This window comes from Echeneis naucrates, chromosome 2 (genome assembly GCF_900963305.1).
Source record: "Echeneis naucrates chromosome 2, fEcheNa1.1, whole genome shotgun sequence".
Taxonomy (NCBI): Eukaryota; Metazoa; Chordata; class Actinopteri; order Carangiformes; family Echeneidae; genus Echeneis; species Echeneis naucrates.
This window is the reverse complement of record NC_042512.1, coordinates 4460321-4739019: the sequence shown is the minus strand read 5'-3', so window position 1 is coordinate 4739019 and position 278699 is coordinate 4460321. Positions and strand designations below refer to the sequence as shown.

The following is a 278699-nucleotide window of genomic DNA, read 5'->3' as shown; positions in this document are numbered from 1 at the left end:
TGTTCACTATCCAATGTTTGTTGTTTCCTGTAAATCAGTGCTGCTTGAAAAACTCCTGACATTTTCCAGCTGAAGTCATGTCTCATAATGTAAAGGAACATTCAGTGTGTGCTCATGTTTATCTTTCTGCATTTTCCCCCTTGATGCGTGGGTTCAAATCCCACCTCTGATGGAAGCTGCTTTTCCTTTCACCTCTACTGCTGTAAGGTGTCTTTTGGGGACAAATGTATTTTATATTTTGTGCTCTCCATGTATGAGTCCTTTCTATCCACAACATCTAACATTAGGAGCAAGGCACTGCTGGGATTTGAACCCAGGATCTCATTATTTACACACAGCACATTCAGGACATTAATGTGACAGTTTATTTTCCTTTGTTATTTGTCACAGTGGACTTGGCTCATCATGTTTTGTTGACTAACTGGTATTGGAGTTGTAAGTTCCTTATTTAATCTTAATGACCTGACAACAACTCTGAAAGCAGATACAACACATCCAGATAACCTTTGAATTAAACTTCAACAGGTTTGATTGATATATGGACCTGAAGTCAGACGTTTAGGATTACTCTACCTAGAATAGCAGGCTGCAACATGGACAGCTGAACACAGAAGACAATGAGATGTGAACCCACACACAGGATACAGTAGATTAGCAGTCCATCACCTTAAACACTCTGCCACCTCAGCATGCAGCGACCTGGACTGTGTGTGAATAGGCGGATAGTTAACTGCTCACATTAATGTATCTATCAGCAATGAAGGAGAGAGTCGTCGGCCACCTCGTCATGTCAATTTGTTGTCTGAATGTTAGACTGAGCAGCGGTTCTGCTTTGAGTGGCCTTTTGTTTTGATGAACATCTACCACTGATCTACATCCTCTTTGGACCTTTACCTAACCACAGAGGTCGGTGAGCATCTATTTTGGGTGTTAATCACTATCACACTGAATCAGATGGCAGAGGTTCCACTGAGATTTGAACTCAGATGACTGGATTCAAAGTCCACAGTGCTAACCATGAGATCAAAGAACACAGATGGGAAATGACCTTCTGACAGATTTAGAAACATTTGAAATGAATTGGCCAACACACATCACAGGAGTACATCCAGCAATGTGAAGGTTCAGGATCTCTGTCAGACACAAAGGGAGCAGATGTGACCAAAGAAGCCACGAAACACATCAAGAGCTCACAAAGCTTTTTAACTGCATCAATAACACAGAGAACAGTCAGACAACCAACTCTGCAGTAAGGATCTTTCCCATTTGGGTTACTTGAAGTGATGGTGGCCACTAATGCAACACTCCGTTTATAACAGTTTTACATTTAATTAAATACTTCACTGCAAAAATACATATGACATTATGGGAAATCTCATAACTGTGTACAGTTCCACAGTTCCAAACTGTGTTTGGAGGAGAAAATTGAAGAAAGATGTGTTTGACAGCCTTTTGGACACACAACCAGTCAGCGTGACGCATCCAACCTCACAATTCATGGTGTGGTTGAAAGAAGAGGGGGAACATTGGAACCTGAGCTTGAACCACACTCAGGTACCTCCGATGCCGAAACCCGGGATTGAACCAGGGACCTTTAGATCTTCAGTCTAACGCGCTCCCAACTGAGCTATTTCGGCTCGTTGGTCTGGGGGTATGATTCTCGCTTGGGGTCCCGGGTTAAAATCCCGGATGAGCCCTTAGTGTTAAGTTGCCAACATCAGTGCCTGGCCATCGTGACTCTTACCAAAGTTTGTCTCCTGTGAAAAGCGGTCAATCACCACATTTCCATCTGCTCAACACAGCAACAACCACTTTGTCATGAGTGAGTTTGAAGAGCTGCTGCTTTTGATATATCGCCAGTCAGCAAATAGTATTTGGCAAGGATCATGTAGATCTACATACTGTAGAGTATCATCAAGATCACAGGTTGGTAACATCACCTGTGAGCAGAAAATCCCAAAAATCCCGACCGGAACGCCAGAGGAAGGTTAGTTTTTTCTCTACATTATTCACAGAAATGGTCAAAAGCCTTTGATGCTCGTTGAACTTCAGTGGTAGAATTCCTGCGTGCTGCACATGTTTGATTCTCAGCTGATGGTAATGATCCTCTTAACAACATCCAAATGTCCAACAACTGCTGTCCATTTCTACCACAGGGAGCCACAGGCTTTAGATATGACAGTATGACTTATATGATATCTCCTGGGTTTGGATTTAGGTCTGGGTCTGGGTCTGGGTCTAAGACCAGGTGGGCCTGCTCAGAGTCTCTGTGTTGGATGTGAGCTGCTGAAATCTCTGAACACCATGACACAGATAATATCAGTCTGGAATGAATGTTTCACTGATGCAGATTTTTACAGAACAACATCAACAACTAATAACTCCACAATGAGACTGTGTGACATCACTGGAGATCAAAGGCATTTCCTGCCTTTCATTGATCTCCCACATGACACAGATGCATACACACTCTCTCACGTTCCCTTCAAATGGATGAGCACAGACACACAGAAATCACTCTGGACTGATGATGTCACAGTACTCACAGAATGAAACTCCTCCTTTGAAGTTGCTTTGAAGAATTTCCAAAATCACATGTGATTCAGATGTAAACACAAAGGCTGCCCCACTGTCACCATTCAGAACAGCTGAGAGGCTTATTGATACAAATACATGCTAAGCCAGCAGCCGATGCTGGCGTGCTGAATTTTCCAAAAAGTTTAAGCTGCTATTTGTTCTGTTTACTTTTATAATAAGCCTTAGAAGCATTCAAGCAGGCTGGTTAGCTCAGCTGGTTAGAGTGTGGTGCTAATAACGCCAAGGTCATTGGTTCAATCCCCATACTGGCCAGCTACAGAGTTGTTGAAGTAGTTTAGGAGTTTGTAACAGAACCCTTTTCACTGACAACACCACAGTCACAAGTTGAACCCATGTAGCAGCCACCTGGGTGAAAACAGCAGCTGGTGTTTGTTGATGATGACTCAGGGCGTTTCTTTAAATGCTAAGGTTAAGGTAACAATTGTGACTTTCAAACTAATTCAGATGTTCTTAACCCCCACACCCTAAAAACTGATAAAACTTGTGATTGTGATTGACTTGTCTTATCCACTGGAATTATAGTGGACATGTGGAACCCCAAGATTTGATCTGGAGAAGGTGTATGACCGGGTTCACAGGGATGTTCTGGAGTATGGAGCCATCCCATCACTATATGGCAATAAGCTTCCCTTTCCCTGAGACAAGTACAGGGTGTAACAGATGTACAGCTGTGGTGAGGACGGGTTACAGATCTGTAGCTGGAGGACTTTGGCACCATCGGCCTGAGATCTACAGGATTTTGGGATCTCAGGAAGGAAAACAAACGTAAAACACAAAGTTAAATTGTAGACAAACAGGTAAACTGCAATGGCCGGGAATCGAACCCGGGTCAACTGCTTGGAAGGCAGCTATGCTCACCACTATACCACCATTGCATGGAAATGGCCAAAATCACAGCCCTTTTGTATGACTCAGAGTTTATTGAACCTCCTACCTGGAACACCCTGCAGGTGCATGATAACATATTTATGTCATGGGGTCAGTAAAGAACTGACTGGGAATTGAACTCAGGCTGCACAACCATTTTTATGGACTGAATTTCCATCAAAGGCTGAATTAGAACGCTGTCAGTGGAAAGAATAGTTTAGCTCTGACTTTTGATTGCACATCCGGTGCCAGTAGATGCATCTGTGAGGGTACCGACTGAGACCTAAGGTGCATGATAAGTTTAATCAATGACCTGTATTCAAAGCCATTTTCCCTGTCACCCACATGTATACTCAGGTAAAGTATGATATAATTACTCACCCTGGCTTCAGTGAGAATGTGGTCAAACTTCATTGCAACAGCCATGCGCCCCCTCTTTGCAGGGAGGATTCTGGGGGTCAAGGGTGTATCTGTTGTCCATTGCAACACAGACAGATACAGACAAAAAAAAAATAAACAAACAAAATGATCCAGACAAACAGTTGGACAAACAAACATGTTTGTTAAAAATGTTCTAATATGTTTATGACGCCACCGTAAACATTACTGTCTTAGTGTATGATAAATGTGGTGGGAAACATGTTGAACTCAAAGCATCTCATAAATGCGGTCTGTAACATTTTGAATGCCATTAAAGTCTTGCTGCTAATGGCTCGTTGGTCGAGGATGAATCTTGCTGAGGGTGCGAGAGGTCACAATCACAAGTCCCTGACTGCCATGGTTCTTACTGAGGTCTGTCTTCTGTAAAAAGAGATCAATCACCACATGTCTTTCTGCTAAACACAGCACCAACCACTAAAATACAGTTTCTCTTCTCCAGATGCTGCAGGTAAAGTTTTTAAATACAGGAATTGATGTTTTTCCTCAGTTTGTTTAATTGATGTGCAGGAACTCCACTGAGAGTGAAGCACTGGTGGGGTTTGAATGCAGGATGTCCTGTGACACGGACCAGGAAAGTTGGCCTAAGATGGAACATCTTAAGTGGAGAATGTCCAACGATACATGAGGGGAGAAAGATGTGCGGCTTTAATGACCTGGCAAACCACATTTGTATCTACTTACAGCACAAAAATTCTTTCTTTTTTTGTGGATGATGTCACAGTACTCACAGAATGAAACTCTTCCTTTGAAGCTGCTTTGAAGAATTTCCAAAATCACATGTGATTCAGATGTAAACACAAAGGCTGCCTCACTGTCACCATTCAGAGCAGCTGTGAAGATTATTGATCATTCATTGATTGATTATTAATGATCAGCTCAGAACCAAACAGTGTATCTGAAGCACAGGAAAGAGTTCTGCTCTCCAACACTCTGATCCCTCAATTACCATCGAGTGCACACTGTTAATGAAGCTCAGGTAGACACAGGTAGATGAATAGTCCTACATTAAAACCGTGGATAGATTTCCCCAACAAGCCTTTTGATAGCAGCTGTAGAAGGTGCTGTGTTCAGGTGACAGTCTCCTCTGGAATTGAGGGTTCAAATACCACTCCTGACAGTCTGTGCTGTTACCCAGCTTCTTTGTCTGAGGGCCTTCTGGGAAAGATCTTTGTTGTGCTTTAAGTCACATCTGTCCTCATTCAGCTGATTCCTCAACTAACTGTTAGTAGAAACTGCTTGTAAATGACATCTTTGTACATCTGACTGACAGTTACATTTGGTTGTGTGAAAGTCCAACCTCTGTTCGGGACAGACCCAGCTCAAGAAGATAAATGTGAAACTTTTCCAGATATCAGGGCTCTTTCTGGCAGTGATCCTGGGGGAGCTCTGTCACTTCAAGCCCAGCGCTGCCTTACTTCACCTCTGACCTTAATAAATGTTTCTACTGGGAACTGAAGATTTCTCCAACTCATTGTTGGGCTTCCAAGAAAGTATTTATTGCCCAACATGGGGCCTGCTAGTGGTAGGTCCATTGTTGTAAAGGAGTTTCCCATACCGGGAGTCGAACCCCGGCCGCCTGGGTGAAAACCAGGAATCCTGACCGCTAGACCATATGGGAGATGCAACCATGCGGGCATGCTGTATTTAACACATTGTAGTGTAGGTGGATGACAACATCATATGAGGGCGTTTTGACAATGACCTGTATTTTAAATGAAATAAAGCCATTTTCTCTGACTGGGCCGAAGTGGTCCAAGCATGGATGGCTCCATTTCTGCTGGCTGTTCTGTGACAGTTCTGCTTGTTTTTGCCCATTAACACTGCTCTTTAACCCTCCTGTCATTTTCACCCCCCGCCCCCCCTTCCAAACCTTGGTTGGAATTTCAATTAAAACGATCACAAGTTTTAAACTGATGTCTTCTTAGACGTTAGATGACTTCAGTTACAGAATCTATTGATTCACTTCAATCGCTTCGGGTGTGAGAGGTCCTGGGTTCAAATCCCGGATGAGCCCTCAGTGTTATATATGCCAATATCTTCCCAAAGCCTCCTGTGAAAAGCAGTCACCACATTTCCATCTGCTCAACACAGCAACAACCACTTTGTCTTGTCCAGAAACTGCAAGCGAAAGCTTGAGCAGGAACTCCACTGAGAGAGAAGCACTGCAGGATGTCTTGTAGCCAACAACAGAAGTGCCACTGCACCACTCTGCTGCTCAACTCTCAGTATTATAGATATGATAGACAACATTCTCCATGTTTTCCTGTTAATCAGTGCTGCTGATAAACTCATGTCTCATGATGGGACATCCAGTGTGTATAAACAGCAGAGAATGGTTTCGATCCATCGACCTCTGTGTTATGGGCGCAGCACGCTTCTGCTGCGCCACTCTGCTCACTATGTTCAGGTTGTAATGCCCTCTGGAGTTTTGTGTAATTTTTAACCACTACATCCACTTTCTGTCAAAGCGGCTGTGGTGGTTAAAAGGTACTGAGATTTCCACCTGCAGTGTATCAAATGACCACGAGGGGGCAGCTTGGAAAATGAAGTCAGATCTTATTGAAGAGCATCAGACTTTTAATCTGAGGATCCAGAGTTCAAGTCCCTGTTCAGGTGCTGCAGCTTCTTCCCAATGGCTGTTTTTTTGTCATCACATGTACCTTTGGGTTCATGACGAGGTGGCCGAGTGGTGAAGGCGATGGGCTGCTAATCCATTGTGCTCTGCACGCGTGGGTTCGAATCCAATCCTCGTCGGTGTTCAGCTGGCTTTAGTCTGTCTGAGTTGTACCCTGCTGTTGAGCAGATTGAAATGTGGTGATTGCCCTTTTTTAACAGGAGACAAACTTTGTTCAGAGTCAAGATGGTAACTACACTACAGAAACTGCATGCACTCATTCATTTGAAGCGAGAGTGAGAGTGTGACGTATCCATCTGTGTCGCGTGGGGCATCAATGAAAGGCAGGAAATGCCTTTGATCTCCAGTGACGGCACACAGTCTCGTTGTGGAGTTATTAGTTGTTGATTCTGCATAAATGGTCCAGTGCGGTGAAACATGTTAACCAGACAGTGTTCAAGGATTTGAGGTTGAAACCACTAAATTCTCATTATTAACTAAAGCTGTGTCTGTTATATCTATAACAAAAAAAGACCAATTCACTTGTGGAGCTGCTGGTAAAACAGGGACAGTCTGAGATTGCTTGGACATCCTGACTGCACAAAAGAGAGACATTTCAGGATGCCTGATCCAACAAACATTTGGCTCCTGGCCCAGTTTGGTTCTTTCTTCTGTCTGCAGAACTCAAAGCTATCTGGCAGAACCATGATTGTCTTTGGAGCTTCATTAACAGAGTGCACTGTACTGTGGAGGTCATGAGAAAAAGTGGGAGGAGCCTTTGATCTCTTTGATGTCATTAGAACCTTTGTGACAGACCTTTGTGTTTTCTTCCTCTACGATACAGACACAAACTGGCAGTACTGATGCTGAGCTGCTTAAAGTGTCTGTCTTGTAAACAGGACATTCTGCGTTCAAACCCCAGCAGAGCTTTGCTCTCAGTCGATATATATATATATATATATATATATAGTCGAGTTGACCTCACCCGAAGTACCCCATAACTCTTGCCAAATGACTTTTTATGACCTGCTTGTTTTGACCTACATTTCCAATATTCTGCCTCCTCTTTTGAATGCTGCACGCTGACTGCTTGCAGTTCAGAGCAGCAGGTGAAAAGATAAACTGTTTCATGAAGCCTCCTCTCTGCTGGTTCATGAGCACCTCTTTTGGGTGGAGTGTTATTGGAGTCACTATCCCACTGAATCAGAAGACAGAGGCTCCACAAAGATTTGAACGCGGATCTCTGGATTCAAAGGACAGAGTGCTAACCATTACACCATGGAACCATGATGACCTCAAAAATTCAATCACAGCTCACATTGGGCGTGGGTACACCCCTGATTCTCGCTTCAGGTGTGAGAGGGCCTGGGTTCAACTCCCAAATGAGCCCTTGGTATTATGTCGCCATTATCAGTTCCTGACCTTCATGACTCTTCCCAAAGTTTGTCTCCTATGAAAAGTGGTCAATCACCAAATTTCCATCTGTGCAACACAGCAACAACCACTTTGTTTTGTCCAGAAACTGCAAGCAAAAGCTGTAATACAGGAAGTGATGAGCAGGAACTCCACTGAGAGTGAAGCACTGCTCGGGTTTGGATGCAACATGTCCTGTTTATAAGACAGACACTTTAAGCAGCTCAGCATCAGTGCTGCCAGTTTCTCTGCAGTTTCATCTGGAGAGTTGGACCTGGTAGACCTCCAAGCCTATCTGGGTCTGAAAAGAGACAACAAAACAAGCCTGAGATGCTGCAAATGTGATGTCTATGTTTATACGGCCCACTCTGACCTGAGTGTCAAATGCCACTCACGTGCATGAATTCACATACACACAAACACACACACCAGCGCCACCCGACAGCACAGTGTTTCCAGCATTTTGATGTTGGTTCATGAAGTACTTCGAGGACATTTCACTTCTAAAACCCTTCTCATAGCCGACAGGAGCTTCACGTGGACTTTGCTCACACTTCTTTTTTAACAATACTTAACATTAACAATGAGGTACTGCTGGGATTTGAACCCAGGATCTCCTGTTTACGAGACAGGCGCTTTGACCAGCTAAGCCACAGCACCACTCTCTTAGCTGTATGATGTGATGATGGAATTGTAATGTGTATGCTACAGTTGGGTTGGATGATAAAGGGGTGGAGTTTCTTTTTGTATTGTTTTAATGTCAGCTCTGCCTGGATACAACAGTGGTCAGGGCTGTATGATGTATGTTTATACTGAAACACTGACAGCTCTCCTCCATCTCCCTCTTTTACTTACTCTGGGTTCCAGCCCTCGTTGGTGCAGCAGGCAGCACGTCAGTCTCATAATCTGAAGGGTTAGGGTTACCGCCAGTAAAGGGACTAATGTTCATTGTATGCTGAAGATACCTCATCCTAAGTATCCCACAAAGTCATGACTCCTGCCAAATCATGAAATTTTCTTCCTCCAAACACAGTACAAACTATAAAGATTTTGTCAGCCCTCTTTCTCTTGTCAGCATGAATTTAGCCATCCACCCAGTGGTAGTGTGGCCGAGCGGTCCAAGGTGCTGGATTAAGGCCCCAGTCTCTTCGGAGGCGCCCCTTAGCAGAGGATGGTTTCCATCATCCACCTCTGGTTCTGACTTGTGTGGCGTTTTGTTTTGATGAACCTCATTATTTACACACAGCACATTCAGGACATTAATGTGACAGTTTATTTTCCTTTGTTATTTGTCACAGTGGACTTGGCTCATCATATTTTGCTGACTAACTGGTATTGGAGTTGTAAGCTCCTTATTTTGGCCTTCTCTTGTTGCCGTATCTCCAAAGAGCTAAAGTCTTGTGTAGAAAAAACTGAAAAGTCTGACAATATTTTTGAAATACAGTCCATTCAGATAACCTTTGAATTAACCTTCAACAGGTTTCAAACACATTTAGAGATCATTCACGATGGACCTAAAATCAGACATTTTGGATAATTCTGCCAACAGACTAAAGTGACACCGACGAGGATGGGATTCAAACCCACGCGTGCAGAGCACAATGGATTAGCAGTCCATCGCCTTCACCACTCGGCCACCTCGTCATGTTTGCTGGCAGCTGAAGATGTGGTCTGAACACGGTCTGGTCTTTAGCCTCAATTAACTGTTAGTACAAACTGTTTGTAAATGTTAGCACCTTGATACTTCCGACATCGCTTTTTATCTCTCATTTCAGCATTAAGAAGCAATGCCTGCTATAAAAGGCATTCACGTGGAAGACCTAGAACCCGTGATGTGTTTCACTAAGAGCTCAGTCATCACACTCAACTGATGTTGTAAACAGGTTACATTCAGCGGAATAGAGGTAATTAGTAGCGATGGGATTCAAACCGACCCCTCTAAGAGACCGCAGAATGAATGCAGCACCTTGGACCGCTTGGCCAAACTACCACCTTCACAGCAGTAATGACACCCATGTCACATTATGAGAAACCTGGATGCTGTGACCAAAGGTTTGGAGGAGAGAATGGCAGAAAGATGTCTTTGAAGCCTTTTGGACACAAAACCAGTCAGCGTGAAATATCAGAGTGTTAGACAAGACTGAGTGACGAGTGACTAAGCAGGATAATGTGGAGCGGTAACTGAGGGATCAGAGTGTTGGAGAGCAGAACTCTTTCCTGTGCTTCAGATACACTGTTTGGTTCTGAGCTGATCATTAATAATCAATCAATGAATGATCAATAATGTGTTTACATCTGAATCACTTGTGATTTTGGAAATTCTTTAAAGCAGCTTCAAAGGAGGAGTTTCATTCTGTGAGTACTGTGACATCATCAGATGACATCATCAGGTGACGTATCAAAGGCAGCAGCTCTTCAGACTCACATCACAATAAGTTTTGTGTCTTATTTGGCTCCATTTGGTGGAAGCTGTGAATCGCAGGATTCAGGGGGAAGTGACCTCACAGTAAACATTGGAACTAAACACAGGAAGTAAGCTACAGGAAAGTAGATCCCTCGAGCTGGTTCAAACCTGAACCTTCTACTGCTGGATGTGCTGCTGTGACGTGTGTTAGCAGAAACCCATCACAACATTATATGACAGTAACCTGTTGAGGTTGTCAGTTCAAGTCTCACCTGGAGCACATTCTTTCTTTTTTTAATGTACATGAACATTCTTTCCTTTTTTATGTAAACGAACATTCTTTCTTTTTTTATGTACATGAACATTCTTTCCTTTTTTATGTAAACGAACATTCTTTCTTTTTTTATGTACATGAACATTCTTTCCTTTTTTATGTAAATGAACATTCTTTCTTTTTTTATGTACATGAACATTCTTTCCTTTTTATATACAAGAACATTCTTTTTGATGTTTGCAAATATTCTTTCTTTTTTTATGGACATGAACATTCTTTCCTTTTTATGTACGCGAACATTCTTTCTTTTTACACACAAGAACATTCTTTTTTATATACCCGAACATTCTTTCTTTTTTATGTACGTGAACATTCTTTCTTTTTTTTATGGACATCAACATTCTTGTTTTATATACCCGAACATTCTTTCTTTTTTATGTACGCTAACATTCTTTCCTTTTTTATGTACATGAACATTCTTTTTTTTATGGACATCAACATTCTTTTTTATGTACTTGAACATTCTTTCTTTTTATATACAAGAACATTATTTTTTTATATGAAAAAGAGGAGGGAGAATATTGGAAATGTAGGTCGGAAAAACCTGAGCTTGAACCTCACTGAGGTACCACCTCTGATGCCGAAACCCAGGATTGAACCAGGGACCTTTAGATCTTCAGTCTCAAAAAGTCTAAAAAGCTTTGTGAGCTCTTGACGTGTTTCGTGGCTTCGTTGGTCACATTTGCTCCCTTTGTGTCTGACAGAGATCCTGAACCTTCTCATTGCTGGATGTTTTCCTGTGATGTGGAAACACAAGAACAGCTCCTGTTCTTTCTGTAGCTCAAAGCATTAAGGAGTTCAAACACAGCAAAACATGCTGAATGATAAAAAATAAAGATTTGAAGAAGGAATGAAAATAAAAGTGATGAACTGTGGATGGCAGCCTGCTGTTGAACTGACTGAACAACAATGCAGAAACCTTTAACTTGTTGTTTCTCCGTCTTGTACAGCACACAGTGGAAATGACTTCTCATTATTGCTTCCATGGCCTGGAAGTGGAACTAAAGGTGAGAGACTCCATCTCACCACCTTCAGATTATGAGACTGATACGCTGTCTACTGCACCAACGAGGCCTGGAACCCAGAGTAAGTAAAAGACGGCGATGGAGGAGATTTGTCAGTGTTTCAACATGAACATATATTATACATATATGTCCACTGTTGTATCCAGGAGGTTGTATCCAGCTGACTGCTGCTTTTCATGGAGAGCAGAGACCATTGCATTGGCCGGGAATTGAACCCGGGCCTCTCACATGGGAGGCGAGAATTCTACCACTGAACCACCAATACTGACTGTGCAGCCAAACCCACCTCCAATATGATGGCAATGCAGAGTACAGCGTAGCATATCTCCACTTGTCATATGGAAGACCAAGTTTTCAAGTAATTCAAATTCAAGTTACAGTCTGTCTGTCAGGATGGCCGAGTGGTCTAAGGTATTTAGAAGTAAAATGTCCCCTTAAAACAGCAATTTTTAAATAGTAAAAATTTTGCATGGTGATCCACACAGAGGAAGGCAGAGAGCATCCTAAAATACTCTGACCGTCCACTTCATACCATCCTAGTGGATCAGAGATCAATAATCAGCCATTGGTGGTTTTTCTGCTGCTCTTATTTCATTTCTTGTGGTTGTCCTGCAGAGTTGGCTGTCTGACTGTTCTCTGTGTTATTGATACAGTTAAAAAGCTTTGTGAGCTCTTGACGTGTTTTGTGGCTTCTTTTGTCACATTTGCTCCCTTTGTGTCTGACAGAGATCCTGAACCTTCCCATTGCTGGATGTACTCCTGTGATGTGTGTTGGCCAATTCATTTCAAATGTTTCTAAATCTGTCAGAAGGTCATTTCCCATCTGTGTTCTTTGATCTTATGGTTAGCACTGTGGACTTTGAATCCAGTCATCTGAGTTCAAATCTCAGTGGAACCTCTGCCATCTGATTCAGTGTGATAGTGATTAAGAATAACACCCAAAACAGATGCTCACCGACCTCTGTGGTTAGGTAAAGGTCCAAAGAGGATGTAGATCAGTGGTAGACGTTCATCAAAAAAAAAAGGCCACTCAAAGCAGAACCGCTGCTCAGTCTAACATTCAGACAACAAATTGACAACAAACATGACGAGGTGGCCAACGACTCTCTCCTTCATTGCTGATAGATACATTAATGTGAGCAGTTAACTATCCGTCTATTCACACACAGTCCAGGTCGCTGCATGCTGAGGTGGCAGAGTGTTTAAGGCGATGGACTGCTAATCTACTGTATCCTGTGTGTGGGTTCACATCTCATTGTCTTCTGTGTTCAGCTGTCCATGTTGCAGCCTGCTATTCTAGGTAGAGTAATCCTAAACGTCTGACTTCAGGTCCATATATCAATCAAACCTGTTGAAGTTTAATTCAAAGGTTATCTGGATGTGTTGTATCTGCTTTCAGAGTTGTTGTCAGGTCATTAAGATTAATTTTCTATGCATGACTTTAGCTCTTTGGAGATACGGCAACAAAAGAAGGCCAAAATAAGGAGCTTGCAATTCCAATACCAGTTAGTCAGCAAAATATGATGAGCCAAGTCCACTGTGACAAATATTTTCTTTAGCATAAAATAAACTGTCACATTAATGTCATCAATGTGCTGTGTGTAAATAATGAGATCCTGGGTTCAAATCCCAGCAGTGCCTTGCTCCTAATGTTAGATGTTGTGGATAGAAAGGACTCATACATGGAGAGCACAAAATATAAAATACATTTGTCCCCAAAATACACCTTACAGCAGTAGAGGTGAAAGGAAAAGCAGCTTCCATCAGAGGTGGGATTTGAATCCACGCATCAAGGGGGAGAACGCAGAAAGATAAACATGAGCACACACTGAATGTTCCTTTACATTATGAGACATGAAGCTGGAAAATGTCAGGAGTTTTTCAAGCAGCACTGATTTACAGGAAACAACGAACATTGGATAGTGAACAGCTAGCTGTTGCTAAAAAGCTGTTAGCAGAGGATGGTTTCGATCCACCGACCTCTGGGTTATGGGCCCAGCATGCTTCTGCTGCGCCACTCTGCTGTAAACCACCCCAGATGGGACTCGAACCCACAATCCCTGGCTTAGGAGGCCAGTGCCTTATCCATTAGGCCACTGGGGCACAAAAAAACCTCATTATTTACACACAGCACATTCAGTCACTCTCTCTGACCAGTCACTTAACTGCACAGTCTTCCTTCATGAAGGAGGTAAAATGTCCACAGCAGAAGGGGGGGTGCAGATCATTGGACATGTCATATGAAGGGCTCGTCCGGGATTTGAACCCGGGACCTCTCGCACCCAAAGCGAGAATCATACCCCTAGACCAACGAGCCCTTGAGAAGGCCCACCCCCTCCTGAAACATACACACAAACGGTAACTACACAGAAATAAACATCGGTTGTTGATATTGGCAGTTTTACTCATCGGACTGATGCTGATATGTTACAGAATTACCAGCATCAGCTGATACATTGTGCATACCGACATCAAACCTTTGAGAAAGTGACACACAACTATGAAGAGCACAAGTGTTCACCGACACAGACGTGGTTTCAGAGACAAACTGCAGAGAAACTGGCAGCACTGATGACTGATGAGTACTCCACAGACTGACAGAAGGTCAGCCAGCTGCTCCAGCTGAGGCATCACTCTGCAGGTTACTGTCTTATATGTCCTGCACGCTGACCGATTGCATCACAGGAGCCTGTGGAGTGAGTCTGCCAACACACATCACAGGATACATCCAGCAACAGGAAGGTTCTGGAGCTGACCTGCTCTGGGGATCTAGTTTCCTGGTGCTGTAGCTTAGCTGGTCTAGTAAACAGGTTCAAATCCCAGCAGTGCCTTGTTGTAAATGTTGGAGAAACAACATGGCTGATGTAAGTTTCCCCGTCTGGATTAGAAATTTCCGGAACTATTTGTGAAGGTGCTGCTGGCTAACAGGAGTATTATATTTTAGAAGTAAAGTATTCCCTTTTTCAGCTATTCCACTGTTATGTTTAAAATGCAAAGTACCTTTTTAACCAACATCAAAATACTGGAAACACCGTGCTGTGGCTCGCCCCGTCCGGGCGTGTGCGGTCGGGGGGAGCCGGCCTCGCCGCTGTGAGGCAGGACCCTTGCTGGTGGCTCTGTGCCACTGTGCTCTGTTTGTGTTGTCCGGTTTGTGCCCAATGGCCCTGGGGTCCTTTTGTTGGCCCCTCAGTTCCAGGCCTCGTTGGCGCAGTAGGCAGCGCGTCAGTCTCATAATCTGAAGGTCGTGAGTTCGAGCCTCACACGGGGCACTTCTTTAGTTAATAATGAGAATTTAGTGGTTGGGTCTACAAGCTCAGTTCTTTTAACACTCTCTGGTTAACATGTTTCAATGATATCTTTGGACCGTCTATGGACCATTTCACTGCTCCGCGTGGACAAATATGTGAAGTTTTATAGCTGACCAAGAAGAGACATTTTCTTTGCTCTACAACGTAACTTTCTGAAAATAACATGTCGGTGGTTGTTTTCAGTTTAATATCTGATACGTCTCCTACCCGGGGACCATATATTAAATAGATTTTTGGAACAGGGAGATGGAATAGGGGCTTGCTCCGTCCACTCCACGCATCGACCTGGTATTGCAGCATCTCCAGGAACGGTCCACTCAAATGGATAAAGCGCGTGCGCGCAAAGATGCACAGAAAGTTTGTTGGTGTTTGGCGGGAGTTTGTTGCTGTTAGACATTCATTTGGTTCCTGTTTTCTGGTCAAGTGATATTTTTATGAGCTCTCTTTGGTACCAGAGCATCCCTGTGACCTTACTGTGACCTGTGGATCTCATTTCTGCCAGCCAGAGTCTGCTACATGTGAAAATATCATACCTTTATGAATGATAAAATCTGAAAACATTCATGGAATACATAGAAAACAGTATCACAGAGTGACAAATATTTTTAGAACTTTATAGCAAAGTATGTCACAATAAGTAGAAAATATGTTGAAAGACTGACGGCATAGGTCTCACTTTGAGCGATGATTTAGAAAATAATACTCATTTAATTCATTTTCACAAAACTATAATGGATCACAGTTTAGTTCTGATAAATGACTTTGATAAAGTGAGTAACTTACAGGTTTAATCCATTTTCAGTTTATACTATTTTCATGTCACGCCATGTGATGATTTTAGGCATAATCCAACAAATTGTCACATAATTGCAGATACCAATGAAAAATCTAAACACAACATGTTTCTATACAGATGAGAGTTAGTAGAGCAAAAATCAACCTTTTTTGTTCCTCTCTTATTAAAATTTTTTACAAAACCTTTTTTTGGTATAGGGTTAGGGTTAGCAACAGCAAAGAAAAGTTAAAAAAAAAAAAATATGTTTGTTTACTTTTGGTCAACCAGCAAAGATACTGCAGTCAGCCGCTTCGGTCTTTCTCTTTATAGTCGTCACAACCAAACAGTTTCTGTTCTGTATGGATCCCCATGTGTACTTTAAGGCTTTTCTTTGGTTTAAATCTTTTCCCATAAACATCACAGCTGAAGGGTTTCTCTTCTGTATGGATCGTCATGTGTCTGTTAAGGGTTGCCTTTAGTTTAAATCTTTTCCCACATACATCACAGCTGAAGGGTCTCTCATCTGTGTGGACTGCCAAATGTGCTTTAAGCATTCCCTTTAGTTGAAAGCTTTTCCCACAAACATCACAGCTGAAGGGTTTCTCTTCTGTATGGATCATCATGTGTCTTTTTAGTTGTACCTTCAGTTTAAATTTTTTCCCACAAACATCACAGCTGAAGGGTCTCACTTCTGTGTGGACTGCCATGTGTTTTTTAAGGCTTCCCTTTACTTTAAATCTTTTCCCACAAATGTCACAACTGAATGGTGTCTCTTCTGTGTGGGTCTTCATGTGAGTCTTCAAATCCTTTTTTTTAAACGTTTTCCCACAAACATGACAGCTGAAGGGTTTCTCCTCTGTGTGGACTACCATGTGTAATTTAAGATAATCTTGTCGCTTAAATCTTTTGCCACAAAATGAGCAGCCAAACGGTCTCTCTTCTGCGTGAACTTGCATGTGAAAATTAAGATTGCCCTTCCACAAAAAACTTTTCCCGCAAACATCACAACGGTGATGTTTCTCCCCTGTGTGGGTCTTCATATGAGTCTTAAGAAAAAACGTTTTTTTCCCACGCTCAGGGCAGCTGATGGGTTTCTCATTGTTGTCACGTGTAACATTTACATCATCTTCATCTATTTTCACATCTGACTGGGCCGCTCTGGTTTCATTAGAATCATTCTCACTGATTTCAGTATCAGAGGAGTCTGAGACCTCTTCCTCTGGATCTGGATCTGGTTGAAGAGGACTCTGTGGATCACAGCTCCTGGCCGGTTCATTCATCTCTTCATCCTCACTCTTCACCTGAAACGGCCTCACAGGGTTCCTGGTCTCCTCCAGTCCTGATACCTGGTCCTCCTCCTGTTCCTGTTTAAGGACTGGACTCTCTGAATCCTCCGGATCCGGACTGGAGGTGAACTCAGTAGGAACCTCTTTTTTCACCATCAGCTGCTGAATATCTGGAGGAAACGATTCAATAATGAATCCTCTTTATTAGCAACAATATGAACACAGTTATTCCTCCAGCTGCTTCATTCTACATCTGCCAAATACAGTCCTCAGCCTTTCTCACTCATAAAAACAACCGACCCGTTTTGTGGATCAGGACTTGGGGCTGCAGCAGCTCCAGCTGGCTCCTCTGCCGGTCGATCTCCTGCCTGAAGCCCGAAGCCTCCTCCTCATATCCGGCTACCATTCTGTCCACGGCTGCTAAGATCTCCCGGCAGGCGGCGGCGAGTCTGTCGGTGACAAAACCCCGCAGGACTTCTGCTGTGGACATTTTACCTTGTTCACCTTTCAGCTGAGGGACAAAAGACCATCAGTCCTGTTTGTGTGCAGCAAATATACGGATATTATCAGTATGAGACACTTTATCAAAACATTTCCTATATTATTTTTTTAAACATTGATTCAATGTGGTCCTTAACCTGCAATACGCCCTTTAAGGTAACTTTCTAACTGCTTTCTTAACCCTCCACCCTCCATATCATTGATAAAACTTGCTGACTTGTGATTGACTTCTGAAATCACCAACATTACCCCAAAAATAGCACTTACTGCTCTCAGAACAGAACTCTGTGCTTCATTTGTGGAGACGTTGGTGACAAATGCACTAATTCAGCTGATCTGACGAAATGTGTTAATTTTTGTTCAAATTCCATCCAGGACAACCCCAAAGAGAAGCAGTTGTAGAAAAGGAAGTCTTCCGTCATTTTATTTGAAATGATCATTGTTGCATTCTAAGAAGAAGTTGTTGTCTTTGTCAGTCAGCACTGCTCCAACAAGTAGCACTTACTGAATTCAACAATCAAGTCAGTGCTCAAGTTAAGGTAACATTTGTGACTTTCAGACTACTTTCTTTGCCCCTAATTGATAAAATGATAAAAACTTGTTGTCCTGGTGATTGAAGAAAAGAAAGAATTGCATTCCTCATTTTTTTTGTCCAATTTCCATCCAGGACAACCCCAAAGAGAAGCACTTATGCACAAAGACTTCATCAGTGTCTCTGATTGGAGTGATCCGAGTTAGATCTGAAGAAAACATGGCTCCAAGACTTACTGTTGTTTTTGTCAATTAAGACTGAAAGTGGAAAAAGAGACCAATTGAATTGGCTAAGTCACATTAAGCTTTAATTTTTACCTCACTTAGGATCTTCTCCTCAAGAGTCTTTGCATTAACTTCCCAGTCGTGTCCAATGGACTCCCTTTCAGGCTTCTACCTGAATTTATCTTCTACCTGAATGAAACCACTCCCACAGATGCCTGTTTACTTAGTTTGGGCGGTTTCAATGGTCTTGGTAATGGTTTGTAATGAAGAACACATTTAGTCCATCAGGAACAGACAACGATCCTCTTAAATTCATGAGGACCGTTAGCATATGGTGAGAGGACAGCTAACTGCAGTGATTAGAGATTAGGGTTGTGTTGTTGTAGCTGATCTGAAGAAATCTATTTAAAATTGCAAATCATCATAATTTTTACTGAATTTCTGAGCAGGACAACCCCAAAGAAAAGCATTTATGTAGAAAGGAATAATTGTAGCTGTCTGAGTTAGAGCTTGCTGTTGTGTTTGTCAGTCAACAAGTAGCTGAGCTGTGTAGTTGTGTTGTGTTAGAAACACCAAACATGTCCAGAAAAGACAGACTGTTCTTGTGTATTTCCCTGAAGAGTTGCCAGACTGTGTTCACACCATGATTCCTGCCATCACAGTTCACCTTTTGTGTCTTACTTTTGTTATCCTTTTCAAAATTTTATTTGATGGCACAGAGTGACACGAGGCACTAATAAAAAAAGAAGGGGGGCCTGAAAGTGTGACTTGGTTCCCATCGTTCATATTAAAGAGCCGTTAAAGAGACTCTCTGTGATCAGCTTAGGGTTAGCTGTCATGTTTCTAAAAGCATGTCTGAGGAAACAAAGCGTCAACAAGTGTTGAAAGCTTTTGATGGTGTAGTGGTGGTCAGTCATCATTGGTGCTTCATCTGTAGAATTCTCACCTGCCAGGCGGGAGGCCTGGGTTCAATTTTCTGGAATGTAAAACTCTGCTGCTCTCCATGAAAAGCAGCAGTCAGCACTGCCTGGATACACCCAAAACAGTGATCCACCCCTGAGCAGAGAGGAGGCTTCATGAAACAGTTTGTCTTTTCACCAGCTGCAGCAGCTCAGAGCCTCTGTGGTTCAGGAAAAACGACAGACTAAAGAAAGACATTTCAGGCACATATGATTACACTGAAATAATATAATTTGATTTATTTCATTTTATTCCATTCAGAAAGTAAAAATAATATATATTTTATGACATCATTACACACAGTGACATATTTCAAGTGTTTATTTCTTTTAATATTGATCATTGTGACCTACAGCTGATAAAAACCCAAAAGTAGTTTATTTCAACAACATTTGACTTCACCCACAAGGAACTGCTGGGATTTAAACACAGGCTGCTTTCAAAAAGTTTGTGTCCTGTGAAAAGCAGTCAATCACTAATTTCCCCTTTCTGCAGCACAGCATGAGCCACAAAGTTACTGTTGCTTCACTTTACAAGATACTGCCAATAACACAACCAGCCAACCTCACACAGCTCCATATAATAAGAGTTAGCTCCCCTGACGACTGCAAGGCAACAGCTGGGCTTGTCCAGGATTTAAACTCTGAGTATCCAGTTCCAGAACAGCAGACAGTCGTTGGCTCAATCAACATTTAGGATAATTCTAGCTGGAACTGCAGACTGGAACATGGAGAAGTCAATGTGTCTCTGTGGCGCAATCGGTCAGCGCGTTTGGCTGTTAACCGAAAGGATGGTGGTTCGAGCCCACCCAGGGACGATCTTTGTTTTTAAGCTGATTACAGCCACTACATGTTGATGTAGTCTTTCCTCTACTTTGGTTTCACCAAAACCATTAAATATGGTATAACCTGTAATACATAACTGCCCAACCACGAAGCGGTTAATTTTTCAGCATCTGTCGTCAGAATGGCCGAGCGGTCTAAGGTGCTGCGTTCAGGTTGCAAATCAAATCCCACTTCTTCTTCAGCTGCTTTTTTTTCCCCTCTTCACAATCCCTCAGGGACCACCTCTGATGCCAAAAACAAGGAGCCTTTCCATCTTCAGTCTAAAACTCTCCCAAGTGAGCTATGTCATGACTTAGTGGATACTTAGGCTGAGGGATCTTCAGCATACTATGAAAATTTGTCCTATTACGGGCAGTAATTTTGCACAAAGGCAACACAACACTATCTCAAAGTAAATGTGTGCTGTACAAAGGAGAGGGAAGTCTTAGGGATGGATTTCTGAATTCAGGATTTCATTCATGGCAGAGGTTACAAAATTAAGGAGGTCAAGGAGGTCAGTGTATCAGCAACAACCACAAAATTACTGTTTCTCTTGATTGCAATGATAATTTTGTGGTTCATGGTGTTGATGCAGAGACAGAACTAAAAATTCCCAAAAAATACAGACTGTTTATTTTTATCATTATGCTGCGTTTCAACTCCTTGATGCTTTGAGCTGCAGAAAGAACAAGAGCAGTCGCACCATACAAGCATTTCAAAATAAAAGCCTAGATTATTTTATTTGTATCTTTAGTTCAGATGTAGCAAAGCGCAACAATGCTGTCAATAAGGATCTTTCCCATTTGGGTTACTTGAAGTGATGGTGGCCACTAATGCAACACTCCGTAGCAGCACCACTCTGATGTACAGGGATGTATTTTGGATCTGAAAATACCCCCAACATACGTGGCTGACCATCATGACTCTTACCAAAGTTTCTTTAGCATATAATAAACTGTCACATTAACTGTCACATGAATTTGCTGTGTGTAAATAATGAAAAAAAAAAAAAAAAAAAAACGCCACAAATGTTCCATCATGACATCAAAGGGATGAAAGACTCCTCCCACTTTTTTGTCATGAACTCTACAGTCCACATGGCTCGTTGGTCTAGGGGTATGATTCTTGCTTAGGGTGCGAGAGGTCCCGGTTTCAAAACCCAGACGAGCCCATCTGTTGCCTTTCAGTCAATAAGGGTGCTAACTGTTACACTACGGAGCTGTGTGAGGTTTGCTGTCTGGTAGGCTATGTAATTATTTAAGATTGAACATCTTACATTACTGTTTGATAAATTTGGTGACAACTGCACTTTGGGTCCATTTGGAGAACATGGGGGGCTGTGTGACTTCATCACCAGAAATTAAAATGTCTAACATCGATAAAACCGTAGCAGCACAAATAAGAATTTTTACAGCGCAAACAAACGGTACCATTTCGCGCCCATTCGGAGTGGATGCTCACCATTTCGCATGCAATGGTGGTATAGTGGTGAGCATAGCTGCCTTCCAAGCAGTTGACCCGGGTTCGATTCCCGACCATTGCAGTTTAACTGTGTGTCTACAATTTAACTTGAGACCTTGTAGATCTCATGCCAATGCTGCCCAACTGGTCTACAGACCAGGAGGAGGATGAAACCGTTCTATCTATTCAGCTACAGTCGGTCTGTTACAGTAGATACACATTTTTTAACACATTCTAAGAACAAGTCATGGACAGTGGTTGGCCTGTCCATGACCCTGGTAACTGGCCAGTTATATTCCCCACCTTCTGGGAAAGATCTTTGTTGTGCTTTAAGTCACATCTGTCCTCATTCAGCTGATTCCTCAACTAACTGTTAGTAGAAACTGTTTGTAAATGACATCTTTGTACATCTGACTGACAGTTACATTTGGTTGTGTGAAAGTCCAACCTCTGTTCGGGGCAGACCCAGCTCAAGAAGATAAATGTGAAACTTTTCCAGATATCAGGGCTCTTTCTGGCAGAGATCCTGGGGGAGCTCTGTCACTTCAAGCCCAGCGCTGCCTTACTTTACCTGTGACCTTAATAAATGTTTCAACTGTGAACTGAAGATTTCTTCAACTCGTTGTTGGGCTTCCAAGAAAATATTTATTGCCCAACATGGGGCCTGCTAGTGGTAGGTCCATTGTTGTACAGGAAATTCCCATACCGGGAGTCGAACCCGGGCCGCCTGGAATCATATGGGAGATGCAACCAAGCATCTCAGCATTCTAATGTTCATGCAGCCATTTTTGTGGACCATCCAATGAACCCTGTAGATCTCAGGCTGATGGTGCCAAAAGGACCACATCATCTGAAAAATCCTGCGATCTTCCACGAGAAAATTACGTCTTTGACAGCCTTTTGGACACACAACCAGTCAGCGTGACACATCCACCCACACATTTCATGGTGTGGTTGAAAGAGGAGGGAGAATATTGGAAATGTAGGTAAAAAAAAACCTGAGTTTGAATCTCACTCAGGTACCACCTTCGATGCCGAAACCCGGGATTGAACCAGGGACCTTTAGATCTTCAGTCTAACGCTCTCCCAACTGAGCTATTTCGGCTGGAAGGCTCCAGTTATACTGGATGTTCTGCGACAGTTCTGCTTGTTTTTGCCCATTAACACTGCTCTTTAACCCTCCTGTCATTTTCACCCCCCGCCCCCCCTTCCAAACCTTGGTTGGAATTTCAATTAAAACGATCACAAGTTTTAAATTGATGTCTTCTTAGACGTTAGATGACTTCAATTACAGAATCTATTGATTCACTCAAATCAGAGACACTGATGAATTCTTTGTGTTTCTCTTTGGTTCTGGTCCTGGTTGGAATTTGGACAAAAAAGATGAGGAATGCCAATCCCTCTTTTCTTTGAATCAGCTTTTACCTGCAGAATCTGGACAAGAGGAACAGTGTTTTAGTTGTTGGTGCTGGTTGGTACAAATATACTAATATAATATATATATATTAGTAAATGGCAGAGAGAGAGATGACCTGCATAAAGAGACTGGAGCCTGAATACAGTTCCTTGGTCACCATATCACATACATCTTCACTGAAATAATGACACCTGTGTCACCTGTGAGAAAGCTCAAAGCTGTGTCCAAAGGTTTGGAGGAGTGAATGGCAGAAAGATGTCTTTGAAGCCATTTGGACACACAACCAGTCAGCGTGCAGCATTCAACCTCACAATATTTCATGTGGTTGTGGTGTGGTTGAAAGACGAGGCAGAATATTGGAAATGTAGGTCAAAACAACCATATATAACAACAATAACAAATTTCTTCCTCCCTGACTGGTCTGCAGCTCAGCTGCCTCATACACAGCCAACTGCAATGCACTGAGTAGCTGACACTGTCCTATCGAAGCTAGCATTAACTTCTCTGTTTCTGTTAGAATAAATGTACATAAAATGATTATCACAGTATTGCTCAACTTTTACTAACCCTGCAGGAATGCAGAAACTTGTGTTTTTCTTACAGGAGCTGAGATCATACCTCCGGAGATAAGCAACGACCTTCGAAGAGGAACATGAAGACAGGGAGGAGACGGAAACCAGATTACTTCAGTTATGAACTAGCTTCTCAAAGTGTTTGGTGTGTCATGTTTCAGAGGTGTACCTTGAATATGATTATACAATATCAGCTGGCAGCTGGACACACGTCTGGATGGCTCAGTGGCCCTCAGAAAAAGTCTGCCTGTATGATAAATACGGTTTAAAACATTTTGAATGCCGTAAATGTTATGCTGAGAAAGTCTCTAGGGGTATGATTCTCGCTTAGGGTGCGAGAGGTCCAGGGTTCAAATCCTGGATGAGCCCATTGTGTTATGTTGCCAATATCAGTGCCTGACCATCATGACTCTTACTCTAAACTACTGTTTCTCTAGTCCAGAGACTGCAAGTAAAAGCTGTAATACAGGAAGTTATTATTACCATATCTCCAAAGAACTAAACTCTTGTGTAAAAGAAAACTAAAATCTTCTGTTAAGAAGAGGGCTCGTCCAATTATACACCAATCAGAAGCCTGAGTAGCTCAGTCGGTAGAGCATACAGAAACTGCATGCACTCATTCATTTGAAGCGAACGTGAGAGTGTGACGTATCCATCTGTGTCGCGTGGGAGATCAATGAAAGGCAGGAAATGCCTTTGATCTCCAGTGATGTCACAATGCCACAAATGTTCCATCAGTAACTGGGCCATGGTAATGTCCCATTGTCAGAATCAGTCAGTTCTTTCTCTTGGCATGATAACACTGTGAGAGATGTGCATTTGAAGCCTTCACTGTGGTGCAGTTTTGTTGTTGCTTCTGTCGGCAGAACTCAAAGGTATCTGGCAGGACCATGATTGCCTTTTGAGCTTCATTAACAGAGTGCACTCTACTGTGGAGGTCATGAGAAAAAAGTGGGAGGAGTCTTTGATCTCTTTGATGTCGTTAGAACCTTTGTGACATCACAAACACACCTTGCTGCAGTAGAGGTGAAAGAAAAGCACTTTCTGTCAGAAGTGGGATTTGAACCCACTCCCTGAACGCAGCGCCTTAGACCGCTCGGCCATTCTGACAACTAAAGCTAGCAAATAAGCCGAACAATTTGTTGAAAAATTAGCCCATCAAGAGACAGAGACATGCAGAACTTGTCCTGTTGCAGCCTGCTATTCCAGCTAGAATTAATAAATATCTGCCTTTGAAGCAATCAAACATGACGAGGTGGAGGAGTGGTTAAGGTTAAGAATCCCATCCTCGTCGGTGGTTGCTTTAGTCTGTCTAAGTTGCAGCCTGCTATTCCACTTAAAATTATCTATCCAGTCAGAATTATCCTCAACGTCAGCTGGTTAGAGCTGAGCCACTTTTTTGATCATACTGTGATAAATGACATTCTCCATGTTTTCCCTAACCACCACTCGAGAGTTTTGAAATGAAATGAAAATCTGATTTTATCCCCATTTATATTTATAACTGTAAACTACGATCTCTTAAAGTTAAATGTAAAATCAGTCGAAGAGTACATCCAAACTTATACGTTGACTAAAAATTACACTAAATTACACTAATCTCCAGAGGAGACCTGAACAACCTGAGCAGAGTGGCGCAGCGGAAGCGTGCTGGGCCCATAACCCAGAGGTCGATGGATCGAAACCATCCTCTGCTAACAGCTTTTTAGCAACAGCTAGCTGTTCACGATCCAATGTTCGTCGTTTCCTGTAAATCACTATCACACTGAATCAGATGGCAGAGGTTCCACTGAGATTTGAACTCAGATGACTGGATTCAAAGTCCACACTGCTAACCATAAGATCAAAGAACACAGATGGGACAGATTTAGAAACATTTGAAATGAATTGGCCAACACACATCACAGGAGTACATCCAGCAATGGGAAGGTTCAGGATCTCTGTCAGACACAAAGGGAGCTAATGTGACAAAGAAGCCACAAGTCAAGAGCTCACAAAGCTTTTTAACTGTATCAATAACACAGAGAACAGTCAGACAACCAACTCTGCAGGACAACCACAAGAAATGAAATAAGAGCAGCAGAAAAACCACCAATGGCTGATTATTGATCTCTGATCCACTAGGATGGTATGAAGTGGACGGTCAGAGTATTTTAGGATGCTCTCTGCCTTCCTCTGTGTGGATCACCATGCAAATTTTTTACAATTTAAAAATTGCTGTTTTAAGGGGACATTTTACTTCTAAATACCTCCTGATAGCCAGCAGCAGCTTCACTTGGTCTTCACTCACTCATGTAGGACTCTTCATCTACCTGTGTCTGTAGGTTGGACAGTACATAAGTCACAGCACCAATTCGGAGAGGTTTGTCCCTTCGATAGCTCAGTTGGTAGAGCGGAGGACTGTAGTGGTTCATCATAGAAATCCTTAGGTCGCTGGTTCAAATCCGGCTCGAAGGAGACCATTTTTTTCATCGGCCCATTTTTTTCATCGGGCTCATCCAGTCTGACCACCAGTCTGGTGTGGTCAGAACCACCTGGAGCTAAATCTGAAGACAGTGGTTTTCAGGACACTTGTTATTTTAATCAAATTATGTACTAGACCGTAACTTCATTGTGAAGTTTTGACGTGAGTTAAAAAAAGAGGCCAAAACATTAGAGAACTTCATTCTCTGTTTGTTTTTCCACAGAGGAAGTGAAGTCACACACCACATGATGTTTCTCTTTCCTGCTCCTCGTTAATATAGTGGACAGTATCTCTGCCTGTCACACAGAAGACTTCAAACCTTGAAACTACTGATGCACCGATATGAAATTTTTCCCCGATACCGTTATCAATATCTGTTAAAAATATTTTCCCTGACCGGGAATCGAACCCGGGCCGTGGCGGTGAGAGCGCCGAATCCTAGCCTTGAAAACGTATCTAAGTAATACTTATCCAGAGCTTTCAGTTGTCACCCTACCACTCCAAATGTGAAACTGACATGTGCAAATATGGAATGATGCAATAACAGCCAAACAAGTAGTTGAGTATGTGATTTTATTTATATTTAGCATGCAATGTCTCAGTCTCTGCTGTCTGTTCCACAGAAGAACATGACAGTTCAGCGGCTGACATGCACGTGCACAGTGTGATTATATATAGTGAAAGTATCTCCAGGAGTAAAATGATGAAATCACTACCTCAATCTCAATTGACAATCTCTGTATTATATCAGAGGCCCTTTGCGCTACATATACTTATCTTTATTAGCATTTGTATCTGTATACACACACACAATCACACACACCACGTTTTCCAGCCCTCATGGTTCTTGGGGAATCCATACATGTGGAAACCCTTCTCGGACTGATTGGAGCATCCAAACGCTGCACTCCTACATTAAAACAAACCACTTTACCATCAACCTCAGCTGCAGTATACACATTACACTTCCATTACCAGATCCTCTGTATATACATGTACTTCAGGGTGTTGCTGTGGCTTAGCTGGTCAAAGTGTCTGTCTTGTAAACAGGAGATCCTGGGTTCAAATCCCAGCAGTACCTTGAGCATAATGTTATAGATATAACAGACACAGCTTTAGTTAATAATGAGAATTTAGTGGTTTAAACCTCAAATCCTTGAACACTGTCTGGTTAACACGTTTCAGTGATGTTAGACTTCTATGGACCATTTCCCATCACTGCAGATCAGCAGGTCTGACTGAAAACATACTGTAAAGTATGAACCACAGCACTGCTGGGGTTTGAATGCTTGGGGTGCGAGAGGTCAACACTCCTCACAGTTGTGTGTCACTTGTGTGTCTGAAGAGCTGCTGCCTTTGTTACATCGCCTGATGATGTCACAATACTCACAGAATGAAACTCTTCCTTACCATCCAGGACAACTGCAAAGAGAAGCACTTGTACAAAAGGAAGTCGTCTGTGTTTCATAATTGAAATGATCAGTATTGTATTCTAAGAAGATGTTGTTGTTTTTGTCAGTCAGCACTGCCCCAACAAGTAGCACTTACTGAATTCAACAGTCAAGTTAGTGCTCAAGTTAAGGTAACATTTGTGACTTTCAAACTACTTCCTTATCCCCCACCCCCCATATCACTGATAATACCTGCTGTCCTGGTGATTGAAGAAAGGAATGAATGGCATTCCTACGCAGATTCCACAGAGATGGGATTTGAGTTTATATGCTGCAGCTCACCTAGCTGTGAGCAGAGTAGCCCAGCGGAAGCGTGCTGGGCCCATAACCCAGAGGTCGATGGATCGAAACCATCCTCTGCTAACGGCTTTTTAGCAACAGCTAGCTGTTCACTATCCAAAGTTTGTTGTATTTGAATCATTACAATAGTAACAATGCCATACTGAAGCTGCACTAGCTGAAGAGGGAAGATCTTCAGTCTTGAAAAGATAATTCACTATTAATCTTGCTTGTTTTAACTCCCAGCAGTTTTCCTTGCCAGTGGAAGTAAAGCAGATTTCAATAGTTTTAGTGCTGAGTACCCAGTCTGCCTCCTTCGACCTATTCACTTTTTTTCCCCCAAAGCTTAGATCTAAAGGTCCCTGGTTCAATCCCGGGTTTCGGCATCTGAGGTAGTACCTGAGTGAGGTTCAAGCTCAGGTTGTTTTGGCCTACATCTCCCTCCTCTTTCAACCACAACATGAAATATTGATATTCATTTTAACATTAGAAAAAAGCTGCAGATGATTATTTTAATTTCTGTGTTTATATTCAACAATGTATTTGAATTAACATTGATATCATTCTATGATAATCCATCATGGACCGCTGGACACTTTGATATCAATAAATCCACTGTGTTTTAAAGAAGTTCAGAGTTTCTGACATGATACAGACAGACAGATCCAGTGTCCCAGAGAGAGAAGAGTCCCAACACTCCCTGTTCTCACCGCAGGGTGGTCACGTGGTTCATGTCAGCCTACTGAGCTGACTGGAAGTCCTGTAGCAGTGTGGCCATTTTGTTTACTTCTATCACTCTGGTTAATAACATATTACAGAAACACACACGTGCTCTCCCCGTCGGGGAATCAAACCCCGGTCTTCCGCATGACAGGCGGAGATACTGTCCACTATACTAACGAGGAGCTGCGCAGAGACTTTTAGTGTGTGATGTAAACATGACAACCACTACACTACAGAAACTGCATGCACTCATTCATTTGAAGCGAACGTGAGAGAGTGACGTATGAATCTGTGTCGCGTGGGAGATCAATGAAAGGCAGGAAATGCCTTTGTTCTCCAGTGACGTCACACAGTGTTCAATACAAGTCCTGTTCAGCTCAACATCACCTTAAACACATGATGTTGTCTTCATGTGTGTAACGCTGAGTGTACAGAGTGTTCATGTTCAGTTTATGGAATACAGATACAAATGCAAATAAAGATAAGTATATGCACCACAAAGGGCCTCTGATGTAATACAGAAATTGTCAATTAATTAATAATGTGGCATTATTGCAGGCAAGCTCAGACTGACATGTGGTAGTGTGGCCGAGCGGTCCAAGGCGCTGGATTTAGGCTCCAGTCTCTTCAGAGGCGTGGGTTCGAATCCCACCACTGCCAAGCTTTGCACTCTACAGTATAATCATGAAGTGTTTAAATGAAGTGGTGTTAAAAATTCCACCAGTGGCTACCGTCACTTTGAGTTACTGAAGTGGTGACCTACATCTGAGTGAAAGATACAAATAAAATAATCAAAATCTGCTTTTATTTTGAAATGCTTGTGCGGTGTGACTGCTCTTGTTCTTTCTGTAGCTAAAAGCGTTAGGGAGTTGAAACCCAGCAAAACATATCAAATGATAAAAATAAAGATTTGAAGAAGGAATGAAAATCAAAGTGATGAACTGTGGATGGCAGCCTGCTGTTGATCTGACTGAACAGCGATGCAGAAACCTTTACCTTGTTGTTTCTCTGACTAGACATTGCGATAAACCCAATGAAGACATAGTGGAACAGGCAATCAATGCAAGAGTGTTGTGGACTTGGCCAAGTTTTCCCTCAGATGGCACATGAGCACAGTCTCAACGCTCGGGTCCAAAACTTCCAAAACTAATAAGATGGAGCATGATGCTGAAGTACTTCTTCAAGAAGAAGATATTTACTCTTCAGTGTGGCATTGTTAAGATTGTAATGACACCATTTTCCAACTTAACCAACCATGGATCAGCTAGCTGTTGCTAATAGGCTGTTAGCACACCATGGCTTGGGGGGGGGGGGCAGTGCCTTATCCATTAGGCCACTGGGGCAGATGTGACAATATGTGAAAAGACATGGCAAAATATGTGTTGAAAACATGGTGGAGCAGGTGAAAACACGTAGTGGACTTAGTTGTGTCTATCCTCAGCTGGGACTTGAACATAATCTCAACACTCAAGTGAGTTGATTTTGGAAACTGGTCTGACCAGACTGGAGCTGGTTAACTGACATGTCAACTTTTCAATAGATCGAAGGAGGCAGACTGGGTACTCGGCACTAAAACAACAGTTGAAATCTGCTTTACTTCCACTGCTAAGGTAAACTGCTGGGAGTTAAAACAAGCAAGGTTAATACTGAAGTTTGTTTTCAAGACTGAAGATCTTCCCTCTTCAGCTAGTGCAGCTTCAGTATGGCATTGTTACTATTGTAATGATGTCATCTTCAAATACGACAAACTTTGGATAGTTAACAGCTAGCTGTTGCTAAAAAGCTGTTAGCAGAGGATGGTTTCGATCCATCGACCTCTGGGTTATGGGCCCAGCACGCTTCCACTGCGCCACTCTGCTGTACACCAACCCACAATCCCTGGCCATTAGGCCACTGGGACACATATGGGCACATTTTTTTGCCCAAGAAATGGCAAAAAAAGCGATGAAACCATGGTGGAATGGGTGCGGTGTGCATCATCCAAACTCGAATCCCATCACTGCCAATTACCCCAGCAGTGCTTCACTCTCAGTGGAGTTCCTGCTCATCACTAAAGCAAACTGATGAAAACCATCACTTCCTGTATTACAACTTGTACCTGCTGTATCTGGTCAAGAGAAACAGTAATTTAGTGGTCGGTGCTGTTTTCAGCAGATAATTTAATGGCATTCAAAATGTTACACACCACATTTATCACCCAGTGAGACTTTCTCTGAGGGGGACAACTTTTAGTCTCCATCTGATGTTATTTCCTCAGTTCTCAGTCTTTTCAAAGAAACTTCATTCCTCATAACTTCTTCGAAGAGAATGTCTTCTAACATTTCTCCAAATAGTAAATGATTTTCCCATTTTAATGAACAACATCCAGTTCTAACTGGTTGATGTATTGTTGCCACCAGGGTGAAAACCAGGAATCCTTACCGCTAGCCCATATGGGACACATATTGTCACACATATTGTCACCCTTTAGGCTGCTTAACACAATCATCAGGCCAGGATAGACATTCTCGGATTGAGGCAGACTCTGGTCACAGCATGCTGGAGACACAGGACACAGGCACAGCAAAACCAGAAAGGAGGAATGCCCACTGCCAAGAGGCAAACAGCCGCCTGGGTGAAATTAGGAATTAGAATTATCTATCCAGTATGAATTTTCCTCAACGTCAGCTGGTTAGAGCGTGTTGCTAATAACACCACAGTCATGGATTTGATCCCCATACTGTGTTAAATGACATTCTCCATGTTTTCCCTAACCCAAATCTGTAAATATTAGTCAGAGAAGACAAAAACACAAATGCACGGCTCCCTTCGATAGCTCAGTTGGTAGAGTGGAGGACTGTAGAGGCTTACAGCTGAAATCCTTAGGTCGCTGGTTCAACTCCGGCTCGAAGGAGGTCTTTATTTTCATTGGCCTCATCCAGCATGGTGATGAGTCTGCCTACAGACAGGAGGTGACCAGTGTGGCAGACTTTGTGTTTACATCTGAATCACATGTGATTTTGGAAATTCTTTGAAGCAGCTTCAAAGGAAGCATTTCATTCTGTGAGTACTGTGACATCATCAGGTGATGTATCAAAGGCAGCAGCTCTTCAGACTCACATCACAATAAGTTTTGTGTCTTATATGGCAGAAACTGCAAGCAAAAGCTGTAATACAGAAAGTGATGAGCATGAACTCCACCGAGAGTGAAGCACTGCTGGGGTTTGAAAGCTGCAACAATAGCCAAAAAATTTGCTGAAAAATTAGCCCATCAAGAGACAGAGACATGCAGATCTTTTCCTGTTGCAGCCTGCTATTCCAGCTAGAGTTATCCTAAATATCTGCCTTTAAGGCCACGAATGATTTCTAAATATCTTTGAAACCTGTTGATGGTGAACTCAGAGGTTGTTAAAGGGCCTTTTCCCAAAGCTTAGCTTGCATGCTAGCATGCCAGTACAGGGGCATTCAAGTTAGAGCGTTGTGCTAATAACACCACAGTCATGGATTTGTGACGAATGTGGGCATCGATCCAGCTACCTCTCACATGTGCGTCAAGGCAAATTGTGCTGCAGTGAGATGTATAAAAAGCTCCAGTTCTACAGTCAGAAGATGTCCAGTCTGAAGGTGGATGTGTTCTAACTGCAGAAGTTCTCGTTGGCGCAGTAGGCAGCGCGTCAGTCTCATAATCTGAAGGTCGTGAGTTTGAGCCTCACACGGGGCACAGCTTTAGTTAATAATGAGAGTTTAGCGGTTGGGTTTAAACCTCAAATGCAGAAACAAGTGAAGAGAAGAAGTTTGATCTGAGGAAAAGTCACTTCCTCTTTTCAGGAATCAACTTCTACCATCTGTCCACTAGATGGAGATAACTGAGCATCAACTGAGAACTGAGTTCTTCATCATCTGGAAACAGACAGCATTGTTTTCTTCAGCTGGAGCTCTTTGTTCAAATCTACATTGAGATTCAGAGCCAAATGTTTTTCCTTTCCTGGATTTACTTCATCATTTCAGTCACTCTGTGGATTCAGCTGACAAATGCAAAATACAACCAACATTTAAACGAAGACGTGTTGAAACAAAACTTTATTGATTCAGTCTGGTCAGCAGAATATAACCTGATGAAATCAGCTGCAACATTAAACTGATATTTCTACATGAATGCATCACTGATTCTAAAACCATAAACTGAACATGAACACTCAGCGTTACACACATGAAGACAACATCATGTGTTTAAGGTGATGTTGAGCTGAACAGGACTTGTATTGAACACACAGAGGGAGTGCACCGTTCCTGGAGATACTGCAATACCAGGTCGATGCGTGGAGTGGACGGAGCAAGCCCCTATTCCATCTCCCTGTTCCAAAAATCTATTTAATATATGGTCCCCGGGTAGGGGACGTATCAGATATTAAACTGATAAGAACAGATACTACACTTGATCTTAGCCAAAAGGCCGAGAAGCGATACCGCTCAGCTGTCGGAGGTAACGGAGTGTTTCTCCGCACCGACCCGCTCAGTGAGGGGTCAGAGTCGGCTTCAGTAACAACATCACTCCGAGAGAGAGACACAAACAGAAGACATGAAGAAACGAAGGAGGGATCAGAGAACAACCACAGACATGTTATTTTCACAAAGTTACGTTGTAGAGCAAAGAAAACGTCTCTTCTTGGTCACCTGTAAAACTTCATATATATGTCAATGTCGGATTCTCTGAAGATTCGGCTCTCCTCGACTGGACTCGGCTTTTTTCGACCGAAAGAGAATTATAAAATGAAAGAGTAACTTAAAACCACAAATGACTGAACACCCACATATTTAAAATAGCATTCAAAGTCATTTTAACCAGTATTACTGCCATAATTTTATCTTAACAAAAAGTCTGTTATGTCCATTTAATGCTAACATACAATGGAAAACGCCATAGACCGGCTAACGGGATTAGCATCAGTACTGCGATCATTTTAAAGCGTCAGTGAATTTATTCCAACTCAAACATGGCAGTAATACAGACATGTACAACAACACTTACAGACATGTATTCTCTCAGCTCTTACAGAACAATAAAACAGCAGGAATTTAGTTTCTACCTGTCTGTTTCTAGAGAAGAGTTAGAAGTCAGAAAATGCTTATGGAAATACCTAAAGCATCAGACTTTTCATTTTCACATTATTAGATTATTTATTATTTATCAGTGAATTCAAACTCTTCAAACGCTTCGTGAATTTCACCAGCAGGTGTCGCCATCCATTTTGGTGACTTCCTCCCATGTGTCCCCTCAGTTGTCATTGTTGTCATTAAAGTGGCTGCAGCTCGACCTTTTGCAGGAAAATGGAAAATGAAATAAAACTTCGAACTGAACTGAAAAAAGGAGCAGTGCTGAAAACAAGTTCAGGAAGTTTTGCTGCAAGCTAAAGACTTCCGTCTTCCTGCAGCACCTGTAGCAAATATTCACCGGAGTTCAGGTAAGAACTCTGATGAGAACTTTAACGCTGAATTTCTTTAAAGTTTTCTTTTCTCTGTTTTCACGTGAAACTGTTCTTAAACAACATTTAATAGACATGATTAGCAGAGTCCTCCTTGTTTAAGGTCGGTACGTCGTTATGCTAACATAGCTAATTTAGCTAGCATGCTAACGTATCTTAATCAGGTAACTTATCCACGTTAGCATGGAAACAGTAACTTAGTTACCTACGTGGGGAGGAGGTTTGTCCACATCTGGTTATGGATGGCTGGCTCCTGTGTTCAGGGGGAGGACGTGGAGATGCTTCTGTCTCTCTTTAGCCCGATAAAGGAGGAGAGTTGGAATTGTGACAAACAAGAAATGAAGAATAGACAGAGGTCAGTTCATTTGTAGTTCAAAACATATTTACGGTGTTTTTTCATACAATGCTAAATAACTTCTTTTCTTAGCAACATCCAAATGTTAGAGACTCAGTGCTGCTCTCCATGAAAAGCAGCAGTCAGCACTGTCTGGATACAACAGTGGTCAGGGCTGTATAATGTGTGTTTATATTGAATGTGGTGGAGAGTTAATATTATAATCTCAGTAATTTACTCATTGACAGAGTCTGTCATTTATACTCCAGAACTCTTTGTGGCTTCTGGCAGCTGCAACTGTGTTGCTTTTTACTCTAATTATTGATTTATAGTCTTTATATTTCCTTACTTTTATAGTTGTGAAATGCAGTTTTGTGTCTTTTCCATGGGGTTGGTTGGTCAGATGCAGCAAACCCAGCCCCTTGTATGTGAACGTGCAACAATCTAAATGGAAAACCAGGGTTCAATTTGCAAGTTGATAACAGCTTTGTGAGACCACCTATCAGGATTGTGGATGTCTGGGTAAGTGAAGCTGGATCACTAAAACAGATCCCAGGCATGTTAATCCAGCTTTGTGATACAGGCCTCTGGTTCCTCAGTGTCTCTTAGCTCTTTGAAGGAGGCAGCATCTTTTGAAGAGACACCCTGATCTGCAGTGGTCTAGTTGCAGGATGATCTGCTGATGCTGAAGATGTTATGTGTCTCACCAGAGAACTCTAGATATACACTGTAGAAAAACAAACTGTCCCCTTACACACTGTAGACAAACACTCTTTAAACTATACCATCTTCATAAATGTTATATATTATGACATTATGCCATTTCTAATCTGATCATTGTAGACAAACATAACTGTGAATCTGAGCATGTGTAATAATGTTTTCTACTAGTATTAAAAGATAAAGGCTCATTTATTTGTCCCATATTTTACAACACATTATATAAATCAAAGGTCATTGGAGCTTTGTGATCTACCTGATGTGGATTATTAATGTCTGTTAATGATTGACTTCAATTCATTCCAAAGTTCAGAAACTGCTCTGGTACCGGTTTTTCCTGTAAGTCATATTCAGTTTTCCACAGAGAGCTCAGACTGTCTTTGGATCAACAACTTTAGAAAACCTCCTGCTGTCAGATATACATTTATATATTGTCTTTATTTTTTTCATGGAAGCTGCAGTTAAAGTTCACCTTCACTCATTAGCTGCATGAAGATTAGTTCGACCATCAGGTAATGTAACCAACAGCCTTCATCCTGTTTGTGTCAGTGAATGTTGAACCAATTTGAAAACAGATTATAAAGTCAACAAAATATTAAAAGATTTAGCTACAGTGACGTATGAAATACTGAACTTCATTCCTGCTGACTCTTAAAAATAAATTATTATTTATTATTTAGGAATCGGCATTTGCAAATTTGATTTGAAAACTGACAGTTTGATGCTCATATCTGGGGCCATGATGATCATTTTCAACCAGCGACCTTCTCAGATTTATAAAGAAGAGTTACTAACTCAGATGGGCTCAGAGTTGAAGAACATGGCAAAAAGACAGGGAGATAGACAAAGTGATAAAAGAACACAAACTGCTCAGTTCTGTTTAATGTTCACTATTAAAGGAAACTGTTAATTTAAATGTTGCAGTCAGTGAATGCTTTAATCGTGATGATGAACCATCAAACTCCTCACAGCTCCCTGTTCAGATTCCAGATAAAGAGGGTTGGTTGTGGATGATGTGGTTACTTAGTAACAAGATCTCTTAAAGTTTTTGTGTTAAAGACATGAACTCATAAAATTACTGCTGAAAACATCAGCATGATATCAGTTAAACCAGCAGAATGTCATCTGACAATTCACCAAAAGAAAAGCTGAAGATAGTGAAGTGTGAGCAATTCTTTTTTTTTTTTTTATATTAAGAATGAATATAATTAAATCCTGAGAAAATGTCACGATACACTTTATTAATTCTGATAAGGATCTTTATACAAATAAACAGAAACATGCATGATCTACATCAGTCAGATTATTATTCTTTGTGATAAGGATAGATCATCAAGTGTAGAGAGCAGCAGGGTCCCCTCTCCTCCTCCAGCAGCATCGCACACTAATGTTGTGAGCAGTAATGTATTTCTTGGCCACAGCTCTAAATCAGACTGCTTCTTTTTCATTTCCGTGACAATCTTTCGCTGAGGATTAACAGTGTTCTCTTCTAAAGTTACTTTCTGCCATTCACCTTGTTTCATTTAGTTGCGAGGATCAGAACGTGGGCTTTCAAATAATAATAATTTTCTTTTGTCAGTATGATCAATCACTGTTTCCTCTTCAGTATAATTGAGCATTTTCTTCTTTGCATACTTATTCAATAATGATATTTTTCCCAAAGAAAAATACAAAACTAAATGCAAACCAGGTCGTTGAGGGTGTGTTGGTTATCACCATCTAGTGGACAGATAGTAGAACTTCATCACATCCTGTTTGTTTCCTATGATGAGGAAGAAAACTGGTTCAGTAACATTAATGTAAAATCTTTCCATTATGTTCCAGAGCAAAGATGAGCTAACAATAATTTCTTAGGAAAATATTTTTTATTGTTTATCACCGTAGTCCATAAGAACACTGATTGAATATATGTAATATTCAAGGTCTGTGACTCCTGAAAACATTGTCTGAGTTCTGTTGCTTTTTAATAACAAAACCAAAAAACATGGAAGTGGACAGTTTAAACTGAAGACAGTAGAGAAGAAGGTGATGATTAGAAAAGAGATGTCAGTTCAAGGTTGAAGCAAACAGCAAAACACTTGCCCCTGGACATTTATGTTTTGTCTTGTTTTTACATAATTTTCCCCTTTATTACATAATATTGTCCCCTTTGGTAATTATGAATATGAATAGTAGAAATTAGAATTGAATATTGAAATAATACAGAAATCCAGATTTCTCATGGCTCCATCTGTTGGTTAAACTCAGAAAGACATAGTTGTTGTTGGATCTGAATAATTTGTTTACTGCTTACTGATATTTTTACATTTCATCAAGACTTAGAAACTGACGTTGTTGCAGCACATTTACATCTTCGTCTGCTGAGTTGAGGGTCAGGAGATTAGAGGTGTTGTTGCAGAATCACAGCACCATCCCAAAGAGTCCTCTGGCACTGATTTGGTTTCTAACACAAGTTAGAACGGTTTTCATGTCACTAAAGTTTTTTTAAAATTGAACTCTGAAGTTATGAGGATGTGACTTCTCCTCAGCTCAAACAGACACCAGGACTGATGAGGGAGAACAAGCAGCTTCTTCTCTTCACATGAAGCTGGAAAGTGTCAGAAAGTCTCCCTGAAGTGAGTTCAGCAGGTGAGAATCTGTAAATGTGTGAACAGGATCACTGTGATCACACTGAGCTGTTTATTTACCTTTCTTCCTTTCTTCCTATTTACAGACCTAATCTATCAGTATTTTATCTGGAATTTGTAGTGAATCGTTCCTTCACTTTGTTCTTGCTCTGATGTAAAGTAAGATTCTTAGACTAAGTAAACTCAAGATTTTAAATCACCAGAGTGAAACCAGATTTTATTTCTTAAAAGGTGTTTAAATGGTCACCACAAATTAATCTAAAGTGAAGCAGAAATTTTCATCAATTTAACTTTCTTGATAAGGCTTAAGTTGATTTCCTTGACCTGGCGTGCAGTGTTGAGCCATGACAGAACATGTCAAAACTGGTCTAAAATCTTGGATGAGCTTGGCTGAGTGAATTGAACTCTTACTGTTAATTGTACATTTTTAGTATTTCTAGATACAGTGAAGCCATTGAAAATGAAGCACTCCTTGTTTTTATTGTTTGGAATCCTTTGAGGCAAAACAGAAATCTTTAAATTGTCAAGTGAATTGCTCAATGAGATGACATGAATGAAATCACAGTTGCATCAACACATCCTACAGTCAGATACCACCATCTAACTGACAGACAGAAGAAGCACCATCAGACCTGAGATACATTTCTCCTAAACTTTCAGATTACTGACAGATCAGACTGATTTCTATGTGATGTTGTGGAGGCACTCTGTTTAAATAATGTGTCAAAGAAAAAAATGTTTGAGATGCATCCTGAACATCAGATGAGAGAACCACCTCCTCTGGTCTGGCAATTCCTGACAGGTCAGACTGGTTAAGTTGTAACATTTTGTTTCTTTTTGTTTTTTTAACTTGGCTTCTGAAGGAATGATTTTGGCCCTCAAAAATTTATTACTTTAAAATTCTAGACCTTCAAATGTCCCAACCTATGGTGATCACAACTATGTCAAGGTTCTATAATTCTTCAACTTGCACTGCTAAAAGTAAATGGTGATCTGAGTTTGTTTGAAATTTAGTGTTAATGCCAATGTATAACATTGAAGATTGGTATTAACATGAATCAGGAATGTTCTCTGTTTATAACAGAATCTGACTGAAAGCAACACAGAGAGAGAGAAAAGTCAAACAGTTTGTTGTTGGGAGTTGGGAGGCAGAAGTTAATTACATATTAGTGACAGTAATGATGATGTGTCCTGTGATGTAAATCCTGTTGTAATGAAGCTTTTTGTTGTGTTTGTGTGAAGGTGGAGGCTCAGCTATGAATCAGTGTGAGGACAGAGAGGAGGGAGCCCCTCCCTCTAAAACCACTCTGTGTGGGGAACATGAGAGTCAGACCAAAGCTCAGAGGTGAGATGAGGATCTCTAACTGTCCATCTGTCAGAGCTCAGCACTCAGATCACTGCTCCATCATTATTCACTCTCACTGTCACTTAGGTTTTTTACTGCTTCAGTTTTTTTTTGTTTGTTTTTTTTTTTGTCCTTGTCTCCATTGGGAGCACATGTGGATGTTCATTCATTCATATTCACCAGTGCATCACAGGGCCAACACACAGAGACAGAGACAAACAATCTGCCACTCTCACACTCAGACATACGGACATGGCTGTTGTGGAGCAACACCACTAACCACGATGCGGCTGTGCTGCCTGCATGTAGAGATATATTTTTTATTTGATTTGCACATTTCAATAATACTTCATGCTACATTCTTCATGTGAGTCAAATGGAATAACATCCAAACAGACAAAGTGATATGTAACTGTCATTAAAATGAACAAAAATATTGCACAATAAAAGAAGCTGGATGACTTGTGGCTAAACAAATGAAAGCTGGACTTGGCTGATTTATTTTAAAGTGATAATTTTCTGCCCACTTTCTTGGTTGTTAGTTCTTTTACTGTCAGCTCTGTTTCTACTAGAGACCAGGAGTCAGGACCAGATTCTCCTGAACTGAGCTGTGTGTCCATGAAGAGTGATTGGTCTGTGAGTCATCCTATTGACTTTAAGGGAGGACAACAGTCTGCTGTATCCAGCTGTGTGTCCATGAAGAGTGATCAGTCTATGGATGACTTTATCAAAGAAAAAAGGTAAAAGCTGATCATTTGTTGTTGTTGGACTCATTAAAGGTATCAAAGCTTCTCGATCAGTTTCTCTGGTGTTCATAGAAAACTCCTGGAACAAACTGTATGTTTGTGTCTTTTCTCCTCAGAGTTCAGTCTGACAAACATCATCACACAGACCTGGACTCCATATTTATGGTGTGTAAATGTTCATCCAGTGACTACAACAGACACCAACAAAGACTTGAGTTTGAAGCTGCACTCTTTAGACCAGTAGAGCTTTACTCTGTGACAGACAGGAGTTGAATTGGGATTGAACAGGTTTGGGGTGGGAGAGAGTGGGAGAGGACTGGGAGTTGTAGTTCACCACAGAGCAATAATCCATCAGCCTCAACAGATATGTTCTGTATGAATATGGTCTGTTGGAGACTTTTACAAAACATTTCTGCTCCTTCTTCTTCATCTACAGTGAATCTTAAATAAAAGTTTATTTAGTTGTTTTCCAGATAATTTGAGCTGTGACTTAATAACAAAGACCAAAGTTAATCAGATTCAGTCCTGGACCTCCATGGACTCTGTCTCTACAGGGTTTAAAGATGGAATAATTCATCAGTGAACTAGTTCAGGTGGTCTGATCCATCTTCAGCCACAGTCACAGTTAATACCCTGAATTTTCACTTCCTAAGTTGATGTGTTGAAGGGCTGTATCAGTTTGGTCTTCATGTGATGATCAGGATCTCTGTGTTGTCAGAATCTAAAGTCAAACTTAGTAAGTTACACCAGTGAAGTTAGTTTAGTGAAGTCAGCAGGTCTGAATCTTTCTGTGTAGCTCTGGAAAGAGACGTGGCAGCAGATGATACAGCAGCAGCTAAAGTTGAACTCTGCTGACTGATGATCTGATGCTTTGATCCATAAGTTTATACTGAGAGTGAACTTTACACAGGATGTTATTGTGTTCCAGCTGCTGGAGGAGAACATCGTCTGTTTTGTGAAGAACGAGCTGAAGAAAATCAAAAAGAGTCTGAGTCCAGATTACCCACAATTCATGAAGAATGAGGATGATGAGGTGGATGAAGAGCAGAGGAGGAGCAGAGAGGCATTTCTGAAGATCACAGTGAACTTCCTGAGGAGGATGAAGCAGGAGGAGCTGGCTGACTGTCTGCAGAGCAGTAAGAGGATTTAACATGATGGATCAATTAGACATTTACTAAAGTCTGAGGAGACAGAGAGAGATATTATATTTTTATTCCTTAGGAGAAGTAAACATCAACCTTGAATTTTTTTTAATCTAATTTATATTTTGTTTATTCAGAAAGTCGTGCTCAAGTTTGTCGAAGTGAACTGAAATCTGGCCTGAAGAAGAAGTTCCAGTGTGTGTTTGAGGGGATCTCTAAAGCAGGAAACCCAACCCTTCTGAATCAGATCTACACAGAGCTCTACATCACAGAGGGAGGGACTGGAGAGGTCAATGAGGAACATGAGGTCAGACAGATTGAAACAGCATCCAGGAAACAGGACAGAGCAGAAACAAGCATCAGACAAGAAGACATCTTTAAACCCCCACCTGGAAGAGACCAACCAATCAGAACAGTGATGACAAAGGGAGTGGCTGGCATTGGGAAAACCGTCTTAACACAGAAGTTCACTCTGGACTGGGCTGAAGACAAAGCCAACCAGGACATAGAGTTCACATTCCCCTTCACCTTCAGAGAGCTGAATGTGCTGAAAGAGAAGAAGTTCAGCTTGGTGGAACTTGTTCATCTCTTCTTCACTGAAACCAACAAAGCAGGAATCTGCAGCTTTGATCAGTTCCAGGTTGTGTTCATCTTTGACGGTCTGGATGAGTGTCGACTTCCTCTGGACTTCCACAACACTGAGGTCCTGACTGATCCTACAGAGTCCACCTCAGTGGACGTGCTGCTGACAAACCTCATCAGGGGGAAACTGCTTCCCTCTGCTCGCCTCTGGATAACCACACGACCTGCAGCAGCCAATCAGATCCCTCCTCAGTGTGTTGACATAGTGACAGAGGTCAGAGGGTTCAATGACCCCCAGAAGGAGGAGTACTTCAGGAAGAGGTTCAGACATGAGGAGCAGGCCAGCAGGATCATCTCCCACATCAAGACCTCACGAAGCCTCCACATCATGTGCCACATCCCAGTCTTCTGCTGGATCACTGCTACAGTTCTGGAGGAGGTGTTGAAGACCAGAGAGGGAGGAGAGCTGCCCAAGACCCTGACTGAGATGTACATCCACTTCCTGGTGGTTCAGTCCAAAGTGAAGAAGGTCAAGTACGATGGAGGAGCTGAGTCAGATCCACACTGGAGTCCAGAGACCAGGAAGATGATTGAGTCTCTGGGAAAAGTGGCTTTTGAGCAGCTGCAGAAAGGAAACCTGATCTTCTATGAATCAGACCTGACAGAGTGTGGCATCGATATCAGAGCAGCATCAGTTTACTCAGGAGTTTTCACACAGATCTTCAAAGAGGAGACAGGGCTGTACAAGGACAAGGTCTTCTGCTTCGTCCATCTGAGTGTTCAGGAGTTTCTGGCTGCTCTTCATGTCCATCTGACCTTCATCGACCCTGGAGTCAGTTTGAAGCCAGAAGAACGATACTGGCCATACTGGTTGGGAAACAAATTCTATGAGTGTGCTGTGGATGAGGCCTTACAGAGTCCACATGGACACCTGGACTTGTTCCTCCGGTTCCTTCTGGGTCTTTCACTGCAGCCCAACCAAACTCTCCTACGAGGCCTGGTGACACAGACAGGAAGTAGCTCAGAGACCAATCAGAAAACAGTCCAGTACATCAAGACAAAGATCAGTGAGAATCTGTCTCCAGAGAAAAGTATCAACCTGTTTCACTGTCTGAATGAACTGAATGATGGTTCTCTGGTGGAGGAGATCCAACAGTCCCTGAGATCAGGACGTCTCTCCACAGATAAACTGTCTCCTGCTCAATGGACAGCTCTGGTCTTCATCTTACTGTCATCAGAAAAAGATCTGGACGTGTTTGACCTGAAGAAATACTCTGCTTCAGAGGAGGCTCTTCTGAGGCTGCTGCCAGTGATCAAAGCCTCCAACAAAGTTCTGTATGTGCACATAAATCCAACAAGATCAACTAAATCTTTTTATGTGGTTGGAGTCAATAAATGTTTTTGTATAACAATTTTTATAATACTTTTCTCTTGTTTTGCTGCTTCTTCTTCAGACTGAGTGGCTGTAACCTCTCAGACAGAAGCTGTGAAGCTCTGTCCTCAGTCCTCAGCTCCCAGTCCTCTAGTCTGAGAGATCTGGACCTGAGTAACAACAACCTGCAGGATTCAGGAGTGAAGCAGCTGTCTGCTGGACTGGAGAGTCCCGACTGTAGACTTAGAGGACTCAGGTTTGTGCTCAGTAAGGTTCAGTACTATAAAAGATGCTGACCTACCAAATCATTTTGTTAATTCCAATTACCAATTCACTTGAAGGGTTACACATTGGTAAATACATGCTGATGCCCAGTGCAATATTTGTCAAGCAAAATAAAACCTAGTGGTGGAAATACTTGAAATTTGCGGAAGCACCTGGTGAAGCATAAACTATCTTTAAAGGCACATCATTGCAGTGTTTGATGTGCTGGGAACAAACTAAGTGTTTAGTGAGCACAGCTGTAACCAGAAAGGGTCAAAATGCTCGTCTTTCTGAAAAAGAACCCTCAAACTAAAAACAAGCACCTCTGATATTATTCTAAGTGTTTTTGTTGGGGTTTTTTTGTCAGCCTTAGGTTTATTTTATAGTGTTCAAAAGTTTAAGGTCTATATTTATATTTAAAGGGTAAACATGAATTTTATGTTTGTATTTCCTTATGTTTTTTAATTTTGTTGAGAATTTTCAAAATATAAGAGCAAAAACTATTTGCATGTTTTTATGATAATAATTCCATGTTTAAGTTGATTATTCAAGCGTTACACATTCACAGTAAAGTACCTAAATGAAATACCGTTCAGTACGGGTACCAAACACCAGGTAGCAGTACTGGTGTCAGTTCAGCTCTGAAATGTAGCCAACCCTGCTGATCAACTGTTTCAGGTCATTGATAATACAATGACCTGCTGTTTACTTTGAATAATGGCTGTGTGTATATATATATCACTGCAGTGTTCATATCGCATTATGGTTTTTCTTTCTGTAATCCTCTTCAGACTGAGCCTCTGTAACCTCTCAGACAGAAGCTGTGAAGCTCTGTCCTCAGTCCTCAGCTCCCAGTCCTCTAGTCTGAGAGATCTGGACCTGAGTAACAACAACCTGCAGGATTCAGGAGTGAAGCTGCTGTCTGTTGGTTTGAAGAGTCCACACTGTGAGCTGGAAACTCTCAGGTCAGAGTTTATGTTTTTGTCAAGAATTTTTATATATTTTTATGATTTTTCATTAAATGAAGTAAAATGAACTGAAGATGTCTTTAGATTTGGGAGATTGTCATCAGTGTAAAATACAACACAAAACACAACCTTTCTGCAGCTTATGGCATCTGTCACAGTTGTGATGCGAGTTCTCATTCAGGAAAATATTTAAGGGACTCAAAGACATCAGAGGATGAGTGGACTGCTGACATGATGCTCTGTGGATGAATGAACCTGGTTGAACACAGAGCAGAATCAATGTGTCAGTATACAGTGTTTGTGTAACTGTGTCTTTACTTTAATCAGTGTGTTTGTGGTTCAGCTGTTGTGTTGCTCTGCTGTTTATCTTTGTGTTTTCTTTCAGTGTTTCTTTGTTGCTGCTGATTCTCTAAAAAGTAGCAGCTTTTTAATTCATGCAGCTCATCAGAGGTGACAAGTAATGAAGTACAAATACTTTGTTACTGTACTTAAGTAGATTTTTCAGGTATCTGTACTTTACTTGAGTATTTATCTCTCTGACGACTTTTTACTTTTACTCCCTAGATTTCTACACAAAAATATGTATTTTCTATTCCTTACATTGTAAAAACAGGCTCATTACTTAAAAAAAAAAACTACACAGACTAGAGAGGGAAAGAGGGAGAAGGGGGAGTGGAAGAGGGCAGATAGAGAGAACTGATAACTTGTATTCAGTAACGGTGTGCAACTTTTTCGTAATGCGTGATTTGATTGGTTTCATACATATGTTACAGTTTTGACAGCTCTCCCAGCAATGGCATAGCAATGCAACAGTTGATTGTGGATGCTGCTTACAGTATTTTTTATTTTTGCTTGGGGGGGCTTAGACTTTTTAAGGATGTATGGCAAATGGCAAAAATTCATATTTACTTTTTACTTTTACTTTGAAAGTACATTTCAGAGCCTGTACTTTCTTACTTTTACTTGAGTAAAGAAGTTGAATCGGTATTTCTTTTAACAGAGTGTTTTTTTCCACATGTATCTTTACTTCTACTTCAGTACAGAATATGAGTACTTTTGTCACCTATGTCACCTCCTCATGAGTGCTTGTTGTTCCTGCTGCAGTGTCTAAAGACCAGATTATATATTCTCTTCATTTATCTGAGTTATTTTCTGGTTAATTGTAACTGCACCCATGAAAATGGTGATATTTTATACTCAGCTGTCTGCACAGTCATCAGAGTCATCTGTTTGATTTTTGAAAAATTAGATTTTAATTTGATTTTGAAAATCTTTAATGTTCCCAAAGGGCAGTTTTGGTTTGCAGCTGAAGTTAAAACAATAATTTTTTACATGACAATAAAATTATTAGTACAAATATAAAATGCATAATACAGTCATCACAGTTTCACGGGTGTATCACTCACCTACAGCTTATTTAAAAATCAAATAGCAGATGGAACAAAGGAATTAAGATATGTTTTATTTAGCCCTACTGGGGAAAGTGTACCTTCTCTTAGAAGGGAGAAGCTGAAACTCTCCATGAAGAGAGTTCTCCAGAATGGTCTTTGCCCTCTGAGTGGCTCTAGCTTGATACACCTTTCCCAGATCATTGAGGCTGATGCCAATGTTTTTTTTTTTTTTTTTTTTTTTTTTTTCAGTTTGACCACATTCCTCAGCTTGTTCCTATTTAAAATGCTGAGGTTATCAAACCAACAGATAAAAGCAAAAGTTAAAATGGTGTCAGTAACAGATGAATAAAATATTTTAAGAAGCTTTTTGTCAACATTAAATCACCTCAGTTGCATCAGATAAAAGGAGGCAGGAGGGTTCTTGCAGAAGTCGAGGATCATCTCTTTTGTTTTAGACATGTTAAGCTGCAGGTAAGGGTCATCAGACCATTTAACAAAATAGTAAATGACAGGTCCATGGCCCACCTTGTGGTCCTGCAGAAGGCTAACAATCACATCTGCAAATTTTATGATAAACCTTGACTCAAACATGCTCTTACAATCATTGGTGTCAGGGAAGAACAGAAGCGGTGACAATACACACTCCTGAGGTGAACCTGTGGAACGCAATAAGGCCTCAGAAAGGGTTTCTTTAACACCAGTTCTCTGCAGCCTCGTCAGAAAATCAACTAACCAACATATGGTTCCAAAATCAATGCTGGGAATTTCTGAAAGCCTCTGAGCAAGAACATGAGACCGCATATAGTTAAAGGCTGATGAAAAGTCAGCAAAGCATAGAGGTGCATGTGATTTCCTTTCATTGTCTGTGTCATTGAAAGCAAACGTTTTTTAACCAGGGGCTCAAAACTCTTCATCACCACTGAGGTGAGGGCCACAAGACGATAATCATTTAATATCTTTGGTGTTGGTACCTTTGCCATTGAAACAATAATGGGTTGTTTCCATTATGAGGAAATTTTAAGTAACAAGGACCCCTGAAAAATGTAAAGATTTCATTTAAGAATGGGACACAACATTTAAGTAGTCAACCTGTTGCCATCAGGTCCATGACTTTTCTGAGTATTCATCTTTTCAAAAATGTTCCACACACTGATTTCATCTATCTGAATCAGGCTGCTGACTGCAGCAGCCCTGAATTTGAATCAATTTCCAGAAAAGTCCTTACAGTCAAATCTCAGATAAAATTGGTTGAGCTCTTATACCAGAGTAGTCAAATTTGCCAGTATTAGACACTTTTTTTCTTAAACCATAACCTTATCCTTTATAGAAAAGGAAAGTATTGTTTTGTACATAAGGTTCCACTGAAGCGGAGCAGAAGGCATTATATTGTTCTATTAGTGTAGAAAGTGAAGCTGTTTTCTTAATTTTATTCAATAGTTCTTTCATCTGACATTGTTATTTTCACAAAACATTTCTTTTTTGTGAAAATAACATTGTGTGTGTATGTGTTTGTTCAGTCTGTCAGGATGTCTGGTCTCAGAGGAAGGCTGTTCTTCTCTGGCCTCAGCTCTCAGCTCCAACCCCTCCCATCTGAGAGAACTGGACCTGAGCTACAATCATCCAGGAGACTCAGGAGTGAAGCTTCTGTCTGCTGGACTGGAGGATCCAGACTGGAGACTGGACACTCTCAGGTCTGGACAGCTCTGAGGAACTCTGCTTCATGTTTGATGGTGGATCAAGTTGATCCTGACTCTGTTTCTTCCTCCAGGGTGGACCATGGTGGACCACAGAGACTGAGACCTGGTCTGAGGAAGTGTGAGTGTGTCTTCACTTTGATTCATGAAAACTCAGCTGCTCATGTTACACTAGATTTTTACATTTCTGACTGAAGTACAAAGATGAGTTTCATTCAGGATCAACACTTCATGTGTTTATTGATGTGGATCTCCATCAGCCGTCATCTTTGACTCCACAGCAGAAAAAAAGCAGAACATTGCTGACATCTTGACTCTCGTGTTCAGTAACTGTTGATGTTCTAACTGGATTGTTGGCTTTTCATTTAAATGTAGTCAAACATTATTCACAGGTGATGAAATGTAAGTTTGAATGATTCACTTTCAGTAAAGTTGTTGATAAATGAACAGATGATAAACTGCAGCTGTTGTTTCTTGTTCTCTCCATCAGATGTCTGTGAACTGGAACTGGACACAAACACAATCCACAGAAATCTCAAACTGTCTGACAACAACAAGAAGGTGACACATGTAGCAGAGGATCAGTCATATCCTGATCATCCAGACAGATTTGATAACTGGTCTCAGCTGCTGTGTAGAAATGGTCTGACTGGTCGCTGTTACTGGGAGGTCGAGTGGAGTGGAGTGGTTTATATCTCAGTGAGCTACAGAGGAATCAGGAGGAAAGGAGGCAGTGATGACTGCGTGTTTGGATATAATGATCAGTCCTGGACTCTAACCTGCTCTGATGATGATGGTTACTCTGTCTGGCACAACAAGAGAAAAATGTCCCTCTCCTCCTCCTCCTCCTCTGTCTCTAACAGAGTAGCAGTGTATGTGGACTGTCCTGCTGGCTCTCTGTCCTTCTACAGAGTCTCCTCTGACTCACTGATCCACCTCCACACCTTCAACACCACATTCGCTGAACCTCTCTATCCTGGGTTCAAGATCTGGTTTGGTTCTTCAGTGTCTCTGAGGGAGGAGTACTGAAGGAGATGTGAAACTAGAAACTGAGACAATTCACTGTTGGCTTCACTTCTCAGCTCTGGAGTCTCCGTCAGTTCCATATTGGAGACAGATCTGGACTTTACTGTCTAAATCTCAGTGTGTTCCTGAAACTCCATCAGCCTGCACACTCATTACTTTTCCTTTGTGTTTCGGTTGTCTTCTGTAACTGAGAATTTTTGCTTCAAGAGTGAAAAGGGAAGAGAATCATCAGGAACTCAGAGTTCATTGTCACAGCAGTCAGCTGCTGTTCCAGCCTGTCTGGCTATCATCAAATGATTAACACTGTGGAGGCTGAGGAGATAGAGTTCATTAGTAAATATGTTCTAACCAGCTCTAAACTGTTAAATATTCCATCATATAATCAGGTGAGACGTCCACAGTTTAGATACTAACATATTCATACATGTTATATATAAGTTCTGTTATGAACCCAAACGGGTTATTTCTTGGTGTTGGTTCCTGGTTAGTATCTTCGTCATTCTCAGCGATACTGTTGGACCCAAAGAGGGTTAAAAACAGTTTGCCCTTCTTTGGTCAGCTGAACTGCGAAATTTCGAATAATTATTTTTACCCACATGTGGCAAAAATTTATTCAGTCAAATAACAGTGTGCTGAAAGGGCAGACCTCAACAGAGGACACTGCAGCAGAGTAGTTTATTTTCTGAAAGGATCATTCTTATGAAGCGTACTAAATGACCTTTGTGAGACAAACATAACATCCTATTTGAATCTGAGTGTCTGTGGATGGTGATGAGCCCTGGGTGGGGAATATTTTCTTGTTTATATTTGTTGTTTTAATGTGTAAAGCGCCTTGTGCAACATTGTTCTTTGTTTGCAAAATGCTGTATAAATAAAGTGTAATTGATTGATATAGTGATATAACACAGTCCAATAATGTTCTAGCGGAGTCGTGCAGCAGACTCTCAGCTCAGTGTGTGAATGTGCTGCTGCTGAACTGGGACTCATGAGTTCCACTCTGAACCAATGAGTCATGAATCATGAGTCTGACTGTGAACCAGTCTACAGTATGTGCTGTGGGTGAGTGACAGCTCATAGCGGGGAGGGAAAGGGAGTGAAACAGCAAACCAGAGCTGCTGCTTTTCCTCCTTCTTTCTATATGAACATGAGCACCATGATGCACACTGCTGTGTTCTCATATCAAGCTCATGTTCACCTTCTTTCTTTCACAGGGAGAACATGAAAGAAGCTGAAGCTGAACTCAGCCTTCCAACTTTAGTGCTCCGTGTCACAGACTGATCCATTTTCTGACGTTATAGTCCACACCAGGCTGCAGCCTCTCTGTGTGACACTTTGTTCATCATTATTTTCACACTTTAGTTCCTGCTTCTTTTCATTTAGGCTCCATGTAGGCTGTTCATGATGACTTTGTTTGTGTGTGGCTGTTTTCTTCTGAATGTGGGATCTCTGTCTGAATGAAAGTTTCACAATCACTGCCTCAGACTGCATTCAGAAGGAATTGTTGAAGTCATAGAAGCTGAAGAGTTGATGATCAGAGGCTGACAGCTAAAGGAAGCTAGAATGCACACTGCTCTCTGACAGAGTCGGCCTCCCTCCACATTTAGGAGGCTTTTTCACTTCTTACAACAGCTGACAAAGGGCTCATCTGGGATTTGAACCCCGGACCTGTCACACCCTGAGCCAGAATCATCCTGATTGTTCCTGGAATGGTTTGGTTAGTCAGAGTGTGTCTGTGTGTGTTCTTGTCTCTCTGAGTGGTTGGAAATGAAAATGGAGATCGGTAGAAGCAGATGACTCTGAGGATGAATGAATGTTTCACTGACAACATCAACAACCGTTTACTCACCCCATAACGAGGCTGTGTGACGTCACTGGAGATCAAAGGCATTTCCTGTCCTTCATCTCTCTCCCACGCGACACCAACTCAAACGTCACACTCGCATTAGATTCAGCCGGAACGGCGCATGCGCACGAAGAATCTCAAGCTTGTCTCGCGAACGAATGAAGTGAAACATAAATCAGCTGTTATTAGACAAATAAGTGGCGTTAAATTGAACTAAAACCAAATCTGTTGGTTTGTTCCTCCTAATACTTATTAAAATGCGTCTTTTCCTTTCGCTCATTTTTGCAATCACAGACTGAGCGAAGCTGCGCACCTCTGTGTGTGTGTGTTCTCTCTGCTGGTCTGAGCTCTCAGTTCATTTAAATGCTTTGTTGGATCTGTCTGTCTATATCATGTCAGAAACTCTGAAACACTCTGAACTTCTTTAAAACACGCTGGATTTACTGATATCAAAGTGTCCAGCGGTCCATGATGGATTATTATAGAAAGATATCAACTTTAATGTAAATACATTGTTGCATATTAATACAGAAATTAGAATAATCATCTGTGAAAGGCTGCTGATGCCTGGAGATTCATGACGTCATGGTAAAAGGTGTTAAATATGCATTGGTGGTTCAGTGGTAGAATTCTCGCCTGCCACGCGGGAGGCCCGGGTTCGATTCCCGGCCAATGCAAAGTAACTCTTTACCAACATCCAGATGTTAGAAACACAGTGCTGCTTGGAAAATACCCTGATAGACTCCAACACACTGTGACTTTGTGAAACAACCAGTGGAGCCCCCTGGTGGTCAGTAGAAGTGCAGCCCCTCTGAGCTGGTGGCAGACCAAGGCTTCAGTCTGCACACATCTTCCACATGTGATGGCACACACACTGTGTATTGTGGCAACATCCGTCCCCTCAGAGAGAATCTGCTCTTTAACCCTCCTGTCGTTTTCACCCCCCGCCCCTTACTTTAGTGTTCCTGCTCTGTTTGATACGGTGGCCGGTAAGTGCAAAACTAAATTACAAAGTGCCAAACACTTCGTCAAACAAATTTACATGTTGGGAAACATTTTTACATTTTATTCAACAAAATTACATAAGAAAAATACTTTCACCACGGATAAAACAAATTTAAATTTTAGAAAACAAATTCACAAATTGCGAAACAAATTTCCAAACGACAGAATCTTCCGGAAGGGGAATGTACCAAATGCCGGAAGTGATCCAGAAGAAGATTGACTGTGAGCTCAAAAAGTTTGTATCGGTTTGTGTGGCGGGAAAACTTTGCAGAGTGAAAGTTTATGGCAGCATGGAGTAAATGATGTTTTGGCCGTTTTGTGGAAACAACTTGAGCCAATTTACGCGGTTGTGTTTTCCGTGCGGACGATCTGTAGAATGTTTAACGTTGATGAACGGACCAGACGGAAGGAGCACGCGCACAGGAGACATCTAATAAACAGCCGGAAAATGCTAAACAAGCTAAGTGTAGCATCGCGCTAACTAGCTGAAGCCGCTGTCAGACATGCAGTGAATTAAAGTGCACCGTTTCATTTTGCAGCCAATCTTGTCTTCACGGAATAGCAACGCGTTTAGTTAGTAAGCGTTGCTAGTTGTTATTTATTTATTTATTTTTTTATGATTTTAGGCTTTCAATTATGCTAAATGCACAATTGTTGCTGATTGCTTTAGCTGCTGCTAACTTTCTGTTTTGATACGGAACTCCGTTCATTCCAGCAGAACAACCATGAACATCATATAAACAATTCATGGAGGACAGAAAGTCAAAGTCAAAAGAACTGTGGGCCGAAAGGAAACAGGTCCAGGTACGTGTGTGGATATATCTGTAAAATATGGAAGTAAATGTATGTGTGTGTGTGTGTGTGTGAAATGAATGATATCTTTTTGTTATTTTAGCAGATAAACATGGATTGATGGCGCCACATGGAGCTGATTTAAAAGCTCAGAGAGGGAAAACACTCCCATTATATACAGATCCGGAGGTAGCAGCACCTGATCTACTGAAGCATGATGTGAAGTTTACACGGTGCAAACATCAGCCTGCGGACTCTTAAAAGGATGATTCCTCTCCAAACGCCATCAGGTTGGAACTTCGTGGACCTGGACAACTGTTTGGCTATCGGACGATGTGGCAGGTACTCAGACAAAAGTCCAATCTTCGAGTGAAGAGAGATGATGTGATGAATGAGAGAGCACGCAGAAGGTTTCTAAGAAGAAGCTGCTACTCAATGGGAGCGAACTGTATGTGGCATGCAGATGGTTCTGATAAACTGGCTCTCTCAGGACGCATGGATGGATTTTTTCCCCTAAAGTGCTGTGGCTCCAATGTGGACCGACAAATAACAAGAAGCCAACAGTGATCGCTGAGAATCTCCTCTCATGAGACTGAGGACTGATTGTGGCACGGAGAATGGCATTATGGCTGCCATTCAGTCTCCCCTACGCCTCCATCATGATGACTGCTGCTCTGGGCCGTCCAGCCACATGTATGGCTCATCCACGAATAAGCAGCGTGTTGAATCCTGGTGGGCCATATTTAGAAGGGGAAGGTAAGTGGCCTTCATGAAGTCATTTTATTATGACTGACCTTTCATTTGATTTTTATCTTTATGTTCTGTCGCAGATTAACTCCTCTAAACATATATAATAATTGAGGCTGGGACTTTAACACGTTCATTTCAATTAATTCATTACAAAGTCTTTAATTACATATATTTTTTTTTTTTTTTTTTAGTCCCACTTCTACTAATAATATATATTTACTTCTGATTCTATCCATTTCTACAGGTCTCAGTTCTGGATGGAGTTGTTTGCTGGATACTTCAACGGGAGCCATGAGCATCAGTGCCTTCTGAGATGTTGCTATGGTGATGTTGGATGAGTGTGTGAGACTGTGGAACAGTCACAGGATTCACACTTCCAGAACAGCGTCATGTCCAATGAACTGTACTGCTGACCACACAGGTAACATTGGTGATGGATGGATATTTCCATGTTTGTTTTATTATTATTATTTTATTGCTAAAATGTAAATAAATAAAATAAATGCTATTGATTCTATCTAACACAGATTTGGCTCCACAGACTGGATTTGAGATTGAACCAGCTGATTTGGATGCTGTTCCAGAGGCGAGCCTGTCAATAGCTCCATGTGGGGACTCAAACATGCAGGAGGACTTTGACTTTGTTATGGAGCACAAACAACTACAGAAGCCAGAGAACTGGGAGTCTGCAACAGAACTGTACATGAAGCTGAAAGAAACTGCTCAGCTGTGAGTCAGTGACAAAGGGAATTTTACCTTCCTGCTTTATCAAGTGCTTACTCATTGGGGTTTCTGTCCTATTTCTATTTATTTATTTATTTTTTAAATTAATTAATTAATTTTTTTAATATACATGTCAAGAGCCAGGAGATGACTGTGCTGTGATTTGGTATTAGACAAGTAACACAGAATTGAATCAAATATTGCCATGACTGAAAAACATGCAGTTTTTCTGTTTTAAAAAAAACTCATAACCAATCTATCACAGATGCAATCAGAAGGAAATATTAGCATTTTTTTTTTATTGTTTGTAAACGTAAAATTTGCATTCCCATTGTTTCATTTCTTCAGATGAACAGGTACCAGAATCATTTGGAAACATCACAAGGAAAAGTGAATGACAAACTATGAAATCTGATTTGGAGTGGTGGAACACTGCAGTCTGTCTGAACACCAAGTGTCACAGCTTCATTTGTTCTGAGTTTGAAATAAATTGATAAAAATTATAGCAAAGTAATGAGTCCTATATTTTTGTAAGTATGGAATACAAAACTTCTTGAAATAATTTGTTTTGTCTGAAACTTAACAGTGAAAATCTTAACTGTGAGGAAAAAAAAAACAACACCTTTTCGGAGTCTGGTCTCGAGGGGTGATCCAGTTACCAATTACAAGTTACAGTTACAAGTTACAGTTACAAGTCCATGTGTGACTTAAACACAGTGTGTGAATCTCAGAGTGCTAATTTCAATGTGTTTGAACATGTATTGGGAACTGGGAATGGAGAGGCATCCAGGGACTCTATTCTTGGCGATGGTTCCAATCCGGACGGGGGAGGTGAAGTCAGCCCAGCTGCAAACATCAAGTCAACATCAGTTACATCTTGGAAATGTATTTTCTAAACGAATCATAAAAAAAGTGATTTACAAACCTTCACAATCAAAGACACAGTCCGCCCAGTAGCCCAAAGTTTGACTTTCCTGTTACTTCCTGATGGACTGAGGTCAGGTTTGAAGAGTCTCAAGTTCCAGACCAGTGAGTGGCTTTTCAGAGTGGCACAGGACAGGGGCCAGCAAAGTAGGCTGTTGCTGTAAGGCACACATTCTGACACACTGACTCAGAGCTAAAGAATATACATTCTTAATAAACCACAGAGGGGGATGATGAGGCATTTCAAACTAAAACATCTTAAATACAAAAAAATAAAAATCACATCATTACAAATATGATCTTACCTGTCAATTACAGATGAGATGCAGTCAATAATGTACCATCGGAGGGAGTCTGACAGGATTTCTTTCTTTTCTTCAACAGTAGCAACACGTCTCAGACAGCCTGCTGTCTGTAACATTGTGCCGTGACTCATGATGCATTCTCACAGAGCATCCACTGAAGAAACATTCTCAATCTGAAAGACACAAAAAAAAAAAGGACAGAAACACTCATATCAATAACTATGTACAGTGTGTTCTGTATCTTCTTGCCTACTTTTTATTCCATGACACAAGATTTAATTCTGACAAACAATAATTGAAGCCAATTCTGTGTATGTGATAAAACAGACTGCAGGAACAACATAATACTCTGTCCTACCACACCATAGCCGACCCTCACCTTTTTCAAAGCTTTCCCTATTTCTTCATCAGTGATCGAATCAACTGTTGGCCCGAAAGATAATGAACAAGATCTTGTGACAGGAAATGCGGCCCCGGACCTCCATGCACCGCTGACACCACAATCATCTTTCCTGCCAGGTAGTATTCATCCTCCCTGACAGCTGTTCATGAATTTATGTTGTCAAATTAAAACTTATCACGTATTATATACTATAATGTATTGAGATGAAACATGTTTTTGAAAAAAAAAATAGTTCAAGCAACAAAGTGTATGTCATGTGATATATAAAGTTAATGATCATGAACCATTAGTGTTGTTTACATCTAACCCTGTTCATACCATTTGCATTGTACACCAAGAACCTAAACTTAAATAAACTAAAATTAAAATTAAGTGAGTCACTGTCGTTTTTTTACTTACCCGTAGCAAGTACTCCTGACTGGATTTGTTTCAGGTGGATCCAGATCCTCAGTGTCAGATATTACTGTCTGAAAAACAAATGAAAATGTCTGAAACAACACACTGAAAGCAAAGAACATCAGGCTGCCATAATCTGCCTTAATACCTGTCCAGGCTGAGCTGTGGATGCATCTCTGAAACATGATAAAATTGATAAACTGATGAACTTTATGATTCAGAGTATAACAGAGCTTTGAGTAACATTTAGAGGTAGAGAGGAACCATAAGATTTATAAATAAGAGATTATTTTCTTATAAATTATATCACAATCACATCAACAACTTAAAGACAAATTACTTCTTTTGTAAAAACTAATACCTACCCTTTATCTTCAGGTTTGCGTTTTAGAGAACTGTGTTTTTTTGGTTCAAAAACCTGAGAAGAAAAGCACACAATTGTCAGCAACTTTAAACAGCTTCCATTATTGTTCCCTCACCACATACAGTATATATCAATGGTGAAAGGTTATCAGGGTGTCTGACTGGAATAGTAAATGCCAAATAATCAAGACTTGGTTCTTAGACTTAATGCTTGAAACCAAATGCATATCCTATCAATAAATAAATAAATAATAAAAAAAAACATTAAGTACAAAATGTAAAAATGAACGTACCACAGTGTCAGCTGCATTGAATTCAGCTGTGCTCCTCAATGTGATGACAATTTCAGAATCAGAGTCTGATGTATCAACCTCTGTAGTAAAAACAAACAATTCAACACATTATTAATTATGCTACATCAGAGTAAATAAATATGTAAAAATATTGAATGAAGAGATCCACAAACCTCCTCTAAAGTGTGTTTCTAGGCAAATGAAAAAAGTGCCTTTCCTATTTCCTTTTTATATTCTGCCAGTTTGAATGGGCTTTCTGACCCAGGCACATGGAGCACCTCTGAACAGTCTGGATACAAAAGAAGGTCTGCTCCTTCATCCATCTTCTTGTTAAATGTTCTCATTTCTTGGACAGCTTGCTTCAGTAGATCAGGTGCTGCTACCTCCGGATCTGTATATAATGGGAGTGTTTTCCCTCTCTGAGCTTTTAAATCAGCTCCATGTGGCGCCATCAATCCATGTTTATCTGCTAAAATAACAAAAAGATATCATTCATTTCACACACACACACACACACACACACACACACACACACACACACACACACACATATTTACTTCCATATTTTACAGATATATCCACACACGTACCTGGACCTGTTTCCTTTCGGCCCACAGTTCTTTTGACTTTGACTTTCTGTCCTCCATGAAACGGTGCACTTTAATTCACTGCATGTCTGACAGCAGCTTCAGCTAGTTAGCGCGATGCTACACTTAGCTTGTTTAGCATTTTCCGGCTGTTTATTAGATGTCTCCTGTGCGCGTGCTCCTTCCGTCTGGTCCGTTCATCAACGTTAAACATTCTACAGATCGTCCGCACGGAAAACACAACCGCGTAAATTGGCTCAAGTTGTTTCCACAAAACATCATTTACTCCATGCTGCCATAAACTTTCACTCAGCAAAGTTTTTCCACCACACAAACCGATACAAACTTTTTGAGCTCACAGTCAATCTTCTTCTGGATCACTTCCGGCATTTGGTACATTCCCCTTCCGGAAGATTCTGTCGTTTGGAAATTTGTTTCGGGATTTGTAGAAGTGTTCTGCCACTTTTAAATTTGTCTTTTAAAATATACATTTATTTTGTCTGTGGTAAGAGTGTTTTTATTGTGTAATTTTGTTTAATAAAAGATAAAAATGTTTCCCAACATGTACATTTGTTTCGAACTTAGTAATTTTGTTTTGCACTTACCAGCCACCGTAGTTTCCGAGTTGATTGAACTAACTCAGATCTGCTGTTCTGTCTTTACATGAGACAGGCAGGAAGTTGGACTTTCTAAAGCCAAGAGAATCCGGTTGGTTTTCAAAATAAAACTGCTGTCTGCGAGCAGGACGCCGCTGACCAGAGACAGTTAACTTCTGTCACTGAGCTATTAAAGAAAAACACACGTGCTCTCCCCGTCGGGGAATCGAACCCCGGTCTTCCGCGTGACAGGCGGAGATACTGTCCACTATACTAACGAGGAGCTGGGAAAAAAACGATATCACGTGGTGTCACTTCACTTCCTCCGTGGAAAAACAAAGAGAGAATAAAGTTATTTCCTCCCAGTTTCTATCCAGAATCATCATCAGCACAGCTTCTGTCAGGAACATCTGTTTGTTGCTGACAACATCTGGATCACAGATGACACATCAGACTGATATTATCTGTGTCATGGTGTTCAGAGATTTCAGCAGCTCACATCCAACACAGAGACTCTGAGCAGGCCCACCTGGTCTTAGACCCAGACCCAGACCCAGACCTAAATCCAAACCCAGGAGACAGAGGTTGAGTGAGTCAGTGAGGAAGAAGCTGCTCGTTCTCCTTCAACAGTTTGATCTGAGGAAAAGTCACTTCCTCTTTTCAGGAATAAACTTCTACCATCTGTCCACTAGATGGAGATAACTGAGCATCAACTGAGAACTGAGTTCTTCATCATCTGGAAACAGACAGCATTGTTTTCTTCAGCTGGAGCTCTTTGTTCAAATCTACATTGAGATTCAGAGCCAAATGTTTTTCCTTTCCTGGATTTACTTCATCATTTCAGTCACTCTCTGGATTCAGCTGACAAATGAAAAACACAACCAACATTTAAACGATGACGTGTTGAAACAAAACTTTATTGATTCCGACTCCGCCCACACCAGAAAGGAGGAACGCCCTCTGCCAGCAGCGGCAAACAGCCGCCTGGGTGCAAACCAGGAATCCTCCCTGCCAGATCATATGGGACGTGACTGTACGACCCAATGGAGCTGAACAGAGAGGCAATCCCTGATGGTCACCTCACATAAGAAGCATGTCAGCTATTTTTCCAACATCTTCTCACTCCCAATGCGTCAATAAGCTGACGAAGGGTCAGTTTCCCTTTCCGTCACAAGCAGACTCAGAGGGGAACCCTTTTTTTGGGTAACCCGACTGACTGACATAGAACTCCCATAACGTTGTTGGGGTCACTTCACTTTGTGTCGGGTTTTTTTTACACAGTAGTTCCTGGGGTGATATTCCCAGGTGGTGTTATCCCAACCAGGACATTCGGAAATCCAGCGTGTTTTAAAGGTTTGATTTTAGTTCAATTAAATGCCCCAAATTGCAGCTGATTCGTTTCTCATTCGAGTATTACATATTAGTTGGTGTCGCGTGGGAGCGCGATAAGACAGGAAATACCTTTGATCTCCAGTGACGTCACACTGTGAGGTCAGTAAACAGTTGTGATGTTGTCAATGAAACATTCATTCATCCTCAGAGTCATCTGCTTCTACCGATCTCCATTTTCATTTCCAACCACTCAGAGAGACAAGAACACACACAGACACACTCTGACTAACCAAACCATTCCAGGAACAATCAGGATGATTCTGGCTCAGGGTGTGACAGGTCCGGGGTTCAAATCCCAGATGAGCCCTCTGTCAGCTGTTGTAAGAAGTGAAAAAGCCTCCTAAATGTGGAGGGAGGCCGACTCTGTCAGAGAGCAGTGTGCATTCTAGCTTCCTTTAGCTGTCAGCCTCTGATCATCAACTCTTCAGCTTCTATGACTTCAACAATTCCTTCTGAATGCAGTCTGAGGCAGTGATTGTGAAACTTTCATTCAGACAGAGATCCCACATTCAGAAGAAAACAGCCACACACAAACAAAGTCATCATGAACAGCCTACATGGAGCCTAAATGAAAAGAAGCAGGAACTAAAGTGTGAAAATAATGATGAACAAAGTGTCACACAGAGAGGCTGCAGCCTGGTGTGGACTATCACGTCAGAAAATGGATCAGTCTGTGACACGGAGCACTAAAGTTGGAAGGCTGAGTTCAGCTTCAGCTTCTTTCATGTTCTCCCTGTGAAAGAAAGAAGGTGAACATGAGCTTGATATGAGAACACAGCAGTGTGCATCATGGTGCTCATGTTCATATAGAAAGAAGGAGGAAAAGCAGCAGCTCTGGTTTGCTGTTTCACTCCCTTTCCCTCCCCGCTATGAGCTGTCACTCACCCACAGCACATACTGTAGACTGGTTCACAGTCAGACTCATGATTCATGACTCATTGGTTCAGAGTGGAACTCATGAGTCCCAGTTCAGCAGCAGCACATTCACACACTGAGCTGAGAGTCTGCTGCACGACTCCAATAGAACATTATTGGACTGTATTATAGCAATCAATCATTTAAACTTTATTCATACAACATTTTGCAAACAAAAGAATAATGTTGCACAAAGTGCTTTACACATTAAAACAACAAATATAAACAAGAAAATATTCCCCACCCGGGGCTCATCACCATCCACAGACACTCAGATTCAAATAGGATATTATGTTTGTCTCACAAAGGTCATTTAGTACGCTTCAGAAGAATGATCCTTTCAGAAAATAAAATACTCTGCTGCAGTGTCCTCTGTTGAGTTCTGCCCTTTCAGCACAGTTATTTGACTGAATAATTTTTGCCACATGTGGGTAAATTAATTATTCGCGATAAGAATTATTACATAGAGAATATGTTTAAATTGAATAAAAGGAAAAACAGGACAATTTCAAAACTTCATCTAAGTCAGTGGGGACTGGGAGGAGCTTGTATGTGCACTGACTCAGTGACTCAAATAACCGATTCATTTTGGTGAGTGACTCATAAAAACTGGAGTCAGATGAAGGAAAAGAGTTTCCCATCACTCCCTCAAAGCCGATGTTCGATGTTCGGTTAGATGTTCGGACACTTCATATCCTTCCACCGGCGCCAGATGAGAGAAATCCGGTAAAGTCTTTGACCAAAAGCTCAGTAATGTATCTGACAGCAGTCCATGTAAACTCCCTCCCAGAGCTCTGCTGTTATAACTACGGGTGAAAAGATAGATTTTATTAAAACAGCCTTTGGGTCCAACAGTATCACTGAGATTGACGGAGCTACTAACCAGGAACCAACACCAAGAAATAACCTGTTTGGGGTCAGAACAGAACTTATATATAACATGTATGGATATGTTAGTATCTAAACTGTGGACGTCTCACCTCTAATTATATGATGGAATATTTTAACAGTTTACAGTTTGTTAGAACATATTTACTAATGAACTCTACCTCCTCAGCCTCCACAGTGTTAATCATTTGATGATAGCCAGACAGGCTGGAACAGCAGATGACTGCTGTGATGATGAACTGAGTTCCTGATGATTCTCTTGGAGGAACTGAACGGTTCCTGTGGTCCATGTTTGCCTCATTCTGATGCTGAGAAGTTCAGATCTCATCATCGATCCAGCCATCGCATCTTTTCTTCCCTTTTCACTCTTGAAGCAAAAATTCTCAGTTACAGAAGACAACCAAAACACAAAGGAAAAGTAATGATTGTGCAGGCTGATGGAGTTTCAGGAACACACTGAGATTTAGTAAGTAAAGTCCAGATCTGTCTCCAATATGGAACTGACGGAGATGCCAGAGCTGAGAAGTGAGGCCAACAGTGAAGTGTCTCAGTTTCTAGTTTCGAGTCTCTTTCAGTACAACTTCCTCAGAGACACTGAACCAGAACAGAGCAAGAAACCAGCATAGAGAGGTTCAGTGAATGTGGTGTTGAAGGTGTGGAGGTGGATCAGTGAGTCAGAGGAGACTCTGTAGAAGGACAGAGAGCCAGCAGGACAGTCCACATACACTGCTACTCTGTTGGAGACAGAGGAGGAGGAGAACGATGCTTTTCTGCTGTTGTGCCAGACAGAGTAACCACCCTTAGAGCAGGTCAGACTCCAGGACTGATCATTATATCCAAACAAACAGTCAGCACTGTATTCTTTCCTTCTGATTCCTCTGTAGCTCACTGAGATATAAACCTCTCCAATCCACTCGACCTCCCAGTAACAGCGACCAGTCAGACTATTTCTACACAGCAGCTGAAAACAGATATCAAATCTGTCTGGATGATCAGGATATGACTGATCCTCTGCTACACAGGTCACCTTCCTGTTGTTGTCAGACAGTTTGAGGTTTCTGTGGATTGTGTTTGTGTCCAGTTCCAGTTCACAGACATCTGATGGAGAGAACAAGAAACAACAGCTGCAGTTTATCATCTGTTCATTTATCAACAACTTTACTGAAAGTGAATCATTCAAACTTACATTTCATCACCTGTGAATAATGTTTGACTACATTTAAATTAAAAGCGAACAATCCAGTTAGAACATCAACAGTTACTGAACATGAGAGTCAAGATGTCCGCAATGTTCTGCTTTTTTCTGCTGTGGAGTCAAAGATGACGGCTGATGGAGATCCACATCAATAAACACATGAAGTGTTGATCCTGAATGAAACTCGTCTTTGGACTTCAGTCAGAAATGTAAAAATCTAGTGTAACATGAGCAGCTGAGTTTTCATGAATCAAAGTGAAAACACACTCACACTTCCTCAGACCAGGTCTCAGTCTCTGTGGTCCACCATGGTCCACCCTGGAGGAAGAAACAGAGTCAGGATCAACTTGATCCACCATCAAACATGAAGCAGAGTTCCTCAGAGCTGTCCAGACCTGAGAGTGTCCAGTCTCCAGTCTGGATCCTCCAGTCCAGCAGACAGAAGCTTCACTCCTGAGTCTCCTGGATGATTGTAGCTCAGGTCCAGTTCTCTCAGATGGGAGGGGTTGGAGCTGAGAGCTGAGGCCAGAGAAGAACAGCCTTCCTCTGAGAGCAGACATCCTGACAGACTGAACACACACAAAGTTTAAATCGATGTGAATGACTTTGGTTTGTGATTATTCATCAAACATCAGGTCAGTATCAAGTCTTCTTGGAGCCCCCCACACCTGACCTGATAAATACTATAGAATCAGGTCTACAGACACTGCAAACACTTAGAACCAATAGCAGAGCAAAGAAACACCATGAGAGAATACACAAAGCTAAACCACAGCAGAGCAACACAACCGCTGAACCACAAACACACTGATTAAAGTAAAGACACAGTTACACAAATACAGTATCGTGAAGCATTGATTCTGCTCTCTGTTCAACCAGGTTCATTCATCCACAGAGCATCATATCAGCAGTCCACTCAGCCTCTGGTGTCTTTGAGCCCCTTAAATATTTTCCTGAATGAGAACTCCATCATCACAACTGTGACAGATGCCAAAAGCAGAAGAAAGGTTGTGTCCACCTCCCTAAAAGTAAATGATCCTCCGTGAACATGGAATTCACCACTGGAGGATTAACCAGGAGGACGCCAGCATGACCCAGCATGCACCTGTTCGCTCAACGACGTGTATGTTTTTCACATTGTGTGTTTTCCAGGTGAAATCAAATCAGTGATCAATTATGGAGCATGAAGCTTTTTATACACCGTCTTCACACCAATGTGAATTCTGACCTGAGAGTTTCCAGCTCACAGTGTGGACTCTTCAGTCCAGCAGACAGAAGCTTCACTCCTGAATCCTGCAGGTTGTTGTTACTCAGGTCCAGATCTGTCAGACTAGAGGACTGGGAGCTGAGGACTGAGGACAGAGCTTCACAGCTTCTGTCTGAGAGGTTACAGCCACTCAGTCTGAAGAGGAAACAGCAAAACAATGCAAAAAAATTCACAAAAATTATTTTTTGTCTTGACCAAAAAAGATCCAGTTGATCTGGATGGATTTATTTGCACATACAGAACTTTGTTGGAGGCTTTGACCACTGGCAGCAGCCTCAGAAGAGCCTCCTCTGAAGCAGAGTATTTCTTCAGGTCAAACACGTCCAGATCTTTTTCTGATGACAGTAAGATGAAGACCAGAGCTGACCATTGAGCAGGAGACAGTTTATCTGTGGAGAGACGTCCTGATCTCAGGGACTGTTGGATCTCCTCCACCAGAGAACCATCATTCAGTTCATTCAGACAGTGAAACAGGTTGATACTTTTCTCTGGAGACAGATTCTCACTGATCTTTGTCTTGATGTACTGGACTGTTTTCTGATTGGTCTCTGAGCTACTTCCTGTCTGTGTCACCAGGCCTCGTAGGAGAGTTTGGTTGGTCTGCAGTGAAAGACCCAGAAGGAACCGGAGGAACAAGTCCAGGTGTCCATGTGGACTCTGTAAGGCCTCATCCACAGAACTCTCATAGAGAATTAAAGGTTCAGGTTTGTTCCAAAACAGTTTTGACCACAGGGAGGTTGTTTGTTCTTCTGCCATCAGATTGACTCCAGAGTTGATGAAGGTCAGATGGACATGAAGAGCAGCCAGAAACTCCTGAACACTCAGATGGACGAAGCAGAAGACCTTGTCCTGGTACAGCCCTGTCTCCTCTTTGAAGATCTGTGTGAGCACTCCTGAGTAAACTGATGCTGCTCTGATATCGATGCCACACTCTGTCAGGTCTGATTCATAGAAGATCAGGTTTCCTTTCTGCAGCTGCTCAAAAGCCACTTTTCCCAGAGACTCAATCATCTTCCTGGTCTCTGGACTCCAGTGTGGATCTGACTCAACTCCTCCATCGTACTTGACCTTCTTCAGTTTGGACTGAACCACCAGGAAGTGGATGTACATCTCAGTCAGGGTCTTGGGCAGCTCTCCTCCCTCTCTGGTCTTCAACACCTCCTCCAGAACTGTAGCAGTGATCCAGCAGAAGACTGGGATGTGGCACATGATGTGGAGGCTTCTTGAGGTCTTGATGTGGGAGATGATCCTGCTGGCCTGCTTCTTAAGTCTGAACATCTTCCTGAAGTACTCCTCCTTCTGGGGGTCATTGAACCCTCTGACCTCTGTCACCATGTCAACACACTCAGGAGGGATCTGATTGGCTGCTGCAGGTCGTGTGGTTATCCAGAGGCGAGCAGAGGGAAGCAGTTTCCCCCTGATGAGGTTTGTCAGCAGCACGTCCACTGAGGTGGACTCTGTAGGATCAGTCAGGACCTCAGTGTTGTGGAAGTCCAGAGGAAGTCGACACTCATCCAGACCGTCAAAGATGAACACAACCTGGAAGTGATCAAAGCTGCACATTCCTGCTTCTTTGGTTTCAGGGAAGAAGAGATGAACAAGTTCCACCAAGCTGAACTTCTTCTCTTTCAGCACATTCAGCTCTCTGAAGGTGAAGGGGAATGTGAACTCTATGTCCTGGTTGGCTTTGTCTTCAGCCCAGTCAAGAGTGAACTTCTGTGTTAAGACGGTTTTCCCAATGCCAGCCACTCCCTTTGTCATCACTGTTCTGATTGGTTGGTCTCTTCCAGGTGGGGGTTTAAAGATGTCTTCTTGTCTGATGCTTGTTTCTGCTCTGTCCTGTTTCCTGGATGCTGTTTCAATCTGTCTGACCTCATGTTCCTTTATTGACCTCTCCAGTCCCTCCCTCTGTGATGTAGAGCTCTGTGTAGATCTGATTCAGAAGGGTTGGGTTTCCTGCTTTAGAGATCCCCTCAAACACACACTGGAACTTCTTCTTCAGGCCAGATTTGAGTTTACGTCGACAAACTGAAGCATGACTTTCTGAATACGCACACAAAAAAAAATTAAACTACAAGGTTGATTTTTACTTCTAAAGGAATAAGAATATCATATCCCTCCGTCTCCTCAGACTTTAGTAAATATCTAATTGATCCATCAAGTTAAATCCTCTTACCTCTCTGCAGACAGTCAGCCAGCTCCTCCTGCTTCATCCTCCTCAGGAAGTTCACTGTGATCTTCAGAAATGCCTCTCTGCTCCTCCTCTGCTCTTCATCCACCTCATCATCCTCATTCTTCATGAATTGTGGGTAATCTGGACTCAGACTCCTTTTGATTTTCTTCAGCTCGTTCTTCACAAAACAGACGATGTTCTCCTCCAGCAGCTGGAACACAATAACATCCTGTGTAAAGTTCACTCAGTATAAACTGATGGATCAAAGCATCAGATCATCAGTCAGCAGAGTTCAACTTTAGCTGCTGCTGTATCATCTGCTGCCACGTCTCTTTCCAGAGCTACACAGAAAGATTCAGACCTGCTGACTTCACTAAACTAACTTCACTGGTGTAACTTACTAAGTTTGACTTTAGATTCTGACAACACAGAGATCCTGATCATCACATGAAGACCAAACTGATACAGCCCTTCAACACATCAACTCAGGAAGTGAAAATTCAGGGTATTAACTGTGACTGTGGCTGAAGATGGATCAGACCACCTGAACTAGTTCACTGATGAATTATTCCATCTTTAAACCCTGTAGAGACAGAGTCCATGGAGGTCCAGGACTGAATCTGATTAACTTTGGTCTTTGTTATTAAGTCACAGCTCAAATTATCTGGAAAACAACTAAATATTGAACTTTACTTTAAGATTCACTGTAGATGAAGAAGAAGGAGCAGAAATGTTTTGTAAAAGTCTCCAACAGACCATATTCATACAGAACATATCTGTTGAGGCTGATGGATTATTGCTCTGTGGTGAACTACAACTCCCAGTCCTCTCCCACTCTCTCCCACCCCAAACCTGTTCAATCCCAATTCAACTCCTGTCTGTCACAGAGTAAAGCTCTACTGGTCTAAAGAGTGCAGCTTCAAACTCAAGTCTTTGTTGGTGTCTGTTGTAGTCACTGGATGAACATTTACACACCATAAATATGGAGTCCAGGTCTGTGTGATGATGTTTGTCAGACTGAACTCTGAGGAGAAAAGACACAAACACACAGTTTGTTCCAGGAGTTTTCTATGAACAGCAGAGAAACTGATAGACAAGCTTTGATACCTTTAATGAGTCAAACAACAACAAATGATCAGCTTTTACCTTTTTTCTTTGATAAAGTCATCCATAGACTGATCACTCTTCATGGACACACAGCTGGATACAGCAGACTGTTGTCCATCCTTAAAGTCAATAAGACGATCCATAGACCGATCACTCTTCATGGACACACAGCTCAGTTTAGGAGAATCCAGTCTTGACTTCTGATTGCTAGAAGAAACAGAGTTGACATTAAAAGAATTAACCAAATAAATGGGCAGAAAATCATCAGTTTAAAATAAATCAGCCAGTTTTCATTCGTATAGCCACAAATCAGCCAGAATATTTTCTTGTGCAATGTTTTTATTGTTGTTCATTTTAATAACATTTACATGTCACTTTGATTGTTTGGATGCTTTTCATTTGACTAAAGAGAAGTATTTTGCATAGAGTATTACTGACATTTGCAAGTCAAATAATAATAATAATAATAATAATAATAATGATGATAAGAAGACGACGGCGAAGAAGAACAAGAAGAAGAAGAAATATATCTCTACATGCAGGCAGCACAGCGGCATCGTGGTTAGTGCTGTTACTCCACAACAGCCATGTCTGTAGGTCTGAGTGTGAGTGCGGCAGATTGTTTGTATGTGTGTGTTGGCCCTGTGATGGACTGGTGAATATGAATGATTGAATCTCCACATCCTGGTTGAGCTCCCAATGGAGACAAGGACAAAGTAGACAACAGCAGAAAAAGTTCAGCAGTAAAAAATGTAAGTGACAGTGAGAGTGAATAATGATGGAGCAGTGATCTGAGTGCTGAGCTCTGACAGATGGACAGTTAGAGATCCTCATCTCACCTCTGAGCTTTGGTCTGACTCTCATGTTCCCCACACAGAGTGGTTTTAGAGGGAGGGGCTCCCTCCTCTCTGTCCTCACACTGATTCATAGCTGAGCCTCCACCTTCACACAAACACAACAAAAAGCTTCATTACAACAGGATTCACATCACAGGACATTTACGTCAATACTGTCATTAATATGTCACTAACTTCAGACTTTTACTCCCAACATCAAACTGATTTTTGTCTGTGTGTAGATTTTAGTCATTCTGTTTTAACAAGGGCCCGACCGATTTATCGGCGAGCCAATTAAATCGGCCGATAACAGCCCGTTTGAGATCTATCGATAATCTGACAAATTTCGCTGACTGTCTCTGATATTTTCAGAAATAAAGTGCAGGGAATAAGACCTGTTTTTTCTTTGAAAAGATTCTCCCCCGACATTAGGCTATTTATCCTGTAGAGGGCGCACCGACCTCATAACAAACTCCATCCACTATCCACTTCACAGCACAGCAGAGTGATGATCTAGAGGAGAGTGGTCCGAAATATAACTCTGATGGTGCGTCTTCTCTCTGTCCACTAGATGGTGGTATCTGAATGTAAGATGTGTTGATGGCACTGTGATTTCATACATGTAACATTATTTCTCAAAATAGATGTGACAATGTAAGGATTTCTGTTTTTCCTCAAATAAGTCTCAACATTAATTACAATGAGTGCTGCTTTAAACCTTCAATGGCTTTACTGCATCGGGAAATGCAGTGTATGTACCATTAACAGTAAGAGTTATTTATATTCTTTCTGTCAAGTTCATCTAAGGTTTCAGGCCAGTTCTGACATGTTTGTTCTGTCATTGCATTCAACCTTCATCATGAAAAATTTGATAAAAATTTGTTTCACTTCAGATTAATTTGTTGACCATTTAAAAAGCTTTCAAAAGATAAAATCTGGTTTATTGAATTGAATCTTTCTTTACATTAGAACAAGAATAAAGTCAAGAAACTGGTCTCTACTCAGTGCAGCAAAAAATATTGACATAAGGTTGGTGGTAATGATCAGGGGTCATCATCACATTACTGCTTGACACTGAGGGCACACAAAAAAGGAAATTAAGTTAACTTGTGATTTAAATTATCACAATCAAAAAGGTATTAGTGTCAGGCCACATTGTTTCTTTCTTGACACATTGCCAAAATGTTTGAATAAATTATTTGTTTTTGACTTAAACTTAATTAAATGTAGTTCAGTATCAGAGTAAAATATTTCCTTCTGAAATGTGGCGTTCAGGAAGACAGTACCAATAAAAAGAAACACTCAAATATCATAAGAGCACTTTAAACTGTATTTAAACTAAATATATGATTTAATTTCCCTCATTGTTTAATATCTTAAGCACACATGTATTTTATTTCATGTTCAGTTACTCTACCAGTTAAAACTCCTGAATACTTGAAACAAAACGTTTGGTATTAAAAAAAATAAATAAATAAAAAGTAAACTTGAAATTGTACTTAAATTCTGATACAACATACCATAAAAAAAAGATATCTCAAAATACACTAGCCCTCCATTGTCTAATGACTGAGAACCAGGGTTTGCTCATTATATTTTATGCTGGTGATGAAATACCAAGCCAACACATAAAAAGGAACACCATCAGCTAGCTAACATTAGTTCGCTGATGGTGTAATTTAGTTTCAGTGTCAATAATCCAGATTCATGTTCACCATTGTTGACACCTGTCAGAACCATAATGTTTGGAAGTCAGATAGTAAATGGGTAGCTGTTGCTAATTATATGTCGTTATTTTCCCATAGATTTCAATATAGTCCGACTTATTTTATAACCAGTGATTCAGTTTCAACTTTTCAGATTTAGTACAGAGTGAGCTCAGTTATCATGGTCATTAGACGCGCACACATGATCAGTGGCCTTTATTACAAGTGATCCAAATCATTGAAACTTTTCATCCAGAAAAGTTCTCCGTCTAGTCAAACAGTGAAACAACACAATGTGATCACAGTGATCCTGTTCACACATTTACAGATTCTCACCTGCTGAACTCACTTCAGGGAGACTTTCTGACACTTTCCAGCTTCATGTGAAGAGAAGAAGCTGCTTGTTCTCCCTCATCAGTCCTGGTGTCTGTTTGAGCTGAGGAAAAGTCACAGCCTCATAACTTCAGACTCCAAAGTATGACACAACATCAGAGTGACATTAAAACCGGTCCAACCTGTTTTTGGTTTGTTGTTGTACTGCTGCTGTTTGTCAGCGAGGTGTTACAGGTCACTAAAATAGGACCCCGATGGAGAAACAGATCCGGTAAAACCGAGTCTTTATCTGCAGTTACAGTCCAACAGAAATAGTCCAGTAGGGTTACAAAAGCCCAACAAAAAGAGGAAACACAGACTGAGCTCAACTTTCTGAAAAACTAACAAAGTAACAAAGGAGAGAGCTAACAAAAGGTGACACTGAACAAACAGGAAACCAAGAGAGAGGCTGACTGAGAGACACCGGAGAACCTGAACAGAGGCAGAGAAAAGACACGACGATAATAATAAGAAATAAAACATGAACAAAAACAGTGAACGAGAGCAGCAGGACCAATAAGAAGAAGCAGGACACTCCGGCACTGAAGAGAAGTCCGAGGAGGGAATCTATGTGGGCTGATTGGCGGGAAATGCAGGACAGGTGTGCCTCATTAGGAGAGAGGACACGCCCACTGGGACAGAACACAGGGGGGAGGGGCCGGGGGACACGTGACTTTAGCAACAAGGAAGCAGCTGACATACACAACCTTTATCATTCAGCCTGTTTCAGTCCACAGCTGTACTCTGCTGTTTTTGTTGGTTTACCTCTTCCACAAAACTTCAGGCTGCTCCAAAGGGAGACATGAAGACTGTACAGAGAGACTGCTGTGTCCTTTTAATGGGACTTCAGTAGAGGAAGTCACATGAGGATCCAGTCACTTAAATCTTCATATTACTGCCTGACCCTGAGGACACACAGAAAGGAAATTATGTTAACTTTTGTGTTTACACAGTGTTTACACAGTTGTTATTGACAGGTCTTATTGTTTCTTTTTTTTGGATTTGTTTTGGATTTAAGTTGTCAATTAAATGTAGTGCAGTACAAGAGTTCAATATTTTCTTCTGAAAAGTGGTGGTGTTCAGGAATACAGTACAAATAAATAGAAACACTCAAATATCATACAAGTACTTTGAACTGCATTTAAGTGCAGTATTTAGATGAATTAATTTCCATCATTGTTCATATAATTACAAAAGTACATATGTAGATTATTTGGTGTTCTGTAACTCTACCAGTTAAAACTCCTGAATTCTTAAAAATCCTTCAACCTGTTTTTGAAACCATTGTAAAAAGTATAAATGACTCCAGACTATGTGGAATATGGCCCGGGACTGAATAAAGAATAAAGCCTTACATTTGAAGGACCAAATGATCAACCCCAGAAATGTTCCTTGCACCTTTAACCCTCAGTTCCATTAAAGTAACATCCCCCAATTATACAAAATTTCAATACTGACTGTAACGGGTGTTAGGTCGAACCCAAGTGCAGCACAGACTGAGATCAAAGAAGGAACCGTTCAACAGTTTATTCTGAAACCCCTCTGGTGAGGGAATCCAGGTAAACAGGGGAGAGGTGAGGGGCCAGCAGTCAGAGGAGTCAGAGAGAGACGGTGGTCAGATTGACAGATAGATGTACATTATTGATCCAAACTAGGAAATTCTCATGTCACAGCAGCAAGACAAACTGTACAGTATGTAACATGATAATAATAATCAAATATAAAATATGTACAAGATAATAAAAACTATAAACAGACAATAACTACACAAACTATAAGAATACAATGACACATTAGGTGCTATAGTTACAGTTTGTTTTGTTTTTATATATCAGAGATGTGGTTTCTCTGTCAGACAGATGAGAGTTATTGGACAGTGTGATGGAATGTGGCAGGAATGATTTCCTGTATCTGCCTCTTCGGCAGTGGAGCTCTAACAGTCTGTTGCTTATGTGTTGGTTATATGTCAGGTTATGTGGTCAGAGACAGACAGGATCAACTCCAAACAAACAGTCTGGAAATGAATATGAGACAGGTTTGCATGACGCTAAAAATAATCTATCAGAAAATTTGTGGAATGAGATGGTTGCACTGATTAGGTGGGTGCAGCAGACGGGTAGAGCTGGGCAGGTGAGAAAAGAAGAAAACCAGTGCAGTGTGACATCTTTGTTATGATTCTACCATAGCGTGCATTTATGACCTTTTCCATGGCAGAACTAACAAAAACAAACACATTATTAAACAGCTTTCAGTTCATGACATGCACAACTGCTTTTCATTACCACTGAGAATTCTTGAGGAAACTCATAATAATGAATTAAAACACACCCAACACAAAAAATATCATTCCTTTCTGAGCGATGCTTTCACAGCTTTGATTCCCAGCCTGGCCAAAAATCTAATTTACATTACCTAGGGGGGTTGGAGGATGTGCCTGTGTGGAGCCTATGTCAACCAACTCCCAGACAACAAACAACATGTAAAGAACATATTAATACCACCAACTAAATTAAACTAAAACAACTAACAGTAGGTGGTATAAATAAACCCACTGAAACATGGCTTGATTCTGGAACGTCCTCTGCAACCAGACCAGTTCAGCCAGAGAGACCAGAGGGTCAGGGTCAGTCTGTGAGCTGTTAGTCAGTTTCTGTTGACTTAGCTTTATTTTGAAAGTCTTGTCTTCCCTCAGTGTTGTTGGTTACTTCCCTTCTTTGTTGTTTCCCACCTCAGCTGGTTTATTTCCTTCCCTGCCATAATGTGTGTCACTTGTGTCTCGTTAAGTTCAGTTTGTATTAAAGACTTGGTTTTTGTCTAGTCTGTGTTGGATCCTTGTCCTGTTCACCTCTGTTCCCTGAGAGCCATGCCTTGTTTTTTCTTTTTTTAATTCGCTCCAGTTTAGTCATTCTTGTTTTGAGTACAAGTATGTGCATGAATGTATGTTTATGTCTGTTCCAAGTCTTGGTTTTGTTTATTAAACATGTATATTTCCACCACCTTCAACCCGCTTCCACTTGCTCCTGCACTTGGCTCCTCACCTCCAGCACTCACACGACCGTGACAGGAGAGGAAAAAAACTAAACAGCAGCCTGTTGGCTGATTTGGCTGATGGCTGTGAAACACAGAAGGCACAGCCAATGTGCAGAGGGCCGTTTCAAACAGAGTGGAGGAGAGGAGGAGAGGGCGCACTGCAAACTCACAACACCGAGAGGCTGAACAGGCTCCGAGCAGGAAACCGTAAACCCTGTCTATATTCAAGAGGTCATGGGAGGGCACACACACACCGGAGTGTGAAGGTGAGGAAGAGGAACCAGAGGATCCATGTAAACACACAGAGGGTCAGCACCTGATAGCTGATGGGATTCAGCCTGCTGTCAGCTGAGTAAGGAGGAGGGGGAGAGACTCTCCATCTGCCACACAAGAACCTGTTTTATTTTCATTTATTCTATTTCTGTTTCCCACACTGATGCATAAGCTCCACCTTTATTACTCCACTGTTACACTTTTTTTAATTGAATATCTAACAGTTTCCTTGTGTGAGTTTGAACACTGTGGCCGTTTTGGGAGGAGGGAGAGGACGGAGCTCAGAGCAGTATCTATTGCTGCTGCTGACAGAGAACTGCAGAATGATGTGTACTTTCACGAGTTTGATACCCGGCCAATGCAATGTTACTTTTTCCTCCAACTTTTTAAAAACGGAGCTGCTCTACATGAAAAGCAGCACTGACAGGTCTCCTCCATCTCACTCTTACTTAAGCTGACTTCCAGGCCTAAATGCTGCAGTCTCATTATATGAAAGCTGTGAGTTTGACCCTCACATGGGGTTCACCTGTGCTCATCTGTTCCCCTCACACAGGAAAAGTACCCGGAAGGGACCAGCTTTATTTAAGAGCACAAACAACTAACCCTAACCCAACTAAATAAAATGTACATCAACCTAAGAAAACTAAAAAAAGAATAACTCACATACCTGCATTGTGGAGAAGAAACATTCACAGGTGTTGACAGGTTTTTCTCCTACATGCCCTCTGTGCTCTGTAACACCATGAACACAGTCACTACATGGCTCCTGTTAGCATCCAGTCTCAATAGCACACTCTGGCGTTATAAGCTAAGTAGCAGCCGAGCAACTCATGCTTCTCCACTTCTCCTCTAATTAGCGAGATTATGCATGAAAATAACAAAATATATAGTTTTACAACTTAACTCTGTGATTACACCAACTTCACAAGTATTTTTATCTAACTTACTTCAATTTGCACAACAAAAACGATCAAAAAAAAAAAAATACAAAGAGCCTCAGAAATGCGTAATTTTCTGGAAGGAGAGTCGCGAGCAAGAGGAAGTAATATGCAGCGCAAGACGGTAAGTGGAGATTACAAAATAAAATATGCATTCTACTTCCGGTGATTAGCAGACCTCCCTCCCGGCATTTGTGTACGTTTTAAACCTTAACATCAACATCTGTAACTGTAAATTCCTTCCTACAATATTAACACTCAAAAGAATAAAAGAAAGCATGACAAAAAGCGCAGTGAAGCGCAAAAGTGTGCGCTTCACTTCCATGTTGTTTGTCTCTGAAACCACGTCTGTGTCGGTCATCACGTGTGCTCCTCACAGTTGTGTGTCACTTCCTCAAAGGTTTGAAGTGATGTGTGAGTCTGAAGCGCTGCTGCCTTTTGTGACGTCACTGCCATAAAGGCTAAAAGTCCGATCAGGAAGTGTGTCCCTCGCCTGTAATCCAAGTTACCGGGAGGCTGAGGCTGGAGGAGCGTTTGAGCTCAGGAGCTCTGGGCTGCAGCGGACTATGTCGATCGGGTGTCCGCACTAAGTTCGGTATCGATATGGTGCTCCGGGGGGAGCCCGGGATCACCAGGTCGTCTAAGGAGGGGTGCACCGGCCCAGGTCGGACACGGAGCAGGTCAAAGCCCCCGTGAATAGACGCTGTAGTTCAGCCTGCGTAAGACAGCGGGACCCAGTCTTTATGCTGCCACTATACACACAACACGACCTCATCCTTTATTTTCACTGAAATCCTCCACAAATTGAAGGACTCTCCACCTGGAGCAGAGGACCAGACATCAACAAAATCTGACTTCATTCATTTTAACATGAGAAAAAAGCTGCAGCGGCCACCAGATCAGGAATTTAAAATGAACAGATTAAAATAGAATTCATATGTGTTTTATATTTTACTAACTGTAGCAGTGAGCAATAAAGGCATAAACAACAAAAAAAGTCATATTATGTTGTTGAATGACAATTGTGGTGTGCAAAACCATGGACACTATCAACATTTCCTCCTTCCGGGGCTTGTTGGTGTACAGGTATGATTCTCACTCAGGGTGCAAGAGTTCCCAGTTTCAAATCCTGGACGAGCCCCTCATATGACATTTTGAAATGAATTTGCTTTAACTCTTTATGAATGTCTTCTTCTATGACAGATACAGTTTTCCAGCCCATTAATGTTGTTCACCCCTCTCCCCTCGTTTATCGTTGTTCTTTATTGCTCAATCATTTCTGACAAGGATTAATTTTCAAGTCCCACCTGCCCCCCCAAAAAATGCCAATGAAATACACCAACCTTACAATTTTCAAATGTAATGAAGTAACATCAAGTAACATGATGTTCTACCTGTCACCAACTTAAGTGGTCCATGTCATAAAGTTTTTTATCTGTTCTGATGATGATTGGAAATGTCTGTTTATTGTTTATCACTTGTTAGGATCCCCGTTAGCTGTCACTGAGGCAGCAGCTACTCTTCCTGGGGTCCAAATGAAAATGCACATCTGCAGTCAAACAGGTTCAGGTAGATGCAGAGTCCTACATTAAAACAAACCACAACAACAACCTCAGCTGCAGTATACACATTACACTTCCATCACCAGATCCTCTGTATATACATGTATGTCAGAGTGGTTCTGTGGCTTAGCTGGTCAAAGTGTCTGTCTAGTATACAAGAGCTCCTGGGTTCAAGTCCCAGCAGTGCATTGCTTTAGAATGTGACACATTGTTGATATAACAAGCTGGCAGCTGAACCTTTTCTTGCCTGGACAAGCACTGAGCGAGGTGCCGTATTCCACCCTGAACAGTAAATGTTTCAGCTGTGTGCTGTACCTATGATACTTACATTGAGGTAACTCATCTGTACATGTCAGCCATGAAGGCCAGCACGTACTTTGGCCTGTGTGCTGTGAAGCATCAGACACAAAGACACACAAAGACAACACACGATGCCCTGAGAGACGATACCTGAGCAGGAGAACTAGTCACTGCATGTACAGCTGCTTCTTATCTGGAGTTTTTTTCTGTCATCTATAATAAAGTAGAAAAGAGACACAGCTCCACAGTAACAGAGGTGTGCTGCTGTAACGCTGAGTGCTGGATTCATGTTCAGTTTATGGTTTTAGAATCAGTGATGCATTCATGTAGAAACATCAGTTTAATGTTGCAGCTGATTTCATCAGGTTATATTCTGCTGACCAGACTGAATCAATAAAGTTTTGTTTCAAAGCGTCATCGTTTAAATGTTGGTTGTATTTTGCATTTGTCAGCTGAATCCACAGAGTCACTGAAATGATGAAGTAAATCCAGGAAAGGAAAAACATTTGGCTCCGAATCTCAATGTAGATTTGAACAAAGAGCTCCAGCTGAAGAAAACAATGCTGTCTGTTTCCAGATGATGAAGAACTCAGTTCTCAGTTGATGCTCAGTTATCTCCATCTAGTGGACAGATGGTAGAAGTTGATTCCTGAAAAGAGGAAGTGACTTTTCCTCAGATCAAACTGTTGAAGGAGAACGAGCAGCTTCTTCCTCACTGACTCACTCAACCTCTGTCTCCTGGGTTTGGATTTAGGTCTGGGTCTGGGTCTGGGTCTAAGACCAGGTGGGCCTGCTCAGAGTCTCTGTGTTGGATGTGAGCTGCTGAAATCTCTGAACACCATGACACAGATAATATCAGTCTGATGTGTCATCTGTAATCCAGATGTTGTCAGCAACAAACAGATGTTCCTGACAGAAGCTGCTCTGATTCACTTCAAGCAGCACATCAGCCTCTTTCTGAGGAGCACACAGAAAAAATAAGATTTTCTATTCCAACAATATACGTGATGTCCTCGTGTATGAATGAATGTTTCACTGATGCAGATTTTTCAGAACAACATCAACAACTAATACCTCCACAACGAGACTGTGTGACGTCACTGGAGATCAAAGGCATTTCCTGTCTTTCATTAGATTAGATAGATATGTGTGTGTTTATGGGCGGTGTAGCTCAGTGGTAGAGCATTAGACTCTGAGTGTCTCCTGCCAAACTGCAATTTTGCACAAGGGTCAGTGTTTAAGTCCCACCTACCCCAACAAAATGCTGAAGAAATACACCCTTCTTAAAATGTTCAAATGAAAAGTCTCCATCTGATGTTCTTTTCATTTAGACTCCATGCAGGCTGTTAATGATTACTTTGTTTGTGTGTGGCTGTTTTGAATGTCTTTGTTGTTCATAAAGAAAGGCTTTAAAAAAGATCAGAATGAAAAGGAACATTTCCTCCAGTTTGTCACGCCCCACCTGTCATGTCTCTGTTCTCCACCAGTGGGGTGGAGCCCACACTTTAAGAACGGCGGCCCTATAAGCATCCAACAGCATCACTGAGTCAGGAGCAGCACAGTGACAACTGTACACATTACTGGAGAAAGTGATAAATGACATTCTGCATCTATTTGAGTCAGTGAGGAAACATGTGAAGAGAAGAAGCTGCTCGTTCTCCTTCAACAGTTTGATCTGAGGAAAAGTCACTTCCTCTTTTCAGGAATCAACTTCTACCATCTGTCCACTAGATGGAGATAACTGAGCATCAAAGTGTGAACGATAATACCAGTGAATTAAACAAAGACCGTCCCTGGGTGGGCTCGAACCACCATCCTTTCGGTTAACAGCCGAACGCGCTGACCGATTGCGCCACAGAGACATGCTGACCAGGTGAAGGTTCATTCTGATGGAATGAACTGTTTCTACACAAGCTGCATGAATGTGACACAGAGCTCATGTTTAAAGTTTTTTTCTTCAGTGCTCTTATTGTGTATGGAACTCTGACTGTTGACATAAGTGCAGGTGACCTAAATTCAGCAGCATCATCAATGTCCTCATCTCATCCAAAAGGCTTCATCAGACAGATCGGTGTTGCAGGAGCTCAGAAACCATCATGTAGGACTCTGAATCTACCTGAACCTGTTTGACTGCAGATGTGCATTTTCATTTGGACCCCAGGAAGAGTAGCTGCTGCCTCAGTGACAGCTTACAGGGATTCTAACAAGCTGTTGGTAAACAAACAAAGAAAGGCATACTTGTGGATTCACAAGATTATATCAGGATCTGACCTTTTCCTGTTCCATCAGTAACCATCAAAGTGATGGCAGTAACTTTGGGTCTAAAAAAAAAAAAAAAAAAAAACTGCTGATCGCCCAACGTGGGGCTCGAACCAACGACCCTGAGATTAAGAGTCTCATGCTCTACCGACTGAGCTAGCCGGGCTGCTCTAAATGCAAAACATCCTCCAAAAATCATTTCAAAATAAAAGCCGGTTTAGATTATTTTGTCCCTGGCTGAAGATTTTGGATCTGAAAATTCCCCCAACATATGTGGCTGACCATCATGACTCTTATCAAAGTTTCTTTAGCATATAATAAACTGTCATATTAATGTCCTGAATGTGCTGTGTGTAAATAATGAGGTTCATCAAAACAAAGTCAGAACCAGAGCTCAGGCTGTTGATACACAAACAAAGAAAGGCATACTTGTGGATTCACAAGATTATATCAGGATCTGACCTTTTCCTGTTCCATCAGTAACCATCAAAGGAGATGCTGATTCTGTGATGTCACAAAGGTTCTAATGACATCACAGAGATCAAAGACTCCTCCCACTTTCTCTCATGACCTCCACCATAGAGTGCTGCCTGCTGCAATAATGCTGCCTTTAATAGAAGTTTAGGAACATTTGATGAAAGAATACATTTTGAAATGTCTGTTTAGTTTATCACTTGTTAGGATCCCTGTTAGCTGTCACTGAGGCAGCAGCTACAAGGACTATGATGAGGCAGTGGCCATTGATAATGCTGCCTGTCCTGCTGAATTTTATATACAAGAACATTATTTTTTTATAGAACATTGGAAATGGAGGTCAGAAAAACCTGAGCTTGAACCTCACTCAGTTACCACCTCCGATGCCGAAACCCGGGATTGAACCAGGGACCATGCGGAATTTGTTTGGGCATGTGAAAAGGTTTTCACAGATTAGAGTTTAAATGGAGGAGACTTGAGCTTAAACAAGTTCTGCAATTTAAAAATGAATAAGTCTAAACTTATCAACTCCCTCCATTCTCCTGCACTGTTGTTATGTTCTAATTTGTCTCTGACTCCACCTTAAGCATTACTGTCTGATTGTCTTATAAATGTGCTATGCAACATGACAACAGGCTGAACTTGAAACTTGAACCCGGGACCTCTCGCACCCTAAGCGAGAATCATACTCCTTGACCAACGAGCCTTTGACAGCAGGAGATTTATGACATTTAAAATGTCGTCAAACGTTTTCTGAGGGGGAGAACTTTTCAGTCAGCAAAAAAATCTCACACTGAGCATTGATCATACACTACAACATTTAGTGTCCACACACTCACTGATGGTCTAGTGGCTAGGATTCGGCGCTCTCACTGCTGCAGCCTGGGTTCGATTCCCAGTCCGGGAAAGTGTTTTTACTGAGGAAATACAGACCTGAACAACAAGGAAGTGCTGGGATTTATTGAATTTATTGTATTATTTGAATTTTAACATGTGAATAACATGCACCCACCACCCAAAACAGAGAGCAGAGAGGAGGCTTCATCAGATGGTTTCTCTTTTCCCGTTCTGCAGCAGCTCAGAGCCTCTGTGGTTAGGTAAAGGTCCAAAGAGGATGTAGATCAGTGGTAGATGTTCATCAAAACAAAAGGCCACTCAAAGCAGAAACACTGCTCAGGCTAAAGACCAGACCGTCTTCAGGTTAAGGCGATGGACTGCTAATCCATTGTGCTCTGCATGCGTGGGTTGGAATCCCATCCTCGTTGCTCTAGGGGTATGATTCTCGCTTCGGGTGTGAGAGGGCCTGGGTTCAACTCCCAGACGAGCCCTTGGTATTACGTTGCCAATATCAGTTCCTGACCATCATGACTCTTCCCAAAGTTTGTCTCCTATGAAAAGCGGTCAATCACCAAATTTCCATCTGCTCAACACAGCAACAACCACTTTGTTTTGTCCAGAAACTGAAAGCAAAAGCTGTAATGCAGGAAGTGATGAGCAGGAACTCCACTGAGAGCGAAGCACGTCTGGGGTTTGGATGCAGGATGTCCAAAACACCACCAAAGTGGTGTGGAGACACTGACATCTATTCTCTGCACTGTTGGTAAGCACACAGCTGAAATGATTTCTCACTATTGCTTCCATGATCTGGAAGTGGAACGAAAGGTCTGCCCCATGCCTGCCCTCATAATGCTAACTGATCATCAGTGAGTGCTCTCATTGACAGACTGAAGTGAGTTGGACAACGACGATGATGGGATTCGAACCCACGCATGCAGAGCACAATGGATTAGCAGTCCATCGCCTTAACCTGAAGAAGGTCTGGTCTTGAGCCTGAGCAGTGTTTCTGCTTTGAGCGGCCTTTTTTTAGGCATCTACCACTGATCTACAGCCTCTTTGGACCTTTACCGAACCACAGAGGCTATGAGCTACTGCAGCAGGTGAAAAGAGAAACCATCTGATGAAGCCTCCTCTCTGTTCTCGGTGCATGTTATTCACAGAAAAGCAGCTTCTGTCAGAAGTGGGATTTGAACCCACGCCTCCAGGGGAGACTGCGACCTGAACGCAGCGCCTTAGACCGCTCGGCCATTCTGACGACGGATGCTGAAAAATTAACCGAAAAATTTGCTGAAAATTAGCCCATCAAAGTGAGTTCACAATACACAATGACTGCCTGATTAGATCGCGTGGAGGCTCAAAATTTGCACTTCCTCACGCATGTAGAGCGTTTCACTGGTAAGATTCAGGTTCCACCGAGATTTGGACTCGGATCGCGTGATTCAAAGTCCAGAGTGCTCACCATTACACCATGGAACCACAGGGCTGTTAGCTGATCTTTATCAAAGGCGCTGGCTCGAGGTTCCAGTGTCGAGGGATGTCATTGATGGAGCCAAACCGTCTCCACTTCTTATATGGTGAATGTGTGCTCTGTGTTTTTTTTTTTTCTTTTGCAAGAAAATGTAAAATAAAATAAAACTTAAAAGTAAGCTGAAAGGAAAGGACCAGTTCTGTGTTAAGTGTTACTGATGACTTTTTGTGTGTGTGGGGGTGTTTTGTTTTGAATTTCTGATCTTTGTTGTTCATAAAGAAAGGCATTAACAAAGCCCCACCTGTCATGTCTCTATTCCCCACCAGTGGGGTGGAGCCCACACTTTAAGAACGGCGGCCCTATAAGCATCCAACAGCATCACTGAGTCACTGAGCACAGTGACAACTGTACACATTACTGGAGAAAGTGATAAATGACATTCAGCCACTGTGTTAGAATAGCAGAGGAGGGTTTCAATCCATCAACTTCTGTATTATGGGCCCAAAACACTTCTACTGCTCCACTCTGCTCATAGCAGGCTGTGCTGCAGTCTCTTCTGGATCTGTGGGTTCAAATCCTCTGTGCTGTGCTGTGACCCAGCTTCTTTGTCTGAGGGCCCTCTTAGGAAAGATCCTTACTGATGAATTTGTTTTGCTTTAATTCACATCTGTCCTCATCCTCAACTGATTCCTCAATTAAATGTTGGTAGAAAATGTTGGTTTGTTTGGCACCTTGACATTTCCGAAATAGCTTTTTATCTCTCATTAATTAAAAAAGACAGTCTTCTAAAGTACACACCACAGGTACTAAAATCCAGGATTGAACCAGAGACTCTACCAACTGAGCTATTTCAGCACAGCACACAGTGGAAATGACTTCTCATTGTTGCTTCCATGGCCTGGAAATGGAACTGGAAGTGGTGAGAGGCGCCAACTCACCACCTTCAGATTATGAGACTGACGTGCTGCCTGCTGCACCAACGAGGCCTGGAACCCAGAGTAAGTAAAAGAGTGAGATGGAGGAGAGCTGTCAGTGTTTCAGTATAAACATACATCATACAGCCCTGACCACTGTTGTATCCAGGCAGAGCTGACTGCTGCTTTTCATGGAGAGCAGCTGAGTTTTACATTCCAGAAAGCACCGAGTTTCTAACATTTGAATGTTGGTAAAGATTTATGTTGCATTGGCCTGGAATTGAACCCTGGACTCTCACGTGGCAGGAGAGAATTCTACAGATGAACCACCAATGATGACTGACCACCACTACACCATCAAAAGCTTTCAACACTTGTTGACGCTTTGTTTCCTCAGACATGCTTTTAGAAACATGACAGCTAACCCTAAGCTGATCACAGAGAGTCTCTTGAACGGCTCTTTAATATGAACGATGGGAACCAAGTCACACTTTCAGGCCCCCCTCCTTTTTTTATTAGTGCCTCGTGTCACTCTGTGCCATCAAATAAAATTTTGGAAAGGATAACAAAAGTAAGACACAAAAGGTGAACTGTGATGGCAGGAATCATGGTGTGAACACACAGAACAGTCTGTCTTTTCTGGACATGTTTGGTGTGTAGCACAACACAACTACACAGCTCAGCTACTTGTTGACTGACAAACACAACAGCAAGCTCTAACTCAGACAGCTACAATTATTCCTTTCTACATAAATCCTTCTCTTTGGGGTTGTCCTGCTCAGAAATTCAGTAAAAATTATGATGATTTGCTATTTTAAATAGATTTCTTCAGATCAGCTGCAACAACACAACCCTGATCCCTAATCACTGCAGTTAACAGTCCTCTCATCATATGCTAACGGTCCTCATGAATTTAAGAGGATCGTTGTCTGTTCCCGATGGACTAAATGTGTTCTTCATTACAAACCATTACCAAGACCATTGAAACCGCCCGAACAAAGTAGGCAGGCAGCTGTGGGAGTGGTTTCATTCAGGTAGAAGATAAATTCAGGTAAAAGCCTGAAAGGGAGTCCATTGGACACGACTGGGAAGTTAATGCAAAGACTCTTGAGGAGAAGATCCTAAGTGAGGTAAAAATGAAAGCTGACAAAAACAACAGTAATTCTTGGAGCCATGTTTTCTTCAGATCTAACTCAGATCACTCCAATCAGAGACACTCATGAAGTCTTTGTGCATAAGTGCTTCTCTTTGGGGTTGTCCTGGATGGAAATTGGACAAAAAAAATGAGGAATGCAATTCTGTCTTTTATTCAATCACCAGGACAACAAGTTTTATAATTTTATCAATTGGGGGTTAAGAAAGTAGTTTGAAAGTCAAAAATTGTACCTTAACTTGAGCACTGACTTGACTGTTGAATTCAGTAAGTGCTACTTGTTGGAGCAGTGCTGACTGACAAAGACAACAACTTCTTCTTAGAATGCAACAATGATCATTTCAAATAAAAAGACGGAAGACTTCCTTTTCTACAAGTGCTTCTCTTTGGGGTTGTCCTGGATGAAATTTGGACAAAAATTAATACATTTCGTCAGATCAGCTGAATTAGTGCATTTGTCACCAACGTTTCCCCAACTGAAGCACAGACTTCTGTTCTGAGAGCAGTAAGTGCTATTAGTTGGGGTAATGTTGGTGATTTCAGAGTTCAATCACAAGTCAGCAAGTTTTATCAATGATATGGAGGGTGGAGGGTTAAGAAAGTAGTTAGAAAGTCACAAATGTTACCTTAAAGGGCATATTGCAGGTTAATGACCACATTGAATCAATGTTTAGAAAAACAATATAGGAAATGTTTTGATAAAGTGTCTCATACTGGTAATATCCGTATATTTGCTGCACACAAACAGGACTGATGGTCTTTTGTCCCTCAGCTGAAAGGTGAACAAGGTAAAATGTCCACAGCAGAAGTCCTGCGGGGTTTTGTCACCAACAGACTCACCGCCGCCTGCCGGGAGATCTTAGCGGCCGTGGACAGAATGGTAGCTGGATATGAGGAGGAGGCTTCGGGCTTCAGGCAGGAGATCGACCGGCAGAGGAGCCAGCTGGAGCTGCTGCAGCCCCGAGTCCTGATCCACAAAACGGGTCGGTTGTTTTTATGAGTGAGAAAGGCTGAGGACTGTATTTGGCAGATGTAGAATGAAGCAGCTGGAGGAGTAACTGTGTTCATATTGTAGCTAATAAAGAGGATTCATTATTGAATCGTTTCCTCCAGATGTTCAGCAGTTGATGGTGAAAAAAGAGGTTCCTGCTGAGTTCCCCTCCAGTCCGGATCCGGAGGATTCAGAGAGTCCAGTCCTTAAACAGGAACAGGAGGAGGACCAGGTACCAGGACTGGAGGAGACCAGGAACCCTGTGAGGCCGTTTCAGGTGAAGAGTGAGGATGAAGAGATGAATGAACCGGCCAGGAGCTGTGATCCACAGAGTCCTCTTCAACCAGATCCAGATCCAGAGGAAGAGGTCTCAGACTCCTCTGATACTGAAATCAGTGAGAATGATTCTAATGAAACCAGAGTGGCCCAGTTAGATGTGAAAATAGATGAAGGTGATGTAAATGTTATAGGATGTGACAGTAATGAAAAACCCATCAGCTGCCCTGAGTGTGGGAAAACGTTTAAAAAAAAGTGGGATCTGAAGAGTCACAAGGTAGTCCACAAAGGGGAGAGACTGTTCTGCTGTGATGTTTGTGGGAAATTTTTTTTGAAGAAGGCCCATCTTAGGTCTCACATGGTAGTTCACTCAGAAGAGAGACCGTGTGGCTGCTCATTTTGTGGCAAAAGATTTAAGCGACGGGATATTCTAAAACTACACATGGCAGTCCACACAGGGGAGAGACTGTTCTGCTGTGATGTTTGTGGGAAAAGGTTTAAACTACAGAACACCCTTAAATCACACATGGTAATCCACACAGAAGAGAAACCCTTCAGCTGTGATATTTGTGGGAAAAGGTTTAAACGAAAGAGAAGCTTAGACATGCACATGACGGTCCATACAGGAGAGAGACCCTTCAGCTGTGATGTTTGTGGGAAAAGGTTTAAAGTACAGACAATCCTTAAAGCACACATGGTAGTCCACACAGGAGAGAGACCCTTCAGCTGTGATGTTTGTGGGAAAAGGTTTAAACTACAGAAAATCCTTAAAGCACACATGGTAGTCCACACAGAAGAGAAACCCTTCAGCTGTGATATTTGTGGGAAAAGGTTTAAAGTACAGACAATCCTTAAAGCACACATGGTAGTCCACACAGGAGAGAGACCCTTCAGCTGTGATGTTTGTGGGAAAAGGTTTAAACTACAGAAAATCCTTAAAGCACACATGGTAGTCCACACAGAAGAGAAACCCTTCAGCTGTGATATTTGTGGCAAAACATTTAAACTAAGGCGAAACCTGAAATTTCACATGGAGGCCCATACAGAGGGGAAACCGTTTGGTTGTGACAAATGTTAAGAAGAGAAAGACCAAAGCAGGTGACTGCAGGATCTTTGCTGGTTGACCAAAAGTAAACTGTAACATGTTTGGTAATTTGTTTTTACTTTTGCTTTGTTGTTTTTTGTCCTCACTGATTTGTGTTTGAGTCAGTGACATATATACCAGAAAAAAAGGTTTTGTCAAAGAATTTCAATAAAACGCATAAAAAATTGTGACTTTTGTTCTGCTAATTCATCTTTATAGAAACATGTGCTTTTGTTTTTTGTTTTTTTTATTTGCCATCAGAAATTATGTGACAATTTGTTGTATTATGCCTAAAATATGCTGTGATGAAACTGAAAATGGATTAAACCTGTAAGTTACTCACTTTATCAGAACTAAACTGTGATCCATTGTAGTTTTGTGAAAATGAGCATTGAGCATTATTTTCTAAATCATCGCTCAAAGTGAGACCTATGCTGTCGGTCTATCAACATATTTTCTACTTATTGTGACATACTTTGCTATAAAGTTCTAACAATATTTGTCACTCTGTGATGCTGTTTTCTATGTATTCCATGAATGTTTTCAGATTTTATCATTCATAACAGACTCTGGCTGGCAGAAATGAGATCCACAGGTCACAGTAAGGTCACAGGGATGCTTTGGTACCGAAGAGAGCTCATAAAAATATCACTTGAGCAGAAAACAGGAACCGAAGGAATGTCAAAAAAAAAAATCTGCATCAGTGAAACATTCATTCATACGTGAGGACATCAAGTATATTGTGACACCCATGAATATGTGCTCACACTATACAGTTTAATTGTTTCAGTTTTGATGTGTTTATTGTGACAGCAGAGCCTTTTTTCAGTTAATTTTGGATATTTGGAGTCAATCCCTGATTTTTGCAACAAGGGGGCATCACCTCTGTAGTCAGTCGGTTTGATGAGGCTGCTATTCAACTCTCACCATCAGTGCAACACATTGCCTGTTGCCTGTCTCATCATTTTTCCGTTCTTTGGAGAACAAATTTAATCTGTCTACAAACCTGAAGCCAGGGTCTGTTCCATGAACACGACATGCTGATGTTCGTACAGTTGTGCTGTCCTTTTCCTCGACTTTGGTTTCACCAGAACCATGAAATATAGTTTGAGAGTTTGTGAGGTTGGATGCTGCACGCTGACTGGTTGTGTGTCCAGGATGCTTCAAGGACATCTTTCTGGTACTCTCTCCTCCTAACGTTTGGACGCAGCTTTGAGGAGACACAAAATGTAAGACATGTGGCATTAGTGCAGTGAAGCTAGCAGATGTATGTGGTTGTGTAGCCGAGCGGTCCAAGACGCTGGATTCTCCAGTGGCCACCGTCACTTTGAGTCACCGAAGTGGAAAAGATCCTTCTTGACGACAGTGTTGTGCTTTGCCTACATCTGAGCTGAAGATACAAATAAAATAATCTAAATCGGCTTTTATTTTGAAATGCTTGTGTGGTGCGACAGCTCCTGTTCTTTCTGTAGCTCAAAGCGTTAAGGAGTTCAAACACAGCAAAACATATTAAATGATAAAAATGAAGATGTGTTGTTGTGGCCGAGTGGTTAATGCGATGGACTAGAAATCCATTGGGGTTTCCCCGTGCAGGTTCAAATCCTGCCAACAATGTTTACTTCCTTTTATGGACCAAGTTTCCCATTTGGGGAGAGACACAGCTGAGTGCTGTTTTTAGGACTCATCTAAGAGGAGGAGAGCACTCACTGGTGCTCAGTTATCATTATCAAGGCCGGTGATAGGGACACACCTTTAGTTCCACTTCCAGGTCATGGAAGCAATAATGAGAAGTCATTTCCACTGTGTGCTGTGCTGAAATAGCTCATTTGGGAGAGCGTTAGATTGAAGATTTAAAGGTCCCTGTTTCAATCCCGGGTTTCAGCAGCTATTGTGGGTCCTTTTAAAGACATTCCCTGAGCTTTGTTTTTTAATTATGGAGTTAAAGTCACTTAGTGTAACACATCACAGATTCTGTCTTCTCCATGAACACCTTTTATACCAGGCATTGTTTCTTAAAACAATGACTTAACTTTTTGCTACAGAAAAAACAAGAACAACCATGGAAGCATTTCAAAAAGAAAGCCAATTTTGATTGTTTTATCTGTATCTTCAGCTCAGTCCCCACTTTAGAAACTCAACATGACAGGATGAAGGTGGAGGTGACTGGATGTAAGATCATATCACATTATGCACAGCTTGGGCTGTTGGCGGGATTCAAACCTACGCCTCTGAAGAGACTGGAGCCTAAATCCAGCGCCTTGGACCGCTCGGCCACACCACACACATTTGTATAGAATAAGAACTAAGGAAAGGTTCTCCAACTTAAACAGGTTCATTTCAATGTTGTGTGTTGTGTTCTTGTGTGTCCAAAAGGCGCCTTTGACAGCCTTTTGGACACACAACCAGTCAGCGTGACGCATCCACCCTCACAATATTTCATGGTGTGGTTGAAAGAGGAGGGAGAATATTGGAAATGTAGGTTAAAAAAAAAAAAAAAAACAGAGTTTGAACCTCACTCAGGTACCACCTCCGATGCCGAAACTCAGGATTGAACCAGGGACCTTTAGATCTTCAGTCTAACGCTCTCCCAACTGAGCTATTTCGGCTGGATGGCACCATTTCTGCTGGATGTTCTGCGACAGTTCTGCTTGTTTTTGCCCATTAACACTGCTCTTTAACCCTCCTGTTGTTTTCACCCCCCGCCCATTATTTAGTGTTCCTGGTCTGTTTTAACTTCCCCTCAATGAAAACAAAAAATATTAATAACCACCTTCATTGTGGGACTTTGGAGAAGTGGAGAAATAAAATAATAATCTAAATTGGCTTTTATTTTGAAATGCTTGTGTGGTTACTGTTCTTGTTCTTTCTGCAGCTCAGATGGAAAGCTGTGTCCAAATGTTTGGAGCGGAGAATGGCAAAAAGATGTCCTTTTTCTTTCACCTCTACTGCTGTAAGGTGTGTTTGGGGACAAAGGTATTTTGGTCAACTTTTGACCGCCCACACTTTTAAAAGACTAAAATTCCTTTCATATCTGCATGAACACCCACACCTCCCTGGTTACATGGTGTAATGGTTAGCACTCTGGACTCTGAATCCAGCTATCCGAGTTCAAGTCTTGGTGGAACATGAGTCTTACCAACGGAACACTGAGAGTCCTGAAAGAAAAACTGCCACTCTGTCCTTTGAAAATGGAAACAACCTCCTTTTGTCCACTCTACACATATGACTGCATGCAAATTGTCGGATGAAGCCTCCTCTCTGCTTTATCTTCAGCAAGAAAATGTAAAATAAAATTAATTTTAGAAGTGAGCTGAAAGAAAAGGAGCAATTCTGAAAACAAGTTCAGGAAGTTGTGCATTCACCACTCGAGAGTTTTGAAATGAAATGAAAATCAGATTTTATCCCCATTTATATTTATAACTGTAAACTACGATCTCTTAAAGTTAAATGTAAAATCAATCGAAGAGTACATCCAAACTTATACGTTGACTCGGGTAGTAATTTCTTCTCATGCTGTTTCTCCTTTGCTACTGCAGCTGTTACATTTACGGCGAAACGTGCTCATCCTCTCCATGGGCCTGCATTAAGACCTCCAACTCCACTGTGTTGAAATAACTGGATCTCCATTGATGATGGCTTTTTATAGAGGTTGTGCACACGTGCAACTCAACGTGAACATGAACCAACTAAGATCAACTGTTCTGGAACCGGATACTCAGATTTTCAAAGAGAGTCTGAGAGTAGAGTCTGTCTTGTAAATAGGACATCCTGCATCCAAACCCCAGCAGTGCTTCGCTCTCAGTGGAGTTCCTCCTCATCACCTCAACTAAGCAGAAAGTCATCTCTGCAGTAAACGTAAAACGTCTGTATCTGTATCGTAGAAGAAGTAAACATTTTACATTTTCTTGCAAAAGAAAAAAAACCACAGAAGCACACATTCACCATTTAAGAAGTGGAGACGGTTTGGCTCCATCAGTGACATCCCTCGACACTGGAACCTCAAACTAGCACCTAGCAGGGTTCCATGGTGTAATGGTTAGCACTCTGGACTTTGAATCCAGTGATCTGAGTTCAAGTCTCGGTGGAACCTCTGTCTTCTGATTTAGTGGGATAGTGACTACATATAACAGTAACTCCACTCTCCCCAAAAACAGTGATCCACCCCTGAGCAGAGAGGAGGCTTCATGAAACAGTTTCTCTTTTCACCTGCTGCAGCAGCTCAGAGCCTCTGTGCTTCAGTAAAGGTCCAAAGAGGATGTAGCTCAGTGGTAGAGGATTCAAACCCAGGAGACAGGTACTTTGACCAGCTAAGCCACAGAGCCACTCTGAAGTACATGTATATACAGAGGATCTGGTGATGGAAGTGTAATGTGTATACTGCAGCTGAGGTTGATGGTAAAGTGATTTGTTTTAATGTCGGACTCTGCATCTACCTGAACCTGTTTGACTGCAGATTTGCATTTTCATTTGGACCCCAGGAAGAGTAGCTGCTGCCTCAGTGACAGCTAACGGGGATCCTAACAAGTGATAAACTATAAACAGACATTTCCAATCATCATCAAAATGTATTCTTTCATCAAATGTTCCTAAACTTCTATTAAAGGCAGCATTATTGCAGCAGTCAGCACCGTCGTACAGTGTTGGGGAAGTTACTTTAAAATGGAATCAGTGACAGATTACTAATCACTGTAAAAGGGATGAAACAGAACTATTTCATTCCTTCAAAAAGCTATAAGATAAATATATTCAACCACTTTTTGATTCCTGACCTGTTCCAAAGTGAATTGCTTATCAGACAGCCCCCCATTTCAGGTGCATGTGATTACACTGAAATAATATCAAAGATTTGTTTTATTTCATTTTATTCCATTCAGAAAGTAAAAATAATATATTTTATGACATCATTACACACAGTGACATATTTCAAGTGTTTATTTCTTTTAATATTGATCATTGCGGTAAAAGCTGTAGTACAGGAAGTGTCCTGGGTTGAAATCCCAGTCGAGCCCATAATGTCTTGTAGCCAACAGAAGTGCCTCACTCTCATGACTCTTAACAAAGTTTGTCTCCTATGAAAAGGCACTCACCAATTTCCTTCTGCTAAACACAGGACCGTGCATTTACATTTTCTCTTGTCTACTGTAGCCAGGGCCTCAAAGCCTCGGTCTAAACACCTTGTCCTTTGGGCCATGTGGGGTCTGAGTGTGGCCCATTTTAATGTCCTGTTGTCAGTTTATTGTCTGTTCTTGTCATATTTCATTGCTTCAACATTCATCAGGATGAAGGCAGCATCAAGCAGCAGAGGTTTCTGTAAAATGGACACAGTTAGGGAACCCTCAGTCTTCTGATCCGAAATCAGACGCACCATGGAACCAGAAGGGGTTGTCTGGGACTAAACTAAACAGAGCAGGTCCCTGGTGGGCTTCGAAGCCATTCACTTATTGTCACATCTGCCCCAGTGGCCTAATGGATAAGGCACTGGCCTCCTAAGCCAGGGATTGTGGGTTCCATCTGGGGTGGTTTACAGCAAAGCACACAAAGCCCCCGTGAAATCCTCCACAAACTGAAGGACTCTCCACCTGGAGCAGAGGACCAGACATCAACAACACAACAGTCTGTGATCTGACTTCATTCATTTTAACATTAGAAAAAAGCTGCTGATGATTATTTTAATTTCTGTGTTTATATTCAACAATGTATTTGAAGTTGATATCTTTCTATAATAATCCATCATGGACCGCTGGACACTTTCATATCAGTAAATCCACCGTGTTTTAAAGAAGTTCAGAGTGTTTCAGAGTTTCTGACATGATACAGACAGACAGAGAGAGAAGAGTCCCGACACTCCCTGATCTCACCGCGGGGTGGTCACGTGGTTCATGAGCTACAACGGAGTCCTGTGGGTGTGTGGCCATTTTGTTTACTTCTATCACTCTGGTTAATAACATATTATAGAAAAACACACGTGCTCTCTCCGTCGGGGAATCGAACCCCGGTCTTCCGCGTGACAGGCAGAGATACTGTCCACTATACTAACGAGGAGCTGCGAAGAGACTTTTAGTGTGTGATGTAAACATGACAACCACTACACTACAGAAACTGCACTCATTCATTTGGAGCGAACGTGAGAGAGTGACGTATGAATCTGTGTCGCGTGGGAGATCAATGAAAGGCAGGAAATGCCTTTGATCTCCAGTGACGTCACACAGTCTCGTTGTGGAGTTGTGCATCAGTGAAACATTCATTCATACACGAGGACATCACGTATATTGTTGGAATAGAAAATCTTATTTTTTCTGTGTGTGCTCCTGAGAAAGAGGCTCAAATCCAAACCCAGGAGACAGAAGTTGAGTGAGTCAGTGAGGAAGAAGCTGCTCGTTCTCCTTCAACAGTTTGATCTGAGGAAAAGTCACTTCCTCTTTTCAGGAATCAACTTCTACCATCTGTCCACTAGATGGAGATAACTGAGCATCAACTGAGAACTGAGTTCTTCATCATCTGGAAACAGACAGCATTGTTTTCTTCACCTGGAGCTCTTTGTTCAAATCTACATTGAGATTCAGAGCCAAATGTTTTTCCTTTCCTGGATTTACTTCATCATTTCAGTCACTCTGGATTCAGCTGACAAATGCAAAATACAACCAACATTTAAGTGATGACGTGTTGAAACAAAACTTTATTGATTCAATCTGGTCAGCAGAATATAACTTGATGAAATCATCATTTCAACATTAAACTGGAAAAAAACTCAGCAGCTGTACATGCAGTGACTAGTTCTCCTGCTCAGGTATCGTCTCTCAGGGCATCATGTGTTGTCTTTTTTGTGTCTTTGTGTCCGATGCTTCACAGCTCACAGGCCAAAGTACGTGCTGGCCTTCATGGCTCACCTGTACAGATCAGAGAGCTCAGCTTGCTGCAGAGCTGTTATAACGCTCCAAAGCAGGAGGTGGAAATGACTTTTCCTGTTTCAGTGATGGAGCAAAAAGTCACTGTGTGTTTGTTTCTTTTAATATTGATCATTGTAACCTACAGCTGATGAAAACCCAAAAGTAGTTTTTTTTTTCTTCAACAAGGAACTGCTGGGATGTAAACACAGGCTGCTTTAACCAGCTGACAGCATTGGCTGTGGAATCATTCAGCCTGTTATCGGCTGAAGTCCACAGCACTGTACTCAGCTGTTTTTGTTGGATAGTACCTGGTTTGGTTTCACCTCTTCCACAAAACTCCAGGATGTGCCAAAGGGAGACATGAAGACTGTGCAATTAACTGATTGGTCAGAGAATTTTAATGGAACTCCTGCAGAAGAAGTTACATGAGTTTTTCCTCAACAACCTTAAACTGAGGTGCTGCTGGGATTTGAACCGAGGATTTCCTATTTACTAGACAGGCGCTTTGACCAACTAAGCCACAGCACCACGCTGAAGTCTAAAGATGTACAGAGGATCTTAAAATATTTCAACATAAGTAACTGATCATCATCACTCTTACCAAATTTTGTCTCCTGTGAAAAGCAGCCAATCACCAAATTTCCTTCTCCCAAACACAGCATGAGCCATAAAATTACTACTGCGCTTGCTTCACTTGTCACCATCCTGCAGTTAACACAACCAGACTGATATACTACAATAATGATTAAGAATCACATGTAGACTACTGTCTGATTCATATTTGGCTCAGAGCACTTTAAACACGCTTGCAAGACAACCAAGTTCATGCCACAGACATTCTAGTCCCACTGATGGAAATCCAAATTGAAGTCGGCCAGGATGCAACGTCTTTGAAAGGAATGCTAAACTTTTGTACAAGTAAAGACGGGCTTCCTCCCCATCGGGGAATGTAACCACAGTCTTCCATGTGACAGAGCGAAGACACTGTGCAGTCGACTTTGACTTCCGTTCCTTTGCAGAAACACAATCGAAAAACAAAGTTGCTTCTGCTCAGTTTTGTGCTAAAGACCTTTTAAATGTGAGGCAACCATGACAACTACTCCACTACAGAAACTGACAATGTAGGAGCTGCACCCTGAGTTATACCTGTTGTATCTTTCAGTTTTTTTTAAGCCTCATCTGAAACCCCATTCAATGCAATCTGACTTCTTTCAAAAACCATGGACCCGCCCCCCTGGTGGGCATCAGATAGACTCCAGGTGGAAGTCTTACTTTTTTTTGTTTATTGGCTCACTATATGCCAATATAGAAAGAAGCGGGACTTGAGAGTTTGTGAGGTTGGATGCTGCACGCTGACTGGTTGTGTGTCCGGGACGCTTCAAGGACATCTTTTCTGCCATTCTCTGCTCCAAACATTTGGACACAGCTTTGAGGAGTTAGAAAATGTGAGACATGTGGCATTATTGCAGTGAAGCTGACTAATGTGTGTGGTAGTGTGGCCGAGCAGTCCAAGGCGCTGGAAATCACATACAGTCCTCCACGCTACCAACTGAGCTACGAAAGGGAGCCACTAAAAACGTGTTTGATTCTCAGCTTATGTGTTATGTGTTATGTTAGAAACTCTGCTGCTTGTAATATAAAACACAGCTGCTCTCCATGTGATACAACAGTGGTCACCTCCTGTCTGTCGGCAGACTCATCACCGTGGATGAGGCCGATGAAAAGGATGACCTTTGAACCAGCAACCTCAGGATTTCAGCTGTTAGCCTCTACAGGCCTCCACACTACCAACTGAGCCACACATGACACCCTGAGAGACGATACCTGAGCAGGAGAACGAGTCACTGCATGTACAGCTGCTTCTTATCTGGAGTTTTTTTCTGTCATCTATAATAAAGTAGAAAAGAGACACAGCTCCACAGTAACAGAGGTGTGCTGCTGTAACGCTGAGTGCTGGATTCATGTTCAGTTTATGGTTTTAGAATCAGTGATGCATTCATGTAGAAACATCAGTTTAATGTTGCTGATCTCATCAGGTTATATTCTGCTGACCAGACTGAATCAATAAAGTTTTATTTCGTGGGATAGATTGTTTGAAGGAGCCGTCAGCTCCAAATAGTCCGAATATTTCCGGATGCCGGAAAACGGCCCATAACAGACTCTCAGAACAGGTCGAGCGGGACGGAAAATAACGCGAAGTGTATTTTCAAAAACAAAACACACCTGGACGGGGACAGACCTGAAATCAACAGGTCATCCCGTTGACTCCATGGACGAGGAGACCAAATCACAGAATAATCCATCATCCGCCACATCCGGTAAAGACACCCATAAAAAGGATGCAGCGTGGAATACCAAAGCAGGAGTAAGTGGAGGGATGATAAATTACTGATTTGACCCAATAAATATCATCTGGTTCTCTTTATATTTATCGGTGAGAGTACGGAGGAGTTCTGGAGACATTCCGCATCCAGTGGAATCCGGTTACACCCATAACAGAGGAAACACACACAATAGACGGAACACACACACACACACACACACACACTCAGATGGGACCACCTGATTTCCAGTAACCGCAGCAGCTGAGAGGAAAAGTGTTCAGAGTTCAGCCTCCATTTTGAAGCTGTCGGAGCAGAAGCAGGGAAACTGAAGGCTGAGGCCGGTGAGTGTTAACATTATTATTATTTCACTGTCAGTTTGTCCCTGTGGACTGTGGAGGGACGAAGACTCACAGTGGACTTCTGAGACACTGAGACACTGAGACATGGAGGTCAGAGTTCACTTTGACGAACAGAGAAAAACTCCAGCTGAGCTGAGAACAGACCGTAATGTCTGATAGTATCAAAGGATGAAGGATCATGTTATTGTCCCATATTTTCCGATATACTGTCAGATATACATGTCTATATATTGTCTTTAGTTTTTTCATGGAAGCTGCAGTTAAAGTTCACCTTCACTCATCAGCTGCATGAAGATCAGTTCGACCATCAGGTAACATAACCAACAGCCTTCATCCTGTTTGTGTCAGTGAATGTTGAACTGATTTAAACACAGATTGTCAAGTCAACAAAATGGGAATATTCAAAGATTTAGCTATATTTATGTATAAAATACTGAACTTCACTCCATCTCACTACTACAAATCAAAAAATGACATAAGATATTTATATTTACAAATTTTCTTTGAAAACTGACAGTTTGATGCTCATATCTGAGACCATGATGATCATTTTCAACCAGCTACCTTCTCAGATATATAAAGAAGACTAACTAACTGAGAAGGGCTGTTGAAGAGTTGAAGAACATGACAAAAAGACAGGAAGATAGACAAAGTGATAAAAGAACACAAACTGCTCAGTTCTGTTTAATGTTCACTATTAAAGGAAACTGTTATATTAATTTAAATGTTGCAGTCAGTGAATGTTTTAATCGTGATGATGAACCATCAAACTCCTCACAGCTCCCTGTTCAGATTCCAGATAAAGAGGGTTGGTTGTGGATGATGTGGTGACTTCGTAACAAGATCTCTTCAAATGTTTGTGATAAAGACATGAACTTACTGCTGAAAACATCAGCATGATATCAGTTAAACCAGCAGAATATCATCTGACAACTCACTTGAACTGAAGATAGTGAAGTCTGAGGAATTCTTTTTTTTTTTAATAAGAATGAATATAATTATATCCTGAGTAAATGTCACTGTGCACTTTAATAATAATAATGATGATAAGGATCTTTATACAAATAAACAGAAACATGCATGATCTACATCATACAGATTATTATTCTGTGTGATTGCGATAGATCATCAAGTGTAGAGAGCAGCAGGGTCCCCTCTCCTCCTCCAGCAGCATCGCACACTAATATTGTGAGCAGTAATGTATTTCTACGCAGCAGATTTAGATCAGACTGCTTCTTTTTCATTCCCCCAACAATCTGTCGCTCAGGACTAACAGTGTTCTCTTTTAAAGTTACTTTCTGCCATCCACCTTGTTTCATTTAGGTCAGAACTTGGGCTTTCAAAAAATGTGTGTTTTATTTTGTCATTTGATCAATCATTGTTTCCTCTTCAGTAAAATTGAGCTTTTACGTTTTTGCTTACTTATTCAATCATGAAAATCTTCCTAAAGAAAAATACTAAACTAAATGCAAACCAAACAATTGAGGTGTGTTGGTTTCACCATCTAGTGGACAGATAGTAGAACTTCATTACATCCTGTTTGTTTCTTATAAGGAGGAAGAAAAGTTGAGTAATGAAAAAGTGAAGAACGAGCAGCTACATGTTTTCCGAACACACAAAGCTGGAATGTGTGTAAATCAACCTGAAGTGAGTTCAGCAGGTGAGAATCTGTATATTTCTGAACAGCAGGATCACTGTGATCACATTGTGCTTGTTGATTTAGATTTTTATGTTACTTTTGGCAGCAGTTTGATTATAATCTGAGTTTATTGATGGAGGTTCCTCAGAACTAGTCAACTGGCTAAGAGGCCTCTGAACTCGGTTTGACTTCAATTTCCTCGGTTCATTTTTCTTACAATGCATTTAGAAACAATAAGAATCAAGGACAGCACTTACAGTTTGATTTCTCCATACTCCATTTCTCCACACTGTGACTAATTTAATGTAATATGTTCCCACATTGTTTATCACCATCTAGTGGACTTCATCACATCATGTTTGTTTCCTGTAATGAGGAAGAAAACTGGTTCAGTAACATTAATGTAAAATCTTTCCATATTGTTCCAGAGTAAAGATGAGCCAACAATAATTTCTTAGGATATTTTATATTGTTATATTACTATATATTGTTTATATTGCATTTTTTTTTTATTGTTTATCACTTTAATCCAAGAGAACACTGATTGAAAACATGTAATATTCAAGTCTATGTCTCCTGAAAGCATTGTCTCAGCTCTGTTGCTGAGACAAAACCAAAAGACATGGAAGTGGAGAGTTTTTTTTAAACTGGAGACAGTCGAGAAGACGGTGATGATGAAAAGAGATGTCGGTTTAAAGTTGAAGCAAACAACAAAATACAAAAAAAAAAAAAAATAGGAAACACTTGCCCCTGGACATTTATGTTTTGTCTTGTTTTTACATAATTTTCCTCTTTATTACATTATATTGTCCTCTTTGGCAATTACTGAGGTATACAAATATTGACATTGAAGTAATGAAGAAATCCAGATTTCTGATGGCTCCATCTGTTGGTTGAACTCAGAATGACATAGTTATTGTTGTTGGCTCTGAATGATTTGTTTTCTCACTCACTCTCATTCATCTTCATCCTCTTTTATCCGTATCCGGGTTGCTGCGCTGCTGGAGCCAATCCCAGCTCACATTGGGCAAGGGGACAGGTCACCAGTCCATTGCAGGGACAACACATAAGGACAAACAGAGACAAACAACCACTCACACCTACAGTGAATTTAACATCACCAGTTAACCTGTACATGCATGTCTTTGGACGATGGGAGGAAACCAGAGTACCCAGAGGAAACCACGCAGACTCTTAACTGCTTACTGATATTTTAAAATTTTATCCATGCTTAGAAATTCACATTGTTGCAGCACATTTACATCTTCGTCTGCTGAGTTGAGGGTCGGGACATTAGAGGTGTTGTTGCAGAATCACAGCACCATCCCAAAGAGTCCTCTGGCACTGATTTGGTTTCTAACACAGGTTAGAACAGTTTCACCTCACTAAAGCTTTTAATAATTGAACTCTGAAGTTATGAGGATGTGACTTTTCCTCAGCTCAAACAGACACCAGGACTGATGAGGGAGAACAAGCAGCTTCTTCTCTTCACATGAAGCTGGAAAGTGTCAGAAAGTCTCCCTGAAGTGAGTTCAGCAGGTGAGAATCTGTAAATGTGTGAACAGGATCACTGTGATCACACTGTGCTGACAACAGTAGACATGTTTATTTACCTTCCTTCCTTTCTTCCTATTTACAGACTGAATCTATCAATATTTTATCTGGAATTCACAGTGAATATATATATGATATAAAGTAAGATTCTTAGACTTAGTAAACTCAAGATTTTAAATCACCAGAGTTAAAACAGATTAAATTTTTTTAAAGGTGTTTAAGTGGTCACCACAAATTAATCTTAATTGAAGCAGAAACCTTTATCAACTTTCTTGATATGGCTGAATTTGATTTCCTAGCTGAGCACGTCAGAACTGGTCTGATACTTTGGATGAACTTGGATGAGTAAATTGAACTCTGACTGTTAATGGTCCACTCTGAGCATTTCCAGATACAGTGAATGCACTGAAGGTTTGTTTTTATTGTTGGGAATCAATTGAGGCAAATCTTTACATTGTCACAAGTTATTTGCTCAATAAGGTGACATGAATTAAATCACAGCGCTGTCAACACATCCCACAGTCAGATACCACCATCTAGTGGGCAGGGAGAAGAAGCACCATCAGATCTGAGATACATTTCTCTGAAACTTGAAGTGATTACTGACAGATCAGACTGATTTCTATGTGAAGTTGTGGAGGCACAGTATTTAAATAATGTGTCAAAGAAAGAAATGTTTAAGATTTATCATATTCATCAGATGAGAGAACCACCTCCTCTGGTCTGGGGTTTCCTGACAGGTCAGACTGGTTTAGTTGTAACATTTGTTTGTTTGTTTTTTTTGGCTTCTGAAGGAATCATTTGGCCTTCCAAAATTTATCTAATTAAAATTCTGGACATTCAAATGTGCCAACCTATGGTGATCATAACTATGTCAAGGTTCAATAATTCTTCAACTTAAAGTAAATGGTGATCTGAGTTTGTTTGAAATTTAGTGCTAATGCCAATGTATAACATTGAAGATTGGAAATAACATGAATCAGGAATTTTCTCTGTTGATAGCAGAATCTGACTGAAATCAAAAAAGAGAGAGAGAAAAGTCAAACATTTTGTTGTTGGGGGTTAAAGGCTGAAGTTAGTGACAGTAATGATGATGATGTGTCCTGTGATGTAAATCCTGTGTTAATGAATCTTTTTGTTGTGTTTGTGTGAAGGTGGAGGCTCAGCTATGAATCAGTGTGAGGACAGAGAGGAGGGAGCCCCTCCCTCTAAAACCACTCTGTGTGGGGAACATGAGAGTCAGACCAAAGCTCAGAGGTGAGATGAGGATCTCTAACTGTCCATCTGTCAGAGCTCAGCACTCAGATCACTGCTCCATCATTATTCACTCTCACTGACACTTACATTTTTTTAATGCTGCTGTTTAGTTTATCCTTGTCTCTATTGGGAGCTCAACCAGGATGTGGAGATTCGTTCATTCATATTCACCAGTCCATCAAAGGACCAACACACAGATACAGACAGAGACAAACAATCTGCCGCACTCACACTCAGACCTACAGACATGGCTGCTGGAGCAACACCACTAACCACGATGCCGCTGTGCTGCCTGCATGTAGAGATATATTTCTTCTTCTTCGTCTTCTTCTTCTTATTATTATTATTATTATTATTATTATTATTATTTGACTTGCACATGTCAGTAATACTCTATGCAAAATACTTCACTTTAGTCAAATGAAAAGCATCCAAACAGTGAAAGTGACATGTAAATGTTATTAAAATGAACAACAACAATAAAAACATTGCACAATATAATATTCTGGCTGATTTGTGGCTATACGAATGAAAACTGGCTGATTTATTTTAAACTGATGATTTTCTGCCCATTTATTTGGTTAATTCTTTTCATGTCAACTCTGTTTCTTCTAGCAACCAGAAGTCAAGACCAGATTCTCCTGTATTGAGCTGTGTGTCCATGAAGAGTGATTGGTCTATGCATCAACCTATTTACTTTAAGGGAGAACAACAGTCTGCTGTATCCAGCTGTGTGTCCATGAAGAGTGATCAGTCTGTGGATGACTTTATCAAAGAAAAAAGGTAAAAGCTGATCATTTGTTGTTGTTTGACTCATTAAAGGTATCAAAGCTTGTCTATCAGTTTCTCTGGTGTTCATAGAAAACTCCTGGAACAAACTGTGTGTTTGTGTCTTTTCTCCTCAGAGTTCAGTCTGACAAACATCATCACACAGACCTGGACTCCATATTTATGGTGTGTAAATGTTCATCCAGTGACTACAACAGACACCAACAAAGACTTGAGTTTGAAGCTGCACTCTTTAGACCAGTAGAGCTTTACTCTGTGACAGACAGGAGTTGAATTGGGATTGAACAGGTTTGGGGTGGGAGAGAGTGGGAGAGGACTGGGAGTTGTAGTTCACCACAGAGCAATAATCCATCAGCCCCAACAGATATGTTCTGTATGAATATGGTCTGTTGGAGACTTTTACAAAACATTTCTGCTCCTTCTTCTTCATCTACAGTGAATCTTAAAGAAAAGTTTATTTACTTCCTAAGTTGATGTGTTGAAGGGCTGTATCAGTTTGGTCTTCATGTGATGATCAGGATCTCTGTGTTGTCAGAATCTAAAGTCAAACTTAGTAAGTTACACCAGTGAAGTTAGTTTAGTGAAGTCAGCAGGTCTGAATCTTTCTGTGTAGCTCTGGAAAGAGACGTGGCAGCAGATGATACAGCAGCAGCTAAAGTTGAACTCTGCTGACTGATGATCTGATGCTTTGATCCATCAGTTTATACTGAGAGTGAACTTTACACAGGATGTTATTGTGTTCCAGCTGCTGGAGGAGAACATCGTCTGTTTTGTGAAGAACGAGCTGAAGAAAATCAAAAGGAGTCTGAGTCCAGATTACCAACAATTCATGAGGAATGAGGATGATGAGGCGGATGAAGAGCAGAGGAGGAGCAGAGAGGCATTTCTGAAGATCACAGTGAACTTCCTGAGGAGGATGAAGCAGGAGGAGCTGGCTGACTGTCTGCAGAGCAGTAAGAGGATTTAATTTGATGGATCAATTAGATATTTACTAAAGTCTGAGGAGACGGAGAGGAATATGATCATACTCTTATTCTTCAGGAAAAGTAAATATCAACCTTGTAGTTTTTTAAATCTAATTTGTTTTTTGTTTATTCAGAAAGTCGTGCTCAAGTTTGTCAGCGTAAACTGAAATCTGGCCTGAAGAAGAAGTTCCAGTGTGTGTTTGAGGGGATCTCTAAAGCAGGAAACCCAACCCTTCTGAATCAGATCTACACAGAGCTCTACATCACAGAGGGAGGGACTGGAGAGGTCAATGAGGAACATGAGGTCAGACAGATTGAAACAGCATCCAGGAAACAGGACAGAGCAGAAACAAGCATCAGACAAGAAGACATCTTTAAAGCCCCACCTGGAAGAGACCAACCAATCAGAACAGTGATGACAAAGGGAGTGGCTGGCATTGGGAAAACCGTCTTAACACAGAAGTTCACTCTGGACTGGGCTGAAGACAAAGCCAACCAGGACATAGAGTTCACATTCCCCTTCACCTTCAGAGAGCTGAATGTGCTGAAAGAGAAGAAGTTCAGCTTGGTGGAACTTGTTCATCTCTTCTTCACTGAAACCAAAGAAGCAGGAATGTGCAGCTTTGATCACTTCCAGGTTGTGTTCATCTTTGACGGTCTGGATGAGTGTCGACTTCCTCTGGACTTCCACAACACTGAGGTCCTGACTGATCCTACAGAGTCCACCTCAGTGGACGTGCTGCTGACAAACCTCATCAGGGGGAAACTGCTTCCCTCTGCTCGCCTCTGGATAACCACACGACCTGCAGCAGCCAATCAGATCCCTCCTCAGTGTGTTGACATGGTGACAGAGGTCAGAGGGTTCAATGACCCCCAGAAGGAGGAGTACTTCAGGAAGAGGTTCAGACATGAGGAGCAGGCCAGCAGGATCATCTCCCACATCAAGACCTCACGAAGCCTCCACATCATGTGCCACATCCCAGTCTTCTGCTGGATCACTGCTACAGTTCTGGAGGAGGTGTTGAAGACCAGAGAGGGAGGAGAGCTGCCCAAGACCCTGACTGAGATGTACATCCACTTCCTGGTGGTTCACTCCAAAGTGAAGAAGGTCAAGTACGATGGAGGAGCTGAGTCAGATCCACACTGGAGTCCAGAGACCAGGAAGATGATTGAGTCTCTGGGAAAAGTGGCTTTTGAGCAGCTGCAGAAAGGAAACCTGATCTTCTATGAATCAGACCTGACAGAGTGTGGCATCGATATCAGAGCAGCATCAGTTTACTCAGGAGTGTTGACACAGATCTTCAAAGAGGAGACAGGGCTGTACCAGGACAAGGTCTTCTGCTTCGTCCATCTGAGTGTTCAGGAGTTTCTGGCTGCTCTTCATGTCCATCTGACCTTCATCAACTCAGGAGTCAATCTGATATCAGAAGAACAAACAACCTACTTGCGGTCAAAACTGTTAAAAACAACCCCTGAACCTTTAATTCTCTACCAGAGTGCTGTGGATAAGGCCTTACAGAGTCCACATGGACACCTGGACTTGTTCCTCCGGTTCCTTCTGGGTCTTTCACTGCAGACCAACCAAACTCTCCTACGAGGCCTGGTGACACAGACAGGAAGTAGCTCAGAGACCAATCAGAAAACAGTCCAGTACATGAAGACAAAGATCAGTGAGAATCTGTCTCCAGAGAAAAGTATCAACCTGTTTCACTGTCTGAATGAACTGAATGATGGTTCTCTGGTGGAGGAGATCCAACAGTCCCTGAGATCAGGACGTCTCTCCACAGATAAACTGTCTCCTGCTCAATGGTCAGCTCTGGTCTTCATCTTACTGTCATCAGAAAAAGATCTGGACGTGTTTGACCTGAAGAAATACTCTGCTTCAGAGGAGGCTCTTCTGAGGCTGCTGCCAGTGGTCAAAGCCTCCAACAAAGTTCTGTATGTGCGAACAAAAAAATCCAAATAGATCAAATAAATCTTTCTTTATTTGAGGCTTTAAAGAAATGTTTTTTAAATCACTTATCGTGTTTTTCTGATTCCTCTTCAGACTGAGTGGCTGTAACCTCTCAGACAGAAGCTGTGAAGCTCTGTCCTCAGTCCTCAGCTCCCAGTCCTCTAGTCTGAGAGATCTGGACCTGAGTAACAACAACCTGCAGGATTCAGGAGTGAAGCTGCTGTGTGTTGGACTGAAGAGTCCACACTGTGAGCTGGAAGGACTCGGGTTAGTATTGAAATGTTTGGTTTTAATTACAGAAATGTTATTTTCCTTGAAATATCAAGTCAAACTTGATTTAATTGCATTTTTCATACCAATCAGCAACACAAAGTGCTTTACAGGTTTAAAGTGAAAAAAAGAAACAGTAACAACTGAGGAATCTGAGAAAAAATAAACATACAACTTAAGCAGTAAAACGCTCATTAAAATGACTGTGCACAGAGGAACCAGATGAAGAAACCTTAGGCAGCCATCCACACAGAAAAGCGTCTGACCTCACAACCACGGCCAGAGGAAATAGTTTGCCATCCATGACTGCATATTTGTAATTCAACTTAAAAGAGCATCAGTTAGACCTGAGACATTCGGACATGGTAATGTAAAGCTTAGTATCATCAACATAGCAATTTACTGCAGGAAGACACCTTTGCCATCTTTCACAGTTGTGATGATGGAGTCGTCATTCAGGAAAATATTTAAGGGGCTTAAAGACTGCACCATCGAGCAGAATCAATGCATCACTATGCAGTGTTTGTCGTCGTTTTGCACATAAGGATCCATTAAAGTGCAGCAGATTACATGATGATCTACGAGTGTAGAAACTGAAGCCTGTTTGCTCATTTTTATTCAGTAGTTCTTTCATCTGACATTGTCATCCTCACAAAGCATTTTTTATTGTGTGCGTTCAGTCTGTCAGGATGCCTGGTCTCAGAGGAAGGCTGTTCTTCTCTGGCCTCAGCTCTCAGCTCCAACCCCTCCCATCTGAGAGAACTGGACCTGAGCTACAATCATCCAGGAGACTCAGGAGTGAAGCTTCTGTCTGCTGGACTGGAGGATCCAGACTGGAGACTGGACACTCTCAGGTCTGGACAGCTCTGAGGAACTCTGCTTCATGTTTGATGGTGGATCAAGTTGATCCTGACTCTGTTTCTTCCTCCAGGATGGACCATGGTGGACCACAGAGACTGAGACCTGGTCTGAGGAAGTGTGAGTGTGTTTTCACTTTGATTCATGAAAACTCAGCTGCTCATGTTGCACTAGATTTTTACATTTCTGACTGAAGTACAAAGATGAGTTTCATTCAGGATCAACACTTCATGTGTTTATTGATGTGGATCTCCATCAGCCGTCGTCTTTGACTCCACAGCAGAAAAAAAGCAGAACATTGCTGACATCTTGACTCTCATGTTCAGTAACTGTTGATGTTCTAACTGGATTGTTGGCTTTTCATTTAAATGTAGTCAAACATTATTCACAGGTGATGAAATGTAAGTTTGAATGATTCACTTTCAGTAAAGTTGTTGATAAATGAACAGATGATAAACTGCAGCTGTTGTTTCTTGTTCTCTCCATCAGATGTCTGTGAACTGGAACTGGACACAAACACAATCCACAGAAACCTCAAACTGTCTGACAACAACAGGAAGGTGACGCATGTAGCAGAGGATCAGTCATATCCTGTTCATCCAGACAGATTTGATATCTTTCCTCAGCTGCTGTGTAGAAATGGTCTGACTGGTCGCTGTTACTGGGAGGTGGAGTGGAGAGGTTCATATCTCAGTGAGCTACAGAGGAATCAGAAGGAAAGGACACAGTGCTGACTGTTTGTTTGGACACAATGATCAGTCCTTTAGTCTGACCTGCTCTAAGGGTGGTTACTCTGTCTGGCACAACAGCAGAAAAGCATCGTTCTCCTCCTCTGACTCTCACAGAGTAGCAGTGTTTGTGGACTGTCCTGCTGGCTCTCTGTCCTTCTACAGAGTCTCCTCTGACTCACTGATCCACCTCCACACCTTCAACACCACATTCACTGAACCTCTCTATGCTGGGTTCTTCATCTGCTCTGGTTCAGTGTCTCTGAGGAAGTTGTACTGAAAGAGACTTGAAACTAGAAACTGAGACAATTCACTGTTGGCCTCACTTCTCAGCTCTGGAGTCTCCGTCAGTTCCAGATTGGAGACAGATCTGGACTTTACTGTCTAAATCACTTTTAGTTCCTGAAAGTCCATCAGTCTGCACACTGATTATGTTTCCATCATGCTCTGGTTGTTTTCTGTAACCAAGAATTGTTTGCTGCCCACTGAACCCAACATCTCACACAGGCTTAGAGGGAGAGAGGGGCAGGTGGGTGGAGAGAATGAAAGCAGGAGGGGGATATTCAAACAGGTGTAGGCAGGAACATGATGCTGCAAGGACTCCATGGAGTAGTAGTACAGAATTCATGGGGATAAGGGAGCAGCAGGTGTTGCAGGAACATGGGATGGCAATGAATAACCATCTGCAGGCTGAGGACAGGGAGAGAGAGGAGAGGAACTGGGAGAGACAGAGACAGAAATGAGGTTGACCTTTAAATGCCCTTTGTGAGACAAACATAACTTCCTGTTTTTATCCGAGTGTCTCTGTATGAATGAATGGTGATGTGGCCTGGGTGGGGGATATATTCATGTTTATTTTTATCATTTAATGTGTAAAGCACTTTGTGCAACATTGATATGTTTGAAAAGGGCTGTATAAATAAACAAAAAGTTTAAAGTAGGGATTGATTTGTTGGTTAATTGATTCATTGACTGATATAGTGATATAATACAGTCCAATAATGTTCTAGCGGAGTCGTGCAGCAGACTCTCAGCTCAGTGTGTGAATGTGCTGCTGCTGAACTGGGACTCATGAGTTCCACTCTGAACCAATGAGTCATGAATCATGAGTCTGACTGTGAACCAGTCTACAGTATGTGCTGTGGGTGAGTGACAGCTCATAGCGGGGAGGGAAAGGGAGTGAAACAGCAAACCAGAGCTGCTGCTTTTCCTCCTTCTTTCTATATGAACATGAGCACCATGATGCACACTGCTGTGTTCTCATATTAAGCTCATGCTCACCTTCTTTCTTTCACAGGGAGAACATGAAAGAAGCTGAAGCTGAACTCAGCCTTCCAACTTTAGTGCTCCGTGTCACAGACTGATCCATTTTCTGACGTTATAGTCCACACCAGGCTGCAGCCTCTCTGTGTGACACTTTGTTCATCATTATTTTCACACTTTAGTTCCTGCTTCTTTTCATTTAGGCTCCATGTAGGCTGTTCATGATGACTTTGTTTGTGTGTGGCTGTTTTCTTCTGAATGTGGGATCTCTGTCTGAATGAAAGTTTCACAATCACTGCCTCAGACTGCATTCAGAAGGAATTGTTGAAGTCATAGAAGCTGAAGAGTTGATGATCAGAGGCTGACAGCTAAAGGAAGCTAGAATGCACACTGCTCTCTGACAGAGTCGGCCTCCCTCCACATTTAGGAGGCTTTTTCACTTCTTACAACAGCTGACAAAGGGCTCATCTGGGATTTGAACCCCGGACCTGTCACACCCTGAGCCAGAATCATCCTGATTGTTCCTGGAATGGTTTGGTTAGTCAGAGTGTGTCTGTGTGTGTTCTTGTCTCTCTGAGTGGCTGGAAATGAAAATGGAGATCGGTAGAAGCAGATGACTCTGAGGATGAATGAATGTTTCACTGACAACATCAACAACTGCTTACCTCCATGAGACTGTGTGACGTCACTGGAGATCAAAGACGGAAGGGTCAAAGAGTCAGACGAATGGCGCATGCGCACAGAGAAGCTCACACTCGTCTCGCAAACTAATGAAGTAAAACACAAATCAGCTGTTATTAGACAAATAAGTGCCGTTAAATTGAACTAAAACCAAATCGGTTGGTTTGTTCCTCCCACATACTCAGATGTCTGTTTTGTGTTTTCTGTGTGACGTCACTGGGGATCAAAGGCATTTCCTGTCCTTCATCGCTCTCCCACGCGACACCAACTCAAACGTCACACTCGCAGTGAAACACAAATCAGTTGTTATTAGACAAATAAGTGGCGTTAAATTGAACGAAAACCAAATCTGTTGGTTTGTTCCTCCTTCTACTTATTAAAATGCTTATTTTCCTGCTAACTCATTTTTTGAATCACAGACTGAGCGAAGCTGCGCACCTCATCCACTGTTTGTGTGTGTGTGTGTGTGTGTGTGCTCTCTCTGCTGGTCTGAGCTCTCAGTTCATTTAAATACTTTGTTGGATCTGTCTGTCTGTATCATGTCAGAAACTCTGAAACACTCTGAACTTCTTTAAAACACGGTGGATTTACTGACATGAAAGTGTCCAGCAGTCCATGATGGATTATTATAGAAAGATATCAGCTTTATCAGCATTGTTGCATACAAACAGGTCTGCTGGCGCCTGGAGATTCGTATCGGTAGTTAAATAAGTATTGGTGGTTCAGTGGTAGAATTGTCGCCTGCCACGCGGGAGCCCCGGGTTCGATTCCCGGCCAATGCAGAGTAACTCTTTACCAACATCCAGATGTTAGAAACACAGTGCTGCTTGGAAAATACCCAGATAGACTCCAACACACTGTGACTTTTTGAAACAACCAGTGGAGCCCCCTGGTGGTCAGTAGAAGTGCAGCCCCTCTGAGCTGGTGGCAGACCAAGGCTTCAGTCTGCACACATCTTCCACATGTGATGGCACACACACTGTGTATTGTGGCAACATCCGTCCCCTCAGAGAGAATCTGCTCTTTAACCCTCCTGTCGTTTTCACCCCCCGCCCCTTACTTTAGTGTTCCTGCTCTGTTTGATACGGTGGCCGGTAAGTGCAAAACTAAATTACAAAGTGCCAAACACTTTTACAAAGCGTCAAACAAAATTACATGTTGGGGAAACATTTTTACATTTTATTCAACAAAATGACACAAGAAAAACACTTTTCCCACGGACAAAACAAATTGACATTTGAGAAAACAAATTTACAAGTTGCGAAACAATTTTCCAAACGACAGAATCTTCCGGAAGGGAAATGTACCAAATGCCGGAAGTGATTCAGAAGAAGATTGACTGTGAGCTCAAAAAGTTTGTGTCGGTTTGTGTGGCGGGAAAACTTTGCAGAGTGAAAGTTTGTGGCAGCATGGAGTAAATGATGTTTTGGCCGTTTTGTGGAAACAACTTGAGCCAATTTACGCGGTTGTGTTTTCCGTGCGGACGATCTGTAGAATGTTTGACGTTGATGAACGGACCAGACGGAAGGAGCACGCGCACAGGAGACATCTAATAAACAGCCGGAAAATGCTAAACAAGCTAAGTGTAGCATCGCGCTAACTAGCTGAAGCCGCTGTCAGACATGATGTGAATTAAAGTGCACCGTTTCATTTTGCAGCCAATCGTTGTCTTCACGGAATAGCAACGCGTTTAGTTGGTATGCGTTGCTAGTTTTTTTATTTTTTTTATTTTAGGCGTATATTTATGCTAAATGCACAATTGTTGCTGATTGTTTTAGCTGCTGCTAACTTTCTGTTTTGATACGGAACTCCGTTCATTCCAGCAGAACAACCATGAACATCATATAAACAATTCATGGAGGACAGAAAGTCAAAGTCAAAAGAACTGTGGGCCGAAAGGAAACAGGTCCAGGTACGTGTGTGTATATATCTGTAAAATATGGAAGTAAATATGTGTGTGTGTGTGAAATGAATGATATCTTTTTGTTATTTTAGCAGATAAACATGGATTGATGGCGCCACATGGAGCTGATTTAAAAGCTCAGAGAGGGAAAACACTCCCATTATATACAGATCCGGAGGTAGCAGCACCTGATCTACTGAAGCATGATGTGAAGTTTACACGGTGCAAACATCAGCCTGCGGACTCTTAAAAGGATGATTCCTCTCCAAACGCCATCAAGTTGGAACTTCGTGGACCTGGACAACTGTTTGGCTATCGGACGATGTGGCAGGTACTCAGACAAAAGTCCAATCTTCCAGTGAAGAGAGATGATGTGATGAATGAGAGAGCACGCAGAAGGTTTCTAAGAAGAAGCTGCTACTCAATGGGAGCGAACTGTATGTGGCATGCAGATGGTTCTGATAAACTGGCTCTCTCAGGACGCATGGATGGATTTTTTCACCTAAAGTGCTGTGGCTCCAATGTGGACCGACAAATAACAAGAAGCCAACAGTGATCGCTGAGAATCTCCTCTCATGAGACTGAGGACTGATTGTGGCACGGAGAATGGCATTATGGCTGCCATTCAGTCTCCCCTACGCCTCCATCATGATGACTGCTGCTCTGGGCCGTCCAGCCACATGTATGGCTCATCCACGAATAAGCAGCGTGTTGAATCCTGGTGGGCCATATTTAGAAGGGGAAGGTAAGTGGCCTTCATGAAGTCATTTTATTATGACTGACCTTTCATTTGATTTTTATCTTTATGTTCTATCTCAGATGAACTCCTCTAAACATATATAATAACTGAGGCTGGGACTTTAACGCGTTCATTTCAATTAATTAATTTCAAAGCCTTTAATGAATTAGATTTTAATGAGTCCCACTTTTACTAATCTATATTTACTTCCGATTCTATCCATTTCTACAGGTCTCAGTTCTGGATGGAGTTGTTTGCTGGATACTTCAACGGGAGCCATGAGCATCAGTGCCTTCTGAGATGTTGCTATGGTGATGTTGGATGAGTGTGTGAGACTGTGGAACAGTCACAGGATTCACACTTCCAGAACAGCGTCATGTCCAATGAACTGTACTGCTGACCACACAGGTAATATTGGTGATGGATGGATATTTCCATGTTTGTTTTATTTATTTATTGCTTAAATGTAAATAAATAATATAAATGCTTTTTATTGTATCTAACACAGATTTGGCTCCACAGACTGGATTTGAGATTGAACCAGCTGACTTGGATGCTGTTCCAGAGGCGAGCCTGTCAATAGCTCCATGTGGGGACTCAAACATGCAGGAGGACTTTGACTTTGTTATGGAGCACAAACAACTACAGAAGCCAGAGAACTGTGAGTCTGCAGCAGAACTGTACATGAAGCTGAAAGAAACTGCTCAGCTGTGAGTCAGTGACAAAGGGAATTTTCCCTTCCACATTATCAAGTGCTTGTTCATTGGGGTTTCTGTCCTATTTCTTTTTTTTTTTTTTTTTTTATTAATAATTTTTTTTAATATACATGTCAAGAGCCATGAGATGACTGTGCTGTGATTTGGTATTAGACAAGTAACACAGAATTGAATCAAATATTGCCATGACTGAAAAACATGCAATTTTTCTCTCTTAAAATAGTTTGGAAAAAACTCATAACCAATCTATCACAGATGCAATCAGAAGGAAATATTTGTAATTTTTTTATTGTTTGTCAACATAACATTTGCATTCCCATTGTTTCATTTCTTCAGATGAACAGGTACCAGAATCATTTGGAAACATCACAAGGAAAAGTGAATGACAAACTATGAAATCTGATTTGGAGTGGTGGAACACTGCAGTCTGTCTGAACACCAAGTGTCACAGCTGCATTTTTGCTGAGTTTGAAATCAATTGATAAAAATTATAGCAAAGTAATGAGTCCTATATTTTTGTAAGTATGGAATACAAAACTTCTTGAAATTTGTTTTGTCTAAAACTTAACTGTGTGGAGAGAACAAAAACTAACAAAAAAAAAAAAAAACGCCTTTTCGGAGTCTGGTCTTGAGGGGTGATCTAGTTACCAATTACAAGTTACAGTTACAAGTCCATGTGTGACTTAAACACAGTGTGTGAATCTAGGAGTGCTAATTTCAATGTGTTTGAACATGTATTGGGAACTGGGAATGGAGAGTCATCCAGGAACTCTATTCTTGGCGATGGTTCCAATCCGGACGGGGGAGGTGAAGTCAGCCCAGTTGCAAACATCAAAACATCCTCCAGAGACACAGCAGCCTGACCTTCTGCAAAGAAAACCTTCAGTTACATCTTGACAATGTATTTTCTCAACAAATTATAAAAAAATAAATAGTGATTTACAAACCTTCACAATCAAAGACACAGTCCGCCCAGTAGCCCAAAGTTTGACTTTCTTTAAGTCTCCTGTTACTTCCTGATGGACTGAGGTCAGGTTTGAAGAGTCTCAAGTTCCAGACCAGTGAGTGGCTTTTCAGAGTGGCACAGGACAGGGGCCAGCAAAGTAGGCTGTTGCTGCAGTGCAGTCAGAAACTGAAGAGCTGAAAGACCATCTTTGAATCTAAAAAGTCAGCACAAACATTGTTTCACATTTAAATGACCTAAAGAAACTTCAATGTTTTCTAAAATGACTATCCACCCAAACATATAGAAATGAGTAAAAATGGTTGTGTGTTGAACATTACTGATTTAAAGAAGAACTCTGTGTCTTGCTTTGCACTTGGCAGGGTAATTGTTACTCTACAGACTGCAAGAATTACGCACACAAACACAAGACTGGAATGACATGAGCACCTTTTGATTGGCATAAGACAGAGGAAGGGGAGACAGACATCACACAGCAATTATACTAAACTAAGGCACACATTCTGACACACTGACTCAGAGCTAAAAAATATACATTCTTAATAAACCACAGAGGGGGATGATGAGGCATTTCAAACTAAAACATCTTAAATACAAAAAAATAACAATCACATCATTACAAATATGATCTTACCTGTCAATTACAGATGAGATGCGGTCAATAATGTACCATCGGAGGGAGTCTGACACGATTTCTTTCTTTTCTTCAACAGGAGCAACACGTCTCAGACAGCCTGCTGTCTGTAACATTGTGCTGCGTCTCATGATGCATTCTCACAGAGCATCCACTGAAGAAACATTCTCAATCTGAGATGAAACATGTTTTTGAAAAATAGTTCAAGCAACAAAGCGTATGTCATGTGATATATAAAGTTAATGATCATTAACCATTAGTATTGTTTACATCTAACCCTGTTCATACCATTTACATTGTACACCAAGAACTGATGTCCTTCTGGTCCATCAGAAATGGGTCGGTCTTTCAGATGTTTCATCAGTAGAGTTAAAAACTCTCGCCTCGGCCCACCTGTGTCAATTCCTTCTTCCAAAACAGCATCATCTGTGAATTTTACCAGCATGTCACAGGTTTCAGAATATGTTGAACATCTTACAAATGCAAATATCTTTCCCATGTAATCAATAAATTAAAATTAAATTAAGTGAGTCGCTGTTGTTTTTTTACTTACCTGTAGCAAGTACTCCTGACTGGATTTGTTTCAGGTGGATCCAGATCCTCAGTGTCAGATATTACTGTCTGAAAAACAAATGAAAATGTCTGAAACAACACACTGAAAGCAAAGAACATCAGGCTGCCATAATCTGCCTTAATACCTGTCCAGGCTGAGCTGTGGATGAATCTCTGAAACATGATAAAATTGATAAACTGATGAACTTTATGATACAGAGTATAACAGAGCTTTGAGTAACATTTAGAGGTAGAGAGGAACCATAAGATTTATAAATAAGAGATTATTTTCTTATAAATTATATCACACGTATGGTATTTACTACCACATGTTCATCACAATCACATCAACAACTTAAAGACAAATTACTTCTGTTGTAAAAACTAATACCTACCCTTTATCTTCAGGTTTTCATTTGGGAGAACTGTGTTTTTTTGGTTCAAAAACCTGAGAAGAAAAGCACACAATTGTCAGCAACTTTAAACAGCTTCCATTATTGTTCCCTCACCACATACAGTATATATCAATGGTGAAAAGTTATCAGGGTGTCTGACTGGAATAGTAAATGCCAAATAATCAAGACTTGGTTCTTAGACTTAATACTTTAAACCAAATGCATATCCTGTCGATAAAAAAAAAAAAAAAAAAAAAAAAAAACTGAATAAAAGTACAAAATGTAAAAATGAACATACCACAGTTTCAGCTGCATTGAATTCAGCTGTGCTCCTCGATGTGATGACAATTTCAGAATCAGAGTCTGATGTATCAACCTCTGTAGTAAAAACAAACAACACATTATTAATTATGCTACATCAGAGTAAATAAATATGTAAAAATGTTGAATGAAGAGATCCACAAACCTCCTCTAAAGTGTGTTTCTAGGCAAATGAAAAAAGTGCCTTTCCTATTTCCTTTTTATATTCTGCCAGTTTGAATGGGCTTTCTGACCCAGGCACATGGAGCACCTCTGAACAGTCTGGATACAAAAGAAGGTCTGCTCCTTCATCCATCTTCTTGTTAAATGTTCTCATTTCTTGGACAGCTTGCTTCAGTAGATCAGGTGCTGCTACCTCCGGATCTGTATATAATGGGAGTGTTTTCCCTCTCTGAGCTTTTAAATCAGCTCCATGTGGCGCCATCAATCCATGTTTATCTGCTAAAATAACAAAAAGATATCATTCATTTCACACACACACATATTTACTTCCATATTTTACAGATATATCCACACACGTACCTGGACCTGTTTCCTTTCGGCCCACAGTTCTTTTGACTGTGACTTTCTGTCCTCCATGAATTGTTTATATGATGTTCATGGTTGTTCTGCTGGAATGAACGGAGTTCCGTATCAAAACAGAAAGTTAGCAGCAGCTAAAACAATCAGCAACAATTGTGCATTTAGCATAACTGAAAGCCTAACAAATAAATAAATAAAAAACTAGCAACGCATACTAACTAAACGCGTTGCTATTCCGTGAAGACAACGATTGGCTGCAAAATGAAACGGTGCACTTTAATTCACTGCATGTCTGACAGCGGCTTCAGCTAGTTAGCGCGATGCTACACTTAGCTTGTTTAGCATTTTCCGGCTGTTTATTAGATGTCTCCTGTGCGCGTGCTCCTTCCGTCTGGTCCGTTCGTCAACGTTAAACATTCTACAGATCGTCCGCACGGAAAACACAACCGCGTAAATTGGCTCAAGTTGTTTCCACAAAACGGCCAAAACATCATTTACTCCATGCTGCCATAAACTTTCACTCCGCAAAGTTTTCCCGCCACACAAACCGATACAAACTTTTTGAGCTCACAGTCAATCTTCCTCTGGATCACTTCCGGCATTTGGTACATTCCCCTTCCGGAAGATTCTGTCGTTTGGAAAATTGTTTTGCCACTTGTAAATTCGTTTTCTAAAATGTAAATTTGTTTTGTCCGTGTTAAAAGTGTTTTCTTTATGTAATTTTGTTGAATAAAATGTAAAAATGTTTCTCAACATGTAAATTTGTTTGACGCTTTGTAAAAGTGTTTGGCACTTTGTAATTTAGTTTTGCACTTACCGGCCACCGTATCAAACAGAGCAGGAACACTAAAGTAAGGGGCGGGGGGTGAAAACGACAGGAGGGTTAAAGAGCAGATTCTCTCTGAGGGGACGGATGTTGCCACAATACACAGTGTGTGTGCCATCACATGTGGAAGATGTGTGCAGACTGAAGCCTTGGTCTGCCACCAGCTCAGAGGGGCTGCACTTCTACTGACCACCAGGGGGCTCCACTGGTTGTTTCACAAAGTCACAGTGTGTTGGAGTCTATCAGGGTATTTTCCAAGCAGCACTGTGTTTCTAACATCTGGATGTTGGTAAAAAGTTACTCTGCATTGGCCGGGAATCGAACCCGGGCCTCCCGCGTGGCAGGCGAAAAATTCTACCACTGAACCACCAATGCTTATTTAACGACTTTCACCATGAAGTCACGAATCTCTATTCATCAGCAGCTTTCAACACTTTCTGACATGTTCAGAAGAACTTCCTGCATTTTATAACGTGGCAACTAACCCGATCAGAGAGAGTCTTCTTTTTTCTGTTTTTCTCACACAGGTTCAAAAACAAGCTCCTCCGCTGAGTGAGACGGCAACATTTTTTTACAAGTTTTACAGATGATTATTGTAATTTCTGTGTTTATATACAACAATGTATTTACATTAAAGTTGATATATTTCTACAATAATCCATCATGGACACTCTCATATCAGTAAATCCACCGTGTTTTAAAGAAGTTCAGAGTGTTTCAGAGTTTCTGACATGATACAGACAGACAGACCCAGCAAAGCATTTAAATGAACTGAGAGCTCAGACCAGCAGAGAGAGCACACACACACACACACACACACACACACACACACAGTGGACGAGGTGCGCACCTTCGCTCAGTCTGTGATTCCAAAAATGAGCGAAAGCAGGAAAAGACACATTTTAATAAGTAGAAGGATGATTTGGAAGGATTGAAGGATTTGGTTTTAGTTCAATTTAACGCCACTTATTTGTCTAATAACAGCTGATTTGTGTTTCACTTCATTCGTTCGCGAGACAAGCTTGAGATTCTTCGTGCGCATGCGCCGTTCCGGCTGAATCTAATGCGAGTGTGACGTTTGAGTTGGTGTCGCGTGGGAGAGCGATGAAGGACAGGAAATGCCTTTGATCTCCAGTGACGTCACACAGCCTCATAGAGGTGAGTAAACAGTTGTTGATGTTGTCAGTGAAACATTCATTCATCCTCAGAGTCATCTGCTTCTACCGATCTCCATTTTCATTTCCAACCACTCAGAGAGACAAGAACACACACAGACACACTCTGACTAACCAAACCATTCCAGGAACAATCAGGATGATTCTGGCTCAGGGTGTGACAGGTCCGGGGTTCAAATCCCAGATGAGCCCTTTGTCAGCTGTTGTAAGAAGTGAAAAAGCCTCCTAAATGTGGAGGGAGGCCGACTCTGTCAGAGAGCAGTGTGCATTCTAGCTTCCTTTAGCTGTCAGCCTCTGATCATCAACTCTTCAGCTTCTATGACTTCAACAATTCCTTCTGAATGCAGTCTGAGGCAGTGATTGTGAAACTTTCATTCAGACAGAGATCCCACATTCAGAAGAAAACAGCCACACACAAACAAAGTCATCATGAACAGCCTACATGGAGCCTAAATGAAAAGAAGCAGGAACTAAAGTGTGAAAATAATGATGAACAAAGTGTCACACAGAGAGGCTGCAGCCTGGTGTGGACTATAACGTCAGAAAATGGATCAGTCTGTGACACGGAGCACTAAAGTTGGAAGGCTGAGTTCAGCTTCAGCTTCTTTCATGTTCTCCCTGTGAAAGAAAGAAGGTGAACATGAGCTTGATATGAGAACACAGCAGTAACACACATTACTGGGCAGTATGCTACAATATCAATCATTTGACCTTTATTTATACAGCGCTTTTCAAACTAATAATGTTACACAAAGTGCTTTACACATTAAAATATAAAAATAAACAAGACAATATCCCCACCTGGGCCACATCACCATCCTCCCAGATTAAAACAGGATGTTGTTTGTCATACAAAGATCATTCAGGACACTAAATAAAAATTTTCCTTTCAGTAGATAAACTGCTGCAGTGTCCCAAGTTTTGCTCTTTCAGTATCATGTTATTTATTTACATAAGATTTTTTTTTTCAACATGTTAAAAAGAAGAATTTAAAATAAAAATAAAAATTAAGAATAAGAATTATTTGAGATAAAAAAGAAACAAAAAAACAAACAAAACATGTTTACATTTTATTAAGGGAAAAAAGGGCCAATTTAAAAGTTTCATCCATGCCGACTGACAGTCACGTGTTTCACAAGAAAATGTTTTATATCAACAAAAAATGCTTGTAGAAATGTTCCCAAAGCAGCCCAAAGGGTCCAGAAGAAGCTGAACCTAAACCCCAGGTGGAGTTTGGAGGAGCTGGCTGAGAGGAGAGGAGGACTTGAGGAGTCTCTGGGATCATGGTGGACTGGACTCTGTTCTCAGACCAGTTCTGATTCCTCTGTCAGTCTCTGCTGGATGAAGCTCTCCTCTCCACCTCCCAGGAACATGGTCCAGAGTCTGGACAAGCTGCTGCTGCAACATCTGGATCATCAGGAAGCAGCTGATCCTCCATCAACACACACCTTCCTCTTCACCACGTCCACCTGTGTAGAGAAGAAGAGAGCAGATCCATCAGTGTTTCCTGACTCTGTCCATCAGCTGTCAGTCAGTGATGCAGATCCAGCATAAAGACCTGCAGGGACTTCAGTCCTGTTCAGTCCAGATGTGCAGCAGCTGTTTCCTCTCAGCTCATGTTAACGTGTTGGAGTGAACACACTGAGCTGGAAACTCACAGACCTCAAGTCTGCTGACTCAGCACATTTCTCTGAGTCCACAGTGGAGACAAAGAGCTGAGTCATGAAGGTTCATCACTTTACTGATGATTTACTGAAGGTCCATTTAAACAGAGAGACTCAGGCAGACAGACAGACAGACAGACAGACAGACAGACAGACAGACAGACAGGATTCTGGTCTGCAGAAAGACCACATGGTGACAGTGTGATGAAAGAAGATCAGTGATGTGCAGCTTTCAGTCAGACTGATCTCAGAGCTGTGACAGATGAACCTGATCAGAGAACAAACAGTCTCAGCTCAGATCTGACAGTTTGATGGACGAGGACCAGAATCTGAACATCTTTGAGTTCTTCAGCTGGAATCTGCTTCATTTGATGGTCACATGATCACAACAGTCCTCTGACTGATCTGATTGGCTGACTGTTTTCTCTCTGTCTTTCTGTCTAATTCTGAAATCTGTTTCTGTTCTCCTCTCACAGCTTCACTGAGGAGTTTGAAGGTTCACAGGAAACACTGAGTCTTTGCTCTGATACTGGATTTAAACAATGTTACTGAAAGGAACATTAACTGAGTCCAACTCTACTGACCACAGAGTCTCCAGTCTGAAGTTCGGACTCTTCACAAGATCAGACAGATCCTTCAGGTCTGAATCCTTCAGGTCATTGTTGTGACTCAGGTCCAGTTCTCTGAGATGGGAGGGGTTGGACTTCAGAGCTGAGCCCAGAGAAGAACAGCTGATCTCTGACAACCTGCACCACCTCAACCTGATTAAAGAATGACAGATGTGACTTTAGGAGGAAAAGTTCCTGCTTAAGAGTGTTCAATGTTTCATCAAGTCAGTTTAATTAGAATCTTAGTTAGTCTGCTTTAGTCACATGACTCGTGTTGGAACAAGAAAACACTGAATATTAGGGGTGTATCCAAAAAAAAGTAAAAAAAGAAAAGATATCACAATTCTCATTTACTACAATTCAGAATTGATTCAAAATGTCCCAAAATTGATTTTGAAAAATAAAACAAATCTGCACGCTGTCTGATGACACCACGGAGCTGGTTCTGGAACATATGCATGCGCAGTAAGCGCTAAAACAAGGAAGAAACGACAATAATGGAGGAAAGAGAGATTCAACCGGCCCCTTCCTCGCTGCAGGCAAAGATTCTGACTCATTTTGGTTTTTACCAAATACCCAAGGAAGACCGAGCATGACATGACTTATTTTATAGCTAGCTACTGAGAGTAGCAGTTGTGGTCCACATACATTTGAAAAGGCACTTTTGTTAAAATTTAAAAGACAGCATGTTTAACTGCACGTTTTGTTTTGTTTTGTTTTCTTTATAAAGAGGCACTTTTATTTTTTGTTATTCAAGCAATATGTGATATTGCTTTTAAGCAACAGCTGCAACAATTCCATCTGAGCATGGATTAATGTTTACTTAATAAATGTGAAAAAAACACTTTAATGTCTCAATTTGTCATTCTGTCTTGCAAAGCAGACTGGAGTAGATCATGAGAATCGTTTACAAACCTATAAATTGAAGCAGAAGTCATGAATCAAATTGTTTTGAATCGAAAATCGGTTAGAATCAAGAATCGATTTTGAATCAAATCATAGCCCCAAAAATCGAATTGAATTGTGAGATAGTCAACGATTCCCACCCACTGAATATATATGTTTTCATGTCAGTGAGGAAAAAAAGTGTCCTGTCTTTGAAACACTGATGGATTTTTCTTATTTTCTTCAAGTTTTAAGTCTGTACTTCAACATTTGTCTGCCACACTGACTGGAATAAACCAGAGAAGAAGAAAACAGACGTCAGCATGAAGATCCTCAGTGTGGATCAGTATAATATCAGCCTAATGTCTGCAGGTCAGAGTCACCACAACTGTAACATCATATTAATCTGAGAGCAGAAATAAAACATGAGTCTGACCTCAGAGTCTCCAGTCTACAGTCTGGACTCTCCACAAGATCACGCAGCTCCTTCACATCTGGATCCTGCAGGAGGTTTCCTCTCAGGTCCAGTTCTCTGAGATGGGAGGGGTTGGACTTCAGAGCTGAGGCCAGAGAAGAACAGCTGATCTCTGACAACCAACAAAACCGCAACCTGAAAAAAGAAGAAATCATGGAGATCAGATGACTGATTATCAGCATACCTTTCAAGTATCCCGTTTTGGCCGGGATTTTCCCGTATTTTACCCTCCTTTCCCAGCCCCCTCTGGTTTTAGTATTTTCCTGTAAACTTCCTGTATTTAACCTGCATTTATTAAAAATAATAATAATACCCCACTCTGACTTCTGCCACCTGCTACACTAACCTACTGCATGTACTGTAGGTGTCGCAAGGTTAGTGTGACATTGTCAGACTAGAGGGACAACAATGCGACAGAAAAAAATAACAGCAGGGAAAAACAAAGATAAGGCAGGAAACCAGCTCCTTTGTTTCCTGTCTGCCATTATTGGACATACTGATTAATCCAGGTGTGACTGACCTCAGTAGTCATAACAACAATGGTCAGACACACCTGGATTAATCAGTATGTCCAATAATGAAAGACAGGAAACAAAGGAGCTGGCTGACGTTCAGGACATAGTGGAGCTGCATAAAGCCAATTGCAGTTTTTAGGTGGTTGACAAGTGGTGATTTTAGCTTTCTTGTCCATCTGTCTTAAAATGTACGGGATACTGGAGCTTAGTTGGGGTGGTGGGATGTCTTGCAGCAGGTGCTGGAAAATATCCCTTATTTTCAAATCCAAAACTTGACAAGTATGAATCAGTCAGAAATGTCCTGATCCAGAACTTCTCCATCTTTTCAAACTCATCACCCACTTTAACATCTCAAATGTTGCTGGTCCACATCAGACTTTGTTCCAATACAAAGACCAAGACCAAGATTTAAAGATCCAGTCCTGATCCAAGACTAAGGTCTCCCTTTTCCTGATTAATATATTGAACAAGTAAATTCAAGTTTTGGAAAAGACTGACAACTTTTATGATTATAATTAGAAACAACTGGAAACATGAAACAACAGCGATTTTTAATAAAAGTGAATACATTCAAGTTAAATGTCAATATAAATTCTGGATTAAACAAATCTACAACAACAACTAAACAGACCTCAGAATCTGCAGTCTACAATCTGGACTCTTCAGAAAACCACACAGATTCTTCAGTCCTGAATCCTGCAGGTCATTGTTGTGACTCAGGTCCAGTTCTCTGAGATGGGAGGGGTTGGACTTCAGAGCTGAGACCAGAGAAGAACAGCTGATCTCTGACAAACTGCAGTTCTTCAACCTGAGTAAAGAATAAAAGACGTGACTTTAGGAGACAAAGTTCCTGCTGGAAAGTGTTCAATGTTTCATCATCTGTTCAGAGCTGAAGATTTAGAAATTAGAAGTTTAGAAAATGAAAGTCCAACAGCTGAAACACATAGAACTGAGCTCCGGCAGGTAAGTCCACTCTAAAACCAGTCAAAACAGTCCGCAAACAAGCTTCAAAAGTTCTACACAGAAAACCAAACTTATCATGAATGTTATATTTGAAGATGACGTCTTGGCCTGACGTTGGACCAACACATGACATTTAACCCAGCTGTCAGTGTTTTAGCTCAGTCTGCAGGTAGAGCCCTGAACAAGTCTGAACACTGTGCTCATCTGGGAGTTCATACTTTCACTCTGTTCTCTAGTGTGTGTGTGTGTGTGTGTGTGTGTGTGTGTGTGTGTGTGTGTGTGTGTGTGTGTGTCAGACGATGCTTCTGCTGTCTGGGGATTCTGTGAATATTCTCTTTGTAATACTCAGCATCATAGAGCTATTGGTTATCTTACAGCAGAACACAAATGGACCTCAGTGTTGGCTCTTCATGGTGATTTGGGTTGGGAGCCCTCGAGTATCAGACATAAGAGACAAATGCTCCAGCTGTGGAACAGATCTGTGAAGCTGCCTGATCATAGAATTACTAAAAAGATATTTCATCACCATCCCTGGGCCAGTGAGCTGAAATTAATATTCTATATGAGTGATTTATGAATTCTTTCTTCATTTGTCCTGCTCGTGTGATGATTGACTTTTTCTTTGCAAAGAAAATAAAAACTTGTCGGCCAGAAAAAGTCTGTATTTCATTCTTCACCAGCAACAGAGAATTTCCACAACAGAAATGACACAAATGTGTCGACAGTAGTGGACTAACAATGGTCAGTGGAACTCCTCTAATGGGCTGCTGTCACAAGGAGCTTTGTGAACACTCCTACAGAGGTTAAATACCTGGGTCCAACTCCACTGTCTGTCAGACTAGTGAGGACTAGTCAGACCGATGGGTTGAACTGATGAAGCCCCTGAGATAAGAGGCCAAACATCTTCTTAGACAAACAAAGTGCAGTTGCTTTCAATTCGACACGCAAATAAATAAATGAAAAAAAAAAAAAAAAACCACAAAGTACAATCTGCATGTTAACATACAAATATTCATTAGGATATGATGTCCCCTTTCAAAAATACAAGATTGATTGATAAACTGCTTGCAATTAAAATGTCATTTTTAAATTAATATCTGTTTTCCAAAGTTACTTTCAAACCATTTAAAAGTTTAAATGTTAAAAACCTGAAGAGGATTTTCCCTCATAAATATAAACCTGTCTGCCGGTCAGAGTCACCACAACTGTAACATCATATTAATCTGAAAACAGAAATAAAACTTGAGTCTGACCTCAGAGTCTCCAGTCTACAGTGAGGACTCTTCAGAAAACCACACAGATCCTTCAGTCCTGAATCCTTCAGGTCGTTCTGACTCAGGTCCAGTTCTCTGAGATGGGAGGGGTTGGACTTCAGAGCTGAGACCAGAGAAGAACAGCTGATCTCTGACAAACTGGAGTTGTCAAATCTGAATAAAGAATAAAAGATCCAGATAAAATCATTGATAATCAGTTAGATATGTTCACGAGACTTTAAAGAAAAGTGGCACCACATTCTGTCTGGATGTTTGAAGTGTTTCTTCAGTGTAATTGTCATTTCAGCCACTGGAGGCTGAAGTTCAGCAGCTCCTCACTCTAAAACAAAGTGATTCCCTCAGCTGACCTGCGGCTGCAGTGGAATACAGGACATACTTGTGTAGGAATACAGCAGATGGCTGCTTCATAAATATGTGGCAGCAAAGGAAAGTTCTGCTTTGACGTGATGATGAAGCTGTAAAATCTTCTAAATGAAGAACATTTCAACATGTGTGGGACTGTTTGTTTTCAAAGTGTGTAGAAGAGCTTTTTGATGTTGACTCCGTCCACAGCAGCTCATCACTCAGCTTCTGTACCGCTGCTCTGAACTCCATCTACTGCAGTAACACACTGACTGAGTATGACCACACCACAAAGAAACACAACTATCACTGTGCTGCACATGAACTGTGCTCAGTGCAGGGAAACCTGTGGTGGAGCTCCAATCCTTTGGAAATAACAGCTTTCAGAGCACAGGGGGGCCACGGCCACGTGTCTGAAAGCCCCATGAGGGCTGGAGTCTCAACAACACAACTGACTCTGGTCCTCAGCTCCACACCTACCAAGTCTGAAGACATTTATTAGGACATTAGATTAAAGATCTACCACAGTGGACTGACCTCAGAGTCTCCAGTCTGCAGTCTGGACTCTCCACAAGATCACACAGCTCCTTCACATCTGGATCCTGCAGGAGGTTTCCTCTCAGGTCCAGTTCTCTGAGATGGGAGGGGTTGGACTTCAGAGCTGAGGCCAGAGAAGAACAGCTGATCTCTGACAACCAACAGCATCTCAACCTGAAAAAGAACAAATCATGGAGATCAGATGACTGATAATCAGTCAGAAATGTCCTGATCCAGAACTTCTCCATCTTCTCAAACTCATCACCCACTTTAACATCTCAAATGTTGCTGGTCCACATCAGACCTTGTTCCAATACAAAGACCAAGACCAAGATTTAAAGATCCAGTCCTGATCCAAGACTAAGGTCTCCCTTGGTCCTGGTTTCTGTTTGGAGATCAAACATGTGAAACCATCTCTTTGGTTCCTGGAAGACTTTTCCTGATTAATATATTGAACAAGTAAATTCAAGTTTTGGAAAAAACACTGACAACTTTTATGATTATTATTAGAAACAACTGGAAACATGAAACGACAGCGATTTTTAATAAAAGTGAATACATTCAAGTTAAATGTGAATATAAATTCTGGATTAATAAAATCTACAACAACAACTGAACAGACCTCAGAATCTGCAGTCTACAATCTGGACTCTTCAGAAAACTACACAGATCCTTCAGTCCTGAATCCTGCAGGTCATTGTTGTGACTCAGCTCCAGTTCTCTGAGATGGGAGGGGTTGGACTTCAGAGCTGAGACCAGAGAAGAACAGCTGATCTCTGAAAAACTGCAGTTCATCAACCTGAGTAAAGAATAAAAGATGTGACTTTAGGAGACAAAGTTCCTGCTTGAAAGTGTTCAATGTTTCATCATCTGTTCAGAGCTGAAGGTTTAGAAAGTAGAAGTTTAGAAAATGAAAGTCCAACAGCTGAAACACATAGAATTGAGCTCTGGTAGGTAAGTCCAAGTCTGAACACTGTGCTCATCTGGGAGTTCATACTTTCACTCTGTTCTATAATGTGTGTGTGTGTGTGTGTGTCCTGTGTCAGACGATTATCAGACATCAGAGACAAATGCTCCAGCTCTGGAACAGATCTGTGAAGCTGCCTGATCATAGAATTACTAAAAAGATATTTCATTCTGACACTTTGGCCCAATCCCAAAGTTCACCTACTCACTCCCACCAGCCCTGAAGCTTCAAAAGGAAGTCACAAGGGGTATAGCTTTGCTTCTTCCCAAGGAATTGGGACACCACTTGCTACGTCACTGCATAGTTTACATTCAAGCACGCAAGCGATATAGTCTTTAAAAGGGAAGTTCTCCTGTCCTGGGGTGACTCCTCCTCATGCTGGGCTGTGCTGCATTGTGATTTGGGTTAAACAACTTTTGTTTTTTGTTTTGATTTTTACATGTGTAGTTTTGTTTTACTTGTTTATGTTACAAATAACAGTCTTAGTAGCTGTCATAGCTTTAGGAGAGGGATTTTTTTTTTCAATCTTGTTCTCCTATTTCATCATCAGGGAAGTAGGGTTGTTTTTTATTTTATTTATTTTATTTCAGGTTATATTTTTCAAACAGAACAACAAACATACTCATTAAAGTAAAGACACAGTAACACAAACATTGTATAGTGATGCATTGATTTTGTTCAGCCAATAGGTTGTGGTAAAAAAACAAAACAGCAGAACAGCCCTTTACCTCCTGACAGGAAAGGGAGGGGGAAAGAAGTGTGAGTGAAAAAAAAACAAAAAACTGGTGAGTTAACAAATGAGTGGCAACTGTGAACTGGTGGAAGGAAAAAGCTGCTGACATAAACAGCAAGGAGAACAACAGAGAGGAGTGATAGTGAGGGGAACAAAGAAAAGCTGTCCAGGTTCATTCAACTCTGCCTGCTAATCAAAGAGATGTTGGGAAAATAAGAAAGCAGTAACACGAGGAAGAGAACCAGCTGGATTCACTGGAGGTTTGGAAACCCATGGCCTGAGGAGTGGTGATGATCCCAGGAGTACCAAGGAGGAAAAAGGTGCCTGTATACTGGGACTCCATACCTGCCTGGGCTGGAGGAGCCCCACAACAGAGCTAACACAGTCCATCACTGTCCCCTCAACCATTTAACACACTGATCCACCATACGTCCACTCACACACACACTGAACCCCGGAGGAAGTGGAACCAGCTGGGGAGACACACACACACACACACACACACACACACACACAGACAGACAGACACCTCAAAGCAAACTTTTGCTCATCCTCATGCTGTTACACAGGAAGCTTGATGTGGACTAACCCACACATCCCTCCATTCTTTTGGGGCATTGATGATTTAAGTTTTGTGTTTCCATGATTTGTGATAACAGGGTGAACTGTGTTCTGTGATATTTAGTTTATGTCTGCCGATTAACCTTCCGAGCAAATATTGCTTTGAGAGATTTTGATTTGTAGTGTGTGTATTGGGTTACAGATTACAGGTGCTTTTTTTTTTAAGGAATCTCAATTTGATTTATGTATTAAAACCCCCTTTGATTTAGACTTCGCCTTGACATTTTCTCCACATATCTTTTTGTAGGTAGGAGTAACAGCTAGCCGGTGAATTTCTTTAGGTTTCCCACACACCTAAATAATGACATCAAATCTGAGAGGACAATAGTGTCTTTTGATCCAGCTCCTGTCTCCTGTCTGCCGCCCAACTACAAAGTGTGTTTGTAACCGTTTCTAGACCCGAAGCTAGAAGGTTCATTCATCCACAGAGCATCATATCAGCAGTCCACTCAACCTCTGGTGTCTTTGAGCCCCTTAAATATTTTCCTGAATGAGAACTCCATCATCACAACTGTGACAGATGCCAAAAGCAGCAGAAAGGTTGTGTCCACCTCCCTAAAAGTAAATGATCCTCAGTGAACATAGAAGACACCACTACGAACCAAAATCTACAAACCTCTTCAGTTTTCAATTTTTACTCATTTAAATAAAAATGTATCATAAAAAAATAAAGACAGTTTTAGTATTCACACAAACATGAACTCTGACCTGAGAGCTTCCAGCTCACAGTGTGGACTCTTCAGTCCAGCAGACAGCAGCTTCACTCCTGAATCCTGCAGGTTGTTGTTACTCAGGTCCAGATCTCTCAGACTAGAGGACTGGGAGCTGAGGACTGAGGACAGAGCTTCACAGCTTCTGTCTGAGAGGTTACAGCCACTCAGTCTGAAGAGGAATCAGCAAAATAAGAAATTATTCAAGACACGTTTTTGATTCTCAACTAAAATAAGATCCAGTTGATCTTGTTGGATTTATTTGCACATACAGAACTTTGTTGGAGGCTTTGACCACTGGCAGCAGCCTCAGAAGAGCCTCCTCTGAAGCAGAGTATTTCTTCAGGTCAAACACGTCCAGATCTTTTTCTGATGAGAGTAAGATGAAGACCAGAGCTGACCATTGAGCAGGAGACAGTTTATCTGTGGAGAGACGTCCTGATCTCAGGGACTGTTGGATCTCCTCCACCAGAGAACCATCATTCAGTTCATTCAGACAGTGAAACAGGTTGATACTTTTCTCTGGAGACAGATTCTCATTGATCTTCTTCTTGATGTACTGGACTGTTTTCTGATTGGTCTCTGAGCTACTTCCTGTCTGTGTCACCAGGCCTCGTAGGAGAGTTTGGTTGGTCTGCAGTGAAAGACCCAGAAGGAACCGGAGGAACAAGTCCAGGTGTCCATGTGGACTCTGTAAGGCCTTATCCACAGCACTCTGGTAGAGACGTGTTGTTTTAGATCCTGTCTTTATTAGTTTATGCCTCCAAGTTATTGTCTGTTCTTCTGACATCAGACTGACTCCAGAGTTGATGAAGGTCAGATGGACATGAAGAGCAGCCAGAAACTCCTGAACACTCAGATGGACGAAGCAGAAGACCTTGTCCTGGTACAGCCCTGTCTCCTCTTTGAAGATCTGTGTCAACACTCCTGAGTAAACTGATGCTGCTCTGATATCGATGCCACACTCTGTCAGGTCTGATTCATAGAAGATCAGGTTTCCTTTCTGCAGCTGCTCAAAAGCCACTTTTCCCAGAGACTCAATCATCTTCCTGGTCTCTGGACTCCAGTGTGGATCTGACTCAGCTCCTCCATCGTACTTGACCTTCTTCAGTTTGGACTGAACCACCAGGAAGTGGATGTACATCTCAGTCAGGGTCTTGGGCAGCTCTCCTCCCTCTCTGGTCTTCAACACCTCCTCCAGAACTGTAGCAGTGATCCAGCAGAAGACTGGGATGTGGCACATGATGTGGAGGCTTCTTGAGGTCTTGATGTGGGAGATGATCCTGCTGGCCTGCTCCTCATGTCTGAACCTCTTCCTGAAGTACTCCTCCTTCTGGGGGTCATTGAACCCTCTGACCTCTGTCACCATGTCAACACACTGAGGAGGGATCTGATTGGCTGCTGCAGGTCGTGTGGTTATCCAGAGGCGAGCAGAGGGAAGCAGTTTCCCCCTGATGAGGTTTGTCAGCAGCACGTCCACTGAGGTGGACTCTGTAGGATCAGTCAGGACCTCAGTGTTGTGGAAGTCCAGAGGAAGTCGACACTCATCCAGACCGTCAAAGATGAACACAACCTGGAAGTGATCAAAGCTGCAGATTCCTGCTTCTTTGGTTTCAGTGAAGAAGAGATGAACAAGTTCCACCAAGCTGAACTTCTTCTCTTTCAGCACATTCAGCTCTCTGAAGGTGAAGGGGAATGTGAACTCTATGTCCTGGTTGGCTTTGTCTTCAGCCCAGTCCAGAGTGAACTTCTGTGTTAAGACGGTTTTCCCAATGCCAGCCACTCCCTTTGTCATCACTGTTCTGATTGGTTGGTCTCTTCCAGGTGGGGGTTTAAAGATGTCTTCTTGTCTGATGCTTGTTTCTGCTCTGTCCTGTTTCCTGGATGCTGTTTCAATCTGTCTGACCTCATGTTCCTCATTGACCTCTCCAGTCCCTCCCTCTGTGATGTAGAGCTCTGTGTAGATCTGATTCAGAAGGGTTGGGTTTCCTGCTTTAGAGATCCCCTCAAACACACACTGGAACTTCTTCTTCAGCTCAGATTTGAGTTTACGTCGACAAACTGGCACATTAAACTCTGAATGGGCAAAATACAAATAAGATCAAGAATTACTAGGTTGATGTTTACTTTTCCTAAAGAATAAGAATATGATCATATTTTTCGCCGTCTCCTCAGACTTTAGTAAATATCAAATTGATCCATCATGTTAAATCCTCTTACTGCTCTGCAGACAGTCAGCCAGCTCCTCCTGCTTCATCCTCCTCAGGAAGTTCACTGTGATCTTCAGAAATGCCTCTCTGCTCCTCCTCTGCTCTTCATCCACCTCATCATCCTCATTCTTCATGAATTGTGGGTAATCTGGACTCAGACTCCTTTTGATTTTCTTCAGCTCGTTCTTCATAAAACAGACGATGTTCTCCTCCAGCAGCTGGAACACAATAACATCCTGTGTAAAGTTCACTCTCAGTATAAACTGATGGATCAAAGCATCAGATCATCAGTCAGCAGAGTTCAACTTTAGCTGCTGCTGTATCATCTGCTGCCACGTCTCTTTCCAGAGCTACACAGAAAGTTTCAGACCTGCTGACTTCACTAAACTAACTTCACTGGTGTAACTTAGTAAGTTTGACTTTAGATTCTGACAACACAGAGATCCTGATCATCACATGAAGACCAAACTGATACAGCCCTTCAACACATCAACTTAGGAAGTTTTCTAGCTAAGTTGATGGTCAAAGGAAGACTTTTCTTTAGGATTCACTGTAGATGAATAAAAAGGAGCAGAAATGTTTTGTAAAAGTCTCCAACAGACCATATTCATACAGAACATATCTGTTGAGGCTGATGGATTATTGCTCTGTGGTGAACTACAACTCCCAGTCCTCTCCCACTCTCTCCCACCCCAAACCTGTTCAATCCCAATTCAACTCCTGTCTGTCACAGAGTAAAGCTCTACTGGTCTAAAGAGTGCAGCTTCAAACTCAAGTCTTTGTTGGTGTCTGTTGTAGTCACTGGATGAACATTTACACACCATAAATATGGAGTCCAGGTCTGTGTGATGATGTTTGTCAGACTGAACTCTGAGGAGAAAAGACACAAACACACAGTTTGTTCCAGGAGTTTTCTATGAACAGCAGAGAAACTGATAGACAAGCTTTGATACCTTTAATGAGTCCAACAACAAATGATCAGCTTTTACCTTTTTTCTTTGATAAAGTCATCCATAGACTGATCACTCTTCATGGAGACACAGCTGGATACAGCAGACTGTTGTCCATCCTTAAACATAATAGGACGATTCATAGACCAATCACTCTTCATGGACACACAGCTCAGTTCAGGAGAATCTGGTCTTGACTTCTGGTTGCTAGAAGAAACAGAGTTGACATTAAAAGTATTAACCAAATAAATGGGCAGAAAATTATCAATTTAAAATAAATCAGCCAAGTCCAGCTTTCACGAAAGTGAAGTATTTTGCATTGAGTATTACTGACATGTGCAAGTCAAATAATAATAATAATAACAATAATGATAATAAGAAGAAGACGATGAAGAAGAAGAAGAAGAAATATATCTCTACATGCAGGCAGCACAGCAGCATTATGGTTAGTGCTGTTACCTCACAACAGCCATGTCCGTATGTCTGAGTGTGAGTGTGGCAGATTGTTTGTCTCTGTCTGTATCTGTGTGTTGGCCCTGTGATGGACTGGTGAATATAAATGAACAAATCTCCACATCCTGGTTGAGCTCCCAATGGAGATAAGGATAAAAGAAACTGAAACAGTAAAAAATGTAAGTGACAGTGAGAGTGAATAATGATGGAGCAGTGATCTGAGTGCTGAGCTCTGACAGATGGACAGTTAGAGATCCTCATCTCACCTCTGAGCTTTGGTCTGACTCTCATGTTCCCCACACAGAGTGGTTTTAGAGGGAGGGGCTCCCTCCTCTCTGTCCTCACACTGATTCATAGCTGAGCCTCCACCTTCACACAAACAACAAAAAGCTTCATGACAACAGGATTTATATCACAGGACACAATCAGCATTGTTTACTGACGGTTTGATTTTTCTCTCTCTGTGTTGATTTCAGTCAGATTGTGTTATAAACAGAGAACATTCCTGATTCATGTTAATACCAATCTTCAATGTTATACATTGGCATTAAAACTAAATTTCAAACAAACTCAGATCACCATTTACTTTAAGCAGTGCAAGTTGAAGAGTTATTGAACCTTGACATAGTTATGATCACCATAGGTTGGCAAACAAACGTTACAACTAAACCAGTCTGTCCTGTCAGGAAACCCCAGATTAAGAGAGGTGGTTCTCTCATCTGATGAAAACGATAAACCTTAAACATTTGTTTCTTTTACACATTATTTAAATACTGTGCCTCCACAATGTCACGTAGAAATCAGTCAGATCTGTCAGTGATCTGCAAGTTTCAGAGAAATGTATCTCAGATCTGATGGTGCTTCTTCTCTCTGTCCACTAGATGGTGGTATCTGACTGTAGGATGGGTTGATGGAGCTGATTTAATTCATGTCACCTTATTGAGCAAATAACTTGTGACAATGTAAAGATTTGCCTCAATTGATTCCCAACAATAAAAACAAACCTTCAGTGCATTCACTGTATCTGGAAATTCTCAGAGGGGAACATTAACAGTCAGAGTTCAATTTACTCATCCAAGTTCATCCAAAGTATCAGACCAGTTCTGACATGTTTGTTCTGTCATGGCTCAGCTCGGAAATCAAATTCAGCCTTATCAAGAAAGTTGATAAAAGTTTCTGCTTCACTTAAGATTTGTGGTGACCACTTAAACACCTTTAAAAAAATTAAATCTGTTTTAACTCTGGTGATTTAAAATCTTGAGTTTACTAAGTCTAAGAATCTTACTTTATATCAGAGCAAGAACAAAGTGAAGGAACTATTCACTACAAATTCCAGATAAAATACTGATAGATTCAGTCTGTAAATAGGAAGAAAGGAAGGAAGGTAAATAAACATGTCTACTGTTGTCAGCTCAGTGTGATCACAGTGATCCTGTTCAGACATTTACAGATTCTCACCTGCTGAACTCACTTCAGGGAGACTTTCTGACACTTTCCAGCTTCATGTGAAGAGAAGAAGCTGCTTGTTCTCCCTCATCAGTCCTGGTGTCTGAGCTGAGGAAAAGTCACATCCTCATAACTTCAGGGTTCAATTATTAAAAGCTTTAGTGAGGTGAAACTGTTCTAACCTGTGTTAAAAACCAAATCAGTGCCAGAGGACTCTTTGGGATGGTGGTGTGATTCTTGTGAATGTCTTGATCCTCAACCCAGCAGACGATGATGTAAATGTGCTGCAACAATGTGAATTTCTCAGCATGGATAAAATTTTAAAATATCAGTAAGCAGTTAAGAGTCTGCGTGGTTTCCTCTGGGTACTCTGGTTTCCTCCCATCGCCCAAAGACATGCATGTACAGGTTAACTGGCGATGTTAAATTCACCGCAGGTGTGAGTGGTTGTTTGTCTCTGTTTGTCTTTATGTGTTGTCCCTGCAATGGACTGGTGACCTGTCCCCTTGCCCAATGTGAGCTGGGATTGGCTCCAGCAGCGCAGCAACCCGGATACGGATAAAAGCAGATGAAGATGAATGAGAGTGAGTGAGAAAACAAATCATTCAGAGCCAACAACAATAACTATGTCATCCTGAGTTCGACCAACAGATGGAGCCATCAGAAATCTGAATTTCTTCATTACTTCAATGTCAATATTTGTATACCTCAGTAATTGTCAAAGAGGACAATAACATGTAATAAAGAGGAAAATTATGTAAAAACAAGACAAAACATAAATGCCCAGGGGCAAGTGTTTCCTATTTTTTTTGTATTTTGTTGTTTGCTTCAACTTAAACCGACATCTCTTTTCATCATCACCTTCTTCTCTACTGTCTTCAGTTTAAAAAACTCTCCACTTCCATGTCTTTTGGTTTTGTTATTAAAAAGCAACAGAACTGAATCAATGCTTTCTGGAGACACAGACCTTGAATATTACACGTTTTCAATCAGTGTTCTCATGGATTAAAGTGATAAACAATAAAAAATATCTTCCTAAGAAATTATTGTTGGCTCATCTTTGATCTGGAATAATGTGGAAAGATTTGACATTAATGTTACTGAACCAGTTTTCTTCCTCATTACAGGAAACAAACATGATGTGATGAAGTTCTACTATCTGTCTACTAGATGGTGATAAACAATGTGGGAACATTTTACATTAAATCAGTCACAGTGTGGAGAAATCAAACAGTTTCTGCTGAACAAACTGGTCATATTAAAGTGCTGCCTTTGTTTCTTATTGTTTCTAAATGTATTGGAAGACAAATGAACCGAGGAAACTGAAGTCAAACCGAGTTCAGAGGCCTCTTAGAGAGCTGACCAGTTCTGAGGAACCTCCATCAATAAACTCAGATTATAATCAAACTGCTGCCAAAACTAACATAAAAATCTAAATCAACAAGCACAATGTGATCACAGTGATCCTGCTGATCAGAAATATACAGATTCTCTCCTGCTGAACTCACTTCAGGTTGATTTACACACATTCCAGCTTTGTGTGTTCGGAAAACATGCAGCTGCTCGTTCTTCACTTTTTCATTACTCAACTTTTCTTCCTCCTTATAAGAAACAAACAAGATGTAATGAAGTTCTACGATCTTTCCACTAGATGGGGATAACCAACACACCTAAATTGTTTGGTTTGCATTTACTTTAGTATTTTTCTTCAGGAAAAATTTCATGATTGAATAAGTAAGCAAAAAAGTAAAAGCTCAATTTTACTGAAGAGGAAACAATGATTGATCAAACTGACAAAAGAAAACACACATTTTTTGAAAGCCCAAGTTCTGACCTAAATGAAACAAGGCTAATGGCAGAAAGTAACTTTAGAAGAGAACACTGTTAGTCCTGAGAGACAGATTTTTGGGGGAGTGAAAAAACAGCAGTCTGATCTAAATCTGCTGCCTAGAAATTCATTACTGCTCACAATATTAGTGTGTGATGCTGCTGGAGGAGGAGAGGGGACCCTGCTGCTCTCTACACTTGATGATCTATCCTTATCACACAGAATAATAATCTGACTGATGTAGATCATGCAGGTTTCTGTTTATTTGTATAATGATCCTTATCATCGTTATAATTATTAAAGTGTATAGTGACATTTACTCAGGATAGAATTATATTCATTCTTATTAGAAAAAAATATATTCTATCACTTTTTTTGCCATGTTCTTCAACAGCCCATCTCAGTTAGTTAGTCTTCTCGAAATATCTGAGAAGGTCGCTGGTTGAAAATGATCATCATGGTCTCAGATATGAGCATCAAACTGTCAGTTTTCAAATAAAATCTGTAAATAATAATTCCTAAGTAATAGGTTTTCAAAAGTTGTTGATCCAAACACAGTCTGAGCTCTCTGTGGAAAACTGAATATGACTTACAGTAAAATCTGATTCCAGAGCAGCTCTGAACTTTCTGTATCAGGTAGATCCTTCATCCTTTGATACTATCAGACATTACGGTCTGTTCTCAGCTCAGCTGGAGTTTTTCTCTGTTCGTCAAAGTGAACTCTGACCTCCATGTCTCAGTGTCTCAGTGTTACAGAAGTCCACTGTGAGTCTTCGTCCCTCCACAGTCCACAGGGACAAACTGACAGTGAAATAATAATAATGTTAACACTCACCGGCCTCAGCCTTCAGTTTCCCTGCTTCTGCTCCGACAGCTTCAAAATGGAGGCTGAACTCTGAACACTTTCACTTTCAGCTGCTGCGGTGAAGCACATGGTCCTCTCTGTGTGTGTGTGTGTGTGTGTGTGTGTGTTTCCTCTTGTGAGTGTAACTGTGAAATATTTCCCCCCTTCAGTTTTAGACATGTAACACAGCTAAAGTTACCAGACGTCCCGAAAAATTCGGGACAGTCTCGAAATTAAAGCAGTTGTCCTAAATCCAGAATCCTGCCCTGATTGTCCCGAAAATCACTCTAGAGTAGAGTCTGGAGTTATTTCCTGATAAAACATTAAAAACTGATCTGATGGTTGAGTCCTCCTGCAGCCAGCTCCCTCCGATGATGAAAAGAGCGGAAGTCGCAGCCGCGAGAAGGAGTGATGAGACGTTGCAGTGCAGTCAGACAGTGTTGGAAAAGTTCCCTTTCTACATTAAGTAGCTAATAGTTCGATTTACAAATTTTAAAATGAACTAGTTCAGACCATGGTTTATGAAAGTTTGCATTAAATTATGTACACAGTGTGTCAGTGACCGGCCACTGTTTTGCTGTTTTTCTGACATGTCCCGAATTTTACCCATTCTGAATTGGTCACGTTAGTCCAGGGACCTTTCTATCTTTGTGCGCATGCGCTCATCCATTTGAAGAGAACGTGAGAGTGTACATGCATCTGTGTCGCGCGAGAGATCAATGAAAGACAGGAAATGCCTTTGATCTCCAGTGACGTCACACAGTCTCGTTGTTGATGTTCTGTAAAAATCTGCATCAGTGAAACATTCATTCATACACGAGGACATCACGTATATTGTTGGAATAGAAAATCTTATTTTTTCTGTGTGTGCTCCTGAGAAAGAGGCTCATGTGCTGCTTGAAGTGAATCAGCACAGCTTCTGTCAGGAACATCTGTTTGTTGCTGACAACATCTGGATTACAGATGACACATCAGACTGATATTATCTGTGTCATGGTGTTCAGAGATTTCAGCAGCTCACATCCAACACAGAGACTCTGAGCAGGCCAAAGCACCTGCTGGCCTTCGTGGTTAAGCAACAGAGTTCCATCACTCATGAACAAGACCTGAGATACTTGAACTCCTTCACTTGGGACAAGGACTCATTCCCCACCTGCAGCAGAAACCACCATACTTTCTGTTAACAGAAGAATGCACTGAGCGATTGTGCCACAGAGACATGATGAGCAGAGTGAAGCTCTGCTGCGTGAATGCAGGATGTCCTGTTTACAAGACAGACACTTTAAGCAGATAAGCATCAGTACTGACAGTTTCTCTGCGGTTTGTCTCTGACACCACGTCTGTGTGGGTGAACACTTCACTGCCATGTTCATCATATAGTGCAACAACATCACACCACTACATAAGCAACAGAGTTCCATCACTCATGAACAAGACCTGAGATACTTTCCTTTTCCCTTTTCCTTTAATTTTCCTGAGATAGTTTCCTCCTGAGAACCATGGCCTCAGATTTAGAGGTGCTGATCCTCGTCCCTGCTGCTTCATACTCAGCTGTGAACCGATCCAATGAGTGCTGTAGATCACTATAATATCAGTGAATCAGTCAAAGTGCCTCCCTGGGTGGGCTAGAACCACCATACTTTCAGTTAACAGCCGAAGGTGCTGAGCGATTGTGCCACAGAGACATGATGAGCAGAGTGAAGCTCTGCTGGGTGAATGCAGGATGTCCTGTTTACAAGACAGACACTTTAAGCAGCTCAGCATCAGTGCTGACAGTTTCTCTGCGGTCTGTCTCTGAAACCACGTCTGTGTCGGTCAACACGTGTGCTCCTCACAGTTGTGTGTCACTTCCTCAAAGGTTTGAAGTGATGTGTGAGTCTGACGCGCTGCTGCCTTTTGTGACGTCACTGCCATAAAGGCTAAAAGCCCGATCAGGAAGTGTGTCCCTCGCCGGGTGCGGTGGCGCGCGCCTGTAATCCAAGTTACCGGGAGGCTGAGGCTTGAGGAGCGTTTGAGCTCAGGAGCTCTGGGCTGCAGCGGACTATGTCGATCGGGTGTCCGCACTAAGTTCGGTATCGATATGGTGCTCCGGGGGGAGCCCGGGATCACCAGGTCGTCTAAGGAGGGGTGCACCGGCCCAGGTCGGACACGGAGCAGGTCAAAGCCCCCGTGAATAGACGCTGTAGTTCAGCCTGAGTAAGACAGCGGGACCCAGTCTTTATGCTGCCACTATACACACAACACGACCTCATCCTTTATTTTCACTGAAATCCTCCACAAACTGAAGGACTCTCCACCTGGAGCAGAGGACCAGACATCAACAACACAACAGTCTGTGATCTGACTTCATTCATTTTAACATTAGAAAAAAGCTGCGCTTGCCACCAGATCAGGAATTTAACATGAACAGATTAAAATAGAATTAATGTCTTTTATATTTTATGAGCAATTTAGTGAGCAATAAAGGCATAAACAACAAAATAAAGGAATATTATGTTGTTGGATGACAATGTGGTGTGCAAAACCATGGACACTATCAACATTTCCTCCTTCCAGGGCTTGTTGGTGTACAGGTATGATTCCCACTCAGAGTGCAAGAGTTCCCAGTTTCAAATCCCGAACGAGCCCCTCGTATGACATTTTGAATGAATTTGCTTTAACTCTTTATGAATGTCTTCTTCTATGACAGATACAGTTTTCCAGCCCATTAATGTTGTTCACCCCTCTCCCCTCGTTTATCGTTGTTCTTTATTGCTCAATCATTTCTGACAAGGATTCATTTTCAAGTCCCACCTGCCCCCCAAAAAATGCCAATGAAATACACCAAGCTCACAATTTTCACATGTAATGAAGTAACATCAAGTAACATGATGTTCTATCTGTCATCAACTTAAGTGGTCCATGTTATCAAGTTTTTTATCTGTTCTGATGACGATTGGAAATGTCGGTTTATTGCTTATCACTTATTAGGATCCCTGTTAGCTGTCACTGAGGCAGCAGCTACTCTTCCTGGGGTCCAAATGAAAACGCACATCTGCAGTCAAACAGGTTCAGGTAGATGCAGAGTCCGACATTAAAACAAACCACTTTACCATCAACCTCAACTGCAGTATACACATTACACTTCCATTACCAGATCCTCTGTATATACATGTACTTCAGAGTGGTTCTGTGGCTTAGCTGGTCAAAGTGTCTGTCTCGTATACAAGAGGTCCTGGGTTCAAATCCCAGCAGTACCTTGCTTTAGAATGTGACACATTGTTGATATAACAAGCTGGCAGCTAAACCTTTTCTTGCCTGGACAAGCACTGAGCGAGGTGCCGTATTCCACCCTGAACAGTAAATGTTTCAGCTGTGTGCTGTACCTATGATACTTACATTGAGGTAACTCATCTGTACATGTGAGCCATGAAAGCCAGCACGTACTTTGGCCTGTGTGCTGTGAAGCATCGGACACAAAAACACACAAAGACAACACGTAATGCCCTGAGAGACGATACCTGAGCAGGAGAACTAGTCACTGCATGTACAGCTGCTTCTTATCTGGAGTTTTTTTCTGTCATCTATAATAAAGTAGAAAAGAGACACAGCTCCACAGTAACAGAGGTGTGCTGCTGTAACGCTGAGTGCTGGATTCATGTTCAGTTTATGGTTTTAGGCTGTAACAGGAACTGGTCATCATGTCTCTGTGGCGCAATCGGTCAGCGCGTTCGGCTGTTAACTGAAAGGATGGTGGTTCGAGCCCACCCAGGGACGATCTTTGTTTAATTCACTGGTATTATAGTTCACACATGGAAGACTGGAGGATTTTTAAGTTGATGCTCAGTTATCTCCATCTAGTGGACAGATGGTAGAAGTTGATTCCTGAAAAGAGGAAGTGACTTTTCCTCAGATCAAACTGTTGAAGTAGAACGAGCAGCTTCTTCTCTTCACATGTTTCCTCACTGACTCAAATAGATGGAGAATGTCATTTATCACTTTCTCCAGTAATGTGTACAGTTGTCACTGTGCTGCTCCTGACTCAGTGATGCTGTTGAATGCTTATAGGGCCGCCGTTCTTAAAGTGTGGGCTCTATAATAAGCTATAATTATCCTAAATGTTGCTCTTTTTGTGTCTCACAGAGATCCTGCCTGTTTGGGAGAGTGTTACATTAAAGATTTAAAGGTCCCTGTTTCAATCCTGGGTTTCAGCAGCTGTTGTGGGTCCTTTTGTTCGCTCCCCCAAATGAGCTATTTCAGCACAGCACACAGTAGAAATGACTTCTCATTATTGCTTCCATGACCTGGAAGTGGAACTAAAGGTGTGTCCCTATCACCGGCCTTGATAATGATAACTGAGCACCAGTGAGTGCTCTCCTCCTCTTAGATGAGTCCTAACAACAGCACTCAGCTGTGTCTCTCCCCAAATGGGAAACTTGGTCCATAAGAGGAAGTAAACATTGTTGGCAGAATTCAAACCTGGGCGGGGAAACCCCAATGGATTTCTAGTCCATCGCCTTAACCACTCGGCCACAACAACCACAGGTAGGAAAGCTCCCGTGACTCAACATTTTCCAGCCTGGATAGTTTCCTCCTCAAAGGACAGGGCACCTTCTTGTTGTGATCGATGCCCACATTCTCCACAAGACTTCAGCTCTTTGGAGATACAGCAACAAGTGAACTAAACACAGCAGGTCTCTGGGTGGGCTTTGCAGCCTTTTGGTAAACAGAAGCAGGACTGTTGTTGTGAATGGAGCTTTGACTGTTACCAAACTGTTACCTTAACAGGTGAAGGTTCATTCTGATGGAATGAACTGTTTCTACACAAGCTGCATGAATGTGACACAGAGCTCATGTTTAAAGTATTTTTCTTCAGTACTCTTATTGTGTATGGAGCTCTGACTGTTGACATAAGTGCAGGTGACCTAAATTCAGCAGCATCATCAATGTCCTCATCTCATCCAAAAGGCTTCATCAGACAGATCAGTGTTGCAGGAGCTCAGAAGCTATCTGGTTAGCTAATGCTGCCAGAGCATGCAGCTCAGTGGTAGAACGTGCACTTCCGATGTATAAGTGTCTATCTACATGTCTATCTTACATTATGAATGAGGCACTGCTGGGATTTGAACCCAGGATCTCCTGTTTACGAGACAGGCGCTTTGACCAGCTAAGCCACAGCACCACTCTGATGTACATGTATATGCAGAGGATCAGATTGATCATACACTACAACATCTCACATCCACAGCACTCTACTCAACTGTTCTTAAACAACATTTAGTAGACATGATTAGCAGAGTCCTCCTTGGAAACTTAAGTTTGTTCCATCTAACTCAGCTGTACTCAGTCAGCCTGTACAGATGATTCAGTAACAGCTGAGTTATCTTTAGTCCAACAACTGCTGTCCATTTCTACCACAGGGAGCCACAGGCTTTAGAGTTTTCAGTCCTAACCCTTCATTGTCAAGCAATCATATTCCCATTTTATGCAGATTTTTCATCCACAACACACACACAACAATCTTGAATTGTTTAATTAAATCTAAAACTGTTATGAATGACAGATTTAGAGTGCTAACGATTACACCATGGACCGACCAATTTTTTACTGTATTTGTATTTTTACTTTTATCATTTAATATGTTTTGCCTCGTTTCAACTCGTTAACGCTTTAAGCTACAGAAAGAACAAGAGCAGTCGCACCACAGAAGCATTTCAAAATAAAAGCCAATTTATATTAGTTTATTTGTATCTTTAGCTCAGATGTAGCAAAGCGCAACAATGCTGTCAATAAGGAATGTTCCTATTTGGGTTACTTGAAACATTTGGTGCAGTAGGCAGCATGTCAGTCTCATAATCTGAAGGTCATGAGTTCGAGCCATATATGGGGCACATCTTTAGTTAATAATGAGAATTTAGTGTTTGGGACTAGAACCTCAGTTCCTTTAACATGCTTCGATGATATATTAGACTTCTATGGACCAATTCACCGCTCTGCATAGACAAGTATAAAGAATGACACAACAGGTGTCATCTCACTATTTTCCAGTTTAAATGCACAACAGCAGCATCCAGCTTCTCTGTCAGAGAGTTGTGAAGTTCTGTCTCTGCATCAACACCATGAACCACAAAATTATCATTGCAATCTCTGGACAAGAGAAACTGATCCACTGACCTCCTTGACCTGCTTAATTTTGTAACCTCTGCCACGAATCCATACAAAAAAACCAACGACTTGCTGTGATTAGTTCACTTGTTGTTGTATCTCCAAAGAGCATAAGTCTTGTGGAGAATGCGGGCATCAATCCCACTAACTCTCACATGCTAAGCGAGCGCTCTACCATTTGAGCTAATTCCCCTGCAATGCTAGCATGGAAGCTAAGCTTTGAGAAAAGGCCGCTTTAACAACAGCCACAGGTTTCAAAGCTATTTCGAGAGAGTTCAAAATAATTCAATTGCCACTCATGTGCATGAATTCACATGCACACACACACACACACAACTTCATGTTGAGGAGTTTGGTCTCTGGTTATCTACTTCTTTTTTACAGCCTGTAGTCGAGGAAAGACTACATCAACATGTAGTGGTTGTAATCAGCTTAAAAACAAAGATCGTCCCTGGGTGGGCTCGAACCACCATCCTTTCGGTTAACAGCCAAACACGCTGACCGATTGCGCCAAAGAGACACATTGACTTATTCATGTTCCAGTCTGCAGTTCCAGCTAGAATTATCCTAAATGTTGATTGAGCCAACTCCTGTCTGCTGTTCTGGAACCGAATACTCAGAGTTCAAATCCTGGACAAGCCCAGCTGTTGCCTTGCAGTTGTCAGGGGAGCTAACTCTTATTGTATGGAGCTGTGTTAGGTTGGCTGGTTGTGTTATTTCTGTGTTCAGAAATCACCTGAGTACAAGCTCGCTGTTCATTTGTAAAAAAGTTTCCTTTTAAACATCCAGTGCCTGCATTTTAAAGCATTAATCTCAAAGTCACTGACGCGACACAGCTGACGCTGATCGATGAAATAATGAAATTCTTTCATGTCCATTTCAAGGCCCATTTGTGCAGGAAAGAGTCTGGCACCTCCGACCGCTGAGCCATCTTGGCACGTGTCTGCAAATGCACTGCAAACTCCACTGAGAGTGAAGCACTGCTGGGGTTTGAATGCAGGATGTCCTGTTTATAAGACAAACACTTTAACCAGCGAAGCATCAGTGCTGCCAGTTTCTCTGCAGTTTTTCTCTAAAACCACGTCTGTGTCAGTCAACGCTTGTGCTCCTCACAATTGTGTGTCACTTCCACAAAGGTTGAAAGCTGTGCTTCCTCACAACAAGAAGGTGCCCTGTCCTTTTAGTAGAAAACTATACAGGCTGGCAAATGCTGATGGTTGTTGGGGCTGAGTTGTTAAGGCGATGGACTAGAAATCCATTGGGGTTTCCCCGCGCAGGTTCAAATCAGATGGTTTCTCTTTTCACCTGCTGCAGCAGCTCAGAGCCTCTGTGGTTCGGTAAAGGTCCAAAGAAGATGTAGATCAGTGGTAGACGTTCATCAAAAAAAAAGGCCACTCAAAGCAGAAACACTGCTCAGGCTAAAGATCATCTTCAGACCACATCTTCAGGTAAACGTTAACAGGAGGAGGTGGCCGAGTGGTTAAGGCGATGGACTGCTAGTCCATTGTGCTCTGCACGCGTGGGTTGGAATCCCATCCTCATCGGTACATATTTGCCCATCAAAGTGAGTCCACACACAAAGACTGCCTGATTAGATGGCACATAGGCTCAAAATTTGCATTTCTTCACATGTGTAGCGTAGACAAATACAGGTTGTTTCCATTTTCCAAGGATGGCGTAGCAACATTTCTACATGTTGATGTCTGTTACAGATGTGAAAGGATGTGAAAGGTCATTTCACATCTGTGTTCTTTGATCTTATGGTTAGCACTGTGGACTTTGAATTAAGTCATCTGAGTTCAAATCTCAGTGGAACCTCTGGCATCTGATTCAGTGTGATAGTGATTAAGAATAACACCCAAAATAGATGCTCACCTACCAACTCAGAGCAGAGAGAAGGATTCATCAGACAGTTTCTCTCTTCACCTGCTGCAGCAGCTCAGAGCCTCTGTGGTTAGGTAAAGGTCCAAATGTTGTTAATGTTAATGCCAGCTTTGATAGGACAGTGTCAGCTCTGTGTTATTGATGCAGTTAAAAAGCTTTGTGAGCTCTTGACCAGTTTCGTGGCTTTGTTGGTCACATTTGCTCCCTTTGTGTCTGACAGAGATCCTGAACCTTCCCATTGCTGGATGTTTTCCTGTGATGTGTGTTGGCCAATTCATTTCAAATGTTTCTAAATCTGTCAGAAGGTCATTTCCCATCTGTGTTCTTTGATCTTATGGTTAGCACTGTGGACTTTGAATCCAGTCATCTGAGTTCAAATCTCAGTGGAACCTCTGCCATCTGATTCAGTGTGACAGTGATTCAGAATAACACCCAAAACAGATGCTCACTGACCTCTGTGGTTAGGTAAAGGTCCAAACAGGATGTAGATCAGTGGTAGACGTTCATCAAAACAAAAGGCCACTCAAAGCAGAACCGCTGCTCAGTCTAACATTCAGACAACAAATTGACAACAAACATGACGAGGTGGCCGACGACTCTCTCCTTCATTGCTGATAGATACATAAATGTGAGCAATGAACTATCCGTCTATTCACACACAGTCCAGGTCGCTGCATGCTGAGGTGGCAGAGTGTTTAAGGCGATGGACTGCTAATCTACTGTATCCTGTGTGTGGGTTCACATTTCATTGTCTTCTGTGTTCAGCTGTCCATGTTGCAGCCTGCTATTCTAGGTAGAGTAATCCTAAACGTCTGACTTCAGGTCCATATATCAATCAAACCTGTTGAAGTTTAATTCAAAGGTTATCTGGATGTGTTGTATCTGCTTTCAAAGTTGTTGTCAGGTCATTAAGATTAAATAAGGAGCTTAAAACTCCAATACCAGTTAGTCAACAAAACATGATGAGCCAAGTCCACTGTGACAAATAACAAAGGATTTTCTTTAGCATAAAATAAACTGTCACATTAATGTCCTGAATGTGCTGTGTGTAAATAATGAGATCCTGGGTTCAAATCCCAGCAGTGCCTTGCTCCTAATGTTAGATGTTGTGGATAGAAAGGACTCATACATGGAGAGCACAAAATATAAAATACATTTGTCCCCAAAATACACATTACAGCAGTAGAGGTGAAAGGAAAAGCAGCTTCTGTCAGAGGTGGGATTTGAACCCACGCATCAAGGGGGAAAATGCAGAAAGATAAACATGAGCACACACTGAATGTTCCTTTACATTATGAGACATGACTTCAGCTGGAAAATGTCAGGAGTTTTTCAAGCAGCACTGATTTACAGGAAACGACGAACATTGGATAGTGAACAGCTAGCTGTTGCTAAAAAGCTGTTAGCAGAGGATGGTTTCGATCCATCGACCTCTGGGTTATGGGCCCAGCACGCTTCCGCTGCGCCACTCTGCTGTAAACCACCCCAGATGGGACTCGAACCCACAATCCCTGGCTTAGGAGGCCAGTGCCTTATTCATTAGGCCACTGGGGCACAAAAAAAAATTGGGAGGAGTCTTTGATCTCTGTGATGTCAATAGAACCTTTGTGACATCACAGAATCAGCATCTCCTTTGATGGTTATTGATGGAACAGGAATGGATGCGAAATGGTACCGTTTATTTGCGCTGTAAAAACTCTTATTTGTACTGCTGCGGTTTTATCGATGTTAGACATTTTAATTTCTGGTGATGAAGTCACTCAGCCCCCCATGTTCTCCGAATGGACCCAAAGTGCAGTTGTCACTAAATTTATCAAACAGTAATGTCAGATGTCAGATGTCAGTAATGTAAGATGTTCAATCTTAAATAATTACATAGCCTATCGTAGCTCAAAGCTTTTGATCCAGTGAGACATTTATAAGCAGTTAGTTCCATTAGGCCACTGGGACAGATATTTAATATCTCCAAGAAGCGAGAATAGGTTAGGAAGGATACTAAATGTTGTAGTGTATGATCAATGCTCAGAAAACGTTTGACTACATTTTAAATGCCATAAATGTCCTGCTGTCAATGGCTCGTTGGTCTAGGGGTATGATTCTTGCTTTGGGTGCGAGAGGTCTGACTGGAACTTTTCCTGTTGCAGCCTGCTATTCCTGCTAGAATTATCCTAAATATCTGGTGACAATTGGTCACCTGCCAAGATAAAAATATATATAATCACGCTGTGCATGTGCAAATGAAGATCATTATATGCATCATAATCATGGACCAGTAAAGATGGTGACAGATAAAACATCATGTTATGTCAGCACCACAAAAGTAGTACAAAGAAGTACCAAGATGTACAGAGGATCTGAAAATATTGCAAAGTAAGTGGCTGACCATCATCTAACCCTCCTACCAAAGTTTGTCTCCTGTGAAAAGCAGTCAATCACCAATATCCCTTCTCCTCAGCACAGCATGAGCCACAAAACTACCATTGCTCTTGCTTCAGTTGCCAAGATACCACAACTAACAACCAGACAGCAAACCTCACACAGCTCCATAGTGGAACAGTTAGCACCCTTATTGACTGAAAGGCAACAGACGGGCTCGTCCGGGATTTGAACACGGGACCTCTCGCACCCTAAGCGAGAATCATACCCCTAGACCAACGAGCCATGCTGACTGTGGAGTTCATGACAAAAAAGTGGGAGGAGTCTTTCATCCCTTTGATGTCAGAACCTTTGTGACATCACAGAATCAGCATCTCCTTTGATGGTTACTGATGGAACATTTGTGGCGTTTTTTTTTTTTTTTTCATTATTTACACACAGCACAGTTAATGTGACAGTTTATTATATGCTAAAGAAACTTTGGTAAGAGTCATGATGGTCAGCCACGTACGTTGGGGTTCAGATCCAAAATACATCCCTGTACATCAGAGTGGTGCTGCTACGGAGTGTTGCATCAGTGGCCACCATCACTTCAAGTAACCCAAATGGGAAAGATCCTTATTGACAGCATTGTTGCGCTTTGCTACATCTGAACTAAAGATACAAATAAAATAATCTAAATTGGCTTTTCTGATTTGGCTGATCTGAATAGGTTTAACGTCTTGCTTGGGAATCAACCTTCAAAACTGCCCCCATGTTCTGTAAGGGTAAATGTTGCACACGGCATCAAGATGATCTGCCAGTGAGACTGCCTGAAAAATAAAACACATGGTGTTAAAGATTTCCTTTTGAGGTCAATAGCGCAGCTTCTTAAGTCACAATCTGTGGAACATGCAAAACAACTTCTACGTACCATCGCGACTGACTCTGACTCTTCTGAAGCACCAGCATCAGTGGAAGTTCTGCTGCTGTTGAAGCAGAGTTCAAAAACATGAAAAATGGGCTTTTCAAACATGAAAACCTACCCATTCGTGCCAACCAATCTTTCCTTCATTGAGGGAAACATGAGGATTCGTTCTGCAAAACAAAAACGTTAAAAGGATGATGTAGCTGATGCAACAACTGTCATAGGACCTGACCCTGACTCCACTACTTCCCAGAATGCTCACCCTGGTGAGGAGGCTGATGAAGCTCCAAACAGTCCTCCAATGGATGACAATGCTGTTGAAAACTGAAGAGGCTTTGTAGTTCCAGCCAAAAGAAAGGAAGATGAGTTCTGATCTCTCTGCTTGTCAAGGGGCATCTGTTAAAAACGGAAACCATCAACAGCCTGTTAAACTTTGCAAATCGAAAGTCTCTGTGCTCAACACTCGTGCGTTTGATGCTGTTGTTCTTTTTGTGACAGCTTTTCTTTTGAAAAGGTTGTTAGCAGCAACAAATGTGACAACCAATTCCTCAAGCTGGTGAAAACAGTAACAACACAGGGTGTGACCAAACAGGTGTATTCACAGAGGGCAGAACTGCTGAAGGAAACCTGTCCACCTGACCGCTGCTGCTCTCCAAATTGATGCACAATGCCAGGCTGCCATCCACAGTTCATCACTTTTATTTTCTCAACATGTCTCTGTGGTGCAATGTATAATGTGTTTGGCTGTTATCTGAAAGGATGGTGGTTCAAGCCCACACAGGGATGTTCTTTGTTTAAACTCCTTTGTGGACAGGATCTCTGCCTGTCTTGTGGAAGACTGGGATTTCCTGAATGTTAGAAACTCAGTGCTGCTTGCAATATAAAACACAGCTGCTCTACATGAAAAGTGATACAACAGTGGTCACCTCCTGTCTGTAGGCAGACTCATCACTCTGCTAGATGAGGCCAATGTAAAGAAAGACCTCCTTCGAGCCGGAGTTGAACCAGCGACCTAAGGATTTCCGCTGTAAGCCTCTACAGTCCTCCGCTCTACCAACTGAGCTATCAAAGGGAGACGTTAGTGCTTTTGTCTTCTTGTCTTCTTTGACTAATATTTACAGATTTGACATTACTTCACAAATCCAGCCACGTCTGAGTTAGCACAACTAGTTTCACTATAAATTCTGAATGCCACCAAATCAAAAATCACAGATTCAAATTAAATTAGATTCATTCATATATATTGCCAAATCTTAACAAAGTTGAATCACACTGAGTAACAAAAGGTCGTTGTCTCGTTGGAGGGGATCATCGGCATAGGAGTGAAAATTAGTTCCACAACTGAATCATTTGGGCAAAAGTTGAACAATATGGAGACTTTACTTGGGACGGTTGTCATTGGAAGCTTGTTCACTTTGTGAAGCTTTTAAATGTAGTTTGTTTTACTGAGGACAAAAGAAAAAGACAGATTCACTTGTAGGGCTGCTGGTAAAACAGGGACAGTCTGAGATTGCTCGGAAATCCTGACTGCACAAAAGAGAGACATTTCAGGATTCCTGATCCAACAAACATTTGGCTCCTGGCCCAGTTTGGTTCTTTCTTCTGTCGGCAGAACTCAAAGTTATCTGGCATGGCCATGATTGTCTTTGGAGCTTCGTTAACAGTTTGCACACACATCACAGAATTTTTTTTTTTTTTAACAATCCATGAGGGGAGAAAAATTCATGGCACCCAGAGTGAGAAGCAAACCCCAAAACTAAGGAGCACAAATGCACATTGCATTTATCATCCAAGACAAAAACACTTTTTTTTGTTATTTATGCACTCAAAAGTTTTACCTGTCGCAGGATCTCAGAAGCTAAAGCTGCCACACCATGCAGGGGATGTAGCTCAGTGATCAAGATGGATCCAGTCAAGTGCTGGTAGAGACGATGGAACAGACGATAAACTGACAACAGGACATTAAAGTCAGCCACACTCAGAGACCACGTGGCCTAAAGGATGAGTAGTCTGCCTTTGGATCTGAAGGCTGTGGGTTGGAGTCCCTTTGTGGTTGGTCAGAGGTGTATTACAGGTGAAGGGAATAAACAATTTGAAATTTCCTGAATAACATTTTATCTCTCATTTCGGCTTTAACTTAAGAAGCAATGCCTGGTATAAAAGGCATTCATGTTGAAGACATAGAATCTGTGATGTGTTACACTAAGTGACTTTAACTCCATAATTAAAAAACAAAGCTCAGGGAATGTCTTTGAAAGGACCCACAACAGCTGCTGAAACCTGGGATTGAAACAGGGACCTTTAAACCTTCAATCTAACGCTCTCCCAAATGAGCTATTTCAGCACAGCACACAGTGGAAATGACTTCTCATTACTGCTTCCATGACCTGGAAGTGGAACTAAAGGTGTGTCCCTATCACCGGCCTTGATAATGATAACTGAGCACCAGTGAGTGCTCTCCTCCTCTTAGATGAGTCCGAACAACAGCACTCAGCTGTGTCTCTCCCCAAATGGGAAACTTGGTCCATAAAAGGAAGCAAACGTTGTTGGCAGGATTCAAACCTGCGCGGGGAAACCCCAATAGATTTCTAGTCCATCGCCTTAACCACTCGGCCACAACAACCATGCACAGCAATCCTCCTGTGACTCAGCATTTTCCAGCCTGGATAGTTTTCTCCTCAAAGGACTGGGCACCTTCTTGTTGTGAGGAAGCACAGCTTTCAACCTTTGTGGAAGTGACACACAATTGTGAGGAGCACAAGCGTTGACTGACACAGACGTGGTTTTAGAGAAAAACTGCAGAGAAACTGGCAGCACTGATGCTTCGCTGCTTAAAGTCTCTGTCTTATAAACAGAACATCCTGCATTCAAACCCCAGCAGTGCTTCACTCTCAGTGGAGTTCCTGCTCATCACTTCCTGTATTACAGCTTTTACCAACTGAGCTATCGAAGGGAGCCGTTAGCCCTCTCCTCTTCTTGTCTCCTTTGACTAATATTTACAGATTTGGGTTTGGGAAAACATGGAGAATGTCATTTATCACAGTCTGATCAAATCCATGACTGTGGTGTTATTAGCAACACGCTCTAACCAGCTGACGTTGAGGATAATTCTGACTGGATAGGTAATTCTAACTGGAATAGCAGGCTGCAACTTAAACAGACTAAAGCAACCACCGACGAGGATGGGATTCGACGGCTGGGTGACCTGTGGATTTGCTAAAAAATAATACCATACAAACCAGCACAGACGAAACACAAAGGAGACAGACTTTTTCACTGATATTTTGCGTGGGGTGGGGGGCCAGCTTCACACAGGTGTGTGATGACCCTGTAGTTGGCACACACCCTCTGGTCCCCCTTCTTGAAGGGCTGTTAATGATTCCTTTGTTTGTGTGTAGCTGTTCTGTTCTTAATGTTGGATCTTTCTTGTCAATAAAGAAGGCTTGAATAAAGATCAGAATGAAAAGGAAAATTTTTTCTATTTAAAAAAAAAAAAAGAAAAAAAAAAAGAGCCACTCACCAAGGGCTTGTTGGTCTAGGGGTGTGATTCTCGCTTTTAAATAAATTTTGGACTTTGTGTACGTGATTGTGGCCTCCAACATTTCTCCAACACGCTCCTTCTGCAGCTGGCGTTCAGGTCGCACTCTCCCCTGGAGGTGTGGGTTCAAATCGTACTTCTGACAGAAACCACTTTTCTTTCACCTCTCCTGCTTTAAGGTGTGTTTCGGGACAAAGGTATTTTGGTTGACTTTTGACCGCCCACACTTTTAAAAGACTGAAATTCCTTTCACATCTGCATGAGACTACACCTGCAGGGTTCCATGGAGTCCTGTAAAAATATTGCCACTCTGTCCTTCGAAAATGGAAACAACCTTGTTTTGTCCACTCTACATGTATGAATGCATGCAAATTGTCTGTCTGATGAAGCCTCCTCTCTGCTTTATCCTCAGCAAGAAAATGTAAAATAAAATAAATTTTAGAAGTGAGCTGAAAGAAAAGGAGCAATTCTGAAAACAAGTTCAGGAAGTTGTGCATTCACCACTTCAGAGTTTTTCAGATGTGCAGTCAGTCTTCCTGGAATTCAGAAATTTTTTTAAAAAGGTGGCTTTTATGTGAACACATTTTACCTCACTATCATATGAAGAAATATCACAAACCAGATGAACTTCTCATTGTGATGATCAGAGAGCCTTTAGATTTCATCATCATATGATAGAAACAAGTTGGTTTTTTTGTGAGTATATTTTAATTAGTAAATGGCAGAGAGGCCTTCAGGAAACAGAGAGAGAGAGAGAGAGATGACCTGCAGGATCAACCCCTAGCTGGGACAGGGCTGTTTGTTTGAGTCAAGCTGAAATAATTAATTTCATTTCATTTCATTTCATTTCATTGAATTAAGCACCCATCAGAAGCCTGAGTAGCTCAGTCGGTAGAGCATCAGACTTTTAATCTGAGGGTCCAGGGTTCAAGTCCCTGTTCAGGTGATGCAGCTTCTTCCCTTTAGTGGTTCACATTATAGACTCCACAGCAGTCATAGGTGACACTGATCTATGAAATAATTAGTCTTTCATGTTCAAGGCCCATTTGTGCAGGAAAGATCTTGAGTCTGTTACCTCAGACCACTGAGCCATCCTGACACGTGTGTCCAGCTGCCACTCTCTAGTGAGGAAACAGAAAAGTTAATGCTAGCTTTGATAGGACAGTGTCAGCTCAGAGTGCAAAGCTTGGCAGTGGTGGGATTTGAACCCACGCCTCTGAAGAGACTGGAGGCTAAATCCAGCACCATGGACCGCTCAGCCACACTACCACATGTTGTCCCTAGCTTGCCTGCAATAATGCCACATGTTTCTGACCCCTGAAAGTTGCATCGAAATGTTTGGAGCAGAGAATGTTAGTACAAACTGTTTGTAAATGTTAGCACCTTGAAACTTCCGACATAGCTTTTTGTCACTCATTTCAGCATTAAGAAGCAATGCCTGCTATAAAAGGCAGTCACGTGGAAGACTTAGAATCTGTGATGTGTTTCACTAAGAGCTCAGTCATCACACTCAACTGATGTTGTAAACAGGTTACATTCAGAGGAATAGAGGTAATTAGTAGCGATGGGATTCAAACCGACCCCTCTAAGAGACCGCAGAATGAATGCAGCACCTTGGACCGCTTGGCCAAACTACCACCTTCACAGCAGTAATGACACCCATGTCACATTATGAGAAACCTGGATGCTGTGTCCAAAGGTTTGGAGGAGATAATGGCAGAAAGATGTCTTTGAAGCCTTTTGGACACAAAACCAGTCAGCGTGAAATATCAGAGTGTTAGACAAGACTGAGTGACGAGTGACTAAGCAGGATAATGTGGAGCGGTAATTGAGGGATCAGAGTGTTGGAGAGCAGAACTCTTTCACTGTTTGGTTCTGAGCTGATCATTAATAATCAATCAATGATCAATAATCTTCTCAGCTGCTCTGAATGGTGACAGTGAGGCAGCCTTTGTGTTTACATCTGAATCACATGTAATTTTGGAAATTCTTTGAAGCAGCTTCAAAGGAAAGACTTTCATTCTGTGAGTATTGTGACATCATCAGATGACATCATCAGGTGACGTATCAAAGACAGCAGCTCTTCAGACTCACATCACAATAAGTTTTGTGTCTTATTTGGCTCCATTTGGTGGAAGCTGTGAATCGCAGGATTCAGGGGGAAGTGATCTCACAGTAAACATTGGAACTAAACACAGGAAGTAAGCTACAGGAAAGTAGATCCCTCGAGCTGGTTCAAACCTGAACCTTCTTCTGCTGGATGTGCTGCTGTGACGTGTGTTAGCAGAAACACATCACAGGCTCCAGTGGCACAATCGGCCAGCGGTGATATATGACAGTAACCTGCAGAGTGATTCTTTCTTTCTTTCTCATGGACATGAACATTCTTTCCTTTTATATATAAGAACATTCTTTCTTTTTTTATGGACATGAACATTCTTTCCTTTTTATATACCCGAACATTCTTTCTTTTTTTATGGACATGAACATTCTTTCCTTTTTATGTATGTGAACATTCTTTCTTTTTTTATGGACATCAACATTCTTTCCTTTTTATGTACGTGAACATTCTTTCTTTTTATATACAAGAACATTCTTTTTTATGTACCCGAACATTCTTTCTTTTTTTTATGGACATGAACATTCTTTCCTTTTTATGTATGTGAACATTCTTTCTTTTTTATGGACATCAACATTCTTTCCTTTTTATGTACCCGAACATTCTTTCTTTTTATATACAAGAACATTCTTTTTTATGTACGTGAACATTCTTAGTTCCACTATAAAAGGCATTCATGAGGGAGACCTAGAATCCATGATGTGTTACACTAAGAGCTCAGTCATCATCAGCCATCACATTCACCTGATTTTGTACACAGGCTGGATCCAGAGCAGAGCTGGGCATTATGCAACGCGCACGATTGATCAGCCCATGACCCAAGTTGTGCATATTCTATTACAGGAAATGTTGTACATTACAGTGTGCCATTTATGAGTCAGTATGTTCTGTTTATTAATGTTTAAGCTTCAGTCTCCTTATGCTTAGTTAACGTTTCTTAAACAGGGACTGTATTTGTCCATTTTTTGGAGTTATATTTCAGAATGATGTAAATCGTTCTTTGTTGTGACATTTTTTCTGTTAATTAAAAGAAAAGAAAAATCTTGTTTCACACCTCTGTCCTTTTCTGTTTGATCCCCAACAGTGCTCATGAGTTTAATATATAGAAAACCTAAAGTAGGATTTGATTCCATAACAGCAGGACAAAGTGTGTCATTAATCTTCTGGATTCTACAGACTGAGTTCATGTTCTGATAGATTTATTTTACAGCTGTAGTAACAATAAATCTCCAGCAGGTGGAAGTATTGCTGCTCAGATGTCATGTACACTGTGGGACACACAATACTCACAGAGGACTTTATTGTGCTGCAGTGAGATGTATAAAAAGCTCCAGTTCTACAGTCAGAAGATGTCCAGTCTGAAGGTGGATGAGTTCTGACTGCAGAAGAAAGTTTCAGAGCGTCTTCCAATGGCTGATTATTGATCTGTGATCAGGTTATGAGCTATAAACACTGATCATCTTCAGGTTGGTACAACAATCAATCAAACATGCTGCTTTCTGGATCTTAACATTAATAATCAGAACAAGTGTTGACAAAAAATGCTGTCTGTGACATTCACATTAGAATTCCAAACTGTCTGAGAGTTTCCTCCACTGACAGCAAACATACTGTATATCCATACTGATCACTGTGATCAGGTTTGAATCATCTCTGTGAGAATCCCACATGAAGCTGTCAGTCCTGCTGGATACACACACATCCCACTGAACACATTTTACCTCACTATCATATGAAGAAATATCACAAACCAGATGAACTTCTCAATGTGATGATCAGAGAGCCTTTAGATTTCATCTTCATATGAAAGAAACATGTTGGTTTTTTTATGAATATATTTTAATTAGTAAATGGCAGAGAGGCCTTCAGGAAACAGAGAGAGAGAGAGATGAGCTGCAGGATCAACCCCTGGCTGGGACAGGGCTGTTTGTTCAAGTCAAGCTGAAATAATTAATTTAATTTCATCTGAATTTAGCAGCTATCAGAAGCCTGAGTAGCTCAGTCGGTAGAGCATCAGACTTTTAATCTGAGGGTCCAGGGTTCAAGTCCCTGTTCAGGCGGTGCAGCTTCTTCCCTTTAGTGGTTCACATTATAGACTCCACAGCAGTGACAGGTGACACTGATCTATGAAATAATGAAACCATGAGTCTTTCATGTTCGAGGCCCATTTGTGCAGGAAAGATCTTGAGTCTGGCACCTCAGACCACTGAGCCATCCTGACACGTGTGTCAGAAAAGTTAATGCTCGCTTTAAGCACAGCTTCCAACTCTTTTTGAGGGAATTCTACTGGAGATGACAAACCTGGAGGGGAAGCGTGTGTTTGGGGACATCTGGAGAGAATTGGACCTGGTAGACCTCCAAACCAACCTGGGAGGTAATCCAGACAAACCAGGTTCAGTCCAAATAGTTCCAGCTTTGTTGTTGCTTCTGTCAGCAGAACTCAAAGGTATCTGGCAGGACCATGATTGTCTTTTGAGCTTCATTAACAGAGTGCACTCTACTGTGGAGGTCATGACAAAAAAGTGGGAGGAGTCTTTGATCTCTTTGATGTCATTAGAACCTTTGTGACATCACAGAATCAGCATCTCCTTTGATGGTTACTTTGATATTGCATTTCCTCATATGTATAGAGTGGACAAAACCAGGTTGTTTCCATTTTCCAAGGACGGTGAACCTGACTGACGAACTCCCATCACATCGGAAATTGACGCCAGGGGAAACATTTGGGGGCATCAGATTTTTACAGAACAGCATCAACAACTAACATGCATACGTCACACTCTCACATTCACTTCAAATGGATGTGTACCTGGCTGCAGTATCTGGACAAGAGAAAAAGAAAATAAATATTCTCCTTCAAGCCGGATTTGAACCAGCGACCTAAGGATTTCAACGACCAGCCTCTACAGTCCTCCGCTCTACCAACTGAGCTATCGAAGGGATGAAGCTGCTTTCTTGGACCAGTGTATACTGTAATTTTGTGGTTCATGCTGTGTTGAGGAGAGCAGTTGGTGATTTTTTTTGGAATTTCAAACCATCAGCCTGAGATCTACAGCACTCTTTGGATCGGTTCACAGCTGATCGTGAGCTGAGTGTGAGTGTCCGGGCGCTCCGGCTTCTCCGGTGTGTTGAGGGGCCCTTGCTGGCGGTCTGTTCCCCTGAGGTTAGTCTGTGTTGTGCAGGGTGCGTAATAATTTTTGTCTCCCTGTGGACAAAAGTTCAAGAAGGCAGTGGAAGATGATACCAACACCAGGTGGGCTGAAATGAGAAACATCACAGTCAAACAGTTTGTGTTTACATGTGAAAATAAGCAGTTTGGCAGGGGGCACCCAGATTTGAACTGGGGACCTCTTGATCTGCAGTCAAATGCTCTACCCCTGAGCTACACCCCCCATAAGCACACACAGCCCATCACTGCAGATCAGCAGGTCTGACTGAAAACAAACTGTAAAGTATGAACCACAGCACTGCTGGGGTTTGAATGCTTAGGGTGCAAGAGGTCCTGGGTTCAAATCCTCGATGAGTCCTTATGTTATTTCGCCAATATCAGTTGCTGACCATCAGGACTCTTACCAAAGTTTTTGTCCTGTGCAAAGCGGTCAATCACCAAATTTCCATCTGCGCAACAACCACTAAATTACTGTTTCTCTTGTCCAGAGATTGCAAGTAAAAGCTGTAATACAGGAAGTGATGAGCCGGAACTCCACTGAGAGTGAAGCACTGCTGGGGTTTGAATGCAGGATGTCCTGTTTACAAGACAGACAGTTTAGGCAGCTAAGCATCAGTACTGCCAGTTTCTCTGCATTCTGTCTCTGAAACTACGTCTGTGTCGGTCAACACTTGTGTGTCTGAAAAGACTGACTGCCTGATTAGATCGCACACAGGCTCAAAACTTGCACTTCCAGGTGGACAAACCAGGTTGTCTCCATGTCAAGGGAATTTCAGTGTTTCACTGGTAAGATTCAGGTTCCACCGAGATTTGAACTTGGATCGCTGGATTCAGAGTCCAGAGTGCTAACCATTACAGACAGAACACAGACAGAACACTCCAGGATCTCATGGGCAGTCTCAGCTGGGTTCCGGACTTGGTAATGATGTGGGTTCCCTCTCTGGTCCTCTAGTCCAACCATCTGGTTCTGGATCACCTTCTGCAACAAAAGCAGGTAAAGACTGAGTTTCACTTTATTGGTCCAGGTCTTCAGTTTCAGGATAGCCCAACTGGTCTTGGTGCTTCATGAGTTGATGCTCCTCCTGATCCTCCTCCTCTTCTCTGTCCAGACTACAAATACCCCTACACTGGTTCCTGGAGCTCCAGTGGTGGTGCTGGATCACCAAACCTTCCTTCTGGAGGCTCACGTCCTCCCCTGATGCCGCAGCTTGGAGTACCAGTCCAACAGCCCAGCGCTCCATCCAGACCTCTGATGCCTCAGGGTGGAAGCTACGTCAGCCCGGTCCACCATGGACAGAATACTCCAGGATCTCATGGGCAGCCTGGTTCTGGACTTGGTGGTGATGTGGGTTCCCTCTCTGGTCCTCGATTCCAACCATCTGATTTTGTGGTTGATTCTGGATCACCTTCTTGGGACATTCAGCCTGCAGGTGAAGCCCACGTCCAGTTCCCCGACCCCAGCACCTGGCTGCCTTCTCGTTCATTCCCAGACTTCGGCGTCTGGGGCTCCGGCGGCGCAGCAAAGATGGGCTCCAGTGAGACGTCCCCTCTGCTGCCGCCAACCTTCATCGTCCAGCAGAGGAGCGGCTACCTGCGAGCACAAGAAGGCCAGACCCACATGAACTACTCCCCAGAGTACCCTCTGCCCCTCTCTGAGGAACCAGAAGAGCCAACCCAGCTTCCCCCAAAGACCGGGTCCAAAGGAGGTCTACAAAGCTCCAAGCAAGAATCCAGGACCCCTTAAATAAAGAACCTGATCCCGTCTGTTCAATTAAAAATAACAGAATATTTGCTTGTTGGCTCTTTTGGTTTTGTTTCTCAGCTGGTTCCTCAGACGTTGACTTAAACCTCCATGTGACTCTTCTGTGGTGCACTTCCTGACGGTGATTGCTTCAGCTCAAAGGAAAATGAGTTCAAAACTAAAATGAGCTAAAATCACTTTATGTGTGAATAATGCTGGTCAGCTAGAACTGACTAGAACTGCTAGAACTTGAACAGGTTTCTTTGAATGTGCTCCAAGTGATTGGAAATGTCTTACTGAATAACAAAAGTGGTTTGCCAGGTCATTAATGCTGCACATCTTTCTCCCCTCATGTATCGTTGGCCATTCTGCACTTAAGATGTTCTATCTTTGGTCAACTTTCCTGGTCCGTGTCACAGGACATCCTGCATTCAAACCCCACCAGTGCTTCGCTCTCAGTGGAGTTCCTGCACATCACTTAAACAAACTGAGGAAAAACATCAATTCCTGTATTAAAAACTTTACCTGCAGCAGCTGGAGAAGAGAAACTGTGTTTTAGTGGTTGGTGCTGTGTTTAGCAGAAAGACATGTGGTGATTGACCTCTTTTTACAGAAGACAGACCTCAGTAAGAACCCTGGCAGTCAGGGACTTGTGACTGTGACCTCTCGCACTCTAAGCAAGAATCATCCAACGAGCCATTAGCAGCAAGACTTTAATGGCATTCAAAATGTTACACACCGCATTTATGAGATGCTTTGAGTTCAACATGTTCATTCAACATGTTTCCCACCACATTTATCATTCACTAAGACAGTAATGTTTACGGTGGCGTCATAAACATATTAGAACATTTTTAACAAACATGTTTGTTCGTCCACTTATTTGTCCAACTGTTTGTCTGGATCATTTTGTTTATTTTTTTTGTCTGTATCTGTCTGTGTTGCAATGGACAACAGATACACCCTTGACCCCCAGAATCCTCCCTGCAAAGAGGGGGCGCATGGCTGTTGCAATGAAGTTTGACCACATTCTCACTGATGCCAGGGTGAGTAATTATATCATACTTTACCTGAGTATACATGTGGGTGACAGGGAAAATGGCTTTGAATACAGGTCATTGATTAAACTTATCATGCACCTTAGGTCTCAGTCGGTACCCTCACAGATGCATCTACTGGCACCGGATGTGCAATCAAAAGTCAGAGCTAAACTATTCTTTCCACCTACAGCGTTCTAATTCAGTATGTGAGCCTTTGATGGAAATTCAGTCCATAAAAATGGTTGTGCAGCCTGAGTTCAATTCCCAGTCAGGGAAAATGCCTTTCTTTACTGACCCCATGACATAAATATGTTATCATGCACCTGCAGGGTATTCCAAGTAGGAGGTTCAATAAACTCTGAGTCATACAAAAGGGCTGTGATTTTGGCCATTTCCATGCAATGGTGGTATAGTGGTGAGCATAGCTGCCTTCCAAGCAGTTGACCCGGGTTTGATTCCCGGCCATTGCAGTTTCCCTCTGTGTCTACAATTTAACTTTGTGTTTTACGTTTGTTTTCCTTCCTGAGATCCCAAAATCCTGTAGATCTTAGGCCGATGGTGCCAAAGTCCTCCAGCTACAGACCTGTAACCCGTCCTCACCACAGCTGTACATCTGTTACACCCTGTAGTTGTCTCGGGGAAAGGGAAGCTTATTGTCATATAGTGATGGGATGGCTCCATACTCCAGAACATCCCTGTGAACCCGGTCATACACCTTCTCCAGATCAAATCTTCCATGTGTCGACTAAAGTTCCAGTGGATAAGACAAAGCACATCCCTGGGTGGGCTCAAACCACCATCCTTTCAGTGAACAGCCGAACACATTGATAATTGTGTCACAGAGACAGGTGAGGGACAAATTATGTGATAATTCTGTTTAAACTGCTCTAATTTGTTGCCAGATTGGGCTTCTTTTGATGAAATTGGGTTTCGTAAGATGGAAATTGGGCTGCTTTGGAATACATATGGGGCTTTTTGTTTAAATATTGTCAGCAATGTTACAGAACAAACTGTCCCCTGATGGTCAAAGCACATGGTCCAAATAAAGAAATACTGAATCATCTGTACAGGCTGAGTTAGATGTAGATGTTAAACTTAAGTTTAACAGTTTAATGTGCAAAAAGAGAAAAGACAATTGTTCTTACCTGAGCTCCGGTAAGAAATCCCACCACTGCCAGTTTGATGTCTTATCAATGAAAACGAAGCTGAGTGCTGTTGTTCAGACTCATCTAAAAGGATGAGAGCACTCACTGATGATCAGTTACCATTATCAGGGCAGGCATAGGGGCACACCTTTAGTTCCACTTCCAGATCATGGAAGCAATAATGAGAACAGATGATCTGACCCTGATGATTTACCCTGAGATAAACAAGGCTAATCAGTTAATCAGTAGCCTGCAGGGTGGGGACGTTGTCAGCGTCTCCACACCACTTTGGTGGTGTAAACTGATGTGAAAGCGCACATCGCTCTGCAGCTCTCAACAGCGGGTGCTGCCGTAACATTTCAGAATTTCAGATCTTTCAGTTTTTTCTACACAAGACTTTAGCTCTTTGGAGATACGCCAACAAGAGAAGGCCAAAATAAGGAGCTTACAACTCAAATAACAGTTAGTCAGAAAAATATGATGAGCCGAGTCCACTGAGACAAATAACAAAGGATTTTCTTTAGCATAAAATAAACTGTCACATTAATGTCCTGAATGTGCTGTGTGTACATAATGAGGTTCATCAAAACAAAACGCCACACAAGTCAGAACCAGAGGTGGATGATGGAAACCATCCTCTGCTAAGGGGCGCCTCCGAAGAGACTGGAGCCTTAATCCAGCGCCTTGGACCGCTCGGCCACACTACCACTGGGTGGATGGCTAAATTAATGCTGACAAGAGAAAGAGGGGTGACAAAATTTGTAAAGTTTGTACTGTGTTTGGAGGAAGAAAATTTCATGATTTGGCAGGAGTCATGACTTTGTGGGATACTTAGGATGAGGTATCTTCAGCATACAATGAACATTAGTCCCTTTACTGGCGGTAACCCAACCCTTCAGATTATGAGACTGACACGCTGCCTGCTGCACCAACGAGGGCTGGAACCCAGAGTAAGTAAAAGAGTGAGATGGAGGAGAGCTGTCAGTGTTTCAGTATAAACATACATCATACAGCCCTGACCACTGTTGTATCCAGGCAGAGCTGACATTAAAACAATACAAAAAGAAACTCCACCCCTTTATCATCCAACCCAACTGTAGCATGCACATTACAATTCCATCATCACATCCTACAGCTGAGAGAGTGGTGCTGTGGCTTAGTTGGTCAAAGCGCCTGTCTTGTAAACAGGAGATCCTGGGTTCAAATCCCAGCAGTGCCTCATTGTTAATTTTAAGTATTGTTAAAAAAGAAGCGTGAGCAAAGTCCAAGTGAAGCTCCTGCTGGCTATCAGAAGGGGTTTAGAAGTGAAATGTCCTCTTTTTCAGCTGTTATGTTTAAACTGCAAAGTACTTTATGAACTGTTAGAAAGGTTTCTGAGGAGCTCAGTCATCTGGGACAGACTCTGAGTAGAAAAGCTGCTCATTTCTGATGCAGGCTGGGGGGCTCACAGTGGGCAGAGTCTGCAAACTGACGTGAAAGTGCACATCGTTCTGCAGCTCTCAACAGCAGATGATGCAGTGAGCCCCAGGAACCATCCAAGGAGATGCTGATTCTGTGATGTCACAAAGGTTCTAATGACATCAAAGAGATCAAAGACTCCTCCCACTTTTTTGTCATGACCTCCACAGTAGAGTGCACTCTGTTAATGAAGCTCAAAAGACAATCGTGGTCCTGCCAGATACCTTTGAGTTCTGCAGACAGAAGCAACAACAAAACTGGAACTATTTGGACTGAACTGGATTCGAAGCCTTCACTGTCGGTGGTGAACATACAGCATAAATTTAGACATCCATCCAGTGGTAGTGTGGCCGAGCGGTCCATGGCGCTGGATTAAGGCTCCAGTCAATGAAAACTAATCAGCTAATTCGGGCATTTTTTGTCTCCCTGTGAACAAAAGGTCCAATTCTCTCTAGATATCTTGGCTGGAAAATGCTGAGTAATGCTGGCATTGGTATGTGTGGTTGTTGTGGCCGAGTGGTTAAGGCGATGGACTTGAAATCCATTGGGGTTTCCCCGCGCAGGTTCAAATCCTGTCAACAAAGGTTTGTTGTTGTCACAACACGTTCTGGTGTCATGCTTCTTTGTTTTGCTGCCACAGTCCTGGTCATATTGGAGGAACTGTTGGAGTTACTGCCTTCACTCCTGACGTCCAGCACAAGAATCATGCTACATGTTACATCCTGTCCTGTCTGAGTACCCAAAGAACAACTCCAATCTCCTCCTTAAAGTTGCATCTTCATTCTGATCACCTGGCTCCACCCTACATGCAGCTCAAGGCCGGGAAGCAGTGTCACTTTTGGCAAACTATGTGTGTACAAACAAGGATAGAAGGATTGTATTAGTCCTTTACTTCTGATTTACACAGGTACCATCACCACGGCAACATCCTATGGGAGAGTAACATATCCAAACCCCAAACATGATAAACTGCCAAGTTACAAGTTACACGTTTGAAACAGCGTGGGGAATAAGCTGAGATAAATCTTTTTTTGGACAATTTGCTTTTAGTTTGTTCTGTAACATTGCTGACAATATTTACAAGCAGCCCAATTGTCATCTCACCTGCCCAGTGAAGCCAAATCTGGCAACTCTGTTGGTGAGCACAGTCCAAACGAAACCGCTGTTGGCTTTTGGGATGTTGAAGTCACTTGGCTTCACCTCCAACGAAGAGCTAGTCGTATGGAGAATGCTAAGCGAGCGCTCTACCATTTGAGCTAATTCCCCACGCTGTTCCAAAGCATTGTAGCTAAGCTTTGGGAAAACACACTTTTAACAACCTTTGAGTTAATCATGATTCTTGACATTAAATGTGAGAGCCCAAAATCAACAGTCCAATGGTGCTCAACTGTTCTTAAAAACAGTGATGACTCCCCTGTACGCTGGCAACTCAAAGCGATTCATGTCTGGATAGTTGTGTGTGCAGATAGCCAAAGAACTCAGTGAGGGCAGGATGGAAGCACATGTATGGCGGGCATCAAAGGGAGAGAAGCTGATTGACTTTGGAGATCCTGAGCCAAGTCATCTACCAAATTTGGCCACTCTGCGTAAAGCAAAACAAGAGAAAACTGATGAGTCATGACTGGAATCAAACACAAATGCATGTGCACAAGATCCAGTCCAAGAAATGTCACCCTACAGTATGTTTTGATTCAAATGGCTCAGTAGTTAAACAACTGGTGAGACCGAATGGCTCGTCTGGCCATTTCTTCTTTTATCAGTGTGTTATGACAGGGCATAACACCTCTAATGCCACAATGACATCAAAGACTCCTCCCATTTTTTCTCATGACCTCCAACATAGAATGCACATTCACCTCACTTTGGTCTGTTCATGTTGCAGCCTGCTGTTCTTGGTAGAATTATCCTAAATGTCTGACTTTAGATCCATCTTGAATGATCTCTAAATATCCTTGAAACCTGTTGAAGGTCCAGAAAAGACAGACTGTTCTGTGTATTTCCCTGAAAAGTTGCCAGACTGTGTTCACACTTTGATTACTGGCCAATCCTGGATTTTAGTACCTGTGGTTTATCCTTTAGAAGACTATCTTTTTTAATTAATGAGAGATAAAAAGCTATTTAGGAAATGTCAAGGTGCCAAACAAACCAACATTTTCTATGGATGGAGTGGCAATATTTCAACATGTCAAAGGAATTTTGGTCTTTTAAAAGTTCGGGTGGTCAAAAGTAGACCAAAACAACTTTGTCCCCAAACACACCTTGCTGCAGTGGAGAAGCAGTCTCTGTCAGAAGTGGGATTTTAACCCACGCCTCCAGGGGAGACTGCTACCTGAACGCAGCGCCTTAGACCGCTCGGCCATTCTGACTCTGTGACAATTTGATCTACAGAAAGAGGACATGACCTGACTGTGTGTCACATAAATGTATGAATCCAATCTGTTAAAGTGAAGCTGAAATGAATCCTTGTAGCATTAATTGTTCAGCAGCATGACTTGTCATGATACTGAGGTTGTGTCCTGTTTGGGGGTCACCACAGATGAGGAGCTAGTGAGGACAGGCAGCATTATCAATGTCCTCATCTCATCCAGAAGGTTTCATCAGACAGATAATTGATTTAGCTGTCAGGCTCCAGTGTCATGGGAGACATCTGTAGACCATAAGCCATTTAAAAAAAAAATCCAGTTTGATGATGATTGGAAATGTCTGTTTATTGTTTATCACTTGTTAGGATCCCTGTTAGCTGTCACTGAGGCAGCAGCTACTCTTCCTGGGGTCCAAATGAAAATGCACATCTGCAGTCAAACAGGCTCACAAACCACTTTACCATCAACCTCAACTGTATACACATTACACTTCCATCACCAGATCCTCTGTATATAGATGAATGTTGCAGTGCTGCTGTGGCTTAGCTGGCCAAAGCACCTGTCTTGTAAGAGTCATAATGGTCAGCTACTGATGTTGGAATATTTTAAGATCCTCTGTACATTTCGGTGCATCAGAGTGGTGCTGTGGCTTAGTTGGTCAAAGCGCCTGTCTAGTAAACAGGCGATCCTGGGTTCAAATCCCAGCAGCACCTATTTTAAGGTTGTTGAGATAAACTCATGTAACTTCTTCTGCAGGAGTTCCATTAAAACTCTCTGACCAATCAGGTAACTGCAGAGTCTTCATGTCTCCCTTTGGAACATCCTGCAGTCGATGGTGCCAAAGTCCTCCAGCTACAGACCTGTAACCCGTCCTCACCACAGCTGTTCATCTGTTACACCCTGTAGTTGTCTCGGGGAAAGGGAAGCTTATTGTCATATAGTGATGGGATGGCTCCATACTCCAGAACATCCCTGTGAACCCGGTCATACACCTTCTCCAGATCAAATCTTGGGGTTCCACATGTGCACTATAATTCCAGTGGATAAGACAAGTCAATCACAATCACAATTTTTATCAGTTTTTAGGGTGTGGGGGTTAAGAACATCTGAATTAGTTTGAAAGTCACAATTGTTACCTTAACCTTAGCATTTAAAGAAACGCCCTGAGTCATCATCAGCAAACACCAGCTGCTGTTTTCACCCAGGTGGCTGTAACATGGGTTCAATGTGTGACTGTGGTGTTGTCAGTGAAAAGGCTTCTGTTACAAACTCCTGAACTACTTCAAGGACTCTGCAGCTGGCCAGTATGGGGATTGAACCCATGACCTTGGCGTTATTAGCACCACGCTCTAACCAGCTGAGCTAACCGGCCTGCTTGGATGCTTCTAAGGCTTATTATAAAAGTATACAGAATAAATAGCAGCTTAAACTTTTTGGAAAATTCAGCACGCCAGCATCGGCTGCTGGCTTAGCATGTATTTGTATCAATAAGCCTCTCAGCTGTTCTGAGTGGTGACAGTGGGGCAGCCTTTGTGTTTACATCTCAATCACATGTGATTTTGGAAATTCTCCAAAACAGCTTCAAAGGAGGAGTTTCATTCTGTGAGTATTGTGACATCATCAGTCCAGAGTGATTTCTGTGTGTCTGCGCTCATCCATTTGAAGGGAACGTGAGAGAGTGTGTATGCATCTGTGTCATGTGGGAGATCAATGAAAGACGGGAAATGCCTTTGATCTCCAGTGATGTCACACAGTCTCATTGTGGAGTTATTAGTTGCAGCAGCACCAGCAGCTTCCTTCGACAGCTCAGTTGGTAGAGCGGAGGACTGTAGAGGCTTACAGCTGAAATCTTTAGGTTAAGTCGAGTGGTTAAGGCGATGGACTGCTAATCCATTGTGCTCTGCACGCGTGGGTTTGAATCCCATCCTTGTTGGTGTTCAGCTGGCTTTAGTCTGTCTGAGTTGTACCCTGCTGTTGAGCAGGTTGAAATGTGGTGATTGCACTTTTTTAACAGGAGACAAACTTTGGTAAGAGTCATGATGGTCACTACACTACAGAAACTGCATGCACTCATTCATTTGAAGCGACCGTGAGAGTGTGACGTATCCATCTGTGTCGCGTGGGGCATCAATGAAAGGCAGGAAATGCCTTTGATCTCCAGTGACGTCACACAGTCTCGTTGTGGAGTTATTAGTTGTTGATTCTGCAAAAATGGTCCATAGAAGTCTAATATCACCGAAACATGTCAACCAGACAGTGTTCAAGGATTTGAGGTTGAAACCACTAAATTCTCATTATTAACTAAAGCTGTGTCTGTTATATCTATAACATTTAACACTACCAACAAGGCGCTGCTGGGATTTGAACCCAGGATCTCCTGTTTACAAGACAGGTGCTTTGACCAGCTAAGCCACAGCACCACTCTGAAGTTCATGTATATACAGAGGATCTGTTGATGGAAGTGTAATGTGTATACTGCAGCTGAGGTTGATGGTAAAGTGGTTTGTTTTAATGTAGGAGTGCAGCGTTTGGATGCTCCAATCAGTCCGAGAAGGGTTTCCACATGTATGGATTCCCCAAGAACCATGAGGGCTGGAAAACGTGGTGTGTGTGATTGTGTGTGTGTGTATACAGATACAAATGCTAATAAAGATAGCAGGCCTTCTTCTGCTGTGTTGCCGTTATTTTGGCCTCCATGTGCGATCTTCATCCTCTTTGGCATGATGTTTGTGTTTGTCAGTGTGTTTCGCTGTAGTCCTCCTGTGCATGTACTGTGATGTGACTCTGTCTGCCAGCTGGTATTTACATGGAATTATGGGGAGCCAGTGACATCGCAGTCACTTCAAAGGCAACTGAATCATTTCAAAGGCGATGGAATCTTGTCCCAGTAATGTCTTATAGAGCAGAAGACAGAGTTTTGTTTTTTAATTATGTATTATATTATCTTCTACCCACGTTCATTATTCTAATGGACCACTAGTGTGCAGTTACAGTCTATTGGTGTAACACATCATGGATTCTAGGTCTCCCACATGAATGCCTTTTATACCAGGCATTGCTACTTAAAGCTGAAATGAGAGTGAAAAAAATATGCAGGAAATTTCAAGTTGTTAAGTCCCTTCACCTGTAATACACCACTGACCAACCAAGAAGGAACTGGAACCCTCAGTTTTCTGATCCGAAGACAGAGGCCTTGTCCTTTATTAATTCTTCAAAGCAGCTTCAAAGGAGGAGTTTCATTCTGTGAGTACTGTGACATCATCAGGTGATGTATCAAAGGCAGCAGCTCTTCAGACTCACAAATCACTTCAAACCTTTGAGGAAGGTCATCCTGCATTCAAACCCCAGCAGAGCTTCACTCTCAGTGGAGTTCCTGCTCATCACTGAAACAAACTGATGAAAACCATCACTTCCTGTATTACAGCTTTTACCTGCAGTATCTGGATAAGAGGAACAGTAATTTAGTGGTTGGTGCTGTGTTTAGCAGAAGGAAATTTGGTGACTGACAGGTTTTCACGGAAGACAAACTTTGGTAAGAGTCATAACAGCGTGTGACATGTTCTCTCCTCTTTTCCTTTAGACTCCATACAGGCTATTAACGATGACTTTTTTGTGTGTTTTTTGTTCTAAATGTGTGTTCAGCATCAGTACTGCCAATTTCTCTGCAGTTTGTCTCTGAAACCACGTCTGTGTCGGTGAACACTTGTGCTCTTCATAGTTGTGTGTCACTTTCTCAAAGGTTTGATGTCGGTATGCACAATGTATCAGCTGATGCTGGTAATTCTGTAACACATCAGCATCAGTCCGATGAGTAAAACGGCCAATATCAACAACCGATGTTTATTTCTGTGTAGTTACCGTTTGTGTGTATGTTTCAGGAGGGGGAGGGGGATTTGGCCACGCGGAGTTTGTTTGGGCATGTCATTTGGCATGGCATGGCATTTCACAGATTTGAGCTTAAATGGAGCAGACTTGAGCTCCCTGCACTCTTGTTGTGTTCTAATATGTCTCTGACTCCCCCTTAAACATTACGGTCTTCCTGTATGATAAATGCTATGCAACATGATGATTGCCGGACAAACGCCGCGTGGCTCGTTGGTCTAGGGGTATGATTCTCGCTTAGGGTGTGAGAGGTCCCGGGTTCAAATCCCGGACGAGCCCATCTGTTGGGTTGCAGTCATTAGTGGTGCGAACTGTTACACTATGGAGCTGTGTGAGGTTTGCTGTCTGGTTGTTAGTTGCAGTATCTTGGCAACTGAAGCAAGAGCGATGGTAATTTTGTGGAATCCTCACTGACAGATCATATGGGAAATGACTGTACGAGCCAATGAAGCTGAACAGAGAGGCGATCCCTGATCATCACCTCACATAAGAAGCATGTCACATGTTTTTCCAACACGTTCTCACTCTCTATTGTAGAGGAAGGAAACACAAATGGGAAACAAAACACTCAGTCACACTCATGGAGCCTAAATCAAATGAACATCAGATTGAGACAGGAAACCTCAAAGGTTTGGAGGAGAGAAGAGTATGTGACCATGACTGTCCTGTGAGCTTCATTCACAATATGACATGTCCTCTACCACTGAGCTACATCCTCTTTGGACCTTTACTGAACCCCAGAGGCTCTGAGCTGCTGCAGCAGGTGAAAAGAGAAACTGTTTCATGAAGCCTCCTCTCTGCTCAGGGGTGGATCACTGTTTTGGGTGGAGTGGAGTTACTGTTATATGTAGTCACTATCCCACAAAATCAGAAGACAGAGGTTCCACCGAGAGTTGAACTCAGATCACTGGATTCAAAGTCCAGAGTGCTAACCATTACACCATGGAACCACAGGACTGTTAGTTGATCTTTATCAAAGGCGCTGGCTCGAGGTTCCAGTGTCAAGGGATGTCATTGATGGAGCCAAACCGTCTCCAATCTGTCTACAAGCCTGAAGCCAGGGTCTGTTACATGAACACGACATGCTGATGTTCACACAGTTGTGCTGTCCTTTTCCTCGACTTTGGTTTCACCAGAACCATGAAATATTGTTTGAGAGTTTGTGGAAAAGAAGTGGAAGAAGTGGAAAAGATCCTTCTTGACGACAGTGTTATGTTTTGCCTACATCAGAGCTAAAGATACAAATAAAAGAATCTAAATCGGCTTTTATTTTGAAATGCTTGTGTGGTGCGACAGCTCCTGTTCTTTCTGTAGCTCAAAGCGTTAAGGAGTTCAAACACAGCAAAACATGTTAAATGATAAAAATAAAGATTTGAAGAAGGAATGAAAATAAAAGTGATGAACTGTGGATGGCGGCCTGCTGTAGATCTGACTGAACAACGATACAGAAACCTTTATCCTGTTGAGAGCTACAGAGCGATGTGCGCTTTCACATCAGTTTACACCACCAAAGTGGTGTGAAGACGCTGACAATTTCCCCGCCCTGCAGGCTACTGATTAACTGATTAGCCTTGTTTATCTTTAGATCAGTACCCAGCACACAGGAGGACTCTGTGGCGCAATGGTAGTGCGTCTGAGCCCAGATCAGAAGGTTGCGTGTTCAAATCACGTCAGGATCAGATCATCTGTTCTCATTGCTTCCATGATCTGGAAGTGGAACTAAAGGTGTGCCCCTCTGCCTGCCCTGATAATGCTAACTGATCATCAGTGAGTGCTCTCATCCTTTTAGATGAGTCCGAACAACAGCACTCAGCTGTGTCATATTTTAAGGCTGTGCAGATTACAGAGATTCTCAAATATGCTTGGGAACATGTGAAACTTGGTCCATGAAAACAACCAACCGTTGTTGACAGGATTTGAACCTGCGCGGGGAAACCCCAATGGATTTCTAGTCCATCGCCTTAACCACTCGGCCACAACAACCACACACAACAAAGCTCTGCACGCGTGGGTTCGTAATCCCATCCTTGTCGGTGTTCAGCTGGCTTTAGTCTGTCTGAGTTGTACGCTGCTGGTGGGCAGATTGAAATGTGGTGATTGCCCTTTTTTAACAGGAGACAAACTTTGGTAAGAGTCATGATGGTCACTACACCACAGAAACTGCATGCACTCATTCATTTGAAGCAAACGTGAGAGTGTGACGTATCCATCTGTGTCGCGTGGGGCATCAATGAAAGACAGGAAATGCCTTTGATCTCCAGTGACGTCACACAGTCTCGTTGTGGAGTTATTAGGTGTTGATTCTGCAAAAATGGTCCAGTGCGGTGAAATGGTCCATAGAAGTCTAATATCACCGAAACATGTTAACCAGACAGTGTTCAAGGATTTGAGGTTTAAACCACTAAATTCTCATTATTAACTAAACCTGTGTCTGTTATATCTATAACATTTAACATTATGCACAAGGCACTGCTGGGATTTGAACCCAGGATCTCCTGTTTACAAGACAGGTGCTTTGACCAGCTAAGCCACAGCACCACTCTGAAGTACATGTATATACAGAGGATCTGGTGATGGAAGTGTAATGTGTATACTGCAGCTGAGGTTGATGGTAAAGTGGTTTGTTTTAATGTAGGAGCAAAAGTTGAACAATATGGAGACTTTACTTGGGACGGTTGTCATTGGAAGCTTGTTCACATTGTGAAGCTTTTAAATGCAGTTTATTTTACTGAGGACAAAGAAAAAGACCAATTCACTTGTAGAGCTGCTGGTAAAACAGGGACAGTCTGAGATTGCTCGGACATCCTGACTGCACAAAAGAGAGAAATTTCTGGATTCCTGATCCAACAAACATTTGGCTCCTGGCCCAGTTTGGTTCTGTCTGCAGAACTCAAAGGTATCTGGCAATTAATTGCGACTTTCACTTTGTGGTGGCCTTTGTCAGTCAGCACTGCCTCAACGAGTAGCACCTCGTGAATTCAACAGCCAAGTCAGTGCTGAGGTAAGTTAAAGTCTTGTGGAGAATGTGGGCATCGATCCCACTACTTCTCACATGCTAAGCGAGCGCTCTCCCATTTGAGCTAATTCCCCTGTACTGGCATGCAAGCTAACATTTGCCACTGTAAAAATGCTCCTTTAACAACCTCTGAGTTCACCATCAACAGGTTTCAAAGATGGAATCGCAGGCTGCAACAGGAAAAGTTCTGCATTTCTGCAGTTCTGCAGTTCTGCCGAACACAATCAGTCAGCGTGTTCGGCTGTAGCTCAGTGGTAGGACGTTCACCAAAACAAAAGGCCACTCAAGGCAGAACATGCCTCATACATGCTTTGCATGCTTTGCATGTATGAGGCGCTGGGTTGGCCTCTGACGATCATGACTCTGACTAAAGTTTGTCTCCTGTTAAAAAAGGGCAATCACCAAATTTCCATCTGCTCAACACAGCAACAAACACTAAACTACTGTTTCTCTAGTCTGGAGACTACAAACCACCTCAGCATGCAGCGACCTGGACTGTGTGTGAATAGACGGATAGTTAACTGCTACATTAATGTATCTATCAGCAATGAAGGAGAGAGTCGTCGGCCACCTCGTCATGTTTGTTGTCAATTTGTTGTTAACAACAACTTGTTATTTTAATCAAATTATGTACTAGACCGTAACTTCATTGTGAAGTTTTGACGTGAGTTAAAAAAAGAGGCCAAAACATTAGAGAACTTCATTCTCTGTTTGTTTTTCCACAGAGGAAGTGAAGTCACACACCACATGATGTTTCTCTTTCCTGCTCCTCGTTAATAAAGTGGACAGTATCTCTGCCTGTCACACAGAAGACTTCAAACCTTCAAACTACTGATGCACCGATATGAAATTTTTTATGATATGTTGTTTTTTATCAATATCTGTTAAAAGCATTTTCCCTGACCGGGAATCGAACCCGGGCCGCGGCGGTGAGAGCGCCGAATCCTAGCCACTAGACCATCAGGGAGTGTATGGATACTAAATGTTGACTGAGTGACTAAGCAGGATAATATGGAGCAGTAATTTCAGTAATTTCCAACACCGTGGAGATGATGTTTAGAACTATACGAGGCCCCATCAAGGCAGCATCTTTCCCTGATGGTCTAGTGGCTAGGATTCGGTGCTCTCACCGCCGCGGCCTGGGTTCGATTCCCGGTCAGGGAAAGTGTTTTTACTGAAAAATACAGGTGATTGGAAAATTGAATTATTTTGAACTCTCTCGAAATAGCTTTGAAACCTGTTGATGTTGTTAAAGCAGCCTTTTCTATAATTACTGAAGTGTGCTTCGACAAACACAAAATCTTTCCCAGATGATCACATCCACTTTGACAGAAAGTGGATGTGGCGGTTAAAAATAACACTAATCTCGAGAAAAGACTGCAACCTGAACACCCCGAGCAGAGTGGCGCAGTGGAAGCGTGCTGGGCCCATAACCCAGAGGTTGATGGATCGAAACCATCCTCTGCTATTTATACATACTGCTACATATACACACTGGATGTCCCATCATGAGACATGACTTTTTCAGCAGCACTGATTAACAGGAAGACATGGAGAATTTTGTCTGTCATATCTATAATATTGATCATTGTAACCTACAGCTGATGAAAACCCAAAAGTAGTTTGTTTCTACAACATCTGACCTGAGCAACAAGGCTCTTTGACCAACTAAACCACAGCACCACTCTGATGTACAGGGATGTATTTTGGATCTGAAAATACCCCCAACATACGTGGCTGACCATCATGAGTCTGAACAAGGTTTCTTTAGCATAAAATAAACTGTCACATTAATGTCCTGAATGTGCTGTGTGTAAATAATGAGGTTCATCAAAACAAAGTCAGAACCAGAGCTCAGGCTGTTGGTACACAAACAAAGAAAGGCATACTTGTGGATTCACAAGATTATATCAGGATCTGACCTTTTCCTGTTCCATCAGTAACCATCAAAGGAGATGCTGATTCTGTGATGTCACAAAGGTTCTAATGACATCAAAGACATCAAAGACTCCTCCCACTTTTTCTCATGAACGCCACCATAGAGTGCTGCCTGCTGCAATAATGCTGCCTTTAATAGAAGTTTAGGAACATTTCATGAAAGAATACATTTTGATGACAATTGGAAATGTCCGTTTATTGTTTATCACTCGTTAGGATCCCTGTTAGCTGTCACTGAGGAAGCAGCTACTCTTCTACTACAAGGACTATGATGAGGCAGTGGCCATTGATAATGCTGCCTGTCCTGCTGAATTTAGGTCACCTGCACGTTTGGCAACAGTCAGAGCTCCATACACAATAACAGTACACTGACACTGAATGTTCCTTTACATTATGAGACATGACCTTTAGCTGGAAAATGTCTCATGAAAGACACATGTGAAGTCATGCAAACTTTGAGCCTCTGTGCGATCTAATCAGGAAATCTTTGCGTACTCACGTTGATGGGCTAATTTTTCAGCAAATGTTTTGGCAAATTTTTGAGCTTTTGTGGTTGAGTAATTGTGGTTGCCTGAACACTCTGGCTTTATGTTGCTTCCCTTTGGATGGATGCAGACAAAGTTCCATGACTGTGAATAATGTAGAGAAAAGACTAACCTTCCTCTGGCAAAAGTTAAACTGCAATGGCCGGGAATCAAACCCTGGTCAACTGCTTGGAAGGCAGCTATGCTCACCACTATACCACCATTGCATGTGAAGGTGCAAAATCACAGTCCTTTTTTAATCAAACTGGTTATGGGAACTCACATGGCTGGATTTATGACCGAACATTATCCACACTTTAAATGAATCAAAGTAAACTCATCATCCCTCAACAGAGGCCTCAGATATGTCTTTCCTTCTTTCGTCCTCTGGTGGAGGCCACTAGAGGTGAAAAAAATTCCAAATGCCAATTCCAAAAGAGACAATATTTCTTCCTTGCTAAGCGTCACACCATGGAACCACAAGGATGCAGCTGAGGGTCTGCTGATGGTGTCCTGAGGTGACACCAGTTTGTAGTCTGTAATATAATACAGACTGGAGTATAACAGACTGTCACTTATTTAGTTACCTGTTTTGTCTCAGCAAGAATTTGGTTCAGGTGTCATCAGAGGAAATGACATGATGAACAGCAAACAATGTTTGTTGCAAGGATCATGTAGATCTGCATACTGTAGAGTATCATCAACATCACAGGTTGGTAACATCACGAGTGGGTAGGCTATTGCCTTAGTATGTATTTGTATCAATAAGTGACCGACACAGATGTGTTTTCAGAGACAGACTGCAGAGAAACTGGTACGTTGGCATGATCACAGTGATCATGGCTGCTGATTGATGTGTCTGCTGGTGGGTGTGTTGATCAGTATGCGGGGAGTGTTCATTAGCCAATCAATGACCAGTGTCGGCTGGAACATGTCACACGCTGTTATGACTCTTACCAAAGTTTGTCTTCTGTGAAAAGCTGTCGGTCACCAAATTTCCATCCATTCCATTCCATTCATCCAAATATATTCTTTAATTAAATGTTCCTAAACTTCTATTAAAGGCAGCATTATTGCAGCAGGCTGCACTCTATGGTGGAGGTCATGAGAAAAAAGTGGGAGGAGTCTTTGATCTCTGTGATGTCATTACAACCTTTGTGACATCACAGAATCTGTGTCTGAGCTGTGTCTCTTTTGTACTTTATTATAGATGACAGAAAAAAACTCCAGATAAGAAGCAGCTGTACATGCAGTGACTAGTTCTCCTGCTCAGGTATCGTCTCTCAGGGCATCATGTGTTGTCTTTGTGTGTCTTTGTGTCTGATGCTTCACAGCTCACAGGCCAAAGTACGGGCTGGCTTTCATGGCTCACATGTACAGATGAGTTACCTCAATGTAAGTATCATAGGTACAGCACAGCTAAAGCTGCTAAAACTGCTAAAGCTAGCACACCATCCAGGGGATGTAGCTCAGTGGTAGAGCGCATGCTTTGCATGTATGAGGCCCCGGGTTCAATCCCCGGCATCTCCATTGTTGATAATGAAGCACATTGTCAGGAGGGACACGTCACAGGCTCCAGTGGAGCGTTAATTGAGGGATCAGATTTTTGGAGAGCAGAACTCTTTCCTGTGCTTCAGATACACTGTTTGTTTCTGAGCTGATCGTTAATAATCAATGAATGATCAATAATCTTCTCAGCTGTTCTGAATGGTGACAGTGAGGCAGCGTTTGTGTTTACATCTGAATCACATGTGATTTTGGAAATTCTTCAAAGCAGCTTCAAAGGAAGAGTTTCATTCTGGCAGTATTGTGACATCATCAGGTGACATCATCAGGTGATGTATCAAAGGCAGCAGCTCTTCAGACTCACATCACAATAAGTTTTGTGTCTTATTTGGCTCCATTTGGTGGAAGCTGTGAATTGCAGGATTCAGGGGGAATACATCCATACATACATCTTCACTGAAATAATGACACCTGTGAGAAAGCTCAAAGCTGTGTCCAAAGGTTTGGAGGAGAACATTTCATGATTTGGCAGGAGTCCTGACTTTGTGGGATACTTAGGATGAGGTATCTTCAGCATACAATGAACATTTGTCCCTTTACTGGCGGTAACCCTTCAGATTATGAGACTGACGTGCTGCCTGTGCACCAACGAGGCCTGGAACCCAGAGGAAGTAAAAGAGGGAGATGGAGGAGAGCTGTCAGTGTTTCAGTATAAACATACATCATACAGCCCTGACCACTGTTGTATCCAGGCAGAGCTGACTTTAACACAATACAAAAAGAAACTCCACCCCTTTATCATCCAACCCAACTGTAGCATACACATTACAATTCCATCATCGCATCCTACAGCTAAGAGAGTGGTGCTGTGGCTTAGCTGGTCAAAGCGCCTGTCTTGTAAACAGGAGATCCTGGGTTCAAATCCCAGCAGTGCCTAGTTATTAATGTTAAGTATTGTTATGTTCATTTGCTACCAGAAGAGATTTAGAAGTGAAATGTCCTCTTTTTCAGCTGTTATGTTTAAACTGCAAAGTACTTTATGAACCAACATCAAAATGCTGGAAACGCCGTGCTGTCGGGTGGCGCCAGTGTGTGTGTGTGTGTTTGTGTGTATGTGAATTCATGCATGAGTGGCATTTGACACTCAGGTCAGAGTGGGCCGGACAAACATAGGCATCACATTTGCAGCATCTCAGGCTTGTTTTGTTGTCTCTTTTCAGACCCAGATAGGCTTGGAGGTCTACCAGGTCCAACTATCCAGATGAAACTGCAGAGAAACTGGCAGCACTGATGCTGAGCTGCTTAAAGTGTCTGTCTTATAAACAGAACATCCTGCATCCAAACCCCAGACGTGCTTCACTCTCAGTGGAGTTCCTGCTCATCACTTCCTGTATTACAGCTTTTGCTTTCAGTTTCTGGACAAAACAAAGTGGTTGTTGCTGTGTTGAGCAGATGGAAATTTGGTGATTGACCGCTTTTCATAGGAGACAAATTTTGGGAAGAGTCATGATGGTCAGGAACTGATATTGGTGACATAATACCAAGGGCTCATTTGGGAGTTGAACACAGGCCCTCTCACACCCGAAGCGAGAATCATACCCCTAGAGCAACAAGCCTTTTACAACAGGATAATTTTAAATGTTTTACACTGCAGTCAGATGTTTTCTGAGGGGCACAACTTTTCAGTCATCAAAAATCTTGACCGGTGCATCTATTGGCACCGGATGTGCAATCAAAAGTAAAAACTAAACTATTCTGTCCAGCTACAGCTGCGTCAGGTTAAAAACCCACTCTGATTTGAAATGCTCACCTTTAGTGGAAGTTAAGTCCATAAAAATGGTTGTATTGTTGTCCACACACTCCCTGATGGTTTAGTGGCTAGGATTCGGCACTCTCACTGCCGCGGCCGGGGTTCGATTCCCGGTCAGGGAAAGCCTTTCTTATTGAAAAATCCAGGTGATTGACCCCATAACATAAAAATGTTTTCATACACCACACAAGTCCCATATGGTCTAGTGGTCAGGATTCCTGGTTTTCACCCAGGTGGCCTGGGTTCAACTCCCGGGATGGGAATTTACTTCACACCAATGGACCAACCACGAGCATGTCTTGTTACTTTGATGATCTACATCCTCTTTGGATCTTTACCTAACCACAGAGCCTCTGAGCTACTGCAGAACAGGAAAAGAGAAATCATCTAATGAAGCCTCCTCTCTGTTTTGGGTGGTGGGTGCATGTTATTCACATGTTATATAGGTGAAGGTTATTCTCAATCCCTCTCACACTAAATCAGAAGGCAGAAGTTCCACTGAGACCTGAACTCAGATCAGTGGATTCAAAGTACACAGTCCACAGAAAGTCTGACTTCCTGCCTCCCTCATGTAAAGACAGTCAGTGAGTGTCCCTCACCTGTCTCTGTGACACAATTATCAATGTGTTTGGCAACACCAGAGGAAGGTTAGTCTTTTTTCTACATTATTCACAGTAATGGAACTTTCTTGTCTGCATCCATCCATCCAGCAATATGAAGGTTCAGGATCTCTGTCAGACACAAAGGGAGCAACATTTAGGACAATTATAGCTGGAACAGCAGGCTGTAACAGGAACTGGTCAACATGTCTCTGTGGCGCAATCGGTCAGCGCGTTCGGCTGTTAACGGAAAGGATGGTGGTTCGAGCCCACCCAGGGACGATCTTTGTTGGAGATAACTGAGCATCAACTGAGAACTGAGTTCTTCATCATCTGGAAACAGACAGCATTGTTTTCTTCAGCTGCAGCTCTTTGTTCAAATCTACATTGAGATTCAGAGCCAAATGTTTTTCCTTTCCTGGATTTACTTCATCATTTCAGTCACTCTGTGGATTCAGCTGACAAATGCAAAACACAACCAACATTTAAACGATGACGTGTTGAAACAAAACTTTATTGATTCAGTCTGGTCAGCAGAATATAACCTGATGAAATCAGCTGCAACATTAAACTGATGTTTCTACATGAATGCATCACTGATTCTAAAACCATAAACTGAACATGAACACTGTACACTCAGCGTTACACACATGAAGACAACATCATGTGTTTAAGGTGATGTTGAGCTGAACAGGACTTGTATTGAACACACAGAGGGAGTGCACCGTTCCTGGAGATACTGCAATACCAGGTCGATGCGTGGAGTGGACGGAGCAAGCCCCTATTCTATCTCCCTGTTCTAAAAATCTATTTAATATATGGTCCCCGGGTAGGGGACGTATCAGATATTAAACTGATAAGAACAGATACTACACTTGATCTTAGCCAAAAGGCCGAGAAGCGATACCGCTCAGCTGTCGGAGGTAACGGAGTGTTTCTCCGCACCGACCCGCTCAGTGAGGGGTCAGAGTCGGCTTCAGTAACAACATCACTCCGAGAGAGAGACACAAACAGAAGACATGAAGAAACGAAGGAGGGATCAGAAAACAACCACAGACATGTTATTTTCACAAAGTTACGTTGTAGAGCAAAGAAAACGTCTCTTCTCTGTCACCTGTAAAACTTCATATCTATGTCAATTTACCAGCTGAATATTATTGTGAAAACATCAGTTTGTCCTCTCATGTGATTGGCCTCATGGTGTGTCCATCAAAATAACCCCCCTGTCTGCACGGATTCTCTGAAGATTCGGCTCTCCTCGATGATTGATTTAGTTTTCTAACACATCCACTCTACCACTGAGCTACATCCCCTGGATGGTGCACCCCTGGTGGTCCAGCTGGAAACTAATCACTAAACTGTTACAAAGGAAATGATCAATCTGCAGTCTTTGCTCTGATCATTGTAACTTTGTGTTATTGTTGTATCTGATAAGTTAAGCAGCACTTCTAATGACCACCAGGGGCAGTTCCACTGGTTGGAAAAAGAATTCAGGCTGCATTGAAGTATATGGAGAGAACAACATCAACTTCTGAGAGGCTGCATGTGGCCAGTATGGGGATTGAACCCATGACCTTGGCGTTATTAGCACCACGCTCTAACCAGCTGAGCTAACCGGCCTGTGTGAAAGTGTTTTATTGGCTTATTTTTACAAATCAAACTTAAATAATTACTTAGCCTATCGTAGCTCAAAGCTTTTGATCCAGTGAGACATTTATAAGCAGTTAGAGCACATTGAACAGAACCTGTTGAAGTCAGAGAAGCCTTCCTGAATTCATGTTGTCTAACTTACTGACACTTGAATAGTGGAACTGCAGACAGCGGACACATCATATGAGGGGCTCCTCTGGGATTTACACACAGAACCTCTTGCACCCAAAGTCAGAATCATACCCCTCGATCAGGGGTCTGCAACATTTATTTATTTAACCTTTATTGCCATTATTTAGTGTGATATTGATTAAGAAAAACCAATAACATCCAACCACCACCCAAAACAGAGGTTCATGATGACCCTGTAGTTGGCACACACCCTCTGGTCCCCCTTCTTGAAGGGCTGTTCATCATTATTTTGTTTGTGTGTAGCTGTTCTGTTCTTAATGTTGGATCTTTCTTGTCAAGAAAGAACGCTTGAATAAAGATCAGAATGAAAAGTAAAATTTTTTCAATAATTTAAAAGCCCTTATCAAGGGCTCGTTGGTCTAGGGGTATGCTTCTCGCTTTGGGTGCGAGAGGTCCCGGGTTCAAATCCCGGACGAGCCCTTCCTATGACGTGTCCAATGATCTGCCCCCCTTCTGCTGTGGACATTTTACCTCCTTCACTTTCCAGCAAAACATTTCCAATATTATTTTTTTAAACATTGATTCAATGTGGTCCTTAACCTGCAATATGCCCTTTAAGGTAACATTTGTGACTTTCTAACTACTTTCTAAACCCTCCACCCTCCATATCATTGATAAAACTTGCTGACTTTTGGGTTTGTTTTTTTTTTTATATTGTTCAAAATAAACTGAAATAAAATCAAATGGTGATGTGTGTCCATCTAAAATAATGAGAAATAGTGATGTGAAATGTGATGTGAAGAAATTAAATGGCTCATCAGAAAAACACATCCTGTTGCACCACAGAGTATGTGAGCATTTACCAAAAGTACAAACAGATGATCTGACCCTGACGTGAGTTGAACACACAACCTTCTGATCTGGAGTCAGACACGCTACCATTGTGCCACAGAGTCTCTCAGAAGCACGCAACTGTAGGAGTTGAAACGCAGCAAAACATATTAAATGACCAAAATAAAGATTTGAAGAAGGAAATACACATAACAGTCTGTGTTTTTTGTCAATTTTTTGGAGGATTTTTTGCAGTTCCTCATCAGAGACTGGCAGCTGGACACGTCAGGATGGCTCAGTGGTCTTTTGGAGCCCACTGAGAGACGTGCTGTGTTTAATCCACTTTCTCTTATCCAGCATACATCGACCAACAATGACTGCTAGAGTCAAATATCTTAACATCAGTTTGAACCAACATGAAACTAGCTGAGGTTTAAATAGTGTAACTACAGCTGCTGGTCATTAAGTCTCTGTGGGGCAATGAGCCAGTGTGTTTGGCTGCTAACTGAAAGGATGGTGGACAGGAACCTGCAGAGAGATGCTGAGGTTGTGAGTTCAAGCCTCAGCTGGAGCATCTGGCAGTCTGTGGATTACTCCTGGAATGAACTTAATAAACTTTGCACCAGAGTGTAGCAAAAAAAATTCTGTGATGTGTGCACGCTGTTAATGAAGCTCCAAAGACAATCATGGTCCTGCCAGATAACTTTGAGTTCTGCCGACAGAAGAAAGAACCAAACTGGGTCAGGAGCCAAATGTTTGTTGGATCAGGAATCCTGAAATGTCTCTTTTGTGCAGTCAGGATGTCCGAGCAATCTCAGACTGTCCCTGTTTTACAATCTGTCTTTTTCTTTTGTCCTCAGAAAAATCAACTGCATTTAAAAGCTTCACAAAGTGAACAAGCTTCCAATGACAACCGTCCCAAGTAAAGTCTCCATATTGTTCAACTTTTGCCCAAATGATTCAGTTGTGGAACTAATTTTCACTCCTATGCCGATGATCCCCTCCAACGAGACAACCACCTTTTGTTACTCAGTGTGATTCAACTTTGTTAAGATTTGGCAATATATATGAATGAATCTGATTTAATTTGAATCTGTGATTTTTGTTTTGCTGGCCATCAGAATTTATAATGAAACTAGTTGTGCTAACTCAGACGTGGCTGGATTTGTGAAGTACGAACACACTAACAAAATAAAAATAAACAGTCTGTATTTTTTGGGAATTTTTAGGATCATTTTTTGCAGCTTTAGCAGCCTGGCTAGCTCAGTCGGTAGAGCATGAGACTCTTAATCTCAGGGTCGTGGGTTCGAGCCCCACGTTGGGCGATAAGTACTTTCTTTTTTTTAGACCCAAACTTACCCAGCAGAACACTGCCTGGTTATGAGCAGGTTAAAAAGTACTGAGACTTCCACCTGCAGTCTATCCAATGACCAGCAGGGGGCTCCACTGGTTGACAAAAACAGTCAGGATGGCCGAGCGGTCCAAGGCGCTGTGTTCAGGTCGCAGTCTCCTCTGGAGGCATGGGTTTGAAAGGGTCATCTCTGCAGTAGTTCTCTGAAACCATCTGTATCTGTATCGTAGAAGAAGTAAAAACAAATGGGAAAATAACACTCAGTAACATTTATGTTTGTTGTTGTTGCGACATGGAAAGACTAACGCAACCACCAACGAAGATGGGATTCAAACCCATGTGTGCAGAGCACAACGGATTAGCAGTCCATCGCCTTAATCACTCGGCCTTCTCGTCAGGTTTGATACTTGTCCTGGAGTCTCCAGAGGAGACTGCGACCTGAACGCAGCACCTTAGAACGCTCAGCCATTCTGACGACAGAAGCTGAAAAATTTGCCCATCAAAGTGAGTCCAGTCATTCCAATACACAATGACCACGATCTGATCAGATCACATGGAGGCTCAGAGTTTGCACTTGCTCACACGTGTGGAGTGGACAAAACAGGTTGTCTACAGGTTAAGGTTTCACATTGGAACCTTCACTGTGTGAAAGGACAGATTTTCTTTCACCTCTACTGCTGTAAGGTTTTGGGACAACGGTATTCTGTCTACACGCTCCCTGGTGGTCTAGTGGCTAGGATTTGGTGCTCTCACCGCCGCGGCCTGGGTTCGATTCCCGGTCAGGGAAAGTGATTTTACTGAAAAATACAGATGATTGAAAAATTGAATTATTTTGAACTCTCTCGAAAAAGCTTTGAAACCTGTTGATGTTGTTAAAGCGGCCTTTTCTCAAAGCTTAGCTTGCATGCTAGCATGGCAGGGGAATTAGCTCAAATGGTGGAGCGCTCGCTTAGCATGTGAGAGGTAGTGGGATCGATGCCCACATTCTCCACAAGACTTTAGCTCTTTGGAGATACAGCAACAAGTGAACTAAACACAGCAAGTCTTTGGTTTTTTTGTATTGATTCATGGCAGAGGTTACAAAATTAAGGAGGTCAAGGAGGTCAGTGGATCAGCAACAACCACAAAATTACTGTTTCTCTTGTCCAGAGATTGCAATGATAATTTTGTGGTTCATTGTGTTGATGCAGAGACAGAACTTCACAACTCTCTGACAGAGAAGCTGGATGCTGCTGTTGTGCATTTAAACTGGAAAATAGTGAGATGACACCTGTTGTGTCATTCTTTATACTTGTCAATGCAGAGCGGTGAATTGGTCCATAGAAGTCAAATATATCATCGAAGCATGTTAAAGGAACTGAGGTTCTAGTCCCAACCACTAAATTCTCATTATTAACTGAAGCTGCGCCCCGTATAAGGCTTGAACTCATGACCTTCAGATTATGAGACTGACTTGGTGCCTACTGCACCAAATGTTTCAAGTAACCCAAATAGGAAAGTTCCTTATTGACAGCATTGTTGCGCTTTGCTACATCTGAGCTAAAGATACAAATAAACTAATATAAATTGGCTTTTATTTTGAAATGCTTGTGTGGTGCGACTGCTCTTGTTCTTTCTGTAGCTTAAAGCGTTAACGAGTTGAAACGCAGCAAAACATATTAAATGATAAAAGTAAAAATACAAATATAGTAAAAAATTGGATGGTCCATGGTGTAATTGTTAGCACTCTAAATCTGTCACTCATAACAGTTTTAGATTTAATTAAACAATTCAAGATTGTTGTGTGTGTGTTGTGGATGAAAAATCATCCACAACACACACACACAACTAACTAACACTAACCCTTGATTGCTTGACAATCAAGGGTTAATTGCTTGACAATCAAGGGTTAGGACTGAAAACTCGAAAGCCTGTGGCTCCCTGTGGTAGAAATGGACAGCAGTTGTTGGACTAAAGATAACTCAGCTGTTACTGAATCATCTGTACAGCTGAGTTAGATGTAACAAACTTAAGTTTCCAAGGAGGACTCTGCTAATCATGTCTATTAAATGTTGTTTAAGGTTGTTGAGATAAACTCATGTAACTTCTTCTGCAGGAGTTCCATTAAAACTCTCTGACCAATCAGGTAACTGGAGAGTCTTCATGTCTCCCTTTGGAACATCCTGCAGTCGATGGTGCCAAAGTCCTCCAGCTACAGCTGTACATCTGTTACACCCTGTAGTTGTCTCGGGGAAAGGGAAGCTTATTGTCATATAGTGATGGGATGGCTCCATACTCCAGAACATCCCTGTGAACCCGGTCATACACCTTCTCCAGATCAAATCTTGGTTTTCCACATGTCCACTATAATTCCAGTGGATAAGACAAGTCAATCACAATCACAAGTTTTATCAGTTTTTAGGGTGTGGGGGTTAAGAACATCTGAATTAGTTTGAAAGTCACAATTGTTACCTTAACCTTAGCATTTAAAGAAACGCATCATCAGCAAACACCAGCTGCTGTTTTCACCCAGGTGGCTGCTACATGGGTTCAACTTGTGACTGTGGTGTTGTCAGTGAAAAGGATTCTGTTACAAACTCCTAAACTACTTCAACGACTCTGTAGCTGGCCAGTATGGGGATTGAACCAATGACCTTGGCATTATTAGCACCATGCTCTAACCAGCTGAGCTAACCAGCCTGCTTGGATGCTTCTAAGGCTTATTATAAAAGTATACAGAATAAATAGCAGCTTAAACTTTTTGGAAAATTCAGCACGCCAGCATCGGCTGCTGGCTTAGCATGTATTTGTATCAATAAGCCTCTCAGCTGTTCTGAGTGGGGCAGCCTTTGTGTTTACATCTGAATCACATGTGATTTTGGAAATTCTTCAAAGCAACTTCAAAGGAGGAGTTTCATTCTGTGAGTACTGTGACATCATCAGTCCAGAGTGATTTCTATGTGTCTGCGCTCATCCATTTGAAGGGAACGTGAGAGAGTGTGTATGCATCTGTGTCATGTGGGAGATCAATGAAAGACAGGAAATGCCTTTGATCTCCAGTGATGTCACACAGTCTCATTGTGGAGTTATTAGTTGTTGATGTTGTTCTGTAAAAATCTGCATCAGTGAAACATTCATTCCAGACTGATATTATCTGTGTCATGGTGTTCAGAGATTTCAGCAGCTCACATCCAACACAGAGACTCTGAGCAGGCCCACCTGGTCTTAGACCCAGACCCAGACCCAGACCTAAATCCAAACCCAGGAGACAGAGGTTGAGTGAGTCAGTGAGGAAGAAGCTGCTCGTTCTCCTTCAACAGTTTGATCTGAGGAAAAGTCACTTCCTCTTTTCAGGAATCAACTTCTACCATCTGTCCACTAGATGGAGATAACTGAGCATCAACGTAAAAATCCTCCGGTCTTCCATGTGTGAACTATAATACCAGTGAATTAAACAAAGATCGTCCCTGGGTGGGCTCGAACCACCATCCTTTCAGTTAACAGCCGAACGCGCTGACCGATTGCACCACAGAGACATGATGACATTTGGAGATAGTTCAAGATAGTCTGACGTTTAGGATAATTCCACCAAGAACAGCAGGCTGCAACATGGACAGACCAAAGTGAGGTGAATGTGCACTCTCTGGTGGAGGCCATGAGAAAAAATGGGAGGAGTCTTTGATGTCATGGTGGCATTACAGAATCTTTTTTTTTTTTTTTTGCTTCAACGAGATACCAACTTTCTTCCAAAAGCTCTATCAGCTGCTCCAGGTGAGGCTTGAACTCACAACCTCAGCATCACTCTGCAGGTTACTGTCATATAAGTCATACTGTCATATCTAAAGCCTGTGGCTCCCTGTGGAAGAAATGGACAGCAGTTGTTGGACTAAAGAAAACTCAGCTGTTACTGAATCCGCTGCACACTAGCAGCTCCCTTCGATAGCTCAGTTGGTAGAGCGGAGGACTGTAGAGGCTTGCAGCTGAAATCCTTAGGTCGCTGGTTCAAATCCGGCTCGAAGGAGGCTGTTTTTTTCATCGGCCTCATCCAGCACAGTGATGAGTCTGACTACAGACAGGAGGTGACCACAGTTGCATCACTTTTCATGTAGAGCAGCTGTGTTTTATATTGCAGGCAGCACTGAGTTTCTAACATTTGGATGTTCTTAAGAGGATCATTACCATCAGCTGAGAATCAAACATGTGCAGCACTCAGGAATTCTACCACTGAAGTTCAACGAGCATCAAAGGCTTTTGACCATTTCTGTGAATAATGTAGAGAAAAAACTAACCTTCCTCTGGTGTTCCGGTCGGGATTTTTTGGATTTTCTGCTCACAGGTGATGTTACCAACCTGTGATCTTGATGATACTCTACAGTATGTAGATCTACATGATCCTTGCCAAATACTATTTGCTGACTGGCGATATATCAAAAGCAGCAGCTCTTCAAACTCACTCATGACAAAGTGGTTGTTGCTGTGTTGAGCAGATGGAAATATGGTGATTGACCGCTTTTCACAGGAGACAAACTTTGGTAAGATTTTTCAATGCTGTTGAAAACTGAAGAGGCTTTGTAGTTCCAGCCAAAAGAAAGAGATCAGAAGGTTGCGTGTTCAACTCACATCAGGGTCAGATCATCTGTTTGCACTTTTGGTAAATGCTCACATACTCTGTGGTGCAACAGGGCGAGTTTTTCTGATGATCCATTTAATTTCTTCACATCACATTTCACATCACTATTTCCATTATTTTAGATGGACACACATCACCATCTGATTTTATTTCAGTTTATTTTGAACAATATAAAAAAAAACAAAAAAACCCCAAAAGTCAGCAAGTTTTATCAATGATATGGAGGGTGGAGGGTTAAGAAAGTTAAGAAAGTAGTTAGAAAGTAGTTATAAAGTCACAAATGTTACCTTAAAGGGCATATTATATATATATATATAACATAAATGTTACTGAGTGTTATTTTCCCATTTGTTTTTACTTCTTCTATGATACAGATACAGACGGTTTCAGAGAACAACTGCAGAGATGACCCTTCTGCTTTGTTGAGGTGATGAGGAGGAACTCCACTGAGAGCGAAGCAGCTGCTCCTTTCTGATGCTCCACTGACTGAGCTACAGATGATTCAGTAACAGCTGAGTTATCTTTAGTCCAACAACTGCTGTCCATTCCTACCACAGGGAGCCACAGGCTTTAGAGTTTTCAGTCCTAACTCCTTTATTGTGAAAAAGTCAAATTCACATTTTATACAGATTTTTCATCCACTTTGGAAGAGTTTGGTTAACAAATTTTACACTTTGTCAGGTTTCATATAGATATGTCAAACAACATTCTCTGTGTTTTCCTGTTAATCAGTGCTGATGATAAACTCATGTCTCATGATGGGTCATCCAGTGTGTATAAACAGCAGAGGATGTTTTTGATCCTTCAACCACTGGGTTATGTCCATCGCCTTAACCACTTGGCCACCTCTTGATGTTAACGTTTACCTGAAGATGTGGTCTGAAGACGGTCTGGTCTTTAGCCTGAGCAGTGTTTCTGCTTTGAGTGGCCTTTTTTTTTGATGAACATCTACCACTGATCTACATCCTCTTTGGACCTTTACCTAACCACAGAGGCTCTGAGCTGCTGCAGAACGGGAAAAGAGAAACCATCTGATGAAGCCTGCTCTCTGCTCTCCGTTTTGGGTGGTGGGTGCATGTTATTCACATGTTAAAATTCAAATAATACAATAAATTCCAGCACTTCCTTGTTGTTCAGGTCTCTATTTCCTCAGTAAAAACACTTTCCCTGACCGGGAATCGAACCCGGGCTGCAGCGGTGAGAGCTCTGAATCCTAGCCACTAGCCTATCAGTGAGTGTGTGGACACTAAATGTTGTAGTGTATGAGCAATGCTCTGTGTGAGATTTTTTGCTGACTGAAAAGTTCTCCCCCTCAGAAAACGTTTGACTACATTTTAAATGTCATAAATCTCCTGCTGTCAAAGGCTCAAAGGCAAAAGAGTAGCTGCTTCCTCAGTGACAGCTAACAGGGATCCTAACAAGTGATAAACTATAAACAGACATTTCAAAATGTATTCTTTCATCAAATGTTCCTAAACTTCTATTAAAGGCAGCATTTTCAGATCCAAAATACATCCCTGTACATCAGAGTGGTGCTGTGGTTTAGTTGGTCAAAGAGCCTTGTTGCTCAGGTCAGATGTTGTAGAAACAAACTACTTTTGGGTTTTCATCAGCTGTAGGTTACAACGATCAATATTATAGATATGACGGACAAAATTCTCCATGTCTTCCTGTTAATCAGTGCAGCTGAAAAAGTCATGTCTCATGATGGGACATCCAGTATGTATATGTAGCAGTATGTATAAATAGCAGAGGATGGTTTCGATCCATCGACCTCTGGGTTATGGGCCCAGCACGCTTCCGCTGCGCCACTCTGCTCGTGGTGTTCGTGTTGCAGTCTCCTCTGGTGATTAATGTAATTTTTAACCGCCACATCCACTTTCTGTCAAAGTGGTTGTGATCATCTGGGAAAGATTTTGTGTTTGTCGAAGCACACTTCAGTAATTACAGAAAAGGCTGCTTTAACAACATCAACAGGTTTCAAAGCTATTTCGAGAGAGTTCAAAATAATTCAATTTTTCAATCACCTGCATTTTTCAGTAAAAACACTTTCCCTGACCGGGAATCTAACCCAGGCCGCGGCGGTGAGAGCGCCGAATCCTAGCCACTAGACCACCAGGGAAAGATGCTGCCTTGATGGGGCCTCGTATAGTTCTAAACATAATCTCCACGGTGTTGGAAATTACTGAAATTACTGCTCCATATTATCCTGCTTAGTCACTCAGTCAACATTTAGCATCCATACAGTCCCTGATGGTCTAGTGGCTAGGATTCGGCGCTCTCACCGCTGTGGCCTGGGTTCGATTCCCGGTCAGGGAAAATGCTTTTAACAGATATTGATAAAAAACAACATATAAAAAATTTCATATCGGTGCATCAGTAGTTTGAAGGTTTGAAGTCTTCTGTGTGACAGGCAGAGATACTGTCCACTATATTAACGAGGAGCAGGAAAGAGAAAAATCATGAGGTGTGTGACTTCACTTCCTCTGTGGAAAAACAAACAGAGAATGAAGTTCTCTAATGTTTTGGCCTCTTTTTTTAACTCACGTCAAAACTTCACAATGAAGTTACGGTCTAGTACATAATTTGATTAAAAATACAAGTGTCCTGAAAAACCACTGTCTTCAGATTTAGCTCCAGGTGGTTCTGACCACACCAGACGACCAGTCTGTCCACCTGCTGTCTGTCGGCAGACTCATCACTGTGCTGGATGAGGCCGATGAAAAAAACTGATCTCCTTCAAGCCGGATTTGAACCAGCAACCTAAGGATTTCAATGATGAAACACTAGAGTCCTCCGCTCTACCAACTGAGATATTGAAGGGCCCTACATGAGTGAGTGAAGACCAAGTGAAGCTGCTGCTGGCTATCAGGAGGTATTTAGAAGTAAAATGTCCCCTTAAAACAGCAATTTTTAAATAGTAAAAATTTTGCATGGTGATCCACACAGAGGAAGGCAGAGAGCATCCTAAAATACTCTGACCGTCCACTTCATACCATCCTAGTGGATCAGAGATCAATAATCAGCCATTGGTGGTTTTTCTGCTGCTCTTGTTTCATTTCTTGTGGTTGTCCTGCAGAGTTGGTTGTCTGACTGTTCTCTGTGTTATTGATGCAGTTAAAAAGCTTTGTGAGCTCTTGACCTGTTTCGCGGCTTCTTTGGTCACATTTGCTCCCTTTGTGTCTGACAGAGATCCTGAACCTTCACATTGCTGGATGTACTCCTGTGATGTGTGTTGGCCAATTCATTTCAAATGTTTCTAAATCTGTCAGAAGGTCATTTCCCATCTGTGTTCTTTGATCTTATGGTTAGCAATGTGGACTTTGAATCCAGTCATCTGAGTTTAAATCTCAGTGAAACCTCTGCCATCTGATTCAGTGTGATAGTGATTCAGAATAACAAAGGATTTTCTTTAGCATAAAATAAACTGTCACATTAATGTCCTGAATGTGCTGTGTGTAAATAATGAGATCCTGGGTTCAAATCCCAGCAGTGCCTTGCTCCTAATGTTAGATGTTGTGGATAGAAAGGACTCATGGACATGGAGAGCACAAAATATAAAATACATTTGTCCCCAAAATACACCTTACAGCAGTAGAGGTGAAAGGAAAAGCAGCTTCCATCAGAGGTGGGATTTGAACCCACGCATCAAGGGGGAAAATGCAGAAAGATAAACATGAGCACACACTGAATGTTCCTTTACATTATGAGACATGACTTCAGCTGGAAAATGTCAGGAGTTTTTCAAGCAGCACTGATTTACAGGAAACGACGAACATTGGATAGTGAACAGCTAGCTGTTGCTAAAAAGCTGTTAGCAGAGGATGGTTTCGATCCATCGACCTCTGGGTTATGGGCCCAGCACGCTTCTGCTGCGCCACTCTGCTGTAAACCACCCCAGATGGGACTCGAACCCACAATCCCTGGCTTAGGAGGCCAGTGCCTTATCCATTAGGCCACTGGGGCTGACGGGGGTGGGATTTGAACCCACAGCGTCAGAGGAGACTGCAGCTCAGCCAGCTATGAGCAGAGTGGCGCAGCGGAAGCGTGCTGGGCCCATAACCCCACTGGGGCTCTACCGACTGAGTTAGCCGGGCTGTCACTTGCACACATGCTCCAAAAATTTGTAAAAGGGACAGACTGCCATGTGTGTCAACAAAGTCAAAGAGCACATCCAAAGCTGGATTTTGGATCAGGTAAGAACTCACAACATTCAATCGAAATGATTAGAGTCCTTCTTGAAAACTTCACTTAGTTGCATCTAACTCAGCTACGTTAGACAGGTTTCTGAGGAACTCAGACATCTGGGAGAGACTCGGAGTAGAACAGCTGCTCCTTTCTGATGCTCCACTGACTGAGCTACAGATGATTCAGTAACAGCTGAGTTATCTTTAGTCCAACAACTGCTGTCCATTCCTACCACAGGGAGCCACAGGCTTTAGTGTTTTCAGTCCTAACCCCTTTATTGTGAAAAAGTCTAATTCACAGATTTTTAATCCACTTTGGATTACAAATTTTGGTAACTGCTGTCTTTGTCAGGAGTGGGATTCGAACCCACGTCTCCATTCAGAGACCAGAATGCCCTTTAGTGCAGGAAGGAGTTAACCTTGAGTCTGGCGCCTTAGACCACTCGGCCACCCTGACACGTGGGTCCAGCTGACAGGCTCTGATGAGGAAACAGAAACGTTAATGCTAGCTTTGATAGGACAGTGTCAGCTACACAGTGCACAGCAGTCAGCTGTGTATGAGGCAACTGAGCTGCAGATCCAGTCAGGGGGCATCACCTGCCTGGTGAACACATGGCACCAGGATCCACTGTGGAAGAAGGCCAGCTGGCAGAGGCAGAGTTCTGCTGGGTATCTTCAGGTCTATAAAGCTATTTAATCACCCAACGTGGGGCTCAAACCCACAACCCTGAGATTTAGACTCTCATGCTCTACCAACTAGCCAGGTTGCTACAAGCACACGAAACGCCCACAAAAGACAGACTGTTATGTGAATTTTAAAACGTGGTCTTCCATGTGACAAGTGGAGATATGCTACGCTCTACTCTGCATTGCCATCATATTGGAGGTGGGTTTGGCTGTGCAGTCAGCATTGGTGGTTCAGTGGTAGAATTCTTGCTTCCCATGCGAGAGGCCTGGGTTCAATTCCCGTCCAATGCAATGGCCACTGCTCTCCATGAAAAGCAGCAGTCAGGGCTGTTTATACTGAAACACTGCTAGCACGCTGATTGGTTGTGTGTCCAAGCAGCATTGGGTTTCTGACTTTACAGACAGTTATCCAGGTTTACCTGAGCCTATTCCTGAAGCAGACAGTCGAGTGAACGCACCTCCATTATGGAACCAGAAAGAGAACCAAGGAAGCTTCCTGCAAAGCGGCAGGAAGTCTGTGAGTGTTTGTAGAGCATTCTGTACCCACGTGGACCAGGAACCTGAGGAGCTGCTAACACTGGAACACTTTATTTATTCATAACAGTTTCAGATTTAAATAAACAATTCAAGATTGTAATACATAGTTCAAAGCTTGGCAGTGGTGGGATTTGAACCCACGCCTCTGAAGAGACTGGAGCCTAAATCCAGCGACTTGGACCGCTCGGCCACACATTGACCTCTGGGTTATGGGCCCAGCACGCTTCAGCTGCGCCACTCTGCTCATAGGACAACCGCGAGAGAGGAGAAGCGAAGCACTTGTACAAAAGGAAGTCATCTGTGTTTCATAATTGAAATGATCAGTATTGTATTCTAAGAAGATGTCGTTGTCTTTGTCAGTCAGCACTGCTCCAACAAGTAGCACTTACTGAATTCAACAGTCAAGTTAGTGCTCAAGTTAAGGTAACATTTGTGACTTTCAGACTACTTCCTTATCCCCCACCCCCCATATCAGTGATAATATCTGCTGTCCTGGTGATTGAAGAAAAGAAGGAATGACATTCCTCATCTTTTTTGTCCAAATTCCAACCAGGACAACCCCAAAGAGAAGCACTTATGCACAAAGACTTCATCAGTGTCTCTGATTGGAGTGATCCGAGTTAGATCTGAAGAAAACATGGTTCCAAGAATTAATGCTGTTTTTGTAAATTAACATTGAAAGGGGAAAAAGAGCAAAGAGCATCTCCTTTTCCTGTTCCATCAGTAACCATCAAAGGAGATGCTGATTCTGTGATGTCACAAAGGTTCTAACGACATCAAAGAGATCAAAGACTCCTCCCACTTTTTTGTCATGACCTCCACAGTAGAGTGCTACTGTGTTGAAGAAGCTCAAAAGGCAATCATGGTCCTGCCAGATACCTTTGAGTTCTGCAGACAGAAGCAACATCAAAACTGGAACTATTTGGACTAAACCTGGTTTGTCTGTATTGCAGGTTCAAATCCTGCCAACAACGGTCTGTTGTTGTCACAACATGTTCTTCTTTCATGCTTCTTCTTTTTGCTGCCACAGTCGTGGTCATATTGGATGAACTGTTGGAGTTACTGCCTTTACTCCTGATGTCCAAGAATCATGCTACATGTTAGGAGAAATGACACTTCCTGTCTGAATACCCAAAGAACAACTTCAATCTCCTCCTTAAAGTTGCATCCTCATTCTGATCACCTGGCTCCACCCTACATGCAGCTCCAGGCCGGGAACTGAACCCAAGAACTTATTGTTGTGCGGAAGCAGTTTCACTTTCAGCAATCTATGTGTGTAGAAACAAGGATGGAAGGTCTCTGGTCTAGTCTCCTTGATTCACAAGGAGAGAATCTGTTAAATCTCATGTTCTTTTCATGTGATGGTGGTATCGTGGTCAGCATAGCTGCCTTCCAAGCTACTGACCAACAGCGTGGGGAATAAGCTGAGATAAATCTTTTTTTGGACAATGTGCTTTTAGTTTGTTCTGTAACATTGCTGACAATATTAAAACAAAGAGCTGCACACGTATTCACAAGCAGCCCAATTCTCATCTCGCCTGCCCAATGAAGCCCAATCTGGCAACTCTGTTGGTGAGCACAGTCCAAATGAAGCCAGTGTTGGCTTTAGGGAGGGATGTTGAAGTCACTTGGCTTCACCTCCAACAAAGAGCTAGCCTTGTGGAGCCATTCGGGGTGCTAACCATTACACTATTGTAGAGGAAGGAAACACAAATGGGAAAAAAAACACTCAGTCACACTCATGGAGCCTAAATCAAAAGAACATCAGATTGAGACAGGAAGAAAAAATGGAACCAAAGTGTGAAAATAATGATTATCATCAGCATGAACAATGAACATGAACACAAAAGTTTGACACAGAGAGGCTGCAGCCTAGTGTGTACAATAACTACACAACTTTAGTGGTCACAAACTGAAGTTGTGATCTGGTTACATGAGATTATCGTGAAAATGTGTTTGGCTCTTAACTGAAAGGATGGTGGTTCAACCACACCCAGCTATGTCTCTGGATGTCCTACATCTAATCAGGTCTCTGTTATCTTTCAAAGATACACAATCAATGACTCAGTTAACTGAACAAATTAGTTTGAACCACTCGCTCCCTCATTTTCTACCAGTTATCCACCACTGCTGAGACCAGATCGTGCTCAGATGGCATTTTCACTTTACAACAGCCAGAAAACATCATGAGGTGCCCAGGTGGTGAAGGTGATGGAATGCTAATCCGTTGTGCTTTGCACATATGGGTTTGAATTCCTTCCTTGTCAGTCTTCAGCTCTCTTTGATTGACTTTTGAAATCATCAAAATTACCCCAACAAACAGCACTCACTGCTCCCAGAACACAAGTCTGTGTTTCAGTTTGGGAATTGTCATGACAAATTCATGATCTCAAGAAATCTACTGAAACTGGTTATAACTTTTGTCCATATTCCATCCAGAGGAATCCAGAAGCACTTATGCACAAAAATTCATCAGTGTGTGTCATTGGAGAGTTCCGAGTTAGAGCTGAAGAAAACATGGCTCCAAGACTGAAAGACCAGAAACTGAAAGGGGAAAAAGCATAGAAAATAGAAACATCCATGCAGAAAATAATCATCAATGTCTCTCATCAAGTCACATTAAGCTTTCATTCTGACCTAACTCTGGTGATTACTGATTAGGGTAGTGTTGTTTCAATTGATCAGGAGAAATCTGTTCAAAATGGGAATCTTGATCATTTTGTTGAAACTCTAACCAGGACAACCCCAAAGAGAAGCACTTGTGCACAAATAATTCATCAGTGTTTCTGATTGAGGTGATCTGAGTTAGATTCTAAGAATCTAATGGGAAATGGGTAAAGGAAGGAAAACTTCTGAAATCACCAACATTACCCCAACAAATAGCACTTACTGCTCTCAGAACACAAGTCTGTGCTTCAGTTGGGGAAATGTTGATGACAAATTAATACATTACACAACTAATCCTGCTAACTCATTTTTCCTCAATATTCCAACCAGGACAACCCCAAAGAGAAGATGTTGTTGAATCATCAATGTCTCTGATTGAAATGATCAGAGTTAGATTTTGAAATTGCTCCCAAACCTCCCGTTGTGTTTGTCAGTCAGCACTGCCCCAACAAGTAGCACTTACTGAAATCAACAGTCAAGTTAGTGCTCAAGTTAAGGTAACATTTGTGACTTTTAGATTACTTTCTTAACTCCCACCACCCCAAAATTAATAGAACTTGCTGTACCCGTGATTGACTTCTGAAATCACCAACATTACCCCAACTAATAGCACTTACTGCTCTCAGAATACAAGTTGGTGCTTCAGTTCGGGAAATATTGATGACTCATTCAGCTGATCTGAAGAAAACTGTTTTTTTTTTTTATTCCATCCAGGACAACCCCAAAGAGAAGCACTGATACAAAAGGCATCAGTGTTTCTAATTGAAACGATCAGTATTGTATTCTAAGAAGATGTTGTTGTCTTTGTCAGTCAGCACTGACCCAACAAGTAGCACTTATTGAATTCAACAGTCAAGTCAGTGCTCAAGTTAAGGTAACATTTGTGACGTTCAAATTACTTTCCTCACCCCCACCCCCCATATCATGTGGTGATTGATGAAGAAGGAATGGCATTGCTCATCATTTTTGTCCAAATTCCATCCAGGACAACCCCAAAGAGAAGCACTTATGCACAAAGACTTCATCAGTGTCTCTGATTGGAGTGATCCGGGTTAAATAGCTCACACATGATCTCCCCCAAAGAGTCTTGCAGCCACTTCCCTGTTGTGTCTGAATGAAACCACTCCCACCTGTCTACTTTGTTGAGACAGTTTCAATGGTCTTGGTAATGGTTCATATCAGGAACAGACAACGATCCTCTTAAATTCATGAAGTCCTTTAGCATATGGTGAGACGGCAGCTAACTGTGGTGATTGGTTATTAGGGGAGTGTTGCTGCAGCTGATCTGACCAAATCTGTTCAAAATGGGAATCTTTGCTTTTTTTTGTTTTCTTTTGTTTTCCAATTCCAATTCCAACCAAAACTAGAGATTTGAATTTTTGTTATTCATTGACACAGCACCAACAAAGAGCATGTACTACTTTCTGAACACACGTCTGAGCTTCGGTTCAGGAAAGGTTGATGACAAATTCAGCTGCTTTTAAGAAATTTATCAAAACTGGTTTTAACTCCATCCAGGACAACCCCAAAGAGAAGCACTTGTACAAAAGGACGTCATCAGTCTAATTGAAATGATCAGTGATGCATTCTAAGATGTCTTTGTCAGTCAGCACTGCCCCAACAAGTAGCACTTACTGAATTCAACAGCCAAGTCAGTGCTCAAGTTAAGGTAACATTTGTGACTTTCAAATTACTTTCTAGCATTTGTGACTTTCAAATTACTTTCTTAACCCCCACCACCCAAAAATTGATAGAACCTCATCTGCTTGTGATTGGCTTTTGAAATCACCAACATTACCCCAACTAATAGCACTTACTGCTCTCAGAATACAAGTCTGTGCTTCAGTTCGGGAAATGTTCATGACAAATTCGCGAATTTAGCTGTTTTAAAGAAATCTATCAAAACTTTAATTCCATCCAGGACAACCCCAAAGAGAAGCACTTATGCACAAAGACTTCATCAGTGTCTCTGATTGGAGTGATCCGAGTTAGATCTGAAGAAAACATGGCTCCAAGAATTAATGTCGTTTTTGTGAATTAACCCTGAAAGGGGAAAGGAGAGCAAAGAGAATATAAGTCAGATTGAGCTCAAATTTTTACCTCACATGATCTCCTCCAAAGAGTCTTTGCAGCCACTTCCTTGTTGTGTCAGTTCCAATGGGCTCCCTTTCAGGCTTTTACCTGAATTTATCTTATACCTGAATGAAACCACTCCCACAGCTCCCTGTCTGCTTTGTTCGGGCGGTTTCAATGGTCTTGGTAATGGTTTGTAATGAAGAACACATTTAGTCCATCAGGAAGACAACGATCCTCTTAAATTCATGAGGACCGTTAGCATATGATGAGAGGACAGCTAACTCTGGTGATTAATGTTGCTGCAGCTGATCTGAACAAATCTTTTCAAAATGGCCATCTTTGTTGTTGTTTTTATTCCAACCAAAACTTTTTTCCACCAAATTGTTAAATAAACTCTCTGTCCTGGTTAATCCTTGGACGGAATGAAAAACATTTGAAATCACAAACTCTACCCCAACAAATAGCACTTACTGCTCTGAAAACACAAGTCTGTTCTTCAGTTGCAGAAATGTTGATGACAAATTCATCGATTTAGCTGATCTCAAGAAATCATTAAAAACGGGTCAAATTTCCACCAGAGCAACCTCAAAGAATTAGAATTAGAATTAGAATGTTTTTATTGCCATCATACACAACGTATAACAAACTTTAGACAACTCTGTGGTACAAAATATAATTATAAAATAAGAAAGATAAAAGATGAAGTAAAAAATAAAATGTATGAATATATTTACAAAAGAAGCCAGTAAGAATATATGTACAGTTGAGAATTAGCATGACTGTAGATAACTGTGGAAATAAATATAAAAGTAAAAAAATAAAAAGTAGCTATTACTGAATTTAACAGTTAAGGTAACATAAGGTAAGAAGAAAGAAAGGACACATTGACAGAACCACTGTGCTTCATACCAGGACACAGCAGCGTGAATCATGAATCATCATGAATCATGTTCGGGAAATGTTTATGACAAATTCATGACTTTGGCTGATTTTAAAAAATAAATATAAATAAATAAAACATTCTGTCCAAATTGCAAACAGGACAACCCCAAAGAGAAACACTCATGCAGAAAGGAATCAACAGTGTCTCTGACTGATGTGATCTGAGTTAGAAGACATTGATTCTTTACTTCTTTATTGTCTTTGTCAGTTAACGCTGCCCCAACAAGCAGCATTTACTGAATCCAAGTGAATCAAGTCAACAAACACGTTGGATAATTAATTGTGACTCTGGACTTTTTTCCAGTTTGTTGAATAAATGTGTTGTCCTCCTTCAGCAGGAAGTTTCTGTGGGCTTGGTAACAGTTTGAAGAACAGAATGATCAGACAACGATCCTCTTAAATTCATGAGGACTGTTAGCATATGATGAGAGGACTGTTAACTGCAGTGATTAGAGATCAGGGTTGTGTTGTTGGAGCTGATCCCAAGAAATCTATTTAAAATAGCAAATCATCATTTTTTTACTGAATTTCTGAGCAGGACACCCCAAAGAGAAGCATTTATGGAGAAAGTTAACAAGCAGCTGTGTTGTGTTAGAAACACCAAACATGTCCAGAAAAGACAAACTGTTCTGTGTATTTCCCTGAAGAGTTGCCAGACTGTGTTCACACCTTGATTACTGCCATCACAGTTCACCTTTTGTGTCTTTCTTTTGTTATCCTTCACAAAATTTTATTTGATGGCACAGAGGCACGAATAGAAAAAATGGTGGGGGGGCTGTGACTTGATTCCCATCATTCATATTAAAGAGCCGTTCAAGAGACTCTCTGTGATCTCTGTGAACATAAATCTTCACCTCGGTCTTCTGATCCAAAGTCAAACACCTTGTCCTTTGGGCCATGTGGGGTCTGAGTGTGGCCCATTTTAATGTCCTGTTGTCATTTTATTGTCTGTTCTTGTCATATTTCATTGCTTCAACATTCATCAGGATGAAGGCAGCATCAAGCAGCAGAGGTCAGTGTTGGCCATGACCTGAGATCAGATCCACCTTCTGTGGAAGAGATCTGAAAAATCTGATTTCTGTAAAATGGACACAGTTTAGTCCGTTCACCTACACACAACTGCCCAACCACGAAGGGACTCGAACCCTCAGTCTTCTGATCCGAAGTCAAACGCCTTGTCCATTAGGCCACGTGGTCACTGAGCCGTGTTAATGTCCCATTGTCAGTCAGTCAGCTCTGCCTGGATACAACAGTGGTCAGGGCTGTATGATGTATGTTTATACTGAAACACTGACCAACGATCCATGTTGGTCCATGATGTTAACGTGTGTTAAAATCAGAGAGAATTTACACTCATTCAACTCAAATCCAGGAACATCCCAAACATGACTATTAGTCCTGTTTGAGAGTTTCCTCCACTGACAGCAAACATACTGTATATCCATACTGATCACTGTGGTCAGGTTTGAATCATCTCTGTGAGAATCCCACATGAAGCTGTCAGTCCTGCTGGATAGGAAGTAAGCTACAGGAAAGTAGATCCCTCGAACTGGTTCAAGCCTGAACCTTCTACTGCTGGATGTGCTCCTGTGACGTGTGTTATCAATCAGCCATTGTGCGGTTCTTATATGACAGTAACCTGCAACATGATGCTGAGGTTGTGAGTTCAAGCCTCAGCTGGTTGAGCTATTTGAAGAAAGGTGGTATCTTCTTACAGCGCAAAAATTCTTTCTTTTTTTGTGGATGATGTCACAATACTCACAGAATGAAACTCCTCCTTTGAAGCTGCTTTGAAGAATTTCCAAAATCGCATGTGATTCAGATGTAAACACAATCATCAATGAATGATCAATAATCTTCACAGCTGCTCTGAATGGTGACAGTGAGGCAGCCTTTGTGTTTACATCTGAATCACATGTGATTTTGGAAATTCTCCAAAACAGCTTCAAAGGAGGAGTTTCATTCTGTGAGTACTGTGACATCATCAGTCCAGAGTGATTTCTGTGTGTCTGCGCTCATCCATTTGAAGGGAACGTGAGAGAGTGTGTATGCATCTGTGTCATGTGGGAGATCAATGAAAGACAGGAAATGCCTTTGATCTCCAGTGATGTCACACAGTCTCATTGTGGAGTTATTAGTTGTTGATGTTGTTCTGTAAAAATCTGCATCAGTGAAACATTCATTCCAGACTGATATTATCTGTGTCATGGTGTTCAGAGATTTCAGCAGCTCACATCCAACACAGAGACTCTGAGCAGGCCCACCTGGTCTTAGACCCAGACCCAGACCCAGACCTAAATCCAAACCCAGGAGACAGAGGTTGAGTGAGTCAGTGAGGAAGAAGCTGCTCGTTCTCCTTCAACAGTTTGATCTGAGGAAAAGTCACTTCCTCTTTTCAGGAATCAACTTCTACCATCTGCCCACTAGATGGAGATAACTGAGCATCAACTTAAAAATCCTCTGGTCTTCCATGTGTGAATTATAATACCAGTGAATTAAACAAAGATCGTCCCTGGGTGGGCTCGAACCACCATCCTTTCAGTTAACAGCCAAATGCGCTGACCGATTGCACCACAGAGACATGATGACATTTCGAGATAGTTCAAGATGGTCTGACGTTTATGATAATTCCACCAAGAACAGCAGGCTGCAACATGGACAGACCAAAGTGAGGTGAATATGCACTCTGTGGTGGAGGCCATGAGAAAAAATGGGAGGAGTCTTTGATGTCATGGTGGCATTACAGAATCTTTTTTTTTTTTTTTTTTTTTTGCTTCAACAAGATACCAACTTTTTTCCAAAAGCTCTATCAGCTGCTCCAGCTGAGGCTTGAACTCACAACCTCAGCATCACTCTGCAGGTTACTGTCATATAAGTCATACTGTCATATCTAAAGCCTGTGGCTCCCTGTGGTAGAAATGGACAGCAGTTGTTGGACTAAAGAAAACTCAGCTGTTACTGAATCCGCTGCACACTAGCAGCTCCCTTCGATAGCTCAGTTGGTAGAGAGGAGGACTGTAGAGGCTTACAGCTGGAATCCTTAGGTCGCTGGTTCAAATCCGGCTCGAAGGAGGTCTTTATTTTCATCGGCCTCATCCAGCACAGTGATGAGTCTGACTCCAGACAGGAGGTGACCACAGTTGCATCACTCTTCATGTAGAGCAGCTGTGTTTTATGCTGCAGGCAGCACTGAGTTTCTAACATTTGGATGTTGTAAAGAGGATCATTACCATCAGCTGAGAATCAAACATGTGCAGCACGCAGGAATTCTACCACTGAAGTTCAACGAGCATCAAAGGCTTTTGACCATTTCTGTGAATAATGTAGAGAAAAAACTAACCTTCCTCTGGTGTTCGGGTCGGGATTTTTGGGATTTTCTGCTCACAGGTGATGTTACCAACCTGTGATCTTGATGATACTCTACAGTATGTAGATCTACATGATCCTTGCCAAATACTATTTGCTGACTGGCGATATATCAAAAGCAGCAGCTCTTCAAACTCACTCATGACAAAGTGGTTGTTGCTGTGTTGAGCAGATGGAAATGTGGTGATTGACCGCTTTTCACAGGAGACAAACTTTGGTAAGATGGCAAGGCACTGATGTTGGCAACTTAACACTAAGGGCTCATCCGGGATTTGAACCCGGGACCCCAAGCGAGAATCATACCCCCAGACCAACGAGCCATTAGCAGCATCTATTGAAAAGTTGACATGTCAGTTAACCAGCTCCAGTCTAGTCAGACCAGTTTCCAAAATCACCTTTCAGTGAACAGCCACTTCAGTGAACACGCTGACCAGAGCCATTAAATATGGTATAACCTGAAATACATAGAGTGTGGTTCAAGCTCAGGTTTTTCTGACCTACATTTCCAATGTTCCCCCTCTTCTTTCAACCACACCATGAATTGTGAGGTTGGATGCGTCACGCTGACTGGTTGTGTGTCCAAAAGGCTGTCAAACACATCTTTCTTCAATTTTCTCCTCCAAACATTTGTACACAGTTTTGAGATTTCCCATAATGTCATATGTAATTTTGCAGTGAAGTATTTAATTAAATGTAAAACTGTTATAAACGGAGTGTTGCATTAGTGGCCACCATCACTTCAAGTAACCCAAATGGGAAAGATCCTTACTGCAGAGTTGGTTGTCTGACTGTTCTCTGTGTTATTGATACAGTTAAAAAGCTTTGTGAGCTCTTGATGTGTTTCGTGGCTTCTTTGGTCACATTTGCTCCCTTTGTGTCTGACAGAGATCCTGAACCTTCACATTGCTGGATGTACTCCTGTGATGTGTGTTGGCCAATTCATTTCAAATGTTTCTAAATCTGTCAGAAGGTCATTTCCCATCTGTGTTCTTTGATCTTATGGTTAGCACTGTGGACTTTGAATCCAGTCATCTGGGTTCAAATCTCAGTGGAACCTCTGCCATCTGATTCAGTGTGATAGTGATTAAGAATAACACCCAAAACAGATGCTCACCGACCTCTGTGGTTAGGTAAAGGTCCAAAGAGGATGTAGATCAGTGGTAGACGTTCATCAAAACAAAAGGCCACTCAAAGCAGAACCGCTGCTCAGTCTAACATTCAGACAACAAATCGACAACAAACATGACGAGGTGGCCGACGACTCTCTCCTTCATTGCTGATAGATACATTAATGTGAGCAGTTAACTATCCGTCTATTCACACACAGTCCAGGTCGCTGCATGCTGAGGTGGCAGAGTGTTTAAGGTGATGGAGTGAGTCTGCCAATACACATCACAGGATACATCCAGCAACAGGAAGGTTCTGGAGCTGACCTGCTCTGGGGATCTAGTTTCCTGGTGCTGTAGCTTAGCTGGTCAAAGTGCTGGTCTAGTAAACAGGTTCAAATCCCAGCAGTGCCTTGTTGTAAATGTTGGAGAAACAACATGGCTGATGTAAGTTTCCCCGTCTGGATTAGAAATTTCCGGAACTATTTGTGAAGGTGCTGCTGGCTAACAGGAGTATTATATTTTAGAAGTAAAGTATTCCCTTTTTCAGCTATTCCACTGTTATGTTTAAAATGCAAAGTACCTTTTTAACCAACATCAAAATACTGGAAACACCGTGCTGTGGCTCGCCCCGTCCGGGCGTGTGTGGTCGGGGGGAGCCGGCCTCGCCGCTGTGAGGCAGGACCCTTGCTGGTGGCTCTGTACCACTGTGCTCTGTTTGTGTTGTCCGGTTTGTGCCCAATGGCCCTGGGGTCCTTTTGTTGGCCCCTCGCTTCCAGGCCTCGTTGGCGCAGTAGGCAGCGCGTCAGTCTCATAATCTGAAGGTCGTGAGTTCGAGCCTCACACGGGGCACAGCTTTAGTTAATAATGAGAATTTAGTGGTTGGGTCTAGAAGCTCAGTTCTTTTAACACTCTCTGGTTAACATGTTTCAATGATATCTTTGGACCGTCTATGGACCATTTCACTGCTCCGCGTGGACAAATATGTGAAGTTTTACAGGTGACCAAGAAGAGACATTTTCTTTGCTCTGCAACGTAACTTTCTGAAAATAACATGTCGGTGGTTGTTTTCAGTTTAATATCTGATACGTCCCCTACCCGGGGACCATATATTAAATAGATTTTTGGAACAGGGAGATGGAATAGGGACTTGCTCCGTCCACTCCACGCATCGACCTGGTATTGCAGTATCTCCAGGAACGGTCCACTCAAATGGATAAAGCGCGTGCGCGCAAAGATGCACAGAAAGTTTGTTGGTGTTTGGTGGGAGTTTGTTGCTGTTAGACATTCATTTGGTTCCTGTTTTCTGTTCAAGTGATATTTTTATGAGCTCTCTTTGGTACCAGAGCATCCCTGTGACCTTACTGTGACCTGTGGATCTCATTTCTGCCAGACAGAGTCTGCTACATGTGAAAATATCATACCTTTATGAATGATAAAATCTGAAAACATTCATGGAATACATAGAAAACAGTATCACAGAGTGACAAATATTTTTAGAACTTTATAGCAAAGTATGTCACAATAAGTAGAAAATATGTTGAAAGACTGACGGCATAGGTCTCACTTTGAGCGATGATTTAGAAAATAATACTCAAATTTAATTCATTTTCACAAAACTATAATGGATCACAGTTTAGTTCTGATAAATGACTTTGATAAAGTGAGTAACTTACAGGTTTAATCCATTTTCAGTTTATACTATTTTCATGTCACGCCATGTGATGATTTTAGGCATAATCCAAATAATTGTCACATAATTGCCGATACCATTGAAAAATCTAAACACAACATGTTTCTATACAGATGAGAGTTAGTAGAGCAAAAATCAACCTTTTTTGTTCCTCTCTTATTAAAATTTTTTACAAAACCTTTTTTTGGTATAGGGTTAGGGTTAGCAACAGCAAAGAAAAGTAAAAAAAAAAAAAAAAAAATGTTTGTTTACTTTTGGTCAACCAGCAAAGATACTGCAGTCAGCCGCTTCGGTCTTTCTCTTTATAGTCGTCACAACCAAACAGTTTCTGTTCTGTATGGATCCCCATGTGTACTTTAAGGCTTTTCTTTGGTTTAAATCTTTTCCCATAAACATCACAGCTGAAGGGTTTCTCTTCTGTATGGATCGTCATGTGTCTGTTAAGGGTTGCCTTTAGTTTAAATCTTTTCCCACATACATCACAGCTGAAGGGTCTCTCATCTGTGTGGACTGCCAAATGTGCTTTAAGCATTCCCTTTAGTTGAAAGCTTTTCCCACAAACATCACAGCTGAAGGGTTTCTCTTCTGTATGGATCATCATGTGTCTTTTTAGTTGTACCTTCAGTTTAAATTTTTTCCCACAAACATCACAGCTGAAGGGTCTCACTTCTGTGTGGACTGCCATGTGTTTTTTAAGGCTTCCCTTTACTTTAAATCTTTTCCCACAAATGTCACAACTGAATGGTGTCTCTTCTGTGTGGGTCTTCATGTGAGTCTTCAAATCCTTTTTTTTAAACGTTTTCCCACAAACATGACAGCTGAAGGGTTTCTCCTCTGTGTGGACTACCATGTGTAATTTAAGATAATCTTGTCGCTTAAATCTTTTGCCACAAAATGAGCAGCCAAACGGTCTCTCTTCTGAGTGAACTTGCATGTGCTGTTTCTTCATGTGAGTCTTCAGACATAATTTTTTTTTAAACGTTTTCCCACACTCAGAGCAGCTGATGGGTTTTTCATTGCTGTCACATCTACTACCATTTGCATCACCTTCATGTATTTTCACATCTGACTGGGCCACTCTGGTTTCATTAGAATCATTCTCACTGATTTCAGTATCAAAGGAGTCTGAGACCTCTTCCTCTGGATCTGGATCTGGTTGAAGAGGACTCTGTGGATCACAGCTCCTGGCCGGTTCATTCATCTCTTCATCCTCACTCTTCACCTGAAACGGCCTCACAGGGTTCCTGGTCTCCTCCAGTCCTGTTACCTGGTCCTCCTCCTGTTCCTGTTTAAGGACTGGACTCTCTGAATCCTCCGGATCCGGACTGGAGGTGAACTCAGTAGGAACCTCTTTTTTCACCATCAGCTGCTGAACATCTGGAGGAAACGATTCAATAATGAATCCTCTTTATTAGCTACAATATGAACACAGTAATTCCTCCAGCTGCTTCATTCTACATCTGCCAAATACAGTCCTCAGCCTTTCTCACTCATAAAAACAACCGACCCGTTTTGTGGATCAGGACTCGGGGCTGCAGCAGCTCCAGCTGGCTCCTCTGCCGGTCGATCTCCTGCCTGAAGCCCGAAGCCTCCTCCTCATATCCGGCTACCATTCTGTCCACGGCTGCTAAGATCTCCCGGCAGGCGGCGGCGAGTCTGTCGGTGACAAAACCCCGCAGGACTTCTGCTGTGGACATTTTACCTTGTTCACCTTTCAGCTGAGGGACAAAAGACCATCAGTCCTGTTTGTGTGCAGCAAATATACGGATATTATCAGTATGAGACACTTTATCGAAACAATTATTTTTCTAAACACTGATTCAATGTGGTCCTTCACCTGCAATACGCCCTTTAAGGTAACTTTCTAACTGCTTTCTTAACCCTCCACCCTCCATATCATTGATAAAACTTGCTGACTTGTGATTGACTTCTGAAATCACCAACACTACCCCAAAAATAGCACTTACTGCTCTCAGAACAGAAGTCTGTGCTCCAGTTGGGGAAACGTTGGTGACAAATGCACTAATTCAGCTGAAGAAATGTATTAATTTTTGTCCAAATTCCATCCAGGACAACCCCAAAGAGAAGCACTTGTACAAAAGGAAGTCTTCCGTCTTTTTATTTGAAATGATCATTGTTGCATTCTAAGAAGAAGTTGTTGTCTTTGTCAGTCAGCACTGCTCCAACAAGTAGCACTTACTGAATTCAACAGTCAAGTCAGTGCTCAAGTTAAGGTAACATTTGTGACTTTCAGACTACTTTCTTTGCCCCTAATTGATAAAATGATAAAAACTTGTTGTCCTGGTGATTGAAGAAAAGAAAGAATTGCATTCCTCATTTTTTTTGTCCAATTTCCATCCATCCATCCAAAGAGAAGCACTTATGCACAAAGACGTCATCAGTGTCTCTGATTGGAGTGATCTGAGTTAGATCTGAAGAAAACATGGCTCCAAGAATTAATGTTGTTTTTGTCAATTCACACTGAAAGTGGAAATAGAGACCAATTGAATTGGCTAAGTCACATTAAGCTTTAATTTTTACCTCACTTAGGATCTTCTCCTCAAGAGTCTTTGCATTAACTTCCCAGTCGTGTCCAACGGACTCCCTTTCAGGCTTCTACCTGAATTTATCTTCTACCTGAATGAAACCACTCCCACAGATGCCTGTTTACTTTGTTTGGGCGGTTTCAATGGTCTTGGTAATGGTTTGTAATGAAGAACACATTTAGTCCATCAGGAACAGACAACGGTCCTCTTAAATTCATGAGGACCATTAGCATATGGTGAGAGGACAGCTAACTGCAGTGATTAGAGATTAGGGTTGTGTTGTTGTAGCTGATCTGAAGAAATCTATTTAAAATTGCAAATCATCATAATTTTTACTGAATTTCTGAGCAGGACAACCCCAAAGAAAAGCATTTATGTAGAAAGGAATAATTGTAGCTGTCTGAGTTAGAGCTTGCTGTTGTGTTTGTCAGTCAACAAGTAGCTGAGCTGTGTAGTTGTGTTGTGTTAGAAACACCAAACATGTCCAGAAAAGACAGACTGTTCTTGTGTATTTCCCTGAAGAGTTGCCAGACTGTGTTCACACCATGATTCCTGCCATCACAGTTCACCTTTTGTGTCTTATTTTTGTTATCCTTTCCAAAATTTTATTTGATGGCACAGAGTGACACGAGGCACTAATAAAAAAAGAAGGGGGGCCTGAAAGTGTGACTTGGTTCCCATCGTTCATATTAAAGAGCCGTTAAAGAGACTCTCTGTGATCAGCTTAGGGTTAGCTGTCATGTTTCTAAAAGCATGTCTGAGGAAACAAAGCGTCAACAAGTGTTGAAAGCTTTTGATGGTGTAGTGGTGGTCAGTCATCATTGGTGCTTCATCTGTAGAATTCTCACCTGCCAGGCGGGAGGCCTGGGTTCAATTTTCTGGAATGTAAAACTCTGCTGCTCTCCATGAAAAGCAGCAGTCAGCTCTGCCTGGATACACCCAAAACAGTGATTCACCCCTGAGCAGAGAGGAGGCTTCATGAAACAGTTTGTCTTTTCACCAGCTGCAGCAGCTCAGAGCCTCTGTGGTTCAGGAAAAACGACAGACTAAAGAAAGACATTTCAGGCACATATGATTACACTGAAATAATATAATTTGATTTATTTCATTTTATTCCATTCAGAAAGTAAAAATAATATATATTTTATGACATCATTACACACAGTGACATATTTCAAGTGTTTATTTCTTTTCCAGAAGTACTTTTTTCTACAACATCTGACTTTAGCAACAAGGAACTGCTGGGAGACATGAAGACTGTGCAGTTAAGTGACTGGTCAGAGAGAGTGCTGTGTCCTTTTAATGAAACTTATATGAATTTAACTCAACAACCTTAAACTTTATCAATGAGACACTGAACCCAGGATCTCCTGTTTACTAGACAGGCGCTTTGACCAACTAAGCCACAGCACCACTCTGATGTACAGGGATGTATTTTGGATCTGAAAATACCCCCAACATATGTGGCTGACCATCTTTAGCATATAATAAACTGTCACATTAATGTCCTGAATGTGCTGTGTGTAAATAATGAGGTTCATCAAAACAAAGTCAGAACCAGAGCTCAGGCTGTTGGTACACAAACAAAGAAAGGCATACTTGTGGATTCACAAGATTATATCAGGATCTGACCTTTTCCTGTTCCATCAGTAACCATCAAAGGAGATGCTGATTCTGTGATGTCACAAAGGTTCTAATGACATCACAGAGATCAAAGACTCCCCACTTTTTTGTCATGACCTCCACAGTAGAGTTCACTCTGTTAATGAAGCTCAAAAGACAAACGTGGTCCTGCCAGTTACCTTTGAGTTCTGCCGACAGAAGCGACAACAAAACTGGAACTATTTGAACTGGTGAACATCCAGCACGAATTTAGACACCCAGTGGTAGTGTGGCCGAGCGGTCCAAGGCATTGGATTAAGGCTCCAGTCTCTTCGGAGGCGTGGGTTCGAATCACACCACTGCCATTTTTTTTTCTTGTAAATGAAAACTAATCCACTAAGTCAAGCACTTTTCATCTCCCTGTGAACAAAAGTTACAGTGACAGACGATACCAACACCAGCTGGGCTGAAATGAGAAACATCACAGTCAGCCTTTTCAGACCCAGGTAGGTTTGGAGAAAAGTGATGCAACTGTGGTCACCTCCTGTCTGAAGTCAGACTCATCACTGTGCTGGATGAGGCCGACGAAAAGAAAGACCTCCTTCGAGCCGGAGTTGAACCAGCGACATAAGGATTCCAGCTGTAAGCCTCTACAGCCCTCCGCTCTACCAACTGAGCTATCAAAGGGAGCTGCTGGTGCTTAGCGGATTCAGTAACAGCTGAGTTTTCTTTAGTCCAACAACTGCTGTCCATTTCTCCCACAGGGACCCACAGGCTTTAGATATGACAGTAACCTGCAGAGTGATGCCGAGGTTGTGAGTTCAAGCCTCATCTGGAGCAGCTGCTAGAGCTTTTGGAAGAAAGTTGGTATCTTGTTGAAGCAAAAAAAAAAAAAAGATTCTGTAATGCCACCATGACATCAAAGACTCATTTTTTCTCATGGCCTCCACCACAGAGTTCACATTCACCTCACTTTGGTCTGTCCATGTTGCAGCCTGCTGTTCTTGGTAGAATTATCCTAAACATCAGACTTTAGATCCATCTTGAACATTCTCGAAATATCCTTGAAACCTGTTTAAGGTTAATTCAAAGGTTATCTGGATGGACTGTATCTGCTTTCAAAGCTGTTGTCAGATCTTTCTGTTTTTTCTACACAACTCCAATACCAGTTAGTCAGCAAAATATGATGAGCCAAGTCCACTGAGACAAATAATAAAGGATTTTCTTTAGCATAAAATAAACATTAATGTCCTGAATGTGCTGTGTGTAAATAATGATTTCAAGCCGTCTCTTATCATTAACATCATTGGCTGGAACTCATATCAATCAGAAAAACGGCTGACAGTTTGAGATTCAACCGACCTTCTTATTGTGGGACCAGTTCCTGTTACAGCAGGCTGTAACAAGAACTGCTCGTCATGTCTCTGTGGCGCAATCGGTCAGCGCGTTTGGCTGTTAACTGAAAGGATGGTGGTTCGAGCCCACCCAGGGACGTGTTTTGTTTAATTCACTGGTATTATAGTTCACACATGGAAGACCGGAGGATTTTTAAGTTGATGCTCAGTTATCTCCATCTAGTGGACAGATGGTAGAAGTTGATTCCTGAAAAGAGGAAGTGACTTTTCCTCAGATCAAACTGTTGAAGGAGAACGAGCAGCTTCTTCCTCACTGACTCACTCAACCTCTGTCTCCTGGGTTTGGATTTAGGTCTGGGTCTGGGTCTGGGTCTAAGACCAGGTGGGCCTGCTCAGAGTCTCTGTGTTGTTGTGGCCGAGTGGTTAAGGTGATGGACTAGAAGTCCATTGGGGTTTCCCCATGCAGGTTCAAATCCTACCAACAATGGTTTGTTGTTTCCATGGACCAAGTTTCCCATTTGGGGAGAGACACAGCATGTTTGAGAATCTAATCTGCAAGGCATTAAGGTATGACAGAGCTGAGTGCTGCTGTTAGGACTCATGTAAGAGGATGAGAACATTTCCTCCAGTTTGTCACGCCCCACCTGTCATGTCTCTATTCCCCACCAGTGGGGTGGAGCCCACACTTTAAGAACAGCGGCCCTATAAGCATCCAACAGCATCACTGAGTCAGGAGCAGCACAGTGACAACTGTACACATTACTGGAGGAAGAGATAAATGACATTCTGCATGTTTTCCTGTTAATCAGTGCTGCTGAAAAACTCCTGACATTTTCCAGCTAAATGAAGAGACGTTCAGTGAGTTAGAATAGCAGAGGATGGTTTTGATCCATCGACCTCTGGGTTATGAGCTTGTGCTTGCACATGTAAACATGTAGTGTTTGGCAGGGGGCACCCAGATTTGAACTGGGGGACCTCTTGATCTGCAGTCAAATGCTCTACCACTGAGCTACACCCCCCATAAACACACACAGCCCATCACTGCAGATCAGCAGGTCTGACTGAAAACATACTGTAAAGTATGAACCACAGGGGTCAGACTGAGACTTCTGAAATGTTTCATAAATAGACTGAACAGGTGAGGGCTTTGGGACGGGGCTCACTGCAGCATCTGCTGTTGAGAGCTGCAGAACGATGTGCACTTTCACTACAGTTTGCAGACTCCGCCCACTGTGAGCCCCCCAGCCTGCATCAGAAAGGAGCAGCTTTTCTACTCAGAGACTCTCCCAGATGACTGAGCTCCTCAGATACCTGTCTAACGTAGCTGGGTTAGATGTAACTAACTCATCAATACTTCAAAACCTTGAGAAAATGACACACAACTGTGAGGAGCACAAGTATTCATTGACACACACATGGTTTCAGAGACAACCTGGAGAAAAACTTGTAGTCAGACTCAGAGTCTTCTTCTAACGCTGTTCATTAAGTTCATTAACCAAATTAAACTGTCACCATGAGGCCTTGTAGACCTACAAACTTTGAGAGCACCAGCACTGATCCCAACAGAATTTTAACACAGAGCCTTCAGATGTGCAGTCAGCCTTACTGGAATTCAGATATTTTTTAAAAAGGTAGCTCATATGTCAGACAAATTTACAGCACGCTTGCAGTGCATTTGCAGTGTGGTATAATTTCTTTCCCCTCACCTTTTCACTGCATTTTGCAGTGTGGTGTTGGTTTTGCACTGCATGTTGCGATGCATTTGCAGTGAATTTTTTCTTTTTTTTTTTTTTTTTTTCCACTGCGATTTGCAGCAAACTTTTGCACTGCTTTTGCCATGTCAGCAGGTCTGTGATGTCAGACGGTAAAAAAGAACCCTTCATTCTGGATCTGATTCATTTGACTTTATCGTTGCAGACACCTGTTGACTTTATCATATCATTATCATTTGACGTTATGAACCCCAGACTCTTCAACTTAATGTATTGTATATCCCCTCCTCCTGCTCTCAAAATAATAGTCAAAATAATTTCATAAAGAGTTTGGTCTAGACCTGCTGTATTTGTTCAGGGCTTTGCTGTAACTTCATTATGATGTTTTGAAGTGATGTTTAAAAAATGGGGGTGGGGCAAAACACTCGGAGATTTTTGGTTTTAAGTGGCATTCAATGGCTGTTGTTTTGTCATCACGTATATGTTTGTGTTCAGTTAGTAATTTGGTAGGATGACTACGCTGAGGGGATACTTGAGAGATCAGAGTGTTATCTTGTCTAACACTCTTTTGAGTGAGGGAGGGAGAGAGGAAACACAGGAAGCACTTCCTGTGCTTCATTATCGACGTCGGAGATGCCAGAGACTGAACTAGGGGGTCACTCCAAACACATCTGGGCAGTTTCAGCCAGTTTCCTCATCAGAGAGTGCCTGCTACTTCCATATGTCAGGATGGCCGAGTGGTCTAAGGCGCCAGACGCAAGGTTAGCTCCTTCCTGCACTAAAGGGCATTCTGGTCTCTGAATGGAGACGTGGGTTCAAATCCCACTCCTGACAAAGTCTTTTGTAAAATATGTGAACCAAACTCTTCCAAAGATGATGGTGCAAAATCATCTCTAGTGTGAATACGGTGGAAGACTGAAGATCTTCCCTCTTCAGCTAGTGCAGCTTCAGCATGGCATTGCTACTATTGTAATGATGTCATCTTCAAATACTACAGACTTTGGATAGTGAACCTCCTACCTGGTACACCCCGCAGGTGCATGATAACTTATTTATGTCACGGGGTCAATCACAATCAATCACAAAGACTCCTCCCACTTTTTCTCATGACCTCCACCATAGAGTGCTGCCTGCTGCAATAATGCTGCCTTTAATAGAAGTTTAGGAACATTTGATAAAAGAATACATTTTGATGACAATTGGAAATGTCTGTTTATTGTTTATCACTTGTTAGGATCCCTGTTAGCTGTCACTGAGGCAGCAGCTACTCTTCTGCTACAAGGACAGGACAAGCTATGAGGCAGTGGCCATTGATAATGCTGCCTGTCCTGCTGAATTTACGTCACCTGCACTTTTGGCAACAGTCAGAGCTCCATACACAATAACAGTACTGAAGAAAAATACTTTAAACATGAGCTCTGTGTCACATTCATGCAGCTTGTGTAGAAACAGTTCATTCCATCAGAATGAACCTTCACCTGTCACAGTATGTTAGAAGCCATCCAGGGGATGTAGCTCAGTGGTAGAGCGCATGCTTCGCATGTATGAGGCCCTGGGTTCAATCCCCGGCATCTCCAGCATTTATAATGAATCGTATCGTGATGCTTAATCACTCAAACAAGTTACTGACAATACACATACATATTTATGAGATCAAAGACTCTGCCCATTTCTTGTCATGACCTCCACCATGGAGTGCACAATGTTAATGAAGCTCCAAAGACAATCATGGTCTTGTCTTGTTCACACTTGAAATACATGTAACACTCTGCAGTTCCAGCAGCCCGGCCAGCTCAGTCAGTAGAGCATGAAATTCTTAATCTCAGGGTTGTGGGTTTGAGCCCCACGTTGGGCGATAAGCAGTTTCTTCAGATCCAAAGTTACCCAGCAGAACACTGCCTCTGCCAACTTGCCTTCTTCCTCCCTGACTGGTCTGCAGCTCAGCTGCCTCATACACAGCCAACTGCAACGCACTGTGTAGCTGACACTGTCCTATCAAAGCTAACGTTAACTTCTCTGTTTCCTCATCAGAGACTGGCAGCTGGACACACATGTCAGGATGGCTCAGTGGTCTTTTGGAGCCCACTGAGAGACGTGCTGTGTTTAATCCACTTGCTCTTATCCAGCATACATCGACCAACCATGACTGCTCGAGTAAAATATCTAAACTTATCAGTTTGAACCAACATGAAACTCGCTGAGGTTTAAAAAGTTTAGAGGTGTAAATAGGTTTAAACAGCTGCAGCTGCAGTGCATGTACGTGGTGCTGTGGCTTAGCTGGTCAAAGCACCTGCAAACAGGACATCCTGGGTTCAAATCCCAGCAGTGCCTTGCTGCTAATGTTAGATGTTGTAGGACTCACACATGGAAAGCACAAAATGCACCTTACAGCAGTAGAGGTGAAAGTAAAGCAGCTTCTGTCAGAAGTGGGATTTGAACCCACATGTCAAGGGGAGAACACAGAAAGATGAACATGAGCACACACTGAATGTTCCTTTCCATTATAAGACATGACATTAGCTGGAAAATGTCAGCAGTTTTTCAGCAGCAGTGATCTCCAGGAAAACATGGAGAATGTCATTTATCCTTTGGGCCATGTGGGGTCTGAGTGTGGCCCATTTTAATGTCCTGTTGTCAGTTTATTGTCTGTTCTTGTCATATTTCATTTCTTGAAAACCCAGAGGTGGATGATGGAAACCATCCTTTGCTAAGGCAGTGATGCATTTATGTGGTTAAGGCGATGGACTGCTAATCCATTGTGCTCTGCGCACGTGGGTTCGAATCCCATCCTCGGCGGTATGCAGCTGGCTTTAGTCTGTTGTACGCTGCTGGTGGGCAGATTGAAATGTGGTGACTGCCCTTTTTTAACAGGAGACAAACTTTGGTAAGAGTCATGATGGTCACTACACTACAGAAACTGCATGCACTCATTCATTTGAAGCGAACGTGAGAGTGTGACGTATCCATCTGTGTCGCGTGGGGCATCAATGAAAGGCAGGAAATGCCTTTGATCTCCAGTGACGTTACAATGCCACAAATGTTCCATCAGTAACCATCAAAGGAGATGCTGATTCTGTGATGTCACAAAGGTTCTGACATCAAAGGGATCAAAGACTCCTCCCACTTATTTGTCATGAGCTCTGCAGCCCACATGGCTCGTTGGTCTAGGGGGAAGATTCTCGCTGCGGGTGCGAGAGGTCCGGCGTTCAAATCCCGGATGAGCCCATCTGTTGCCTTCCAGTCAATATGGGTGCTAACTGTTACACTGTGGAGCTGTGTGAGGTTTGCTGTCTGGTTGTTAGTTGCAGTATCTTGGCAACTGAAGCAAGAGCAATGGTAGTTTTGTGGCTCATGCTGTGCTGAGGAGAAGGGATATTGGTGATTGACTGCTTTTCACAGGAGACAAACTTTGGTAGGAGTCATGATGGTCAGCCACTTTGCAATATTTTCAGATCCTCTGTATATCTTGGTACTTCTTTGTACTACTTTTGTGGTGCTGACATAACATGATGTTCTATCTGTCACCATCTTTGCTGGTCCATGATTATGATCAAAGCATATTGTCCAAATAAAGAAATTTCAACAACTGAACATCATCTGTTCTCACCTATTTTGCTTCATCTGCTTTTTAGTGTCCAGGACACAGAGGAAGAGGACGTCTCCACATGCACACTTGTTCTTCGTGTTTTCACTTACTGTTAAAGTAAAAAAATCAAATTTTAATTCATCCAAGTGTAATTAGTTGTTATGTAATACATATTATATACATAAAACAACTTTGTCCCCAAACACACCTAACAGCAGTAGAGGTGAAAGAAAAGACATTTCTGTCAGAAGTGTGATTCGAACCCAAAGAGGATGTAGATCAGTGGTAGACGTTCATTGGTCCATTGTTGTAAAGCAAATTCCCATACCGGGAGTCGAACCCGGGCCGCCTGGGTGAAAACCAGGAATCCTGATCGCTAGACCATATGGGATTCGAAGACACTGGATTTAGGTGCGAGTCTCTTCAAAGGCGTGGGTTCGAATCCCACCACTGCCAGTTTGTAGTGGGTTCGAACTTTGTTCACAGGGTAGTGTGGCCGAGCGGTCCAAGGCGCTGGATTAAGGCTCCAGTCTCTTCGGAGGCGTGGGTTCGAATCCCACCACTGCCAGTTTGTTTCTTGTCAATGAAAACTAATCAGCTAATTCGGGCATTTTTTGTCTCCCTGTGAACAAAAGTTATAGAAGCCAGTGAAAGACGATACCAACACCAGGTGGGCTGAAATGAGAAACATCACAGTCAACCAGAGTTCGTGCTTGTGTATGAAAACATGTAGGTTTGGCAGGGGACACCCAGATTTCTTGTGTCTTCACGTTGCCCATAATGTCATATGTATGTCATTGTCATGCAGTGAAGCTGGCAGAATGATGTGGTAGTGTGGCTGAGCGAGTACAAACTTGAAGTGAGGAAGAGGACGTCTCCACATGCACATTTGTTCTTCGTGTTTTCACTTACTGTTAAAGTAAAAAAATAAAAGTTTAATTCATCCAAGTGTAATTACATAGTGTGTGAGGTGAACATGACAACTTTTACATATGTTGGATGTTGGCAATTAGTCCGTTAGGCCACGTGGTCACTGGGCCATGGTCCAGTTGTCAGAATCAGTCAGTTCTTTCTCTTGGCATGATAACACTGTGAGAGATGTGCATTTGAAGCCTTCACTGTGGGACTTTGGAGAAGTAGATGGTGAACAGAACATCCTGCATTAATGTGGTCAGCCAGCCGAAATAGCTCAGCTGGGAGAGCGTTGGACAAAATACATCACTGTACAGCAGTGTGGTGCTGTGGCTTAGTTTGTCAAAGCGCCTGTTGTTATTTGTTGTTATTTGTTGTGACATTGTTTCTGTTAATTGAAAGAAAAGAAAAATCTTTGAAGAATTTCCAAAATCACATGTGATTCAGATGTAAACTGCCTCACTGTCACCATTCAGAACAGCTGAGAAGATTATTGTTCGTTCATTTGTTGATTATTAATGATGAACTCAGAACCAAACAGTGTATCTGAAGCACAGGAAAGAGTTCTGCTCTCCAACACTCTGATCGCTCAATTACCGCTCCACTGGAGCCTGTGACATGTCTCTCCTGACAACGTGCTTCATTATCAACACTGGAGATGCCGGGGATTGAACCCAGGGCCTCATACATGCAAAGCATGCACGCTACCCCTGAGCTACGTGTGATGTGGTAGCTTTAGCAGTTTTAGCAGCTTTAGCTAACCAGACAGCTTCTGAGCTCCTGCAACAGCTAAAACACCAATTTCCCTTCTCCGCAGCACAGCATGAGCCACAAAGTTACTGTTGCTTCACTTTACAAGATACTACAAATAACACAATTTTAACACCATTTTATGTGCCTTTTCAACATTGCATAGTGCATGAATGAGTGCAACATTGAATTGTTTCATTAAATCTAAAACTGATGTTAGACTGAAGATCTAAAGGTCCCTGGTTTGATCCCGGGTTTCAGCATCAGAGGTGGACCTTGTTTTGACCTACATTTCCAATATTCTGCCTCATCTTTCAACCACAACCACATGAAATATTGTGAGGTTGAATGCTGCACGCTGACTGCTTGTGTGTCCAAATGGCTTCAAAGACATCTTTCTGCCATTCACTCCTCCAAACCTTTGGACACAGCTTTGAGCTTTCTCACAGGTGACACAGGTGTCATTATTTCAGTGAAGATGTATGTGATATGGTGACCAAGGAACTGTATTCAGGTTCCAGTCTCTTTATGCAGGTCATCTCTCTCTCTGCCATTTACTAATATATATATATTATATTAGTATATTTGTACCAACCAGCACCAACCACTAAAACACTGTTCCTCTTGTCCAGATTCTGCAGGTAAAAGCTGATTCAAAGAAAAGAGGGATTGGTATTCCTCGTCTTTTTTGTCCAAATTCCAACCAGGACCAGAACCAAAGAGAAACACATTGGAGTGAATCAATAGATTCTGTAATTGAAGTCATCTAACGTCTAAGAAGACGTTAGATTCAATTTACAACTTGTGATTGTTTTAATTGAAATTCCAACCAAGGTTTGGAAGGGGGGGCGGGGGGTGACAATGACAGGAGGGTTAAAGAGCAGTGTTAATGGGCAAAAACAAGCAGAACTGTCACAGAACATCCAGCAGAGAGGGAGCCATCCAGCCGAAATAGCTCAGTTGGGAGAGCGTTAGACTGAAGATCTAAAGGTCCCTGGTTCAATCCCGGGTTTCGGCATCGAAGGTAGTACCTGAGTGATATTCAAACAGGTTTTTTTTTAACCTACATTTCCAATATTCTCCCTCCTCTTTCAACCATCAGCCTGAGATCTACAGGGTTCATTGGATCGTCCACAAAAATGGCTGCATGAACATTAGAATGCTTGGACCACTTCAGCCAGGGTTCAATTCCCAGTCAGAGAAAATGGCTTTATTTCATTTAAAATACAGGTCATTGTCAAAACGCCCTAATATGATGTTATCATCCACCTACACTACCATGTGTTAAATACAGCATGCTAGCATGGTGGCATCTCCCATATGGTCTAGCGGTCAGGATTCCTGGTTTTCACCCAGGCGCCCCGGGTTCGACTCCCGTTATGGGAAATTCCTTTACAACAATGGACCTACCACTAGCAGGCCCCACGTTGGGCAATAAATATTTTCTTGGAAGCCCAACAATGAGTTGGAGAAATCTTCAGTTCACAGTTGAAACATTTATTAAGGTCACAGGTAAAGTAAGGCAGCGCTGGGCTGTAAGTGACAGAGCTCCCCCAGGATCTCTGCCAGAAAGAGCCCTGATATTTGGAAAACTTCCACATTTATCTTCTTATCTTCTGTCCCGAACAGAGGTTGGACTTTCACACAACCAAATATAACTGTCAGTCAGATGTTAGTTTCTATTAACAGTTAGTTGAGGAAACAGTTGAATGAGGACAGATGGGACTTAAAGCACAACAAAGATCTTTCCCAGAAGGCCCTCAGACAAAGAAGCTGGGTAACAGCACAGACTGTCAGGAGTGGTATTTGAACCCTCAATTCCAGAGGAGACCGTCACCTGAACACAGCACCTTCTACAGCTGCTATCAAAAGGCTTGTTGGGGAAATCCATCCACGGTTTTAATGTAGGACTATTCATCTACCTGTGTCTACCTGAGCTTCATTAACAGTGTGCACTCGATGGTAACTGAGGGATCAGAGTGTTGGAGAGCAGAACTCTTTCCTGTGCTTCAGATACACTGTTTGGTTCTGAGCTGATCATTAATAATCAATGAATGATCAATAATCTTCACAGCTGCTCTGAATGGTGACAGTGAGGCAGCCTTTGTGTTTACATCTGAATCACATGTGATTTTGGAAATTCTTCAAAGCAGCTTCAAAGGAAGACTTTGATTCTGTGAGCATTGTGACATCATCCACAAAGAAAGAAAGAATTTTTGCACTGTAAGAAGATACCACCTTTCTTCAAATAGCTCAACCAGCTGAGGCTTGAACTCACAACCTCAGCATCATGCTGCAGGTTACTGTCATATAAGAATCGATTATCCCACGCTTCTGCTAACGCACATCACAGGAGCACATCCAGCAGTAGAAGGTTCAGGTTTGAACCAGTTCGAGGGATCTACTTTCCTGGAGCTTACTTCCTATCCAGCGGGACTGACAGCTTCATGTGGGATTCTCACAGAGATGATTCAAACCTCCTTGGAGTCAAAACATCCTCCAACAAAAAATCGCCAAAAATCATTTCAGAATAAAAGCCGGTTTAGATCATTTTATTTGTATCTTTAGCTCAGATGTGGCAAAGCGCAACAATGCTGTCGATAAGGATCTTTCCCATTTGGGTTACTTGAAGTGATGGTGGCCACTCATGCAGCACTCCGTTTATAACAGTTTTACATTTAATTAAATACTTCAAGATTGACTCACTCGGCCACACTACCACAGCTTCACTGCAAAAATGACACACATATGACATTATGGGGTTCTGACTTTGTTTTGATGAACCTCATTATTTACACACAGCACATTCAGGACGATGGTGATTGACCCCGTGACATAAATAAGTTATCATGCACCTGCGGGGTGTACCAGGTAGGAGGTTCACTATCCAAAGTCTGTAGTATTTGAAGATGACATCATTACAGTAGTAGCAATGCCATGCTGAAGCTGCACTAGCTGAAGAGGGAAGATCTTCAGTCTTCCACCGTATTCACACTTGAGATGATTTTGCACCATCATCTTTGGAAGAGTTTGGTTCACATATTTTACAAAAGACTTTGTCAGGAGTGGGATTTGAACCCACGTCTCCATTCAGAGACCAGAATGCCCTTTAGTGCAGGAAGGAGCTAACCTTGAGTCTGGCGCCTTAGACCACTCGGCCATCCTGACATATGGACCTTGCCTCAGGATGGCCTCAGTGTAGTCATCCTACCAAATTACTAACTGAACACAAACATATACGTGATGTCACCCAGCCCACCATGTTCTCTGAATGGACCTGAAGTGTTTGTCTCTCTGCTAGATGAAGACTGAGACTGAGACATGAGACTGCAACACTGTGCAGGGGAAGTCACAAAAGGTTTATGGAAATACTAAAAGCACCAAACTTTTCATTTTCACATTATTAGACTTCTGGATCGCTGTCTGATCCATTTCATTTCTTCACATCACAGGCAATTTTAGAATTCCAGGAGGACTATTGGACTATCATTCACAAGACATTAGAGAACTTCATTCTCTGTTTGTTTTTCCACAGAGGAAGTGAAGTCACACACCACATGATGTTTCTCTTTCCTGCTCCTCGTTAATATAGTGGACAGTATTTCTGCCTGTCACACAGAAGACTTCAAACCTTCAAACTACTGATGCACCGATATGAAATTTTTCCCCGATACCGTTATCAATATCTGTTAAAAACATTTTCCCTGACCGGGAATCAAACCCAGGCCGCGGCGGTGAGAGCGCCGAATCCTAGCCACTAGACCATCAGGGAGTGTGCGGACACTAAATGTTGTAGTGTGTGAGATTTTTGATGACTGAAAAGTTCTCCGCCTCAGAACATTTTAAATGCATTTTAATTTTGTGTGTAGCAGAAGGAAATTTGGTGACCACTTTTCACAGGTGACAAAAATTGTTAAGAATCATAACTCTGCATATACATGTACTTCAGAGTGGTGCTGTGGCTTAGCTGGTCAAAGCACCTGTCTTGTAAACAGGAGATCCTGCGTTCAAATCCCAGCAGTGCCTTGCGCCTAATGTTAGATGTTATAGATATAACAGACATCAACATGTAGAAATGTTGCTACGCCATCCTTGGAAAATGGAAACAACCTGTATTTGTCCACGCTACACGTGTGAAGAAATGCAAATTTTGAGCCTCTGTGCCATCTAATCAGGCTGTCTTTGCGTATTGTGGACTCACTTTGATGGGCAAATATGTACCGACGAGGATGGGATTCCAACCCACGCGTGCAGAGCACAATGGATTAGCAGTCCATCGCTTTAACCACTCGGCCACCTCGTCATGTTAATGTTTACCTGAAGATGTGGTCTGAAGACGGTTTGGTCTTTAGCCTGAGCAGTTTTTCTGCTTTGAGTGGCCTTTTTTTTTGATGAACATCTACCACTGATCTACATCTTCTTTGGACCTTAACCTAACCACAGAGGCTCTGAGCTGCTGCAGCAGATGAAAAGAGAAACTGTCTGATTTGAACCTGCGCGGGGAAACCCCAATGGATTTCTAATCCATCACCTTAACCACTTGGCCACAACAACCACGCACAGCAATGCTCCTGTGACTCAACATTTTCCAGCCTGGATAGTTTTCTACTCAAAGGACAGGGCACCTTCTTGTTGTGAGGAAGCACAGCTTTCAACCTTTGTGGAAGTGACACACAATTCAGTTGACATTTTTGAAGCAAATAAAATAATTAAAGTGCATTTTATAATTAAATATTGAATTGTGAAAAACTGTAATTGTAAAAAAAAAAAAAAAAAAGATGACAGAAATGTAAGCAATTCCAGTTCACAATTTGATTGTGTTACTTTCGGGGCGGAAAGACACATTTTAAGAATGGTGGCCCGAAAAGCATTCAACAAGCAGCACAGTGAAAGTTGTACACATTAATGGAGAAAGTGACATTCTGCATGTTTTTCTGATAATCAATGCTGATGAAGTTAAACTCGTGTCTGATGATGAGACATCCAGTGTGTTAGAGTAGCAGAGGATGGTTTCGATCCATCGACCTCTGGGTTATGGGCCCAGCACGCTTCCGCTGCGCCACTCTGCTCACAGCTAGGTGTGCATGCAGTCTCTTCTGGATCTGTGGGTTATATATAATTAAAAGAAAAGAAAAATCTTCTTTAATACGTTTGTCCTTTTCTGTTTGATCCCCAACAGTGCTTATCAGTTTAATATAATATAATATAATATAATAATATAGAAAACCTAAAGTAGGATTTGATTCCATAACAGCAGGACAATGTGTGTCATTAATCTTCTGGATTCTACAGACTGAGTCCAGGGTTCAAGTCCCTGTTCAGGCAATGCAGCTTCTTCCCTTTAGTGGTTCACATTATAGACTCCACAGCAGTGATAGGTGACACTGATCTATGAAATAATGAAACCATGAGTCTTTCGTGTTCAAGGCCCATTTGTGCAGAAAAGATCTTGAGTCTGCCACCTCAGACCACTGAGCCATCCTGACACGTTTATCCAGCTGCCACTCTCTGGTGAGGAAACAGAAAAGTTAATGCTAGCTTTGATAGCACAGTGTCAGCTCTCTTTCTCCCTCTCTCAACCCAACCAGTCGAGGCAGATGGCCGCCCCCCCCTGAGCCTGGTTCTGCTTCAGCAGTTTTTCAGCAGCACTGATTAACAGGAAAACATAAAGAAAACCCAATATTAGCTCACTTGTTGCTGTATCGCCAACAAAGAGCTAAAGTCTTGTGGAGAATGTGGGCATCGATCCCACTACCTCTCACATGCTAAGCGAGCGCTCTACCATTTGAGCTAATTCCCCTGTACTGGCATGGGGGCATGCAAGCTAAGCTTTGAGAAAAGGCTCCTTTAACAAACTCTGCGTTCACCATCAACAGGTTTCAAAGATATTTAGAAATCATTCACGATGGCCTTAAAGGCAGATATTTAGGATAACTCTAGCTGGAATAGCAGGCTGCAACAGGAAAAGTTCCGCATGTCTCTGTCTCTTGATGAACCACCAATGATGACTGACCACCACTACACCATCAAAAGTCTTGAACACTTGTTGACGCTTTCTTTCCTCAGACATGCTTTTAGAAACATGACAGCTAACCCTAAGCTGATCACAGAGAGTCTCTTGAACGGCTCTTTAATATGAACGATGGGAACCAACTCACACTTTCAGGCCCCCCTCCTTTTTTTATTAGTGCCTCGGGTCCCTCTGTGCCATCAAATAAAATTTTGGGAAGGATAACAAAAGTAAGACACAAAAGGTGAACTGTGATGGCAGGAATCATGGTGTGAACACAGTCTGGCAACTCTTCAGGGAAATACACAGAACAGTCTGTCTTTTCTGGACATGTTTGGTGTGTAGCACAACACAACTACACAGCTCAGCTACTTGTTGACTGAGAAACACAACAGCAAGCTCTAACTCAGACAGCTACAATTATTCCTTTCTGCATAAATGCTTTTCTTTGGGGTTGTCCTGCTCAGAAATTCAGTAAAAATTATGATGATTTGCAATTTCAAATAGATTTCTTCAGATCAGCTGCAACAACACAACCCTGATCCCTAATCACTGCAGTTAACAGTCCTCTCATCATATGCTAACGGTCCTCATGAATTTAAGAGGATCGTTGTCTGTTCCTGATGGACTAAATGTGTTCTTCATTACAAACCATTACCAAGACCATTGAAACCGCCCAAACAAAGTAGGCAGGCAGCTGTGGGAGTGGTTTCATTCAGGTATAAGATAAATTCAGGTAAAAGCCTGAAAGGGAGTCCATTGGAACGATGACACAACTGGAAAGTTGCTGCAAAGACTCTTGAGGAGAAGATCCTAAGTGAGGTAAAAATGAAAGCTTAATGTTACTTAGCCAATTCAATTGCTCTCTTTTTCCACCTTCATTGTTAAATGGCAAAAACAACAGTAAGTCTTGGAGCCATGTTTTCTTCAGCTCTAACTCGGATCACTCCAATCAGAGACACTGATGAAGTCTTTGTGCATAAGTGCTTCTCTTTGGGGTTGTCCTGGATGGAAATTGGACAAAAAATCAACAGGACAACAAGTTTTATGAATTTATCAATTGGGGGTTAAGAAAGTTTTGATAAAGTGTGTCATACTGGTAATATCTGTATATTTGTTCCACATAAACAGGACTGATGGTCTTTTGTCCCTCAGCTGAAAAGTGAAGGAGCTAAAATGTCCACAGCAGAAGTCCTGCGGGGTTTTGTCACCGACAGACTCACCGCCGCCTCCCAGGAGATCTTAGGAGCTGTGGACAGAATGGTAGCCGGATATGAGGAGGAGGCTTCGGGCTTCAGGCAGGAGATCGACCGGCAGAGGAGCCAGCTGGAGCTGCTGCAGCCCCGAGTCCTGATCCACAAAACGGGTCGGTTGTTTTTATGAGTGAGAAAGGCTGAGGACTGTATTTGGCAGATGTAGAATGAAGCAGCTGGAGGAATAACTGTGTTCATATTGTAGCTAATAAAGAGGATTCATTATTGAATCGTTTCCTCCAGATGTTCAGCAGCTGATGGTGAAAAAAGAGGTTCCTACTGAGTTCACCTCCAGTCCGGATCCGGAGGATTCAGAGAGTCCAGTCCTTAAACAGGAACAGGAGGAGGACCAGGTACCAGGACTGGAGGAGACCAGGAACCCTGTGAGGCCGTTTCAGGTGAAGAGTGAGGATGAAGAGATGAATGAACCGGCCAGGAGCTGTGATCCACAGAGTCCTCTTCAACCAGATCCAGATCCAGAGGAAGAGGTCTCAGACTCCTCTGATACTGAAATCAGTGAGAATGATTCTAATGAAACCAGAGTGGCCCAGTCAGATGTGAAAATACATGAAGGTGATGTAAATGGTAGTAGATGTGACAGCAATGAAAAACCCATCAGCTGCTCTGAGTGTGGGAAAACGTTTAAAAAAAAGTTGTGTCTGAAGACTCACATGAAGAAACAGCACATGCAAGTTCACTCAGAAGAGAGACCGTTTGGCCGCTCATTTTGTGGCAAAAGATATAAGCGACGAGATTATCTTCAATCACACATGAAGGTCCACACAGAAGAGAAACCCTTCAGTTGTGCCATTTGTGGGAAAAGATTTAAAGTAAAGGGAAGCCTTAAAAAACACATGGTAGTCCACACAGAAGTGAGACCCTTCAGCTGTGATGTTTGTGGGAAAAAATTTAAACTGAAGGTACAACTAAGAAGACACATGATTATCCATACAGAAGAGAAACCCTTCGGCTGTGATGTTTGTGGGAAAAGCTTTCAACTAAAGGGAATGCTTAAAGCACATATGGCAGTCCACACAGATGAGAGACCCTTCAGCTGTGATGTTTGTGGGAAAAGATTTAAACTAAAGACAGCCCTTAACAGACACATGACGATCCATACAGAAGAGAAACCCTTCAGATGTGATGTTTGTGGGAAAAGCTTTAACCTAAAGGAGAAGCTTAAACCACACATGGCAGTCCACACAGAAGAGAGACCCTTCAGCTGTGATGTTTGTGGGAAAACATTTAAACTAAAGGAAACCCTTAACAAACACATGAAGTTCCATACAGAAGAGAAACCCTTCAGCTGTGATGTTTGTGGGAAAAAATTTAAACTGAAGGTACAACTAAAAATACACACGATGATCCATACAGAAGAGAAACCCTTCGGTTGTGATGTTTGTGGGAAAAAATTTAAACTAAAGAATAGAGTTAAACGACACATGAAGATCCACACAGAAGTGAAACCCTTCAGCTGTGATGTTTATGGGAAAAGATTTAAACCAAAGAAAAGCCTTAAAGTACACATGAAGATCCATACAGAAGAGAAACCGTTTGGTTGTGACAACTATAAAGAGAAAGACCGAAGCAGCTGACTGCAGGATCTTTGCTGGTTGACCAAAAGTAAACTAACATTTTTTATTTTTTTTTACTTTTCTTTGCTGTTTTTTGTCCTCACTCATTTGTGAGGACACATATAGGACATATATGTCACTGACCCAAAGTCAGTGACATATATACCAAAAAAAAGGTTTTGTAAAAAATTTAAATAAGAGAGGAACAAAAAAGGTTGATTTTTGCGCTACTAACTCTCATCTGTATAGAAACATGTTGTGTTTAGATTTTTCATTGGTATCGGCAATTATGTGACAATTATTTGGATTATGCCTAAAATCATCACATGGCGTGACATGAAAATAGTATAAACTGAAAATGGATTAAACCTGTAAGTTACTCACTTTATCAAAGTCATTTATCAGAACTAAACTGTGATCCATTATAGTTTTGTGAAAATGAATTAAATTTGAGTATTATTTTCTAAATCATCGCTCAAAGTGAGACCTATGCCGTCAGTCTTTCAACATATTTTCGACTTATTGTGACATACTTTGCTATAAAGTTCTAAAAATATTTGTCACTCTGTGACACTGTTTTCTATGTATTCCATGAATGTTTTCAGATTTTAGCATTCATAAAGGTATAATATTTTCACATGTAGCAGACTCTGTCTGGCAGAAATGAGATCCACAGGTTACAGTAAGGTCACAGGGATGCTCTGGTACCAAAGAGAGCTCATAAAAATATCACTTGACCAGAAAACAGGAACCAAATGAATGTCTAACAGCAACAAACTCCCACCAAACACCAACAAACTTTCTGTGCATCTTTGCGCGCACGCGCTTATCCATTTGAGTGGACCGTTCCTGGAGATACTGCAATACCAGGTTGATGCGTGGAGTGGACGGAGCAAGCCCCTATTCCATCTCCCTGTTCCAAAAATCTATTTAATATATGGTCCCCGGGTAGGGGACGTATCAGATATTAAACTGAAAACAACCACCGACATGTTATTTTCAGAAAGTTACGTTGTAGAGCAAAGAAAATGTCTCTTCTTGGTCAGCTATAAAACTTCACATATTTGTCCACGCGGAGCAGTGAAATGGTCCATAGACGGTCCAAAGATATCATTGAAACATGTTAACCAGAGAGTGTTAAAAGAACTGAGCTTCTAGACCCAACCACTAAATTCTCATTATTAACTAGAGCTGTGCCCCGTGTGAGGCTCGAACTCACAACCTTCAGATTATGAGACTGACGCTCTGCCTACTGCGCCAACGAGGCCTGGAACAGAGGGGCCACCAAAAGGACCCCAGGGCCATTGGGCACAAACCGGACAACACAAACAGAGCACAGTGGCACAGAGCCACTGGCAAGGGTCCTGCCTCACAGCGGCGAGGCCGGCTCCCCCCGACCGCACACGCCCGGACGGGGCGAGCCACAGCACGGTGTTTCCAGTATTTTGATGTTGGTTAAAAAGGTACTTTGCATTTTAAACATAACAGTGGAATAGCTGAAAAAGGGAATACTTTACTTCTAAAATATAATACTCCTGTTAGCCAGCAGCACCTTCACAAATAGTTCCGGAAATTTCTAATCAAGACGGGGAAACTTACATCAGCCATGTTGTTTCTCCAACATTTACAACAAGGCACTGCTGGGATTTGAACCTGTTTACTAGACCAGCACTTTGACCAGCTAAGCTACAGCACCAGGAAAGTAGATCCCCAGAGCAGGTCAGCTCCAGAACCTTCCTGTTGCTGGATGTATCCTGTGATGTGTGTTGGCAGACTCACTCCACAGGCTCCTGTGATGCAATCGGTCAGCGTGCAGGACATATAAGACAGTAACCTGAAGAGTGATGCCGCGGTTGTGAGTTCAAGCCTCAGCTGGAGCAGCTGGCTGACCTTCTGTCAGTCTGTGGATTACTCCTGGAAGAAACTTTGCACCAGAGTGCAGCACAGCATGAGCCACAAAGTTACTGTTGCTTCACTTTACAAGATACTACAAATAACACAACCAGCCAACCTCACACAGCTCCATATCATAAGGGTTAGCTCTCCTGAGGACTGCAAGGCAACAGCTGGGCTTGTCCAGCAAAGGAGATGCTGATTCTGTGATGTCATAAAGGGTTTAATGACATCACAGAGATCAAAGGCTCCTCCCATTTTTTCTCATGAACTCCACCATAGAGTGTTCACTGTTAATGAAGCTCAAAAGACAATCACGGTCCTGCCATCACTTTTGCTTGCAGTCTCTGGACTTGAGAAACAGCAGTCAGTTGTGACTCGTGACGGTGAGGCACTGCGTTATCAATGCAACACTAAGGGCTCGTCCGGGATTTGAACCCGTGACCTCTCGCACCCAAAGCGAGAATCATACCCCTAGACCAACGAGCCCTTAGCTGAAAGCGTTTGTCTGATAAACACTGTTGGGGATCAAACAGAAAAGGACAAACGTATTTCAGAAGATTTTTCTTTTCTTTTAATTATATATAATTAAATATATATAATATATATATTATATTGCTCTCCTGACAATGTGCTTCATTTTCAACAATGGAGATGCCGGGGATTGAACCCGGGGCCTCATACATGCAAAGCATGCGCTCTACCACTGAGCTACATCCCCTGCATGGTGTACTAGCTTTAGCAGTTTTAGCAGCTTTAGCTGTACTGTACCTATGATACTTACATTGAGGTAACTCATCTGTACATGTGAGCCATGAAGGCCAGCCCGTACTTTGGACTGTGAGCTGTGAAGCATCGGACACAAAGACACACATGACGCCCTGAGAGACGATACCTGAGCAGGAGAACTAGTCACTGCATGTACAGCTGCTTTTTATCTGGAGTTTTTTTCTGTCATCTATAATAAAGTACAAAAGAGACACAGCTCAGACACAGATTCTGTGATGTCACAAAGGTTCTAATGACATCAGAGAGATCAAAGACTCCTCCCACTTTTTCTCATGACCTCCACCATAGAGTGCTGCCTGCTGCAATAATGCTGCCTTTAATAGAAGTTTAGGAACATTTGATGAAAGAATCCATTTTGATGAATGGAATGGAGTGGATGGAAATTTGGTGACCGACAGCTTTTCACAGAAGACAAACTTTGGTAAGAGTCATAACAGCGTGTGACATGTTCCAGCTGACACTGGTCATTGATTGGCTAATGAACACTCCCCACATACTGATCAACACACCCACCAGCAGACACATCAATCAGCAGCCATGATCACTGTGATCATGCCAACGGACCAGTTTCTCTGCAGTCTGTCTCTGAAAACACATCTGTGTCGTTCACTTATTGATACAAATACATACTGAGGCAATGGCCTAGCCACTCGTGATGTTACCAACCTGTGATATTGATGATACCCTACAGTATGCAGATCTACATGATCCTTGCAACAAACATTGTTTGCTGTTCATCATGTCATTTCCTCCGATGACACCTGAACCAAATTCTTGCTGAGACAAAACAGGTAACTAAATAAGTGACAGTCTGTTATACTCCAGTCTGTATTATATGACAGACTACAAACTGCTGTCACCTCAGGACACCATCAGCAGACCCTCAGCTGCATCCTTGTGGTTCCATGGTGTGACGCTTAGCAAGGAAGAAATATTGTTTCTTTTGGAATTGGCATTTGGAATTTTTTCACCTCTAGTGGCCTCCACCAGAGGATGAAAGAAGGAAAGACATATCTGAGGCCTCTGTTGAGGGATGATGAGTTTACTTTGATTCATTTAAAGTGTGGATAATGTTCGGTCATAAATCCAGCCATGTGAGTTCCCATAACCAGTTTCATGAAAAACGGACTGTGATTTTGCACCTTCACATGCAATGGGGGTATAGTGGTGAGCATAGCTGCCTTCCAAGCAGTTGACTCGGGTTCGATTCCCGGCCATTGCCGTTTCCCTTTTGCCAGAGGAAGGTTAGTCTTTTCTCTACATTATTCACAGTCATGGAACTTTGTCTGCATCCATCCAAAGGGAAGCAACATGAAGCCAGAGTGTTCAGGCAACCACAATTACTCAACCACAAAAGCTCAAAAGTTTTCCAAAAAATTTGCTGAAAAATTAGCCCATCAACGTGAGTACGCAAAGATTTCCTGATTTGATCGCACAGAGGCTCAAAATTTGCGTGACTTCACATGTGTCTTTCATGAGACATTTTCCAGCTAAAGGTCATGTCTCATAATGTAAAGGAACATTCAGTGTCAGTGTACTGTTATTGTGTATGGAGCTCTGACTGTTGCCAAACGTGCAGGTGACCTAAATTCAGCAGGACAGGCAGCATTATCAATGGCCACTGCCTCATCATAGTCCTTGTAGTAGAAGAGTAGCTGCTTCTTCAGTGACAGCTAACAGGGATCCTAACAAGTGATAAACAATAAACGGACATTTCCAATTGTCATCAAAATGTATTCTTTCATGAAATGTTCCTAAACTTCTATTAAAGGCAGCATTATTGCAGCAGGCAGCACTCTAGCTTCAAGTGAAGCTGCTGCTGGCTATCAGGAGGTATTTAGAAGTAAAATGTCCCCTTAAAACAGCAATTTTTAAATAGTAAAAATTTTGCATGGTGATCCACACAGAGGAAGGCAGAGAGCATCCTAAAATACTCTGACCGTCCACTTCATACCATCCTAGTGGATCAGAGATCAATAATCAGCCATTGGTGGTTTTTCTGCTGCTCTTATTTCATTTCTTGTGGTTGTTTAAAAGGAAACTTTTTTACAAATGAACAGCGAGCTTGTACTCGGGTGATTTGTGTTTTATAGATTAACATCTGACTGTATCCTCATCTAACTTCCTCTACAGAAGTTCCATTCAAAGGACACAACAGTCTCTCTGACCAATCAGTTAACTGAACAGTGCGCGGGGAAACCCCAATGGATTTCTAGTCCATCGCCTTAACCACTCGGCCACAACAACCATGCACAGCAATGCTCCTGTGACTCAGCATTTTGCAGCCTGGATAGTTTTCTACTCAAAGGACAGGGCACCTTCTTGTTGTGAGGAAGCACAGCTTTCAACCTTTGTGGAAGTGACACACAATTGTGAGGAGCACAAGCGTTCACTGACACAGACGTGGTTTTAGAGAAAAACTGCAGAGAAACTGGCAGCACTGATGCTTCGCTGCTTAAAGTGTCTGTCTTATAAACAGGACATCCTGCATTCAAACCCCAGCAGAGCTTCACTCTCAGTGGAGTTCCTGCTCATCACTTCCTGTATTACAGCTTTTACTTGCAGTTTCTGGACAAGAGTTATTAGCACCACGCTCTAACAAGCTGAGCTAACCGGCCTGTGTGCATTTGAAGTGAACTTTTGCACTGCTTTTGCCATGGCAGATGATCTATGATGTCAGAAGGTCTGTGATGTCAGATGATTAAAAAGACATGTTATACTGAATTGAACCCTTAATTCTTAATTCTGATTCATTTGACTTTGTCTGTTGTTTCTGCATCGTTGTTCAGTCAGACCGACAGCAGGCTGCCATCCACAGTTCATCACTTTTATTTTCTCAACATGTCTCAACATGTCTCTGTGGTGCAATCGGTCAGCGTGTTCGGCTGTTATCTGAAAGGATGGTGGTTCAAGCCCACCCAGGGATGTTCTTTGTTTAAACCCCTTTGCGGATAAGATCTCTGCCTGTCTTGTGGAAGACTGGGATTTCAATTCCTGAATGTCAGAAACTCAGTGCTGCTTGCAGTATAAAACACAGCTGCTCTACATGAAAAGTGATACAACAGTGGTCACCTCCTGTCTGTAGGCAGACTCATCACCGTGCTGGATGAGGCCGATGAAAAGAAAGACCGGGGAACGACCCAAGACCCAAGAGCTCCTGTTTACAAGACAGACACTTTGACCAGCTAAGCCACAGCACCACTCTGAAGTACATGTATATACAGAGGATCTGTTAATGGAAGTGTAATGTGTATACTGCAGCTGAGGTTGATGGTAAAGTGGTTTGTTTTAATGTAGGAGTGCAGCGTTTGGATGCTCCAATCAGTCCGAGAAGGGTTTCCACATGTATGGATTCCCCAAGAACCATGAGGGCTGGAAAATGTGGTGTGTGTGCTTGTGTGTGTGTGTGTGTACAGATAAAAATGCTAATAAAGATAAGTATATGTACCGCAAAGGACCTCTGATATAATACAGAGATTGTCAATTGAGATTGAGGTAGTGATTTAATCATTTTACTCCTGGAGATACTTTCACTATATATAATCACACTGTGCAAATAAAGATCAGTATATGCATCACGGTACCACTTTGGGTTCGTTTAGAGAACATGTGCTGAAGGCTGGGGAATTAGCTCAAATGGTAGAGCGCTCGCTTAGCATGTGAGAGGTAGTGGGATCGATGCCCACATTCTCCACAGGACTTTAGCTCTTTGTTGGAGATACAGCAACAAGTGAACTAAACACAGCAGGTCCCTGGGTGGGCTTTGGAGCCTTTTGGTAAACAGAAGCAGGACTGTTGTTGTGTTTGGAGCTTTGACTGTTACCTGAACACATCATAAACTTAAGCAGCTGCTCTCCTGCTCACATGTTCTTCACACCATCACAATATATCGATGGTGGGTTGGTGGACCGGTGGACACTTTCATATCAGTAAATCCACAGTGTTTTAAAGAGGTTCAGAGTGTTTCAGAGTTTCTGACATGGATACAGACAGACAGATCCAGTGTCCCAGAGAGAGAGGAGTCCCGACACTCCCTGATCTCACTGCGGGGTGGTCACGTGGTTCATGTCGGCCCGCTGAACTGTCATGTTCTTCTGTGGAACAGACAGCAGAGACTGAGACATTGCATGCTAAATATAAATAAAATCACATACTCAACTACTTGTTTGGCTGTTATTGCATCATTCCATATTTGCACATGTCAGTTTCACATTTGGAGTGCAGGGGTGACAACTGAAAGCTCTGGATAAGTATTACTTAGATACGTTTTCAAGTTTTAGTGGGAAAGCAAACATCTCTCAAGGAGTTAACCTTGAGTCTGGAGCCTTAGACCACCGACCATCCTGACATGTTCGTCCAGCTGCCAGTCTCTGATGAGGAAACGGAAACCAATGTAGAGGAAAGGGGCAGTGCAACTGTGCTCACATTAGCATGTAGTGTGAGGATGAAGTAAACTGTAAATCTCACTTTGAGCAACGTAGAACATTGTTTATTATTTGAATATGACTGCACAGAGTTTTTGAATGATCAATAAGCTTCTCAGCTGTTTTGAATGGTGACAGTGAGGCAGCCTTTGTGTTTACATCTGAATCACATGTGATTTTGGAAATTCTTCAAAGCAGCTTCAAAGGAAGCATTTCATTCTGTGAGTATTGTTACATCATCAGGCGATGTATCAAAGGCAGCAGCTCTTCAGACACACAAGTGACACACAACTGTGAGGAGCACAAGTGTTGACCTCTCGCTCTCTACACATTCAAACCCCAGCAGTGCTGTGGTTCATACTTTACAGTATGTTTTCAGTCAGACCTGCTGATCTGCAGTGATGGGCTGTGTGTGTTTATGGGGATGTAGCTCAGTGGTAGAGCATTTGACTGCAGCTCAAGAGGTCCCTAGTTCAAATCTCCCCTTTGAACTTTAAAATATCCCCTTAAAACAGCAATTTTTAAATAGTAAAAATTTTGCATGGTGATCCACACAGAGGAAGGCAGAGAGCATCCTAAAATACTCTGACCGTCCACTTCATACCATGGGCAGTTTGTCTCCTGTGTAAAGCAGTCAACCAACAATATCCCTTCTCCTCAGCACAGCATGAGCCACAAAACTGCCAGAAAGCAAACCTCACACAGCTCCATAGTGTAACGGTTAGTAGCCCTACTGACTGAAAGGCAACACATGGGCTCGTCCGGGATTTGAACCCAGGACCTTTCGCACCCTAAGCGAGAATCAAACCCCTAGACCAACACCTCCTTTGATGGTTACTGATGGAACATTTGCGGCGTTTTTTTTTTTTTTTTTTTTTCATTATTTACACACAGCACATTCAGGACATTAATGTGACAGTTTATTATATGCTAAAGAAACTTTGGTAAGAGTCATGATGGTCAGCCACATATGTTGGGGGTATTTTCAGATCCAAAATACATCCCTGTACATCAGAGTGGTGCTGCTACGGAGTGTTGCATCAGTGGCCACCATCACTTCAAGTAACCCAAATGGGAAAGATCCTTATTGACAGCATTGTTGCACTTTGCTACATCTGAAAGATGATCCTCTGAAAGAGGATGAAGATCCCACATGGAGGCCAAAATAACGGCAACACAGCAGAAGAAGGCCTGCTGAGGGAAAATTAAATGATAAAAAAAACAAGTGAACTAGTTGTTGTGGCTGTGTTGAGCAGATGGAAATTTGGTGATTGCCCTTTTCATAGAACATTGTTTATGATTTGATCACTGCCTGAGCAGAGGATGGTTTCCATCATCCACCTCTGGGTTTTGGGCCCAGCACTCTTCCACTGCTCCACTCTCCTTACAGGTGATGTTACCAACCTGTGATCTTGATGATGATGATTTGTTTACTTTGTGCATCAAATCTTAAAAAAAAAAACAACAATTCATCAATGACGGAGAATTCTCGGTTAATGCAAGCCCTGGTGGATTTGGCCATGTGGAATTTGTTTGGGCATGTTGTTGTTTTTCACAGATTTGAGTTTAAATGGAGGAGAGTTTAGCTTAAGCAAGTTTTGCAATTTAAAAATGAAGAAGTCTAAATATATCAAATCCCTTCCTTTTCCTGCACTGTTGTTATGTTCTAATATGTCTCTGACTCCACCTTAAAGTTTACTGTCTGATAAATGTGCCATGCAACATGACAACGGGCTCGTCCGGGATTTGAACCCGGGACCTCTCGCACCCAAAGCGAGAATCATACCCCTAGACCAACGAGCCTTGTACAGCAGGAGATTTATGGAATTTAAAATGTTCTAAGGGGGAGAACTTTTCAGTCATCAAAAAATCTCACACAGAGCATTGATCATACACTACAACATTTGGTGCCACACACTCCCTGGTGGTCTAGTGGCTAGTCTTTGGAGCTTCATTAACAGTGTGCCCACATCACAGAATTTTTTTTTTTTTTTGGCTGCACTATGGTGCAAAGTTTATTAAGTTAATTCCAGGTGTAATCCATAGACTGCCAGATGCTCCAGCTGAGGCTTGAACTCACAACCTCAGCATCTTTCTGCAGGTTCCTGTCCACCATCCTTTCAGTTAGCAGCCAAACACACTGGCTCATTGCCCCACAGAGACTTAATGACCAGCAGCTGTAGTTACACTATTTAAACCTCAGCTAGTTTCATGTTGGTTCAAACTGATGTTAAGATATTTGACTCTAGCAGTCATTGTTGGTCGATGTATGCTGGATAACAGAAAGTGGATTGAACACAGCACGTCTCTCAGTGGGCTCCAAAAGCACACTGAGCCATCCTGACATGTGTGTCCAGCTGCCAGTCTCTGATGAGGAACTGCAAAAAATTGACAAAAAACACAGACCGTTATGTGTATTTCCTTCTTCAAATCTTTATTTTGGTCATTTAATATGTTTTGCTGCGTTTCAACTCCTACAGTTGTGTGTCTGAGAGACTCTGTGGTGCAATGGTAGCGCGTCTGACTCCAGATCAGAAGGTTGCGTGTTCAGCTCACGTCAGGGTCAGATGATCTATTTGCACTTTTGGTAAACGCTCACATACTCTGTGGTGCAGCAGGACGTGTTTTGACACGATACATTGATCCGATTCTGAGTGTTACATTTGTCCCGTCTTACGTTAGTAACACTGCCATGTTTGAGTCGAAATAAATTCAGTGACTCTTTAAAATGATCGCGGTACTGATGCTAATCCCGTTAGCTGGTCTATGGAGTTTTCTATTGCATGTTAGCATTAAACGGACATAACGGACTTTATGTTAAGATAAAGTGATGGCAGTAATGCTGGATTAAAATAACTTTGAATGCAATTTTAAATATCTGGATGTTCAGTCATTTGTGCTTTTATTCTGTGGATAACAAAGATATTCTTTCATTTTATTATTCACTCTTTCGGTCGAAAAAAGCCGAGTCCAGTCGAGGAGAGCCGAATCTTCAGAGAATCCGTGCAGACAGGGGGGTTATTTTGATGGACACACCATGAGGCCAATCACATGAGAGGACAAACTGATGTTTTCACAATAATATTCAGCTGGTAAATTGACATAGATATGAAGTTTTACAGGTGACCAAGAAGAGACGTTTTCTTTGCTCTACAACGTAACTTTGTGAAAATAACATGTCTGTGGTTGTTCTCTGATCCCTCCTTCGTTTCTTCATGTCTTCTGTTTGTGTCTCTCTCTCGGAGTGATGTTGTTACTGAAGCCGACTCTGACCCCTCACTGAGCGGGTCGGTGCGGAGAAACACTCCGTTACCTCCGACAGCTGAGCGGTATCGCTTCTCGGCCTTTTGGCTAAGATCAAGTGTAGTATCTGTTCTTATCAGTTTAATATCTGATACGTCCCCTACCCGGGGACCATATATTAAATAGATTTTTGGAACAGGGAGATGGAATAGGGGCTTGCTCCGTCCACTCCACGCATCGACCTGGTATTGCAGTATCTCCAGGAACGGTGCACTCCCTCTGTGTGTTCAATACAAGTCCTGTTCAGCTCAACATCACCTTAAACACATGATGTTGTCTTCGTGTGTGTAACGCTGAGTGTACAGAGTGTTCATGTTCAGTTTATGGTTTTAGAATCAGCGATGCATTCATGTAGAAGCATCAGTTTAATGTTGCAGCTGATTTCATCAGGTTATATTCTGCTGACCAGACTGAATCAATAAAGTTTTGTTTCAACACGTCATCGTTTAAATGTTGGTTGTATTTTGCATTTGTCAGCTGAATCCACAGAGTGACTGAAATGATGAAGTAAATCCAGGAAAGGAAAAACATTTGGCTCTGAATCTCAATGTAGATTTGAACAAAGAGCTCCAGCTGAAGAAAACAATGCTGTCTGTTTCCAGATGATGAAGAACTCAGTTCTCAGTTGATGCTCAGTTATCTCCATCTAGTGGACAGATGGTAGAAGTTGATTCCTGAAAAGAGGAAGTGACTTTTCCTCAGATCAAACTGTTGAAGGAGAACGAGCAGCTTCTTCCTCACTGACTCACTCAACCTCTGTCTCCTGGGTTTGGATTTAGGTCTGGGTCTGGGTCTGGGTCTAAGACCAGGTGGGCCTGCTCAGAGTCTGTGTGTTGGATGTGAGCTGCTGAAATCTCTGAACACCATGACACAGATAATATCAGTCTGATGTGTCATCTGTAATCCAGATGTTGTCAGCAACAAACAGATGTTCCTGACAGAAGCTGCGCTGATTCACTTCAAGCAGCACATGAGCCTCTTTCTCAGGAGCACACACAGAAAAAATAAGATTTTCTATTCCAACAATATACGTGATGTCCTCGTGTATGAATGAATGTTTCACTGATGCAGATTTTTACAGAACAACATCAACAACTAATAACTCCACAACGAGACTGTGTGACGTCACTGGAGATCAAAGGCAGGTCCTGTCTTTCATTAGATTAGATAGATATGTGTGTGTTTATGGGCGGTGTAGCTCAGTGGTAGAGCATTAGACTCTGAGTGTCTCCTGCCAAACTGCAACTTTGAACAAGGGTCAGTGTTTAAGTCCCACCTACCCCAACAAAATGCTGAAGAAATACACCCATTTTCAAATGTTCAAATGAAAAGTCTCCATCTGATGTTCTTTTCATTTAGACTCCATGCAGGCTGTTAATGATTACTTTGTTTGTGTGTGGCTGTTTTGAATGTATGATCTTTGTTGTCCATAAAGAAAGGCTTTAACAAAGATCAGAATGAAAAGGAACATTTCCTCCAGTTTGTCACGCCCCACCTGTCATGTCTCTATTCCCCACCAGTGGGGTGGAGCCCACACTTTAAGAACGGCGGCCCTATAAGCATCCAACATCATCACTGAGTCAGGAGCAGCACAGTGACAACTGTACACATTACTGGAGAAAGTGATAAATGACATTCTCCATCTATTTGAGTCAGTGAGGAAACATGTGAAGAGAAGAAGCTGCTCGTTCTCCTTCAACAGTTTGATCTGAGGAAAAGTCACTTCCTCTTTTCAGGAATCAACTTCTACCATCTGTCCACTAGATGGAGATACCTGAGCATCAACGTGTGAACTACAATACCAGTGAATTAAATAAAGATCGTCCCTGGGTGGGCTCGAACCACCATCCTTTCGGTTAACAGCCGAACGTGCTGACCGATTGCGCCACAGAGACATGTGGACCAGGTGAAGGTTCATTCTGATGGAATGAACTGCTTCTACACAAGCTGCACGAATGTGACACAGAGCTCATGTTTAAAGTATTTTTCTTCAGTACTCTTATTGTGTATGGAGCTCTGACTGTTGACATAAGTGCAGGTGACCTAAATTCAGCAGCATCATCAATGTCCTCATCTCATCCAAAAGGCTTCATCAGACAGATCGGTGTTGAATGAGCTCAGAAACCATCATGTAGGACTCTGAATCTACCTGAACCTGTTTGACTGCAGATGTGCATTTTCATTTGGACTCCAGGAAGAGTAGCTGCTGCCTCAGTGACAGCTAACGGGGATCCTAACAAGCTGTTGATAAACAAACAAAGAAAGGCATACTTGTGGATTCACAAGATTATATCAGGATCTGACCTTTTCCTGTTCCATCAGTAACCATCAAAGTGATGGCAGTAACTTTGGGTCTAAAAAAAACTGCCCAAAAAAATCGCTGATCTATGAAATAATGAAACCATGAGTTTCTGCCTCTTAAAGGAAGTTTTTTCTTGCCACTGGCACCACCTGCTTGCTCGTCGGGGGATCTGTTGAGTCTCTAAATAATTTTAGAGTTTTGTCTATACCTGCTCTTTATGTACAGATGATTGATGTAACTTTGTTGTGATTTGGCGCTATACAAATAAATCTGATTTGATGTGTGGAGTGGCAGTGGAGGGTTAGGGTTCGTGGGTTATGCAGAGGATCTGGTGATGGAAGTGTAATGTGTATACTGCAGCTGAGGTTGATGGTAAAGTGGTTTGTTTTAATGTAGGACTCTGCATCTACCTGAACCTGTTTGACTGCAGATGTGCATTTTCATTTGGACCCCAGGAAGAGTAGCTGCTGCCTCAGTGACAGCTAACAGGGATCCTAACAAGGATCCATTCTTTATTCCATTCAGAAAGTAAAAATAATATATTTTATGACATCATTACACACAGTGACATATTTCAAGTGTTTATTTCTATTAATATTGATCATTGTGACCTCCAGCTGATGAAAACCCAAAAGTAGTTTATTTCAACATTTGACTTTACCTACAAGGAACTGCTGGGACTTAAACACAGTCTGCTTTAACCAGCAAACATACACAACCTTTATCTGCATTGGTTGTGAAATCATTCAGCCTGTTTGAACCCAGGACCTCTCACCCCCTAAGCGAGAATCAGACCCCTAGACCAACGATCCACGTGGAGATTGCAACATTTTCAATCAGTCGATGGATTGAAACCATCTCTGCTAACAGCTTTTTAGCAACAGCTAACCATCAAAGGAGATGCTGATGGGTTAAAATTTCAGATATGTTCATCTGTGTCCTCACAGTGATCATGGCTGATCAATGTTTCAACTGCGTGCTGGGCCCATAACCCAGAGGTCGATGGATCAAAGCCATCCTCTGCTATTTATACACACTGCTACATGTACATACTGGATGTCCCATCATGAGACATGAGTTTTTCAGCAGCACTGATTAACAGGAAGACATGGAGAATTTTGTCTGTCATATCTATAATATTGATCGTTGTAACCTACAGCTGATGAAAACCCAAAAGTAGTTTGTTTCTACAACATCTGACCTGAGCAGCTCTTTGACCAACTAAGCCACAGCACCACTCTGATGTACAGGGATGTATCTTGGATCTGAAAATACCCTCAACATACGTGGCTGACCATCATGACTCTTACCAAAGCTTCTTTAGCATAAAATAAATTGTCACATTAATGTCCTGAATGTGCTGTGTGTAAAAAATGAGGTTCATCAAAACAAAGTCCGAACCAGAGCTCAGGCTGTTGGTACACAAACAAAGAAAGGCATACTTGTGGATTCACAAGATTATATCAGGATCTGACCTTTTCCTGTTCCATCAGTAACCATCAAAGGAGATGCTGATTCTGTGATGTCACAAAGGTTCTAATGACATCACAGAGATCAAAGACTCCTCCCACTTTTTCTCATGACCTCCACCATAGAGTGCTGCCTGCTGCAATAATGCTGCCTTTAATAGAAGTTTAGGAACATTTCATGAAAGCATACATTTTGATGATGATTGGAAATGTCTGTTTATTGTTTATCACTTGTTAGGATCCCTGTTAGCTGTCACTGAGGAAGCAGCTACTCTTCTACTACAAGGACTATGATGAGGCAGAGGTCGAGCCCGTTGTGTTATGTCTCCAAAATTAGTGGCCATCATGACTCTTACCAAAGTTTGTCTCCTGTGGAAAGCAGTCAATCATCAATACTAAACACAACACCAACCACTAAATTATGTCAGATAAAAGCTGCAATACAGGAAATGATGGTTCTCGTCAGTTTGTTTCAGTGATGAGCAGGAACTCCACTGAGAGTGAAGCTCTGCTGGGGTTTGAATGCAGGATGTTCTGTTTATAAGACAGACACTTTAAGCAGCTCAGCATCAGTGCTGCCAGTTTCTCTGCAGTCTGTGTCTGTATCATAGAGGAAGGAAACACAAATGGGAGAAAAACACTCAGTCACACTCATGGAGTCTAAATGAAAGGGACACCAGAAGGAGAAGGGGAGAAAAATCAAACCAGCAGCTAAAGTGTGAAAATAATGATTAACTGCAGCTGAACAACAACCAAAGTTTCACACAGAGAGGCTGCGGCCTGGTGTGGACCATAATTACTCCGATACCATACTATAATTACTCTGCTGCTTTTTTCTGAAAGTCCTATCTCAGTATCCTTCTGGATGTGCTTTTGTGATGTGTCAGAGCTCTTTCTTCCATTCTATCCTCAAAACCTTTGGACACAGTTTCGCAACTCTGTGCGACTCTGTGGGGCAATGGTAGCGCATCTGACTCCAGATCAGAAGGTTGCGTGTTCAACTCACGTCAGGGTCACATCATCTGTTTGCACTTTTGGTAAACCCTCAGATACTCACATGAGTTGAAATGGAGGAGACTTGAGCTTCAGCAAGTTCTGCAATTTAAAAATGAATAAGTCTAAACTTATCAACTCCCTTCCTTCTCCTGCACTGTTGTTATGTTCTAATATGTCTCTGACTCCACCTTAAGCATTACTGTCTGACTGTCTTATAAATGTGCTATGCAACATGACAACAGGCTGAACTTGAAACTTGAACCCGGGACCTCTCGCACCCTAAGTGAGAATCATACCCCTAGATCAACGAGCCTTTGACAGCAGGATATTTATGGCATTTAAAATGTAGTCAGACGTTTTCTGAGGGGGAGAACTTTTCAGTCAGCAAAAAAAATCTCACACAGAGCATTGATCATACACTACAACATTTAGTGTCCACACACTCCCTGATGGTCTAGTGGCTAGGATTCGGCGCTCTCACCGCCGCGGCCCCGGTTCGATTCCCGGTCAGGGAAAGTGTTTTTACTGAGGAAATACAGGTGCTATTCTTCATATTTGATCAACGACCAACGAGCCATGAGCTGCAAGAGTCTGTCTAATGTAGCTTAGTTAAATGTAACAAACTTAAGTTTCCAAGGAGGACTCTGCTAATCATGTGTATTCAATGTTGTTTAAGAACAGTTTAACGTGCAAACAGAAAACAAACAATTGTAGAGTTCTTACCTGAGCTCCGGTGATGCAACACTCCATTTATAACAGTTTTACATTTAATAAAACACTTCAAGATTGTACTCGCTCAGCCACACTACCACATCATTCTGCCAGCTTCACTGCATGACAATGACACACATATGACATAATGGGCAACGTGAAGACAAACGTTGCGTGTCACTTCCTTGAAGGTTTGATCCATCACCTGATGATGTCACAATACTCATAGAAAGAAGCTCTTCCATTCATTGACACATTCATTGAATGGGACAGCAGGGCTGTGCTTGCTGTCCCATTCTATATTCATGGGCAGGATTTTGAGGCACAGCCGTGGTGAGGAGGGGTTCCAGGTCAGTATCCGGAGGACTTCGCGGATGATGTGCTCTTTTTAGTAAGCTACGATAGCTGGGAATCAAACCCTGGCTTATTGCTTTGAAGGACAGCTACGCTTACCACCAGGGCTTGCATTAACCGAGAATTCTCTGTCATTGATGGATTTTTATTTATTTTTTTAAGATTTGAAGCAGAAAGTAAACAAATCATCATTCAAGATCACAGGTTGGTAACATCACCTGTGAGCAGAGTGGAGCAGTGGAAGAGTGCTGGGCCCAAAACCCAGAGGTGGATGATGGAAACCATCCACTGCTAGCACACAGTGGAAATGACTTCTCATTGTTGCTTCCATGGCCTGGAAGTGGAACTAAAGGTGTGAGGCTCCAACTCACCACCTTCAAATTATGAGATTAGCACTCTGCCTGCTGCACCAACGAGGCCTGGAACCCAGAGTAAATCAAAGATGGCACTAACAGTCTGTCTTTTGTGGCCGTTTCGTGTGCTTGTAGCAACCTGGCTAGTTGGTAGAGCATGAGAGTCTAAATCTCAGGGTTGTGGGTTTGAGCCCCACGTTAGGTGATTAAATAGCTTTATAGACCCAAAGTTTCCCAGCAGAACTCTGCCTCTGCCAGCTGGCCTTCTTCCACAGTGGATCCTGGTGCCATGTGTTCACCAGGCAGGTGATGCCCCCTGACTGGATCTGCAGCTCAGCTGCCTCATACACAGCTAGCATTAACATTTCTGTTTCCTCATCAGAGACTGTCAGCAGGACCCACGTGTCAGGGTGGCCGAGTGGTCTAAGGCGCCAGACTCAAGGTTAGCTCCTTCCTGCACTAAAGGGCATTCTGGTCTCTGAATGGAGACGTGGGTTCGAATCCCACTCCTGACAAAGACAGCAGTTACCAAAATTTGTGATCCAAAGTGGATGAAAAATCTGTGAATTAGACTTTTTCTGACAGCCCCAGTGGCCTAATGGATAAGGCACTGGCCTCCTAAGCCAGGGATTGTGGGTTCGTGTCCCATCTGGGGTGGTTCACAGCAGAGTCGTGTAACGTGGTGTAGCAAATCAAAGCAATCCTCTGCTAGCAACCTTTTAGCAACAGCTAGCTGTTCGGCTAGCAAATGCCATGTGTTCACCGGGCAGGTGATGCATCCTGACTGGTGCATCCAGCTAGCAAATATGGTTGCCACGCTGAAGGGGAAATATCTTCAGTCTTGAAGAAGTACCTCAGGAACTCCACTGCCACTCCACCAATCAAATCAGATTTATTTGTATAGCGCTAAATTACATCAATCATCTTTACATAAAGAGCAGGTCTAGACAACTTTAAAATTATTTAGACACTCAACAGATCCCTCGGTGAGCAAGCACTTGGTGCCAGTGGCAAGGAAAAACTTCCTTTAAGAGGCAGAAACCTCAGGCAGAAGCAGGCTCAGGGGGGGCGGCCATCTGCCCCAACCGGTTGGTTTGAAAGAGGGAGAGAGAGAGCTGACACTGTCCTACCAAAGCTGGCATTAACTTTTCTGTTTCCTCACCAGAGACTGGCAGCTGGACACACGTGTCAGGATGGCTCAGTGGTCTGAGGTGCCAGACTCAAGATCTTTCCTGCACAAATGGGCCTTGAACATGAAAGACTCATGGTTTCATTATTTCATAGATCAGTGTCACCTATCACTGCTGTGGAGTCTATAATGTGAACCACTAAAGGGAAGAAGCTGCATCACCTGAACAGGGACTTGAACCCTGGACCCTCAGATTAAAAGCCTGATGCTCTACCAACTGAGCTACTCAGGTTTCTGATGGCTGTATAATTCAGATGAAATTCAATTAATTATTTCAGCTTGACTCATTGAACAAACAGCCCTGTCCCATCCAGGGGTTGATCCTGCAGGTCATCTCTCTCTCTCTCTCTGTTTCCTGAAGGCCTCTCTGCCATTTACTAATTAAAATACATTCATAAAAAAACCAACATGTTTCTTTCATATGATGATGAAATCTAAAGGCTCTCTGATCATCACATTGAGAAGTTCATCTGGTTTGTGATATTTCTTCATATGATAGTGAGGTAAAATGTGTTCAGTGGGATGTGTGTGTATCCAGCAGGACTGACAGCTTCATGTGGGATTCTCACAGAGATGATTCAAACCTGATCACAGTGATCAGTATGGATATACAGTATGTTTGCTGTCAGTGGAGGAAACTCTCAGACAGGACTAATAGTCATGTTTGGGATGTTCCTGGATTTGAGTTGAATGAGTGTAAATTCTCTCTGATTTGAACACACGTTCACACATCCACCTCTATTCAGACATGGAGTTTACATATTGTTTGGAATTCTAATGTGAATGTCACAGACAGCATTTTTTGTCAACACTTGTTCTTATTATTAATGTTAAGACCCAAAAAGCAGCATATTTGATTGATTGTTGTACCAACCTGAAGATGATCAGTGTTTATAGCTCATAACCTGATCACAGATCAATAATCAGCCATTGGAAGACGCTCTGAAACTTTCTTCTGCAGTCAGAACTCATCCACCTTCAGACTGGACATCTTCTGACTGTAGAACTGGAGCTTTTTATACATCTCACTGCAGCACAATGAAGTCCTCTGTGAGTATTGTGTGTCCCACAGTGTACATGACATCTGAGCAGCAATACTTCCACCTGCTGGATATTTATTGTTACTACAGCTGTAAAATAAATCTATCAGAACATGAACTCAGTCTGTAGAATCCAGAAGATTAATGACACACTTTGTCCTGCTGTTATGGAATCAAATCCTACTTTAGGTTTTCTATATATTAAACTAATGGACACTGTTGGGGATTTTTTTTTCTTTGAATTAACAGAAAAAATGTCACAACAAAGAACAATTTATATCATTCTGAAATATAACTGTTAAACAGGCTCTGTTAAGAAACGTTAACTAAGCATTAGGAGACTGAAGCTTAAACATTAATGAACAGAACATACTGACTCATAAATGGCACACTGCAATTTACAATGTGAGTGCAATTTTACGAAGAAGCAATCGTGCGCGTTGCATAATGTAATAATGCATAATGTTGCATATATATGTATATATATATATATATATATACTATGTATGTACTAGGCTTCCCACGTTTGGTTTCAGCCTAGTACAGACGCTGCAGGTCGTTCCCCTCTCTGCCTCTTTTCCTGCTGAGCTCTCTAATGATCTGTGATTTCAAACAATCTGTGATATCACTCTCATCTCTGAATCTCTCAGAGCTTCTATAGTCTCATCATGTAAACCACCAACCTGTCTATCAGACTGAGTACCAATGAGCCCCTTCAAAGACATTTTATACTGAATTGAGCCCTTCATTCTGGATCGGATTCATTTGACTTTATCTTTGGGATTTGTACTCCAGACTCCAAACACCACAGTCATCAAACCCCAGCTTCATGTCTTGGATAACCCCTCCACCTGCTCTCATAATAAAAATCGAAATAACTTTATGCAGAGTTTGGTCTAGACCTGCTGCTTTAAAGTGTTTTAATGTAACTTCATTAAGATGTTTTGATTAAAAAAAAAAAAAAAAAAGCGGGGGGGGGGGGTCAAAACATTCAGAGATCTTTGCTTTTAAGTCCCTCAATGGCTGTTGTTTTGCACGCGTTTCACTCCGAGTTGATCAAACTAACTCAGAACCGTTCTGTCTTTACATGACATTATTTTGGAAATTCTTCAAAGCAGCTTCAAAGGAGGAGTTTCATTCTGTGAGTATTGTGACATCATCAGGTGACATCATCAGGTGATGTATCAAAGGCAGCAGCTCTTCAGACTCACACATCACTTCAAACCTATGAGGAAGCGACACACAACTGTGAGGAGCCCAACTGTTGACCGACACAGATGCAGTGAATTGAAGAAAGTAACACTGTCTGATGAAACCTTTTGGATGAGATGAGGCCGTTGATAATGCTGCCTGTCCTGCTGAATTTAGGTCACCTGCAATTTTGGCAACAGTCAGAGCTACAGACACAATAACTGATTGTAAAACTAAAGAAAAATACTTTAAACATGAGCTCTGTGTCACATTCATGCAGCTTTTATACAAACAGACACCTGAAACACTTCCTGTGTGGAGAAACTGTCAGGATTTGGATGAAAGAAACACTGTTTGGTTCTGAGCTGATCATTAATAACCAATCGATGAATATCATGCCATGTTGCAATCATAAATGCCTCACTGTGATGATTCTACACAACAGAAACTGCATGCACTCATTCATTTGAAGCGAACGTGAGAGTGTGACGTATCCATCTGTGTCGCGTGGGGCATCAATGAAAGGCAGGAAATGCCTTTGATCTCCAGTGACGTCACACAGTCTCGTTGTGGAGTTATTAGTTGTTGATTCTGCAAAAATGGTCCAGTGCAGTGAAATGGTCCATAGAATTCTAATATCTAACTAAACATGTTAACCAGACAGTGTTCAAGGATTTGAGGTTGAAACCACTAAATTCTCATTCTTAACTAAAGCTGTGTCTGTTATATCTATAACATTTAACACTGAGACTCTGCATCTACCTGAACCTGTTTGACTGCAGATGTGCATTTTCATTTGCATTTCATTTTCATTTCAACAAACACAAAATTAAAATGCATTTAAAATGTTCTGAGGGGGAGAACTTTTCAGTCATCAAAAATCTCACACACTACATCTGCTTTTTAGTGTCCAGGACACAGAGGAAGAGGATGTCTCCACATGCACACTTGTTCTTCGTGTTTTCACTTACTGTTAAAGTAAAAAAATCAAATTTTAATTCATCCAAGTGTAATTAGTTGTTATGTAATACATATTATATACATAAAACAACTTTGTCCCCAAACACACCTAACAGCAGTAGAGGTGAAAGAAAAGACATTTCTGTCAGAAGTGGGATTCGAACCCAAAGAGGATGTAGATCAGTGGTAGATGTTCATTGGTCCGTTGTTGTAAAGCAAATTCCCATACCTGGAGTCGAACCCGGGCCGCCTGGGTGAAAACCAGGAATCCTGACCGCTAGACCATATGGGATTCGAAGACACTGGATTTAGGCGCCAGTCTCTTCAGCGGCGTGGGTTCGAATCCCACCACTGCCAGTTTGCCCCAGCTGTGCGGTACGCTCGCCCACTGAGCTACATCCCCTGCATGGTGTGGTAGCTTTAGCAGCTTGACGGGACTCCATTGATGATGGCTTTTATCGAGGTTGTGCATGTGCGCAACTCAAGGTGAACATACTCAGAGTTGATTGAACCAACTAAGATCAGCTGTTCTGGAACCAGATACTTAGAGTTTCTCATCTCAGAGTAAGTCAACTCAGAGTTCAGGGATAGACTCAAAGTTTGTTGAAACTCCTACCTGAAATACCCCCCAGGTGCATGATGACATATTTATGTTCTGGGGTCAATCACCTGTATTTTTCAGTAAAAACATTTTCCCTGACCGGGAATCGAACCCGGGCCGCGGCGGTGAGAGCGCCGAATCCTAGCCACTAGACCACCAGGGAGTGTGGGGGTGCCAAATGTTGTAGTGTATGATCAATGCTTTGTGTGAGCTTTTTTTTTGATGACTGAAATGTTCTCCCCCTCAGAACATTTTAAATTCCACAAATCTCCTGCTGTACAAGGCTCGTTGGTCAGTGTGTAGTGGGTTCGAGCTTTGTTCACCGGGTAGTGTGGCCGAGCGGTCCAAGGTGTTGGATTAAGGCTCCAGTCTCTTCGGAGGCGTGGGTTCGAATCCCACAACTACCAGTTTGCTTCTTGTCAATGAAAACTAATCAGCTAATTCGGGCATTTTTTGGCTCCCTGTGAACAAAAGTTATAGAAGCCAGTGAAAGGCGATACCAACACCAGGTGGGCTGAAATGAGAAACATCACAGTCAACCAGAGTTCGTGCTTGCGTATGAAAACATGTAGGTTTGGCAGGGGGCACCCAGATTTGAACTGAATGAAATAATTTATATCTGTGAAAAAAGTCACATTTGTAAAAGATGCCACGCAGTAATTGCATATGATTGGATACTTCAAGGACTTAAAATGGTGTAATGGTTAGCACTGTGTACTTTGAATCCACTGATCTGAGTTCAGCTCTCAGTGGAACCTCTGCCATCTGATTTAGTGTGAGAGGGATTGAGAACAACCTTCACCTATATAACATGTGAATAACATGCACCCACCACCCAAAACAGAGAGGAGGCTTCATCAGATGGTTTTTCTTTTCCCCTTCTGCAGCAGCTCAGAGCCTCTGTGGTTAGGTAAAGATCCAAAGAGGAATAAATGGTCAAATTACCGTCTGTGTGGAGAAACTGTCAGAGTTTGGATGAAAGATACACTGTTTGGTTCTGAGCTGATCATCAATAATCAATGAATGGAAGAGCTTCTTTCTATGAGTATTGTGACATCATCAGGTGACGAATCAAACCTTTAAGGAAATGACACACAACGTTTGTCTTCACGTTGCCCATAATGTCATATGTGTGTCATTGTCATGCAGTGAAGCTGGCAGAATGATGTGGTAGTGTGGCTGAGCGAGTACAATCTTGAAGTGTCTTGAAGTCTTGAAGCTCAGGTAAGAACTCTACAATTGTTTGTTTTCTGTTTGCACTTTAAACTGTTCTTAAACAACATTGAATACACATGATTAGCAGAGTTCTCCTTGGAAACTTAAGTTTGTTACATCTAACTCAGCTACGTTAGACAAGTCAGACTCCTTGTCCATTAGGCCACGTGGTCACTGGGCCATGGTGATGTCTCATTGTCAGAATCAGTCAGTTCTTTCTCTTGGCATGATAACACTGTGAGAGCTGTGCATTTGAAGCCTTCACTGTGGGACTTTGGAGAAGTAGATGGTGAACAGAACATCCTGCATTAGTGGGCTCATCCAGCCGAAATAGCTCAGTTGGGAGAGCGTTAGACTGAAGATCTAAAGGTCCCTGGTTCAATCCCGGGTTTCCAAAAGGCTGTCAAACACATCTTTCTTCCATTTTCTCCTCCAAACATTTGTACACAGTTTTGAGATTTCCCATAATGTCATGTGTGTGTCATTTTTGCAGTGAAGTATTTAATTAAATGTAAAACTGTTATAAACGGAGTGTTGCATCAGTGGCCACCATCACTTCAAGTAACCCAAATGGGAAAGATCCTTATTGACAGCATTGTTGCGCTTTGCTACATCTGAGCTAAAGATACAAATAAAATAATCTAAACCGGCTTTTATTTTGAAATGATTTTTGTATTGCTAGCAGCCCGGTTAGCTCAGTCAGTAGAGCATGAGACTCTTAATCTCAGGGTCGTGGGTTCGAGCCCCACGTTGGGCGATAAGCAGTTTTTTTTTTTTTTTAAGACCCAAAGTTACACTTCCAATATTCTGCCTCGTCTTTCAACCACAACCACATGAAATATTGTGAGGTTGAATGCTGCACGCTGACTGGTTGTGTGTCCAAATGGCTTCAAAGACATCTTTCTGCCATTCACTCCTCCAAACCTTTGGACACAGCTTTGAGCTGTCTCACAGGTGTAACCTACAGCTGTGAAAACCCCAAAGTAGTTTGTTTCTACAACATCTGACCTGAGCAACAAGGAAGTGCTGGGATTTATTGAATTCATTGAATTTGAATTACTTCCATGTGACAAGTGGAGATATGCTACGCTCTACTCTCTAGAATTCTCGCCTCCCATGCGAGAGGCCCGGGTTCAATTCCCGGCCAATGCAATGGTCACTGCTCTCCATGAAAAGCAGCAGTCAGCACTGCCTGGATACAACAGTGGTCAGGACTGTACTGTATGTTTATACTGAAACACTGACAGCTCTCCTCCTTCTCACTCTTTTACTTACTCTGGGTTCCAGGCCTCGTTGGTGCAGTAGGCAGTGTGCCAGTCTCATAATCTGAAGAACGTCAGCATGTCGTGTTCATGGAACAGACCCTGGCTTCAGGTTTGTAGACAGATTAAATTTGTTCTCCAAAGAACAGAAAAATGATGAGACACGTCAGGAGTTTTTCAGCAGCACTGATTAACAGGAAAACATGGAGAATGTCATTTATCGCGTTCCTCAGTAATGTGTACTGTTCTGCTCCTGACTCAGTGATGCTGTTCAATGGTTATATGTATTATGTATTTAATGTCCTGTTGTCAGTTTATCGTCTGTTCCATCATCTCTACCAGCACTTGACTGGATCCGTCTTGATCACTGAGCTACATCAGAACAGGAAAAGGTCAGATCCTGATATAATCTTGTGAATCCACAAGTATGCCTTTCTTTGTTTGTGTACCAACAGCCTGAGCTCTGGTTCTGACTTTGTTTTGATGAACCTCATTATTTACACACAGCACATTCAGGACATTAATGTGACAGTTTATTATATGCTAAAGAAACTCTGGCAAGAGTCACAATTGTCAGCCACGTACGTTGAGGGTATTTTAAGATCCAAAATACATCCTATCTTATCTGCGTGGTGCTGTGGCTTAGTTGGTCAAAGCGCCTGTCTAGTAAACAGGAGATCCTGGGTTCAAATCCCAGCAGTGCCTCATTGATCAAGTTTAAGGTTGTTAAACTAAATTAACTGCACAGTCTTCATGTCTCTCTTTGGAGCATCCTAAAGTTTTGTGGAAGAGGTGAAACCAAACCAGATACTATCCAGCAAAAACAGCTGAGTACAGAGCTGTGGATTTGAGCTGGTAACAGGCTGAATGATTTCAATGCAGATAAAGGTTGTGTATGTTGGCTGGTTAAAGCAGCCTGTGTTTAAATCCCAGCAGTTCCTTGTTGCTAAAGTCAGATGTTGTAGAAACAAACTACTTTTGGGTTTTCATCAGCTGTAGATTACAACATGATAAGCACATGATAAGCACTTCCTGTGCAAAAGGCCACTCAAGGCAGAGCAGTCTAGACCTGCTCTATATGTACTTGATGTAACTTCATGATAATGTTTTGACGTGAGTTTAAAAAAAGAGGCCGAAGCATTAGGAGTTTGCCTTTAAGTGGACTTCAATGGCTGCACTGTACACTTGTGTTCACTTTGGTAATTTGGTAGGATGACTACACAGGATAAATTGCGCCAAGCTGAGTGGAGAGTTGAGAGATCAGGGTGTTGCGCAAGATAAGTACTTGCTGTGCTTCATAATCAACACTGAAGATGACGGGGATTGAACGCAGGGCCTCATACAGGCAAAGCATGCACCCTACCACTGAGCTACATCCCCTGCATGGTGCACAATGCCAGCTGGAAACTAATCACTAAACTGTTACAAAGGCAATGATCTATCTGCAGTCTTTGCTCTGATCATTATAACTTTGTGTTATTGTTGTATCTGATAAGTTAAGCTGCACTTCTAATGACCACCAGGGGGCAGTTCCACTGGTTGCGACTGTGTTACTTGAAGTATCCTGACAAGACACTTGTCACAGTGAAGACACCAGCTGAAGCTGTAACATAATCTTCGATCAGTGTCAACAGTGTGGCCTTTGTGTCCTTTTAATTAAATTTAGTGACTGTTCCTGGAGTTAATGGAGACTTTTGTGGAGGAACTGACAGGAAAGCGCACATCACTCTGCAGCTATCAACAGCAGATGCTGCAGTGAGCCCCGTCCCAAAGCCCTCACCTATTCAGTCCTATTCAGTGAGGAGCACAACTCTTGAGTCACAGGAGCGTTGCTGTGTGTGGTTGTTGTGGCCGAGTGGTTAAGGCGATGGACTAGAAATCCATTGGGGTTTCCCCGCGCTGGTTAGAATCCTGCTAACAACGTTTACTTCCTCTTATGGACCAAGTTTCCCATTTGGGGAGAGACACAGCTGAGTGCTGTTGTTAGGACTCATCTAAGAGGATCAGAGCACTCACTGGTGCTCAGTTATCATTATCAAGGCCGGTGATAGGGACACACCTTTAGTTCCACTTCCAGGTCATGGAAGCAATAATGAGAAGTCATTTCTACTGTGTGCTGTGCTGAAATAGCTCATTTGGGAGAGCGTTAGATTGAAGGTTTAAAGATCCCTGTTTCAATCCTGGGTTTCAGCCCTCACAATATTTCATTGTGTGGTTGAAAGAGGAGGGAGAATATTGGAAATGTAGGTTAAAAAAAAAAACAAAAAAACAAAAAACAGAGCTTGAACCTCACTCAGGTACCACCTCAGATGGCGAAACCCAGGATTGAACCAGGGACCTTTAGATCTTCAGTCTAACGCTCTCTTAGCTCAAAAAAATCCCAACACAGCGTGCCAGCATTCAACTTCCCAGCAGTGCCTCTTTATTGAAGTTTAAGGTTGTTGAGATAACCTCATGTAACTTCTTCTGCAGGAGTTTAGTCAGTAGTTTGGTTGAGTGAGTAAGCAGGATAATATAGAGCAGTAATTTCAGCAATTTCCAACACCGTGGAGATGATGATGGAACTATACGTGGCCGCATCGAGGCAGCGTCTTTCCCTGGTGGTCTAGTGGCTAGGATTCGGCGCTCTCACCGCCACGGCCGGGGTTCGATTCCCGGTTAGGGAAAGTGTTTTTACTGAAAAATACAGGTGATTGAAAAATTGAATTATTTTGAACTCTCTTGAAATAGCTTTCAAACCTGTTGATGTTGTTAAAGCAGCCTTTTCTGTAATTACTGAAGTGTGCTTCGACAAACACAAAATCTTTCCCAGATGATCACATCCACTTTGACAGAAAGTGGATGTGGTGGTTAAAAATGACACTAATCTCCAGAGGAAATCTGAACACCTTGAGCAGAGTGGCGCAGCGGATGCGTGCTGGGCCTATAACCCAGAGGTCGATGGATCAAAACCATCCTCTGCTATTTATGCATACTGCTACATATACATACTGGATGTCCCACTTTTTCAGCAGCACTGATTAACAGGAAGACATGGAGAATTTTGTCTGTCATATCTATAATATTGATCGTTGTAACCTACAGCTGATGAAAACCCAAAAGTAGTTTGTTTCTACAACATCTGACCTGAGCAACAAGGCTCTTTGACCAACTAAGCCACAGCACCACTCTGATGTACAGGGATGTATTTTGGATCTGAAAATACCCCCAACATACGTGGCTGACCATCGTGACTCTTACCAAAGTTTCTTTAGCATAAAATAAACTGTAACATTAATGTCCTGAATGTGCTGTGTGTAAATAATGAGGTTCATCAAAACAAAGTCAGAACCAGAGCTCAGGCTGTTGGTACACAAACAAAGAAAGGCATACTTGTGGATTCACAAGATTATATCAGGATCTGACCTTTTCCTGTTCCATCAGTAACCATCAAAGGAGATGCTGATTCTGTGATGTCACAAAGGTTCTAATGACATCACAGAGATCAAAGACTCCTCCCACTTTTTCTCATGACCTCCACCATAGAGTGCTGCCTGCTGCAATAATTCTGCCTTTAATAGAAGTTTAGGAACATTTCATGAAAGAATACATTTTGATGACAGTTGGAAATGTCTGTTTATTGTTTATCACTCGTTAGGATCCCTGTTAGCTGTCACTGAGGCAGCAGCTACTCTTCTGCTACAAGGACTATGATGAGGCAGTGGCCATTGATAATTCTGCCTGTCCTGCTGAATTTAGGTCACCTGCACGTTTGGCAACAGTCAGAGCTCCAGACACAATAACAGTACACTGACACTGAATGTTCATTTACATTATGAGACATGACCTTTAGCTGGAAAATGTCTCATGAAAGACACATGTGAAGTCACGCAAATTTTGAGCCTCTGTGCGATCTAATCAGGAAATCTTTGCATACTCACGTTGATGGGCTAATTTTTCAGCAAATTTTTTTAGCTTTTGTGGTTGCCTGAACACTCTGGCTTCATGTTGCTTCCCTTTGGATGGATGCAGACAAAGTTCCATGACTGTGAATAATGTAGAGAAAAGACTGACCTTCCTCTGGCAAAAGTTAAACTGCAATGGCCGGGAATCGAACCCGGGTCAACTGCTTGGAAGGCAGCTATGCTCACCACTATACCACCATTGCATGTGAAGGTGCAAATCACAGTCCTTTTTAATGAAACTGGTTATGGGAACTCACATGGCTGGATAATGACCGAACATTATCCACACTTTAAATGAATCAAAGAAAACTCATCATCCCTCAACAGAGGCCTCAGATATGTCTTTCCTTCTTTCATCCTCTGGTGGAGGCCACTAGAGGTGAAAAAAATTCCAAATGCCAATTCCAAAAGAGACAATATTTCTTCCTTGCTAAGCGTCACACCATGGAACCACAAGGATGCAGCTGAGGGTCTGCTGATGGTGTCCTGAGGTGACAGCAGTTTGTAGTCTGTCATATAATACAGACTGGAGTATAACAGTTACCTGTTTTGTCTCAGCAAGAATTTGGTTCAGGTGTCATCAGAGGAAATGACATGATGAACAGCAAACAATGTTTGTTGCAAGGATCATGTAGATCTGCATACTGTCGGGTATCATCACTATCACAGGTTGGTAACATCACGAGTGGGTAGGCTATTGCCTTAGTATGTATTTGTATCAATAAGTGACCGACACAGATGTGTTTTCAGAGACAGACTGCAGAGAAACTGGTACGTTGGCATGATCACAGTGATCATGGCTGCTGATTGATGTGTCTGCTGGTGGGTGTGTTGATCAGTATGTGGGGAGTGTTCATTAGCCAATCAATGACCAGTGTCGGCTGGAACATGTCACACGCTGTTATGACTCTTACCAAGTTTGTCTTCTGTGAAAAGCTGTCGGTCACCAAATTTCCATCCATTCCATTCCATTCATCAAAATATATTCTTTAATTAAATGTTCCTAAACTTCTATTAAAGGCAGCATTATTGCAGCAGGCAGCACTCTATGGTGGAGGTCATGAGAAAAAGTGGGAGGAGTCTTTGATCTCTGTGATGTCATTAGAACCTTTGTGACATCACAGAATCAGCATCTCCTTTGATGGTTACTGATGGAACAGGAAAAGGTCAGATCCTGATATAATCTTGTGAATCCACAAGTATGCCTTTCTTTGTTTGTGTACCAACAGCCTGAGCTCTGGAACATTTAATTAAAGAATACATTTTGATGACGGTTGGAAATGTCTGTTTATAGTTTATCACTTGTTAGGATCCCTGTTAGCTGTCACTGAGGCAGCAGCTACTCTTCCTGGGGTCCAAATGAAAATGCACATCTGCAGTCAAACAGGTTCAGGTAGATGCAGAGTCCTACATTAAAACAAACCTCTTTACCATCAACCTCAACTGCAGTATACACATTACACTTCCATTACCAGATCCTCTGTATATAGATGTACATCAGAGTGGTGCTGTGGCTTAGCTGGTCAAAGCACCTGTGTTGTAAACAGGAGATCCTGGGTTCAAATCCCAGCAGGGCCTCGTTCATAATGTAAGATGTAGTAGATAGACACTTACACATGGGAAGTGCATGTTCTACCACTCAGCTACATCCCCTGCATGGTCTGGCAGCATTAGCTAACCAGATAGCTTCTGAGCTCCTGCAACACCGATCTGTCTGATGAAGCCTTTTGGATGAGATGAGGACATTGATGATGCTGCTGAATTTAGGTCACCTGCACTTATGTCAACAGTCAGAGCTCCATACACAATAAGAGTACTGAAGAAAAATACTTTAAACATGAGCTCTGTGTCACATTCATGCAGCTTGTGTAGAAACAGTTCATTCCATCAGAATGAACCTTCACCTGTTAAGGTAACAGTTTGGTAACAGTTGAGGAGGAAACTATCCAGGCTGGAAAATGAGAAGTCATTTCTACTGTGTGCTGTGCTGAAATAGCTCATTTGGGGGAGTGAACAAAAGGACCCACAACAGCTGCTGAAAACCAGGATTGAAACAGGGACCTTTAAATCTTTAATGTAACGCTCTCCCAAACAGGCAGGATCTCTGTGAGACACAAAAGGAGCCACATTTAGGATAATTATAGCTGCAACAGCAGGCTGTAACAGGAACTGCTCATCATGTCTCTGTGGCGCAATCGGTCAGCGCGTTTGGCTGTTAACTGAAAGGATGGTGGTTCGAGCCCACCCAGGGGCGATCTTTGTTTAATTCACTGGTATTATAGTTCACACATGGAAGACCAGAGGATTTTTAAGTTGATGCTCAGTTATCTCCATCTAGTGGACAGATGGTAGAAGTTGATTCCTGAAAAGAGGAAGTGACTTTTCCTCAGATCAAACTGTTGAAGGAGAACGAGCAGCTTCTTCTCTTCACATGTTTCCTCACTGACTCAAATAGATGGAGAATGTCATTTATCACTTTCTCCAGTAATGTGTACAGTTGTCACTGTGCTGCTCCTGACTCAGTGATGCTGTTGGATGCTTATAGGGCCGCCGTTCTTAAAGTGTGGGCTCCACCCCACTGGTGGGGAATAGAGACATGACAGGTGGGGCGTGACAAACTGGAGGAAATGTTCCTTTTCATTCTGATCTTTATTAAAGCCTTTCTTTATGGACAACAAAGATCATCCATTCAAAACAGCCACACACAAACAAAGTAATCATTAACAGCCTGCATGGAGTCTAAATGAAAAGAACATCAGATGGAGACTTTTCATTTGAACATTTTAAGATGGGCATGTTTCTTCAGCATTTTGTTGGGGCAGGTGGGACTTAAACACTCTACCACTGAGCTACACCCTCCATAAGCACACACTTCACTGCAGATCAACAGATCTGGGCAGCTACAGGGAGAGTTCACTTCTGTCACTCTGGTTAATGAGACATTAGAGAAACATGCACGTGCTCTCCCCGTCTGGGAATCGAACTCCGGTCTTCTGCGTAACAAGAGGCGATACTGTCCACTATACTAACGATGACCCCACACGTCCCTGAGACATGCGTCACCATCAAGGAGCTTTAACTGCTTACATTCTGACTTCATTTTCCAACCAGTGGTGGTCATTCGATAGACTGCAGGTGGAAGTCTCAGTTCTTTTAAACCAGCACATCCACTTTCATAGAAAGTTTATGGTCCATAACTTATCAGATACAACAATAACACAAAGTTACAATGATCAGTCCAGTCATACATTTCTGTCTGTGTCTCTCTGCGCATGCGTTCAACCATTTGAAGCGAACGTGAGATAGTGTGACTTATGCATCTGTGTCATGTTGGAGATCAATGAAAGACAGGAAATGCCTTTGATCTCCAGTGACGTCACACAGTCTCGTTGTGAAGTTATTAGTTGTTGATGTTGTTCTGTAAAAAATCTGCATCAGTGAAACATTCATTCATACACGAGGACATCACGTATATTGTTGGATAGAAAATCTCATTTTTTTTCTGTGTGTGCTCCTGTAGAAAGAGCTTCTGTCAAATCCAACCCAGGAGACAGAAGTTGAGTGAGTCAGTGAGGAAGAAGCTGCTCGTTCTCCTTCAACAGTTTGATCTGAGGAAAGTCACTTCCTCTTTTCAGGAATCAACTTCTACCATCTGTCCACTAGATGGAGATAACTGAGCATCAACTGAGAACTGAGTTCTTCATCATCTGGAAACAGACAGCATTGTTTTTCTTCAGCTGGAGCTCTTTGTTCAAATCTACATTGAGATTCAGAGCCAAATGTTTTTCCTTTCCTGGATTTACTTCATCATTTCAGTCACTCTGGATTCAGCTGACAAATGCAAAATACAACCAACATTTGAAAGATGACGTGTTGAAACAAAACTTTATTGATTCAGTCTGGTCAGCAGAATATAACCTGATGAAATCAGCGCAACATTAAACTGATGTTTCTACATGAATGCATCACTGATTCTAAAACCATAAACTGAACATGAATCAGCACTCAGCGTTACACACATGAAGACAACATAATGTGTTTAAGGTGATGTTGAGCTGAACAGGACTTGTATTGAACACACAGAGGGAGTGCACCGTTCCTGGAGATACTGCAATACCAGGTCGATGCGTGGAGGGGACGGAGCAAGCCCCTATTCCATCTCCCTGCTTCCAAAAATCTATTTAATATATGGTCCCCGGGTAGGGGACGTATCAGATATTAAACTGATAAGAACAGATACTACACTTGATCTTAGCCAAAAGGCCGAGAAGCGATACCGCTCAGCTGTCGGAGGTAACGGAGTGTTTCTCCGCACCGACCCGCTCAGTGAGGGGTCAGAGTCGGCTTCAGTAACAACATCACTCGAGAGAGAGACACAAACAGAAGACATGAAGAAACGAAGGAGGGATCAGAGAACAACCACAGACATGTATTTTCACAAAGTTACGTTGTAGAGCAAAGAAAACGTCTCTTCTTGGTCACCTGTAAAACTTCATATCTATGTCAATTTACCAGCTGAATATATTGTGAAAACATCAGTTTGTCCTCTCGTGTGATTGGCCTCATGGTGTGTCCATCAAAATAACCCCCCTGTCTGCACGGATTCTCTGAAGATTCGGCTCTCCTCGACTGGACTCGGCTTTTTTTCGACCAAAAGTGAGAATAATAAAAATTAGTTACTTTGTAATCCACAGAATAAAACCCAAATGACTGAACACCCACATATTTAAAATAGCATTCAAAGTCATTTTAACCAGCATTACTGCCATCATTTCATCTTAACATAAAGTCCGTTATGTCCGCTTAATGCTAACATACAATGGAAAACGCTATAGACCGGCTAACGGGATTAGCATCAGTACCGCGATAATTTTAAAGCGTCAGTGAATTTATTCCAACTCAAACATGGCAGTAATACAGACATGTACAACAACACTTACAGACATGTATTCTCCAGCGCTTACAGAACAATAAAACAGCAGGAATTTAGTTTCTACCTGTCTGTTTCTGTCTGCTACTCGACATCATTAAAAACCTGCTGTCACACTACTGACCCCTTCAGATGAAGGAAAAAACTGTAGTCTACATATTAATACATTTGCCTGCAATGGTGTTATTGTGGTCAGCATAGCTTCCTTCCAAGCAGTTGACCTGGGTCGATTTCTGGCCATCGCAGTTTCCTGTTATCCTTCCTGAAATCTGAAGCATTATCCCCCAAAAAAACCCCGACCTTAACACTAGAGGAAGGTTAATCTTTTTTCTGTGATCTGACGAGTCCTTCTTTAAACTCGCAGGACTAGTGTGTTTCATTTAACTAGACATAAAAAACTATAAATCAAATATAATCAAATCAACTATAAATCCAACTAAACAGAAGTTGAAAACCTGCTCCCTGCTCTTCCTCCAACATACTCTGCTCCACTTCTTCTGGGCCTTCCTCTCCATATTTGGCTTTCTGCCAGCATAACCTGCAACCAAAAGTATGAAATGATTAAAGTGTGAATAGATACATTACTGACACCTGCTTACAATCAAGCACAATGTTTGTTCCTAAATGGCCTTTTGTAACAATCATTACTCAGACAGCAGGAAGTGTACTTCATAGAAGTAGCCACATGAACATTTTTCTTCCATGGGAAGTGAAGGCAGCAAGAGCCTGTCATTTGAGGAGGAAACTCTCCAGGCTGGAAAATGCTGAGTCATGGTAGCGTTGCTGCGCATGGTTGTTGTGGCCGAGTGGTTAAGGCGATGGACTTGAAATCCATTGGGGTTTCCCCGCGCAGGTTCAAATCCTGCCAACAACGGTTGGATGGATCACAGCATGTTCTGGTTTCATTCAAATTGGTTACTGGCTGCTTCTGGTTATGTTTGATGAACAACTTCCAGCACAAAAATCATGCTACACGTCAGAGAAATGACACTTCCTGTCTGTTTTCTGAGTGCGCTCAGACAACTTCATTCTCAAATCACATCCTTAGCTCCAACCTACATGGAGCTGAGGATGTGTGTGACGTCACTGGAGATCAAAGGCATTACCTGTCTTAATCGCTCTCCCACGCGTGACACTCGTGTCAGATGGAATGAGCGCATGCGCACAAAGACGCACATGACTCGTTTCGCGAACGAATGATAAATGGCAAATAATAATGACAAATAATAAATGAAAAAAACCCAAAGATCCAACTCAGTTTGAAAATATTTTTAATCTTTAATTAAATGTAATCATTTAAAAATGTTGAACTATTCACATTTAAACCACATAGACAAGTATGAAGGATGATACAACAGGATGTAAATGAAAATCCTAACAGTTTTAGTTCGTCTTTGGTTCAGATTGGCATGAAGAAAAACCAAGTGGCTCAGCTTTGATTGCTTTCTTGGTTCCTTTTTAGGACAAATAAGGAGAAGGAAAGAGTCGAAGTGAATGAGAATATTCTCTCGTGATCACAGCTGAGGCTCCCTCCCCCGAAAACCTGATTGGTCCTTCCATGTCCCCTCAGTTGTCATTGGCTGTCAGTGGTGTCAGTCATTTGGAGTGACAGCGCGTTGTGTAAAGTTGTTTAGTGGCTACAACTCGACATTTTGTGAGAAAAATGGAAAACAAATAAAACTTAGAAGTGAACTGAAAAGAGGAGCAGTACCGAAAACAGTTCAGGAAGTTGTGCTGCTAACTAAAATGCTGTAAATTCACCAGTCTGAGTTTTTGAAACAAACTTCCGTCTTCCCTGCAGCACCTGAGCAAATATTCACCGGAGTTCAGGTAAGAACTCTGATGAGAACTTTAACGCTGAATTTCTGTAAAGTTGTCTTTTCTCTGTTTGCATGTGAAACTGTTCTTAAACAACATTTAATCGACATGTTGAGCAGAGTCCTCCTTGTTGAAGGTCGTTACGTCGTTATGCTAACATAGCTAAGTTAGCTAATTTGGTTAGCATGCTAACTTTGTTAATTTAGCTAGCATTGCTAACGTATCTTAATTAGCTAATTAGGCTTCGTTAGCATGGAAAAACATTTCTCGCTGTTGCAGTTACTGCCTCAGTTTGAACTCGAATTAAGGACTTGTTCTTTCAGAGGAAACAGAGCAGCTCAGTGTAGGTCAGTAGGCTGAAGTCCTGTTAGTCAGAGCATACCTGGACCGACAGGTGAAAACACAGAGAAGGAGAAATTGACTTGGTGTTTGATTATTTCTCCTCAAAGACAGTTAATGATGTGTAAACTTTGTCCTCCAAACTTTTGGACACCAGGGAAGGATAAGGACCCTGATGAAGACATCACTGAATCTGATGACAGCAGAAGGTCCCTCTCTGTGATGAAGTGATGATGAGGGTTGTTTCTTTTTGGGTGATGTTGTGGGGAGGAGGTTTGTCCACATCTGGTTATGGATGGCTGGCTCCTGTGTTCAGGGGGAGGACGTGGAGATGCTTCTGTCCGTCTTTAGCCCGATAAAGGAGCAGGGTTGCAATTGTGACAAACAAGAAATAAAGAATAGACAGGACAGTTCATTTGTAGTTCAAAACATATTCAGGGTGTTTTTTCAGACAATGGTAAACAACTTCTTTTCTTAGAGACTCAGTGCTGCTCTCCATGAAAAGCAGCAGTCAGCACTGTCTGGATACAACAGTGGTCAGGGCTGTATGATGTGTGTTTATATTGAATGTGGTGGAGAGGTAATATTATAATCCCAGTAATTTACTCATTGACAGAGCCTGTGATTAATTTCCCAGCATTTCTGCAGCTTTTGTGAGCTGCAAATCTGTTGCTTTTTGTCCATTTTATTGATTTATAGTCTTTATGTTTTCTTAATTTTATAGTTGTGAAATACAGTTTTGTGTCTTTTCCATGGGGTCGGTTGGTCAGATGCAGCAAACCCAGCCCCTTTTATGTGAACGTGCACAGATCTAGATGTAAAAACCAGGTTTGATTATCAAATTGATAACCAGCTTTGTGAGACAGCATATCAGGATTGTGGATGTGTGTGCAAGTGAAGCTGGATCACTAAAACAGATCCCAGGCATGTTAATCCAGCTTTGTGATACAGGCCTCTGGTTCCTCAGTGTCTCTTAGCTCTTTGAAGGAGGCACCATCTTTTGAAGAGACTAGTTGTAGTTGGTCTAGTTGCAGGGTGATCTGCTGATGTGCTGATGCTGAAGAAGTTATGTGTCTCACCAGAGAACTCTAGATATAAACTGTCCCCTTACACACTGTAGACAAACACACTTTAAAATATACCATCCTCATAAATGCTCTCATACTTTATGCCACTATGCCTTTTCTAATCTGATCATTGTAGATAAACATAACTGTGTATCCGACCATGTGTAATAATGTTTTCTAATTGTATTAAAAGATAAAGGATCATATTGTACATCACATCATATAAATCAAAGGTCATTGGAGCCTTGTGATCTACCTGATGTGGATTATTACTGTCTGTTAATGATTGACTTCAATTCATTCCAAAGTTCAGAGCTACTCTGGTATCAGATTTTCCTGTAAGTCATATTCAGTTTTCCACAGAGAGCTCAGACTGTTTTGATCAACAACTTTAGAAAACCTCCTGCTGTCAGATATACATGGATATGTTGTCTTTATTTTTTTCATGGAAGCTGCAGTTAAAGTTCACCTTCACTCATCAGCTGCATGAAGATTAGTTCGACCATCAGGTAACATAACCAACAGCTTTCATCCTGTTTGTGTCAGTGAATGTTGAACTGATTTAAAAACAGATATTAAAGTCAACAAAATGGAAATATTAAAAGATTTAGCTGCATTGACGTACAAAATACTGAAATTTACTCCTTCTGACTCCTCCAAATAAAGAAGTGACATATTAGTGAGGAATTGATATTTACCGATTTCATTTGAAAACTGACAGTTTGGTGCTCATATCTGGGGCCATGATCATTTTCAACCAGCTACCTTCTCAGATATATAAAGAAGAGTAACTAACTGAGATGGGCTGTTGAAGAACATGGCAAAAAGACAGGGAGATAGACAAAGTGATAAAAGAACACAAACTGCTCGTTTCTGTTTAATGTTCACTATTAAAATAAACTGTTATATTAATTTAAATGTTGCAGTCAGTGAATGCTTTAATCGTGATGATGAACCATCAAACTCCTCACAGCTCCCTGTTCAGATTCCAGATAAAGAGGGTTGGTTGTGGATGAGGTGGTTACTTATTAACAAGATCTCTGAAAATGTTTGTGATAAAGACATGAACTCATAAAATCACTGCTGAAAACATCAGCATGAGATCAGTTAAACCAGCAGAATGTCATCTGACAATTCACTAAAGAAAAACTGAAGATAGTGAAGTGTGAGCAATTCTTTTTTTTTTTTAAATATAATTCTATCCTGAGGAAATGTCACTATACAATTGAATGATGATAAGGATCTTTATACAAATAAACAAACATGCATGATCTACATCAGTCAGATTATTATTCTGTGTGATTGGGATAGATCATCAAGTGGAGAGAGCAGCAGGGTCCCCTCTCCTCCTCCAGCAGCATCGCTAGTAGAACCTCATCACATCATGTTTGTTTCCTGTGATGAGGAAGAAAACTTGTTCAGTAACATTCATGTAAAATCTTTCCATATTGTTCCAGAGCTAAGATATTTTTTTAGGAAAATAATTTTTATTGTGTATCACCTTAATCCATGAGAACACTGATTGAATACATGTAATTTTCAAAGTGTGTGTCTCCTGAAAACAGTCTCAGTTCTGTTGCTTTTTTAAGACTGAAACCACAAAAACATGGAAGTGTACCATTTTTTTAAACTGAAAATAGGAGAGAAGATGGTGATGATGAAAAGAGATGTTGGTTTAAAGTTGAAGCAAAAAACAATAAACAAAATGAACAAACGGTTAAGTGACCGTTTTTTCATAATTTTCCTCTTTATTACATGATATTGTCCTCTTTGACAATAACCGAGGTATATGAATAGTAGAAATTAGAATTCAATATTGAAATAATGAAGAAATCCAGATTTCTGATGGTTCCACCTGTTTGCTGAACTCAGAATTACATAGTTGTTGTTAGATCTGAATGATTTCTTTACTGCTTACTGTTATTTAAAATTTCATCAAGACTTAGAAATTCACATTGTTGCAGCACATTTACATCTTCTTCTGCTGAGTTGAGGGTCAGGACATGAGAGGTGTTGTTGCAGAATCACAGCACCGTACCAAAGAGTCCTCTGGCACTGATTTGGTTTCTAACCAAGGTTAGAACGGTTTTCATGTCACGAAATTTTTTTAAAATTGAACTCTGAAGTTATGAGGATGTGACTTTTCCTCAGATCAAACAGACACCAGGACTGATGAGGGAGAACAAGCAGATTCTTCTCTTCGCATGAAGCTGGAAAGTGTCAGAAATTCGCCCTGAAGTGAGTTCAGCAGGTGAGAATCTGTAAATGTGTGAACAGGATCACTGTGATCACACTGAGCTGACAACAGTATCTTAAACGTATTCTTATTCAATTCTAAAATAAGATTTAATTAGTAAAGTCAAGATTTTAAATCACCAGATTTAAACCAGATTTTATTTTTTGCAAGGTTTTTTAGATGGTCACAACAAATTAATCTTAAGTGAATTTTTTTTTTTTATCAACTTTCACGATGAAGGGATAGGGTTCAGGTTAAGTGATTTCCTTGAACTGCTGTGCCGTGTTTCTGTTGAGCAATGACAGAACAAACATGTCTGAATTGGTCTGAAACTTTGGATGAACTTTGCTGAAAGTCTTACGGGCAACATGCAAACATTACTGAACACCACAATATGGATCACAACCGTACTTTTCACTATTTCAATTCAGAAATAAATATATGGGAGTCCAAAACGGAACACCCCAAAATAGCTGCAGACTTGAACTATGAACAAAAATCACAACCTCTGAACCAAAAAAACATCACAATAACTACAACCAAAGAATAATGTGGTTACGTTCATACCATGAAATTTGACTGTATACTGTATAAAAACAGTTTTTTTTAAACAGCATTGCATGATCATTGATGTGAATTCATCTATTACTTAATCTGAGGTGACAGAACCCAACTTTAACCCCTGAATGTACAGTATACTGCATTTTCCACTTTCCACAGTCACGTGAAAGTACATTCCTGATAGCAGCCCCAACATTGTCCGAATTAAATACACGAGTGATTACAGTCTGCTAGACCTACTATTATGTTTAATAGGGCCATACTAGCCCTCATATCTGGGACAGACGTATGATGATAACATTGATTGAACAGCTTATGTTACAGCTTCAGCTGGTGTCTTCACACCATCGATTTCTCAGAATTGCAGAAGAAATGATTGAAACTGATAGGCCATAACGTAATCGATCATATTGTAATGTCCAGGACATTTTACTGTTTATGTGTTGAGAAACATTAACAATATAATTAAAACTGACAGTGAGGAAAACGCTTACAGGCAGCGGGTCCTCTCCAGTCTGTCCAATGACTGGCCTGATTAAAATGAAAATAAAGAAATAAAAATGTTGAGCGATGCAGCGGTTTGTAGTTAAAAAATGATAAAGAAATGCAGAAAAGCAATGGAGCTTCCGTGCTCCTGAGTACCGACACGCACACTACCCCTGTAGCTATTGTAGCTATCAAGGTAGTGCCTTGGAGCCACCTGTCAACTTAAACCACTCAGGTGACTCAGTCTGACATAATCAGTGACGTCAGAGGACTGTGTGTGTTTGGATTTGCCTGGTATTTTTGGGTATGTAGCTTTGGAACAAACTGTCCTGTTTCTTCTTTGTCTTCTGTCAGTCAGAAAGTGTTTCCCTCAGACCAACTCCGTCCTGAAGATGGACTGTAATGAGAAAGAGGAGGCCAGACCAGAGTCTCCAGGATCAACCGGTCTGTCTCTGAAGTCTGACCGGTCCAAAGAGTTTAATCCTCCAGGCTTCAGTAATGGACCTGGACCCTCAGAGACAAAGTAAGAGACTGAGAATAAAAATCTGTTCATAGATTAATATTCATGATCCTGAATCATTAGTGTGGATACAGGAAGACACTGAGATGGATCTTCTGGGTTTTGTCACCAGAAACTATTGCTTGTGAGCTCTTTCCTGTGTTTATAGAACTGATGAAGCCCCTGGGATAAGAGGCTAAAGGTCTTTGACAAACCTCCAACTGCTTTTGATTCAATTGTTGGCCGGATACTGAGTCAACTTTTTCTTTATTCGGTGGCACTAACTCAAAGATTCCCACACTTGGGAACTCTTCCTCATGGTGCCATTATTGAAAAGTCAAAAAATTCACAAAAGTGATGGCTGTTAGTAACAAACAGTTAAACAGGCTGAGCTCCAAAGTTTCAAAGCTCCACCTGTCAACTCAAACCAATCAGGTGACTTAGTCTGACTGAGGCTTCATTATACTGAACTGTTAGTGCAGATACAGGAAGACCCTGAGATGGATCTTATGGGCTTTGTCACTAGAAACTACTGATGTTTTTCCCCGGCCATTTTATATCAGTCAGATCATGTCAGTTATAAAGAAATGTTTTCACAGAGACAGGAAGGGGAAAAGACATGTCTCTGAAGAGGAGCAGCCGTCCCACTGTGCTCTGTGTCAGGACGTCCTGAAGGATCCAGTCTCTACCAGCTGTGGACACTGTGTCTGCAGACAGTGCTGCACCTCACACTGGGACCAGTCTGCTTCTTCAGGAGACTCCTCCTGTCCCCAGTGTGGACAAAGATCCAGAACCAGACCAGGTCTGCAGACCAGCCCTGAACAGAGTGAGACTGAACTTCTGACTGACGTCTTTAGTTTTCCATCAGATCCTCAGACTCTCTGTCTTCAGTCTGACGTTGTCTCTTCTCTGTCAGCAGATCGTGTTCTACAGAAGGTTTTAGATCAACATAAGATCAGTCTGAGGACCAGATGTCAACATGTGACTGAAGGAACAGGAACAGGAAGTGGAACCCTCCTCAACAGGATCTACACTGAGCTCTACATCACAGAGGGACAGAGTGAAGAGGTGAATACCCAACATGAGGTGAGGCAGCTGGAGACAACTTCTAAGAAGAAGAGCCTCCATGATGCTCCAATCAAATGTCACCACATCTTTAGAGTGTCACCTGACCAGCAGAGTCCCATCAGACTGGTTCTGACCAACGGCGTTGCTGGAGTTGGAAAAACTTTCTCTGTGCAGAAGTTCAGTCTGGACTGGGCAGAGGGCTTGGAGAACCAGGATGTCAGTCTGCTGGTTCTGCTTTCATTCAGGGAGCTGAACCTGATCAGAGATCAGCAGTACAGTCTTCTCAGGCTGCTTCATGTTTTCCATCCAACATTACAGAAGGTCACAGCAGAGCAGCTGGCTGCCTGTAAAGTTCTGTTCATCCTGGACGGCCTGGATGAAAGCAGACTTTCACTGGACTTCACCAACAGGGAGGTCGTGTCTGACGTCACACAGGAGTCATCGGTCCACCTGCTGCTGACAAACCTCATCCAGGGGAATCTGCTTCCCTCGGCTCTGGTCTGGATCACTTCCAGACCTGCAGCAGCCAGTCAGATCCCTCCTTCATGTGTTGACAGGTTAACAGAAATCCGAGGCTTCACTGACTCACAGCAGGAGGAGTACTTCAGGAGGAGGTCCAGGGATGAAGAGCTGTCCAACAGAATCATCTCACACATCAAGACGTCCAAGAGCCTTCACATCATGTGTCAAATCCCAGTTTTCTGCTGGATCATCGCTACAGTTCTGGAGCACATGTTGACTACAGACCAGCAAGGAGAGCTGCCCCAGACCATGACTGACCTGTACTCACACTTCCTGCTGGTCCAGACCAGGAGGAAGAGGATCAAGTACCATGAGGGACATGAGACAAGTCCACAGGAGCTGATGGAGGCTGACAGGGAAGTTCTTCTGAAGCTGGGGAGGCTGGCGTTTGAACATCTGGAGAAAGGGAACATCATGTTCTACCAAGAAGACCTGGAGCAGTGTGGTCTTGATGTCACAGAGGTCTCGGTGTACTCAGGACTCTGTACTGAGATCTTCAAAGCAGAGAGTGTGATCTTCCAGAAAACAGTCTACTGCTTTGTTCATCTGAGTGTTCAGGAGTTTCTGGCTGCATTCTACATGTTCCACTGTCACACCAACAGGAACAAGGAGGTCCTGAAGAACTTTCTGGGAAAAAAACACCAAGATTCAGCCCTGGAGGACTTTCTGATCACAGTCCTGGAGAAATCCCTCAGAAGTAAAAATGGTCAGCTGGACCTGTTTGTCCGCTTCCTTCATGGTCTCTCTCTGCAGTCCAACCAGAGACTCTTAGGAGGTCTGCTGGGTCAGACAGAAACCAAACCAGAGACCATCCAGAGAGCCATCAACAACCTGAAGAAGATGAACAGTTATTTTATCTCTCCTGACAGAAGCATCAACATCTTCCACTGTCTGATGGAGCTGAATGATCACTCAGTTCATCAGGAGATCCAGGAGTTCCTGAAGTCAGAGACCAGATCAGAGAAAGAACTCTCCCTGATCCACTGCTCAGCTCTGGCCTACATGCTACAGATGTCAGAGGAAGTTCTGGATGAGTTAGACCTGAAGAAGTACAGCACATCAGAGGAGGGACGACGGAGACTGATCCCAGCTGTGAGGAACTGCAGGAAGGCTCGGTGAGTCCACTCTCATTCTCATCCATCCTTCTGAAGATTAGTGAAGATGTTTTTAAATCAAATCTGATTCAGATGGTGTTTCACTGTCAGCTGTTTGTTTTCAGATGATTCAAATGCTGCCAGAGATAAATATTCACTTAGTTGTGTTTCAAGTGGAAATCCTGATGACATCAGCAGGTATCAGTGACTGATCATCTTCACCAGCTTCACTGTTCCCCTCAACTCAGTGAAAGTCAAAACAGTAGACAGTCAAATCTTTTCAGGTCAACATGGCCTCATGGTCCCTCAGAGGACATAAACCTGGATCAGGTCCCTGACAGACTGAGGACCTGATGGAAGACCAAGACCACATTTTGTCTCTTCATCTGAAAAATTTAAACTCTGATGGTGTGAGAGAGATGAGAACAAAACTTTCATGTCAGAGAGAAAAGATTCAGTGAAAAGAGAAAATCTGAATCCACACAGGAAGTCTTGGCGTCTTTAGTCCTTGAACCCTCCAGATTAATATGTAGTGTCATCTTTCACAGTGACATATTGTGTAATGTGTGTCATCACAGGCTTGTTGGTTGTGGACTCACAAAGACTGAGTGTGATGTCGTGGCCTCAGCTCTAAAGTCCAACCCCTCCCATCTGAGAGACCTGGACCTGAGTCAGAACCACATAGAGGATTCAGGACTGAAGCTGGTGTGTGCTGGACTGGAGAGTCCAAACTGTGGACTGGAGACTCTGAGGTCAGTTCACTGACTGGACCTGCTGTAGTTTGAGTGTTGTTGTTGTTTGGATGAAGTGTGTTGAGACATGATGATGACCCAAAATAACATAAAGACCATTGAGGACATTTCTGATTGATTGTTAATGATTTGATCTTCATCTTTTATTCTTCACTCAGGTTGGAGAACTGCAGTTTGTCAGAGATCAGCTGTTCTTCTCTGGTCTCAGCTCTGAAGTCCAACCCCTCCCATCTCAGAGAACTGGACCTGAGTCACAACGACCTGCAGGATTCAGGACTGAAGGATCTGTGTGGTTTTCTGGAGAGTCCTCACTGTAGACTGGAGACTCTGAGGTCAGTTCATATATTTTTTTAGATCTTTTATGTTTAATCCAGAAATCGTCCACACATAGAACTTGAATTTATTCTCTTTGGATCAACAATATTTTAAATAGTTTCCAGTTGTTCTTTTGTTGTTGTTGTTGTTGTTATATAATCGTTGAACCATCCATCTTCTACCACTTTTCTATTTCTGGGTCACGGGGGTGCTGGAGCCAATCCCAGGTAACTCTGGGCGAAGGTGAACCAAACCTGCGACCTTCTTATTGTAGGGCAGCGCTAACCACTACGCCGCTGTGCTGCCCTATTATTGTTATTATTATTATTATTATTATTATTATCGTTGTTGCTATTATCATGACTGTTGTTGTTGTTGTAATAATAATAATGCTATGTCGTGTGTGGACATATGTTTCATACTTGCATACGTTGTTCCAGTCATACTGGTGTTTGATTTAGGGATGCACCGATCCACATTTTTTCACTTCCGATATAATCCCGATAACTGAATTTGGGTATCTACCGATACCAGAGCTCTGCTTGCTTTAATATAATTAACATTGTTTTTGATTTTATATGTGGCTGTAATAAATTCCTCTCTCCGGACGGCAGTTGAAATGTTAGCGACCACTGATCTACATGATTTGTTCTCTCACACACACACACACACACACACACATTATAGAAGAGAGTGAAAGTATGAACTCCCAGATGAGCACAGTGTTCAGACTTGTTCAGGGCTCTACCTGCAGACTGAGCTAAAACACTGACAGCTGGGTTAAATGTCATGTGTTGGTCCAAAGTCAGGCCAAGACATTTCATCTTCAAATATATCATTAATGATGAGTTAGATTTTCTTTCTAGAACTTCTGCAGCTTGTTTGTAGACTGTTTGACTGGTTTTAGAGTGGACTTACCTGCCAGAGCTCAGATTGTTATGTAGGAGTTCATATGTGGCAGAATCAGAGATAGAAATAAAGTTTGGCTGATTCTGCTGTTTGGTTATTTCTGATGTGTTCAAATCACAATGTTGACAGTTTGAGTCAGTTCAGGTTCTTTACAGTGTTGTTTCATTTTCTCATTAAATCTTGTCACTGTTTGTATTTGACTGTTGTGAAGCTGCTTCCTGTTGGTTCAGCTGTTTGACTTTCATTTTCTAAACTTCTACTTTCTAAACCTTCAGCTCTGAACAGATGATGAAACATTGAACGCTTTCAAGCAGGAACTTTGTCTCCTAAAGTCACATCTTTTATTCTTTACTCAGGTTGATGAAATGCAGTTTGTCAGAGATCAGCTGTGCTTCTCTGGTCTCAGCTCTGAAGTCCAACCCCTCCCATCTCAGAGAACTGGACTTTAGTTGGAAAGACCTGCAGGATTCAGGACTGAAGGATCTGTGTGGTTTTCTGAAGAGTCCTCACTCTAGACTGGAGAGACTGAGGTCAGTTCAGTTGTTGTATTTGAGCAGGGGTCACCAACTCCAGTCCTGGACGGCTACTGCCCTGCATGTTTTAGATGTTTCCTGCTCTAACACACCTGATTCAAATGAGTGACTCCTGATCAGACTTCAGCAGAGTTTGATGACAAGCTGATTATTTCAATCAGGTTTGTTGGAGCAGGAAACATCTAAAACATGCAGGGCAGTAGCCCTCCAGGACATGAGTTGGTGACCCCTGTATTAGAGCTTTTATCTTTATCAGAAACTGAATTCATATCAACATAGAACTTGAGTTTATTTATTTTGGATCAGCAACAGTTGAAATAGTATTTGTTTCATGATTCATATTCTTCTCGCTGACTGATTCTCCAGGTTCATTTTTAATATGATTGATTATAAATGATTTGATCTTCATCTTTTATTCTTTACTCAGGTTGGAGAGCTGCAGTTTGTCAGAGATCAGCTGTTCTTCTCTGGTCTCAGCTCTGAAGTCCACACCCTCCCATTTCAGAGAATTGGACCTGAGTCACAACAATGACCTTCAAGATTCAGGACTGAAGGAGCTGTGTTCAGGACTGGAGAGTCCAGATTGCAGACTGGAGACTCTGAGGTTGTTCAGTTTTGGTTGTAGATTTTTTTTTTTTTTGTTTTTCCTTTAATCCAGAAATCATCTACACATAGAACTTGAATTTGTTCAATTTTAATCAACACGTTGTTTCATGTTTCCAGTTGTTCTATTGTTGTTGTTGTTGTTGTTGTTATTATTATTATTATTATTATTATTATTATTATTATTGGTATTGTTGTTGATGATGATAATGAAAGTTGTCATTCTTTTCCAAAAGTTGAATTTGAATTTACTTTTTTAATGTATGAATAATGAAAAGTCTTAGAGGAACCAAACTGTTGGTTTCAAATGTTTGATCTCCAGACAAAAACCAGGACCAAGGGAGACCTTAGTCCTGGATCAGGGCTGCATATTTAGAGTCTCGGTGTCTGTATTGGAACAAGGTCTGAGGTGAACCAGGAACACTTGAGATGTTAAAGTGGGTGATGAGTTTGAAAAGTTCTGGATCAGGTATTTCTGACTGATTATTTGTTCTTTTTTCAGGTTGAGATGCTGTTGGTTGTCAGAGATCAGCTGTTCTTCTCTGGTCTCAGCTCTGAAGTCCAACCCCTCCCATCTCAGAGAACTGGACCTGAGAGGAAACCTCCTGCAGGATCCAGATTTGAAGGAGCTGCGTGATCTTGTGGAGAGTCCAGACTGTAGACTGGAGACTCTGAGGTCAGTCCACTGTGGTAGATCTTTAATCTAATGTCCTGATAAATGTCTTCAGACTTGGAGGGTGTGGAGCTGAGGACCAGAGTCAGTTGTGTTGTTGAGACTCCAGCCCTCATGGGGCTTTCAGACACGTGGCCGTGGCCCCCCTGTGCTCTGAAAGCTGTTATTTCCAAAGGATTGGAGCTCCACCACAGGTTTCCCTGCACTGAGCACAGTTCATGTGCAGCACAGTGATAGTTGTGTTTCTTTGTGGTGTGGTCATACTCAGTCAGTGTGTTACTGCAGTAGATGGAGTTCAGAGCAGCGGTACAGAAGATTTTAGAGCTTCATCTTCACGTCAAAGCGGAACTTTCCTTTGCTGACACATATTTATGAAGCAGCCAACTGCTGTATTCCTACACAAGTATGTCCTGTATTCCACTGCAGCCGCAGGTCAGCTGAGGGAATCACTTTGTTTTAGAGTGAGGAGCTGCTGAACTTCAGCCTCCAGTGGCTGAAATGACAATTACACTAAAGAAACACTTCAAACATCCAGACAGAATGTGGTGGAACTTTACTTTAAAGTCTTCTGAACATATCTGACTGATTATCAATGATTTTATCTGCATCTTTTATTCCTTATTCAGATTTGACAACTCTAGTTTGTCAGAGATCAGCTGTTCTTCTCTGGGCTCAGCTCTGAAGTCCAACCCCTCCCCTCTCAGAGAACTGGACCTGAGTCACAACAAGCTGCAAGATTCAAGACTGAAGAATCTGTGTGGTTTTCTGAAGAGTCCTCACTGCAGACTGGAGACTCTGAGGTCAGACTCATGTTTTATTTCTGCTCTCAGATTAATATGATGTTACAGTTGTGGTGACTCTGACCTGCAGACATCCATCCCTCAGTGTTTCAATGATGGGAAACATTTTTGCACACTGACATGAACAAATATATATTCAGTGTTTTCTTGTTCCAACACGACTATAAAGTTAATTCCCAACCCACATGGGTTGATAAGACATGTATTTAATTCTACAGTCGCTGTTTTAACAACATAAAATCATAAGTGCATATAAACATACACAAATACATTATTATCCTTTTCTCAAGTAATAATTTAGAATAATATATTCAGCAAAACAAATAACCAAACTAAAGATTTAACTGTTTTTCTAATGCCTTGGAAATGAAATCAGCGCCTACATGAGTCTCTTTGCTAAAAAGGAAGTCATGTTGCTCACAATCATACAAATCAAAGAAATCGACATAAATCTAAACCATGTTGCCAACAAAAACACCTCTGAGGTGCTCGTACACAGAACAACAAAACAAAACATGGATCTGACTTTCTACTTCATCCAGTTTGCATAGTGAACAAATCCGGTCTTCCTCAGGTGTGGCATTAAAGCTCCCTGTTTCTGGGACTAATGGAAGTGTTCCTGAACACAACTGTCCATAATGATCTTTGTCTTTTAGTTCATTTATTCTTAATGTAAGGTTCCACACTGTAAGTGTTCTTATTAAGACAGTAGGTTCTTCATTTTGGCTTCCTCCAAACATCCAGAGACCGTTTATCTCTCTGCTTTAGGAACAGTTTGTTTATAATATCTGTAATATCACAACATCATTTATTAATGAAAATATCAGATAAATCACTCATATAGAATATTAATTTCAGCTCACTGGCCCAGGGATGGTGATGAAAAGTGTCAGAATGAAATATCTTTTTAGTAATTCTGTCATCAGGCAGCTTCACAGATACATTCCTAATGTAAACATCAACACATCAGGACAACATCAATTTTGCTGTGATTGTGTAGCAAAGCTTTAGTCCAATCAGCTGCAGTGGTTTGGTTCCACACTAAGATAAGGATTGGCTCTAAGGGCTGGTCTGCTGGGGGAGCAGTTGCCCCGTTGCCCTCCTCTCTCTGCTGCAGGAAACATGTTTGCTCCGTCTGCCTCGCTGATCTCCCAGCTATGTTAAATATCAGTCTCAGGATTCTGTGGACTGATATCAGATCATTCAAATGAAGATCAGTCAAAATTGGGATATTTTTTTTTACCCATCCCCATAATCCCTTAAAGCTGACATAGGTCAGAATAGATTCTGCATATTTAAGTAGTATTTGCACATCCACTGTTCAGCTGTTATAAAGTTTGGCTGACTCTGCTGCTTGGTTATTTGATATGTTAAAATCACAGAACACATTGACAGTTTGAGTCAGATCAGGTTCTTTTCAGTGTTGTTTCATTTTCTCATTAAATCTTGTCACTGTCACTTATTTGACTGTCGTCTCCGAAAGTCACATCTTTTATTCTTCACTCAGGTTGGAGAACTGCAGTTTGTCAGAGATCAGCTGTTATTCTCTGGTCTCAGCTCTGAAGTCCAACCCCTCCCATCTCAGAGAACTGGACCTGAGTGAGAACGACCTGCAGGATTCAGGACTGAAGGATCTGTGTGGTTTTCTGAAGAGTCCTCATTGCAGACTGGAGACTCTGAGGTCAGACTCATGTTTTATTTCTGCTCTCAGATTAATATGATGTTACAGTTGTGGTGACTCTGACCTGCAGACAGGTTTATATTTATGAGGGAAAATCCTCTTCAGGTTTTAACATTCAAATAATTTAAAATAACTTTTGAAACCTGATTAGTAATCATCTGAAAATTTCAATTTCACACAGTTTATATTCCCAATGTTGACAGTTTGAGTCAGTTCAGGTTCTTTTCAGTGTTGTTTCATTTTCTCATTAAATCTTGTCACTGTTTGTGAAGTTGCTTCCTGTTGGTTCAGCTGTCTGACTTTCATTTTGTAAACCGTCACACTGAAAAGATGATGAAAAATTAAACACTCTCAAGCAGGAACTTTGTCTCCTAAAGTCACATCTTTTATTCTTTACTCAGGTTGGAGAACTGCAGTTTGTCAGAGATCAGCTGTTCTTCTCTGGTCTCAGCTCTGAAGTCCAACCCCTCCCATCTCAGAGAACTGGACCTGAGTCAGAACAACCTGAAGGATTCAGGACTGAAGGATCTGTGTGGTTTTCTGGAGAGTCCTCATTGTAGACTGGAGACTCTGAGGTCAGACTGATGTTTTATTTCTGCTCTCAGATTAATATGATGTTACAGTTGTGGTGACTCTGACCTGCAGACATCAGGCTGATATTATACTGATCCTCACTGAGGATCTTCATGCTGACGTCTGTTTTCTTCTTCTCTGGTTTAGTCCAGTCAGTGTGGCAGAGAAATGTTGAACTACAGATTTAAAACTTGAAGAAAATAAGAAAAATCCTTCCTCTTGTTCCAACACGACTATAAAGTCATGTGACTAAAGCAGACTGACTGAGAGATTCAGACCAAACTCAGCATGTTTGTGAAACGTGGTCACAGCTGAATGAAGTGAAAATGTTCCAGATGTTGTGAACCATGTTTTGACTTTTCTCCAAAGTTCATTCTGATATATTTGTTGTCTTTGAAAAGTTGAGGATGTTTCGTAGAATCTCTAATGAACATGAGTTTGTACAGATGGAGCTGGTAGAGTTTAAGAGGCCGAGTCACTACGTCTTAATGGAAGCAGCAACATGTCATTAATATTAATGAGAGCTGTTTGTCACTGTTTGTATTTAACTGTTGTGAAGCTGCTTCCTGTTGGTTCAGCTGTTTGACTTTCGTTTTCTAAGCTTCTACTTTCTAAACCTTCAGCTCTGAACAGATGATGAAACATTGAACACTTTCAAGCAGGAACTTTGTCTCCTAAAGTCACATCTTTAATTCTTTACTCAGGTTGGAGAACTGCAGATTTTCAGAGATCAGCTGTTCTTCTCTGGTCTCAGCTCTGAAGTCCAACCCCTCCCATCTCAGAGAACTGGACCTGAGTCTGAACAAGCTGAAGGATTCAGGACTGAAGGATCTGTCTGATCTTGTGAAGAGTCCAGACTTCAGACTGGATACTCTGAGGTCAGTAGAGTTGGACTCAGTTCATGTTCCTTTCAGTAATATTGTTTAAATCCAGTATCAGAGCAAAGACTCAGTGTTTCCTGTGAACCTTTAAACTCCTCAGTGAAGCTGTGAGAGGAGAACAGAAACAGATTTCAGAATTAGACAGAAAGACAGAGAGAAAACAGTCAGCCAATCAGATCAGTCAGAGGACTGTTGTGATCATGTGACCATCAAATGAAGCAGATTCCAGCTGAAGAACTCAGATGTTCAGATTCTGGTCCTCGTCCATCAAACTGTCAGATCTGAGCTGAGACTGTTTGTTCTCTGATCAGGTTCATCTGTCACAGCTCTGAGATCAGTCTGACTGAAAGCTGCACATCACTGATCTTCTTTCATCACACTGTCACCATGTGGTCTTTCTGCAGACCAGAATCCTGTCTGCCTGTCTGTCTCTCTGTCTGTCTGTCTGTCTGTCTGTCTGACTGTCTGAGTCTCTCAGTTTAAATGGACCTTCAGTAAATCATCAGTAAAGTGATGAACCTTCATGACTCAGCTCTTTATCTCCACTGTGGACTCAGAGAAATGTGCTGAGTCAGCAGACTTGAGGTCTGTGAGTTTCCAGCTCAGTGTGTTCACTCCAACACGTTAATATGAGCTGAGAGGAAGCAGCTGCTGCACATCTGGACTGAACAGGACTGAAGTCCCTGCAGGTCTTTATGCTGGATCTGCATCACTGACTGACAGCTGATGGACAGAGTCAGGAAACACTGATGGATCTGCTCTCTTCTTCTTCTCTACAGGTGGCAGTGGTGGCTGTGAAGTGGAAGTTGTGTGTTGATGGAGGATCAGCTGCTTCCTGATGATCCAGATGTTGCAGCAGCAGCTTGTCCAGACTCTGGACCATGCTCCTGGGAGGTGGAGAGGAGAGCTTCATCCAGCAGAGACTGACAGAGGAATCAGAACTGGTCTGAGAACAGAGTCCAGTCCACCATGATCCCAGAGACTCCTCAAGTCCTCCTCTCCTCTCAGCCAGCTCCTCCAAACTCCACCTGGGGTTTAGGTTCAGCTTCTTCTGGACCCTTTGGGCTGCTTTGGGGACATTTATACAAGCATTGCTCTATAAAAGATGTCATTTTGTTGTGAAACATGTGACTGTCAGTTGTCACAGATTAAGCTTTTAATTGGCCCTTTCTTCCCTTCATAAAATGTGAATGGTCTTTTTTTGTTTGTTTGTTTTTTGTTTTTTATTTTCTCAAATAATTCTTATTTTTAACATGTTGCAAAAAAATTCTTATTGAAATAAATAACAGGATGCTGAAAGGGTTGAACTCAGAGGACACTGCAGCAGTTTATCTTTTGAAAGGATTGATTCACACGGAAAGGCGCATGCGCACAAAGAAGCATACGATTCATCTCGTGAACGAATGAAGTGAAACATCAACTGTTATTAGAATAATAAGTGGCATTAAATTGAAATAAAAATCAAAACTGTCAATTTCACAGTTTGTTCCTCCCACATACTGAGATGTCTGTTCTGCCTTCTACTTATTAAAATACTTTGTTTAATGTTCATTTAAATACTTTGTTGGATCTGTCTGTCTGTATCATGTCAGAAACTCTGAAACACTGAACTTCTTTAAAACACGGTGGATTTACTGATATGAAAGTGTTATAAAATGCAGGAAGTACTTCTGAACATGCCAGCAAGTATTGAAGGCTGCTGAAGCCTGGAGATCCGTGACGTGGTAACCATAACCATGTAACCATTCAATCGTTAAACAAGCATTGGTGGTTCAGTGGTAGAATTCTCGCCTGCCACGCGGGAGGCCCGGGTTCGATTTCCGGCCAATGCAGAGTAACTCTTTACCAACATCCAGATGTTAGAAACACAGTGCTGCTTGGAAAATACCCTGATAGACTCCAACACACTGTGACTTTGTGAAACAACCAGTGGAGCCCCCTGGTGGTCAGTAGAAGTGCAGCCCCTCTGAGCTGGTGGCAGACCAAGGCTTCAGTCTGCACACATCTTCCACATGTGATGGCACACACACTGTGTATTGTGGCAACATCCGTCCCCTCAGAGAGAATCTGCTCTTTAACCCTCCTGTCGTTTTCACCCCCCGCCCCTTACTTTAGTGTTCCTGCTCTGTTTGATACGGTGGCCGGTAAGTGCAAAACTAAATTACAAAGTGCCAAACACTTTTAAAAGCGTCACACAAATTTACATGTTGGGAAATATTTTTACATTTTATTCAGCAAAATTACACAAGAAAAACACTTTTACCCCGGACAAAACAAACTTACAAATTAGAAAACAAATTTACATGTTGCGAAACAAATTTCCAAACGACAGAATCTTCCGGAAGGGGAATGTACCAAATGCCGGAAGTGATCCAGAAGAAGATTGACTGTGAGCTCAAAAAGTTTGTATCGGTTTGTGTGGTGGGCAAACTTTGCAGGCATAGATTAAATGATGTTTTGGCCGTTTTGTGGAAACAACTTGAGTCAATTTACGCGGTTGTGTTTTCCGTGCGGACGATCTGTAGAATGTTTAACGTTGATGAACGGACCAGACGGAAGGAGCACGCGCACAGCAGACATCTAATAAACAGCCGGAAAATGCTAAACAAGCTAAGTGTAGCATCGCGCTAACTAGCTGAAGCCGCTGTCAGACATGCAGTGAATTAAAGTGCACCTTTTCATTTAGCAGCCAATCGATGTCTTCACGGAATAGCAACGCGTTTAATTAGTATGTGTTGCTAGTTTTTATTTTAGGCTTTCAGTTATGCTAAATGCACAATTGTTGCTGATTGTTTTAGCTGCTGCTAACTTTCTTTTTTGATACGGAACTCCGTTCATTCCAGCAGAACAACCATGAACATCATATAAACAATTCATGGAGGACAGAAAGTCAAAGTCAAAAGAACTGTATTATTATATTATTTTTACATATTTATTCATTCTGATGTAGCAAAATTAATAATGTGTTTGTTTTTGCGACATCGAGGAGCACAGCTGAATTCAATGCAGCTGACACTGTGGTACGTTCATTTTTACATTTTGTACTTTAATTACGTTTTTTTTTTAATTATTATTATTTATTTATTGATAGGATATGCATTTGGTTTCAAGCATAAAGTCTAAGAACCAAGTCTTGATTATTTGGCATTTACTATTCCAATCAGACACCCTGATAACCTTTCACCATTGATATATACTGTATGTGGTGAGGGAACAATAATGGAAGCTGTTTAAAGTTGCTGACAATTGTGTGCTTTTCTTCTCAGGTTTTGGAACCAAAAAAACACAGTTCTCCCAAACGCAAACCTGAAGATAAAGGGTAGGTATTAGTTTTTACAAAAGAAGTAATTTGTCTTTAAGTTGTTGATGTGATTGTGATGAACATGTGATTAAAAAAATCATCTTATTTATAAATCTTATGGTTCCTCTCTACCTCTAAATGTTACTCAAAGCTCTGTTATACTCTGTATCATAAAGTTCATCAGTTTATCAATTTTATCATGTTTCAGAGATTCATCCACAGCTCAGCCTGGACAGGTATTAAGGCAGATTATGGCAGCCTGATGTTCTTTGCTTTCAGTGTGTTGTTTCAGACATTTTCATTTGTTTTTCAGACAGTAATATCTGACACTGAGGATCTGGATCCACCTGAAACAAATCCAGTCAGGAGTACTTGCTACGGGTAAGTAAAAAAACAACAGCTACTCACTTAATTTAATTTTAATTTATTGATTACATGGGAAAGATATTTGCATTTGTAAGATGTTCAACATATTCTGAAACCTGTGACATGCTGGTAAAATTCACAGATGATGCTGTTTTGGAAGAAGGAATTGACCCAGGTGGGCCGAGACGAGAGTTTTTAACTCTACTGATGAAACATCTGAAAGACCGGCCCATTTCTGATGGACCAGAAGGACATCAGTTCTTGGTGTACAATGCAAATGGTATGAACAGGGTTAGATGGAAACAATACTAATGGTTAATGATCATTAACTTTATATGTCACATGACATACGCTTTGTTGCTTGAACTATTTTTCAAAAACGTGTTTCATCTCAGATTGAGAATGTTTCTTCAGTGGATGCTCTGCGAGAATGCATCATGAGACACAGCACAATGTTACAGACAGCAGGATGTCTGAGACGTGTTGCTGCTGTTGAAGAAAAGAAAGAAATCCTGTCAGACTCCCTCCGATGGTACATTATTGACCGCATCTCATCTGTAATTGACAGGTAAGATCATATTTGTAATGATGTGATTTTTATTTTTTTGTATTTAAGATATTTTAGTTTGAAATGCCTCATCATCCCCCGCTGTGGTTTATTAAGAATGTATATTTTTTAGCTCTGAGTCAGTGTGTCAGAATGTGTGCCTTAGTTTAGTATAATTGCTGTGTGATGTCTGTCTCCCCTTCCTCTGTCTTATTCCAATCAAAAGGTGCTCATGTCATTCCAGTCTTGTGTTTGTGTGCGTAATTCTTGCAGTCTGTAGAGTAACAATTACCCTGCCAAGTGCAAAGCAAGACACAGAGTTTTTCTTTAAATCAGTAATGTTCAACACACAACCATTTTTACTCATTTCTATATGTTTGGGTGGATAGTCATTTTAGAAAACATTGAAGTTTCTTTAGGTCATTTAAATGTGAAACAATGTTTGTGGTGACTTTTTAGATTCAAAGATGGTCTTTCAGCTCTTCAGTTTCTGACTGCACTGCAGCAACAGCCTACTTTGCTGGCCCCTGTCCTGTGCCACTCTGAAAAGCCACTCACTGGTCTGGAACTTGAGACTCTTCAAACCTGACCTCAGTCCATCAGGAAGTAACAGGAGACTTAAAGAAAGTCAAACTTTGGGCGACTGGGCGGACTGTGTCTTTTATTGTGAAGGTTTGTAAATAACTTTTTTTTTTTTTTTTTTTAATAATTTGTTGAGAAAATACATTGCCAAGATGTAACTGGAGGTTTTTCTTTGCAGAAGGTCAGGCTGCTGTGTCTCTGGAGGATGTTTTGATGTTTGCAGCTGGGCTGACTTCACCTCCCCCGTCCGGATTGGAACCATCGCCAAGAATAGAGTTCCTGGATGACTCTCCATTCCCAGTTCCCAATACATGTTCAAACACATTGAAATTAGCACTCCTAGATTCACACACTGTGTTTAAGTCACACATGGACTTGTAACTGTAACTTGTAATTGGTAACTAGATCACCCCTCCAGACCAGACTGCGAAAAGGTGTTTTGTTTTTTTTTTTTGTTTGTTTTTTTTTCTCTCCACACAGTTAAGATTTTCACTGTTAAGTTTTAGACAAAACAAATTTCAAGAAGTTTTGTATTCCATACTTACAAAAATATAGGACTCATTACTTTGCTATAGTTTTTATCAATTGATTTCAAACTCAGGAAAAATGAAGCTGTGACACTTGGTGTTCAGACAGACTGCAGTGTTCCACCACTCCAAATCAGATTTCATAGTTTGTCATTCACTTTTCCATCTGATGTTTCCAAATGATTCTGGTACCTGTTCATCTGAAGAAATGAAACAATGGGAATGCAAATGTTATGTTGACAAACAATAAAAAAAAATTGCAAATATTTCCTTCTGATTGCATCTGTGATAGATTGGTTATGAGTTTGTCAGTCATGGCAATATTTGATTCAATTCTGTGTTACGTGTCTAATACAAAATCACAGCACAGTCATCTCATGGCTCTTGACATGTATATAAAAAAAAAATTAATTAATTTAAAAAATAAATAAAATAGAAATAGGACAGAAACCCCAATGAGTAAGCACTTGATAAAGCAGGAAGGGAAAATTCCCTTTCTCACTGACTCACAGCTGAGCAGTTTCTTTCAGCTTCATGTACAGTTCTGTTGCAGACTCCCAGTTCTCTGGCTTCTGTAGTTGTTTGTGCTCCATAACAAAGTCAAAGTCCTCCTGCATGTTTGAGTCCCCACATGGAGCTATTGACAGGCTCGCCTCTGGAACAGCATCCAAATCAGCTGGTTCAATCTCAAATCCAGTCTGTGGAGCCAAATCTGTGTTAGATACAATAAATAGCATTTATATTATTTATTTACATTTAAGCAATAAATAAATAAAACAAACATGGAAATATCCATCCATCACCAATATTACCTGTGTGGTCAGCAGTACAGTTAATTGGACATGACGCTGTTCTGGAAGTGTGAATCCTGTGACTGTTCCACAGTCTCACACACTCATCCAACATCACCATAGCAACATCTCAGAAGGCACTGATGCTCATGGCTCCCGTTGAAGTATCCAGCAAACAACTCCATCCAGAACTGAGACCTGTAGAAATGGATAGAATCGGAAGTAAATATATATTATTAGTAGAAGTGGGACTCCATTAAAAAAAATCTAATTAATTAAAGGTTTTGTAATGAATGAATTGAAACGAACACGTTAAAGTCCCAGCTTCAATTATTATATATGTTTAGAGGAGTTAATCTGCGATAGAACATAAAGATAAAAATCAAATGAAAGGTCAGTCATAATAAAATGACTTCATGAAGGCCACTTACCTTCCCCTTCTAAATATGGCCCACCAGGATTCAACACGCTGCTTATTCGTGGATGAGCCATACATGTGGCTGGACGGCCCAGAGCAGCAGTCATCATGATGGAGGCGTAGGGGAGACTGAATGGCAGCCATAATGCCATTCTCCGTGCCACAATCAGTCCTCAGTCTCATGAGAGGAGATTCTCAGCGATCACTGTTGGCTTCTTGTTATTTGTCGGTCCACATTGGAGCCACAGCACTTTAGGTGAAAAAATCCATCCATGCGTCCTGAGAGAGCCAGTTTATCAGAACCATCTGCATGCCACATACAGTTCGCTCCCATTGAGTAGCAGCTTCTTCTTAGAAACCTTCTGCGTGCTCTCTCATTCATCACATCATCTCTCTTCACTCGAAGATTGGACTTTTGTCTGAGTACCTGCCACATCGTCCGATAGCCAAACAGTTGTCCAGGTCCACGAAGTTCCAACCTGATGGCGTTTGGAGAGGAATCATCCTTTTAAGATTCATGGTTGTTCTGCTGGAATGAACGGAGTTCCGTATCAAAACAGAAAGTTAGCAGCAGCTAAAACAATCAGTAACAATTGTGAATGTAGCGTAACCGAAAGCAATAAATAAATAAATACATACATACATACATACATACATACATACAAGCAACACATACTAACTAAACGCGTTGCTATTCCGTGA

General features: G+C 41.9%; 2 protein-coding genes, 2 long non-coding RNA genes, 122 other non-coding genes and 3 pseudogenes across 127 annotated transcripts; 64 read left to right on the top strand and 65 right to left on the bottom strand.

The window, feature by feature from the left end:
- Nucleotides 1-1564: 1564 nt before the first annotated feature.
- trnaf-gaa (transfer RNA phenylalanine (anticodon GAA)) lies at nt 1565-1637 on the bottom strand. The gene has a single exon. It is a non-coding gene; the product is annotated as a tRNA-Phe (tRNA).
- A 1139-nt stretch (nt 1638-2776) lies between these two features.
- trnai-aau (transfer RNA isoleucine (anticodon AAU)) lies at nt 2777-2850 on the top strand. Its single transcript has one exon. It is a non-coding gene; the product is annotated as a tRNA-Ile (tRNA).
- A 551-nt stretch (nt 2851-3401) lies between these two features.
- Nucleotides 3402-3473, bottom strand: trnag-ucc (transfer RNA glycine (anticodon UCC)). Its single transcript has one exon. It is a non-coding gene; the product is annotated as a tRNA-Gly (tRNA).
- Nucleotides 3474-5452: 1979 nt separating this feature from the next.
- Nucleotides 5453-5524, bottom strand: trnae-uuc (transfer RNA glutamic acid (anticodon UUC)). Its single transcript has one exon. It is a non-coding gene; the product is annotated as a tRNA-Glu (tRNA).
- A 2995-nt stretch (nt 5525-8519) lies between these two features.
- On the bottom strand, nt 8520-8593 carry trnat-cgu (transfer RNA threonine (anticodon CGU)). The gene has a single exon. It is a non-coding gene; the product is annotated as a tRNA-Thr (tRNA).
- Nucleotides 8594-9495: 902 nt separating this feature from the next.
- trnas-gcu (transfer RNA serine (anticodon GCU)) lies at nt 9496-9577 on the bottom strand. Its single transcript has one exon. It is a non-coding gene; the product is annotated as a tRNA-Ser (tRNA).
- Nucleotides 9578-11890: 2313 nt separating this feature from the next.
- trnag-ccc (transfer RNA glycine (anticodon CCC)) lies at nt 11891-11961 on the bottom strand. The gene has a single exon. It is a non-coding gene; the product is annotated as a tRNA-Gly (tRNA).
- A 1765-nt stretch (nt 11962-13726) lies between these two features.
- On the bottom strand, nt 13727-13799 carry trnar-ccu (transfer RNA arginine (anticodon CCU)). The gene has a single exon. It is a non-coding gene; the product is annotated as a tRNA-Arg (tRNA).
- A 142-nt stretch (nt 13800-13941) lies between these two features.
- On the bottom strand, nt 13942-14013 carry trnap-ugg (transfer RNA proline (anticodon UGG)). Its single transcript has one exon. It is a non-coding gene; the product is annotated as a tRNA-Pro (tRNA).
- Nucleotides 14014-14892: 879 nt separating this feature from the next.
- Nucleotides 14893-14965, top strand: trnam-cau (transfer RNA methionine (anticodon CAU)). The gene has a single exon. It is a non-coding gene; the product is annotated as a tRNA-Met (tRNA).
- Nucleotides 14966-15148: 183 nt separating this feature from the next.
- LOC115058268 (uncharacterized) lies at nt 15149-15326 on the top strand (annotated as a pseudogene).
- Nucleotides 15327-20025: 4699 nt separating this feature from the next.
- Nucleotides 20026-20099, top strand: trnan-guu (transfer RNA asparagine (anticodon GUU)). The gene has a single exon. It is a non-coding gene; the product is annotated as a tRNA-Asn (tRNA).
- Nucleotides 20100-21577: 1478 nt separating this feature from the next.
- On the top strand, nt 21578-21649 carry trnag-ucc (transfer RNA glycine (anticodon UCC)). The gene has a single exon. It is a non-coding gene; the product is annotated as a tRNA-Gly (tRNA).
- A 950-nt stretch (nt 21650-22599) lies between these two features.
- Nucleotides 22600-22672, bottom strand: trnaf-gaa (transfer RNA phenylalanine (anticodon GAA)). Its single transcript has one exon. It is a non-coding gene; the product is annotated as a tRNA-Phe (tRNA).
- A 2509-nt stretch (nt 22673-25181) lies between these two features.
- trnam-cau (transfer RNA methionine (anticodon CAU)) lies at nt 25182-25253 on the top strand. Its single transcript has one exon. It is a non-coding gene; the product is annotated as a tRNA-Met (tRNA).
- A 672-nt stretch (nt 25254-25925) lies between these two features.
- Nucleotides 25926-26013, top strand: trnay-gua (transfer RNA tyrosine (anticodon GUA)). Its single transcript is given in 2 exon segments — nt 25926-25962; nt 25978-26013. It is a non-coding gene; the product is annotated as a tRNA-Tyr (tRNA).
- A 1014-nt stretch (nt 26014-27027) lies between these two features.
- On the top strand, nt 27028-27101 carry trnat-ugu (transfer RNA threonine (anticodon UGU)). The gene has a single exon. It is a non-coding gene; the product is annotated as a tRNA-Thr (tRNA).
- A 1482-nt stretch (nt 27102-28583) lies between these two features.
- trnad-guc (transfer RNA aspartic acid (anticodon GUC)) lies at nt 28584-28655 on the bottom strand. Its single transcript has one exon. It is a non-coding gene; the product is annotated as a tRNA-Asp (tRNA).
- Nucleotides 28656-29051: 396 nt separating this feature from the next.
- trnal-uag (transfer RNA leucine (anticodon UAG)) lies at nt 29052-29133 on the top strand. The gene has a single exon. It is a non-coding gene; the product is annotated as a tRNA-Leu (tRNA).
- A 1127-nt stretch (nt 29134-30260) lies between these two features.
- Nucleotides 30261-30332, bottom strand: trnam-cau (transfer RNA methionine (anticodon CAU)). Its single transcript has one exon. It is a non-coding gene; the product is annotated as a tRNA-Met (tRNA).
- A 946-nt stretch (nt 30333-31278) lies between these two features.
- On the top strand, nt 31279-31366 carry trnay-gua (transfer RNA tyrosine (anticodon GUA)). Its single transcript is given in 2 exon segments — nt 31279-31315; nt 31331-31366. It is a non-coding gene; the product is annotated as a tRNA-Tyr (tRNA).
- A 1360-nt stretch (nt 31367-32726) lies between these two features.
- On the bottom strand, nt 32727-32917 carry LOC115058462 (U2 spliceosomal RNA). The gene has a single exon (XR_003842088.1). It is a non-coding gene; the product is annotated as a U2 spliceosomal RNA (small nuclear RNA).
- A 6328-nt stretch (nt 32918-39245) lies between these two features.
- Nucleotides 39246-48380, top strand: LOC115057470 (protein NLRC3-like). The gene is made up of 7 exons (XM_029524608.1): nt 39246-39266; nt 40645-40843; nt 40987-42766; nt 42886-43059; nt 43859-44032; nt 47195-47241; nt 47611-48380. The coding sequence occupies exons 1-7, from the start codon at nt 39246-39248 to the stop codon at nt 48147-48149; spliced, it is 2934 nt and encodes a 977-aa protein (XP_029380468.1). The 3' UTR covers nt 48150-48380.
- Nucleotides 48381-50595: 2215 nt separating this feature from the next.
- On the top strand, nt 50596-50666 carry trnag-gcc (transfer RNA glycine (anticodon GCC)). The gene has a single exon. It is a non-coding gene; the product is annotated as a tRNA-Gly (tRNA).
- A 6671-nt stretch (nt 50667-57337) lies between these two features.
- Nucleotides 57338-57409, bottom strand: trnad-guc (transfer RNA aspartic acid (anticodon GUC)). Its single transcript has one exon. It is a non-coding gene; the product is annotated as a tRNA-Asp (tRNA).
- Nucleotides 57410-65928: 8519 nt separating this feature from the next.
- LOC115053159 (uncharacterized) lies at nt 65929-69650 on the bottom strand. Of its 2 annotated transcripts, XR_003841422.1 has the most exons (4): nt 68942-69650; nt 66903-67480; nt 66103-66270; nt 65929-65980 (listed from the first exon to the last, which is right to left on the bottom strand). It is a non-coding gene; the product is annotated as an uncharacterized LOC115053159 (long non-coding RNA). The 2 variants fall into 2 exon arrangements; XR_003841421.1 differs by having other exon boundaries at nt 66903-69650.
- A 7218-nt stretch (nt 69651-76868) lies between these two features.
- trnan-guu (transfer RNA asparagine (anticodon GUU)) lies at nt 76869-76942 on the bottom strand. The gene has a single exon. It is a non-coding gene; the product is annotated as a tRNA-Asn (tRNA).
- A 490-nt stretch (nt 76943-77432) lies between these two features.
- trnak-cuu (transfer RNA lysine (anticodon CUU)) lies at nt 77433-77505 on the bottom strand. Its single transcript has one exon. It is a non-coding gene; the product is annotated as a tRNA-Lys (tRNA).
- Nucleotides 77506-79822: 2317 nt separating this feature from the next.
- Nucleotides 79823-79905, bottom strand: trnal-cag (transfer RNA leucine (anticodon CAG)). Its single transcript has one exon. It is a non-coding gene; the product is annotated as a tRNA-Leu (tRNA).
- Nucleotides 79906-86068: 6163 nt separating this feature from the next.
- trnas-aga (transfer RNA serine (anticodon AGA)) lies at nt 86069-86150 on the top strand. The gene has a single exon. It is a non-coding gene; the product is annotated as a tRNA-Ser (tRNA).
- A 919-nt stretch (nt 86151-87069) lies between these two features.
- On the bottom strand, nt 87070-87142 carry trnaf-gaa (transfer RNA phenylalanine (anticodon GAA)). Its single transcript has one exon. It is a non-coding gene; the product is annotated as a tRNA-Phe (tRNA).
- A 1412-nt stretch (nt 87143-88554) lies between these two features.
- trnaq-uug (transfer RNA glutamine (anticodon UUG)) lies at nt 88555-88626 on the top strand. Its single transcript has one exon. It is a non-coding gene; the product is annotated as a tRNA-Gln (tRNA).
- A 1880-nt stretch (nt 88627-90506) lies between these two features.
- trnad-guc (transfer RNA aspartic acid (anticodon GUC)) lies at nt 90507-90578 on the bottom strand. Its single transcript has one exon. It is a non-coding gene; the product is annotated as a tRNA-Asp (tRNA).
- A 1299-nt stretch (nt 90579-91877) lies between these two features.
- Nucleotides 91878-91951, bottom strand: trnat-agu (transfer RNA threonine (anticodon AGU)). The gene has a single exon. It is a non-coding gene; the product is annotated as a tRNA-Thr (tRNA).
- A 6541-nt stretch (nt 91952-98492) lies between these two features.
- On the top strand, nt 98493-99513 carry LOC115053167 (uncharacterized). Its single transcript, XR_003841423.1, has 3 exons — nt 98493-98556; nt 99172-99339; nt 99462-99513. It is a non-coding gene; the product is annotated as an uncharacterized LOC115053167 (long non-coding RNA).
- Nucleotides 99514-100099: 586 nt separating this feature from the next.
- On the top strand, nt 100100-105154 carry LOC115053020 (NLR family CARD domain-containing protein 3-like; the record flags this gene model as incomplete). Its single annotated transcript, XM_029517578.1, is given in 7 exon segments — nt 100100-100298; nt 100445-102248; nt 102358-102531; nt 103215-103388; nt 103466-103512; nt 103882-104074; nt 104076-105154. Coding segments are annotated over 7 exon segments (2916 nt in total), but the record flags the coding sequence as incomplete, so codon positions are not given.
- A 1621-nt stretch (nt 105155-106775) lies between these two features.
- trnag-gcc (transfer RNA glycine (anticodon GCC)) lies at nt 106776-106846 on the top strand. Its single transcript has one exon. It is a non-coding gene; the product is annotated as a tRNA-Gly (tRNA).
- Nucleotides 106847-113939: 7093 nt separating this feature from the next.
- On the bottom strand, nt 113940-114011 carry trnag-gcc (transfer RNA glycine (anticodon GCC)). Its single transcript has one exon. It is a non-coding gene; the product is annotated as a tRNA-Gly (tRNA).
- Nucleotides 114012-136001: 21990 nt separating this feature from the next.
- On the top strand, nt 136002-136075 carry trnat-cgu (transfer RNA threonine (anticodon CGU)). Its single transcript has one exon. It is a non-coding gene; the product is annotated as a tRNA-Thr (tRNA).
- Nucleotides 136076-136518: 443 nt separating this feature from the next.
- On the top strand, nt 136519-136592 carry trnan-guu (transfer RNA asparagine (anticodon GUU)). The gene has a single exon. It is a non-coding gene; the product is annotated as a tRNA-Asn (tRNA).
- Nucleotides 136593-137923: 1331 nt separating this feature from the next.
- On the bottom strand, nt 137924-137997 carry trnat-cgu (transfer RNA threonine (anticodon CGU)). Its single transcript has one exon. It is a non-coding gene; the product is annotated as a tRNA-Thr (tRNA).
- Nucleotides 137998-142267: 4270 nt separating this feature from the next.
- On the bottom strand, nt 142268-142339 carry trnam-cau (transfer RNA methionine (anticodon CAU)). Its single transcript has one exon. It is a non-coding gene; the product is annotated as a tRNA-Met (tRNA).
- Nucleotides 142340-142345: 6 nt separating this feature from the next.
- trnar-ccu (transfer RNA arginine (anticodon CCU)) lies at nt 142346-142418 on the bottom strand. Its single transcript has one exon. It is a non-coding gene; the product is annotated as a tRNA-Arg (tRNA).
- A 1035-nt stretch (nt 142419-143453) lies between these two features.
- On the bottom strand, nt 143454-143525 carry trnap-agg (transfer RNA proline (anticodon AGG)). The gene has a single exon. It is a non-coding gene; the product is annotated as a tRNA-Pro (tRNA).
- A 1606-nt stretch (nt 143526-145131) lies between these two features.
- Nucleotides 145132-145219, bottom strand: trnay-gua (transfer RNA tyrosine (anticodon GUA)). The gene is given in 2 exon segments: nt 145132-145167; nt 145183-145219. It is a non-coding gene; the product is annotated as a tRNA-Tyr (tRNA).
- A 1469-nt stretch (nt 145220-146688) lies between these two features.
- On the bottom strand, nt 146689-146770 carry trnas-aga (transfer RNA serine (anticodon AGA)). Its single transcript has one exon. It is a non-coding gene; the product is annotated as a tRNA-Ser (tRNA).
- A 1788-nt stretch (nt 146771-148558) lies between these two features.
- Nucleotides 148559-148631, top strand: trnak-uuu (transfer RNA lysine (anticodon UUU)). The gene has a single exon. It is a non-coding gene; the product is annotated as a tRNA-Lys (tRNA).
- A 3160-nt stretch (nt 148632-151791) lies between these two features.
- trnak-uuu (transfer RNA lysine (anticodon UUU)) lies at nt 151792-151864 on the top strand. Its single transcript has one exon. It is a non-coding gene; the product is annotated as a tRNA-Lys (tRNA).
- Nucleotides 151865-152656: 792 nt separating this feature from the next.
- On the bottom strand, nt 152657-152744 carry trnay-gua (transfer RNA tyrosine (anticodon GUA)). The gene is given in 2 exon segments: nt 152657-152692; nt 152708-152744. It is a non-coding gene; the product is annotated as a tRNA-Tyr (tRNA).
- A 380-nt stretch (nt 152745-153124) lies between these two features.
- trnac-gca (transfer RNA cysteine (anticodon GCA)) lies at nt 153125-153196 on the bottom strand. The gene has a single exon. It is a non-coding gene; the product is annotated as a tRNA-Cys (tRNA).
- A 2956-nt stretch (nt 153197-156152) lies between these two features.
- Nucleotides 156153-156224, top strand: trnag-ucc (transfer RNA glycine (anticodon UCC)). Its single transcript has one exon. It is a non-coding gene; the product is annotated as a tRNA-Gly (tRNA).
- A 1820-nt stretch (nt 156225-158044) lies between these two features.
- On the top strand, nt 158045-158118 carry trnat-ugu (transfer RNA threonine (anticodon UGU)). Its single transcript has one exon. It is a non-coding gene; the product is annotated as a tRNA-Thr (tRNA).
- A 741-nt stretch (nt 158119-158859) lies between these two features.
- On the top strand, nt 158860-158941 carry trnas-uga (transfer RNA serine (anticodon UGA)). The gene has a single exon. It is a non-coding gene; the product is annotated as a tRNA-Ser (tRNA).
- Nucleotides 158942-160640: 1699 nt separating this feature from the next.
- Nucleotides 160641-160723, bottom strand: trnal-cag (transfer RNA leucine (anticodon CAG)). The gene has a single exon. It is a non-coding gene; the product is annotated as a tRNA-Leu (tRNA).
- A 636-nt stretch (nt 160724-161359) lies between these two features.
- Nucleotides 161360-161433, top strand: trnat-agu (transfer RNA threonine (anticodon AGU)). The gene has a single exon. It is a non-coding gene; the product is annotated as a tRNA-Thr (tRNA).
- Nucleotides 161434-162018: 585 nt separating this feature from the next.
- trnai-aau (transfer RNA isoleucine (anticodon AAU)) lies at nt 162019-162092 on the bottom strand. The gene has a single exon. It is a non-coding gene; the product is annotated as a tRNA-Ile (tRNA).
- Nucleotides 162093-163066: 974 nt separating this feature from the next.
- trnat-ugu (transfer RNA threonine (anticodon UGU)) lies at nt 163067-163140 on the bottom strand. The gene has a single exon. It is a non-coding gene; the product is annotated as a tRNA-Thr (tRNA).
- Nucleotides 163141-164809: 1669 nt separating this feature from the next.
- trnap-agg (transfer RNA proline (anticodon AGG)) lies at nt 164810-164881 on the top strand. Its single transcript has one exon. It is a non-coding gene; the product is annotated as a tRNA-Pro (tRNA).
- Nucleotides 164882-165480: 599 nt separating this feature from the next.
- Nucleotides 165481-165552, bottom strand: trnaq-uug (transfer RNA glutamine (anticodon UUG)). The gene has a single exon. It is a non-coding gene; the product is annotated as a tRNA-Gln (tRNA).
- Nucleotides 165553-166503: 951 nt separating this feature from the next.
- On the bottom strand, nt 166504-166585 carry trnas-aga (transfer RNA serine (anticodon AGA)). Its single transcript has one exon. It is a non-coding gene; the product is annotated as a tRNA-Ser (tRNA).
- Nucleotides 166586-167066: 481 nt separating this feature from the next.
- On the bottom strand, nt 167067-167140 carry trnat-ugu (transfer RNA threonine (anticodon UGU)). The gene has a single exon. It is a non-coding gene; the product is annotated as a tRNA-Thr (tRNA).
- Nucleotides 167141-168513: 1373 nt separating this feature from the next.
- Nucleotides 168514-168585, bottom strand: trnae-cuc (transfer RNA glutamic acid (anticodon CUC)). Its single transcript has one exon. It is a non-coding gene; the product is annotated as a tRNA-Glu (tRNA).
- A 125-nt stretch (nt 168586-168710) lies between these two features.
- On the top strand, nt 168711-168782 carry trnae-cuc (transfer RNA glutamic acid (anticodon CUC)). Its single transcript has one exon. It is a non-coding gene; the product is annotated as a tRNA-Glu (tRNA).
- Nucleotides 168783-170235: 1453 nt separating this feature from the next.
- On the bottom strand, nt 170236-170307 carry trnag-ucc (transfer RNA glycine (anticodon UCC)). Its single transcript has one exon. It is a non-coding gene; the product is annotated as a tRNA-Gly (tRNA).
- Nucleotides 170308-171538: 1231 nt separating this feature from the next.
- Nucleotides 171539-171610, top strand: trnaa-ugc (transfer RNA alanine (anticodon UGC)). The gene has a single exon. It is a non-coding gene; the product is annotated as a tRNA-Ala (tRNA).
- An 838-nt stretch (nt 171611-172448) lies between these two features.
- On the top strand, nt 172449-172522 carry trnat-ugu (transfer RNA threonine (anticodon UGU)). The gene has a single exon. It is a non-coding gene; the product is annotated as a tRNA-Thr (tRNA).
- A 924-nt stretch (nt 172523-173446) lies between these two features.
- trnae-cuc (transfer RNA glutamic acid (anticodon CUC)) lies at nt 173447-173518 on the top strand. The gene has a single exon. It is a non-coding gene; the product is annotated as a tRNA-Glu (tRNA).
- A 69-nt stretch (nt 173519-173587) lies between these two features.
- On the top strand, nt 173588-173659 carry trnae-uuc (transfer RNA glutamic acid (anticodon UUC)). The gene has a single exon. It is a non-coding gene; the product is annotated as a tRNA-Glu (tRNA).
- Nucleotides 173660-174203: 544 nt separating this feature from the next.
- Nucleotides 174204-174277, top strand: trnan-guu (transfer RNA asparagine (anticodon GUU)). Its single transcript has one exon. It is a non-coding gene; the product is annotated as a tRNA-Asn (tRNA).
- A 432-nt stretch (nt 174278-174709) lies between these two features.
- LOC115057964 (U2 spliceosomal RNA) lies at nt 174710-174900 on the bottom strand. The gene has a single exon (XR_003841994.1). It is a non-coding gene; the product is annotated as a U2 spliceosomal RNA (small nuclear RNA).
- A 641-nt stretch (nt 174901-175541) lies between these two features.
- On the bottom strand, nt 175542-175615 carry trnai-aau (transfer RNA isoleucine (anticodon AAU)). Its single transcript has one exon. It is a non-coding gene; the product is annotated as a tRNA-Ile (tRNA).
- A 570-nt stretch (nt 175616-176185) lies between these two features.
- trnap-ugg (transfer RNA proline (anticodon UGG)) lies at nt 176186-176257 on the top strand. The gene has a single exon. It is a non-coding gene; the product is annotated as a tRNA-Pro (tRNA).
- A 404-nt stretch (nt 176258-176661) lies between these two features.
- On the bottom strand, nt 176662-176733 carry trnaw-cca (transfer RNA tryptophan (anticodon CCA)). The gene has a single exon. It is a non-coding gene; the product is annotated as a tRNA-Trp (tRNA).
- A 1127-nt stretch (nt 176734-177860) lies between these two features.
- On the top strand, nt 177861-177933 carry trnak-cuu (transfer RNA lysine (anticodon CUU)). Its single transcript has one exon. It is a non-coding gene; the product is annotated as a tRNA-Lys (tRNA).
- A 741-nt stretch (nt 177934-178674) lies between these two features.
- trnae-cuc (transfer RNA glutamic acid (anticodon CUC)) lies at nt 178675-178746 on the top strand. The gene has a single exon. It is a non-coding gene; the product is annotated as a tRNA-Glu (tRNA).
- Nucleotides 178747-180564: 1818 nt separating this feature from the next.
- Nucleotides 180565-180638, bottom strand: trnai-aau (transfer RNA isoleucine (anticodon AAU)). The gene has a single exon. It is a non-coding gene; the product is annotated as a tRNA-Ile (tRNA).
- Nucleotides 180639-181400: 762 nt separating this feature from the next.
- trnan-guu (transfer RNA asparagine (anticodon GUU)) lies at nt 181401-181474 on the bottom strand. Its single transcript has one exon. It is a non-coding gene; the product is annotated as a tRNA-Asn (tRNA).
- A 397-nt stretch (nt 181475-181871) lies between these two features.
- Nucleotides 181872-181959, top strand: trnay-gua (transfer RNA tyrosine (anticodon GUA)). Its single transcript is given in 2 exon segments — nt 181872-181908; nt 181924-181959. It is a non-coding gene; the product is annotated as a tRNA-Tyr (tRNA).
- Nucleotides 181960-184314: 2355 nt separating this feature from the next.
- Nucleotides 184315-184386, bottom strand: trnam-cau (transfer RNA methionine (anticodon CAU)). Its single transcript has one exon. It is a non-coding gene; the product is annotated as a tRNA-Met (tRNA).
- Nucleotides 184387-184618: 232 nt separating this feature from the next.
- trnae-cuc (transfer RNA glutamic acid (anticodon CUC)) lies at nt 184619-184690 on the bottom strand. The gene has a single exon. It is a non-coding gene; the product is annotated as a tRNA-Glu (tRNA).
- A 125-nt stretch (nt 184691-184815) lies between these two features.
- trnae-cuc (transfer RNA glutamic acid (anticodon CUC)) lies at nt 184816-184887 on the top strand. The gene has a single exon. It is a non-coding gene; the product is annotated as a tRNA-Glu (tRNA).
- Nucleotides 184888-186461: 1574 nt separating this feature from the next.
- Nucleotides 186462-186534, bottom strand: trnar-ccu (transfer RNA arginine (anticodon CCU)). Its single transcript has one exon. It is a non-coding gene; the product is annotated as a tRNA-Arg (tRNA).
- A 567-nt stretch (nt 186535-187101) lies between these two features.
- On the bottom strand, nt 187102-187212 carry trnal-caa (transfer RNA leucine (anticodon CAA)). Its single transcript has 2 exons — nt 187175-187212; nt 187102-187147 (listed from the first exon to the last, which is right to left on the bottom strand). It is a non-coding gene; the product is annotated as a tRNA-Leu (tRNA).
- A 450-nt stretch (nt 187213-187662) lies between these two features.
- Nucleotides 187663-187733, top strand: trnag-ccc (transfer RNA glycine (anticodon CCC)). Its single transcript has one exon. It is a non-coding gene; the product is annotated as a tRNA-Gly (tRNA).
- Nucleotides 187734-194788: 7055 nt separating this feature from the next.
- On the bottom strand, nt 194789-194861 carry trnar-ucg (transfer RNA arginine (anticodon UCG)). Its single transcript has one exon. It is a non-coding gene; the product is annotated as a tRNA-Arg (tRNA).
- Nucleotides 194862-196648: 1787 nt separating this feature from the next.
- Nucleotides 196649-196736, top strand: trnay-gua (transfer RNA tyrosine (anticodon GUA)). The gene is given in 2 exon segments: nt 196649-196685; nt 196701-196736. It is a non-coding gene; the product is annotated as a tRNA-Tyr (tRNA).
- A 2179-nt stretch (nt 196737-198915) lies between these two features.
- trnam-cau (transfer RNA methionine (anticodon CAU)) lies at nt 198916-198988 on the top strand. Its single transcript has one exon. It is a non-coding gene; the product is annotated as a tRNA-Met (tRNA).
- Nucleotides 198989-199171: 183 nt separating this feature from the next.
- On the top strand, nt 199172-199349 carry LOC115058273 (uncharacterized; annotated as a pseudogene).
- Nucleotides 199350-204260: 4911 nt separating this feature from the next.
- trnal-aag (transfer RNA leucine (anticodon AAG)) lies at nt 204261-204342 on the top strand. The gene has a single exon. It is a non-coding gene; the product is annotated as a tRNA-Leu (tRNA).
- A 234-nt stretch (nt 204343-204576) lies between these two features.
- trnay-gua (transfer RNA tyrosine (anticodon GUA)) lies at nt 204577-204664 on the bottom strand. The gene is given in 2 exon segments: nt 204577-204612; nt 204628-204664. It is a non-coding gene; the product is annotated as a tRNA-Tyr (tRNA).
- A 733-nt stretch (nt 204665-205397) lies between these two features.
- trnan-guu (transfer RNA asparagine (anticodon GUU)) lies at nt 205398-205471 on the top strand. The gene has a single exon. It is a non-coding gene; the product is annotated as a tRNA-Asn (tRNA).
- Nucleotides 205472-206278: 807 nt separating this feature from the next.
- On the bottom strand, nt 206279-206351 carry trnac-gca (transfer RNA cysteine (anticodon GCA)). The gene has a single exon. It is a non-coding gene; the product is annotated as a tRNA-Cys (tRNA).
- A 2198-nt stretch (nt 206352-208549) lies between these two features.
- Nucleotides 208550-208621, top strand: trnaa-cgc (transfer RNA alanine (anticodon CGC)). The gene has a single exon. It is a non-coding gene; the product is annotated as a tRNA-Ala (tRNA).
- A 2328-nt stretch (nt 208622-210949) lies between these two features.
- trnae-uuc (transfer RNA glutamic acid (anticodon UUC)) lies at nt 210950-211021 on the bottom strand. Its single transcript has one exon. It is a non-coding gene; the product is annotated as a tRNA-Glu (tRNA).
- A 95-nt stretch (nt 211022-211116) lies between these two features.
- trnal-aag (transfer RNA leucine (anticodon AAG)) lies at nt 211117-211198 on the top strand. Its single transcript has one exon. It is a non-coding gene; the product is annotated as a tRNA-Leu (tRNA).
- A 2039-nt stretch (nt 211199-213237) lies between these two features.
- trnaf-gaa (transfer RNA phenylalanine (anticodon GAA)) lies at nt 213238-213310 on the top strand. The gene has a single exon. It is a non-coding gene; the product is annotated as a tRNA-Phe (tRNA).
- A 296-nt stretch (nt 213311-213606) lies between these two features.
- On the top strand, nt 213607-213678 carry trnae-uuc (transfer RNA glutamic acid (anticodon UUC)). The gene has a single exon. It is a non-coding gene; the product is annotated as a tRNA-Glu (tRNA).
- A 1671-nt stretch (nt 213679-215349) lies between these two features.
- Nucleotides 215350-215460, bottom strand: trnal-caa (transfer RNA leucine (anticodon CAA)). Its single transcript has 2 exons — nt 215423-215460; nt 215350-215395 (listed from the first exon to the last, which is right to left on the bottom strand). It is a non-coding gene; the product is annotated as a tRNA-Leu (tRNA).
- A 532-nt stretch (nt 215461-215992) lies between these two features.
- trnae-cuc (transfer RNA glutamic acid (anticodon CUC)) lies at nt 215993-216064 on the bottom strand. The gene has a single exon. It is a non-coding gene; the product is annotated as a tRNA-Glu (tRNA).
- Nucleotides 216065-216244: 180 nt separating this feature from the next.
- trnat-ugu (transfer RNA threonine (anticodon UGU)) lies at nt 216245-216318 on the top strand. Its single transcript has one exon. It is a non-coding gene; the product is annotated as a tRNA-Thr (tRNA).
- Nucleotides 216319-216513: 195 nt separating this feature from the next.
- Nucleotides 216514-216595, bottom strand: trnas-gcu (transfer RNA serine (anticodon GCU)). Its single transcript has one exon. It is a non-coding gene; the product is annotated as a tRNA-Ser (tRNA).
- A 694-nt stretch (nt 216596-217289) lies between these two features.
- Nucleotides 217290-217361, bottom strand: trnam-cau (transfer RNA methionine (anticodon CAU)). The gene has a single exon. It is a non-coding gene; the product is annotated as a tRNA-Met (tRNA).
- A 658-nt stretch (nt 217362-218019) lies between these two features.
- On the bottom strand, nt 218020-218092 carry trnaa-agc (transfer RNA alanine (anticodon AGC)). The gene has a single exon. It is a non-coding gene; the product is annotated as a tRNA-Ala (tRNA).
- A 3870-nt stretch (nt 218093-221962) lies between these two features.
- Nucleotides 221963-222140, bottom strand: LOC115058254 (uncharacterized; annotated as a pseudogene).
- Nucleotides 222141-223439: 1299 nt separating this feature from the next.
- On the bottom strand, nt 223440-223511 carry trnap-ugg (transfer RNA proline (anticodon UGG)). Its single transcript has one exon. It is a non-coding gene; the product is annotated as a tRNA-Pro (tRNA).
- Nucleotides 223512-223671: 160 nt separating this feature from the next.
- On the bottom strand, nt 223672-223743 carry trnaa-ugc (transfer RNA alanine (anticodon UGC)). Its single transcript has one exon. It is a non-coding gene; the product is annotated as a tRNA-Ala (tRNA).
- A 3689-nt stretch (nt 223744-227432) lies between these two features.
- trnaa-agc (transfer RNA alanine (anticodon AGC)) lies at nt 227433-227505 on the top strand. The gene has a single exon. It is a non-coding gene; the product is annotated as a tRNA-Ala (tRNA).
- Nucleotides 227506-229966: 2461 nt separating this feature from the next.
- trnap-ugg (transfer RNA proline (anticodon UGG)) lies at nt 229967-230038 on the bottom strand. The gene has a single exon. It is a non-coding gene; the product is annotated as a tRNA-Pro (tRNA).
- Nucleotides 230039-230729: 691 nt separating this feature from the next.
- Nucleotides 230730-230801, top strand: trnaw-cca (transfer RNA tryptophan (anticodon CCA)). Its single transcript has one exon. It is a non-coding gene; the product is annotated as a tRNA-Trp (tRNA).
- Nucleotides 230802-231566: 765 nt separating this feature from the next.
- LOC115058457 (U2 spliceosomal RNA) lies at nt 231567-231757 on the top strand. Its single transcript, XR_003842087.1, has one exon. It is a non-coding gene; the product is annotated as a U2 spliceosomal RNA (small nuclear RNA).
- Nucleotides 231758-233359: 1602 nt separating this feature from the next.
- Nucleotides 233360-233433, bottom strand: trnan-guu (transfer RNA asparagine (anticodon GUU)). Its single transcript has one exon. It is a non-coding gene; the product is annotated as a tRNA-Asn (tRNA).
- Nucleotides 233434-236253: 2820 nt separating this feature from the next.
- Nucleotides 236254-236325, top strand: trnaw-cca (transfer RNA tryptophan (anticodon CCA)). Its single transcript has one exon. It is a non-coding gene; the product is annotated as a tRNA-Trp (tRNA).
- Nucleotides 236326-236748: 423 nt separating this feature from the next.
- Nucleotides 236749-236820, top strand: trnae-cuc (transfer RNA glutamic acid (anticodon CUC)). Its single transcript has one exon. It is a non-coding gene; the product is annotated as a tRNA-Glu (tRNA).
- A 1307-nt stretch (nt 236821-238127) lies between these two features.
- trnal-caa (transfer RNA leucine (anticodon CAA)) lies at nt 238128-238238 on the top strand. The gene is made up of 2 exons: nt 238128-238165; nt 238193-238238. It is a non-coding gene; the product is annotated as a tRNA-Leu (tRNA).
- A 69-nt stretch (nt 238239-238307) lies between these two features.
- On the top strand, nt 238308-238380 carry trnar-ccu (transfer RNA arginine (anticodon CCU)). The gene has a single exon. It is a non-coding gene; the product is annotated as a tRNA-Arg (tRNA).
- Nucleotides 238381-239071: 691 nt separating this feature from the next.
- On the bottom strand, nt 239072-239144 carry trnak-uuu (transfer RNA lysine (anticodon UUU)). Its single transcript has one exon. It is a non-coding gene; the product is annotated as a tRNA-Lys (tRNA).
- A 3179-nt stretch (nt 239145-242323) lies between these two features.
- On the bottom strand, nt 242324-242395 carry trnae-uuc (transfer RNA glutamic acid (anticodon UUC)). The gene has a single exon. It is a non-coding gene; the product is annotated as a tRNA-Glu (tRNA).
- A 400-nt stretch (nt 242396-242795) lies between these two features.
- On the bottom strand, nt 242796-242867 carry trnae-cuc (transfer RNA glutamic acid (anticodon CUC)). Its single transcript has one exon. It is a non-coding gene; the product is annotated as a tRNA-Glu (tRNA).
- A 162-nt stretch (nt 242868-243029) lies between these two features.
- Nucleotides 243030-243111, top strand: trnal-aag (transfer RNA leucine (anticodon AAG)). Its single transcript has one exon. It is a non-coding gene; the product is annotated as a tRNA-Leu (tRNA).
- Nucleotides 243112-244243: 1132 nt separating this feature from the next.
- On the top strand, nt 244244-244314 carry trnaf-gaa (transfer RNA phenylalanine (anticodon GAA)). The gene has a single exon. It is a non-coding gene; the product is annotated as a tRNA-Phe (tRNA).
- A 289-nt stretch (nt 244315-244603) lies between these two features.
- trnak-cuu (transfer RNA lysine (anticodon CUU)) lies at nt 244604-244676 on the top strand. The gene has a single exon. It is a non-coding gene; the product is annotated as a tRNA-Lys (tRNA).
- Nucleotides 244677-245812: 1136 nt separating this feature from the next.
- Nucleotides 245813-245886, top strand: trnat-agu (transfer RNA threonine (anticodon AGU)). The gene has a single exon. It is a non-coding gene; the product is annotated as a tRNA-Thr (tRNA).
- Nucleotides 245887-247022: 1136 nt separating this feature from the next.
- On the top strand, nt 247023-247104 carry trnas-aga (transfer RNA serine (anticodon AGA)). The gene has a single exon. It is a non-coding gene; the product is annotated as a tRNA-Ser (tRNA).
- Nucleotides 247105-248073: 969 nt separating this feature from the next.
- trnai-uau (transfer RNA isoleucine (anticodon UAU)) lies at nt 248074-248145 on the top strand. The gene has a single exon. It is a non-coding gene; the product is annotated as a tRNA-Ile (tRNA).
- Nucleotides 248146-249256: 1111 nt separating this feature from the next.
- Nucleotides 249257-249328, bottom strand: trnag-ucc (transfer RNA glycine (anticodon UCC)). The gene has a single exon. It is a non-coding gene; the product is annotated as a tRNA-Gly (tRNA).
- A 1301-nt stretch (nt 249329-250629) lies between these two features.
- Nucleotides 250630-250703, top strand: trnat-ugu (transfer RNA threonine (anticodon UGU)). Its single transcript has one exon. It is a non-coding gene; the product is annotated as a tRNA-Thr (tRNA).
- A 2505-nt stretch (nt 250704-253208) lies between these two features.
- Nucleotides 253209-253400, bottom strand: LOC115057951 (U2 spliceosomal RNA). The gene has a single exon (XR_003841990.1). It is a non-coding gene; the product is annotated as a U2 spliceosomal RNA (small nuclear RNA).
- A 1447-nt stretch (nt 253401-254847) lies between these two features.
- trnas-uga (transfer RNA serine (anticodon UGA)) lies at nt 254848-254929 on the top strand. The gene has a single exon. It is a non-coding gene; the product is annotated as a tRNA-Ser (tRNA).
- Nucleotides 254930-273226: 18297 nt separating this feature from the next.
- Nucleotides 273227-273297, top strand: trnag-gcc (transfer RNA glycine (anticodon GCC)). Its single transcript has one exon. It is a non-coding gene; the product is annotated as a tRNA-Gly (tRNA).
- Nucleotides 273298-278699: the final 5402 nt, after the last annotated feature.

Bases quoted from the DNA above. Each gene is read 5' to 3' on its own strand.
- LOC115057470 (XM_029524608.1), top strand. From the start codon at position 39,246: ATGCGGCTGTGCTGCCTGCAT. The intron at 39,267-40,644 runs GTAGAGATATAT...CAGCTGCTGGAG, and splicing joins TGCGGCTGTGCTGCCTGCAT to GAGAACATCGTCTGTTTTGT. The intron at 47,242-47,610 runs GTGAGTGTGTCT...TCTCTCCATCAG, and splicing joins GAGACCTGGTCTGAGGAAGT to ATGTCTGTGAACTGGAACTG.